At 39.2% G+C, this 252,742-nt stretch overlaps 1 protein-coding gene and 1 long non-coding RNA gene across 9 annotated transcripts; both read right to left on the reverse strand.

The window, feature by feature from the left end:
- Positions 1–13,508: 13,508 nt before the first annotated feature.
- On the reverse strand, positions 13,509–201,614 carry LTBP1 (latent transforming growth factor beta binding protein 1). Of its 8 annotated transcripts, none has more exons than XM_077175710.1 (33): positions 200,929–201,614; positions 200,473–200,543; positions 185,906–186,194; positions 154,098–154,273; positions 136,296–136,463; positions 118,411–118,635; positions 114,739–114,785; positions 103,712–103,814; positions 97,738–97,809; positions 83,999–84,121; positions 82,306–82,473; positions 79,244–79,477; positions 78,312–78,334; positions 77,211–77,313; positions 76,533–76,631; positions 74,403–74,528; positions 73,123–73,248; positions 72,326–72,448; positions 69,344–69,463; positions 65,240–65,362; positions 63,084–63,206; positions 58,241–58,363; positions 55,602–55,727; positions 49,196–49,321; positions 46,885–47,028; positions 37,049–37,231; positions 35,676–35,762; positions 33,200–33,328; positions 31,720–31,860; positions 29,245–29,415; positions 19,129–19,251; positions 15,686–15,835; positions 13,509–14,432 (listed from the first exon to the last, which is right to left on the reverse strand). In XM_077175710.1, the coding sequence occupies exons 1-33, from the start codon at positions 201,384–201,386 to the stop codon at positions 14,263–14,265; spliced, it is 4,773 nt and encodes a 1,590-aa protein (XP_077031825.1). In that variant the 5' UTR covers positions 201,387–201,614; the 3' UTR covers positions 13,509–14,262. The 8 variants fall into 8 exon arrangements, with proteins under 8 accessions (XP_077031825.1, XP_077031822.1, XP_054484930.2 ...); XM_077175707.1 differs by having other exon boundaries at positions 76,533–76,628; positions 114,739–115,016; positions 200,929–201,555; XM_054628955.2 differs by having other exon boundaries at positions 114,739–115,016; positions 200,929–201,554.
- A 3,722-nt stretch (positions 201,615–205,336) lies between these two features.
- LOC143693585 (uncharacterized) lies at positions 205,337–220,188 on the reverse strand. Its single transcript, XR_013181428.1, has 2 exons — positions 220,105–220,188; positions 205,337–206,188 (listed from the first exon to the last, which is right to left on the reverse strand). It is a non-coding gene; the product is annotated as an uncharacterized LOC143693585 (long non-coding RNA).
- Positions 220,189–252,742: the final 32,554 nt, after the last annotated feature.

Below are 252,742 nucleotides of genomic sequence, written 5' to 3' on the forward strand. Positions count from 1 at the left end.
AAAACACTTGTTCAAAAACATGCTAGGATGTCATCTTTTGTGGTCCACAAGAAAAAATAGGGAGGGACAGCAGCAGTAGGCCTTAGTCTCTTGAGTAATTATTACTTCCTTAAAGGATTTCATTATGGTTAAATATTTGAATTTCTTTGGGATTGGAGTGTTGGAAAAAGGATTTTTTTTTTGCTTAAAAAAGAGGACAAAATTGGCTAACATGCTTTAAGAAGACAAAATATGTCTTATAGGATGTGCAAATCTTCCATGGTTAAGAATGACATTATAAAGTCTATGAATCTTCCTCTTGTCTGAGTACTCTTTTCCTCAGTGGAACTTATCCTGCAGACTAGAAGTGTTTAAGCAAACTGTGTTTACATGCAGGGAAACAGAATTGCTGCATGTATTCAATGAAGATGGTTGTGCAGCTATACCTCTCAGATAGCAACTATATTGAAATCCTCAAATATGTTCCATGAATTAATTTAAGAAAAAGAATTATTTTGATACGCTTTTTTTAAAAATCAGAACTTCCAATATAATTTTTTTCAGCTCAGTGGTCTTAAAAATACATAATAAGCTTCCAAGACTCTTTCAAGCTTGAAAAAAGAAATTAATGATTTTCACATTATACTCAGTTAAGATGGGAATATAGTGTGGTATTTCTTTATCTCTTTGCCCTATCCCAACATTTTCTGTTGTCAATGCCTTTCCTTCACTTTATATAAATTAAGTAAATTGCTGTAAAAAACCTTTGTGCTGCTTTTTACATTGGTAGTTTTTATGTTAGAATAGCTGTGTGTTTACTGAAGACCCTAATGCATGGTTTGGGGTTGGTGATTATTTAAGTGGGAAGGTAGAGACTTGAAAGAACTGTTGCTAAGTGGATGCAAAATGTTTCTTCTGTTTAAGAACTGTGTCTGAAATATACAGATGAGGGGTCACGCTGAAAGTGGTGAGAGTTAAGGACCTGTGGCACTTAAGGAATTTGGAGAATGTTAAACCTTTTGTTTCAGACATTATGTAGGCAAGGATCATGATTGTTAGCTAGTATGCTGTTTTGTATACAACTAGTAAATCTGTGTTAACCTTAAGCAGACTACATGATGCCAGAGCAATTTATATAAAAGTCATCTTCAGGAAAGTGCCTGCCTTGTTGAAAACTTTGCAAAGATCCTGTCTCCCATGAGAAGAATGTGATTGTTCATGAAAAAGAAGAGATATACTAGTGGTGTGTGAATAAACATTGTTGATTTTTTGAGAATTAATAGTGACCCAGGACGAAGGTATTCCTTGAAAGTGCCTTTTAAAATAAAGATAAACCAAAATGGAATGTTTCAAGCAAAACTCCTTTCAAAATCAAGAATTCAATTTATAGAAGGACCTGACAGTTACCATATTTACGATACTTCTTTCTTGTGTTAATAATCATATTTAGGAGAAAGCCTTTGGAGGATGTTGATTTTTGCAGATCATGTCCTACAAATCTGACTACAGAGAAATATATTTCTTTGTAGTGAATAGTGGATCAAATACCAACTTCAGCTGAAACATGGAACCAGATTTTGCTTAAAAGACTCTGCCATGGAGATGACTGAAGGCAAGCTGCAGTCTTTCTGGCTCTTTTGGACCTCAGACCAAGGCTGAGGGACTGGCAATGTGTAAAGGTTAATTGAACAGCTGTGGAATAGGCCTTACTAACTCTGTTTCTGCAAAGCTGGTCTCCATGGTATAACAGCACTGAAATGCAAAGCTGCTTAGCACCAATAAACTCACACATACCTTTATTCAGCTGGAGTTGAGTTGAAATCTTAAATCCTCTCAATGAGTTACTAGTGGTTACAGACTTGAATTTACATCACACATGCTCTGTGTGCTGCTAGCACCAAGCAGTGCCAGAGCCCAGGAGAGGCTTAGTCTGGAATTGCTGCTTGCCTTGTGCCAGCACTGTGCCAGCAGAGCCCAGCTGCACAAGACTGCTTGCACTGATTTTGCTGGTAGCTTTTCTTTCAAAACCACACACATATTTTCTCAGTGTCATTCAAAACATCTCTAAATGCTAAAAATAGATTGCAAAGTTAAAGCAGAATTACTCTCCTCAGTTGTTCTGACTTTGCACACTGGAAGATATTTTCACCCAGTGTGCAAACTTTCTCACTCCCACTTCACCGTTTCAGTCTTGAGGAGAATCTGTCCTGAAAGAGTTTTCACTACAGCCTTTCCCCTGGGAATGGATCAGGTAGCTGTTGGAGCCACAAGTGAGCTTGGAGCAGGGTGAGAAATTGTTGCTCAGGGCAGATGCTTGTAAAGTGCAGTGAATTTTTCCTGTGTCAAAGCTGAAGAGATTTATTTTCTGTCTATCTCATTTTTACTCTTCCTTATGCATTAGCCTCTAGGACAAACAGTGACTGCATGAGCAGATACAGGGCAACACTGTGGTGTCCAGAACTTTTGGGATGTACATGGTGCCCTGGAATTCAAAGCAGTTCATTTACATTCCGTGCCCTGAAAATACATGCATGTGTGCATGTGTTACAGACATAAACAAACTCTTTCTTTTCAGTGATTTCCTGTGTGCAGATGCAGCTTCTCCAAAGTAAAGAGAATCATAAGTTCCTCACCACAGGATACTTAAGACTGAGTTACCACATGGCAGCATGACAAAAGCACTGCTTTTTGCTGGACATCCCAGAAAGGCTTTGCACAAACAATATTGATTTCTACCACAGAGCACTAAACATGAACTACTCACTACCACTATTCATCTAAACATGAATTTAGATTCATTGATATGATCTCCCCTCACCACTCCCCCACCCCGATTGCTGTGCTAGTTTTAACTCTGCATCTGGCTTTTAACAATTAGAATGCTGACAATGGTATCCAAATTCCCATGAAAGTTGAATATGGAAGATTTTCAGCACAGCTTCCAAAATAAAAAGCTGAACTACCTGAACCTTCTCCTCTGCTTTTATGCTGCCCCTCCCTTGGGCTGCTGAGCAGCATTGTGTAATGCCACTCTTTCCACTGACATCAGTGGGAATGGGTTTGACATCAATTCAACAGGAGCAGGGAAGCACACTTTAGTGCCTGTAATTCATTAAGTAGCTTGAATTCCTTATTCTGTTATTCCTGTCCCTCTTACCTCTGCAGTTGTCTCCTTCTTGCCTTCACATTTCATTGCCTCGTGGAATATGTTGCAAGAAATTACATAACTTTTCCTGGTAAAACTATACAGAGGCAGAAACAAAGAGCTAGTTTTTATCTTCTATAGCTCTTGTTTAGTCTACCTGACTTAACACCATGAAAATCACTTGCCTCAGTAATACTGAGTAAACTGTAAAGACTTTCCTTTTGATTTCTGATTCTGTTAAACACAGATGGTCTTTCTGGAGTGCAGCACAGGCTGTGGGCCAGATCCCCAGCTTCTACAAATTGGGGTTGCTCCATAAGCTTCAGTGGAGTGACACTGATTTGAGCTGCCTGAGGACTCCTGCCAATTAGTTTTAATGTATCTGTGCCAATTCACAGCAGCTGAGGAGCTGTGGGTTTAAGGGCCTTTCTAGTTGTAGCTTATGTTCACTGTATAGATTTATTGGTTTTCTCCCCTCTGCCACTCAAACAAATCATCCAAACATAGACACATCCCAAAAGATCTGCTGCTCACAGCCATGGGGCAAGGTGAAGAAATGTTCATGGTGCTCTTAAAAAAAGGGAGGGAAACCACAGGTCAGACTCAGGCTGTGTGTCAGCATACAAGTGACAGACTGATGGTCTGCCCAGGGTGTTTCTGGCCTCCTGAGTTTAGCACAGCTGGGGGCTGTAACCCCTTATGCCATAACCTATCTCTCTGTGCTTTTGATGGGTTGTGTGGTTGTGAAGGGTGACCACAAAAAGAATCTAATTTATTCTTCACCTCCTTGCTTACCAAAACAGAATGCATATTTTTTCATTCCATATGTTAAAGAACATGCCTTAAACCTGATGGCAGCATAATAGTGAAGATTAAAGTTAAAATTTTGCTTACAGAGTGTGGAAATTCTTAAGGCCCAAACCTTCTGTACATCCCCACCACCTTTCCCTGTGATTGATTTCTCTACAAACAACCAGAAGTTTAAAGTTTTTATGGATGTGGTGACACCAGCAAATATTATCTCCATGATATTGATGGGGAAATAGAGTAATTTGCCAAAGGTCTCACAGGAAGTAATACTTTTATTTGGAAAGCTTATGCTGTTTGTTGTTCCTGCTTTTAATCTTTTTTTTTTTAAATTGTATTTTGTGTTTTTCCTGTTCCGTTTTCAGTCACATCTTTATATTCAAGGTTCTTTGTGTGCTACCTCTGTCCTGCTCAGGGTGTGTGTAATTTGGTTTGCTTCCAGACAGCTCACAATTTCATGTTGTTTCCACTTGTAAAATTGTCATATAAGCACCCATGTGCTTTCTTTCCCCCTGTCTGAAAAGCTGCTACAAACAACTGCCACATTACAACACTGTTTGGCAAAACTCTCCTTCGTGCCACCATCCTCCAAAAATGTCAACACTGTTGCTGCAGGGCAGCAGGTGGTGTTTTGTTCCAGGAATGTAAAAAGGGACTACATAATATTTCAACAAGTTATTGGACCATCAGAAATTATCTCAAACAGGTTCTTCTGGTAATGCCCATCTTTGTGGGTGGTGTCTCTGCTCTCCTGACTGCTCAGGATGCCGTGCCAGAAATCCCCATTCCTGATGGCATCCCGTGTTTGTACAGGGTTGGCAGCTGCTCTCACTGTTACTAGTGTTATCTCATTTATTTGCATGCTTTTTCCACCTCTGTCCATCTTATTTTCTCATTTGATACCTCTGTTGAGTGAAAGTCTTTTTCACAGCACTTGGCTCAGCAAGGTGCCTGTTTTTGACTCCCAAACACTATGACTCAAAGGTATTAGTAATGGGTAGATGACCTCAGGCAGTCCTGCACTTCAAACTTTAGATCTTTTCTACTCTTGCATTTATTATAATGTGTGTCTTTTAGAATTGAAGTTTCCAAGGAAAAAAGTGAGAAAGCACGTAGCAGTGACAATTTTTTTCCTCCTTTGTATATAATGTATTAAAGAAAGAGTGATAATATGTTTTACAGCTAATGCATCCCTGGCAAAAATACTTCCTACAGGAATCAGTTGACTTTTTCATGGTTGGTAGAAGCTTGTGTATATCATTTTACTTATCCTCAGAGTCAGATATAGATTAGGGAAGAAAATATTTTAAAATGGCTTAAATATTTCTGCTTTTTGTTTGGGTTATGGAATTAGGTTCTCATTTACATTAGTTTCACTTAGTTATAGTTCATTGACCAAGATGAATTACTTCCCCCATATGTCTGCATGAATTTATTCTCCTGGTTTCCATTACCACTACGTCAAGAGGTGAAACCAACTGCTGACCAAACATTTTTGGATTTCAAGGTGTTGATTTCCTGCATCTGCCAGAACAGGGGAGACCGGTCAGGTTAAGTTGTGCTAAATGTCCTCGTGTGAGTTTATGGAAAGATTGCAGCCCAAGTCTCTTTGCTGCCATTTGAGGTAGGGCAGCCTGTTCTAAAAGGCTTGTTGGAGTATTGCTATGCAGTTCTTTGTTTTTGGAGCCTGAGTCATGCTTATAAAACTTGTGCTCTCCTGCTAGAGTGGTGGGTTGAACACCAGAAATCCTACCAGAACATGTGTGAGGAGGGGAAGTGACTAATTTGATTGCCACAAGGTGACATTTCTTCAGCGCCAAATCTCTCTCCCTTGCACCTGTCTTGAGAGCCGATGACTGCTGCAGTCTCCTCTTCTAAAAGCGAGAGGAAGAGGAGCTCCACCACGATTCCCATCAAGGGCTGCCATAGCTGTCACCTCCTGGCTGGTCCTGGCTGGAGGGGAGCCCTGCCAGGACAGGACTAAGGGCAGGGAGAGCCCCAAATCACCAGGTTTATTCAGTGACATCAAGGATCACAGTGGATGTCTGTTTTGTTATGTTGGGAAGATGAGTGTCTGCTCCTTTTTCCATTCAGGAATTGTTCCAGAGCAGTTAATGCTTTCCCTGTCTCCTTGTCCTGCATGTACGAGCTAGATTTACACGAGCTAGACCAGCTGTTCTCAGCCTGGGCTAGGAATTTTTTTATGCAGGGAGACTGAGCAGTTTATTTTCCATGCATCAGGAAGAGCCCTCGGAGTGGGAGTCAGCTGGACTTGTTAGGAGACAACTTCTACCTTAGGCTGCTTTAAAAATAGCCATTGTTTCACTTAATTGATCCGCGGGAAACTTTCAACTTCTAGCGCCCTTTTCTGCTGATTTTGGGCTCAAGCTTTTCCGTTCCAGCTATGTGCTTCTTTTTCCGGGGCTTCTCCTTTCTCCCGCTGCAGAAACACAGATTCTTCCCTCTTGGAGCTGTTTCCACTGCTTGTCTCTCGGAGCTGGGCCTTTTCTTACCATTCCTTTGCGGGGAGCAGCGGGGCACAGCAGGAGCTGCGCTGACCTCTAGTGACAGGTCAGGAGGACAGAAAGCATCTTTGCTGCTCACACCCACCAACAGCAGCTTCCCTCGGAGCATCCCCCTTTCCTGAAGCGTTCAGCCCAAACAAACCCTAAGGGCTTAATCTCTCCCACAGTATCTCCAAGCCTTTATAATATTTGCTTAAATTTCTGTCCAGTTGTTGAACAGCTGGTGTCGGACTCAGATCTGCTGGCTGTGCAATGGCAGAATTCTATTAACTTTTATTAATATTTATTAATTATAAAATGAACAAATTTTGCAAGTTGATGATACCTCATTCCATTTATAATCCTACAATAAAATTATTCATATGAAGATAACCCTTGAAACCCAGAAAAAGCTTTAAAATCCTTGTTTTGACTCTTACAATTTGCCTTTTTACTACATTTCAGTCCATATGTCTTGTTGCCAACAGGGGACTTGGAAGGGTTCAGTGAGATACTACTTGTTATGAAACAGAGAGAAAAAGCTTATAATTAGCAAATATCTCTAGGGTTGCTAGATCTCTTTCAAAAGGTTTTAGACACTTCACGCCTCACAGTTTTAAATGGTTTTAATTTTTAAAATTTGGAAGTGTTAGAAAATCACCTATAAACTGGGAGCAGAGTTACTCCCTGTGTGAGTCACTGAAGTCAGTTGAGTGCACCAAAAATCGAGTTGCACCAAAATGAGGTGGGACAGTCTTCATATTAACACATACTGTCAACTGTACTTGTACAGAAGAATGAAGAGATGACAGTGGAAATCACAGGGAACTAAACCAGAACTAAATTAGAAGTATAAGGGAATCAAAATGTGAGAGAGACTCTGCAGGGACCTTTTGTTTGGCCTGCCCAGGAGGCCAGTAGACCACGTGCAAGAGGCTCTTGTTCCAGGTCCTTGCCCTTGAGTCCTGGTTGCTCCTGGGTCTCTAGGACCTGTTTTGAGTTAGGTGTTTAGACAGGGAAAATACCCCTGGTGTTAGAGTCTCCTACAGTATTGTCCTTGGGGTACACGTTTGCAAGTGTTTTGTTAGGTCTCATGTGTGGTAGATGTGTTTAGCAAACCCTCAAACATAAACTGAATTTTACTGGATGAGGTAAGGGCCATTTTGGCTAAAAACAGTTATTGCTGCCTTCTGGTGAAATAACCCAATACCAGAACTATTACCAGATGCAAAATTAAAATATATGTCTGAATGCACTATGCACTCAGCAGTGAAATCCTCAAAAGCTCCCTATCATCTGCTTTGGTTTATCTCCAGTGTGCTACAATGAACCAACATCACAATCAGCAATACAGCTAATATAGTTCCTTTTTTTCCTTAGCAGCCTAAGGGACTTTAAAAATAATAATTCTCCTTTAAAAAAAAGTAAAAAGTATAATCATGAGCAAATGTGAATGAAAATTCTGTGTTCATTCAGCTCACTGTTGTGCAAAGCAAAGGATTTCCCTTTCCTGTCTTATTTTTGAAGCTTCCTTATTCTATGTTTGCTGTTCAGCTCGGTTGGTGATGCTGCAGGCCAAAGAACAAATTCACTGCTAAAGGCATGTTTGAAATATCTTGCTTATGGTAAAAGAAGGACAAAGATGTCCCATCTCTCTGGGTAGTTTTGCTACTTGGTGGTGGTGGCTTCTGTTCCTGTGAGGAGAGGGATCACTGTGAGGAAATGATCGGTTTACCTTGGCGGAAGGTCTTCCTGAACACCGGAGAGCAGCTATCAATTTCACCACATGCCAAATCTTTATTTAGAGCCTGAAAACTGCTTTTGTGGCCTCCAATGCCAACAAACAGGAAGGATGGGATACATGAGATGCTGAGGCTTTGGATCATGAGCAAATGACAGGATGTACTGGAGGCAAAATAGCAAAAGCAGGACTTCAGTGCAGACAGCTCCTGGAAAGGGGTATCAAATGAACAGAAAGTGGGGAATGCCCTTGCGCCCAGAGATGAGCTGCAGCAAGGACAGGTATGTCACATCCTGAGAATAGTGCCCACTCACAAAGTTACAGGGACTGCCCTGATAACAGTAAAGTTTCTTTCAGTTTTAGCTGAAAACAGACAATATCCTGCTGGGGATTTTGGAACACATCTTACCCACTCTTCTGGGCAGCTACTGCCTGGATGAGAAGTGGCAGAAATTGAACTTTTAATGTGAAAGAAATAAAAAATCTGCTTAGCTGCACTCAAAACTTTTCTGCCAGAGACATTCCTCATTAGACACACATGGTGGGATTTTTTTCAAAAGAGTTTGGCACAGCCTTTTCCCTGCTCCCACTGGAATCCATGTAGGTGCCACAGGTTTCAGTGGGAGGAGAGCTAAATCAATACAGAGTGCTTTGGAAAAATGCAGCTCAGAATGGATCCTGGCAGCCTGAGTAGATAGGGATTGGAGGTGATGCTGAAATTGTCACGTAGAAATTTTCCATGCTGGCTAGCATTATCCTCTCCATCCTCCTCCGCTCAGAGCTAATGGAAAGCAGTGTGTGGCAAAGCATGACTTGAGGGGAAGGGAAAGGGAAAGTCAATGTTGAATAAAATAAGAATACCCTAATTTCCTCTCTCCTCTGTGTCTTTTATCAGGACAAAAATGCAGAACTTCCCTTCTTCCTGAGGTTGCCACTTAACTCTTGAAGAACATACGGGTTAATTACAAGCAACAGAGCACGTTGTGCATGCTGCTCCTTCTGGATGGGATTCTCCTGACTGGGCTGAGCAGGCTGGTGCTCTGTTCTCTCCAAAGTGCACCTGGCACATGCTCAGGTGTGGGAGAAATAGGGGAGGAGGTCATGTTCCCTCTGTCCCCTTACCTATCTCATTTAAGGACAGACAGCAGAGGCTGCTGTGCCAGGTCACAGGTCTCATGGAAAAATGTAGCTTTGGGGACATTTGTAGCAAGGGACCTCTGGAGGTGCCTAAGGCAATCTCCTACCTTGGGCAGGGCACTTGAGAGTTCAGTGAGAGCTCAGTGAAATTACTCAGCAGTAATTTCTCCAGTCTAGAGGGGAAAGAGCAAAGTGAGCACAGACCTCAGATGTACGTGGGACAAAACACCCAGCCTGAAGACTATCAAAATATCTATCTGGTGATCCAGTGGTCTTGAAGGAAACCTGACACAGCTGACATCCGGCATTTCTTTGGTTTGTGTCATTCTTTCCCCAACAGGTATTAAAATCTCTTACTAATACAGGTTGTCACAGGATAATCCTGTTTCATTACATGTTCTCTTGTTGGCACATGGGCACTGAAGTGGTAAACATTGGTGACGAGCAAAGTGGTCTTTGGATTCAAGATCTTGCACAGCTGTGCCAGCTGTTGAGGTCGTGCCCCAGATGGGTCCAGATTTTCTAGTCCTTCTGTTGTGTGAGGTTATTGCTGCAGCTGAAAGCAGTGACAGTAGGCCAGTCCTGCAGCAGCCCCTGTTACTCTCATAAGGGGACATTGTCACTCATTGAGAAACCTTCAGCAAGTGGCTGGTTCTCCTCATTCCCTCAGTTATTCTGCTTCTCTTTTGGATGCATCGCGTGCAGCTTCCCTAGGTAAATTTCAGATCTTCTGATAGAGAAAGCTATACAAATACCAAATAATTACAGAATCAATCAGTTTGAAAAAGACCTCTGAGATCATTGAGTCCAACCTATGATCAAACACCACCATGTGAACTGGACTATGGCACTGAGTGCCACATCCAGTCTTTCCTTAAACACTCTCAGGGGCAGTGACTACACCAGTCATAGTGCCAGAAGTGAACAGTAGCCTCTGTTACACACAGCAATTCACCCCTTCTTTGCTTGAATGGCTCCTTAACAACTCCCTTGGCCTGCCTGGTGTTAAAAGAGGCCCCAGCATGCACAAACTGCCCTTCAAAGTGGGTGGCATTGTTAAAAGAACAATACTGTAGTGTCTTCTACAGGCAGCAGCAGGGTTCCTGAGTTTGCCACGCATTTTGAAGGAATGCACTGTGGTTTAATTGCTGCCCAGATCAGGCCTGTGACATGCTCTAATTGGGTCTGTCACCTTTCTTTTTGAGGAATTAGGAAAGTGCCAAAGCCAGGAGCCCCTCTGTTGCCAAACTCAGATTCAGCCCACACGAGGGTAACGATCAATGTGAGCTAATAGGTCACGACAACTCCTTCAGAGCCTTTAGCATTCCAGGACTTCTCTTAGTCAGGAATTTACTTGACTATGTCAGTTGCCACTGACTAGCTGAATATTTGTCATCACTGTGAGCTCTGTCTCTTGGCTCCAAATTCAGCTGTTCAGCTGTGAGAGTCTTTTCTCAAGGAATGTTAGTGTTCACTATGATAGTTTTAACACTGGCTAGTTTTTTCACTGAATAGCATCCCAACATGAAAGTATCTGTACATATCAAATGTCTTTCTAGCTGAAATACACATAACTCCAGTTCCATAGTAACTTCATTCTCATTAGCACAGCAGCATTAAAAGGGAACTAGCAGAATTCAGTTCTACCATGTCAGCAATTTTATTTTTTGTAGCAAGGAAATGTCTGCCTGAAAAAGGACTGATTTTTTTAAAGGATCCATATGGATATATAAAGTACTGGTGCCATTTGGTATAAATTGTAATCAGTTCCAGATTCTGCTGTACTCAGAAACTTGAATCATGGAACTGTATGTGGTGGTTTCTGTATTTTGAAGGCTCTCACCTAAACCGCAGCTCTTGTAACAACTAAAATGGCTACACCCATGGTGTCCAATCCCTTGTCTTAATCATGTTAAGAAAATGTTTGTTTAACTATGAATCAAAATTGTATTCCTAAGCCCTGCAGCTTTTCAGGTGAAATGACAGAACCAGCCTCACTGTACTGGGGCAAAGTAGGTGGGCTCCAGAGGCTGAATTTCACTTAATTCCTCCAATTGTGGTTCCTTTGTCAAAGCATTTCTGAAGGCCTGGAGCCAGGCAACGTGGAATGCTAAGCACTGGGATGTAAGTGGGATTTAGGCTGCTTGGTCTGCCTTTGGCTCCCTGTGTGTTTTAAGGCATATTAGAGGTACAAAGAGGTGGAAGGGAAAGGCATGAGCACGCACAAAGTCTGCTGCCTGCTTCCACAGTGTCTGCGATTGCTAGAAGTGTGTGGCTGTAATGAGCACATGGCTATTGAACCAGCAGAATGTTTCAAGCTTCATTCAGGGCTTGGGTCAACTGCTGCCCTCTTGAAGTAGGTAGGGGAAATGGAAGATGGCTGGACAAACCAAAATGTTTTTTGAGAACTGCTGCCAATAGAAACTGATAGGCAAAGAGATAGTTTAGGTTTGCTGGGGAATTTGTTTTCCATGGAACCAGAGCTAGCACAAGCCATCACTCTGAACCTACTGGTAGCTTTCAATGTTGTGATCAATTTCAGCCATGTCTATAAGGCAAACTAGAGCAAAAGGCCAGCACAACCTGATGTCTGTGAACTTTGATGAACAGCTAGAGACAAATAAGCCAACTAATCCTCCCTGCTGAGAGCATGGACAACATTTCGTTTGGCAGCAGTTGTGCCAATGCATCTGCATCTGTCAGCCTGTCCTGGCACTCACACCTGCAAACGGGTGCTACCTGTGTATGGACTGATGGAGTACTGGGATGCTGAAAATCTGAGCCTGGAGTGAGAGCTGCAGTGGTGGCTTGGGGCCCCAGGTTGTCGTACAGAGATGAACACAGCTGGATATGGAAGCAGGAGGAGGTGGGAGTCAGGAGAGCACTGTCTTGTCTATGAATTTTCATGGTGGCTGAAAGCAGCCCAGAGCTTATCCTGAACCCAGTGGAAGGCTGTAACTGTGCCCTTGCTCTTTATTGAGGATTAACCTCAAGCAGGACAACTAAGAGCTCTTTAGTTACAGCATTCACTAAAAAGACTAGACCTTCCTTCCTTCTTCCTTAACCACAGCAGGTGAGCAAGAATTATTTTTGTGAGTCTAATTATAGACCAGCTCTAGTGTTTGTGATCCACCTCTTTGACTAGAAGAGTAACTGACCCTCCACCCTCCCCTGCCTAATTCTAGAAAAGTAAAGAGAGTTTGGCACTTCGAAAGTATCTCTTCCTTAAAGATCCCTCTTTCCAGAGTTTATTGAGAATGTTTTACTGCATTTTGACAGTATCTCTACTAGTCCTAGTGTCAGGTTCCAGCAGACAGAGAGAAGCATCCTGGGAAGGACAGATGATAGTGCACATGTACAGTCACATGGACTTCAGTAAGATCTACTGTAGTATGCAGAACTGAAAGGGATGGAGCTTATGATATTTTTGGTTCTGTGGCTGACCTGAATATTGACTCACTTTTAAAAATCTCAAGTTATCCTTCTCCTTTTAATGCAGGGCATGTCTAGAAGACACAGCAAAACATTTCATTTGAAAAATATGAAAAGGACCTATTTCAGGATTTCTGAAAGAAACTCTTTCACTCTGGAGAAGGTCAAAGTGAAACATCTGTCAGTCTCCTAATCTCTCTCTCCTTCCACTGAAAAATAAGAGCTGATGGGAAGGTACAGTTCATCAAGAAAAGGAAATTCTCCCCCTTCTCCTTAGTATTTCTGAAAACCAGGCCATCATACTGTAGAGTGTTATTTGCAGATTTAGTGGGAAACATGCCTAAACCAGGAAAGAAAAAAAAAATTCCATGTGAATCAGCTTCCAAGTCAAACAGTTTCTGTAGGTCTGTGTTTGAAATCTTCCCCCTGGAAGCCTAACTTCAGGCATTAACTAATTCAAGTTCTGGTCTTGTTAAAACAGAATGAGAAGGAAAAACCAGCCAGACAACTCCCTAAGACTGTTCTAATGTAAATTAAATCTAGTACTGAAAGGCTGATTCTTGTAAACACCTGAGGGCTGATTTTTGTAAAACAAACACACAGAAAAAAAAAAGGGGGGGGAGGAAAGGAGCCAAAATTAGTAAATAGTACTTTTTTTTTTCTAAAAAAAGGTGATTTTATTGAGTTTTAATATACAGCTTTAATATGTTAGGGTAATCATACAAGATCTCTCTTGTGTTCAATTTACACATTACAATAGAGATGTGAGCTAAAATCTTTTGGTTTAATGTACAAAAGGAATCCAATGTTGTCCACTAGCAGCTTTGAACTTGGCAAGAAAGGTTCTAAAGACTTTAAGTGCAGTAACAACCATAGAGGATACAAAATGAATATAAGGACTTTTCGCCAAGGTATATAAACATTTGAAAACAAATGGTGCCTGCTCCACAGGGCAGACAACTACCAAATTTAAAAAAAAAGTCACTGACCAATGTTCCAGGGAAGGAGGAGCATCACCCTGTGTAACAGTTCTTATAAAATGGACTAAGAATATCTGTATCATAGAATTTGTACTGATCAGAAAAAAGGTCTGAAAAGAAACAGTAGGCAAGGAAATGAACAATCAAAAAAATGACTTAGTAATATAAAATATTTCCATCACTATTTAAATGCCAAATTAATCAAGCAATAGTAAAAAAAATCCAAAACAAAAAAACATAAAACCAAAGCTCTTCTGTTTCAAATAACAGCACTGTTTTTGATTATTTTCAAAGATTTTTTTTTTATGAACACACTATATACTTGTTTCTTTCATACAGAGCAATGTGTCCATTTGGTCTGTCACTTCAGTGAAGCTGATAAACAACCAACCCATCACGTCTCACCTTTGATACATTTTAACCCTTTTCTCCCCTTCTGTTTGCTACTCTGGCGCCTTCTCTCCTCAAGTTAAATACTTTTCTTCCTTTTCTTTATACAGTGCAGAGTATATGGGCTTAGGATGTGGAGATTTTCCTCTACTCCAGTTCACTCTCTGGTTCTGAGTTCAGTGGTGTGCAGTAGTTTGGCTTGTCTGAAGGCACATACCCTGGGAGACACAAGCACTTGTAGGACCCTTCTGTGTTGATGCACTTGGCATTCTTGCAGAGGGACATCCTGTTGTTCAGCTCATTGCACTCATTCACATCTGCAAAAAGGAGACATCAAAAGACACATGTGCTTGAGTCTGGTGTGTACTTAATACTCATTTAGTTCCAGCATTGTTAGGACCAGAACAATCTGCACAAATGCCCTGGGAGCTTTATTTTCAGTTCCGATTGGGTGGAATTAGGCTGGGCCAAAAGCCCTAAAAGATGAATTGGGAAGAGGTGGAAGTTATCATAGGAAATCAATAGGGTATTAAAGGGCCTTAAACTGTTAGATTACCAAGTCCAAATTCAGCCCAGCTGCACAACAAAATTAAGTAACCACTTACATGTGTTTATCTGATGACTGAAAAGTGACTTTTGAGAAAGAATCTTGAAGTTCTCAGCATAACATCTGTACTTTACCAGGTGAATACTTTAGGAGCTGCTGGTGCTGTCAACTGAATCATTGTGAGGACAAGCCACCTGCACTCAACACCACACATCTTAGGTCTGACATACACAGCAGCTTTTCTTGCTAAGGAGGCCAGCTTGTCATAAAACCCTGAAGATTACAAGGCTCATAGGCAGCTCCTCCTCATAGAGCTGGAAGATTTCAGCTGTGTGTCACAAAGCAAAATGCTAAACAAGGTTAGTGCAGACCTTAAACTGAAATAATCACACTGTTTGTACTGGGCTTCTACACCGAGGGGTGGTTTTGCTTCATCTTCTCACTGACATTTGGTGTTCCCATGTTTAGTTGTTTTAATTGAAGATATAGATGGTCTTGGTTGGTGAACATGCAGATTTACTAGTCTGAGAGTGAGAGAAATAGTTGAGTGTGTTGACTGTTGAAGCCTGTGAAAATCAGGGGCCAAACTTCAGCAGCTGGTTATATGCATATTTAAGCAATCTCTCTGAATCCACTCTAAAAATCCACTCTTAAAATCACTCTTCTGCTCTGGATCCAGTTCCATCCTCCTAGCTTACTTGAGGCCTTTGAAAAAAATTTGGTCTGTACATTAAAGTCTTGATATAAGTTTAAGCTTAATTCCAAAAATGTGTATCTGTTCGCTTCTACTCTCTTAACGGGACACAGCTGTAATGACCAAGATGCACTGAGAAACACCAAGACATTTTTGTAACAATAATTACTAGCCTTTGCAGTGAATAAAACAAAGCTTGGATCTTTAATACAAGTCAGGTGATCATCCTTAAATCCTTTGTTCAAGGCCTCCTAAAGGGAAGGGAGTAAGTAAACTGACAGACCACCAGGAGATAACAGGGGATATTACAGGTGATATGCTATCCTCACCAACACAGGTCATTTTGGCCATGTCCAGGTGATAACCATCAAAACAGTCACAGGTGTAGCCCTCCTGGACTCTCACACATCGGCCATTTTCACATCCATTCAGAATACCACATTCCTCTGCTTGTAGCTCCTCAAAGCTGTTCAGGAAACCTGGGAGGAAAAATAATTGCAAACAGGCAGGTTACAAAGATATTGAATCAGTATACCCAAATATATAGTGGGAGACTGAAATTCTCTCAGAAGTTTACTGGAATGTGACTTGACTTTGCAGAAAATAGGTCAGCTCTAGCAGAGCTGCACCATCTGGAGTTTTAAATGTACCAGAAAAGTGCTGTGATATGTTTCAAGATGGAAACTGAATAACTTGGTTAACTCTTAAGTTCTATTTTGTGTTAAAAATCTGTGATTTTTTTTTTTTTGTAGAATGGAAACTCCATAATTTCTTTGTTTATTTTTTAAAGGGTAAGTTAGTGTTTTCTAAATAGCACCTTTTATTTCAATTGCTTTGTTTATCAGCCTTTAAGGAAACAAATGGTCACGCAATTTGGGAAAGTTTCTTAAAACAGGATTGTAGAAAAATAAGGTGTGTGTGTGTAGAGGGGTAAGAGATGCACTATAATTTATCCAGAAGAAAACATATTAAAAAAAAATCAATCCCAGCTGCCATAAGGAAAATAAGAAGAAATCAGAGACTGCTTTCCTGTTGTGGTTTTTTGTTAACAGCCCTTTGGCTTGTGCTTCAGTGACTGGTGCCAGTACAAATACCTATAATCTACCAATTCCTCCTTGTCATAATTCTAGATGGTGAGCAGTCAAAGCTCAAAGAGTTGAGCTTTTTTTTTTTCACCTCTTATACAAAGAGTTGTCTTTGTATTCAGTGGTTTGTATAATGCTTTTTGTGCTCCCTGCCTTAGGGCTTTTGTGACAGTTATGCTTTTATATATAAGGAAGAATTTATACTTACAAAATTATTTTATATTTTTAAATGTTCAGAGATTGTCTCTAGGACTGAACTGTTCCTCTAAGTCCTAAGATTTTTTTCACTAGCTTTCTGCTCATGGAGCAGTGATGTAACAGGACTGCAGATGGCAGCCCATCACATCAAACAGACTTCTGTGGAAAAAGCTGAGAATGTTTGAGTCATAAGTTTAACAGCACAATGAGTAGAGAGGGGAAATTGGAGCTGGAGTGGAATAGAGTAGGATATATCTCCCCATCTGTCCTGTAACAGGTAGTGGCTCCTCCAACAAGCCAGCAACTTATTGAAAAACTGTTTACTGATTCATATTGCAACAGCTGTGATACAGTATTTGCTAAGCTACCTTGGAATATGAATTTCTCCCTTCCTTATGTTTTTTCTCTTGTGTTTTCTTATTTACTCCATCCTCTCTTGTTCCTTGAGGCCCTCTTTTCTACTGACCTGTTTTTTCCTTTCCTATTCTGCCCTTTCCATACCTTCTTCCATTTAACTTCCATACTGCCATTTCCACTCCACCTCTCTTGACTACAAGTACTGTTCCTATCCTGGATTTTCTAGCATAGTGGGCTTCTGAGTAAGGATCAAGCTGGTCAGTAATAGGCTGAGTGGATTCTGAAGACACTGAACACATAATGTGAAGAAAGTACTTGCTGACAGATGTCACATCTCAAGAACATATATAATACAAGTGCACATTACATGGGAAACATTGAGGTCTTTTTCATGAGCCTTGTAAATCACTTCTCAGTGCAATAGTATTGAGGATATTGAGCATTGTCATGATGTAGGTAACCAAGTTTCATTACTTGCTGGAGTTCTCTGGCAGAGCTTGTAGAGAGCTCAGGAGAGACCTTTAAAGTAAAAACCTTTTCTAATTTAGAAAACAGTGCCAAGAAAGGCAAAGGTGTCCTCCCAAATACACAGGTATTTTTTAAATTAAAAAGCCCCTCATAATTTATTAGAAATGTAGCTTATATGTAGGCAGATAGGCATGTGCATAAACTTATGTACACACATATATATATTTTTTCTCTCCCTCTCTCTCTGTCATGAATTCAGTATGTTGTAATTTTAACTAGCTAAAACTAAAATATGTATCATTCACAGCAAGTTCTACTTCACAAAATATACTCTAGTTCAAAACAGCTCAATAGGACCTGTATTGTAATTCTGAGGTATGTATTTGCTTCTGTAGAAACTGATTGCACAATGACAAATACTGCACTGAAGTACATGGCCCTGCCATGGGATGGGATGTATTGCATTCCTCACACTGCCTGCAGCAGGATTGTGATCCTGAAGTCTCTGATGCCCCATCTGGTTCAGTGATAGGATGGGAGAAAGAGCCATGAGCTCTCAAGCCTCTGTCCCTAAGAGGTTGGAACTAGGTGATCTTTAAGGTCCCTTCCCACTGCAGCCATTCCATGGTCTCAGCTGTGGATTCAAAACTTTCCACAATTTATCATATTTATTTACCACTAAATTTTATACCTTGTTTATACCTTGTGAAATGCTTCTTTCCAGATTAACAGTACATTAACATTGCTTAGCCAGTCATTGTTCTGGGTTTTCATGGTGTAATCAGTAGTTTTCAGCTGTGTGACATTTCAGTTACACATCAACATTCAGTAACACTGACTGGGGAAGAACAGAGTGGCAACTTGCAGGCCATACATATGGTAAAGCATGAGAAATTACCAGCTCCTTCTGATACTTCCACTTTTCTTCTCTAAAACTGTGTTGAAATAAATAATAAAAACTGTGTCTGGACCTGTACAGGACTGCCTGATTTTGAGGAAGATGCTGAAATCTGTAAGCATTTATCTCATACAAATGTTAAAAGTGAGCTGGGCCTGACCCAACATAAAGAGCCCTGATATTCCTCCGGTACAAGCAAGATGCTGTGTGCAATCCCTCACACCCTGCTTGGCAGGCCAGAGCATCCAGCCTCAAGTCCATACATGTGGGTATTCTCTGATCACACTGTGCTGTACATGTTCTCTGTTGAGCAAGAATGACTTGCATGCTCTCATTTCACCCATACAAGTTCTGCTGGGAAATCATGGAAAGATGAAGAGTTTTTTTTTTTTTTCTTCTAAATTTAACACACTCTGGAGAAATCTGTCCCATGCTCCAAAGGAAAATCAATTTGTGAGAAGGAAAATTGGCAAGCCTTTTGACCTTGAGCTGTAAAACTGTTGGTAAACACAAATTTAGTACACTTGGCACAAACTGTTTCACTAGATTAAAAATGAATTGTACCCTGAGCCCAACTGGACTCTCCTACAAACCTGGCTCTTGAACTGGAACACCTGACTGAAAGCTAGTGTCCTAGGAATAACTAAAGCATAAATAGGCCACACTACCCAGAAGCAAAGAGAAGAATGAAACTGGCTACAGGGAAAAAAAACCTGAAGTAAAAATCTCATTTCGAGTCTTTTACATAACAGAGACTCTTGCTTACGGTCTTCAACAAAGTATGGATTGGTTTCTGGAGTGTAGTGCTCCTCAAAGTCAACCAGAGCATCCTGTCCATATGGCCGGCGAGATCCTGGAACGGGAATGTTGCACAGCTGGGCGTAATCCTCTGAGGGGGGGAAAGAAAATAAGATACAAAAGTAAACACACTTGTAACACAGGCTGCATTACATTAGTCCCAGTGAGCTGTGGTTCATGTTTGCTGGAAATAAACTTTTCTTCCTAGAAACGCCATAAATCTGCAGAAAAGAAAATTTCCAGCAAGCATTCTCTCTTCAAGAAGGATGTCATTAACATGTTAATGAGCCAAATATATACTATTAAGTCATAATAGGGATAACACTAGGGATAGATTTGAGTCAATAACTGTACAAAAAGTTATAGGTCAGGTTCTTCTGCTCTGCATGAGAAGCAAGAGCTGAGGGATGCTGTGTATCCCACTGCTGATGCACTTCTCTCCAGGGCTATCTCTGTTTATACTCCTCGTTCTGTGGAACAAAGGCTATCCCAGACCATCATGGCTGCTAGCAGAAGCCTCCCCAAGGGAAGTAAACTGGGGCAGGTACAGCCAATACTTCTGGCACTATCAGCCAAGCTGCAGAAATCAGAGTGAAAATATTTCTAGAATAGCCCACACTTATCTACAAACTGTATCTTAAACCCACAGGATTAAAAGTGTAAGTGCTGTTCAAAGTCTCCTTGGCTATGAAGCTCAGAGCACGGGGAAACACACAGGAGAAAGAGTTACATCTGATTTTGTGCCTGTCTCTAAAAGCTGAGCAACACAAGTTAAGACCAAAGCAACTTTTCATTTTAGGTGTCAGAGTCCATGTTTGAAATGCTTCAGCAGAGTTTGACTCTTATAAATCAAATAAAAATTGTGTCAACTCTGTTTCTACTACCCTTTACTAAAAGACAAACAATGGAATTCATTTGAAAACAGAAATATTGTTCAAATAGAGCAACCCAGGTGCTCCCTTACTGTTGCTACAGTCTATTCAGCTTCTGGTTCTGTGAAGATTGCCTGGTGTTCTGAGAATCAGGCAGAGAAAGGACGGGAAAGAAAAACCACCAAAAGAGAGGGAGGAAAAAAAGCCCTAAGCAGATACAGAATCCAAGAATTGCAGATGGTTGCAGAGCCAGAAACCTCACGCTGTGTAGAACTGTCCCAGACAGCAAATAGTTGGATAAGTCCAGACTGCCTCTAGACAGTACAGAGCAGAGCCCTACTTGCTGTCCAGCACTGTAATTTTATTTTTACAGGTAGTATCTCCTCCACCTGGAACGATTTTATTTTGTACTGAAAACACCAAAGTGTTCAAATAGTCTGTTTGAATTCTGTGGTCAACAACTTGGCCCTTTGAGAGCACAAGACAGAGCAGTACAGGCAAAGCTTGTCTGTGCACACCCAGAGCTGCCATGGCTGGCAGTCCAAGTCTGCAGCATGAACTCCCCAGAGAACTGAAAAATCATTGTAAATCCCACCACATTTGCTGCAAGAGCAAAGTGGTTTCCTTTGAGGTATGTCCTCCAGAATATATTTATATACAGTAATAATATCCAAACACCACTTTTCTCTCCCAGAGAACAAAGTACACTGCCCAAGAGCAACATCCCAGGGCACTGGAAACAAAGCCAGCATGGCAAAATAAACAACATATAGCAAAGGTTACTTACATCCCTGACTGCACAGCTTCCCACTGAGATACTGTGATAATGAGCACAGTTTTAAGAGTTGTCATAGGACCAGAAACACCCCATTCTTCCATCCCCACATCTAACCCCAGATTAACCTTCCTGCATGGGGACAAGTTATCATCTCAGAATGATCCCTTCATTCATATGGAATGGACACACAGGAAAGCTATGCAGAATAGTAAAAGCACTTTCTCACAGATGCCCACAAATGTTCTTGGCAAAGGAAATCTGTGTTCTACCACAAAATACTAATTCATCTGGCTTGTGCGGAGGAAACCACCACATAAAAAAGTCAGTGAGAGGCAAAGGGACAAGACAAGCAGCTCTTAGGGATCACTGCCTCTTCCACATAAATGTGACCTGATGGGAAGGGCTGAGCAGAACCTGTATACTGGCTTCCCAGATTACTCAGGGCTAATTTTGCCATTAGTGATACTGGTAGTTATAAACAATGTTTTAGTTCTGAAGAAAGCAGTTGGAACTTTTGAAAATCCATACAGCTGGAGCTCTCATGTACATGAGAGTTGTGTAGTTTGATGATTGTGCAAGACTATTTTATATTGCATGTCTGCCAATGCAAAGTTGTTCAACATCTAAGGAAGAATTAAGAAATGTTGACAACAGAAACTTTTTTCCTGCCCCACTGGTCCCTCAAAAATCAAGTTCTGAATGTCTGCATTTTTAGGTCTTATACCTGTAATACTCTCTTAATACTGTATGTTCTGTTTAGCTGTCCAAGTAGTATAGACTAAATCTCTTGTCTTTTAAATTGTGTTGATTCATTCACTAGGTGCTCGGGCAATAAATCCAGAGGGAGAAATAGCAACTCACCTAAGAAACCAGTAGAAATTCAGGACCAATAACAATGGTAAGTTATCTATTTCACCTTTCTCAGCTTGTCTTTTTTTTTTTTTTCTTTGTTTCTTTTTTTTTTCCCTTTTTTTTTTCCCCAGGGGGAAAAAAGGGTGTGCAGAGAGGAGAGTTCAAAGACTGAAAGGTATACGGGGGGCCACATTCTGGAAAGGTCATGAGAACTGGTGTTTTGAAATAAGGTAGACTTGAGACTTGGATCCCTGACAGAAATGAACCCATCAGAGTGCCCCTGTGGAGGATAGAACAAGTTACAGCAATGACACTTTCTGTTGTTTTAAACTTTTCCCCTTGTTATGCTATGTTCTTAGAGTTCAAATTAAAAATAATGTATTTGGGGTCACTGTGATGTATGCTGGTCACAGTTTCCCAGGGGAGGGAACTACATGAACGGAGTGCTGTAAGATTTGTGCGTGAAAGCATGACTGGTGCACAGAAACTTGCAGGCAAGTATTCAAATGGAAGAAGAGCATGACATTGCCCTAGGGAAATGACTGACAGGAGACTGAGATCAAGAAGGTGGTGAGGGGGCAGAGACCAAGACAGAACATGTAACTATCCATGAATGACAGAAGCATTTTAGTTGTCACAGAAATTATCGCTCACTTTGAAATGAATCTTTCAAGTAAAGTTGAAAGAAAATACTCTATAATTCACAATGAATGAAGAAATCTTTTTTATATAGATTTTTTCTGTACACTCATCTCTTGGCTGTGATCAGGGACAATATAACTACAGTTCAAGAGAAAAAAAACCCCTTTGTTTTTAATATAGCTTAGTCTACATTGGTCCATGTGTTTCTAAGTTTTTCTCATAACTTGCAAATGAAGCATAGAGACAGCTTGTTGTATAACTTAGGGTGTCTATTATCAAAGGAAGCTGATGTATGCTTCCAAAAATGTAAAGGATTTTTTTCAAGTCAGAAGTATTGCCTATTAAACAAGTGTTAGGGGATTACATCTAGACACACACATGTGTACTGGTACAGATGTCAGCTGTAATTGGTGATGAAAGCTTGGCTGACAGAGATGACACAATATAAATTGTATGGACCAACTGGCTTTTAGGTTCTTATTAGCAGAAAGGCAGCTGTGCAGATGTGCATCTAATTTGCATATAGAGTTGTAACTGAGCAAGCTCTTGTGAGTCTTACTTGTACCCAGAGGCCTAAAATTCCTAATGTCAGAAACATTATTCCATATTTCATGTATTTAAAGCAAAATACTATATAAAAAGCTTTTCCTGACACAACCATGAAACAACTACTCCACAGCCAGTCCAGCTCCTGCCCATAAAGAAAGCTTTATTTCTGTTCCAGCTCCTCAGAATTGTCACCATCACACACACAGAAGAAGCCAAGACTAAGAAACCAAACCAGATCCTTCAAATTATTTAAGAACGTAACAGTTTCAGCAAAGGTTCTGGACATCACTCTAAACTGGTTAAGTTTATGCTGTCTCAGGACACTGCATCATATGAAAACTAAAGCTAATGGTATTTCTGCTCTATATTTAGATTTGCTATTTGACAATTTTGAAAACTTCGTTGATGCTGCCCATGGATAGATGCTAAGGTTTGCAGTGGACAGCATTGATATCTATTCTACAGCACAAGAAAAAGTTAAGGGTGTCAGTCTTTAAGGTTATTTTTATTAGTTAAGAAGGATGTTTATATCCTCTCATGAACACACTCTAAATGAAATACCTGAAAAAGATTCACAGTGGATGTAAAGCTCTTGCTAAGCTGAAGTAATTACCAAATTGATTGTCTCAAAACCTCTTGGTGGTGACCTTTTGTTCCACTACTAATGCTTTTTAAGTTTCCTAAAATGATCTTGTCATTCCTTTTGCTCCAAGTAGATAGTTAGAAGTTGTAGTAAAAGTCAGGTTGTTTCTGACACAACTTTGCACATGGCTTTCTGACTCCTTGCTGATTTCCATGAACACTTGGAATGTGAGGTTCCATGAGAAAGAACCTTTAGCCAAAGCTACTCTGCATGTCTCTCCTAACCTTCAGAAAAAGCACTGAAACTCTTCATCAACAGAAATTAAATCAGCCAAAAATCTGCACAACCAAACACAAGAATTTGAATATTCAAGACCCAATCACTGCAATATTTTAAGCCCAGAGGACAGAATCCATTTGACCAGATTCCTTACCACAAAGGAAGGAGCCACAATGCCATCCTAAATGGAAAGATGAGCAATGATCTACAGAAATGAATCCAGTGCCTCTCTGCTAATCTTTACCATCCCAAAAGAGGAGAGATGAAAACTCATCCTTTATACACATTGGCTTTCCCTGTACTTCCAGATCTTCATGAGTGACACTAGCCAGAACTTAAAGGGAACACTATGTTCTCATAATATGGAAGCTCAGCCCAGAACTTACTCAATGTTTACAAAGGATACACAGAGTTCCTTTGCAACAAAAACGCAATCCAAACAATCTGTTCTGCCAGAAATGGGCAGAATTCAACTCCATGTAGGCATCTCTGAGGATCTGCATCTGAATTAGCTGTTCATTGTCCATTTTAATCCATGGAAAGAGAGAAACACTTCTAGGACAGCATCCCATTGTAAAGCACATGTCTAGAACAGATCAGGGGAATATATTGCTCAGGGTGCTGATTTATCTTTCCTGATGGAAGGAAAAAATGGCAGCACTGATGTGGGTTTCTGTATAAAAACCACAATAGGAAATTGTCCAAGAGAAATCCTACATTATACAACAGCCCAGGTGATCCACATTACCCACTACTCTCAGTGTTCTCCCAGCATGGGCTTTGCAAATGGTAAGGTGGAGATAAAGAGAAACTTCAAATACAGTATGAACTGCAGTTCTTTATGTGATTTCTAATCCCACAGAATATCTGAAACGTCTACTGACTGGAGATCTACCATTGTCTTTTCTGCAGATCTTCTAAGCATAAAGTGGGTCCATAAAACCCCACAAAGTAATAGAATTCAAAGCTTAAACAGTAGAAAAATTATTTCTAAGGATACACAAATAAGCAGGCTGATAAACAGAATGCTGGTGCCTCTTCCAGGTGCTTTAGAATGTGTTCATGACATTATCTTAGTACTCAAACCAACAAAAAAGTCTAAGTTACAGATGTAGTAATGTACCCCCACTCTCAATAGTTATTAAAACATCTCCTAAAGCTGCTGAGTCCCAGACCTACCTCACCCTGGTTTAGTGTATGAAAGCTTCTCCAGGCTACAGCCACAGAAAAGAAATTACCTCCTTAACTGACTGACATCTCTTTGGTTCAGGGGCTCCTAATACCACCTTACAGCAACTTCAGGTGTTATTGAAGCAGAGGTGGTACTGCACTGCAATAGCCTCAAAACTATCATTTTGCAAAAACAAAAATAGGCTGTCTCTGTAAATTAAATGCTGACCCCAGCACACCACATCACTCAACATTTTCTAGATGATAGTTCTATCTCCTCTCTTCAAGTTTCCTGTAACCATATACCTTGCCTAAAATCCATCCCAGTCCTCTAAGGGTCTCACAGGAATTTCTGGAGTCTCAGAACATTTACAGTTCAGGTCCTACAAAATCAAGTTAACTTGAGGTGTATATGGCTTTATTTTAGATTTCAGATTTTTTCAGTCTGGGCCAGTTGCTCTGTTGTCTGGCATGGAGGCTTTGCCCCAGCTGCTAAACCTGTTGGTGCCTGTCCTGCTAGCAGTTACTAGACCATGGACTCTGGATGGAGAAAATTGGGCTGGTAGGCACTAACAGTAAATTGACCAAGGACGCAGAATTTCCAAAGGCCAGGCATCCAACATGTATTTTTTTATGTGGGTGCAATGAAGAAAGGATGATTTGCTGTTGTTTTCTAAACCAAAAAGTATCCAATTTTCTAATTTTTGTCAACTGGTCAATTTCTACAGATTGCCAATGACAAACCTAAAATAATACAGAAGTGCTTTAAGAATAACTACAAAACTTCTATTACTGTTCTTTGGGCAAACACAAGACTAATGGCACTGTGAGCTCAGAGAGAATACATTTCAGTAGTCAACATTTTGGTATTGATGAAATTTGTGAAAGTCTTTATCCTCAACGACGATATACTAAGATAATTGAAATAATTAATTACAAGATAATTGAATGTAATTGAAAACAACTTCTTTACTTCTCCTGTTTGCACAAGTCAGATGTACTCAACCACAGCACTACAGCTCATGTTTGCAGTATTTTGATCAGGACTTTGAACCAATAATTTGAGTTTGTTCTCAATGTTGTCACCGAAATACTTACCAGTCTTACTGTTGTTAAGATGTTGCTGTTGATATTTGTTGCAATATCAAAAAATGCTACTTATTTTTGTCTCAGTCTCTGAATGTTTGGAGTGGAATTTGTTTAATTAAGCACTGCTTATTAGCTTTTAGAAACAGTAGCAACCATGTAAGTTCTGTTTTCAGGCTCATATAAGATTGTATTTCTTTTTGCTTAATATGGATAAATTCTTAGAAGAGTGCTCTATCTTCTCACTGGTTTTATGCTGGATCCTACTCAAACAGCATATTTAAATCTTGTCATGAAAAAATGGAAGCACTTTAAAGACAAGCTGGGTTACAAAAGCTAGAGGTTATTTTTTAATAAAGCATTAATATCTTTAGAAGGGACTTGCAAAAGTATCACTTATGGTGATAGGCCTGTATTTCCTTCTTTCTAAGGGTGGTGACTAGATCTTCAAATACAATGGGACTATAAACAAGGTGAAAGGAAACCACAGATCTGTACTATGATCCAACTCCTTTCATGGTGGAAGTCTTGTGGTAATAATGCTTTTCACATCGGCACGTCTGCTTTAACATGTGTTAAAAATCTTCAGAATGCCCCTAAGTGGGGAAAGAAGCAAACACCTTCAGTAGTAAACCCAGCCAACACAATACCTAAGTATTTAAAAATGGAGAAATTCCAGGTTCCCCAGCCAGGACCTGAACCTGTGACCTGATGGCCTGGAGGTGTGAAAGCACTCTCCTGAGCCAATGATATCACTGTAAGGGCTACAGACTGAAGACATGTCAAATGAATCATTTATTCAGTTCAGTCAGCTTCAAATTTTTCTTGGTAAATGTTCCCGAACACAGAGAAAGGCTTCCAGGTTTCTGTGTGGGTGAGTGCACATGTGTGTGAGGACAAATGAGCACATACCATATCCACTAAAAATATGAGAGCTTGCATGTTTGTTCTGACATAATAAACATTAACTATGCTTTTTTTTTTAGCTATGTTCCAATCTATAGGGATAATTTAAAGTATTTGGGATCAAAGGGTATGCCTCAGTTTCAGTTAAAGCAGATACTTCTCAATGCAAATGAAACCACATAAAAGTTATCTTGCGTCCGGAGGGAGAAAGATTTTATTATCCAGCATAATGTTCTTCAGCTTTGACTAAGGATCATCCAACTGACGTTTAGGATGTTATCCATTGGGAACCTCCATGTAATTTTTAAAATGAATTTCTCAATTTCCTTCATAGAGCTATTGGGGATTTATACCCCACTGTTGGCACAGAATCCAAAATCCTGTGTTCCTAATGATCAAAATACATCTAGTATTTTCAGACTGAAATAGTTCCAATTTTTTTCCTGCGCTTTTGTTTAAATTAAAAGCTTCTGGGAATCCTCCATGATTGTGCTCTAGAGGAGAGTCATAGAATTTGCAGTCTTTGTTCTGCAGCTATGTTTGAAATTTTTCATCTTCCCTTGTGAGGCAGGTTCTCTTTGCCTGACCATGTTGGTGGTCCTTATCTCTTTTTTTTTTTCTTCAGATTTATCCTGCTTTAAATGCAACTAGCTAGAAATCTCCAGAAGTAAATCTTATACCTAATTTAACTCTCTCTAACAGGAACAGCTTTTCTTTGCTCCTTCAGGATTGCATGACACAGATGGGACACTTTCACCATGTGATGAACTTTGTAAGAAGAAAAACTCCTCTAATCTGCTCAATCTTTCCACTTGAGGAGTTCCAGGCCATAGTAACGATTCCTGCTATTAGCTGTTGCCCTGTATTTGTCTTTCAAATACAGGGCAACATTACATTTCTTTCCACTGCATTTGTTATTCTAGCAGGTATAGTAATTTGATGTCCTCATGTAAGATTTGTTCTGACAAAGACATTCCAAAGATTTCCAAATCTTATAAATCAAGTTGCTGTCATGTCCATGTTTTTCTTCTTCAGTCTCTTCCTGGGGTAAGCATCAGCCAGCAGTTACTCCAGCCAACATCATCAAAATCAGATGCTTTTTTTTCAGTTGCTGCATTTCCAAAGCAAACTCAAACAAGTAAAGATATCTAAGAACAGGTTCAGGGACCTTGCAAGTAAATTATAAAAGCATACAACCCAAGCAGACAGAAACAGCCATATTAATGCTTCACTGAGCCTCTCTACGTAGTTTTTCAATTCCTGGGTTTTTCCTACAAGTAAAACATGTATTGCTTTAGCCACAACATTTACCATTAGAGTAACAAAGGCCCAAGTGAAAATCCAGGAATGTTCATAATAAAATGCTTTACCAGTGCAGGTTGGTATTCCTACATGGAAAGATATGTCACTGAAAGACACATTTATAGTAAGAAAGCTGCATCCAAACTAGGCCTTGGAACAGTTTATACCGGGTGGGGGGTGGGTAAGAAGTTTGTATCATGCCACCAGACTGTGTAACCAGGGCTGATGTGTCTCAGGCAAAGCCTGACATCTACCTATGCTGCTTCCACTAGCCCCTTCTCCAGAACCCAGAAATAAATCCGTGTGTCAAAGACATGTCTCTCTGTATCCATTCAGCTTTTGTAGTCACCACAAGTAACACCTTCTACCTGAAATATCACAGAAGAGTACCTGATTTCCAAACACGCAAACAAAATACAGTCTTTTAAAAACACAACAGCCAGCTTTCTTTTTAACACTAAACGATTGTATTTGCCGGGATGTCCCGATGAAGGCAGGAATGATGCATCTGACTCCATGTTCTCAGAAGACTGATTTAATACTTTATTATACTATATTTTATTAAAAATACTATACTATACTAAAGAATACAGAAAAGATACTTACTGAATGCTAAAAAGATAATAATGAAAATTCATGACTCGTGGAAAAATCTTTCCAGAGTTTTGACATGGTTTGGCCCCAATTGGCCAATGAGTCATAACAACTCACACCAGAATCCAATGAAACAATATCACCTGTGGGTAAACAATCTCCAAACACATTCCAGAAGAGCACAACACAGGAGAAGCAAATGAGATAAAAATTGTTTTCCTTTTTCCCGAGGCCTCTCAGCTTCCCAGAAGAAAAATCCTGGGCAAAGGGATTTTTTCAGAGAATGTGAATGCCACATTAAACTATATTTCCTGGAAATTCTTCAGTCCTTATTGGTAACCCATTTCTCTTAACTAGAGGGGCCAGGGGTTTTTTGTTCTTTTTCATGTTACTGGTGCAGGTACAAATGCAAGGGATGAAAGCAATGGAGTGTTTCAAGCACTGTTGGAGCAGTGCTGTGTGTTTCCTTACCTGACTCCTTCATGGGACACAGGGCGCACTGCATGCCCCAGGCCTCCCCGTACAGGCAGCAGCACTCCGTGTACGTCGTCTGCTTTCCAACCAGCGGGCGACTACAGACGAAATCGTCACTTAGGTGCTGCCAGCAAAGGTCCTGGTAGACCTCAGCTTCCTCAGTTTGTTCTGATGGAGAAGACAGGATTAGGTCATTGTCACAGCACTGTTATTTAAATAAGCTGCTGGTATAATGATAAAATTTGTAAATTTAAATAAGAAAAATAACTCAGCTTTACAGACTTTGCTGAATACAAATTTAAGCTTAGAAGTCATAAGCTTTTTTAAGGTCATGAGGTAGCTCATCCCTTGAATGTTCAGCTTTGGAAAAATCTTAAAATGTCCTGAGTTGTCACATTAGGCCAATTTAAAAGCACATTGTGTTGGATATCCAAAAACCAGATCTTTCTAAATCATAGTCATTGCTGAACACTTAACAGGGATTCAGCTCGGCTCCCATGGAAGTTAACAGAGCTTGACAAAAAACAGCATTGGGAGAGAGGTGAATGTTTGGGGAACTCCATCCACACAATAGATCTTTAAAAGTTGTTATTTTGCTTTTCTTATATTGCAATCAATGCATCTGAAAGAACTTTTACAACTAGGGCAGAGCTGAACAAAAATTTTACATGGTCTCCCTGGGAGACTGGACAAATACTTGGAAGACAGAGTCCCATTAACTAAACAGACAAACTACATCAGTCTCAGGAAATCCCCTGAGCTGAAAATAGCTGGAGGCTGAGAGAGTGCTGGGGAGGGTGAAGAGAAGTATTGTTTATCTGCCCTCCTGGTCTCCAATCATCCACTTACAGCTATTGTTAAAGACAGAACACTGCTGTGAACTACTGTCACATTCTTATGAACATTAACAAAAATCTGTATTTTTGTCAAGGCTGGAATATTTCAGAGGCATAATAGTTTTGACACAGATCTCAGAAGAAACCATTCCCAGTCCCAGCAAGTTCTGATCACTGCTGATCAGAAGGAGAGGAACTGTAAACTTAATCTTCCACTTGTAATGTAAAAACCTCAGCACAATAGTCTTGTGAAGACATCTGCAAGGTTTTGATTTTGTTCCAACACAGAGTGAAAAATAAGTGTTGTCACAAAGCAAGGTTCTGTTTTGTCTGTGCATATCCATTTACTACATTTTTACATTATGCATGGCTGAGTACAGAACTGAAACCTCACTCAAGAGCAAAACGGAGTTCTGAAAGCATGAAGGTGATCACAGCTTAGATACGTATTCTACTAAGAGCTTGCCAGAATATGCAGTGAAAAGCAGCAGTGGGTCTCTGCAACTGACTCCAAATTCTGCTGGCAGCAAAAGAACCAGCCTGCCCCCTCCCTTTGTGTGTGAGGGGGACATTGCCAGTAGCGACACAAGGCTTGAGTGCTCTGTGCTGGCTGAGATGTTCACTGCTGTGTCAGCCGAATGTCTCATGACAGAAGACCCTTTGGGCTCTTGCATTCTCTTCACATCCTAGATGAACCCAAAGGACAATCCTGCTCTTGGTTTGTTAAACTGAAGATTGAACAATAGAAATGCTGTGGTTCTTTCACAGTTTCACGCAACAGGGCGACCGCATTACTCCTCAAAATCTTAGCCTTACAATTTGGAGTGACTAAAGCAGGCATTCAGTCTGTATTCCCATTTCCTTTTACAGAAGCATCTCAGGAAAATTCACTGCAAGTTGCAGGAACCAGAGGTCTGGATTTATGGCTATACAGTGCCAGCATTAAATCAAACCCATTGTAACACTTCTGTCGAAAATATGAGTGGCATAAACAAAGCTGTACAGACTGCATAATGCTCTGGATTTCTGAGAGGTTTCCAAGAATCTCATAATATCTAACTTTTTTTTTCTGAAATAAGTGTCTATTGGAATTAAAAGCACACACAAAAATGTTACTTCGACACTGACATTGAAGCCCACAGCTTGAAACTGTGAGCTCAATGTACCTTCAAAGTCAATCAATTGAAAGCACACATACAATTTTAGCTATTTCCTCCTATATCCTGTCATTCCTGTTTTTATTTTACTTTGGTAGAACTGAATCTCGAGACTTAGCCTGCAGCCAAACCCCAGCCTTACTGAGACAGCAAGCAGGCTGTGCCTCATTACCTACAAGGCTGGACAAGGCAGACGCAGAGCTGTTGAACTGGCTGAAGACTCCTCAGCCCGAGCCTAATCTCACAATACTTCCAGCAATGTCCTGTCTGTATGGGCAAAGTGGAGCACTGTGGAGTCCTACATCACGGTGCCTTCTGGATCAACAGATGACGGTCCAAGCATTGCCTTCCAAAATCCTCCAGAAGAGCAGGCTCATCCAAGGATGACCCAGTCTAAGCTTAGACTTTGGGTCTGTAGCCATGTCAGCACCACCTCGTAGAGGTGTACTCACTTCAGTAATATGTATAATGGATCATACCACTTGAATCTGCTGGTCTGATGCATCGCTTTTCTGTTGCGTCCAAAACCATTGGGTGTGTACAGAAACAGTTGTAAGATCCTTCTGTGTTAATGCACTGGCCATCAATACAGCTGTTTGGGTCCTGACATTCATCCGTGTCTTTAAAATGGAAGGAAATGTATCAAGGAAAGCCAGCACAAAGTATTTGCATTGTGTTAATCTATGTTTTTATTTTCCTATATTAGGAGCAGACTTCCCTGCATGCCTTCTGTAAATTACCACAAATACCCATTGCTGGCAAAAAAATCCTGCCTGTGCCCATGGAGAAGGACAGACATCTGAAGGATGCTGACCTCTGATCCTTAAGTCTTATGGAGCTAGTACAGAGAAGTACTTGGGAGGATAAAGAGGCTTGTTGTAGGGGTTGCAGTGCCAGGAATACCCTGCACTCAGTATAGCTGCTACTGCTTCCCACATTCCTCTCCCTTTAGGACAATACCAGCAGGCAGGTGGGCATACTCTTAGTGATTTCTTGTGAGCTTGTTAGAAGAAGAGATCACCTTACCTAGCCATGGTAGTTATTTTTCTTAGTTTGTCTTGGAAAACAAAGGCTGAAATTTAGCTCAAAGGGAAGAGCAGGCCACTTCAGATAAATTACATGTAGTCAGCTAAAATCCCACCCTTTGTAAAGAATAATCATAGAATCCCAAGGTAAAAGGCTCTCTTATTGCAGTTGCAAAAACTGCTTCCTTTCATTATGCTATTCTGCACATTATACATGGTTCTCTGCTTACAAAGCAAAAGCCAGGGTCATGGTCATAAGTAATTTTCAGTTGAATACCAGAACCAAAAGAGTACAAGGTTGTGCAGGCTAAAATGGTCTTATCAATGACCTCAACTGTAATTTCACATTGTATATTAACTCCTTGGGGAAAATAGGTGTCCTTGAAACAAAAAAAAAAAAAAAAAAGTCTGCACTAATTTGATTTAATAAAGTAAACCCAGAACACTTACCAAATGAAAGGTGAGCTTCAACATACAGGCTTTCACTGCTCACCTCAAATACAAAGAACAGAAGGCTAAACTGTCCCTTGGTACAGTGAAGCAGCAGTATGCATGTAAGGAGGGAGCCCCCTCTGATCACTTTGTGCTGCCTGCATTAAGGCTGGCACCAGGTCTTGACTGTGCACTCAAAGGAGCACAAAAGACTGTTCTGGAGATGAAAACTCCTGAGAGTAATTTGCTGAAAAAGAAGGCAAATAAAGCAAACCCTGCTCTACATGCCACAGCCATGTCATCCAGAATTGCTGCTCAGCCAAGCAGAAGGAAGGGAAATGACCCAATGCATCTTACAAAACTGCTACAGGAGTCCAGAGGCCCAGTGTTTCTCCCCTTACTGGAAATGCCACAGTTGTGATGGGAATCCTGCTATAGGAGTCTGCTTGTTTTGCCCATCTGCATACCATTATAGTGACAAGACCACTTTAAATAAACTTACCAAAGCACTGGAGCTTAACAGGGTCATAGTATGTGCCTTGTTTGCAGTAGCACTCATAACCTGGCTGCGTATTCAAACAGAAGCCGTTTTTACAGATTTCTTGGCCAAAGAGTTGGCATTCATCAGCATCTGGGGAGAAAACATGAAGGCTGTGTTACCATTGTTATTATGGTGCCATGTAGACAAGCAAGATAGAATAAATCCTATACACTTCTCTGTTCAAGCAAACTTCAGTTTAAACAGAAAATCCCAGGAGCACAGATATCCACAGAAAAAAAACCCCTCAGACAACTGGTATGGAAGAGGCTATGTAGCCAGAATGGAAATGGAAAACTTGGTGGACCCTTACTTCTCTTTGTCAGAATTAAGTCCCATGGCACAGAGAGACTGGAAAAATCTGCAGTTTCCCTTTCGTTCCTTTGGTACCACATTGCTCCTAACTCCAAGCAAAACAGATGAACAATATAGCCTGTATTTTCCCATATAATTTGCTTTACTGAAGGTGTTCCTACCATGGATGTAATTTAAGCACACCATCTGGTTACCAAACTAACTAATCAGTTATGCTTATGGATGGACTCTGTGACTACTCTTCTCTTTGCATAGAGTTTGGTGACTCTGCTGTGCACAGTAGGAAATCTTCCTATCTGCACTGCTCATGGTTTTGTTGCTTAAAGCACAACTTGAGTGCAGCCTTCCCCCTCACAGGACCAATTGTGTCTGTGGCTGAACACTGGGTGGCAATCACTACAGAACTAGTGATGGCTGAAAAAGAGACTCTACCATGCTTTCAAATGAGGCTAAACGTGTTCAAGGAGGTTTCATGGAAAATATATGCCAGCTCATATATTGCTTTTCACAGTTGTACACATTTTTTCCCAGTCTTATATTTATGTATTTGTTACTGTTGGAATTCCATTCACTTCCTTTTTTCCAGCCTACTTTTCATTTGCTAGACCTACTTAGAGCCAATCTGTTAAAGCAAGGTTTGCAGTGAAAATGGCAATAAAAGGCACAACCTAAAGTAGGTCATTCTTCTCTCAATACCAATTGTTTTAATTCACTGTCTTCTATATATTTACTCCCCATTTATATTCTGGGGAAACCATAGATTTTATCCCAAAGCTATTATTTCCAGCTGTACTATAGTTTTAAAGGGAAATCATTCAAATGTTTGCTTTTCTCCAGAAGAACTGAAAGATCTAAAAAACTATTTATTTTTACATCCACTCTTCCAGCCACTAAGTGGCTACAAACATTAAATATTTTGACTGTTTAGCAGCAAGAATAATGCAAAGATTAATAAAAAATGTCGTGTTCACATCTGTGGTTTTCCTGTGGAACACGAATTTGTGTCTGGAGAAAAATGGGAGATCCTGGAAGCAAAACCAAGGAAGGCTACCAGGCTATTCACTTCTGACAGATAATTCCAATAAGAAAACAGGAATTACTCCTACAAGCAGAAGCTTGTGGACAAAAGCAACAGTAACATTTAAGTTAGTGTAACAGAGAAAGATCACATTATGAAAAGAGCACATTAGTAAAAGTTATTTATCTGTTTAGTGTTTGTCCTTTGTGCCATTCCTAACACAAATTTACTGAAAAGGGAAAAAGTCTTATTATGACAGGGATTTGTGGAAGATATTTCCAGGTGGACTATTTCAGTATTTATTCAGTATACATTTCAGTATTTATAGCAGCTAGAGATATCACCAACCCTGAGGTAGCACAAAAACAACACAGATTTTATTTGAGACTAATTTGGATATGCTTCACACACAGCAAGTTCCAAATCCTCATTGTGAATATACACAGAAATCTTAGATCTCTAAAGATAAACAACCCCCTTAAACAATCCCTCAACAAAAATACTCTCAAAGACTTTAAGATGAGCTCTGTGACAGTCTTAAAAATTATTAATATTGATGGCTACTTCTCAAAACTGAAAAGAAATTTTGCTGATCTCACTTTTCCTTCTTGGTGATGACAGCTCCCTCCCAACTTCTATCACTCTGATTTCTTTACTACCACTGGACTACCAACAGTAATTATTCTGTGAAGGTCTGTAATGAAAATATCGTTGCTGAACTTCTCTTCAGTTTTAATATTCATTCGCCCTTGCAGGCCAAATGTTCAACAGAACTCTCTCCTCTCTTCCTGCTCCTCATACATATATTTACATATTTAAGCTGGCATTGTATTCCATATGTAAATAAGTATCTGTGGTTTGTGGTCACAGCACCTATTCTCACAGCATATAGCACTTAGTACAAATTAAACCAGAATATTACAGAGACTGTGTAATTAACATTCTTAACAACCTGTAGAATGATTTTCAGCAATGTTTTGCACTACAAACTGTTTTTATCACCTAATAAAATTTGAATTAGTATGCTTACATTCCTGGCTCATATTTCTAGTCAATCAACTACCAGAACTTCTGAAATAATTAAACTTAATACAAGTCAGTACTGACCTTTGTAATTCTGAGCAAGAAGCCCGTAAGATGATTCTCCAGAGGGAATGAAACCTTTTCCTTCAGGACACAAGTCAGTAAATTCAGCTGGGAGAGAAAGAAAAAAAATTATGTTGTTAAGAAGAAGGTATTCACATATGTAGTGTTACATGTATTTCAGAGTACTTTGAGATATTAGCCTTGTTTACATCTATCAGGCAATCATACACACCTTTAGTTTAATGGGGGATGTTAAATGCCACAGCCTGACTTGCCCTTGCTCTCAGTTTGCAGAGAAAAACCAAACCTCACTAGGGTGCCTACAGCATCACACAGCTCCAGGCAAACTCATTTCTCTTGCTTTTTGGCAGGAGAATGTGGTCCTTACTAGATTTCATGGTGCACTGCAGTTATAACAATACCAGTAGCCAAATTACATTAATTAAAGCTAGCATGGGCCTCTCTGAGCTACGCTGCAAGCTGTAATCTAGGCATACTCCAACTGAGATACAAACCCCTGTCCACATTCTTCAGTCCTCACACAGGCAAAACACTAATTGACTGCAACAGGAGAACATGGTGTGCATTACAGAGAAAAATTATTTCAAGTGTCTTGGATACTATACAGAATCAAACAAACCTATCCAAGCAGAGAGGCCCCTTTTTCATTTTGCTTTTCATTTCAATTTGACCAATTCTAAGGTAGCTAAAACAGGAATTAAACATGATGATGCATTTCTGTGAAAAGTCATCTTTAGCATTTAATCCCAAGGTTTATGCATGTTCTCTCTTATGTGATTTTTTTCCCAGCTGGATTCTGAAATTCAGCTATCCCTGTTTATGTTTCAAGTACTCTTCAAAATTTGTGACAAATATCACATGGCTCTGTTTGTCTAATTTAATATTTCGAGGTTATACAATGGTCTGCAGAGAACATTATTAACTGATGTTCTGTAAGTTGCAAAATGTAAAACTAATGCCATAATATATATTGGTAAGCTCTTGTGCTGTAGAAACAGCACTACAAAGAATAGCTGCAGTCTCAAAAATATTATAATAGTTACCTTTGTTTTCCAGCTTGTGGAAAAAATCTAAAGTGTTACCATAGCATCTGGAAAAAGCTCTTGTGAGAATCCGTATTTGCCTAAAATCACTGTTCAGTAACAGGCTCTTTTAATCTCTAGGGCAAGAGCAGAGAAGGCAATGGATTTACACCAGGTACAAATTATTCTTATCACCCTTTCCTCTGTAGAGGGTTCCTATGGATAAGTCATGACTAAATACTAAAAAATATGGGATTTAATGGGCAAGCCTTCTCTAAAGGCAAAGCAAACTCTGTTAACATAAACACGATGCTTCAAAAGCTTGCAAAAGGACAGAAGGCCTCCTCTTACCAGTTCCAACGACAGGGCATGGGAAGATTTCACAGTTATCACCCCAGCCAGCACCCAAGGTACAGCAGCATTCCTGTTTGGTTACGTTGGATGTCAGCACGTTGTCACAGAAATTGGCATCATTCAGATTGTAGTAGCACTCCTTCTTTCCATCTTCCTGTAGATCAGCCTCTACTGGCACTTCTAAGGTAGAAAAGAAAACATAAACCACACAAGATGACACATGAAATTAGTCACTTTTACAGGAGGTCAAAAGAGCAGAGAAGAAAATGGTTAGATACAAATTTTGGTTTAACTTTTTGACATTAGAAAGAACGATGGAAGTCGATGACTTTCCTTTGGCTTTTTCAGACCTGTTCTCCAACTTGACCATAAAAGGATTCCTCCACTTTGCACTTCCATCATTTTCAAGCAATGCATGAAGTACCTACTCTCATGTTCTGCTACTAATGGACATGGCCAGCTTTTGACATATGCTCTTCACATACAGAGGTAAGCAAATATTACAAACTCATTTTTTCAGATAAAGGAGTGAAGGCATGAACTGAAAAGACTCAATTTTCAAAAGAATGAGCATTTACCACCCCTTTTAATTTCATTGTGAAAAAGCACACTCCAAATTTGAATACAATGCCCTTTATGATTTTTGCAAAAGTAACTTACTGACTTCACGGTAAGCAGAGGAATATAATACAGATGTCAAGTTAACTGACTCTGTGTTTAACTTTAAAATAGCAATCCAGCCAAGAAAGCAGATTTATTGCCTTAAGCACTGACTGGGTCCTCTCACAATATTTATATGGACTGAAGGCAAAATAGTCTGTCCCATAGATCCAATAAATACCCTATTACTATAATAGTTAAAGACCTTTCAAAAGCAAGGCACTCCTAAAATACCCCAAGAAGCAATTTTGAAAGAAAAACCTATTTACAGCTTCTGTGTTTGCAGAACTCTGTTTACCTAACATTTCACTTCACAAAAATTATCATCAAGGGCCACATAAAATTGTTATTCACCCTTGATCAATATGAAAAACTTTTCACAGGCCATCAGTAAAGTCATCAAGTTCTAAAATTTTGTATGCTCACATTTATCAATCAAACCCAAAACTTTATTCAGGAATTTAGATAGATAAATCTTGAGGCGACTAGCTCATTTCCTTTTTATCCAGGGAAATTCTTTATGCTTAGTACTTAACAAATGTTTAAGTCACAAAAAACCTTTTAAAATTATTCCATGTTGGCTGATTTCTCACTCTTTGAGATTTCATTGTTTTTACCCAGGCTCTTGTACAATAAGGTCAGCATGAGACATTTCTCAAGAAACACAGCTATTGAGACAGGAATCAGAACCTCTATTTTATAGAGTGGCAGTGCATTTCAAGATGCTACTGCAACAAATGTTGGCTCCATGGTGTGGCAGGAAAACTGGAACAGAGCTGCTACCAGAGACATGGTGAGAGGACTCGCACAACTAGGGCACTGCAATAAACAGCTGTAAACTCTTGAGAAGGGACAGGCAGGGAAAGAGAGGCTGTGGGGTAGCCCTGCGTGTTAGGGAGTGTCTCAGTTGTCTGGAGTTGAATGATGATGATGATAGGGTTGAGTGTTTATGGGTAAGAATCAGGGGAAAGGCCAACAAGGCAGGTATCGTGGTGGGAGTCTGATGTAGACCACCCAGCCAGGATGGAGAGAAGAAATATTCTATAAGCAGCTGGGATAAGTCTTGCAATCCCTGGCCCTTATTGCTGTGGCAGACTTCAGCATAGCAGATGTCTGATAGAAAATACTACACAGCAGAAAGGAAGCAGTCTAGGAGATTCCTGGAGTGTGTGGAAGAGAACTTCCTGACATATCTGCTGAGGAAGCCAACCATGGGAAGGTGCCCCAGAGGACTTGCTGTTTGTGAACAGAGAAGGACGGGCGGGTGATGTGATGGTCAGAGGCCATGGTGAGAAAAGCAGTCAGGAAATGATAGTGATTATGACTCTTTGGAAGTGAGGAGGGGTGCTAGCAGATCTGCCACCTTGGACTTCCAGAGGGCAGACTTTCACCTCTTTAGGAGACTGGTTGAGAGACTCCCTAAGGCAGCAGTCCTGAAGGGCAAAAGAGTCCAGGAGGGCTGGATGTACTTTAGGAAGAAAATCCTGAAGGAGCAGGAGCAGGCAATCCCCCTGTGCCGAAAGATGGGACAGGAGGGAAGATGAACAGCCTGCCTGAACAGAGAGCTTTCCCTGGAACTTGGGGAAAAAAAGTGAATCACCTTTGAAACAAGAGGCAAGCAGCTCTGGAGTGGGCTTTAAGATCTCACTTAAAAAGTGTTTTTGAGGTGAGAGCTTGAAGATAGTGATGTCTAACAAATGCTGAAGGAATTAAATTAACTTCAGCTCTTGCTGTTTCAATCCAATCACTGCCCACCCACACTTCCCAAAGCAGATGGAGCAAGGGAACTTTACTGGGCATGCAAATACTAGATCCATTTGGAGAAAAGCAGATTTAAAAATGTCAGCATGGGTTGCCTATTATTGCACTTCAATAGCATAAACATGTGTAATAGTTCTTTTGGTTTCTAATTAGACACAGACAATTGGATTTACTTCTATTTTCCTCAGAAAAGTGACTTCAATTTTGGGAGGCTAAGGGGTTGGCAGACACCTCCATTCAAATTTAGTATGATGTTGCCACCTACAAGGCTTTGCAGTTTTGCCAATATAACTAAATCATACATTAAAGGATACACCCAGCTGGCTGCTTATTTCAGCTTTGTTACTTTAGCCTGTGGTCAACCCTCATCTGATAATTACAATTTTCCATAATGTGTTGAATTTCATCAATTGAGGTGGTTTTGTGGTATCAGTTGCTATCCAATAGGAACTATATTAAGACTATCATGTCACAGAAATCCAGATGAACTAAATCTGCCATTCCAAGGTGAGAGAGCAGTACTTCAGTCACCAATTTATACATTTTCCTTGGCCATTTGCCATCTGCCTAACTGAATTAAAGCCAAATCTTCATTAGAAGAGAAAGTGTGGCTGTTTTCATGCTGCTTATCAGAGAAAGAACACCAGAAGCTGCCTTGGAAGGAAAGGGATATGGTCTCATCATGTCCTTGTTTATTCCCATTTTACATATCATGTGCTGGTTTCTCCTCCCATTATCTGTTCAGCAGCTTAAATGGCTGTTGTTTACACAGCTGTGAGGGAGGGTTAGTCAAGAAGGTGTCATGAATGTTTGGAAAGCAAATGAGACACAAACCTTTTTTTTCTTTTTAAACCAAGACCAGTCTATGTCTACAAGCTTTTAATTTCTCTGTCATAGATTATTAACCATTTAGTAAACAGGCTGTTTCTGAAAGTGATTTCACTAGGTATGTTGACAAAATATGACAGAAAAGGAATACTTATTTTTGTATCATTGTTTCTGTTTTTTTTTTTTTTTTTGGTTAGAAAATGTAAAATATCTCTATATCTAAGGCATGCCGGTAAAGGAAAAGAATTTTACCCTATTTTTGATATAACTGTTCTATTAACAGCCTATGAGAGGAATTCTGTGTAGTTGCTGCTGGATTGTATTCTGAAGTATTTCTTAGAAATAGATTTATATACCTTAGCATAACCTTAATCCTACAATATCCTCAGTATATGTTTGATGCAAAAACATGCATCAGTAATATAGGATTCAGTGGATAATATGGATTAGCATATGCTTAGACTTCAGCATACACTGAAATATTTGCCTAAATAGTGTTCTGTTAACAACTGTGATCTGAAGAAACCAAAACATAGACAGGATCTCAAATACTGCAACTATGTACCAACAATGCTTACAGATGCAATCAGAAAACTGGTTTGCAAAAATGAAAAATAGTCATTATAACTTCACGACTTCTAAAAACTCAGCAAATGATGACTCCGAGCAAACAGCTTGAGTAAGAATTTGAGTAACAATTCTCACTTTCAGAATCTGATTTTCAAGAAGACAGTAAAAGTATATTGGTATGTGCCTATTATCAGGGTGTACTCGTTTAGATTTCTCAACTGACTCCACACATGACAAGCTAACACGTGCATGTACAGTGCATATAAATATACCTGCATATACACAATTCAGGGACTAGTGCAACTGATGCACACATAAAACTTACAGCTAAGACTTCGTCCACAGACAACTGAAATTCACTTAACAATAAGAAACCCCATAATGTTTAGGAATTTTAGAATCTATACTCATGCACCAAATTTCTAGCCTTAAGGAACCTTATGGATCAAATTTATTAACTGTTACTTGGCAGCATCAAATTTTTTGTGCTGGTGGTTGGTTAGATTACAGGGGGGATTGATTTTGTTTCAATATTAATCAATCTAGAAGGGACTTATGGTTTTGGACACCAAAACCATGTTTTTGACTTATAAATCCCATCAATTACTGTTAAATATATTACCATAAGTAACTGGTTGTATTTCATGTAGCCAGGAGAAAGCAACATCTAAATTAGCTGTAGGTACCTAAGTGGGCCCAGGTACCTTAGTGGAGATCTCCATGGTGATGCTGTCCCTGATGCCCCCCAGGACACGGTTGGCCCTCCTGGCTCCCAGACCACTGCTGAGTCTTGTTCAAATTGCCATCAACCAAGACCCCCAGGTCCCTTTCTGTGGCACTGCTCACCAGCATCTCATTGCCCAGCCAGTCCATACATCCAGGGTTGTCCCATCCCAGATGCAGAATCCGACGTGTTCCCTTGTTGAACTTCATACCGTTGGTGATTGCCCAGCTCTCTGATTTGTCAAGGTCTCTCTGCAGGTTCTCTCTGCCCTCAAGGTACTCAACAGCTCCTCCCAGTTTTGTATCCTCTGTGAACTCGCTCTGTATCCCTTCCATTCCCATGTCCAAGTCATTTATGAAGATGTTGAAGAGCACAGGGCAGAGAATGGAACCCTCCCAGGGACAGATCCCCAGTCCGATGTCACCCCATGCACTGTAACCCTTTGTGCCTGGCCCATGAGCCAGTTGCTCACCCATCCCATGATGTGTTTATCCAGCTGTGTGATGGACATTTTGTCCAGAAAGATCCTGTGAGAGACAGTATCCAAAGCTTTACTGAGATGAAAAAGATTACATCAACTGGCTTCCCTTGATCAGCTAGGTGGGATACCTTGTCAGAAAAGGGAATCAGGTTTGATAAGCAAGACTTTCCCCTAATGAAGACATGCCAGCTGTGACCAATGACCATGTTGCTTTTCAGGTGTTTTTCAATAATTCCCAGATTAATCTTCTCCATAACTTTACCAGACACTGAAGTGCGACTGACAGAACTGTAGTTGGCAGGACCCCCCTTCATGCCCTTTTTGAAAATCAGGACAATGTTTGCCATTTTCCAGTCAGCTGGGATCTCTCCATACTCCAAAGACTGCTCAAAAATGATTGAGAGAGGCCTCACAATGACATAAGAGGCTCTTAGAGTATTCTTGGTTCAAACCCATTAGGTTGCAGAGGCTTACAGGGATCCAGATGGAGCAGCAGATCCTGCACAAGTTCAGGGTCAGTTTATCATTCTCATACCATGGTCCTCCAGCTCAGATCAACAAGACCCCCTTAGCTTGTGTTGAAGACAAAGGCAAAGAATGCATTAAATGTCTCTACCTTGTCTGTGTCCCTGTTTGTGAGGTGACCATCCTCATCCTGTAATGGGCCCATGTCATTTCTGTGCTGCCTTTCTCTATTAGTGTATTTGAACCCCTCTCCTTTTTATTGTCCCCCACAGTAATAGCCACCATCAACTCCAACTGAGCTTTGGCCACACAAATTTTCTCCCAACAGTGGTGAGCAGCATCTCTGTATTCTTCTCATGTTATCTGACCTTCCTTTCACTGGACATATACCTTCTTTTTTTGTCTTAGCTCCAAAAGAAGACCCCTGCTCAGTCAAGCTGGTCTTCTGCCTCACCTGCTTGTCTTTCCATGTTTCAGAATTGCCTGTTCTTGTGCTCCTAGGCAGTGGAGCTTAAAAAGTAAGCAGCACTGAATGGACCCCCAACACGTCCAAGAGCATTTTCTCAGGGGACCTGGCTAACTAGCTCCCTGAGAAGCCTGAAGTCTGCTATTCTCATATCATCAGAGCTGAAGCTGGCAGTTTCCTCTTGTCATGAGATTTTAAACCTGATTGCTTCATCGTCTCTGTATGCAAGACAGACATCAATCAGCACTTCAGTCACAAAACCCTCCTTGTTAATTAAGCAACAAGTCAAAAAGGGCATCCTTCCTAGCTGGCTCCTTTAGTACCTATACCATGAAGTTAGCATCCTGTTTGAGCAATCTTCTGTTTGTGCCAGCTGTTTGATGTTCCTAGTTAACATCTGGCAAGTTGAAGTCCCCCCAAAGGACAAGGGAAGTTGATTGGAGATTTCCATTAGTTCCTCAAAGAAAAATTCATCATTGTCCTGGCTAGGTGGTTTAGAGTAGAGTCCCATGATGACATCCATGTTATTTGTTTGTCCCTTTATCCTTACCTGGAGACTTTAAACCATACCATTGCCAAACGTAAGCTCCACACATTCTAGCTACCTCACTGCCTCACCTGGCTTGCCTGAAGAGCCTGTAAACATCCAATGTGGCACTCCAGGCATAGTTTCACCCTACCAGGTTTCTCTTATGCCAATGATGTACCTCTGCAAGCACTGCTATTGAAACATTTCAAGTTTTGGCATGCCACCCCAAATCATACTTGTTATAATCCTCAGATATTCAATGTCCATTAGAGCTCCTGGATTCAATGTTATGAGACCTGTTAGTAGTATAATAGTCTATATGAGTAGTTCAAATGTGTACTACAACATGCCACAGTTAAAACCACAATTATACTTGAACTTATTATTATTACTTATTACTATTATTGATTATAACTTGAAATTCATAGAGATTGGCAGTTGCTAGAAATTAATCACAAATAGCTTTATATAGTTTGTTAAAAGAATAAATGAGAACACTTTAATAGAAAGCATGCATTTTTTTCTCCCTTAGGTACAAAGATGTATAGAACAGTAGATTTTCATCTCCTACAGAATAAAGTTCTTTCTTCCTTTATCTTTTCTTATTTCTGAAACATTTCCTACATTTTATGAATGGTACGGCAGAGAAGAGGGGAATGAGACAATCAAGCCTTGCACAATTTTTTTGCACTTTTTTGACTGGAAAGTGACAATATGGGCTTAAATTCCTGATGCATACACTGGGAGGATTGTTTCAAGGCACAGCTAACAACAGACAAATTTCCAGCAAGTGGAATCTAAATAAAAGGAAGTCTTGAGAGCCCTAAGGGTAAGAAAAGCGTGAACAGCACTCTACAAATCTATTGGACTTTAACCACATGTAAGAAAAGTCCCAAATTAAAGTAACATTTGAACAAATGTCACCTATTTGAACTTCATTCAAGGGGAACAAACACTTATTTATGCACAAAAATAAAGAATGAGAAATAAGCAGGAGCTGGGTGAGCCAGCCTGAACTATAGATATCTGTAACAGGATAACACAGATTAAGTTCTTCCTTTCTGCCTTTTAAGTTGTGCCTTCCATAAGCATGGTGCACACTAATGCTGACAGATGATGTCCATATGCACCATGGGAGCTCTGGAAGCACCACGCCTGACTTGAGTATGTGGCTTGTCAAAGCCAGAGAGGATGTGTGGCTATTCCAGCATTCTTTACAGCAAGAATAGTTTATAAGAACTAATAACAGTCTTTTCTCCTTTTACTTTGGAAGAAAAGAGTAAGAACTCTATTCCAAGTACTGCCATTTTGCCTTACTCTAGTCCAAGACCATATGACGTAAAGTACCTCTCATTAGCTCCTTGTGGTTTCCTATGAGAGATCTTGATGACCTTATCAGAGAAGACACAAAGGCAAAGCATGTGTTTTGTTAGAGCCTGACAAAATCTGGAGGGGATGGAAGAACAGTTACTTTCCAGACTGATCACAGCAAAGCTGTGCTCACTGCTGATAGCATCATGGAATTAGTACTGACAGTAGAGTATCCATCTGTTGAAAGCACAATCAGTCATGCTGTGTTCTTCATCCCCATCCTCCCCACAGTAATGTTAGGGTATGTCCTCAAATGTCCCTTGGATGTGAGTTCTTTTTACATGACTCAGGTCCTGTGCTAAGTTTTTAGTTCTGGTTTCATCAGCTAGCTGAACTCTCCTGAGTACTGCCTCCTCACAGGCCCAAAATATTCATCAATCAGCTGTTAATGATATTTCACAGGCACTTCTTGAGTGCTGCTGAGTGCTACATTCAGTGATCTAAATATTTGTGACAATTAGGTCATGGATATTTCAACCCTCTTTACAAGTCTGAAAGATCACGAGTGATAGGAGAAAACAGCCACAGCCTGGAAGCTGTAAAGAGAGCATCCTGGCCAAAAAGCCAGTTCCTCTAAGGCTTTCCAGAAGCTACATCAGCCTGCAGTGTAAGAAAACAAGGAAAAACCACCAAGATTTGCCTTCTGAAAAAAGCTATGCAAGTAAATCCTATCATTTCTTATACTCTGTTCATCCTCCTGTGGGTTTGTTCCTTTCTCCAAACTGGATCAGTGTAGAAATGTGAAGGCAGCTTTAAGAGTTCTAAACTATTTTTCAATTAGTGTATTTCCAGTAGCATTTTCAACACCCAAAACACTTTATAAGAAAAGCTCAAAAATCCAGTACAATGGACTAGTAGGAAATGGACTAAAGCAGTAAAGCAGGCAAGGACACTTCAAGAGAGACTGACAACAGAGGTAGTTTGACACCAATGTAGTGGTTTGGGTTTTTGCTTTCCCAACAACCTTCTCTTAGGACTCATATTAAATCTAGATAACGCTAATAAGATTAAGACTATTGTGCTGATTTTGGCTGGTACAGAGCTCTTCACAGTGGCCGGTATGGGTTTGGTTTTTGGATTTGTGCTGAGCACAGGGTTGATAATCTAGGGTTCTTGTTATTGCTGAGCAGGGCTTACATAGAGCCAAAGTTTTGCTTTTTGTTCTGCCACACTGGTGATGAAGTTGGAGGTGCATGGGAGGTGGGGAGGAGACACAGCCAGGACAGGTGACCCAAACTGACCAAAAGGATATTCCAGACTGAATGACATCATGCTCAGGATATAAAATGAGGAGAAGGAGGAAGAGAGGGGATGTTTGGAGCAATGGCTTTTGTCTTCCCACATCACTGCGACGTGTGATAGGGCCCTGCTCTCCTGGAGATGGCTGAACACCTGCTGGCTCATGGGAAGCAGTCAATTAATTCCTTGATTTGCTTTGCTTGTGTGTGTGGCTTTTGCTTTCCCTATTAATCTGTCTTTATCTCAACCCGTGAGAGAGCTTTCTAGGGGAGTGAGTAAGTCGCTGCTTGGGGCTTGGTTGCCATCTAGGGTGAAACCACAACTAAATATAACTCTTGGTTTTAATAATATGCTCATGGATGTTTACAAAAGTTTGGACAAAAACCAAAATCACTCAGGCCATAGACTTGATTCCATATCAGATTTCATTCATACAGTACAGTCAGCAAGACTATTTACTCCTACCTGTAGTAATTGCTCAATATTACTGCCAAGTCTGTTGATGTATAACATTTAAAAGGTGCTTCTGCTCTATTTTCCCTGCTAATGATTCACTGACAACATATTCTGTCCTAGAAAACCTCCTCTCATGCACACACTTTCAAGACAATGACAAAGTTTTCAATTTTTCTGCTGTAGTTAAAGCAACACCAATACTGCAGAGCCAGCTTTGCCTTTCCAATGGTTCAGCACGCAGTTGAAATCATGCCAAGCATGCAAGAATCCACTGGCAGTTTACCTGGTGAGGTACGGAAGCGACACTGTCCGGTCATTGGATCGTACTCCTGGCTTTCATCGGAGCACAGACACAGGAAAGAACCATCAACATTTTCACAGAGGGCTTCGCCACATACTCCACTCAACATTTCACATTCATTCACATCTGGGGAAAAAATCCAAAACAGAAATCAATTGAGACCCCCTACCGACTGATCTTTTATCTGCTGTATCTGTGCCAATACTGTCTGCCAGATTACAGATGTGATCTCTGGGGAAGAATTAAAAACTCACTAATACGTAAGTGGATTCATAAACAAGTAGTAAGTCCTTTGAAATAAAGACCCCTGAAAGTTTATAGACTATTCGTGTTGATTAGGTGCTGATTCTAGACCAGAACACAGTTTTTTTGATGCTTTTCTGTGTATTCTTTTATTGGGATTTAAGACCCAGAGTAATTAAATTTGTTTTCTTATCTTTGTCATCAAACTTTCACTAAACTCAAGGAGCAAAATGAACAGGCTTTGGTGAGATTCAGACTGCATAACAAAAAAGACAATTCATTTTCCTTCCCAAAATACCATTTTTCTTGTAAACAACCACCAAACAGAGAATTCCGCAGCCCGATTGCCACCATATGTCTACGCATGGACTCACAGGCTGCTCTGGGATCCACAGAAGTTGTGCCCAGGTCACCCAGGGACCCCCACTGAACACTGCAAAATTCCTCCCTCCAAAAATTCCACATATTTTTAACTTAGATTCCATATACCTTCTAACTAGCCAACCTGAAATTTTTTTTTGACTGATAGAATTGTCTGTTGTTTAAACAAGGACCAAATACTACCAAGATCATTTAGCTTTATTTTCTTTTTAGTTGCTAACGTTGACATTTGAAAATCTACTTCTAATGCAAGAATCTCATTAGTAGATAGAAATTATGCTGATTAGTATTAGAAATAGTAATTTCTGTATCACAGTTCAGAAATTCCTATAACTGAGTGTGGTCTAACTTGTGAAGCAGTATTTCATCCTTTTTACCTCTTGCCTATCAAAATCTAGTTATCTGAATAAATGTTGATTTTTGTGTGTTTTTATATAAATATGAATTTTAACTTAGAGTTTGCTCGCCTTTAAAAAATGCATTTAGATTTTTCTTTATCTTTTTACTGGCTTCCTGTCGTAGGAGATAAGTCTTCTTTGGAGAACATTGCCTAGTCAGGAACTAGTGACTTGATTTTCCCCTAAATTGTTTTGGATGATAACTGGCTTCAAAATTTAAAAGAGTATTTTATACTATACAGTATTATACAAGAAAAAAAAACAACAAGCAAATGCAGTATTTTGTGTTTCAGAATTATTTCAGTGGGAGCTCAAAATTAAATTTAGTTTCACACCATCCTTTACTTTCCCCTTTTATTTTTTACTTTCTTTGCTTCATTTGTTTTCATCCATGAAAAGTCACTGTATGACAAAATATACCTTGCTATGCAGCAAAGTAAGTGCCAAATGGCATCAAGAATTTCGTAACAAAACTACTTAATATATTAGAAAATGCATACAAACACTCTGTAAAACTTCTAATTCCTCCTCTCTGTTACCAGTAAATGAGTTTCATCCCGAGTCTGGCTTGAAGAAATTGCTTAATGAATACCTCTCCTTGATCTGGTATTAATTTTATATTACAAACTTGTGCTGCCTCAATTCTCCAGCCATCACTATTAACAACAGATCTGGAAACCTATTAGTCACAAAAGAAATGCGCACAATTTACGCATCTACAAAAATCCCACATCATTTCAAGGTGATAGGTGTCTTTCCTGGAGCTGGAAGCTAATGTCAAAATCTGTTTAAACACCATATGCCTCGGGAGGTGCCATCTAATTCAGCCTGGCTGTGCCACATTCCAGATGTTATTTCCTGCAGGGGGTAGTGCAGGGTTCTGGTTACTCAGCTAAGAGACTAAACAGATGTGGCACTTAAATAGGCTAAGATATTAAATTCATGCTATTATATTTGTGAATGGTTCTGACAGGCACAAACAAGGAGGTTTCTTGGGTTTTTTAAAAGAAATAAAGTAAGTGGTTCAGCTTATTTGCTGCTGCCTTCTGTTTGCCCTAATAAAAGGTATTCATTAAATAGATAAAAAGTAAAGTTTCCATTTGGCACAAAGTTCAGTGAGTAAAGAAGAGCTCAACCCTATTTTACTATTAAGTGGCATAACTTTAATAAAAAAATGTCCTGAAAACAAAAATGTGAAATGTGTTTTGTTGGAATGCTGTTTTTGCTCCCTTGAACTTTGCAGCAGTGACTGCTGGCACCCATGAGCTCACCTGTACAGCCTTGCCCCTCCTGCGTGTCCTGGTAGCCCTGGTAACAGAGGCAGCGGTAGGAGCCATCCATGTTCTCACAGAAGCCATGAGTGCCGCACACCGTGCCGTTCGTACACTCATCCACATCTGCAGGGAGAATTGCAGCATCAGAGAGGCTGTGTGACAGCCAAAGGCACACACTGACTGAGTGCAGAACACCCACAGATGGGCCACTTTGTAAACAGATGCAGCTAGGCCTCCACACATTGGGAAGGAACACAAGGACAAGACACATAAATTAATGGAAGCACACAAACAATTTAAGACATTCTTTCAGTGTTAGCTTTGCAGTAAGTGTGTCAGCAATGGGCAGCTGCCTCCACCCATCTGTTTCACCAAACTTGCCAACCACAGCATGATGTTACATACTACAGGCTAAGGCATAGTTTAAATAATTTCTCTGACTGACTTATAGATTCTACCAGTGCCCTATTATACAGTCAACAACACGAGTGAAACTGAACTCACTGCACCTACAAAAAAACTTCAAGGGTATAGCTACATGCCCTGCGCAGAAGTGCTGCACAGATTTCATTCTGGCTCTCAGCACAGATCACAGTTTCATAGTCTTAGTGGTAAATATCTGTGGACTGAGCCTTCTGTCTTAAGTCCTGTAAATCTACACATACAAGTCATCTTGCTCAGGTGCACAAAGTAATTCCAATGCCAGAATGTTTTCTCTACTGGCCTTTTCATTTGTAGTTCCAGTTTTTTTGCCTTACAAGTAAGTCACTTGCACGTGTAAGTCTGTTCTTTGACTCAGCTGCCCATCAAATTACAATGAAGCAGAGCTGTTTGTGGCAGACTGTGGTTTATTTTTGTAAGTGTGTTATAAGTGCTAGGAATGTATTATTTTTATCTCCACTCAAAGTAAGACCTAAACCCAAAGCCCTGGCCATATGTGGTCATCAAAGATGCCATGAGGTGCTTTTCAGGAGGAAGAACACTAGCTGTGAACCTGCCAGGATACTAGGATTTCTAAATTCCTTCTGCTTTCTATATTCCTCTGCAGTCTGAAAGAGAGAAAATGTTGCTGTATTTCTTTCCTAAAAAACATTAAGTAAATCTGCTGCTTTCCTTCTGCACATTTCCTCAAGGGATAATTGCATTTTAAATGGGGAATAAAGTGATTTATCTGATGCTTGTTCCTATCATTAATTCTGCACATTTTGGTAGCCCTTCATGTGATGGAGCCTATCATCATTTTACCTCCAGTGAAGGCCTTTGGCACTCCCTGAACTAAAGAACTGTTGGGACTGAATCCTGCAGTGCCACAGAGAGAAGGCTTCTCCAAACAGGTGAGCCTGGTGCTTTTCTGTAAGGACAGAGTAGGGCTCAAATGTAGTCCTGCCTACTCCTCCAGCTCTCCACAGCTGTGTCAAACAAAAACCTAGAGAACTCAGCAAAGATGCACTGCAGTCTTATCCTGACAGTACTCACCGACCAAGGACTTTTTTACTTTTAAATTGTGATTTATGCTCAGCTGAAAGGGAAATCTTGGTCTTTGAACAGTGTGGTCAAAGCCCCCCAGGCTACCAAAATTTGAGCAGCATGTCATTACCATCCATGCCTGTTAACTCTTCTGCTGCCCTCCTGCAACCCAATTCACCTGCACAAGCTTTGTGTGCCTCAGGGACTGGTGTTTTTGGGATCTTGAAAACCAGCTCCACCTGTGCTGTGGTGGAGTCTGAACAGATCTGGAATCACATGTACACTTTTAAAAAGGCTAAAAAACCTGTCTGACAATTTCTGTACCAATGGAACCAACTGTTAAATTTTAACATTTTTCTCAGAAAGGCATGTAGTTTCATGTGAGGATGTTTAAGTGATTGAAAACTCACTTCTCCTACTGAACTGATTCATTGGTTAACAAACTTCAGCCCACATATGAAATGCAGGCAAAAACTACACATACTAAATACACCAAAATCTAGGAAACATGTATGAGTATAATTGATGGTTATAAAAAAGTACTTGCAGATGGAACTGGCAGAAAAATTTATTTGGTTTGTAAGTTTTGTAGTAAAGGTTTTAATGGTCTTTACATAATGATTTATTAAACAAAGAAAAAATATTCAAGGCATTTATTTTAGAAAGGGCTATTGTATTTGGCAAACAATACAATAGCCAGTATGCTTATTCTCAAGGAATTGAATACAAAAATTTGGATGGTTTCTGGATATTGAACATATTGAAACCTACCACAAGTCCTTCCTAGTAGAATTAATTCAGCAATGCAAATAAGCAACTTATCTGTGTTAAAGACTGTCAGAGGTGAAGGGTCAAGAACTACCTTTTATACCTTTTCCTTTTTAAGTCCCCAGAGTGACAGAATTATAAAAATATGCATATGGAGTTACTGGGAGGAAGACAATGGAAATTTTTTACAGTTGTGTTTTTCTGGTCCCTTCTTCTTGCTGCTGTGCACTGTCCCTGCATAACATATTTGCTATTAATAGTCTCATGTGATCAGCAGAGTTTCACATATCTAGTAAAAAAAAATCTGAATAATCTGTCTCTTAATCAGAAAGCTCTGTTAAGAAAAGGAATTCAAAATGAGTAAACAATGGTGACTTGACAGCCTGGAATTTCAGACAACAGACAATAACACAGTGTTTGTGTTTTCAGTGAACAACTATGGTTAAATAAGAAGTTCCTGAGCCATGGGACAGTTCCTGTTAAAAACCTATGCAGAAGAAACTACAACTGGAGATTTTAGAATTACCTAAATTACAGAACTCTTCTTACTTAAAACCTAAATGTTAAAGGAAACAGGGGAATGGTTCATGCAGCTGGATCTTCACAGGTAAAACAAGGTCATTGGCTAAAAAAGCCACAGAAACAAAACTTGTGATTGTAGCAAGTGTCCTAATTCAGTATATAATACTGCCACAGAAGACAGGATTTTTTCTAAAAAGTACAGTCTGAACATCTTTCAGTGCATGGGATATTACAGAGAAGGTCCAAGCACCAAATATTTTTCCTTGTCTAGACAGTTCACTCAAAGGACTCTTTTTTACAGCCGGAAAGGACATTTGTTTCTTTAATCACCCCATAAAGAGTGAGGCTTGTAATCGGCAATTCTCTTGCTACATGGAAGCAAAGTCAGGGGAAAAAACTAAACATGAAACTAATATATCCTATGTCTATAGAGTGACTAAAGCAGTTCTCTGTAATTAAAACTTATTTTGGAATCATTAATCAGTGCTGCCTGCTTTAATCAAAAGGCAAGATGTGTGCACTCACACACACTTTTGTGCAGTTCAACACTGTGCTCCTGTTTTCTGACAACCTGAACAAGATGAAGGCAACCTCCACCTCAAGCACGATATTTAAATCTCACTGAAATCTACTTACACGGCAATATGTCTGGAAGAGGAACTAGTTTCTAAGACAGGCCTGCAAAGTGATTAGAGCAGCAGAGCTATGATTCTGAAACTTCCAGGGCTACCTATAACATGCATCCATAAAAAGGAAGAAGTAGAGGTGGGAGAGCTCTGGTGGGATGAGTAAGTTTTTTTGGACTGCCTGCTGTAGCAGTGAGAAACCAATGAGAGACATATGGGATGGGACATGGAGACAAAAGAGATGCTTGAGGCAGAGAAGCTTAATCATCAGAGAACCTCTAACTTGAGGCTTTGCCAACATATTTGACTAGGAGCCAGCTGGGTAAAACACCATCTTTACATGAACCCCAGAGAGCTCAACAAGAAACTAAGGAGCACTCAGAGAGCCTCCAGTTCAGAGAGCCCGGTGCAGTCAAAATTTCTGAGCCTGGGGCCAGGCTGCAGTGGAATGTCACTGCTGCAACAAAAGTTTGTCTACACCTTGAAAGAAGACACAGTCTCCACAGCTGTTCAGTTTACTTTGGCCAATGGCCACAAAAACTCCATACCAGAACTAAACCACATGAGGATCTTAAATGTTTTGTGCTGTTGTTGTTTCAAACTTCAAAAAAACCCAAGTCGAACTCATACAAAAAAAGTCTGGAGATACGGAAATCTGCTCCCCAGGTAAAGAGAGGTGTGTGAATCCAGGAAAATTTCCTCAGGTTCTTCCTCTGATGGTATAAACAGTTATTCTCACTCACTTAACTAGAATTAAATTCACAAAGGCACTTAGTGTAAAGAACAGTAGCTCCTGCGGCTGGAAGCCACACGCTTTCTCAGTATGTCACACATTCCTTTTGTTTTGTTCTGCCTTTTAGCATGAAGCTGACACCACTACAAATATTGACACTGATGCCATCAGTGCTCCCTTAAAATGAGTTTTTTCAAAACTATGGAGTTTTTTTATTAAAATGACAGAATGGAGAAACTAATTGTGGTGGAAAAGGAGAGCTGCTGCTTCAGAGACTAGAAGTACCTTTGCTTAGCCAAGTTATTAAAATACTTTTCCAAGTGCTGAATATAAAGTCTGATCTGTATTCCATACACAACACCAATTACTTGTGAAGCATGCTCAACTGGTTTTGTACTTGTTTTACTCGACATTAAAAAGTTCCAAAACTAGTCACAATCCTGGAAATAAGATCTTGTGATTTCATCTTTCTCTATTTAGTAGAAGTTTGGCTTTTTTGTTCTAATGGAGATTAACTTTGTATTACTTCATCATATATGATAGCAGCCTTTCCCTGGAAACTGCTATTTTATTAAATGTCAGAGATGCAGAGGAGCTCATTGTTTCTGGTAGAGCTCCTAACAGTAGATGCTAATGACTTCAGATTTCTTTTTTAAATTGTGTTCCTTTTCAGTTGTGCTTTTTTTAATTTCTGGGAGTTTGCTTTCACAAGGTTAATAAGCATTCTTCTAGCTTCATTTTGAAATAAAGTGTTTGCTTTCTACAAAGAGAAGGCTGTTTTCTTCTCTAGCCACTTTTCCCCCTTCTTTTATAGCTATGCTCAAGAGTGAGGCAAAACACCTGCTACTACTTTTCTTGCAGAGCAATTGAAGATATGTGGCCATATCCTTCCCAAATATTGGGTGAAATGTATACATACTGATGAAAGAATCCACGAACATGCTTTAGAATTATCCCCATTACTTCAAATCATAAAATACTGCCTCCTCCATGAATCAGTGGAGTTACTCAGATTCGCTTTCTCTAGCCTACTTGACCAGGCTTTTGTCTTGGCAGTAAGAGAATATTTCTTTCAACTAACACCATGATTACAAAATGAAGTAAATGTTTAGAGAGAAAAAAGCACTAAAGAACACTGGAGAATTTTTTATAATTACCAATAATAACTAAAACACAAATGGTGTGTTTGATGTTATGCTATATCTAAATATACAGCACTTATTCCCTGACATCAAGCATAACAGCGTTCCTGCCAGCACAGTATTTCATTTCACGAGAGATCACATTACTAAATACATGGCAGGTTCTATGCCAGCTTCAGTAATAAAGCTGTAAGGCTCGTTTTCCTCTGGTATAAGCAGGGAGATGCAACAGTCAGACACAAGTTTCAGTGTACTTCATCCACCAAAGGACAAACAGTTCACCAAGTGAACTATGAGAAGAATTGGCCTGTGAAAACCAATCACATATGGATTTACTGGCCTATAATTTGGGAGAGAGAATGTTGCTTACTTTTTGGGTGCTTGAGATCCCCTACCCATTGGTTCTAAGACTGAGCTATCTGCTCAGTGGTTCCCCTCAGCATGCATCCAGGTGAAATACTACCATATTATTTTTTCCCCTTCTGAACTTTTCCAACAAGCCTTACTGCCTTGAACACTCCTCTCAACCATAAGAATAGCCATTCAAATCTAGTTGGGGGAGAGTTTATTTTCTATCAGCATCACTAACTTCACAAAGCCACATACCTTCTTGGTATCACTGGACACAAGTGTCCTGTTTTAAATTCAGTGCAGGAGAGCAGCATCACTTGCAAGCGTGTGTACACCATTAGCAACAGGATATATTTGCATGACATAGCAACATAAAAAACATAGTTACCCTTAATTCTAGGCTCCTGGTTGATGTTTCTATAAAGATCTAATTACTGCTATTTGCTCCATTTCTGCCTTTTCAAAATGCCTGAAGTTCTATAACAGAACTACTTGATTTCACTACAACTTCTCACTGGAGTTACTACTCCATTACTTAATCTGTATATTTTAAATAAAAGTTTGGACAAGCAAGGTTCTGCTGTCTTCCACACAGCAATGAGAACATTCAGGTAGCTCAGGCTTGCTGACAACGCACTTAAGCTTCAAATTAGATAATCCTGAATATTCATGCATGTCTTACCCACAGAAATTTAAGTGGCAGATTTCAGAGTTAGTAGTGACTGACTGACTACTTTTTTCACCCTCCTAACAACAGCAAATCAATGGGAATGAATTATTGTAACTCGTCTCACCTTCACATGTTCTGCCATCTGCAGACACAGAAAAGCCCCGCTCACATATGCACTGGTAGGAACCATCCGTGTTTAGACACTCTCCATGTGGTGAACAGAGGTCAGATCTCTCACATTCATTGATATCTGAAAGCACAGAGACGTTTAGAGCTTTACAAATCATCACAGCCTTAATATTATGCCTAAATTCAATTAGTCTTAAAAGCAGCTTCTATTTCCACTGGCTATGTAAATAGCTGTGTGAACGGCTCATCTTCCAGAGTAACCAAAGCTCCTGGGATCCTTCTTAAACTCTGTATGGATGTCAATATGTTCTGCTGCATCATACTCTTGCTACACCACTCTGTGATGAGGAAGCAGAGAGTGACTGGTGGGAAATCAGCATAAGCACCACCCTAGCACACATTTCTTCTGTGTTACAGGTATTCTCAGCCCCATCTCGATGCTGCACAACAGTCAACTTTGGTGTCTGACTCCACATGTTACTAGCAGGTTTGGAGCTGCATCTTTCCCAGAAGGCTGATTTTACATAATTTAAAGCCAAATGCTCTGTTTTGCTGATGGGGAGTGGGAATGATCCCAAAAGATTGCTATATAAGAGCTTATCAGTCTCTTTTGTTTCATTCTATTTTTAACTTAGGAAGCATTTTTCAAACTTGTGAGTCTGATAAACAAGTATTTCCTTTTGATTGATGTCTCATGTGAGCAACCAAATCTGCCCTCAGAACTTGAGGACTTTAATATTTCATTAAGGTACTACCACTTTTATATAAATGATCATTCATGCTGTAGTTGTACTTTTGTATTTTTTGCTTTACAAAAGCCCATTAAGAAGCATTCAGTATCATGCTGAAACCAAGCACAAATTTACAAACAAAACTGACTCATGAGGCTTATTCATCCCTTATCCAAACACTATAATTTCTCATTCTTAACTGTACCTTTTTCTGCTTACAGCCATCCAGAATGTATCAAAGTAGCCAGCAATTTTGATATACTACAGAAATTATGATTTCAATATAACTGTCTCAAGACCATGATATCCACTATAGAATTTTTTCTAGCTGTAAACTGATTCTAGCCTATGTGTAAACCTTCCAACCAATGTCCTGAAATCATGGCCATAAGAGGAAAGAAAAGAGGCAGGCAGCTCGGGGAAGTTGTATCCGCATGAGGTGCCTAAGGAAAAGTAAGTGCACTGTGCTGAACACAACACCTACATGTACAAAGCTTTCTCTGAAATCATAGCAAATGCAAACCATCAACTACTTCCTGAAGCCCTCTGAAAGTTGGGAATGGTGGGAGATCAGCAATGACAAGGACAGTATTGTACCTTCTCATCCTGTCTGTACTCAAGATTTAGCTGTCTTAAAACTGCCAGAAAAATACTGGAAACCAAGCCAGCTGATTACACAAGGTAGAATGATGTATTAAAAGGCAGGAAAACAAAATTACCAGTGTTAGGGAAATTGAGTATAATACCTCTGAAAGAGCAAACTGCACTTTCTCAAGTTTTGGAGTCTTTTCAACTTTCTCCTTACCAAAACGCATATCCCCAACTTCTAGTCTAGTCCAGATTCAAATTGCAGACACTGCACTCTGTGATAAATTTGCCAGTTTAATTCAATAACTCTCTGTTTGCACTGTCTGTCCCTTAGCTGGCTCATAAGTGCTTTCAGTTTTGTTATATTTATCCATTTAAAATATGAGGCATGTATCTACTACTTTAGATGGCAAAGTGAAGAGATTAGAGGGATATCAAAGCTGCCACTGATTTTGGCTTGTGGTCAATTCTCTTTTATCTGCTAAAGCAAGGTCTAATACAGCACTTCTGTATGCTGAATGCAGTATTTTCTGAATTAGAAAGCAGTCACATAGAATACCCAGAACTTTTACAGGGAATTTAGTGTTTGTTGCAGAAGATCTTCAGTGTGGATGAGCTGGAATCCAGTTCCTCAGCTCAAGTCTAAACTGTGCATAAGCGAGCAGCCAAAGCAAAGTCCAGTGTTCTGGTCCTTCAGCCATTTAGAACATGAACATGTTATCACTTTCCAGCTCTAATACCATAGTTTCTGTCTCACAAAAATGGTGGGCAAAAGTGATGAGGCATGCCTGGGTGTTGTGCCAACATGAAGATGGGATTGTTCAGAATGAAAACCTAGGAAGTGTTTTCCTGGGTTTGGCAATGCTGACTCATTCTCAGATAACACATTTTCTTCATCCCCACCCATCCTCCACAAAGTACTGCAAGTGTTTTATAGAGGCAATATCTAATGTTACTTAATGCTAACAATGCAGCTCTTGTTGTTACAGCTCTGAATCACAGCACATAGAATGTTCTGTCAAAATAAGTGTTTCCAGAATTTGGGGAAAAAAGCAGCACTGCATCACTGTTAGTCCTAACACAAATTCTCTTTCAAGTTATGAAGGCTGAGACTTCAGCGTCTTGAAGTAATTTCTCCGCATATATTTACAGAGAGAAGAGAATGAATGAGAATAGAAAATAAGAAGAGTAAGAAAGTACTACAAATGATAAATGAGTTTCTCTTCCTTAGCATGGTCTGTGACTATCACAATTACACTTACAAACCTGCACATTTATAATAATGATCCAGGTATTTTTTACACCTACTTCATACCTTGACATCCCCTATTTGCTATCTGCTGGAAACCATCTGGACAAGTGCATTTGTAGGACCCTTCAGTATTTATGCAGCTTCCTCTTAGGCAAACATTGCTGTCTTGAAGGCATTCATCAACATCTGAAATGAAAAGGCAACTGAATTATTAGATGATGTCAAAATTGATGAAACTTTTAATAGTTTCAACATAACTTGAAGCAACTGTGTGCATACATGGAAATCAAGTTTACTACGCTTTAGGATTCTTTGTTATTTTCCTTTCATTGTGTCATCAAACTTCTCGTATTTCTAGAGGGCTTTGAAATTTGAGTTTGTATGTGATTTATTCCTAGCAAATATGACTCATCTGCCATCTGCATCTCTCACAAAAGCACATCATAACAGTAATGCAGTTAAAAAGAAATCCAAGCAGCTGCACATTTAGAAGACAGACACAAAAACTACCTACTAATGCAAATTTAAAATAGCCTTCTTTGGACATGTTTAAACCTCCACACAGAAATCCCTGAGCTGGAAGTGACCTGACTCAGGCATCCCCCTGGGAGTGGGCAAGCCCAAGCAGAGCTGGTGTGTCACAGCAGGCAGGACTGCCTGGGAGCCTGCTCACACCACAGCCACGTGGGACAGGACCACACTGTGGGCACTGCTGTGCTAATGGGCGGCTTTCCATGCAGCTTCTGAGATGCAACACAGCCATTTCACAGGTTTTTAGCAGCTGGGTCATGCAGCTGCATGGCTGCTTTTGCACAGTGCTGCACCCCAGCCATAAATCCAGAGTCCAGGCACACAGGATCTTGTTTCCCAGCTCCTATGCACCATGTTCAGGATCAAGCCTCAGGCCTGTACACTCTGCCCTAGTGTCTCAATGTCCATGGGATAAACGGCTGACACACAGCAGGGAAAGTTTCAGGATACAAACTAGACACAAGATAATCAAGTATTTCAAGAACAGGACACTGGCACTGTCTCCACCTAAAGTCTTTTCTTCCCTTAGTCTTTCAAAGGGCTTAAAGGCAGCCCAGTGGAGGAACCAGAGTACAGCTACTCTGGGTACAGGATTAAGTCAGCAAGTGCAGACATTCCAGTGACATTATACAGCTTTGGTTTCACTGCAGCTAAATATCACAAGGTATTTGGTGCCTGTGCCTCTAAGTTTTAAAAGCAAACAGAAAGTGAGAGAGTTAAATTAGAAATACTGTCTCATAAGCAACTTCCCTCAGCCTCCACAGAGCCCTACCTAATCATCTACCCAGTCTATTGCTTGGATAATGTAGTTAGCTTCCTTTGAAAAACAGTAATCAAAGACTTTTCCCAGTACCTTTGATTATTCTGATTTCTTAAGTATGGATTTTAGCTGATTAGAATTGTAACTTTTTCCTGTGCTGCAGGAATGAATAGCAATTGTAATTGAAAAGAGGACATGACCTCATTTCTACATTTATCTTTGGAAGCCCACACTATATCATTCTCCTTGGGATTTAATCTATTTAATAAAAGTAAGAAATAGGGATAGCTCTCTTACACAAATGAATGTTATTGAAGATAAAATTGCACTTAATGTTGACAAAGTTATGACCTTTAGATAACCACATGTTTTATAACCATTTTCAACTGCAAAATAAATTGTGGCTTATTTAAAAAGCAATTCATTTTGAGTAAAGCATGAGAAAAATTAATTACTCCCTTGTGCTAAGTTAATGCCAAGTCTCACAACAAGAAGGTGCCTTCTGCCAAATTCAGTAAAATTGTATTATTTTCCATATAGGATGCAAACCTCCCTCTCTCTGATGCAACTCTTCATAGACCCTATGAGTGCTGCATGAGAATCCCCAGAAAAATCAGTGGCAGTAACTCATTCTTAAGGCATTCAGTGCTTTTTACCACCCTTTATACATGCATGTCTTGAACATTTTGGCTAGCAAAATCTCTGAAAGCTCTAGGAGAACAGCAGAGACTTAAGCTTCAGACTTTCTTGCAGTAATGCAGGTTCTTTGAGATGTACAGTCTGTATGTAAGCCCTGTTGGAGCATATTCCCCTCCCTTTTGGCTAAGACAAGGCCTCACAGGTGCCCTCACACTTTGTGCTCCTTCTTACTCAGGGCAACAATGAGCAGAAAGTCTCAATGTCACTTCATCTCAAGAACAAGTTGCTGAATGACAGACTAAGGCAGAAGATAAACACACATGTGGGTGTGTATCTTGAAGATATACTGCATGTATAGTTGTATACATTGATGTATGCCAGTTATTTTCCAATAACTTCTATTCTTACACAAATAAATCACTGCACAAGGGCTTCCAGACTAAAACTTCAGCCAGGGAGTTGGAAAAAGCACAGCTGAAAATGAGCACAGCATAATTCTGCTGAATTCTGCAATACCCCTAGAAGTTTGCACAAGTTATAATGATCAAAGCAGCAAAATGCTTCTTGCATGCAACATCTTTAAGAAAATGCCTGCACCAGAAGAAAACCTAATTAAACAAACACATTTCTTGCAAGTGGTTTGCTAATCACATTTGTTTTACAGCATCACACATTTTTTGGGTATCCTCTGATGTGACAAATGTCCACACCTGGCTCTTCGAGAAACTGGACAAAATTTGAACCACTTTGTTCTTTCCAGACAATTGTTCTGTGCTATGCTCACAGTTTTTGTCATCTCTTTTCTGCTTTCTCTGTGAAGTGTTATAAAACATTGAGGTAAATAAGCTAATCCAAAAATCAGAGGCCATTATGTGGAGAAAAACTGCATGTCTTCTTAAGGTGATTTTCTCTCTAGATTCCAAGGTGCAAAAAGTAGTCTATAATATCCTGTACTTCAGAAAATTTTGAAGGGATATAATGAAAGCACAGAAGAACTTCTTCCACTTCAAGAGATTAAGTATTTTTGCAGGACTTGCAATATTTACAGAAGTCTTCAGCGAACAAACCATGGCTACAGAAATTAACCATTCTGTCACTGGGCGGAGAAGCTGTAAATTTGGTTCCAGATTTTTAAATTAGACAAATATCCTGGGGTAAGGGAATGGTTTTACTCTTTTTCCTTGTTTGATACAACCCCTCTTCTTTTGCCTTGACAATGTCTTAAACTATTTTGTCTTGAAAACTGCCTCTGAGCAGAAGTAAGAGTTAATGTATGGACCTATCGTGACAGGCAGGTGATGGAGAGCTGCAACAGCTACCATGAGTTCTTGGGCTGTTTGAAAAGCACCAAAACAGTCTGAAGAGAAGTTTGAAATTTCATCTGAAGTCTTATTAGAGCAAGTTAGATTAGCAGTTGTCACAAATGATACCATATTATCTGTTCTGTCTTTGGGAGGCAGAAGGACCTGTGATCCATTACACCGCATTTTTCTTTGATTCTTGACAGGGTATCTCCACATCTGCTGCAATTCATGAAGATCTTGAAGCCAGATGAGAGCAAAATTATTTGATGCAAATTTCTAGTCCATTGCATCATCAGCCCACATTTCTTGAAGCTGATGCAAGAGATGCTGGTACTCAGCATGAATGATGAGAAGAGTGTGTTAAGTTCTTCCATGAACACATTCTCCAAATAGCTCAGGACCAAAGAGTATCAGTGTGCTGAGGAGATTTTATAGGATATCCTAACTCTTTGTTGATGAGAAATTCAAGAGTTGCTGTCACTCATGGAATGTGGACAATCCAGTGTAATCAGTTATGATAAAGTCTGTTACAAGTCTGTCTTGAGCAAACAGCATTTGGTTAGCCCAGGGGGAACTGCTCTTCTGCCTGCATCACTTGAAGAGGAGGATTCCTGACCTCTTGCTGTGAGGGAGAAGGTGAGGCCTGCCTTCCAAGTGCTGTGTGGAGGATAACCTAGCAGCAGAACACTGTTTGGTAGAACAGCTGTAAGAAGCTGTATCTTGCAAAGTATCAGCAGTAACAGCAAGCACACCAGAGACCAAAAAGCTTTTATGAGCTAATGCCCCATGTACAGTGAGACCTTAACAAATGCTTCTTAGCTACTTCTCCCTGCTAGTGTGAGATAAGAAAGCAATTGAGATAGAATCTTTCCTGGAGCTTGCTGGTAAGTAATCTTGCATTCTCAAGGTGACCATGAGTAGTGCAGCAGATGTACCATATCAGATGGTAGCCAACAACAGAGAAGAGGGAGTAGCTTTGAAATGCTTCAATAGAAAAAAATATCAGCTTGCCAATTACTGGACAATTAAATTGTTTTACTTGAGAGATAAGAGAATTTTCTTTTTTCTATAACACAGCATTTCTTGCTACATACATTGTACGTCTTTCACTTCTTACTTTTGTTTTTGCAAGCTCAGTACCTAGACTGCATTTTGAGACAGTGCAAGCTGTGAGCTCCAATAGATCCTGCTGGAACTTGTCATCTACTAAATGCTTTTCTTTCATGTGCACTCTTGCCAGTGCACATGTGTGATTGTGGTGGCTGGCTGCAGGTTCCCAAAACCAGCTGGAGAAGAAGTTTTAACTAGCAGGCCCCCATGAGAATAGCATATACTGGCAGAAGCTTTTGTAATACAGAGCCTCTTGTCAGAACTTAAACAACAAGGTTTGGAAAGGCTGACTTGTTCTCAGTAATAATATCAACTGGTCTTCCAATCTTACTGGTGGAAGCACATGTCCGAACTTTTTGTATGTGGAAAGATGACAGGGACTATTTCGAAGAATCCATTAAATATGTGGCTGTGTTGGTGGGAACAAATGGTTGGCAGTGTAGAAAAGAAAGAGAAGCAACATATATTTCTGCTCCATTCTTAAAAGAGTTCACTCCTATATCTGAAATACTCAAGATCTTATTGAATAAAATTAGTCAGTAGGTGAAGTCTCTAGGCTTACCTTCACACTGATCTCCAGTAGATGACAAGGAGTAGCCTTGGCTACAGATACATCTGAAAGATCCTTCTGTGTTCCTGCAGCGTCCATTTGTACAGACTGATCGTTGCTGGCATTCATTAATATCTGCAGAGACAGTGAAACTGTTACACATCTGCAAATACCAATTACTCATCAAATGGTACACAGACCAAGTCTGAACAAAACAGCAAAGCACAGTATCAGTATCCAGTACTGCTTAACTTGTTTGTGTTTATTAAATACAGACAATGTAATGCATAAAATTATATGAAACTGCAGACTGTGTGTTTTCCTTGAGATGACTGTGTTCAACATTCTCTCCTGTAACACCAATTTATCCCTCATGCACAATGGGGTACACACAGACTCACAAATACACACAGATGCTGCCTGAGAGCTGCTTTTGTTTCTGTTATATCTGGCAGAGGTAACAAGTCAGCCGCTCCAGTGAATCAGCAAAACCCACAAAATACTTTCCAGCAGGATCACCACCTTTTAACAGGGTGTGGTTTTCAGATGCACACTGACAGGCTAATCCCCTATTAAGTTAAGGCTCCTTGAAATTCTTGCCTTGTAGCAGTGTTAATCATCTAACTGTGTAGAAATGTCTCTTTGCTTCCACAACACTGCTAATCCCTCTGCGCTTCAGTTCTCATAAACTGGGGTCAGCCTGAGCTAACAGATGGATTTGAACATTAAACTTATATTTTCCTATGGAAAACTCAAAGTATTGGAGGCAAGTGGCACTTTGAATTCAGAACGTAGCACATGCCTTGTCTGAGCTAGGAAGCCTATTTTTCCTCTGTTATTTGCAAAATATTCATTAAGAAGCAGTGTTTAAATTGACATGGTGAGTTCTTGGTCACTTCTAGCATTTTGGCACAGCTGAATGTCTTTTTGGAAATACACTTCAATTCAAACAGGAGAATGTTACTCAATGAGGTTTTTCAGGTCTGTGTTATGGCTGAACAGTCTGACCTCTGCAGTAACGGTTCCTTGCAACCACAGAAGTTTAGAATTTAAGGATCACTGAAATCTGTGAGGCTCCATGAAGCAGCTGGGCATGTGTACGGGTCCTTACTTAGAAGGGTGCACTTTAAGAAGAACAGTCTGCACATGCCAGCTCAGCTTGGCAAGGGCTCTTTTCCATGAAAGGCTCAGAGGAAGCAGTCAAATTTTGTCTACATATTTTCCCCAAGATCAGTCTGCTGTGTGTCCTGAAAAGCACATTTAACTCACTCAAGACACTTAACTTACACTGATGTTTTGTTTCAAACTTCCTGACAAATTTATATGAACGATCATTTAGTTTTACTGTATTATTTTTAGCACTCAGAAGTCTGAAAGTGTTTGGTGCTGTACAGAGACACTTAGGGAAGGCTGAGGGAAAGGAAAAAGAAGGAAATCCAACATCTGACAAGTAACATGTAGGTTTCTGTGCACTTCCGCAGCCTGGAGACACTGTCTCAGATTTTCATCATTAGGGAAAAGTTTCAAGTACCCTCTAGTTAAGGAGAGGAATATTCATACCTCCTGTACATGCTCTAAGTTCTCCCTCAGACTACTTCACCCTAATTTCAGACCTAATTTTGTTCCACTGGAGCAGTCCTGATGGGAATTTTAGATGTGGAAGAAACATGGAAACTGACACTTTGGAGGCACAGGAACTGTTCCTAGAATACACCAGCAAGCTCTCCCTCTCTCAGTGTACTGCTGGAAATACAAAGACACCAGTGCAGGCAGGGTTAACTGCTCAGTGATAACTGACACTGCTGGGCTCCAAAGGGCAGCAGCCTAGGTTTTTTGATTTCACTCACCCACATGGTAGGAAAAAAAAGAAGTTAGAAAGAAAAGCAAAAGCCACTGTTCTTAAATCTCTGAAATGCCAGATATGACACAGATTTTGCAAAAATCCCAGTTTAGCAATATAAATATTACTACATGTTCTTGACTGGCTTGATAACACATCTCAAGATCTACAATGTGATCATAGAAACCATAGAATGGAAATACACATTCTTACATTTCTGTGTTTTCAGCATCAGTGTTATACATTTAAAAGCAAGATTAAAAAATACATTAAAAATATTATCTAAAAGGTAACTGCAACCTTATGAATTTTAATAATACTTTCTTACCTTCACACTGATCCTTTGATGCAGAGAGTTTGAAACCCTGGGCACAAAAACACCTGAATGATCCCTCTGTATTTTCACAACGTCCATTTGTACAGTGACTGCCATACTGACATTCATTTATATCTGTGAAGAGAAAGGAAGTGCAAGAAATTAACTGGGGTACAACCACCTTTCAGTTGAGCTTGGGAATATATTCAAATCACATCATAAGCATGATTCTTATTCCTGAGGAATTTATTTCAATGCGATTTTAGCACTTCATGCAGGTCCCTTTATAATGCTACTCTACATACTCGTCAAGTAACTTAATTGGATTATGCAAAATCTCTCCTCCTAGTCACAAACCATCCTTTCTTTAGAAGGACTTGAAAGCAGCTTTTATTTCCTATAAACTATCCCACAGACATCTACTTTAATCCTTCTCTGAAAGGTATTAATTAGATGGGCCACTTTCTTTAGCCAACATGAAAATTGCTGTGTTGCTACTTAAGAGTATATTCCAAGAATTCCTTCTGAATGCAATTTGTATAAATCAACAAAGCAAAAAGCAAACATAAAAATAAAATAAGAAACATATTTTGCTATAAATCCAGCCAGAATTAATTCTGTATTCTAAAATAACAACTAGAAGTGGTTTTCACAGGAAAAAAAAAAAATTTCAAATTTTATTTTGTTCTTTCGGGGTTGCAGCAGTCAGAGCGTGTCCTTGTTTTACGGAAAAATGCTGTATTTTTTTAAATTTCACCGATGCAGGAAAAGAACTACCAATTATCCTGTCTTTTGCCACCACAAAGCACACAAAACCCATCAGCATAAAAAAGTGCCAATTATTTGCGGCACTGGAGCCATTTAGACAGCTGTAGCACAGGGAGAGCTGGAAGATTCGATATCTTTAAACCATCATCAGAACCCTTTTTAGCTATTGTGAATATGTGCAGTAACTATTTTCCTCACATGTATTTAGAGGCATGGCTCTTTGCAAGCTCCTGTACCACCTGCCTTTGACAAAGCCCATCTTTTCCCCAAACACAAGCAAAATCACCATTATCATCCACATTCCCAGTGACCTACAACTCTCAGTTCCTCACTTAAGCCTCTAGCTCTGTAAATAAGATGTCCTGCTGCAGCCTGGCCAAGCAGAAGTAGTGACAGACATCTTTGGAGATATGACAGCACAGATCCACAGGTGCTTTGCTATGGCATTCAGTGGTGCTGCTCCTCATTGCTTTCTCCAAGGCTTATTTCCCACTCACTAGTGCTGCAAAATGTGCTTGCTCTACAAAACACAATCTTTGCTCTCAATGTACATGATCAATGCTCTAACTGAAGAATCTGTTCAAACACAGAGAACCCAATTCAAGCACACAAATTTCCAACCAAACAACAAAACTGCTTCTTACAGATTCACTTTCATCTCCAAGCTGTTTGACAAAGAAACCTGGAATACTATTTCTGATTTTTGGATGGGATTCAAAGATCAAGAGACTTCCACATAAAGCCAACAGAAAAGCCAGGAACAGAACTTAAATTTTCTGAGATGAAATCCAGAGTTATAACTGATTCTGTTGGTGCTCCCTACAGTAGGGCTAGAGGTATTTGGATTAGCTCTGCTTACCTCTGTATTAGTTTTGGTATCTTCTAACGGGATCCTTAAAACTGTACAATTTGAATATTGATAGTTAAACTATGCAGCTTCAAAATTCACCACAGTGATAGCCAGAAGGATGAAGTGATCTAGAAAGTTTTGTCAACCTACTTTTTAAATTTGTTCATCAATACACAGAAGTGTGCTCTACATACATCATGATATCTGACTTTATTTGAACATGAAAATGTGCAGAGAGAAAAATACAATAAAAATTAATCAGTGGTTGAAAGTAAACTTAAAAACCAATCAATTATTTCAAACAGTCTCTGTACAACACAAATGCACTGAGGGATCTGGAACAGTGACAATTTCAAGACAATGAAGAGTCAGGTGGTGCAAGTGTCCTTTTCCATTTCTTCCAACATGCACCAAACATTCCCACCTAAACTCCAGTTAAATGTAGTCTACCTGAGGTTGAAGTGAACTGATGGACTTGGCCTAATGAAACAGAAATGGCTATGTTCCTGGCTTTAAATCCTGAAAGATTACAATATAAATGGCATCAAAGACCTATCTGTAGGATTGCTACACTAGATTTTCTATGGCATAAAGTACAGGCAGAGCAGTGAAGTGAGGTAAAAAAATACTGTAAACAGCACTGTGGAAAAACAGAAGAGCTGCAACTGATCTAAACTAACAGGAGAAACAAATGAATTTATGGAACAATGGATTTAAATATCCTTCACAGATAACGGGAAATATTTTCCTTTTTGGTGTATTTAAGTGGTGCCATATTGCAGAACTACAGATTTAAGAAAAAATGTCTGCATTACATTTTCTAAAATATGTATGGCTCATTTCCAACATGATGTAAGCCTAGGATAAACAAAAAACGGACTGATCACATCACTAATGAAGTGAGTAAGAATGCCTAGGCTTAGAACATTTCATAAGATAAAGGAAAAAAGGAAAGCTACATGAAGTAATACAAGGAAAAAAATTATCACTTTAAATCAAGACATATTCCTTACATGACTTAGTTCTGAGAAAGAACTGACTTCTCTCATTTCCCTCCTAACCTATCCGGGTTAACAAGAATGAAACAACTGAAAGTTTTGTCAGGGAATTTTCAACCAGGCTATTTCCATAAATAGGTACAGAAATAAAGCTTAATATTGGGAAAGAAGGCAAAATTAAGCCAACATTTTTGCGAAAAAAACAAAAAAAAACCAGGTGGGCAGGAATGAAACAAAGATCAATGTGGAGTAATTAGTGCAAAAAGAAGCCCATTCATTTGTGGTAAACATTTTCTAGCTTGTTACAACTCCATTAAAATCCATGAAATTACCTGAGAAATACATTCCTCCACAGTAAGTCAAATGACAAGACCAAATATGCAGCTATGATATGGCAGATCAGACAGTATGACTTCTTCAGAAAATAGGGTAGTTGAAAACGGTGTAATCTGCACAGCAAAATTGATGGTGAGGTTCTGACAGCCACACCATTGGCTCACTGCAGCTTGGCTCTAATCTTGATCCATAGATCAGCACCACACCTGCAGCTGGAGCAGATCCCAGCCACCAGAGCTGCTTCAACCAAACACTGCTCTTGGACTGCTTTGTGAACTGAGCTGAACCACCTCACAGCACTGGGGGCCATTACAAAATAAGCCATGGAATTACACTGACAATCACATGCAAACACTCTCTGTGTAGGTTACTGTACACCTGTCTAGGCAACATGGTTATTCCAACAATGACAAATTATAGGGCATGTGATACATGGAGTGGGCAGGAATATTCGCAACAGATAGATCCTTCACAACTGATGCTAAATTTAAGTTTCTGGTAGTGACCCAAAAAGTGGCACTCAAAACTGCAAAAAGATTATTTCCTTTTGCACAATGGATTAATTTGTTCTTTCTCACCTCTATTTCAAATAGCCAAAACTGATTTTGAAAAAAAAAAATTAATCTAACATTTAGAAACAAATCAACAAAAGTAAAATGTGCGAAATCTGTCCTAAAACCCTAACCTAAAGTTAGACAAGGGACTTCAGGATATGCTAATGTTTTGCTAGAAGTACAGGTAATAGAGTAGTTTAATTAACATGCTCCGTGAGCAAACTCTCATATTCCACTGAAAAACCTGAGTTGCACTGATGTAATAGCACTCACTTGTCTTTCCATTTCCAAACAACTGCCTATTTATATTTCACTGACAGTACATCCCCTTTCTATTCCGTATTTTCTATTGCAAGAATTTTGTTTTGTAATGATATCATTTGTAGTCTAGATTCAGTGCTCATTTATCTACAGTAAAACAAGATTTCCTCTTACGTACTGTGTCTGAGAACATAAAGTAATTTCAAAAATCTCATCTTTTCAGTTATTCTTGCATGAAATGGGGACCCAGGGCACAGTGATGTCATCAGGTCGTAACACTGATTGAATATGAAACACAGCACCTCAGAACAAGGACTACAACCAGAGAGACAAAGAACACTAAACATACCATGGCACTGTCCATTCCAGCCTCTGAACCCCACTCTGCAAGGAATGCACTGGTAAGAGCCAGGAGCATTAAGGCACTGTGCATCTGGACAGGTAGTTGGAGTCAGGCATTCATCAATGTCTTAAAAAGAGAAGATAAAAGGAAATACTGGTCAAAGCCACAGTAGAACACTGAACAATAATCTGGTTACTCTGACTCTCCTCCTGAGATACTAAAGCATTCAAATAATTGTGTAATTTATCTGGTAGAGGCACAGGAAAGAACAAGTTCACACATATTTGTACCAGCAAAGGGGCATCTCAGAAATAGAGTAGCTCATAATACATGCAACTGAATCTGAATTCTCTGTTATACTAAAAATCTTTGGTAGGTCTTCCAGAACATACAGCATATCAGATTTCTGGCTACCACAGATAAAAATAACTTTCCTTTACTTTACATGTTACTCCTTTATCATACTGAAGTGCCTGAGATTCTTTCTATGGTAAGACTTTGGAAGTTCATTGGAACAACAGTAAAACTGTAACTCTGGCTTCCAAAAGCAAACCACAATTTGGTATTTTCCAATGCTGTAGAGTTATTCAGCAAGTGCTATTGGGACTAAAACCATAATTGTGTGAATGAGAATTAAAGAGGTTTACATGGAGTAAGGAGTTAATTTTGTCTGAAAGAAGGCACAAGCCTCATCACTGAGGATGGCAATGTTTAGGGTGAGAGAGGGACTTTCTGCATCAGGCAAGGTTCTCGACTGCCCATGACAAGAAGAGATAGGTCCTGAAAAAGTCATGGAACTCATGTTCAGGCTCTGAGCCAGAACAACTTCTTATCTTGCCACAAGGAAACCCAGACATCCAACATAAGCAATCTAAAGGAGACTGCACACAGAAAACAACATTCAAAGACAAGTTGCTGTTAAGTGACCAATGATCAGAAGATTCTGGAATTAAAACTGTGTAGGCAGCCTCCTTGCAGTCTGCTCACATGTGTGAGATCATTTTATAATATGGTATTTAAGTACACAATAATTATAATCTTTCCCATGAAATACTTCCTTCATGCAGTGCACAGAACTAATTAAATTGTCAGTCACCTTTAAACTCAGGTTCCTAAGCTTCCATCCTCTTCCTGCCCCAGGCCTAGCAGTTTTGTCTTCTGCAATTAAGGACTGCTACTTGAGCACAGATCATAGGGAGGGAATTCACTCCTAGTTTTGAGAACAAGCTCACAGAACTCAAGGAGCTCCCAACACTCATAATTTAACTGGACAATGCTCCAAGGTTGAGAGAATATTCCAGCTCCCAACAACTCACTGGATGTAGGCAAATCACAATTGTCCAGCTTAGAATACTTTCTCCTAAAAACACCAATAGGCTTCTTCAGCTGTTACAATGTACACCTGCAAAAGTTTCTCATTAAGCTCCTGTGGGAGTTTGTTGTTTTTTTTTTTTTTTTTTTTACTTAATTAACAAAGAAAATTACACTTCTGCTGTAATTTCTTCTCAGAACTGTCTGGACTCTGTCTGCCTTCAGAACATGAATGATGTACCTGGTTCAGAAATTTTTAGTCAAAATAAAGTCTAAAGGCGGCAAAGCATAAAAACAAATCACAAGAAGATTCTATAAGAATTCTTCATCTTATGCAAGGATGCTCAGCTGTGACCACAACACTGTTCTACAGAAACAACAGAATTTACAAGAACATCTATGCACCCTTTACATTCCCCTGGCTAGGCCTGTGACACAGCTTATGTGAGTATAGCTTGAAGGCAGAATGAGGATGGGGTGAGGAAGTGCAAGTGAGGCCTGAGTATTGTGTGCAGCTTGGAGGATTCTTGCCTTTGTTTTTGAATTGTGGAGGGGGTGGAAGGAAGTTTTTTGTGAAATTAGAAATCTGTCAGTAGAGGGATGACATGGTGCAATGATTCCCCAAATGTGTCATTTCCTTGGTTTGATGGATTAATGTAGGAGCATTTTCCCCTTAAGCAATCTTAAATAACTTTCAACAGAGAATTTGGTTTCAGAAATTACATTTTGTTAAGCTAAATTATAGAGGACTACCACCACGCTATTTAAAATACAAGTTAATAACAAATTCGATGTAATGTAAGTCTGATTTCTAGCCTAACTGAATTACAGATTCCCTAGTCAGAGAAGATTTGCAAAGACTAGTTTTAAGAGTGGAGTTTGTGAAATATTTAAATAAATAAAAAAAAATTGGAATAAGACTCTTTTAGCATTGCTCAGAGCAGCAAATATATCCATGGCAGATTTAAGTTGCTTATTTTCCAGGCAACCAAACTGAGCAATTTTATTCTATCCTATGTAACTTAGACTAAAGCATAAACAAAATCATGTTTACCATGAAATGATTTCTTGGGGTTTTTAGTTCACCATTCAAGTTGAAAACAAAAAAAAAATACCAGGAAAAGAGACCAAAATATCACACTAAAAAGAAATGTGAAGCTTTGAAGGTCAGATGTGCTAGGATCTCCTGCAACATGAAATATCTGCTTGATATGGATATTAAAAAGTCAACCTATCATTTGCTACCTGATATAATATAGGAAAAGTTAATTTCTTCTTTTAAACAAAAACTTGGCAAGCAGGTAAGGACTAACAATGAAGTTAGTGATTCCATGGCAAGAGATGATAAAATGGCTGTTCCAAGATGGTTCTGTACACAGTGGGGGAACTCCTTTACAGCATCTTAAATTCAAATAGCAGGAATTGAATTGCAGTTCCAGACACCAAATAATGACAAAGATTGAAGAGTACTCACAAAGGCTTCTTGTTTAAGATTGCACCCTCTGAGATTTGTCCCTTGCAGCTCAAGCTGCAGTGCAAAGCCTCCCTTGAATAGAGGGAATGTTAATCATTCCAAACAGCAGTAGTTTGGCATTGGTTTTGTGCTATCAATAAATGGTGCCATGAAGTGCTATTAGTATCAATCATCATCACCACCAGGGAAGAGCCCAAACCTACCTTCACATTCCCCTCTCCTGTTCATTTGGTAGCCACTATCACAATATTCACATCTGTATGAGCCAAGAGTGTTTATACAAAAGCCTTCTCCACAAGTGTGAGGTCTTGAACATTCATCAAAATCTGTAGATGACAAAGAGAAGTTCAGAGAAGTTACTTCACCATCAAAGTATCGAATGCTTGGATCTCCTCAAAACTCTGCTTTAACTAAACACTAAGTAGTAAGTTTGGATTTTTGAAGCTGTTTGCAAGCCACCTCACTGCTTGTAATCAGAGAGAGAGTGAGTTTGAGAAACAGCCAGCATATAGAAGGTGGCCTGGGAGCATCCCTATGGCTGCAAACACAATGTGTGCTGCTGCATCTATGCAGTGCCCAAGCCAGCACTATCCTAAAGCAGACCACAGCCCCTTCAGGCTGTTTGTGTTGCTTTGTGAAGTCTGTGGCTGTTTGCAGCTGTATTTAAAAATATGGTTTGTTTCAGCTTCTACTCATTGAAAGTGTTCAATATTTGTATTTTATAAAGCAGGTGTTTTTACTTATTGGTAGTTTTCCTAAACAATAATATACTGAATAAATTCTTGTTTTTCAACAAACATTCTGAAAAGGAGTATCAGCTAAACAGGTGCTTTGCTCACCACAACACCTGGTGAGAGACAGTGAAATATACTTCCAGACATCAGTCCAGTACCACTGATATTGAGGAAAAAAGAGTTGAAAAGGGGACTTTAGGAGGGTTTAGCTACCTTCTTGAATAATTTTGATACTTTTATTTTCTATAAAGGGAACTAGTTATTACCAACGCAGTCAGTTCCATCTTCACTGGCCATGAATCCAGCTTGGCAAATACATAGGAAACTTCCTTCTGTATTTTCACAGCGTCCAAGGGAACAGAGATGTGGTGCCTGATCACACTCATTAATATCTGTAAAAGAAATGAAAACAGAAGACTACAGAATAATGTATATAGCTGTAATTCTTTTTTGTGCATTCTGTGCCATGCATTTGAAAAGACTGATCTTGTAATTATTTTAACTATTGGAAAAGGTATATATGTTTTCTCTCAGAGATGAAAAAAAGATGCATTAAATAGTTTTGGTTGGAGAAAAATGCTCTTATTGGCTTACACTGTAAGAATATTGCATTGGCCTGAAGAACGTGACATGATTACAGTTCAAATCACTACACTGTGTGCAACATGAGCACAAGCTGCAAGCATGGAATGTTAATAAAATTTGGATGAAATAAAGGGATTCTAAGTTGCCATTTGGCTGTGTTGCATAATTTATTTTTCAATACTGTAGTTGCACCTGACAGTATGTGTTACAGCGTGAAGCTGCTGAGCTTTGGTGGCATGAACATTTTATAGCATATAATCTGTAGATACAATACACCCTTTCTGATCCAAGTTACAGAGGAACCAGTGTAGTCTGAATGAAGAAAAGATACCAATACAGCTGCTTCCAAATCTGAAACGGCTCATGTAGGACTCCTTTGTGCTCTGCCTTATGTTCATCAGAGAATAATCATCATCTAGAATTTACTAGCTTAAAAGGGGATGGAGACCTTACTTTGCAGATCTCTCACTGTGCTTCTGGGTTGTTTATGATATACTTTCTCTTTTCAGTAGCAGGCTGGAAGGAATGACCTAACAAAATGCCTGGAATTAGTCTGCCTGCAGAGCTGGTAGCTGGGTAAACCACTGTCAGAAACAGGTACAAATTCATTCTTTTTCCAAACAGAAGTGTATTTCTTCCTAGTAGTCTGACTTTTAGGTACCTAATATACAGCTGAGAGGAGATGGTCTGCCTATTTCTTTTTCTCTCACATCACAATCAGAGACGTTTTCACTCCTTTTCATTAAATTCACACTAATCTTAGAGCAGCTAAAAGGCTGTACTAGAGACTACCTCACAAATTTTATTTGGCATAGGAAAAAAAATCCTTGTAGTCTGAAAGTGTTCAACAGAGGAAAGAACGTCTGACTGCTCTGGAGAGATTTCCCCTAACCAGATTCTACCAGATTGCAAGCATTTCATAGCATGGTTATATCAGATTTTTGAAAGCATCATTTCATACCAATGCACTTTGTCTGCTGATCATTCAGTTTGTACCCCTTGTAGCAGATGCAAGTGTATCCCACAGGCAAATTAACACAGTGTCCTGCTCCACAGATATCAGGATTAACTGTACATTCGTTGATTTCTAAGCAAACAAAGAGAAATTTAATGTTAAACTTACATCGTTCAGTAAGTGCACAATATTCTGTAATCCAAGTAGAAAGCTCAGGCATGAAAAAAACTGTAAATCAAGTTTGCAACTCCTGAATTTCTCTAATGGATACCTTATCTGGAATCTAGAAACCATCTGCGCTTCTCCTAGTGACAATCTTATGTCCCATCCAAGATCTATAAACCAGTACATAAAATTTAAAGTAAAATGAAGATAAGTTAAAATAAATAAGTATATATGGCTCAACCTTTGCATTGCACATTAAGAAAATAACTGCAGTGAGTTTCTGATTACAGTGGGTATCCTGATTTATAGAATACTCATCTACTAATGGCTTGTATGTATTTTGTAAGATAAGGAGATTCAGATATGGGCAGCATTGAATGCCAAATCCTTACAGTAGTTTTAGAAATTCCTGAAGTATATGCGTTACTGCAGAAAATACTAATGACTGTCTTCAGCTGCAACAAACTAAGGTTATACTGCAGTATGGAATTGTAATTCCTAAAAAAGAAGAAATTAACTGTAAAGAAGAATTGTTTATCTAGACTTTAGAAGCAGGTCACATTTAAATTTACCTAAATTTTAAAGTACAGAAATAAGGCACTCAAAAACTTCTCAGCCTAAATTGCAGTCAATTTTCTAAATCCTGTTTAGGATTTTGTCCTACAAATCTTACAGCACTTTTACTTTATTATCTCTGAACAACATTTTGATTTATAGCACACAGCAATTTCTAGTTCTACTAATTTTCCTGAGGAAATAAAAAACAGAACATGGAAAATTATCATTTTCTTTTTACTAACTGATGCAAGCTCCCAGCAAGGTAACTTTCTCTCCTTGTAAAGAAGCTGGGAGCTGGCTGGTAGACGGGGCACAGTCACAGAAGAGCTGACTTCCAAGTTCTACTTTGATGATCACAACTATTTGAACCTTTGTATGGGATTGATAAGCAGAATGCTTACAGACAGACAGGATACTTTCTCTACTCTTACAGTACATTCCAGAGAATTTAACTGCAGACAGAATCCTACAAACAACTGGGTGATTTAGACCCTGCGTGCATTGCATCAAATCAAAAATCCATTCCTGCATGAAGGAAAGCCATTCTGAAGAGTTCATTTTTTATTAAAGTATGTGAAATTTCTCCCTCTGAACGGAAACCAGGAAACCTCTTTGTAGGCCTAAATATCTCTACAATATACAAGAATGCATCTTACAGTATTTACCAGGATATTGCAAACACTTCAAAGCACCTGTGTTCATTCTGGTTCATTCTAACCAATGTGAATTGCTCTCATGTATACAAATATGGTACGTTCACCTTTTGGCTTCTAAATGTATGGCAAAAGAAAGCTGTGTCTTTTTGACACAGCTGTCATTTAGACAAATTTCAGCTATGGCAGGTGCATTACTTGCATTTCTGTTATTTTCACTTCTTGACACATAGATGTAGATGAGGCAACTCTAATACATTAAAAAAGGATGAAGCACAAACATTAAAAGAAGATTTCAAAACAGATCTTATAGTAATGTCTCACCTGCTTTTTGTAGAACATTCTGATCTACATCCCTTGAACTCTACACCCCTCAATGAGCATCATCATGTATACTTCATGAAAACACATGCAGACTGTCTAACAACCTGACTTGTATTCAAGAAGTATTTAGTTCTGGACTTGCCTTGCAGATCTGCAAAGAAAGTCCAGAAACGAATCTGAGGTGAATTATTAATTTTATCTTCTGTCCTTTACTTGTGGACTCAAAAATGGCAGGTACATCCTGGAGGACCTGTCCTGGCTTTCTTGATAGTAGAAAGCCTCATTGTTGTGCTGTTCTGCACTTTCTCCAGAATATTCCTTCTGTTCTACAACCATGTTCTCTTCTCTATGGTAACTCAGCAACAGCACAGAACAATAGTGTCAGAAACTCAGCAATTTCTTAATTTATTGCAGTTCTAAAAGAGAAGTACAATACCTGTAACTTGAGTAGGTGCAATAACTTGACTTGCACTGGAAGTAGAGACTTCGGGAGCAACTTCAACAGGCAAAGGAGGGGATGTTTTCTCAATCACTACTGTGTGACATGGAATGGAAATCAATCACATCCAAAAAACCCACCTTAAAGCATTCAAAAACCACAACCCTTAAAGAATTCACACATGAATAAGCTAAGCACTATGGAGATTTTTGTTTATTCTGCTTTGACCTACAGTAGAAAAAAACCCATGTAATTGAGGTTTTCATCTTTCTATTGCTTGTGAAAAAATGCCACTGAGTTGCTAAAGAAAGCAAATGCAGCTGCAAAACTTTTGCAGCAAAAGTTATGCATAAATCTGCAAAGAGCCACCTAAGCATAGTTTCCTCTGGAAAGGAGTACAAGGCTTCACCTCTGCTGACATTAAAATTCTCACGCACATAATCCAGGATACCACTTCTTCTTAAAATATGTCTTTATCTCCTAAACAAGTTGCTAAACCAATGCAAACCTCTCAATTCCTCCCACTTCTGCTTCCATGATTTTTTTTGACCATGGAGAAATTGCTTTCGAAGCTCCAATCATTTTTTCATTAACTTCTGCTAGAATTGCTACTTTCCCATTCTTTAAGAACTGTAAGCACTCTTTAATACAGAAAGAAAAGATAAAATAAGTTACCTGGAAACTGTGGATGCAGGTTAATGGTTGAAATTCCAGGAGAAAGCTGAGGCTGCCCAGGCTCTAGATAAGGCTGCTTTTCTTGATCAATGGAAGCTAATTCCTAGAATGATAAAAAAAATATAACATTCTGAAAACATTCTCTTAATTCATAGCTACCCACAAACTCCTGGCTTGAGACACTGCTAATGTCCTCACATGAGTGGCTTTTGGTAGTGGATCATTAATCACCACCAATTTAAAACTGAATGAACATGGAATACTATGTTTATACAATAGAATAAAATTTAACTGATTTTACTTGAAGCAGCTATTTCCTAGAGCTTCTAATTGTATCTTTGGCTTTGTCCCTCCATAATTCTCCCATTCTCTGGTCTTTAATTGCTTACAAATAGCATTTGAATGCAGTTCAGCATCACACAAAAGTTATACAATCACATCTAGGTGTCTGACAACTGTGAAAGGTTCCTTCTTAGCTACTGAACCCATCATCTTATTTTCACAGAAATGTTATATGCTTGTATGTCTGTAAGAAAATTAAATGGAGCACAGCTGCAATTATTCACAACAAATCCCATTATCTCCAGCACAGAAAATCTGAAACCTCCAGAATGGGGGACTTCACAAAGATACACACTTACTCTTCTCCAATGAACACAGGACACTCAATACAATGAAATTAACTTAGGCACTAATACCAGCCTCATAAGCAGGTCTCACAAATGCTTCTCAAAGCTTCATAGCGTTTCTCTCTGATTTGTTTTCTCTAGCTGTTAGTATCTGTGTCTTTTCTTCATACTCTCTGCATTTTTCAGTATCCTCTTTAAAACAATCTCCAGAAGGGGACAGAGCAATATGTACCAGACCCTCCAGCAAATGTCTCTAAGAGAGGTTAAAGTAAAGTAATCTCTTTCCTGTACCTCACTACCTGCCTGTTGTTGTACATTATAACAAAACGAGCTCTTTTTGCCTCTGGGTTTGAGCAGTAAATCCACAGTGACTTGTTTGTACATCATAAATTCTAAATCCTTTCAGTTATCTGTATCCCATCTCATGCATGGTCTGCATTCTAATTTCTACATAAATTACATCATATTTTACCTGATCAGGAGCTGCAGTTGCCACTAAAATCAGAAAGAAAAAAAGAGAATTAATCAGTTTTCACAAAACATTTTATTACATATTTTGTCACATTTGGAAGTGGTTGTTGCCATCACACAAAAAATTCAGGCTCAAACCTCATTCCAAACTAGTGGAAACATGAAATCATGTTCCTGAAGCAAGTGTAAAAAACTAACCTGAAAATCAGAATAAGATTATACACACCATCTAATGTTTATTTACTCAGTATTCAGCTCCCTTGTAGATTTCTCAATTGTTTACCTGCTTCCTCAGAAACAATTTGACAAGCATACAGGTTATTAACTTACTGATGAAACCTTTACAATTCCTTCCAAGGGATATCAACATCTGTAAACACTTTAAAGGTAAATTATTGTCATAATGATATATATTTTTCCACTAACAAATTTGCAAGGATTTATTGCAAAAGAAAAAAAGGTTTTAAAATTTGTCTTTTCTTTAGACAAGTAAGAGTAGTTTGGGGTTTTTTCCTCCACAAATATGACTTTTTTTCTGGGAAGGAGTGGTAGAAATTTCATATAAATTCTTATTTTCCATTGCAGCTTTCCTTTTTAGAATTCATAAATATATATATATATATATATATATATATAAAATAAGTTTTTTAAGTCTTACAAAGAGACTTACAAAATATGTACTATTTCTGATCATACAAATGATTGAGATTAAAGCAGTCTCGCTCTCTCTCCATGGTCTCAGCATCTGGCAGGACCTACCCACAGCCTGTGAGGAGTAAATCCCGTGATGCCACACACTGGGCACCACGGAATGCTCTGCTGTGGGGAGCGGCGCCTCTCGGCCCTGCATTGTCCGCAGCTGCCACGCAAAGAAACAAACCATGGAAGACACATGCACAGAAACAGAGAAAGACTAAATTCCCCCACTCTCACCTTCTTGTACAGCCATCTCAGTCTCACTTTTCTGTGAGAAGGTCAGTGCCTCCACTGGCTCTTCCTTTGCTGGGAGAGGTGGAGGAGAAGTACCTTTAGCAACAGGTTGAGTAATCGGGGTCTTGCCAATGGCAGGTGGCTGTACTCTAACTGCAGGGTGATGATATAGCTTGTTTCTGTGAGGGCCAGAAACCGTATAACCCATTCCACCAGGGCAGATTTCCTTAAAAGCAGCTAGATTTGGGATGGGAAAATATTCCTTTTAGGAGTCTAAAAGTGCAATATGTTGACATAGTGGAAAATATAATGACTACCACTAAAAAATTTCATCTCATATTGTATATACATATTTACAAAAAACTTCTTAAAGAGAAGCTATGCATAGCATGCTAATACGATTGAGCATTCTCCCAAAAGCATGTTCTAGCTGTTTTTCCCAGGAGGTTTCCACTCCAGTTTACCATTTTTCTTTAGTTATGTTTATCTGTCAATATAGCAAGATTTTTTAAAATTAATCCCCTTCAAACAGTATATCCTTTCTGTGTGTTAGTTTAAATGTGCAAGTAGTTTTTATCATCTATATTGCATACTGAACGGAGATCACTACTGCTATCATTTTCTTTTTTGTAGAAATCAAAGGGAAAAAGCTCACCAGCCCTGTACTATAGGAGCAGAACACTACCAACCAGTATCAACACTGATCCACAGGATCCCACCTGACTACATCAGAGGCCTCATAACAGTCCAGATCCAAATTCCACTGAATTGAAAAAGGCTGGCTAAAAACAAGATGGGGATCATAAGAAGCCAAACCACTACTGGAAGAGAGGGGAAATAACCTTATTTATAAAGCTGCTACAGAAAAAGTTAATTAAAGTCAAGCAACTTGATCTATCTCTACAGGTTCTCGATATGAGCATCATGTTTTGCAGTTCTACTGAAAGAGTAAAATGAAAAAGAAATGCAAGTCAGTCTTCCTCCCCATCAAAGAAAATAGTTATAATCCTGTCAGGGTCAGGAGACCTTTAGGAGTCTTGAGGGAGCAGTGCTTAATTGTCCTTATTGCTCTAGGTAAAACCATGTTGGGATGAAACAAAAAAGATTTAGTCTCCTGTGTGGGAATTTTTATGGCAGCCTGAGGGATCTGCCAAGTGGGGCATTGGTATGTTCACAAATCCTGCTTTGAACACATCAGGGTTTTAAAATGAGTTAGTATCTAAAATAAAAGCACAAAGTAGCTAAAAGCTCTCCAGAGATGAGTTAAACTATACATTAATCAGTATGCATTAACTGCACAATGTGTTCTGATAGTGTCTTAGTAATAGAAAATATGAAGGGTGAAACTAATTAAATTGAGTGGATTCAGAATAAGGAAATACTTTTTGCTGGGACATCGAATATCAAAACTTGCCATAATACCCAACTGAGGGTGGGAATTCTGGTCAAAAGAGTAAGACAGAAAATTTGATGTCTGTCCCTTCAGATGCATACTTAGGACATAGGAAATCTTGCTTCAGGTCATATTCTCTCAAATGAAAAATAGAAATGTGAGCCGTATTCTACTACAGCTCTGATAAGATCTCTCACCACCTGAGCATACAAATCTGGCCTCTCAGTGTCTCTTTAGGAGACTATTTACTTTGTATGAATATTTTAGAAGCTTTTTATTTCAGTCGCTTTTATACTAACATGGGATGCTGCAGTAAATACATTACCCCCTTCTGGAGTATCTCACTTTCACACATTTTTCATAGAAAACTCTGAAACATTATCAATTTAACCTGTTACAGAAAGGAACATGTTTTTAAATCATGCATGTAGTCATTAAATGGGAAAAGCTCATCAGAATTTTCTAAGAGATTACTAAAGTTTTTTTCATTGAGAAAAAAATCACTAAAAGAACCAATTCCATATGATACTCAATATATTTTTTGTGAGTATATATAGCAGTCATATAAGGATGTATTCTGTGCTCCACTATACACACTATTGGGCATAAAGCCTCATGCAATATTCTCACAGATGTGAAACACCTGCATTTAAATTGCAAGTCATCTCATAAGAATAGATTTTTTCTCCATTAAAAAGCCATAGAAATATTATGCATCCAAAAGTGAACTGGAGTTTTAAATCCTGATCAATGATCTAGTGACCCAATGGTCATGCAGGAAACAGTGGCTTTAAAAATCTATTGAAATGCTCAAAACTGTTGGTCACTTTCATTTCTGTAAGTCAAACTTCAGAAAGTAAGGAATCTACTCATCATATCTCATAATATCTCTGATAGTAGCTCTGGATTTCCCAAAGCTAGCTGGTTTGAAAATGTAAATCTTTACAAATACTTCAGAGAAACACATGACCTGTATCATGACAGTGACATCTGCAGCAGCAGCTTCAAGTAAGCACAGTGGATTGTCGCTACAAATACCTGGGCTAAAATACTCAAGAGACTCGACATCGTGTATATTACAACAAGCAGTGATGCTTCTAAAACAGATGCTTCTAATTTGATATTACATTTGGGAAAAAAGGTAATATTAAATTGATTTTGATTGAAGACTCGATGGGCATTTCAGTTTTAAGCAACATCAGTGAATAAAAAGTACTTGAAAACAGTGATTGGTATGTGGTATCTTAATCTATAACCTGCCAAAGTGAGAGTAGTGACCAACAGGCTGATGTTTTTGAACTCCTTATATATTTAAATAACAGCAGAGCTCCAAGGGAACACTGATAATACAAGAGAGCTTTATGTATCAAGTAAGGAATAGCACATTCCTCAAAATGGATGTGAAGGAAGATGAGAAAGCTGAGACATTACCGTGCATATCCTACTAAGTGTAATACAAACTACATCCCATGTTGCTCTGTAACTGAATTCTCAAAAGCTGCCATCGTTTCACCACAGCCTTTAACAACTGAAGAGTATTAACTACATTTTGGGTTACTTTTCCTCTATCTAAAGTATATACTCTGGTGGTTGTTTTGGTTTTTTTAAAAGCGTGCATAACAAATTAGGGGGCAGGGGCCAAGAGGTTGTATTTTTAGTGGGACGTGCTTACCTGTTCCTGGGAGTGGACACTTCTCACAGTGTGGGCCCCAGGCTTTGCCAACACTGCAACAGCAAAGCTGCTTGCTGAGCTGAACAGAAAGAGGATGCATGCACTGCTTTCCTGCACTAACAAACCGGTAGCAGGGTCCTTTCTCTTCAGCAACTACAGGGTTATCAGCTGCAATGAAAGTGGAAGAGAGGATGGTACTGTTCACATGAAAAGCAAAACAGAGAAACACCACTAGATTTCCAAAACCACTTAAACAGATTAATATTCTGTCAGCAGAAGTTTTATTTCAAACACATATGTCAGATGAGAATCACAACATTAAAAATTCTTATTTTGCATCAAACGCTCCGAATTCCACCTTACTCTAGATCAAGGATAAGAAGTATTTAAAAGAAAAACAACAACAAAAAGTAAGTTGAAAACCAGCAGTTGCCAAGCTGCCACAATAAAGAGTGAGTATTGTCACTCTCACTTGCACACAGCTGCTGAAGATCAGGCACTGACACTACACTGTGTCAAGCTGTAAAGCCAAAGGAATGTCCATCTATGTCAATAAGTCTGCAAAAGCTTTAAGTAGCATATATGAGGTTTTTTTTCATAAAAGAGACAATTACACATCAACATTTTGTTATGCTTAGTTTTAATATGGAAGAGCCAAAGGCCATAAACTGTGATTAGTATAAGGTAACAGAAAGCTAAGGTCCATCCAGCTTTCTAATTTATGCATCCACATTACCATAAAATTAACACTTCTGGGTAACACGTTCACATAAATCAAAAAATACAGACATCTGATTTTCAACATGACATGTGGAAGCAAAACCAAAACCCAACAACCAACTCCTTTCTTCTGGTATTCAACTGCAAAGCAGTATGAAGTTCTTCAAACTGCTGAGAAGCTCTCTCAGCAATGGAGTGTTATTAACTAGTAGCATAAGATAGTTAAGGTAAGAAAAAAAAAGAAAGAACTCACCTATGACTTGAGACTATATTTTATAAATGTAAAGATAGCTCAGAGAAAACTTAGGATTTTAGCTATTTTTCACTTGTACATATTCTTCACAAAAAAAAGTGAAAAAATTAGTTGTTCTTTACATTGTCTTTTCTTCTTGCAGAGGTCATTGATTGTAACCAAAGTAAAAGCTACCTAACAGAGGGAAATATTTGCATTCATGTCATTCACAACTTTTTCTTTCTCCTAATTATCTCTTCATTTTTAATTCTTCTTAATAAAAAGGAAAATGTGCCAAAGACCATCCTGGGCTAAACCTTTATTAATGGAAACAACTGAGATCAAAGCTGCAGAGGTGGAAAAGGGGAGAGCAGGACACAAAGATGATTTTGGCTGAAACTAGCAGAGCGGGGAGTGAAAAAAAAAAGTGGAAACTCCAGGCTACTGAAAAATATACATGGGAGCTGGAGATGGCCTTGAAGATTTGGTGACAAGAAAATCAGGAAAAGATAGAAAGGATCCTGGGCAGCCACTGGTAGAGACCAAGGTTTCCAGGACAAAGAAACAGAAAAGAGGCAGGAGCACTGTGACTGAGTAAATAAAGCAAATAAACTGAGAACATGGGTTGGGGACAGAAAAAGAAAGCTGACAGATGAGAATAATTGGGCCCAGTCAAATAAATCTTCATCTGAAATGTAACTAAGTATCTAATTTGGTACTTTGATTAGCAGTATTACTTACGAATGCATCTTGAGAGGGTAGGATCTGGCACAAATCCCACTTTGCAGGTACATCTGTAGCTGCCCATGGTATTCAAGCACTCACCATTAGGGCATACTCCCTGTAACTGACATTCATTGATATCTGTGGGAAAATTGAAAAAAATCAGATGCTGAAACATGTACTAATATTTTTCTTTCTTCAGAAGTTCTTTTTTTTTAAATATATGAAGGATAACTGTTACAAGTTAACACTCTAATCCACACTTTTCCCCATACTGACATGTGATTTATAATCCTTCAAAACACTGCTGAGAACATAACAGAAACAGTTATATTTATACATTATTCTTAAGTACTCTGAATTAGAAAAACAAATACACTTTGACTGGCTTATCGAACCTTCTTCTCCTGACTAGATGTTTGCTTGCACAGCTCAACACAGCTCACAAGAACATTCAAAGAGACAAGATTTCACCAATCTAGTATATTTTACAAAGGGTAGAACACTGCTTGCCACATTTAATACAGTTTTTATTAGTATTTATATTTAAGAGTGCTCAGTGGTTCATTATGCTGAAAGATATCTGTAGCCCAAAGGGACTTGATGGCAAGAACATGTTTCAGGGAGCACAGAACACACCTGGCATGGACAGCATTGCAGCTGTGGCAACAGCAACACAACTTCTTAAGAATTATGTCGAACATGAGCCAGCAGTGCCCTGGCAGCCAGGAGGGCCAGCCCTGTCCTGGGGGACATCAGGCACAGCATCACCAGCCAGGCAAGGGAGGGCATTGTCCTGCTCTGCTCTGCACTGGGGCAGCCTCACCTCAAGTGCTGGGGGCAGTTTTGGGTGCCACAATGTAAAAAGGACATTGAACTGTTAGAGAGTGTCCAAAGGAGGGCAGAAAAGATGGTGAAGAGCCTTGAGGAGTAGTTGTTGATGAGCAGCTGAGGTCACTGGGTCTGTTCAGCCTGGAGGAGACTGAGGGCAGACCTCAGTGCAGTTACAGCTTCCTTGTGAGGGGAACAGGAGGGGCAGGCACTGATCTCTGCTCTGTGGTGACCAGTGACAGGACCCAAGGGAATGGCCTGAAGCTGTGTCGGGGATAAGTTGTTAAGTTGGATATTTGGAAAAGATTCTTCACCCAGAGGGTGGTTTGGCACTGGAACAGGTTCCCCAGGGAAGTGGTCACAGCACCAGCTTTTCAGAATTCATGAAGTGTTTGAAGAACACTCTTGGGCACCTGGTGTGATTGCTGGGGATGCTGCTGTGCAGGGCAGGAGCTTGACTCTATGATCCTTGTGGCTCCCTTCCAACTCTGTGTGTTCTGTAATTCTGTGAACTGCTTTAATAAAGTTTGCTGTTACTAGGCCACCTGTGCAAGTGTTGCTTTCAGGGTCTGACTGAATAATCCTCCCATTCCCCAAGCATTCGGCCTCAGGTCTATATCACACTCATGGTTGCATTTGTAGTTTACTTACTCTTAAAACAGGACCTGTCTAATAATCATCTGGATACCATCTGGAACCATAAGTCAGCCAAACTAGGTTTTTATTTCAGGAGACAGCAACAACATAGTTTGCACTGATAATCCAAATGTCAAAACAGTAACAAAAATAAAATTTTTAAAAATCCTCTAATTCACAATTATCTGTGTCATAAATGGCGATCTCCTCTTTCAAAAAAAATGGGAGAGTAGATTGAAATAGACCTACCTTAAAATATTTACATTTATTATTTTTCCATCAGACTTTTACTCTCTATCCTCAAGGCTAGGAAAAAACACCCACCCTGCTGGGTAAACAAACTTCATGTGGAAGTCAGAAATTCCAGCAAGTTCTTTAAAAATAAGATATTAGTGATAATTTATCTAAAATATATAATATTTATTATCTTTCCTTTTAGCTTTTATAATACCAACCTCATTATATTTGACCTCATTGTATGTTGCTTTGTAATTCAACACCATCACTCAGGGTAAGAGGTTGAATATACAAAATGTAACAGATGTGCCAAAGTTTGCATTTGGAAACCTACAGAAAGATTCTTTCTTCTTCATTTTTCTCCATAAGTTTGGCTACCTGTCCCATGACACAAGAGTGTATAGTACAGCAGACTGTGGCAGTTGCCATATCAGGCACTTTTTTTTTCCCAAATACTGTGTTGAGCTTATCCCTCAGCTCTTCCAGTGCTCTACCTAATATAATATCTTGACACCACCTGGATAAACTTCACTTCTATGCACTTAGCTACATGTGACAAGGAGTAATAATTTATATCCTAGGACTATGGATGAAATGTGATGGAAACCACATGAATTACAAAGGATCAGCTCTGCCTCAAAGGAATTTTCAAGTGAAATTCCCAGACTATATGGCTTTCTGACCTCAGAGGGAGCGGACTATTTAAAGAGGAGAATGCTATTAGAAAAGAGCAGAAAAAACAGTTGAAATATTTTTGTACAGTAGTCTACTTTTTGTCCCGTCCAATGTTTAAGCAGGATGACATCCCATATAAGAAAAGGAGGATCTTATTTAAGGATTGCATTAATACAGAATATTTATCAACCTAGACATTTTCAGATGTATTTGAATTTCATGAAGTTTCTTCATCTGACTAGGTTCTTTCTTTTACCCTGAAATCTCAAAATATGATCGAAGGCATCTACACAGTCCCAACTGATCCCAGAAGAAAGATTATCACTATTCCAATACCTTTATAATTTGTGAGTATTAAAGAAATTAACTTAAATCTTAACAGTTAGCAAACTAAAGATATTATTGAAACATCCCTAAATAGAAACACAGTGATGCTGCTGTAAAGTTGTTGGGAGGAAAGGACATATTACTAATGTGCTATTTTCCAAAATTAGGCTCAACTAGGACCTGATGGAACAAAATACTCTGAAATATCTAGAAGCTAATACAAAGAAAATACTGGAACACTCAAGAACCTTCTATTGAATTTTCTCTCTGTTTGCAATTTGGGTTGTCAGATCAGTCTTCAAATGCTAAACCACAAAATTATTCTACTTGCTTTGATAAAGCATTTTCTCTGATGTCAGAAATAAGCTAGAAGAGATAGTATCCTTTACTCTGAGTACAGGAAAAATGTCATTATCTAGGTTCATTTCAAAATGAAAATCCTCAACACAATTACACAAATACACAAATTACATATACACTTATGAACAAAAACCACATACAGATTTTGAAGGAAGAGGAAAAACACAGGAGAAATTGATACACATAATGAAAATAATTTCTCTACTTCCTACATTGTAATACCCAGACAATTTCAAGCAACTTTCTCCCTTTCCAAATTCTCATTATATGTTTTTCTTTACAGGAAAAGTAACATATACGACTGGAGAAAAATGGAAGCTGTCTGCTAAGCGACATACATAATGTATCACTGTTTTGATGACTTTTTCTGGAATTAGAATTAGCAGAAATGCTTTGTCTCATGAAAACAGAATTTAAGTTTTACATCAGTAAGGAAGACAGCTTATTTTAAATAATGACAATTTGACTTAGTCTTTTTACTGAAAGTAAAAACTGTAAAATCTAAGTCTCTTTGTTAACTGTTAAAATACATTGCTGTTTACATATATGTTAACATGAAATGGATGGCACTTTTTCTGTCTAGGAGAATAATTGTACCCTTCTACATGTTTTTAAGCAAGGTAAGTAATTACATGGCTTAACATAAGTGCATTTGTATTTTGAATGTTAAAAATGATTAATGATGCATTCTTCACTTATTAGATAATATAATTTACTCATATATATCCACCTTCCTTTTAAGGAATGTTTAAAAAATCTATATAGGGATAAACTTTATTATTTGAATATTAGAAGTATAAATGTTTCAAGGCATTATTTCCTGGAGTGGCTAATTTGTGGATACATGGGATCTTCCTATAATTCATGAATACACAGTCATCCTTCTTTCCAAATGATTCAACTATTCTGCAGGAAACATTCACAGATGCTGTCATTATTGCCTCGGTATTCAATCTCTTTACAGATGAACTGTTCTTGTATGTCTTGTACTAAAAACATAATTCCCCATTCACATGAGCTCTGCTATTGCTATTTAATGTGGACACTGCTACATTTAAGTACCAGCTTATATATATGTAAATATCAACTAAAATTTCTTCTAAGTTACTGATGCAGATATTCCTTTTGCTAAATTTGTGCAATTTTTAAAGTTAACTTCATCGTGCATATGCCAGTGCCTCAGCATAACTTAATTATAGTGCATTTTAATGCCTCTTTTCCTGGTCATGTCTACTCAATGAGCTCATAGAATAACTGAGCTGATGCTCTACGCTGAATTACACAAGCTTGTCTAGGGATTCCACAGAAACAAGCCAGAAGCTGATGATAAAAAAAAAAAAAAAAACAAAACCTCAAATTTTCAAAAGAAACATATATACACATAGGAATAGTGTGTATTTAACAGCTTGAGCTGAAAAAAAAAATCCTCTCGGATTCACTATCCATTTCAAACTGTGGTAAAAGGCCACCTATCCAAAATGTTTCCTACCACCTGTTGGCCTGCCAGACTGTGCAAATTGCATTGGAATCAACTTGTTCAAGCAGCTTGAAAGGAAATCTGATTCAATATTAGCAGACTTTTTTTTTTTAGCCCTCTATTTCTTATATATGGACATTAAAAATATTTCAATTTTACATTAGCATAGGAATAAGAATTCATGTGCTCCATTGTAAAAACTAGAGAAAAATGTCTGAATAATGTCTTGTGCAGAAGTACAAACTCAAATTACTCCTCAAGCATGATGGCATGCTTGAGGAGTAATTTGATCAAATGCCTCCATCTACACAGAGGAACTACTAAGGGGCTAGGTAGTAGTACTATAAAACTACACATATAACTTTCCAAAGACCAACTCAATATAGACTTTCAGTTTTTGAGAAAAGGAGAGCAAGAGAGCAATTCAGTTCCATTGGTAAAAAGCCTCAGTTCCAGTGATACAAAAAAAAGAGAATTTAAACCAGGAGATATTTCACACAGCATCTCACATAGCTCCATAAAGAACTCTCTCAGTAAGCACTGTCATTTATAATTTATACAGAACTGGTAAATAAATAATTGATTTTTTAACAGTTGGTGTTTGATAACATGTATGACTTGACCCTTTCTCAAAGGTAATAAATGGGTATAACCCTAGTGGCATGAAAGAAGCATTGTCAATTCTGCACTGACTGACAGCCTGACTCTTTGCTGTTACCCTTTAGTATTATCCATGCCAAGTATGTGGAACTGGTCCTTGGCACACTGTGTCCCTGGATTTAGTAGTCCATGCCCATGAAAGTCTGACTCATCCTTACAATCAGTTGAGACGGCAGTGGAAGCCAGATGCCATCCCAGCGGCCCTGTTGGTGACTGCTCTCACAAGGTCACCCAAATACACAGAAGCTTTGTCACAACCAAGGTCTTAACAGTGATGCTGCAGCACTGTACACTGTACACAGCACTGTACACACACAGCTGAGGCTGCTGTGGCTCAGCTCCTCCTATACCCATTTCTAAGCACAGCTTGATATATGGTGAGGTCAGCCACCACGCTCTCCAGAGCCACCACCATGCTCCCAGCTTCAAGTAACCCAGACACTGTAACCAAACTGCTGCTAATCTGCCCCACTAAGGAGAATTTAAAACAGGCTCTCAACAACAACAACAGTTGGTGTTTGATACCTTCCCACACATTTTTATAGGTCTTCTGGGTGTTAGGTCAGCCTGCTCTCAGAAAATGCAATGTGTTAATGACTCACTGCCACTGAATTTCCTGGTGAAAAAAAGCAAGCTATAACAGCCATTTTCTAACTGCATGCCTGCCTGCTTATGTGGAGAGTACAACTATGAACACAGTACTATCTTCGTGAATTAAAAAAAAAAACAAACAAGGAAAAAAAACCCCTCAGAACCAACCAAGCAAAGCAGGAAGGTGGGAACTATATAAGATGGTGCTCATTGAAACAAGTGAGCACACAGTAACATTGAACTTGTTATAAACCATGATAATTATATAGCTTTAGTAAGTTCAAAAAGAGATTCATCTTCAAAGAACTTTACATGCATTATTAGAAGATAAAAGATGGAAATGAATGGATAAACCAGATAACAAAATAAAAATTTACTTTGATCATGTCTTTCCTGCTTCCTTTCTATGAATGTTCATAAAGAAATTTTATTTGGATTTTTGTCCAGTGTAAGGCAATCATCAAGGTTTCATACTAGAAATACCCCAAGGCACTTTACTAGAATCTTGGTCCACATATATTTAACACAATCAGATGAAGAACTGTTTTTACTCATGACCACATATAGACATTTGCATGGGCTGAGTATCACAATACTAAACTAAATTTCGTTCAGTCTAAGTGCAGACAATAGTTAACATCACCTATTTTCTTCTAATAACTGTGATTTAGAGAAGGACTAAATACTCCAGAAGAAATAAAAACTTGCAGGAAGCTTCTGAAAAACAACCTGACCCTTATCTATTACTTTCCTCTAAGCAGTTCTTGCTTGCCTAAAGACCAAAACCCCCAGTGATTTTTCAACATCTTCACCTGTATTTCCTCAAGTATGGATGTACTTGTTCAGCTCTCTTACATACACTGCACACTGGGGAATTACAGTGACCAAAAAAGAAATGCATCAATCAAAACTTCAAATTCTGTCCTAAGGCACTTAAATTTCAGTGACAAATATTTTCACACCTAATGAAAGGTTTCCCTCTCGCTGATGTAGAGGTATTTATGTACAGAAAAGTACAATGTAGTAGAATCCCTTTCTCAACTGAATGACAATGCACAGAACTCTCTGCTGGAGGGGAAGACACGCTGCAGAGGGTCTTAACTTCCAATATTCTGCTTGCATTCTCCAATTCTACACTGGCTTTTAAATTAGATTAAAACAGTGTTTGTGACTGCACTAGCTGCTGTCCAACAGTACTTTGGTTCTTTACTGGAAACCTACAAGCAACTACAAGCACATTTCCTTGAGCAATGTTATACCTAATTCAATCACATCCAGGAAGTGAATCATTTCAGCTTTATTCCAGGATTAATGACATTTAACGCAGCCTGAGTAACCTTTATCCAAGAATAACAAACCATGCTAAGTGTAAACATCCAATCCTAGGAAAAATTCCTGTGCCTGCTTAAAATGAGATCTGTACCTGTCACTTACTGTTGAAAGAATATGCTTTGCTTGGTTACTGTAAAGCATGCCGAGTTATTTACTACACCATAAAGCTCCTTTAATTTCCCATTTTACTGAAATAGCAAGCAAATATGGAAATGCCCCACAACCTGCTTCTGTTGTACACATTAACAGGCCAACACAACCTGAAGGTGATGGCTGCTACAGCCAAGCAAAGTGGTGCAGAAGGACTGATGATCAGCAGAGAGCTGCTCTGCTACAGAGCACCCTACAAAAGCTGATGGCTGGAGTATCAGCTCTGCAGTGTTTCCCTTTGGCAGCTTCCAGCTGTAAGGCAATTTAGGAAGAGAAGTTCACTGTGTTTTGGCTGTGTTAACCATTACAACAGCTTCTCAGACCACCCAGGCCCAGCTGGCCTAATGCAGAAATGCTGAGGTGGTGTAAAGCTGTCTTCTCTGCCTCCAGACTAGTAAGTCATTCGGACACACGGAGCAAGGCCACTGCCCACCCTTTTCGGATAGTGAGCAATGCCCATATTTGGTCACAGAATGCAGGAATTTGAAACATTCCTATAAAATTAAATTCATTCTTTCATTTCCAGGCTTAGCACATTGAATTTATGTGTATCAAAATCATTGCTGCTTGGAAACTTTAACCACATTTAAGTACTATCTTAAAATTCTACAACCAAACATACACGTTTATTATTGTGTTCTACAATCTTCTAATATTACATTATTTAAATCTATCTATTCATTTTAAAGAAAACATTTTTACTCAAGAAAAGCAGTCTGTGAATTAAAAAAGGTCAGGGGTTACTGCAAGACTTTTGAACAATGTAAATGCAAAAAAATTAGCCTTTTTTGAAAGAAACCACTACTACTATTGATGTAAATAATGCAGTCAAATTTCTTTTCAGGAGAACTGACAGCTTGGAAATTATAGGTTCCACTATTAAAATGGGACTGGGGTTTGATTTTATTACTATTTAATGCTGGAGTAACTAAAAAAGGCATTTAAAATTTTCATAAACAAGGCTGAAGAATGTTAAGTGATTTAGTAAAAATTAAAAAAATAAACCCTCTTCTGAAACAATGTATCTCACTTGTATCATTGAGTTTGATATATTACAAATTTGGTAGGTAATTTTTTTATTATATTAATTAATATGACCCAAAAAACAATGAGCAAGTCCAATTTTCAAAGTCACATTACATGCACTAGAAGAAAACAACATATAATTTCACAATTTTTAATACAACACATAACAAGGCATGAAAAACAAAATATGCAACTGCTTTCAGCTAAGACAGTCATGATATGCAGAAGGTTCTTATAAAAATTGGACCAAGAATAGGAATGTCTAGAAGCAGGGATTTCTAGCCAGACCACCACAGCCCTGGTAACTTCACTGAACTATTCAGAATAAACTTGTGGCTAGAGATGCACTGCAGCCCATCTCATCCCCCCCCGTCCCAAGTGGCTGGTGCTGGAGGACACAAACAATCTCAGTTGCTGACTACAGGCCTAAGCACTGTGGAGAGAGAAATTTCTGAAGGGGGACTTCTACAGTTAGCTCTGAAATCCCACCTTGATGCTTATCAAAAACTGACTGACTTTGCTTCAATTACTAAGTAACAAAACCAAGTGGAAAATATTTGTCCCCTTCTGATGCAAAGAGAACAACTTGCCTTTCAATAAGTACCATGCACCCTTAAAAAAACACTCTGCTGCATGTAAGCAAAGAAAGCTGTCTAGATCAATTATATACTAATTAGAATTTGCCAGACTATTTAGGCAACTTCTTAATTAAAAATGACCTAGCGGTCAGTCATTAAATGTTATTTAGTAATACCTGCCTAGATAGATGTTTTCATGCTGTAAGTGCTTTAATACGCATAATAAATCATGCTGTAAATTTAGACTGGAACATATAATTTATGTCAATTGTGAAAATTTGATACATTCTGGTAAGTTAAATCCTAGGCTTCACTGCAAGTGCCATCTGACTGATTGACCTCCAAAGTGACTCAATATGCAGGCATCAGTTTTTATTCTCCTTATGAAATATCAATTACAATCAATTACCTATTAACACCTCAGAAAATACTGTTCAAATTGTTTCTGCTATAGCTACATTAACCACTATTAATATCACCTAAGAAAAAATACAATATCCAGATTTTACTGCCTCCTTTATAGTTGATTGTTTCAATAATAACTTGATTAGCAAGAATGAGAGGTAAAAGAAACAAAAAACAAGGCTTTGTTGTTAAATAAACTATTGCAATGTTTTTTTAAAATCACAGAAAAAACAGTTGCTTATTCTAAGAACTGACCCACTGATTTCTGTGAGCTAGCAGTATAGCAGCAGAAGAAATCAGCCCAACTCGTTTTGTGCTTTTGTGTGGAATTTACCAGAACGCCAGTTTGCAGAGCCACACTTCTCAAACACATAATCAGTGTCCAAACAGCAACCCAGCCCAGTTTCTGGAGATATATTTATTTCTCACTACGATCATCACAAAAGAACTTCTTTGAAAGATGATTGTTGACTTAGTGAGTAACATTAAACAGCATTTCTTATTAATGAAGCTATTTTATTACTTAAAAGGAGTGAAATAAATATATAACATGCAGAGAAAACAAACTTATTACTGTATTTTAGGGACAAATGTAGGAGGGAAGAATATACCTTCAAAATTTATCTTAAATCATGATGAAGGCAAGGGAAAAGTGCTTCAAGTCCCCCGAGCATGTGATTATACAATTTGATCTATCAATATACAAGTACTAGTTTCTGCAAGCTCATAAACATTTAATTTTAATAATATAGGGACTTTCCAAGAACTTCCATGGACTTTTTACTTCATTGCAAAACAACAAGTGTTCAGGTATTTTTCCAGTTCTTCAAGATAAGATTTCTAAAGTGCTCTGTTGGCAATATATTAGTTTCCTGAAAAATGAATCCAACCTTTTCACCAGCTGTTTTTTCCATTCTATTTCAGTTTTCCAAGAAAACCATTAGCAGACTAAGGAAACATTAAGTATAACTTTAAGCAGGGAACCAGAAATTAGCATTGCATGTGGATTCTAACAAAGAAGTTGCAACACTGATAAGCTGTATTTTGGCTCTAATGACAGCCTTAGGGCATCCATGTGTGTACATGTAATAAATCACCCCATTGAAAAGATAATTACTGAGGGGGAAAAAAAAGATTTCTTGATAGTAATTACACTAAACTGCTTGAATTAACATACCCACAAGATGGTTCTTTGTGGTCCTACTTACACATTAGAGAGAAGAATGCTTGATTACATTAGTTCACTCACTTGAAAGGAAAAAAAATAATGATCTGGTAATTATTCACACTAATACTCCTTAGTTGATGAAGCCTATGCAGACTTTTGACTGCAAAACCAAAGTAGAACAAAAGGTTAATTAGGCTTTTGGGCCTGAGTTTTCAAAGGCAGTGAAAGTTGGACAACATCTAGGTGAAAAAACCAATCTCTTCTAGCTGCAGGCAGGGATTCAGAAATATATCCCCATTACTATTTGGTCTGGCAGCTGTGGCCCTTTCTGAGCATGGACACAGCATGTGTACCCTTTCAGCAGAGAATAATTTAATTAAAACTTACACTTGCATATGGACATGCTGTTCCACTCCCTTCCAATTAATTTGTAAGGATTCTTAAAGGAATATGAATACTCCCACGCCAGCAGCTCACACAGTTTCCTTCTGCCATCTGTGGCTGTCCATGTTAGTGATATGGACAGCTCTTTCTTCATTAGCCCGGGCTTCTTCTCTTACAGAAAAGCATGTCTGCTTCAGATAAACAAACAGGACACTTCTGGCCGACCCATTGAGAAGCTCATGCTAATGACCATTTCAGGGCTGCATTGCACCCTGCCAGCAGCTTTCACATATGAAGCTAGCTTTCCTGAAGAACATTCAAACAGAGGTCAAAATCCTGACCCTCTGAAAGAAAATGGTAATCTTGTTGCTTATTTCAATAGGACTGAATACCATCGTGGTTTTGTTTCATGGGGATTCCTTCTCCCTTTTGTGTCTCCTTATTGGAATGTGTTAGTGAGCAAATTACACAGGAGCTATTTAAACCTCAGTAAAGCAATAAGGGGAACCTTCAACAGCCACTACAAAATTCCTCTCCAGAAAGTTAGGAGATTTTCCCCATACTAAATTCATCAACAGTCTGGTAAGATAATCCTACTATCATTTTATGATTAAACACTACATTATAGATTTCCATGTATCAACTACAAGTTATATTTAGAGTCTACAGCTCACTCTCTTCTGGGATAGTGACAGTAGTATAAAAACAAACTGTTTAAAGCCTCATATTTCTTGCAATTTTAGTCATGTAGTACAAAAATGTGTCAGGGGAAGAACCATCAAAACCCAGTACAAAACTCAGTGATCAGCCTACCAGGTACAGATCTATTTCTGTACACTACCGTGGCGGTATACTAAGTTCCCTCTCATGCTCCCACCCACAGACATATGTTCTCTCTCTATCAGCTCAGTGATACTGCTCAGTGAAACAACTTTCTGGCCTATTTCTGGCAGCCTTCACAAGCAGCAGACCATTTCTAACTGTCCATAACCCCTGAAAATGGATCTTTGTTTCCATGAAATAAGGTTTGCCAACACCTAGGTTCAACCTCTTGAACCAAGCTGAATGCCCTACTCACCTTGAAATGCCTGCTGGGTTGCTGCTGTTTGAAACCATTGTGTGTTCTGTGGGGTATACACACGACTACTGAAGATACCAAAAGCTCCTGCCTCACGTGGATCATGCTCAGAGGGTTGCATGAGGGCACTAATCCATCATGGCATCTTCTAGACACTTTCTAGGGTCAAAGTTAGAAAACCTCTCTTTTGCAGACTCTGATAAACCTCATGACTGATATGTGGAACAAGACAATCTCTTTCAAAATAGCTGGGACTGTCTTGCTGAAATGCATCACCTGCATGTTTAATTTGAGGTATGAAAAGGCTGCCCATTTACATCTGACACTCAGTTCCTTCACCTTTTCACTTGGCAGTCCTCATTAGCAAATTGCCATCAACATCTCCCCATCCCTTTTACTTACTAAGAGGACTTTACAGTCTTCCACTGCAGAGCAGGGAACAAGTTCTTGAGATGCAATTGGCAGCTTTCCTCCATTTACTTTTTTAGTGTTTTGACCCATCCAGTCCTCCAAATGTCCCTACCCTGCAAGCTGGTAAACCACTAGGTAGAGACCTGAGCAACAGATAGGCTCAGGTAGCTGCAGATAGCAGCTCACATCTCCTTCAGCAGTGAAACAGCATGATGTTTGTGTTTAGTGCTCTACAAACTTCATTATTTTGGTGGGCAAATAATTTCTTTATGCAACTGGCTATTGTACGTTCCCTCATTAACATGCAAAGGGAAAATTTTCAGTTAAATAAGATTAAATTTATGTCCAAAATGCTTACAAATATCCTTTAACATCAACTGTTCTTTCATTTTATCCAGCTCTTCACCAGCACTACTATTTGTTTGGACCTCTTTATTGCTTGCAGTATCAACACTGATCAAGAGTGCTGGCCACAGCAGTATCAGCTTCACTTGAACTAATTTTTCTCTTTCTTCCCAAATCTCTCTCCAGAACACTGCTGCAAGATTGCTTTCATTGTCTCAGAGCTCCTTGTTCTTGTGCTGTGCCAAACCAGTCAGACAAGCAATTAAGCTTTTTCCTACATCCTCACCTGGCACCTCTGTGCAGTGGTCCAAGATACACAGACAGAATGAGCATTTGTCTGTGGTCATCTCTTCAGCTGGTCAGATAGAGATGCTACAGACCAGGAGAATCCAAATGTCCCAAGCTTTGCTTTGTAGCTGCATGATCATGCAGACCCCACAACCCTGTATGTTTTGATAACTCCTATATTTGCCAGCAGGCAATAATAATCTCGGAGTAACACAACCAGCCTGTGTCTAACTCCACACATCCTCACCTGCACTATGCACATTCTGGAAACAGGGGGGTCACTTTACATGGCAGCCACATACTCATTCTTTTCATCTCCACTTGCCAGGGATGCTGTCTGGCTTTTCTCAGTACTGTTGTGCCTATTCTCTTAAGTCCAAAAGAACTGTTCTCTGATTACTCTATACTTTCATGATAACAAAAATTGTTCTGTATTGCTAGTTTCATCTGACTTAACTGAATATGTCCGCAGATTCACTCTTTAGCAAAAAAAAACCTGATAAAACAATGTATTTCTACAGAAAAACAAAGTAAAAGAATCCTTATGAAGTCATCTTTATACATCATCAAAGAAAATGAGGGTATACATAAAAGTTTCAGAAGTTATTTTTCCTGAGGGAAAAAACTCACTCTTACAGAGCTGTCAATATTTAGAAAGCATCAAAAGGATACTCAACATTTTTTTCCCAAATATAAATCAGTGGACCAGAATAATTGATCTAAATCATCAATATCAAAGAAGCTGTCACAGAAAGCCAGTACTAAAACTAAACACAACCAATTTGGGTGCTATCATACCTTGACAAAATGTAGCATTGATCCTCTTGTAGCCTTGTGGGCATTCCATGATAGGACCATATCCATGGTATGCTGAAAAAAAAATACATCAGTTAAATACTGATCATTTATATGCTTGCAGAGCCTGACAGCTAAATTATTATTTAAGTATATTTAAAAAATTGTAAGGTTTTGTGAAAAATGGTTAAGGAAAAAAGATAAAGACATGAAAATCAAAGATTGTACAGGCAACCCTAATTCCGTCTTTTTCAATATGTGCACCACTAAAATCTTCAGTTATCCAGTCAAATTTGTGTTAAAAACCAAAACAAATCTTTGAAAGCAGGATACCTTTAATCCTATTTGTTCTGAAATTTCAAATAATTACTTTTGCAAACCAGCTACAAATATCACCTTTGGAAAAGATGAAGTTGAAGATTCATTATGGAAACATCTAGGATTTACCTAACAGAGCTGTTGCATTTTAGAATACTAAACTTCACTTCATTTACTGGCTGAACAGTGTAAACAGTCACAGACATAATAACACTGCAAAATAAATACTGAATTCAATTTTGCCAAACTAGAAAGTTTTCAGTTAACCAGCTTTTTATTTCTACTGATTGTTTCTTTCCTCCACTTAAGGCTGCTTCTCAGACTACAGAAAACCATTTATTGTTAAACATCAAAAATGCGAGCAGTAACTTTGTATACTTATGCACTAAAAGCTAACTTCTTGGAAAAGCCCAGTACTTTATTAAGCATATAGAACTAAACTTTTGGCACTATGATCACATAAATGCTTTTAATAAGAGTCAAGAGAGTTTTTCATAATTTGAATGTTACAACAGAGATACCTTACATTTTGTCAGATCTTTTGCTTCATTTCAAAAGTGTTCCCAATGTTCAGAAACCCCCCCCCCCAGACCCACCAGATTAATTCTTTTCCATCTTTAGAGTATATAAACTGCCAAGACAGAACAACCCAAGTTGCCATTGATTGGCCTCCCTTAACATAATGCCTGAATTGCACACTTGGTTGACCGTAATGATGGAAAAAAAAAAAAAAGATAATTGTGATAATTGTTTTAGCTAGTTCTAAAGCTTTGCCTATTATTTGGAAAAAATTAAGTGATGATCTTGAGTAGCAGGCTTTGGACTGAGATAGTTTAATTTCAATATCAGTGAATTATTTAAAATAACTGCTTAAATAAAACATTGAGATTCTCCTTAGATGTTGCATAAAGTGTAAAATAGTTAAACATGCATAGTAAAAATACAGCAACGTTACTACAGTTATGAACACATACTTTTCCATCTTTACACTGACTACAATCATTCTAACACAAACTACAACTTGAAAATTTTGTCTCTCTACTCAAGTGGCAGCTACACATTTAGTTTCCAAGGCAGATTTTTCAGTCTTTTCCTAATGTTAATATTAAAACTAGTTGAAATTTAAGGAGACTTCCAAAAGCACAATGCATTAGTCTACTTCTGGTCCCCAACAGTGTCAATGAAACTCCTAGTACTCATGCTGGCAGATTCAAACTCATAATTGCACTCATTATGTCCTAACTGATTTGTGCTTGCCATAACAGACCTGATTTAATCCACACTAAAACCAGGAGAGTCTCTGTAACTTTCTGTGGGCAGGAATGGTACCCTGCAGTGCAGCCTGCTGAATGAAAACAGCTTCCAGTTGTAGATGGAGACCAGCCCATAACCTATGCCAGGTCTTTTCCAGTGCTGCAGCACATTTTCCCTCCCAGGGTGACTCAGCTGCTCTAGGAAGTGCAGTGCTGGACTGAGGTCAGAGATTTTAACCTCTCCCTTCTTCCTCATCCTCCTACTCCCACAACAAACAGGAAACTGGCAGCTTACTAGCAGCTGTTTTCTTCCTTTCAACAAAGAGCAGAAATGTAAGCAAGTCACAGTAGAGAAGAAGCTTGTTCAGTGATGGCTGGTGATCCATGTGGGAGCTGGATGGAGTGCTCCCTTTACCTTTACCTTTAACATTACTTACCCTTTACCCACCTAAACAACATGTTTGTAATTACTAAGTTAGCAAGAAGCCTGACCAATCCCAACACCCCCCATGTACCACAGAAAGACCCTTCTTCTTAAAAGCGGTCTTCTGTTAGAAGCCCTTAAAAGTGGAGATCTGTTCCAAAACTACTTTTGGTTTTCAGTAAAACTGAACAACCCATAACCTTACAGACATGGCAGCTATCTAAGGACAAGGCACTTAAATTTGCAACCGGTCAGGAGCTCTGACTGAGCAGTGGCTGTTACCCAAAATACTCAAGTCCTTACAAAGATGACAGAGCCCTCTGTAAGACCATGGGAACAAGCCATATGCAAACTGATGCATGTCTTTAAGTAGTTGATTGAAGAGAGAAGTACCTGCTAGTGACACTGGAGTATATGCTTAAATATTTTGCTGAAGTGGCTAAGGCAGAAGATCACAACCTGATTACATATTATTGTAAAAATATCTCCACTTTTAATGAAGTCTATGAGGCATAAAACCATAAAAGGAAAAGGAAGCCTGTTTGCTTCCAAAATATCTACAATAAAAAGGGTAATACCAATTTAATGAAATATCAGAACAGGTCAGAATTATATGGGAAGAATATGGGACTAACTTAACCTGTTGCGGCACATCTATAGATATCACTCAACTGACAACTTACTATTTATTTACTTGACTCCCAAGTTTTCCCATCCAATATCATATAAATTTATGTATATAATATATGCATATTCTTTTTACCACTGAAGCATTCTCAGTGTTGTAAAAATAAAACCACTTGATGAATATAAATCCTTCAGCATCCACTCTAGACTTCCATTAAATCTTCTAAAAAATTTACATTTATCTTTGGAAATTGTTTACTCTACAGAACCGTAACACTTCGATACTGTCATGAGGTTTAGTTTGACACCTATGCCCAAAAGATACTTGGACCCAGATCCAGAAGAGATGTTCAGTTTTCAGGTTTTGTGCCAAAGCTCAAACTGAACACCTATAACATTTAAAGATGCTGTAAGATCACCTGCAACACACTAAATGTATCACCTTCAATTCTTAAGAATCTAAAAATTCACCATTTGCATCTATGTAGCATTGCCATAAGATGTGGCACGATTAAACAGCATCATGCTTAGAATCATTCCTAAATCAAATGTAGTCTAGAGAAAATATATACACTGTTACAAAACCTTGACAGATTCAATGAATATTCTTGAAGCATACACGTACCAAATCACACTCTTGATATAATGACACTGTATTTTAATCTGAAAAAAATAGATAGCGTACCCTTCTCCTCCTCCCTTCTTAAAACACTAACATACAGTGAGAACTCCCACCTAGAAAGATGAGAAATGTGTCCTATTATGTCTAGGAGTCACAAATCCTTACTTTCCAGGAATGCTTTAATCAGAAGAAGAGGATTGTTCCAAGTGGCACCATTCTCTGTCTCCTCCTGAAATCATACATTTACATTCAAAAAAACAATTCCAAATTGAGCCAGAAAGCAGGAGTGAGCATGACTCATACTGTGAGTAATTAAGGGCTCTGGGAAAGAGACTGGGTTCCCAGACCTGTTCCAAGAATTGTTTCTACATTTTATGGGTTAGGGCATCTCCTCATAGGTATAAAATGTAGATTAGAAATTATTATGGCAGATAAAGGAACTCTGAAGTGTCCCATCTGGAGCAAGCATGCTAGTCATTAAACTTTTTTATAACAAAAGGACATTGCTCATCTCATTAGCATTTAAAGAAATTCTTCAGTGCTTTGAAAAAAGAGTGGTGGACTTCCCTTTAGGAGAGGATTTTAGGTTGAGTTCAAGCACTTCTCTGTACCCACTTAGGAAGCACCTGTGGATCAGAAGTTTCTCACAGTTTCCCTGTTTGCTTGCTTTCAACACTGTGCTGAGCACTGTGCCATTAAGCAGCTGCCTGATCCACACATCTACTGTGGATTCCAGGCTGAGACAATGAATATTCTACCTGAACTGTGAAGAATTAGCAAGTGTGCTTCCTTTCAAATCAGGCACCAAAAATTTGTATTAGTAGCTCCAACCAATTTTTGGTTGAAACACATTTCAGGCTTTTGTGATTTTTCTCATATCACACCTACATCCCAAATAAGCAACATTTCACTTGTCACTATGATTCTGATAAACTAGATTTCAGTCGTAGCTCAATTGCATTGCACAAACCCTTCTCGAACTCTGTCAGGCTGGTTCTGTGACCACTTCCCTGGGGAGCTGTTCCAGTGCCCAACCACCCTCTGGGTGAAGAACCTTTTCCTGATATCCAACCTAAACCTCCCCTAACACAGCTTCAGACCATTCCCTTGGGTCCTGTCACTGGGCACCACAGAGCAGAGATCAGTGCCTGCCCCTCCTGTTCCCCTCACGAGGAAGCTGTAACTGCACTGAGGTCTGCCTTCAGTCTCTTCCAGGCTGAACAGACCCAGTGACCTCAGCTGCCCCTCAAGGCCCTTCACCATCCTCGTGGTTCTCCTTTGGACACTCTCTAACAGTTCAATGTCTTTCTTATATTGTAGCACCCAAAAATGCCCCCAGCACTCAAGGTGAGGCTGCCCCAGCTCAGAGCAGAGCAGGACAATGCCCTCCCATGCCCAGCTGGTGATGCTGTGCCTGATGTCCCCCAGGACAGGGCTGGCCCTCCTGGCTGCCAGGGCACTGCTGGCTCAGGTTCAACTTTCTGACTGGCACTGCTCTCCAGCCTCTCACTCTGCAGTCTGTACATACATCCAGGGCTGCCCAGGGCCAGGTGCAGAATCTGGCACTTGTCTTTGTTATTTTTTATACTGTTGGCATGTATGCTCCTTTTAGAAACTGTATTTACATGCTACAGGAATAAAATAGATACCTGAGTCTTATTAACTATGACCTTCAAACACCCAAGGAGGCTCTCTTTCTAAAGCATGTCAGAAGATAGACATACTCAAACACACAAAATGTTTCAGGAACTAGCAAATCAGACTGAGTCACCATAAATTTATATCAGAGTCTCCTATGGAAGGAGGAGTCAGAGAAATAGGAGTAATAGCATATTTTCTGCTGAAATTGTATTTACATCCACATTAAGACTTTCAGAGAAACACATGCTTCCAAAAAAAAATCAAACACTGAACATATTTCCAGCATTGCTATCTGAATAACAGGGTCCCTAGAAGAACTAGGTAAGAATGACTGCATTTTAATGACCTATTTTTGGCCCTGTAAATGCAAGTCCACTCCATCTGCAAAACAGAGATCACATTATCTTTTCCCATCTTTCATTTAATGCTGAAAATATGACATGACACAGAAGTATTATTATTCCTGTGCAACAATAATAGAATTGACAAAAAGTTCAAGAGATTATCCTCACCAATCATGCAAATAATTCTAAATTCTTTTCTCATTATAATATGATGTCAAATCATAATAAAATGCTGAAGAAAGTCTTTGTCATTGTCTAATTATTGGGTAAGATATTTCAAAAGCAGAGGAAAAAAAAGCAACCAGCAATTTAGAGCCTGGAAGACCTTGGCTCCAAACATGAAATTTCATCTGCAGTCCCGAGAGGTCACTGCATTCTCTCCAAGCAGAAACTGGCGCCTCTATAATTCAAGATTTCTCTGCAAACTTAAAAAAAAGAAGAAGTCCAGCTGGAAAATCAATGTGATTACTCTTCCTGCACTGAGTAAATGCAACAGTCCATCACTAACTCAAAGGAGGAAGAAGCAGAGGAAAAAACCCTATGACATCAACTTTGCTGGCTGCACCAAGTGCCTGCATATTGTAACTCTGCTGGCATGCAAGGGAATTCCAGTTTCTACAACCTGTCCCTAATCAAATCATAGCACATTTTTTCTACTAGGTTCCTTTGGTATTTTTCCGCTCTGAAAAAAAGGAAAATACTACTTGAGGGGGAAAAGCCACGAGAATAACAATAAAATAGCACTTACATGGCTTCTTGGGACATTTCTGGCATTTGTTAAAACCCCAGGAAGTACCCACGGTTCCACAGCAGTCTTCTTGCTTGGAAAGGCCAGGAAGTGCTTTGCCACACTGAAATAGTCAGGTGAAGAATATTCTGGTTAGTGATACTGTACAACACTCACTTCCAGTACAATGCTCTTTTTCAGCCATTTTGAGTCAACCTCTTGCTGAGACACTGAAGATTCAATGGAGCTCCTAACTGAACTAAAATGGTGCTCACAAATTGCAAAGGCTCCCTACACAGGCATGAATAAATTAAATGACATTATTATCTTCCCCCATGTTGCCTTAAAATGGAGAAAAAAACAGAAGAAAACAGTATGTCATAGGAATGAATGAGTATATTTCTAAGGTAGTAATTCACCCTTGGCAGCTATCGTTTTCATCATAAAAACAAGCTTGTCCACTTTTTCAAAAGCTATATGAATTATCTCAAATACCTTATCATTTCTGAGGTCAATTTCCATTTCCCCACCAATCAATAACATACTTATTATTCTTTATAATGATAAGACTATTAATATTTGGAAGCTTACAACATACTAGTTAAGTTCTTGACTTTTGCAATTTTCTTCCATTTTGCATGGTAAAGAAAGCTTAAATGTATTTCAGACCCCCCAAACACCTAAACCTGCTAATTTGGTATACAATGGAACATATAAAGCCCAGGAGAAGTCCACAACAGCTGCACTTAGTAGCACTTTCAAAGCAAATGTGATAGAAATAGGCACTGCAGCAAACAATTCTAATGTGCTGAAGTGTGAATTCTCAGTATGGTGCGAATAGACTTTCCCTAATCTAACTCTGCTTTCAGACAGCCTGTAAGCCTCTGACCCAAATGTTCATTGCCACACAGCTTTCAGCTCAAGATAGCTGGCTCATCCCATGCCACAGGGTGTGGCCTTGTGGTTGGTCTCACTTAGCTGGTAACACAGTCATTCTGCAGTACACACACATGCTGAATGCACAGGCACTGACAGCTTCCTCCGGCTTTCCCAAAATGTTTCCAATGTGATCTTAATCATACTGTCATACATAAGCCAATGATATTTCTAAAGCAAAGTTACCCTGTGTAGCTTTACAGTGTGACTACTTACAGGATAGCAAGCTACTCTACAAGGGTTCTGACTCATCAGAGGGTCCCCTCTGCATGGGGAGGCCCAGCAAAGCATCATCCCAGCCATTTTCTCTCATAGATACTCCCCAGACACATCCTGAAGTATCACAACAAATTAAAAGCAGCACCAGTTCACATTTAAACATCAGACTGCAGCTCAGCATGTGCAGCACATGAAGCTTAGATCTGTGTTAAGGGATATGTGAGAAGTTTGAACTGTCCTCCATCTCAGTGACAGCCAGCCACACATGTCCAAGATTTTAGCACCAGGGCAACTTGGCATGGCTGTTGTGTGCCTCTGCCCACTACCCATATACAGGTTAGCACCACCTGTGCTTTGAGCCTCAGTTTGGCATGGCACATGAACAGCCAAAAGAACAGAGTGGCCAAACAGGTTCAAACAGACTGCTCAGTTATTGTGCAACTTTAGGAGCATATTTTCACATTACTGTCTGGAGTGGGTCTGATGACAAATTTTCCGATATTGCAAGGGATGGGAAATAGTCCTTGCCTGGATGGTATTTGGCTGTGTTAAAACAGTGGAGTATCTCAGCAAGTCCCACCTTTCAGATGTAGGCCCAGGTTTACCTCAGGTGAATGCATATCTTTCAGCTGTCTTGCACTCCTCTAGCTTAGGCACTGGTAGGGTTAATACAAGGCAGACTACTGACCATCTGACCATCAGTCAGAGTCCACTGAGTTCTGCTTCCATAAGCAACGCCCAGCCTGGTACTTCAGAAATATCAAGATGCATAAATGGGGAATTCTGTATAATTTCCTCTGCCATAGCAGCTCTGCTGTTTTCAAAACTGAAATAAACTCTTCCAACTGCCCTAGCTAGAGGATACACAGATTGTGCTGCACATCCCAGAAGCTCAAAAAATCTTTCAACTGGAGAGTACTCATAATGCCTCCTCTATGTGATTACCCTAAAACCTTATAGAGTTCAAGCTACATATTTACACAATGCTGGTTTTCTCAACCTGCATCCCAGGCAGGCATGCTCCAGGAAGGCCCATTTTACTTTATAACCACTCTACCTTTGCTTTATAGTTACAGATGCTCCACCCCTTTTCTAGAGCTTCTTCAAAGACAGAGAAGCCACTTGCTAAAGTCGTACACTGTGGCTGTTATCAAGAGTCAGCTAAAGCATTTTGCACCCAGCTTTTCTCCCCACACTGTACCTCGGTTTTACAAGTCTGCAAAAAGAAATGGGAGGAATCAAGGCTGGGGTTGCATCTCCCCTTATGATCTCAGAAATGGAGCATTTGGGCAGTGAGGCACATTACCTAAGACCCAGTGTTTCTCTTCAAGGTCAAAACCTCAAGGACACATTCCAGGAGCTTGCATGTGTCAAGGCAAGATTGCACTAACATGAGAGCCAACATGTCATCATGAACTGCTCCCCCCCCCCCTTTTTTTCCCCTTTTCCCCAAAATAGAAAACGTGTCATGTAATTGTAACAAGCTAAAAGAGAAGAAGGGGAAAAAAAGAGGAGGGGAGAAGGAGGAAGATGGACTAAAGCCCATTTATAATTTAGGTGTGGTGCTACAGTATTTGCACTCTACTGAAAATCATGATCTTTGTGGTCATAACTTTTTCGAATTTCCATATAAAAATCATGAGCAAAAATAAGGATGCCAAAGTCTGAGTCATCTGGCAACTGTGATTTGCAGTTCTGTCAGTAAAAGCTGGCAATGATTAAAGCTGCTGCTCCCACTGCCTCTATGGTGAATTAAAGCTTGAAGAATCAATGATAATTTGGTTAACATCCAGATCATTGTAGAAACTAGGCAACAAGGAAAAGCAACTCCCACATGGGGCTCCTATTGCCTTAAGATCTGTGTAATTTTGGAGATATGCATCACAAAACATGAGTGCTCTGCAAAGTCCTGATCCAAGCAGAAACAGAGTTCTTCTGTGGCTACTAAACCCTGATTTCTCTGGTGCATCTAGCAGTGCTTCAGATACTCTAAACACTCATGGTACTGCACAAACTGCTCCTTAGCCAGCTATGTTTTCTTAAGATGCTTGCTCCTTTCAGCAGCCTTAAGCACATAGGAACTGAAGCTCTATTTCAACAGATCTCAAAAATTTTATAGGTAATTCCTTTCCACTTTAAAAGTCTTAACAAACTTCCTACTACCAAGATGAACTCATTAGCTCTTCAGACAGTCTTTTTCAGTCTCTGACTCACAAGTGACTGGAAAAGTCACTTGGAGGAATCCATAACTATTTTTTAGTTTGTTTCACCATTCTACACAACTCCAACACACACTTATAGGCCTAAAATAAGCAGGAAAACTAAACACAGGCATGCTGGACTATGCATGAAGATAATGCCATTCTTTAAGCTTAGGTTTACACTTTTCTATCCATCATCTACACATATTTTAAACGAATCTAGTCTGTATTCCTGTGGGCTCCTGGAAAAGAGTACCGATTTTCATGAATGATATCTCTGTCATAAGTTTATGATTTGGAAATAAGTCTTACTGGTTCAGAAGGCAAAAAAGTCATGAAGGTTTGGTATAAAAGAGCTCAACTGTGCTGAAAGAGGCTCAGCAGTAGTAGCAGTATGATGCACACATGGTACTGCTATAAAACAAAGTTCTTCCTGGGTAAAGCACTCAGAGACACTGAAAGTATTGTTTCAAATCCACATATTTTTCCTCATGCGTGCCTGGGCTCCTATGCCAATATTTTATATAACTGAAGGAAGTACTGAATATTCCCACTGGAAGACTGAAATTCTGGCTGACCCTGTGCTGGTGCACAAACGCCACCCCAAGCCACATCACCTCTTTGTTACCCTGTCCAGACTCCAGCCTCTGCCCCATCTCCACAGTCCTAGAGCGCTAAGCTGTGTATTGCCACCAGTGCTTCATGTATTTCCAATGGCAGGGAAAAGGAAGGATTATATCCTTGCAACTCATCTGCTAAGGCAGTGGAGGAAATTTATTCAGCTCCCTGTAAAGTGCAGTAGGGAGCCCAGTCTGGCAATTACTCTCAGGGCAGCCGCAGAGGATTCTGGCCAAGGGACCACAAGGTTTCCTGGGACTCCCGCTCCTGCGTGACCTATCTACAAATCCCTGTCACAAGCAGTTAGTTAAAACCACAATACAGACATAAATAAAGGAGTGTCACATGATTAGCTATGATTGAAATTGATAGGTGCTTTGCCTGAGCTAATAGCTAATGACTCTGGGATTCAGCTCAAAAGACTGCACTTCACATACCACAATAGCAGAAGTGAATGGATACACTGTTTAACTTTCTGCAAACTATTCAACAGGCACAGACCTTGGATTGTTGCTTCGTTTTTTTTCCTATAGGAACGACAAACAGAGCAAGAAACCTCAAACTCAATACACTGCATTACTGAAACAATTAACAGACATACTTAATTAGCTTACTGACCAGCTGAATGACAGGTTGTTACAAATGAAGAGTGTGATCCCATGTAGCACTGGCTCACTAACAGGCATTGTCTCATAAGCAGAGGAAAGAAACTTAAATACTTCCAGACTTTCCAGAAGAACTGGTAAAGAATTTGTTTTGGCTTAAGCAGAACATTCTTCATAAGCAAGTAAAAATTATCCAGCTTTCTTCTATTTGAGTAATTAAAACAATGTTTGGTGCTTTTGGTATCTGATACATGTTTAATCTTCTGATATTTCAGAGTATTGATCTTGCAAAGAAACTACTGCAAATGAAACATTAATCCTGCAAATGAATCCACACCAATTTCTGACAGTCTATTTGTTTAAGAACTACAGAAGCCAAACCATGAGCTTCAAGGAATTCCAGACAGTTATTTTATTTTATGAGATGGTATTTTTAAGACTATTCTAAAGAAAAGAGGTTTTAAAAGTGCTCTAAGAGAACAAGTACCCAGTACAAAGCACAAAATTGTATCACTTCTCCTTCCTAAAGAAGATAAATACCAAAATTCATTTCGTATAGCTGTCAAAAAAAGAAAATACCTGAAATTTACCTCCCCAGGAAATGTTTTCTTAAATCTGAACTTCGACAGGGATGCTTATACAGTTGAATGAATAACTTCAACAGGCATATCACTGCTGTCATCACTTCCACACTACACTATGATTTTATTGCACACAGTAGCATCAGTATGTTGGGTTAGGCTTTAAGGGCTACCAACATATTTTGCTGTTCTGATTTCTAACTCAAAAACTTTGATGTCTTTGTTTAATATTTCCCATCATGAAAAACCCATCAACTATCTAAGTCCAGTTTTTAAAAACTGTACGCATATTCTCAAAGTTAAGTACCTAGTCAGTGTATGCCATGATTTGCAGTCAGAATCTTGACCATGATACAATGTTGATAATTTCTGACCTTTTCCAACTGCCACCTATCATTTGGCTTTATTTTGTATTCTGTTAAGTCTGACAGCAGACAGAAATGTGTTGCTCAAACCAAAACAAACTTTTACAGGAAAAAACATTGCTGAAACAAAGTATTAAATAAACTGTCTCTATAGAAATTTATCCCACTTAAGATGTTGGTTAACTAATATCTGTTGATCAGACATAATAAGCAGCATTTGAAACACATTTGAATGCATATGTGAGTGTTTTGATTGCACTGAAAAACGGACAATCCTTATAATTTTCAAGTCTTTCCTAGTGTTCATCATTAATGTTATTTATTAAACCATTTAAATAATTAAAACCAATTAATTAAAACCATTAATTTATCAAAATATGCATCTTTTGTCTGCTATAGATGCTATATTGTGATTTTCTTTAGGATGATTTTTCAAAGTATAACTATAATCCACTAAACTTCACTTCATGATACCAAGACAACTCTAACTCAGGTGTCCTTTTGAACAGAGCTATAACAAATATGGACCTCTTCTGCAACACCTTTTAAAGCACTTTGCAAGGGAAACACAAAGCATCGTGCAGCAAACCACTAGAAAGTGCGGAATGGAACATATACCCCACCATAGCAACCTGGAATGGACTTGAATTTGAAGTACCCCAACAAGTCGGGGGGATCAGAAGACAGTATTTCTGAAATTCTTGCAGAGATCATTTCAGAGAGCAGTCCAGCTCCTCTCAGCAGTTACATGAGGAGGAATGAACAAGCATAGGCAGACATGACTTCATAGCCAGCTTCTCTTCTGGACATTTTGCCATGTGTTCCTTTCATCAAGGTAAGCAACTTCAGTATCTGTCACTCTCTAGAATAACAATGGTTTTTAATTTTGTTTTTAAACTACAGATGCTGGGATCACTAGAAGTTTCTTTCTGTAAACCTAATACCCAAAAATATCTGTGGAAGAGCACAGCATTACATGTGAATCTAGACAGACAGAGCCTGATTTGGATGAATTTTTTGCAGTACCAGCTTCTCCAATTTCTTGCCCTTTTGAGATTTTTTTACATTGAAGCAATGAAGAGACCCAAACAATTTTGAGGAAAAACCCCATTTTTTAGTGATGAAAATACTGCAATGCAATAACCATAGGAAAACGGAAAACACATGAATATACTTAGTAAACACTTCAAAGTGAGCTTAAGGGGTGAAAAAAGTAGTGCTCAATTATCTTTATATGGATTTTCATGGACAGTAGGCAAGCACATTCTTTTCTTGATTTAAATTCAAAGAAATTATATGCAAAATTAACAGGACTCAAGAATATCAACACAGCCTTTACTAGGTACACTACTGACACTGTAGAAGGATTTTGGGAAATAAGATATCCTGTGTCATAATAAAGGCATTTTTATTAGAATTAAAATAATCTGAAGAGGAGGAATTAAAGAGAAACAAAATCTTCCTTTTCTGCTTGCTGTCTAAATAGGACTTAGTGAATCAGTGGTCTAAGATGACCAACTCCTTGGATTTCAGAAATAAAGGACTACGTGGATATAAAAAATTTTGCAGGACACTACACCCAGTCTCCAGCTTTTGAAGGCACCATTATAGAATGCTCTCAAAAATTTACTGCTCTCCATCTTAATTGGGATTTTTGTCCTACTGCTTCCATTATGTCTGTTTCCCAACTTCAAGTCTCTATTTCCTCTACATCAACAATAAGCAAGTTTAGGTAAAGGTTTGTTTCCTATATCTTTATGTCAACAGCAAGTTTATGGGCTACAGTTTAACATGCTTTATGATATACCCTGCAAAAATCTTTGTGGTACTAGGAAAGAGTTTGATGAGCCACAACTTTTTTGTGGCACTTATCATTGTGGGCTACCGTGTAACATGATAAGTTATCCTGGAGAAATCACTATTAACATCTCCCAGAGGAGAAATAAATGCTGAGTGCTCCACTCAGAGAAAAGAGAGGCAGCCAGGAAAAGTGAATTGACTTGAGAACAAAACAGAACCATCCAAAACACTATTTGCTTCCTATAATACCTTTAGAAAATTGAAATAGTAATGATACTTTTGTAGTTTTCTTTCCACTTTACTTCACAGTGCTGAGGACGCTTCAGAGAACACTCACAGTTAAGCAACACATACACACGTGTGTACATGTATTTAGAAAAATTTATGTCTTTATCTTATTTATTCTTATTAAATTGGGAAATTTCATTTCTCTTGTCCCTCTACTCTCCCTGTCCTTCTGACCTGGTAGACTGACATCTTTTCATTCACCTTTTACTAGCTTGTTCTCATGGTTGCTGTCTTTGGTTACAGTCACTTATGATGCTACAGACAGCTAAGGAAAGAGAAGGTCTGAAAGAATTCCTATGTCATTAATGAAAAGTGATTGTAGGCCTGGCAATATGACCAGATTTCCAACTGTCTGTGCCATAATGTCCTCTGAACTTCAGTTCAAGGTGGCTCCAGTTGCTAACTGTAACAGTATGCACTTGCTTGGAAGTTCACTGCAGAAAATGCACTCTCTCTGTCTTGGAAATTGAATATCCTACTGGTTTTGAATGAGGTACATTGAGGGAATTTAACTAAGGTGGGGCAAGGAAGAATGTGCTGGGAGATGAAAAATATTCCACTGAAGATTATGAAAAAAACCTCAGAGCACTAAAATCAAAGGACCTGTAACTGAAGAGCAGCTGAAATTCAAAGAAAAAGAAGGAGAGAACAAGGGATGGGGAGAAACAGAATGGTAGAAGTTACACATGCACACAAAACCACAAAAGAGATCCTGATACAGTTTTAATCCTGTGCTTTTAGTGTGGACCAAGAGTAAGTTCAGCAAAGCCCTAATCAACTTAGTTGTCTACAAGAGGCCACACACAAATCCTTCAACCAATCTGCTCTACAGACAGTAAAGTCGTCTCAGGATCCCAGGATATTTAATAAAACATTTCTGAAGCCAAATACACAATCCACCCTGCAAAAAAATGTATAAACACTGATGATTGTTGAACTAAGTATGGGTATCAAAATCATCCAGCATCAACTCCAGAAAGGACTTGCAACACATGGCTACTAATAGGGAAAGCTCATTTTAGTATTGCATCTGAATAAACAGAGAGAACCCACAGACGCAGCAAAGCAAATATGAAAGAAACTGAAAACCTAATTCTTTAAGAGTAGGTCTATTAAGCACTTGAAAAAAAAGCTGCCTTTCCCAGTTCAAGGCATATTTAACATAAATAATAAGCATTGACTGGCTGCAAGAAAAACAATAACATTTCATATGCAAAATTGAAAGGTAAATGAGTCATGTAGATCTATATTTATGGCAAGGTCTTGAATGAATGTTCTACAAAATGCCATTCTACAACTCCAATTCTAAATTGAACCATCACTGTAACAGAATGCCTCTGAAATCCTTACTATGCTCTTCTTCAATATTGACACTGATCAATGAAATCTGTAAAAACTGAGAACATGCACTGTTCTAAACTAGGAGGCACTACCCTTTCTTGAGTATTTCCAAGGAAATACTGAAAAAAAGAAGTTATAAAATTGATGACTAAGCATTTAGTAAGATTGCAAGTCAGACATTAGGGTAATGCAAGCTTATTTTCACTTTTCTTCCCCGTTAAAAGGAGATAGGAGATAAAACAGCACCCATTGCAAAGTGTAAGACCAAGGAAGTAACTTTGTACTCCTTTATGTATGAGTACAAAGAGAAATATCAAAAAACAATAAACAACTATTAATTATCACACTTATTTCCAGATTTTTAGGATTGCACATTATGATGCCAGGCTTCTTAGATTGACCATTTTAGGAAACAGAGATAAATGGTTGTAAACACAGGTCCTGTTCTATTTTTTCATGTAAAATCCATGAACTCTCATTTCAAAGTTCATGTGCTTTAACACTTGTTGAAAAAGAAAAATGAGGATTTTAATATGCTTGAAACAGACAATCATGAAGAACTCACCAGTGTAAATTAAAACTGCAGATCCCAAACCAATCATTTGAAAATTAGTAAAGTCTAGCCTTTAATGTTCCATATGCAAACTTAACTCTGGTCTTTTAAAAAAATCTTTGGTATGCAACGACCAAATTAAATTTAAATTAACTTCTTCCATTGCATTTTGCAGAATGGATTACTTTTAAGCATCCTCATGTCAACTTGTTAGAGATGGCAGGAGACTGAGACTAAGGAACAGTGATTTCAAGTTCAACATTCTGCCCATAGCAGGTGGAGTTCAGTACCTTAGGGCCGGACAACTATGTCACTTTCACCCTGCTTCTGACTGCATCCTACTCCTGCTCCTGTCTCTTCCCCATTGCTGATCCTTTCCAAACTCCTTGCCCATCTGTGAGTAAGGGACTGAGGTCTCTTCCCTCTTTTTTCTGTGGGGTGAAGGCAGGGGTTTTACACAACTTAAGAGCCTTTAAAAAAATTCACTCTCAGCTGGAAGAAACAGCCAGAAGAAACACTTGTAAAGGGCATTTTGCTCCAGTCTTCCATCTCAGGAGCGATGGGTGATGTCCATTTGAGTGGAAGGCATGCTCTGTGCCAGTGAATTCTCTGGAAAATTTTGCTGCCAATATCTAACAAGCATTTGTGAAATATACTGGAAATACATACAATATTTGATGCTTGAAAATTGGCTAACTTTAGGTACATATTACTGGAAGGACCAAAAGCAAAGCAACCTTTGTGATATACTTAAAATTCACACCTTCAATGATAGAGTCATAAAGTATTTTTTAGCCTGAAAAATAATGTACTTATTCTCTAACATTACATCCCAAAATGAGCTATTTTTTCTGAAACCTCACACATTATTGCAGTCTGAGGCATGCATTCACCTTAAAGACATTTGATCTGAAAAAGCCACATTTCAGAAAGGTAATAAGCAATAAATAACAGGATTTTACTGACTTCTCAATCATCTTTTCACATATCTTTATAATCTCAATATATATATATTCAAATATATATGCAAATATAAAACCATGGGTTGCTATTAAAATGCTTTCAGGATTGAAAGAAGATACACAATTTTGAATAGTCATATGAAAAACATTATGTGAACACAGTATTTTTAAGTGAACTAAGGTTTTAATGTTCTAGTGAACAATCAGTTGGCTTTCATGATTTTTCTACCCCATTCAATGGTCACATTTCAATAGACTCCAAACATTAGTCTAAAATACTGTAAAACATATAAAGTTGCGGAATAGGAATTTCCATGAGAAAAAGAAAAAGCTATGGAAAAAATAATTGAAACCAAAATGTCAGGGAAAGTCGAGAGAAAAGAAAAGACATTATCTTGAAGGTGAAAGAGGTTCAGAAAAATGTTACTTAATAAAAATGTTACATTCTCAAAATAATTTTCTTGCAGAAAAGAATGTCAAATGTGTCCTTTCCCTCCAATTGTTGGATTTTTTTTTCATTCCTTTATAATAGAGTTTTAAAGCTACCTGTCTCAGCAAGCCTTAGCAAACATTTCTTACCTGTGTCCCAACAGTCTCCTGAAAGCAGCGCCCAAGCTGAGTTTTAACTGAAACAGGAAACATATGAGGAATGGGTTGTTGATTTGTGTAAGTTGTATGTCCTTTCTGGGTCTTCTGATATGGAAGACCTTGGTAAGAGACCTGTGGATGTACTGGCTGAGGTACTTTCGCTTTTTGTCCTGTTGATGTGCTGTCAATCCTTGACACTTGATGGATCTGAACTGAGGCTTCAGGGGGATGTTTCACATGGACATTCACTATGTTAGGAGGGAACTTCACTAAAATAATTGAAGGAAAAACACATAAGAGAAATTTGTAATAAAATATGTGAAAAAGACATCTTAGGCACCTCTAAGACATTTCTTTTTTGTAAATCAGAATTTTTACAGAGTGCCTTGAAGTGACTGAAATATAAATGAAGCCCAAATTTGGGGGTTAGAGGGAAGGCTAAAGAACACATTGAGTCTCATTAACAAAGCAAGAAAACGAAAAATCTTCATGACAGAAAGAACAACATTATAGAATTGTAAAGACTGCTAAATAAACATGGATGTCCAAATTGGCTGGTATGACATTAATATTTGTGGTCATACTGTGTAATAAGAATCCCATTCAAAGTTCCAGAATTCATACTCTACTAGGTTATTTTTGGATATATAGTAAGCTTTATTTTCATTTTCAGATCCATCATCTTTCTCTGGAACACAGAAAAAGCTTCAGATTTCATCCCTTCATCTTTATATACCTGCCAAGTCCCAAGTTCGCCCCTGCAAGAGCTGCCAGCATCTCAACCATCTAAAATCACCACTCCTTTGTTGAACTTTGAATTCAGGGTTTGGCACATAAAGGTGGAGGAAATGATTTTCAGACACTTCCGTTTAAATATGGTTGCAGTTTTAAGTCTGGGTAATGTAGACTGAGACCCTCCAGTCAATGCAACCTGCACAGAACTGCTTGTGACCCTTAAGCCTCTTTTCACTGGAACACAAAATGCCCTTTAAAGTAAATCAAATTATTATTGGGGTGGGCAGGGAGGAGAGGTGTGTAACGAGCCATGTAGTTTGTAAAGCTGCATAACTAAGTTAGCATTTCCTGTGTCTGGCTGGGCCTCTCTTGTCAGTGAGTACTGCACAGGCTGCTTGAGGCCACACAATCCAACAGAGGCAGCACCCCTTCCAAACATCAAGAACCAAAAAATACCATTTGACACAGCTTTCTCTATGATGCACACTGCATTGTTCAGTCTTCTGGATTATCTCCTTGTCTCCTGAAGTTTGAACTGTTCTTTACAACTTGATTAGGTAATTTCAGCTCTACTCCTCAGGAGGTATATGTCATTAATTGGAGCTACTTTAAAATTATAATATTTTGGAGAAAGTGCTTTTGGTTTTTGACATTATTTTCATTTCTCTAGGCACATAATCAGTATTAATTGGTCTCACACAAGACTTCCTTAAAAGAAACAGACTTATTTTTACACTGACTGCATTGTTTCATTTATGAAAATTGTCAATGTACTCAGACAGAAACATCAGGAAGAAGATGGTAGAAAGTCAGCAAAATATGGTTGCAGGGTAAAGATCTTGCCTGTAGCTGAAAAGAACCCATGAGCAAAATGTATACCTACATGAGGTCTGCCAGAGTCAAACCCCCAGGGAAAAGCTTCAGTGTTACAAGCAGAAGCAGTGAGGTCCTTTTCAGGCTGTTAGACTGGGTTTGGAGGGCAAGACAAGACAGCCTAGTCTGTCTGTAAAAAGAACAAAACTAACAAAACTCACCCCAATATTTTTATGTATGAAGAGGGATCCCTTCAACTAGTTTCTCTAGCTGCTAAATCTAAAAAATATAGTGATTCAAAAGCAATAGTGATTCAAAAATATAGTTTCTCAAAAGAAATCACTGAATTTCTCTGCTTTAGTTTCTCAATCCATCCAGAGATGTTCAGATGCTGAAAACATCAAATTTAGGCTGGGTTCTCCCATGCAGTATTATTGTCACAATCCTCTCCAGGCCTTGGATCACTGCCTAGATGTGCTCATTTTTATTTTTGCCAGCCATTTCAGGATGAATTGTTTTATTCCTTCCTTTAAAGAAATAAAATATTCATCTCTCAACAATCCAACATCCTCATTTGGACACGTAAAGAGAAGAAAAGGCATTGTGACTGCTAATGATTCCTATGAGGATTTGAAGGTCGGGAAAAAATATTCAAGAGGCCAGACTCTTTAGCAATGAGAAACCTATTGTGCATTTTAGGAGAGAATCTGAAGAATAACTATGTATTAAAATTTTGGGGGGTTGTCCACGGTATTGTCTAAAATTATTTCATCTGGAATTACATAGGCAGAGAAATAAACTGATGTTTTGCTAAATGTTTTGGTAATTATATTCTCTTCTTCAGATGGAGGAGGTACTCAAAAGTACTTATAAAACATTGCCATTTCCAGGACACTGTCAACAGTTCCTTCACAGCTCTGTCCTTTTCTGAATACAGAATCACTACATTAGATTATATTTATCATAAGTATCTTTTAGCAAAGTTATTCAGAAACTGTTTGCCACTAACTGAGCCTCCTCATGTCTTTACCTATATATTTTCTTTTTATTCAGAAATACCAACCTTGAAGAAGTAATTTTAAAATGACCCTTGACCAAAAATCAATCTGGCAATTCAAACAAGCAAACAAAATTCACATTAGGTCCTCGGCTGAGAATGTGAGTTGCAGGGGAAGGCATGCTCTGCGCTCTCTGTGCTGGTGAATTCTTTGGATAATTTTGCTGCCAACATCTAACAAGCATTTGTGAAATATACTGGAAATACATACAATATTTGATGCTTGAAAATCACTTTATGTGGACAAGATTGCACCCAGATAAAATACTGCCTAGACCCATAGGACACATAAGAAATAAATCCAACACTTCTCTTCAAAGTAATCAGAAGTTTTCACCTCACAACAAAAGTATGAGAGGAAACAGTAATCTGAAGCTGAATGAACTTTCATGCTTCAGACTTTCAGACTTTATTGCATTTCAGACTTAAATGCTGTCTTCTTCACAGCATTAGCAGCAGGAAAGCCCCACTTTTTAAAAAAAATTTTTAATGATATTGTTATTTGACCCAGAAGGAATGTTCTATTTAAGTGAGTCATATCATGGCCTATCTACACTAAATAGTTCACCACAAACCTCACTTATAAGACTCTACTAAGTCATGCAAGATAAATACAGCTTGTACCTTTAATTTTACATTAGATTTAAGATTTTTAATGTTGAAAAGCATGGTCTCTTCCCTCCATTAGTAACCATGGAATCACTTGCAACTCTCTGTCTAGGTACACTGCAATTTACTCAGCTCAGCCATAATCATTGTCTTTTTAAACAGGTCTACACTTCTGGAAGAAACCTCCTGCATTTTCCCTTTACTCTGCAATTTGCAGTAAATTGTGCCATAAAGCAAAGTAAATTTACCTACAACCTCTTTTCAATAACAGTTATTTCTTATTATTTCAGTCATTGAGGAAAACACGTTCACATTCTGGTGAGCTCATGATTCAAGCTGTGGTGTCAATATTTGATATGTGTAGATGCAGCACTATTGTTACTGGTTGAATACTCAAAATAATTCATTAAAACCAACAAGTTAAAAATACCTATTAAGAAAGAAGTTACCTTTTACACCTTGCTGTCCAGACATTGTCAGTGGTAAAGTATGAGTAGAGTGGATAACTTGTGATCCTACAGCCTTGTTCACCTGTTGCGGGTGATGGTAGAGTTTTGGAGAACTGGCAGTCTGCACCGGAATCTGACAAAGTTTACCAGTGTAATTAGGAGGGCACTGGCATTTATCTCTAGAACTACACTGGCCTCCATTCATGCATGGAAGGTGGCAAATAACTGAAATGAAAACAGAAATAAAAATGTTGTTAATGACTTTAGGTTTAGTATTATCTGACCACATATCATGCCCAAGCTGAAGAGGAAAGGAATAGGGTTGGAGAGCTTTGTTCTTCATTCAGACATCTGAGGAGGGACTATCCATCTGACATGCACTTCTAAGTGCCTTGTGGTAGAACCACTTCCCTTCCCCTCCTTGTGATCTCTGACCTATGCCTTGTTCACATCTTCTCTCCATGACAAACAGAAAGCAATTCTTTCCTTAAATATCCAAGCTAATTTTTAATTTCATGATGCTATTAGGACAGACACTAAACTAATATGGTGTCTGGCTACATCTCTTATTCACACTTCGGTGCAGATACTCTTATTTGTCAGCCGCCTGTTTCTGAAAATCCTGGACTACTTACCCTTTCCTGGAAGTCTGTGAAAAAACTCACCCAAGGATAGAAAGTACTGGGGACAAATTTTCCATTTTGACTTTTAAGTCTTGGCTGTTCTCTAGAAAACTATTTCTTGCAGAGGATGTAGATTTGTGCTTAACATTTATTTTTCAGATAAAAGAAGCTAATTTTTATCCACCCATAAAGATCATAAAAATATCAAGAGATTCAACTGAAATGATTTCATAGACAAACTCCTAAGCATTAAAACCTTGTAACTCCAATACAAGGACAAGGGTAATTATTTCTGTGCTAGCTAGCACTTGCATATTTACAGCAATATAAATTATCAGATGAAACATGAAAAATGTCAACATCAAATGAAAAATACTTCTCAACGCAGAGATATAGGCAGTAATAGGCATTGTTCAGCACTTTCTGAAAATATAATGTGGGATGCTATAATCAATCACAATGTAAACGAGCTGTCAGAATTTCCAAGAACTAAATGATGTGAAAACAACAGTAAAAATACCATAAATTTTTGTTCAAGACAAACAAAGGTCATTTTTGTCAGTAATTGAACAGTATTTGAGAAATAGAGTTCAGTATCCATTTGTCAGATTTAAGATGTTTTTGACTTTAAAAAATAAGAATCTTTACAGTATTCATGGCATTTTGCTGGATTGGTTTTGCTTGGTCTGTAATGAATTACAATAAAAATAACAAACTGTAGATAATTCAAGGTAATTTAGAACCTAGTGTTCATTATTCCAATTGCTGTGACCTCTGGACAATCACAGGGTATTACTATTATGAATACCATAGAAGGCCAGTGTTGGAAAAGGAACCTGTGTGTTGTGTGCTGCAAGAAGACAGAACATTTACAGCAAAAAAAAAAACAAACCCAAAAAACACTCAGCAGCCCAAGGAGTTCTAAGCCAGCTGTGTAATTCCCTTGGCCCAGGAAATGCTCAAGAAACACCCACTCAGCCAGGCTCATCACAGAGCAGCCTCACATTGCCTGGACAGGCTCTGGAACGCCAGTGCCCAATTGCCAGATAGGTCCACCACAATGCAAACTGCCAGAATTGTTTTTTCACTGTGCTCTGCCAAAGTGTATTTAATATTTTTCTTGTCTTATCTTATATTTGCATTTAATATAAACTGACTGAAAGTACTTCAAGCTGTAGCATTGTGCTAATGGTACTAAGTCAACCTTGGAAGGCTACCCATGACAGCACAAGCCTTACTTTTTTGGGTCCCAACCCTAATTGGGACATAATCTGAGTGTATAAAAGACATCCTTACAGACCTGCTGTTACTTCAGAGCAAAGTGAAGGAGGGTTGACCACAGCAGTGACTAAAGCATGACAGACACCTCTCTCCCTCTGGCACCATTTCTTCCTGAGCAGCCACAAACAAGCGGCTGCACTGTAATAGACACAACATACAAAGAATTCTAGTGCTTTTAAAGATGTGCCTGAATGAGGTTGAACACCAAGGTGGTTTGCATGTAAAGTAAAATCACACAATGAAACAATATGAAATAGCATTAAGGAGAGAGCAGTTTGGTGTTTGAAGGAAGTACAGTGAAATAAAGGTTAACAAAAGTAGTTTCACTGTGGAATTCCTTGAGAGCAAGAAGTCTACCCTACAGATTTTCTTCCCCCTCACTCCAGCGTTGAGGCAACAAGGTAACATGCAAAATCCACCTTTTAAACAACATAAATATGTCCAGAATTTCTACCCAAATTAATTAATTTCTTCTGTGCTACTGTTCATGTAAAGCAATTGACATCTAGAAGGCCAAACTGTGTGGGTATCTCTACACCACTAGGCACTCTTCACATGTTCCTCTCCTGCAGGAATCTGGTGGTAATGAATGAATAGGCACATGAAAAACTTGGTTTTTGAGCAATAAGTTTGTGCTAAAAGTATTGGGAAGGAAGATGCCAACAGAAAATAGTTGGTTCATATTCCTTCTCATATCTATTTGCTTTGGATATCCACCCAAATGATTTGTGCAAACAAATGACACTAAAAGTTCTAGTATGATGCAAATAATTAAGAATATTTAATGCCTCAGTATTTAAACATAACAGGAGATAAAAATTCCAAACTTCCAACACTATCTTGTGGTGTAAATCACTCCGTTAACTGATACTGATTTACATCTCTCGCCTTATGTATGAGGAAGGTAGTTTAAGTGAGAATACGTGAAATCTATTCTGACAATATAAAGTTTTGTAACAAAAATTCTAAATTCTGAAATATACAATTGTAAGTTCAAGTCAGCCACGCAAAAACAAATGGGATGCAATCTCCAGGCTAAACTGAAAACTTGACAATCTCAAATGGCAAATATTTTGAGAACTTAAAAAAAAAATCAACCTCAAAACAAAAGACCAGATAAAAAATAAAAAACCCACACAGCACTGAAATAAAATTTCTAATTATTTTAAATAGGTGTAAGCCCACACTCTTGTTGCATGATTTCTTCAGGTAGTTTATGGCCAGGAGAAAGGGTTGCATTTGATTATTACACTGGTGCTGGAAATCACAGGCACATAACTTCACTAGAAGTGGAATATACACACAGACCATTTGAGAAAAGTGAGCCGGAGGAGCATAAACCTTCAAAAAGGCAGAGGAAGGAACCACTGCTTTTCCTAAGGCTCTGGGAATCTCTGTTTAACAAAGACCAAAGAGCCCCAGGGAAAGGACCACTTAAGATAGAAACAGGACACAAAGCCAGGGTATGTTTGAACAGCTCAACCTCTCCTGTAAGTTTTTTGCTTTGTTTTGTCTTGTCATTGAGTCTAAAAAACCAAAACAGAATGGCAGAATACTGCCAGAGGCATAGGGGACATTCCTGACAAAAAACAGACCCATGCTTTTTGGGAGAGACCATTTGAAGATGCTGGATTTGCACGTAAGTTCTCAACTGACGTTTAGGAAAAGGGTACACTGAAGCCTGATTCTCATTTCCTCTGAAAAGAAGAAAATAGAAGAAATAAAAATATCCATTATAGAGTGAAACCCTCTTGCTCAGACCTTGATAAAAATGTGAAGATAGGTCTGCATAGGATAAGAAGAAACTTCAGTTCACATGTGGGTATCTTACAAACTAAGCGAAGGAAGTATTAATGGATCTAAGAAAGGGAACAATTTCCTCACTCAGGTCTACTGTAAGCTAAATCTCTCAATGGTCTCTTAAGGAACAGCCAACATATGATTGAACAAACTGACTTATTTTTTACTATAAATGAGCACACATCCTTTAAAAATGTGGAGACAGGTTTAAGAAAACACAAACTCTTTTAAGTATTCTTCCCATCCTTGGGCATTTAATTGGTAATAGCAAGCTTTGATTCCTTTGGCATCCAAAAGCTTTAACTCTTCCCAGTCTGGCACAGCTTGCTGAGTATCACTGTTCAAAATGAGCAGGCAGAGAAGGTGCATCAAGAGGCCCCCACAGGGAGTCTCTGAACAGCTCAATGCATAGAAAAAGAACATTTGCAAGATGAATTCCAACAAAGCTGCCACTGCTATGGGTTGGAAACACTAGTACAGGGCATGAAATCATCAACAAAGCAGCTAGGAAACCACTGATAAATACAGTTTGTTCATGTAATTACATAATCTAATTTGTTTTCTATACTCAAACAACCTCATACAGCTCTAGATAAAGTAATTTAATCAACTCCAAATGTTTTCGCTTAATCAAAACAATGTGTAACAAAACAAATTCCATGCACCTAAAGCCTCCTAATCCTTAAAAAATAGCCCATGCTTACCCAAACAAGCCCTTAGGATGGAAGGAAACTCCCTTCCTGTAACCAGTGTTAGAGAAAATGAAGATGGGTTTTGAAATGTTCCTCATCAGACTCTCCAAATTCCTTTTCTTTTACACCTCGGGGAACATATGAGTTTCCCTCACCACTCTTTGCCTTTTTCTACTTACATGCTATCAACAATTCAAGCGTAAGCACTATTCAATCACACCACTAGGCTTGCCAAGGAAAACCTTGAACTGCTCATGTAGATTACAATATTTCCACTGGATGCATCACAAAGAGCAGATTAATTTTGTCTCTGAGTACTGCAGTTATCCAGCATTACTACATGCCCCCCAGCTGTTTGGGCATCTTTCATCCACCCTGTTACTAAGCACACAGAAAGCACAAGGACTCCTACGCAGACCTACTGAGTACAAATGGTCACACTGCCACATGCAACATTCTTATAACACAGTGCTCTGAAACACCACAAGCTTTAGGGAAAAGTTCAAGCCCAGAGGTGCCACAGAGGGATCTGCACAATTCCTCTAAACTTATTTCTGCTCTCTAATTGCAGCAACTCCTACAGTAACTCATAAAACGCACAGAGGTGTGAACTACAGCAGTGATGCTATCTCTCTGGTTTAGACTCTTCCCTACCTTTTTTCCCTAACTTGTGGTACCCCAACTTTCTAACTAATCAATCCTAAACTCTTTTCTCTTCAGATTTCTGGTTGTAATTCAGAGGTATTATGTAAAGAAGTTGCAAGTTTAAAAAAAAAAAAATTATTTCATTACTTTAGTAGGATTCAGATACTCTTGATATCACAAACTTGTGCTTGGGGATGAAAAGGGAGAAAAGAAAATCTTTAAGTCACCTTAAAACTATAATACATCTGCATTCACTTCTGAATTTATCCTAATGTTTGTATTTTGGCTTTTAATATAAACATTCCATTACAACAAGGAAAAGCAATTTTAAAAAGTAGATCTGATAGCAAGAGCTCCAGCACCAGATATAAGTATGACTTTTTCTGCTCCTAAAACACTGAAACACCTCTGTAACACCACTAAAAACAGTGAAGTGATGCCCTGCTCCCATGACTGGCCTAGTTACATGACCATGATACTGAAGGCACTTGAGATGTTTCTTCTAGAAGGAGGTAAAATCTGCAACACTGCAGGGAAAAACTTTGAACAGGTAGTTCGAAGCTCTACCATAATTGTATGATAAAAAAATACACATCTCCTAAACTGGGTTCTCAGCTATTGCAAATTAACACGGCTACTGACTTCATTAGAATCTGCCTTATTTTTAAACTAACGTTACCAAGAGATCTTAAAAAAAAGTAATGCACCCCCTTTTGGGAATGGGATCATAAATACTGCTATTTAACCAGAGAAGCAAACCAAATTACTGCCAAAATATGCAAGCTTTGTGGTGCTATCCCAGTCTGGATAGTGCATGGTTTTTGGAGCTAATGGAGGCTACACTGTCAACTATGGAACATCCTGATACTGAAATTTGGGGAGCAAGTTCAGATCATAAAGGACAAGGCTGCAATATGTTATAGAGATACTTTTGAGTGAGCATCATGATCAGCAAGAAAACCAGAATGAACATGCACTAGATAATTTCACTGTACTACTTATCTGTGTTCCTCCACTTTAAACTCACTGCTTTAAAACATCTCGGGAAGAAAAGCTGGATGTACATCTTCAATTACACAACTTGAAGATGTGTACACAAAAATTCAACCAAGAGACATCCAAATGTCCCCAGGTATTTCATTCATCTCTCATTGTGGGTCCCAATGGGATGGGAGTCTCATTGGCCCTGTATCACATCTTTCCAAACTCATGTGATAAGCCAACTATCCTCAGATGTGTCCTACACCAGTTGTGTAGGTGCCTGACATGATCACCATCTGACCAATAGCTTCCAATAAAACTCTTATTGTTACAGTCTGGAAAGAACAGGATGGATGAAAAACAGTCTTAGAATATTCAAATACTATCAGAAAAATTCAATGCATGCTGTGGCACAGAAAATGGCCTAAAGCTGTGCTTACTCAATATAGAAAGGGTATAGCAAAAATTATGGTAGTTGCAAAATGATTGACAGGAGGATTCTTACTAACAGGCATGATGCTTAGTCAATCCTTGCTAACTCTGCTTCTAATATTCTCATTATCTGAGATGATTCAGACACTGTTTTGGGAAGAAAGGAGACACTGCTAAGGAGTCATCTTTATCACTCCTACACTAATCATAGGTGGCAAATTTATTGACTTTATTGGACATCACCCTGATGTACTGAGTATATCACAACAGTTAGGCTTAGACTCATACTAAGAAAAACAAAAACCCCCACCAGTTGCTGTTTATCAGGAATTAATGCCTTACAAACGGCCAGGGTCAGACCTTTGAGAATGATGCTAACACATACAAAAAAGCTATTCCAGACACTTTTTTGGATTTCTAGTGTATTGATATTTATTTCCCTCAGAAATAAAATAACTAGGCAAAGCTGGCTTTGAAAGGGTAACAAGTTTGCACCCTTGCTTAAAACAAGCATGCTGCAGTATAAAAATTTTATAGGTATCAATTTAAGCAGTCCTGAGTAACTTCTTAGTTGTCATCATCAAAGTAGGAATACTGACATCAAGTACATGGTGTCAGATGAAAACCACCCTTCCTACATTCCCAGGGTTTTTAAGGCTTACCCTTCTGTATAGTGTTTCATGTGCCTGAGCATGTGTAATACCAATATGTATTAGTTAATGCTGTTGAAACATACCCATTTTCAATAGAACAAGAATTCAAGAGAAGGACAGGTAAAAACGAACAACAAGCATCTTTATTGCTACAGGATCCTTCCAGACTATATTCTTCCCTTCAGGTGCCAGCTGAGCAACCCTACCCACCTTTAAGGACAACAGGATTAATGAGTAATTTGACCATAATGACACTGGCTGTCATTGCTCATGCACTGTTACAATCTGAAGACATCAGTGAACTGATTTCTCTGCTCTGACACCTATTGTCCTATTAGGCTATTTCCAAAAAGCAGACTAGACTCTCACATGGAGGAACAGCCAGTAGCAAAAGGCAGAGAAAAGAGCTCCTCCTAGACATCTGACTACTTGATTATCATCAGACAAAACAGCAACACCTTCTGAGAAACACTGGCCATGCCTCTGTTATGCAAAGGCTCTGAAGACCACAGAAGTAGTTAAGCTGACACTGGCTAGGGACATCAGCATCCTTACAATTTCTGGCATCTGAATAATAGATATTTAAGCTGATGTGCTGGCTTCAGCTGGGGTAGAGTTAATTTTCTTCACAGTGTCTGGTATGGGGCTGTGGTTTGGGTTTGTGCTGACCATAGTGTTGAAAATGTAGAGATAGTTATTGCTGAGCAGAGCTTACACAGAGCCAAGGCCTTTTCTTCTTTGCGCACTTCCACATAGGCCAAGAGCCTGGGGCTGCACAAGAAACTGAGAGGAGTCATAGCCAGGACTGGTGACCCCAAATGTCCACAGCAATATTCTGGACCATATAACATCATGCTCAGTGTAAAAAGCTGGGGAGAAGAAGGAGGAAGGGAGGGACATTCAGGATGATGGTATTTGTCTTCTTAAGTCACTGTTACAACATGTGATGAAGTCCTGCTCTCTTGGGAGTGACTGAACACCTGCCTGCCCATGGGAAGCAGTGAATTAATTCCTAGTTTTACATTGCTTGCATGCATGGCTTTCTGCTTTCTCTATTAAAGTCCTCCATCTCAACCCAAGAGTTTTCCAGCTTTTACCCTCCCGATTCTCTCCCCAGTCCCACTGATGAGGAAGTGAGTGGCTGTGTGGTTACTGGTTGCTGGCTGGGCTTAAACCACAACAGCTGAGATTCATTCCTATTTAACCTTTTGTGCCTTCTTGAGCCACACAAGTTAGGAGTGCTGTTATCTGAGGTTTCCTGGTCTGACAGTGAAGAAAGGCTGGCCCAGCAGGCCAGTAAGGACATCCAAAAGCCAACTTGCCATACAGGTGCATCTCATCACCCACTCACAACTAGGCTCTTCACTGAGCTAGCTTGGTATGGTTTGGTGAGCCAGATGAACCCCCAAACTTAGACCCAAATGGTCTATGAACACTGATCCACTGCATCCCACCATACCACAAGACATCCTCCAATAACAAAATTAGGTTTAAAATAGAAAAAGAAAAGCCACAGAAACCGTAGTCATTACAAAAATTTCCAAACATCAAGAGGCTGGTCTCTGTAGCATTACCACAGTGCTCATTTTGGTGTAAAAACATCTACAAGAAGAATAAAATAAGAACAGACTCTTTAAAGTGGATGTTCATTAGCATACAAATAGCAGCTCACAATCCAGGCATTCATGGAAGAGTTAAAAAACATGAAAAACAGGCTATGATTTTCTGGCACTGGCTACATCACAAGAAATTGGAAAGTTTTCTAGGGAGTTGACCTTGCGGTGGTGACACAATGTGAGAATGGGATGGATATTGTTCAGAGTTTGAGTCATAAATTAGGTCATCGGAGACCAGTGAAAAGCTAGAGACTCAAATCCTGGAATTCTGAGAGAGGAAAGGAAAAAAGTCACTGCTAGTGAATAGGAAGGATAAAGGTTACTCAGCAGAGAATGTACAGTTGGAAATTCATTTTAAAAAACCACAACTTCACAACCATTGTGGTTCTTATAACCAAAATAGATGTATAAATTGTTGCACAAGTTGTGCAAACCTAAAAACACAATCAATTCTGGTCATGTCCAGTTCTAAGCAACTTAACCATGCACAAAATTCCCCTGAGCTGTGTACAATCTCATTGAGAAGCTTCACACCACAATGTTGTACCCAACCCTCTGCGCTGAAATGAGTACAAGTACAAAAGAAATCCTTTTTCCCCTTGTCATAAAAGGCTTTCTGTGTAACTCTGGTTTGACAGAAGATGTTCTAGCACCTACATTCATAGTATCTAACATAACAGACTGAATTTAATACATTCAAACAATAAATAAGAGAGGTACAATGGACACATTCACTGCAGAAAGGTAGTATTACAGCTTATGTTATGAAGCTGGTATCCCCTGTTTAACTATGCCAGCAGTTTCCATAGCAGGGTGTGCTCATCCCACACAGTGTGCCAGAAAATGCACTGGGATGCTGGAAGGAACTATGTTTTGTGCCATTAATAAATAAAATGAATTCTCAAAAGAGTTCACTTAGTCTTTTTCTCATCCATTTTTACTTCCTATTTTGTCTATGGTTTAAAATGGAAAAATAAATTATATATACAATAGTAGGTGTATATAATTCAAAAATAAATACATATTGGAGAGAGTGTTCAAAAATATTTCAGTGATAGGAATGTACAATCATTTGGGGACCACTGCCATATACATCCTATGGACAGAGGAAGTCCTTCTAAGGGAGAATTCAAAGAACTCATTTCTAAATTATGAGATGAACAGCTGCTAAGAGTTCCCCTAAACTTGAAATACCTGAGTAATATAAAAACATTTGATTTAATCTTAACATCTTTAAATTAAACTGAAAATACAACCAAAATGAGAAATCAACAAATTGTTTGGATGAATAAAATATAGATTAGAAATTCTCAGTTTGGGTTCTTAAAACTCAATCCTCTGCTTGTGCAATCAGAAAATATCAAATTTTCTTTCTTTTCATTGACTAGCATCCCTCAAGACTCTGTAAGAGATTAGTGGGAAAAAAAAAAGTTTGCATCTTCCATGGACTTCAACTTGATTCACATTCACAAATCCCTAGCTGAAAGTTCATGGTCCACCCTCTTAACAGGTTTTTATGGATATATAGAAAACTCACTGAATTCAATTGTGTACATAATGAAGATAAAGTTCATGTTCCAAAAGAAAAATCCAGGAATCCCAGCGCCTCTACAAAACAAGACTCTCAATTACAGTGATACTCAAATCTAAGGTGGAATTACAGGTGGAATGGATGGATGAACACTATACAGACTACACAGGCACAGAGATGAGAATTATCTGGAGCAGAATAACAAACCAGAACAAGCAGTAGAAAGGCTGAATGGGGAAAGACTGTGATCAGAGCAGTGATAGCTGCTTGCTTCCTTCTGACTGTGCTAAGCCCAGAAGGACACGTTAAATACAAATCCTTTTGCATGAAACCTATTAATGATAAATGCCTATTTTAACATGTAGAGAAAATTTTCAGACTCTTTCTTCTGTACTTGCATAATTTAGAGGCAATTTCTTTTTTAAGCCAAAGCTGGCATATACTTGATCTTCAGTGAGGTGTGTGCAAAGACATTTAGTTTAGTAATAATGTAGTTATAGCTGTACTAGGTAGTGTGTCTATATGAATATGCAACAATGTAATCATTCAAATAAATGCACTCAGTTCTCTTTTTACAGTACTTCAAGTCAGATGTACATAAAATAATCTCTATAAATTAAAACCATATACAGTAAAATAAAACATTATGCATTTTAACTTTGTGTTCTGTTTTGCTTTAACTTTGAGGGAAACATACTCCACATGTTTTTGAATGGCTGCAAGTGTGGATTTTATACCATTTCCATTTGTGGTTTTTCCTATGACTGCACATCCAAAACTGTGTTCTCTGTAATAGACAGTTTGGGGAGTACTCTGGGAGCAGATGGACTTTTGCATCACGGTGATGGTCTGAAGTCTTTAAGGTGAGCAAGGGAGCAGAAACAAATTGCTAACAGACCTGTATGAGTTCAACCTCATTAAAATCATCTGACTGAACAACCTCTTTTCTATCAATTAGCATCTGGCCTCCACTGGAATCTGAGGTAAAGATGTCAATTTTGAATAATTATTTTAAGATTATGAAGAAAGACCTCACAGATGCTCTAAGTTCTATGGCAGAAACCAGAACTATTTCTTGATGACAAGTTCTGATAAATACATGGGGGAAAGAAATAATTCTTTTTGTACAGATGTGGATATCAAAACCAGCAAAATTGTTAAAATACAATTTTTCTTAGTAACTTGAGCAGTGGAGGCCTATAATTGAAAATGCATTAAAACCCTCAGCTTTGCTCAGCCTATAGGATGGTACACTTACATTACAGGATAGAATTCTAGTGCACCAGTATCTCAGATTAGAAAAGCCTACACTATATTACCTGGACTGTAAGTAAATTAATTCATTCTGCTGTGAGCTAAGATTTATTTGTAGAACAAAGGGAGACTGGGGAAAAAAAAAAAAAGTCTTTTGAATTCATGGTCATAATTGGTTCCTCCCAAATAACTTTGCAGTGGCTCTTCAGGCTAGGAAATACCTTTTTTCTACTATCTTCCATAAGGCATAGAATAATTTATAATAATAATAATCCCACCATTGTCATTATTTTAGCTACTCAGTTCACTGTCTGAGGAAAAATACTTGGCCTTCATTTTGCTACAGCTATTACAATCTTGCTGCAAGAATATTTCCAGCATAGTCATCATTTGTACAGATTGAATTTCAAATTACCAGATAAAGCAGTGGATAAATCCTAATGTCCTTTTCATATTTTTTTTCCCTGAGACACATACACTGGCAGATTGATCAACTTCTTTGACTACTGTTGAAGAAAGTTAAAAAAGTTATTCTTTTAGCAAAGTTGTCCAAGAATTCAGAAGTTTTCATGTGCATATTAAAGGAAATAGCATTTCATCCGGCAGTAAAAAAAGCCAACAAAGCCTGATGAGGCACAAATTTTAATTACTGCAAGAACAGAAGAAACAAAGCTTTTACCAAATAAGGCTACAAGGTAGCTACCAGAGAGAGTAAAAGGACAAAACTGATAATACTAAAGGAATAATAAAGTTCTGGCATCACAACTTCTTCATATTTGCAAGTTCAAGTACAAAACTCAAGGATATTTCAAAGTAACACTTCACTCTTGTGTGAAGAATATTTACTAAAGAGAATATTTACTTAAAAAAACCCCTGAATCACATCATATGCTGTTCTTGAGCTATGTAGTTATTCCAGAAATAAGCTTCTCTTCAATTAGGTTGTCTGATGGAACATATAAAGTTGAAAATAAAAGAATTTTTAAAAATTGAAATAAAATCACTTCTCACTTATGTTAACAAAAGAAATTTTAAAAATCTCTGCATGACATGTTTGCAATTATTTTAAGTCCTCCACGTGTTTATCTGCTATGTCTCAGATGAAGCCACAGGAACAGTGTTTTGCTGGGGCAGAGTTACATAGGTCAGACATGATGAGTTAGCCTCACAGGCTGACATCACTCACCTGTGATGTGATAGCAAACATCACTTCAAAACAGAGAAGAAAGTGTCTCTTCTAACATGTTACCTTTCTAGCAACTCTTACTAAACCCAGCAAAACCAAAGAGCAAAATGTGATGGGTAAAAAACTTAACAGTGTGTACCTCACAAATTGCCAGAAGAGACTGTGATGGTGAAGTCCAATAAATCTACACAAACACTTCCACAAGATGTTGATCTTTTATATGCCTTTACATGTCATCAAATTAGCTTTCCAATACTATTTAAAATATTCCTTTTTACCAAAAGGATACTAGAAAATCCTGCTCAAATATCAGTCTTACAGTTCCTCTTCAGTGTAGTAGGACATGTGCAGTATGTATCATAAGGAGCAAAGAATTGACAACTTTAATACCAAATGGTGGCACGAAAACACCAATCAGTTCTCTTGGACTTTCTGTCATGTGTAAAGTACAGATAAAGGCAGTTGGCTGGCTTGCCAAAGAGGTGCCTTGCTTGCATGCAATTGCAATTTTTAAGCAACACTACTCTTCGATAATGCCTGAAGTGCTTGAAGAAAAAGCAATGCTAACTCCTACAACACTAACAGTATGTGTCATGATCACATAGGTCTGAACAAAATTCAGGAATTCTGTCAACATTCTGTAAAAAACTGCTTTAAATTTGAAGTTCTAAATAATTATGCTTACGAAACTCTTTCCTAGATAGGAAATTCTGCTAGAATAATAATTACATAGTGGGTCTTCTTACTAAATTTTCTTTGAATAACCTATTGTTTTAAAATATATTGGTCGAAATTTCTTTCACTGCTTTCAACAGAAGACCAAATAAAATTTGAGCAAAATGCTTCTGCTGCTTCTTGGAAGTTTCGGTCTATACGTAATTTGAAACTTCTGGACCATCTCCATTATCTAAAAACATTTACACAGAGTCAACACAGTAAAGCTGGAAAATTTTTTGATAGAAAATTATAATAGGAAAAGTGCCAAAATTCAAGAGGCAACATAATTTGAGCATTATTGTAGTAGAGTATGGAATATCCAGGTCACTGTGATCCATGCTGAATGAAGTTTCAGAATTTATTATTAAATATGAAGGGCCAGACACATTTTTACTTAAGACACCACGTTCACCTGGAAAAGACTTCAAGGTGACCTCATAGCAACCTTCCAGCATCTAAAGGGGCCTACAAGAGAGGTGGAGAGGGACTTTTTTTACATGGGCATGGACAGGGCAAGGGGGAGTGGCTTTAAATTGAAAGAGGGTAGATTTAGATTAGACAGGGGAAGAAATTTTTTACTGTGAGGGTGGTGAGGCCCTGGTACATGTAGCCCAGAGAAGCTGTGGATGTCCCATCCCTGGAAATGCTCAAGGCCAAGTTGGATGGGGCTTTGGGCAACCTGGTCTAGTGGAAGGAGTCCCTGCCCATAGCTGGGGCTGGAACTCTAAGATTTTAAAGGTCCCTTCCAACCTAAACCCTTCTATAATTCTATGATTCTGTTTCCTTATTTGACACAGATACTGCCAAGTGCTCAGACACAAAATTCTTACAGAAAGATATGCACTTTCACTGGCAAGCATGCAACTTCAACTTCTCATTTATACCAGTTTGAATGAATAGCTTCAAATGAGATGCAGGGCTGCAAACAAACAGTGAATATGAGCCTAAGTATTAAATGACTGCTTCCTTTACTAAGTTCTGTCATTCCTTCATTCATGTTCAATGAATGAAGCACAGATCCTCTAGGAAAAAACAGAATGTAAACCTATAATTAAATAAATATACACAACGGGGTGGGGGGGGGAAGGCATGAAAATATTAAATTGGGCATTTACTAATTCCTTATTGCTTCATTTTACAGTTACAAATTAGTCATTGTCCTCCCACTCCTTACAGGAAGAGAACTCATTTCAAAATTGGAATGTGGAATAATTTTGAGTAGAAACAGGACACCTCACTGAGTAACTTGAACACTGAGAGAGACAGAAAAACTCATGTGCTACTCTATTCCCATCCTTGCCTGTGCACACATATCAACTCTGTTTTACAAGCCTCAGTAGATATGTCAGGACTGAAATACCATACAAACTGCACATGCATCAATCCAACAGAATAATAAGATTCATCTATTCAGCAGAAGTTTCCACTCAGATTAGATGCTCTCATTCTCCAAGCCAATGAAATACTGGAGGTTGGTTAGTTTAATTGTAACATATCCCATTCACAAAATGAAACTGCAAAAAACCCCAAAGTTTCTCTGCTGCAGCCTGGCAATCAAAGAGGTCATTCCTTTTAAATTCCAAGCTTTCATCACCTTAAATTGCTGTGCTAGGAGCTATTCTTCACCACAGCCAAAAATCTCAGCTACCTGAAAAGCAGCAATCCCCTCAGTCCATCCCTTGTTGTGGGTTTTTGTTTTTAATGGCTTATCCATATTGTATAAAATTTTCAGGAAACAGGACTTGTTCCTTGCCTGGGCTCTCTGCTGCCAAACTTCAGCTGAACTGACAAACTGAGCACATTTTAAGAATCTGAAATAATCCATGACAAAGCTTGAGTAGCTGTAGTACAGGTATTGCAACTTATTCTCTCTGAAAATGCCGTGCTTACAAAGTTCAGCATAAAGTTGAAAAGAAACAAAAAATTTTACTCTGGCTCATTATTAGAAATAATTTATTATTAAGAACAAAGCAAACTGATGTCTAACTACTCTGTCATCTGAGAACCTGAGCTCAGCCTTGTGGACTAGAATGCTGCTCCTGCTACAGAAATGTATTTTAAACTTTTCCAAAGAGAGCATGTGACTATTTTCTCTGGTTTTAGGAAGAAGAAATATTTTTTAAAAAGCAAACTGAAAAAGTGCTGTTCACTGCTTTAAATATGTATTTCCTAACATGACATTCTGTTTCATGGTTGCATTTTTAAATACCAAGTCATCTAAATAAGAATTTCCACACTTTTTGGATTAACAGCAAGTAAAGAAGTTTAGAACAGGGACTTCAAAGCAAAATTATAAATTTTAAACAAGTAAAACATAATTCAGCTGCTAAAAATATAACACAAGTTAATGATCTTGGAAGACACAAATTACTTCTGCTTTATGTGTCAGGAGATATCAGGACAAGCCTAAGCTAGTGAGAGGCACTAGTTAGAGAACAGATATGAAAAATTATTTCAGTAGTATGTATTTTAAAATCTGATTCAAAAGCTTCTGAAAACTGTGACTGGTGAAAGAATTCAATTTACAGGTATAGGATTCCTCTTCTCTAGTTATTAAGAAGTTCATGCAGCATTTTTATTTTTATTTGGAGAGCCTTTAAGTGCTAGTTCAGACCTTCTTATTCTTCTGGGAAAATCACAATACGTAGAGCTGCACTAAACACTTCTTGTCTTTTAAATGTATTAGGGAAGCTAGCTAACAGGCAAGCTAAAAATCCTTATCCATGTGTAGCAACTTGCTTTTATACATTTTTCAACAGAAGATTCCCTTATCTTTCCATCGAGTACTACAATAGGCTGCTTTTGTTGAATGTTTCTAGCAGCCCATTGTACCCAGTGCACCAGAGCTGCGTGGCCTGAGGCCAGGAAGGAAGGTGTGGAACACGTCTTCACAGGTCAATTTCCACTCTCCAAGTTTTCAAGTATTTGAGAGAAGGTCATGTTACAGCACAGATTTACATAGCAGACAAATTACATGACTGCGTGTTCTCAGCATTTCATAATTTCAATAGAAAAATTAGGTCAAATGAAAGGGAGGAAGAATAACCCTATCCTTTCATGCTGGTCAGAAAATTAAACAAAAAACTTATTTAGCTGGGGTTCTTGCCAAAACCTTGGTAAAATTCTGCACTGGCAGTAAATACAAATTAAAAGTATAAGATTTACTATTCCTTTTACAAAATACTTTTTCTTTTTTTGTGCCTCCAAACGACCACAAACCAACCTCAAAATTTGCTCTATTCTTGTTTTAAAACACTGGTTTTACTATTAGTCCAAAACACATGTATTTTTACAAATATGCATACTATTAAGGAACAAGTTAGTAACTTCAAGAGCTTTCCCCCACAGCCTGACAGTCTAGTAGGAGTGTTAAAAGAGGGACCTGCTCTTTGTATCATCTGTCCAGAAGAAAAGAATAATAATTACAAATGGCTTTCCCCCCCCACCCTCAGAGCATGAAATACACTGCACTTGAAAAACGGCAATATTGGCCAGGCTCAGCACTGCCTGAACTCTATGTTTATTCTAGACAGAGACTAAAATTACAGTGTTCATATTTGGCATTCTTTGACTAGAAATTCTCAATTTTTTTCCCAGAAAACAACACTATGATATTTTCAGGATAACAACAAAATGACTTTCCACGAGCAGCTCAGGGTAACATAATGTGAAATGGCAAATTTGAAGTGTTTAGGTATGTACCCATATATCTGTATATCTTAACTTACAAGGTAAATAATTGCACACAAATACCTATTTAGTATACAGTTAAAATATGCTAATCATTATCCTAGGTAGCTTTCAGGATTTGTTTCAACAGAGTCAAAGAGTTGTAGGGTTTAGTCTGGCATTCTGTTGATACTCTTACTGAGCAAGCAGAAAGAATAAACATTAAACAAAGAAATTACTGGCTTCAATAACTTTAATTAGGCTTAACATTATTTCAGTTTCTAAAAATGCCAAATATGAAACCCGACTTACTGTCAGCAGTAAGAAAAGCTTTAAGCTACTGCATGTTTAAGAAGGGCTGTAGTTTTAAGGAACTGCTGAGCAAATTTTTGAAGACAGAGTCACTGTTAGCTGTTCACTAGGTTTTATGTGCATTTGATACATATTAAACATGTAAAAAAGAGGAAACACAACCTTATGTGTAATCTGTCATTTTCCCTATTTACTAACACAAACTCTGAGGGAGGAATTTTACCAAAATTCCTTCAGCTTAGCATGTTGCATCCCTGCAGCTGAAAATTCAGATGAAAAACATGGGAGCTTTTTTTCTCAGACACAAAAGGAACTTTTGGGAACATTTCCGAAGGACACCAGAAAGCTTGTCTAGCATACAATGGTTCCTACTCAGCAGAGCCCTCCAAACAAAGAGCAACAGATGCACAAGTGGTATTAATAACAAAACATCTCCTCCCTCTGTTAGTCAAGAGAGGACAGCTAAGGACAAACAGAGTTTCAGGGTACTTACCTACTCGGAAGTTGGTGGCTGTTAGAGTGTCAGCAGCATGGCCGTTTTCACTGATCAGGGTGGTTGTATTTCCCTTCTCACAGTTGTTCTGACAGTTGCCTTTGGTACAAGTCACTTTACAGATGCTGGGTGTAAAGACCACCTTGATGCGACCAGTGTGATTTCCCACTGTCAGCGGAGGCAAAGAAAAAAAGAAAAATAAACAAATCACTTTGGTATCCATTGATTTCCTTCAAAAAGTTTTTGGGAAAAAAAAAAGGCACGGGGGGGGGAAGGCGACAGGTCTACAGGAGGAGGGCAGTCTGCAGTGCTCTCTCTCATAGATCTCCAGTGGTGTCTCTGAAACAGGAGTAGGAAGCTTAGCAAACAGAACTCCGGGATCTGCTCCAAAACCACATTTAAAGTCAAGTCACTGGAGTGGGATTAGTAATCACAATGCTGCACTTTATTCACAGGCAGACAAAGAGCAATACCAAGGGCATGACAGCTTAAATAGCCGACCCTGACAGGCAGATGTAATGTAAAGAGCTGGCTCTGCACCTAGAGGTGAATAAACTCTTGTGTACTCCTACATACTTTTCCTGTTTCTGCACTTATTAAGCCACTATTTGTAGCTCAACCCCTGGAAACGTTTTAGGCATGCGGCATGTCTGAAAACATCTGTCTCAAATCTCCTGGCACCCCAGCCTGAAGTGGTCAAACCTTGTGACGCAGCTGCCTGGACCCATTTTTTCTTCACAGTTTTTTGGCACTGTTTTTCCACAAGAATTTGCATATTATAGACTGAGCTCTACTGTCAGCCTTTGTTTTAGTAATAAATAGCTCAGAGAAAAAAGTGAGAATTATCAGTACTTTAAAGTACTGAGATCAAAGATAAAAAATAGCTAGATTCTCCTTTTTTATATACTTCCCTATAGTAATTTTAAAAAACTTGAATGTAAAAAAAGACTGCACAAGCACTAATTTGTTATTAAGCTAGTTATAAGAATTTCTTGTTACAGAATTATATGTAAAACCAGATGTATTTGATCCTACATCTAACAGCTGAAGACAAAAACTGTATTAAAACTACTTATTAGGAAAAATGGTGAAAAGAACAGATTCCATTTGCAATTATTTAAAAAGAAAACATTTTGTCCTCTGCATACTACTAATAAATTCAGCAAGTTCTTGAAAATATATCATAGCATCTTTGTGGAAACTATTAAAAAGTACTTTCATATCAAACCTAAGAATGCCAAGATATGACGCACAGAAAGAGAAGAATCTCCTTCTTCCTAATGTCATAGAAATAAAAAAGTGTCTGGATAGTTGCCTAACCTATTTCATGAAATACTTTCCAGACAAACACTTTTTTGAAAATATTAAGAAAATCTTACAAATCTTCCTATTTCAAAAGAATATAAATCCTCCTTGTTTCTGGCTCTTCATAAACAAATAAATTTAAGCAATTGTGCTGATTGTTTTGTCTACACTAAAAGCATTGCTCTATTTGAACAGCAGCTGTAGTACAGATGCTCCCACCTTTTTCTCCATAAACAATGCTTAGAAAAGGATGCTGTGCCCTGACAGATACAAGAATAAAATACTTTGCGCAAAAGCTAATACTGTGATTTAGATGATGTCTTGAATTCTAAGATGCCACACATTTCTTACAAAAATGAATACACCTTAAACAGATATAAGGGACCTATGAACTGCTGAGGGTAGAAATTTGAAGCTTTGCTTTTTAAAAGCATAGCTTCAAAAGCAAGATTGCCATCTTTGTATTTTACTTGCATAGTTTTATATATATATATATATTTCCCTAGAAAACAGTCTATTTTATGTATTATATTTTCAGACGTTTTAGCAATACTTTTCCCTTAGGATGTGATCTAATTAAGAAAACAGGGATAGTTGAGTCAGAAAAGTCAGTCCTGCCTACACTGTAGAAACCAGTATTGGGGGACCCAGATAAGATTTCTGGCTTAGCTGAAAAAAAATAAAATAACTCAGCTTTGTCAGTGCTGGAAGGGCAGAAAATGCAGAGCTCAATATGAGATGGAGAGAAAGCACTGAAACTGAATGGTCACATGGTTTGTGTTGCTATGGCATGGGAGAAAAATGGAGTCCATGAGGGTCAGATTCTTCTACCTGACACCCAGAGAAGTACACTTCCTACCGAGATATATTCTGTACAACATGTCCGCAAAGAACAGAAGGTTTGACCATAGTCCCACCACAGCACCTGGCACAACCGTGGTTACTGAGTTATAAGAAATACTGCCATTTTCTGTCTACCCACGAGATGAGAATTCAACATGAAATTGTGCAGGGACAGACTGACAGGTTTGTTGTCCTCACCCCCCCCAGAGGGACACCTTTCAGTAAGTCTTGTCCCCTGAGCTCTGCTGAGCGTTGGCTTGGGACACAAAGATCATGAAGACAATAGTGCTGTTAGTGCTAAATATACCTACTCTGCACTTAATGCATTTGGCACCAGTGGTCCAGAGGAAACATCCATATGTGTTGCATTCAATAAAATGTGCTATTCATGAACCCAAGTAGCTCTTCTGAATGTGACCCAACTTAAAGTGCAATAGATTGTCTGCACGCCCATATGTTTTTGAAATATTAAAGATGACATTAACTCATCATTTAATTCTCCTTCACAGTATTCTGTACTATTTTGTTGAGTGCTGAGCTATAGTAAGAACACTTGGGCATAATGTTCCCAGCAACAAAAATTTTAAAATAATTTTTATCACCTAGTATAGATTTTACCAGAAAATCCTGTAGCACAATTATTCTAGTAAAAGAGATGTCTTCATGTGAGAGTCAACAGAAGTAGTAATATTTGCTTTTCAATGCTTTTGGATGAGAAAATAGTAGTATCTAAGTTTGGGAGTACTAGTAGTCAAACAGTACTTTCAAAAACACAGATCAATACCTAGAGAGGTAAAGAGTAAAACAATGTTTAAATGGAGTTTTTCAAGAAGTCTTCAAAACAACATGATGGAAGCTCTAGCCCCTACAAATACTCAAATGATTATTCAGCAAAGTTTTTCATAGAATCTTCTGAGTTAGAAGGTACTTACACAGAGTCCAGTTCCTGGCCCTGCACAGGACCAACCCATGAGTCAGTCACACCGTGTGCCTGAGAGCTTTGTCCAAACTCTTCTTGAGCTCTGTCAGGCTGCTGCTGTGACCATTTCCCTGGGGAGCTGTTCCAGTGCCCACCCACCCTCTGGGTGAAGAATCTTTTCCTGATATCCACCCTAAACCTCTCCTGACACAACTTCAGGCCATTCCCTTGGGTCCTGTCACTGGTCACCACAGAGCAGAGATCAGTGCCTGCCCCTCCTGTTCCCCTCACAAGGAAGATGTATCTGCACTGAGGTCTGCCCTCAGACTCCTCTGGGCTGAACAGACCCAGTGACCTCAGCTGCTCCCCTTATGGCTTCTCCTCAAGGCCCTTCCTGTTTTCTTGGCCCTTCTTTGGACACTGCCCAACTGCTTTATAGGCTTCTTATATTGTGGCACCCAAAACTGCATTGAAGAGCACTGACCCTAAAATGTAGCCTTATGGACACCCAGTAGTCACCAGTGACCAGCCTGATGTAACCCCATTTACTACAACCCTTTGTGCTTGACCTGCCAGCTGGTTGGTGAACCATCACATGATGTGTTTATCTAGCTGTCTGCTAGTTATTCTGCTATAAAGCAAATTGCCAGATATTCCTGTTTTGATAGTTGCAAAGAGACAGAAAAAAGACACCTTCATATTCTTTAGACATGGGAAGATTTTCTCCATCTTTCTTAGATTTATGAAGACTGTAAAAACACTTGGTTTGTTCTCCCTCCCTAGCAGACCACAGCTTTTAACTTCAATTCTTTTGAAGACATTTAGGACGGATACAAAGCTAATTACAGCCTCTGAGCTTAAAAATTGATCAGCATTTGACGAGGTGATTCCAGGCAGAGATGTCACTACCATTCTTTTCTGCAGTTACAGAGAAGTAAACAGTAATATCCTCACAGATTCTGAGGCTTAGGGACCTTAACAGTGAGCTTAATACAGGCAGATTCAACTTGAAAAAAAGATCACAAGCTCTTCTCCTGAAAGGAAACTTTTAGCATAAACTTCAAGTTTAGGCTCTTGGACTTCCTTGAATCTCCTCTTCTGTATTCCCCCCCCCGCCCCCGTCCTCTTCTCCAAAGAGGAAAATTCAATTCTAAACGAGAAACTATCCTTCAATATCTGTTAGCTGACTTTGCAGTATTAATGCTAAACCCCACAATTTCACTAGGAAGGGACTGGTACTGCTACAGCCTTGACTTCTTCTCACTTTGGACTAGCTCCTTTTAAAGGACAGTATATTTTTAAGGAAGCGTGCAGAGAATTTTCTTGAAACTCCAGAACCTCCACTGATGATGCCACTGTGACACAGGCATAACAAAATCTGCAACTTAGATTACCTCAAATCCATTTTTGGAAAAAAAAAAAGATAGTGCTACAACAACACACCCGGAATAATTTTTTTTTATATATATATATAGACAGATGTAAATCCAACTCTTCTAGACCAATTTTAAACATGTGGAAATGAAACACCTCACTATGCTCCTAAGTATAACAGCAGACTGAAGAAATACAAATATGAGACCAGATAAACAAACAAGCCTAACGAAAAAAAACAAAAGTAGAAGATGCAAACACCAAATAAATAGCAAAAATACTGAAGCAAATGGCCAAACTAGAGACAGATTGTTGGTTTAATAAAGACAGGTCAATCAAGATGACTAATAGTGGACAAAACTTCATCCCTCAGCTAGACAGCAAACTCACAATGAGATTCAGCCAACAGCGCCATCATCCTGCCTCCTAGTCCAGGCTCACTTATACTTCAGAGCTCTGTGATACATTTGTCAAAAGAGATCAGTGGAAGAATATACCCATAATTTCCAAAATCTGTAAACCTCTTGAGCCAGATTAAGAAAAAAAAAAAGGATGTCTGGGTGAAGTGCTGAGATTTCAGTTGAAAGTTGGCATGATATGTATGAGATTTTTTTTCCATCTCCGTAAGTCACTATGATATAATATCATGAACACAGCAAACCCCTGCTGTGAAAAATTTATGATTTAGCAACAACTGCAGGAGAACTGGAAAATGCAAGCAAAAGGATTTCTTAATAGAACCCTTTCTGCCCCCACTATCCATTATGACAAGTTTTTCCCCCCTGCATTAGCAAAAAAGGTGAAGTAGCTAAGACAGGGCAGGTGGCAGGTTTTACGTTCAGGTGGCCACAACAGCTTACACAGCCATGCCTGGAAAGAATTGTGTCAGGGGAAGGATTCCTCCTCAACCTCCTGAGTAGCTGCGTAATGCAGCTCAGACTTTGTTTCTTCCTAGAAGAATTTCTATAAACACTTCTTTTCCTTGGGTTTATGGCTGCTCTCACAGCTCCAACATTCTGACAGTGTTCAATAGCTGCAGTGGAGCTCAGATGATTTGTGGTATGACCCTGTTTTGCAGGAAAACAATAAGCTAGCAACACTAGTGAAAGCAGGACAGGTATTCAGTTAAATAGATAACTACACAGGTCAAGGGGGCAAAGAGAATAAAATCTTTTAATGTGTCAAAAATATTGATGTTATTTGTGTGACTGTTTTGTGCTTCACGGTCATCTAACCAAAAGGATTCACAATTAAAAAAAAAAAAAAAAAATCACAAGCAGTGGCTTCTACCAGCTGAATACACAGGTACATACCTTCACTTATGACAAATATCCTGAGACAAATCTCCTAAGGAAACAGAACTAGCAGAAAAATAGACATTCCATCAGTGTCTCCAGTAATGATATACATTACTCTCTTTTCATGACATTCTACTTCTGCACTGATCCCAGTATGTTTTCATATGTTTATCTACACAGTGTGTCATCAGACCTGAAGACTCTAATTTTAAAATTACATTCTCTTCACAATAACAATAGATTATTTCAAGCTATTTTACATTTTCAAATTATAATCATGATGCATGAGGAGAGCATTTAAAATTGAATCTTCCAAAATCAAACCAAATTAGCTTTTAAGCAGCTAATACATTCAGCATTTTAAATTGTTAGATGACCAACACCCTCTTTTTTCTTAGCTAAATGCCGACACAAAAACCAAAAACAAACAAAAAACACCAAAAGAAGCAGAAGGAAATTACTTATTTCCTAAAAAAGGTGTCTCCCAGTTATTTCACCAATCCACCTGGTTTAGTCCTTACACTAAACATGCTTGTTCAGCTAAAAGGAAAGATGACATTGTATAAAAATCAATGACACAAATAAGATAGTTAAGCTCTTAGAACTACTGTCAAATGACCTTTTTACGCTTTTGACAATATATGAGGAAGTTCTGTCTTGTCACCACTTAGTCATCAATTTAAAATAAAATTTAAAAACCTAAACAACCAATAAAAACCTAGTTTCCAAAGATCAGAACAAGTTGAACTTAGCTGTCATACAACTTAGAAATGGAATAATCTAGAAGATTTATAATGCTAGGAGCTAAAGAAACAAAACAAAAAAAAAACCAAAACAAAAAACAAAACAAAACAAAAAAAAAAACAACCAAAAAAAACCAACAGAAAGAGAAAAAATAAAAAGACAAAGACACACTAGATTGACGTATAGACCAGAGGCAGATCTTCCCTAAGTTTTTGATTACATATTGAGAGAAATACAGGCTTTAAAAGGCACAGAAAGTGCTGTAAGAGATTCTGAGAGCTCACTTCATCTCCCCATCTGCATTTTCCCAGGATAAAACAGCAACATTAAACAAAAGGTTTGTCCAGACAGACTATCCTCAAACCCCTTCTATTATGCAGACTCCACAGCCTCCCCCCAAAGAATTTATTCCAGCACTTCAGCCTCTCCTATTGTAAAGGTATTCCTAATACCTAACCCACATTTCCCCTGTAGCAACTCAAACTATTGCCCTGCTTCATCTACAGCAAACTTTACCAAAACATTATTCCTCTGTGGATCATTTTCTAACAAACTTGAAGACTACAGCCATCAATCTCCCTCAGTCTCATTTTGACCAGACCAAAACCCTCTAAACATTCAGTTTAACAGCCTGTATTTTGCAGATTTACATCTTTTTTGTTTTGCTTTTGATACGAGTCACTGGGTCCTCATCTTTCTTCACAAACCTGGTCCAAAACCACACTTTACTGCAGCTGAGGTCTCATCAGTGGTGGGGAGACCAGCAGAATTACTTAACAAAGCTTTACATAAAATGCTTCTATGATTTTAATTTACTTTTGTCTCCCAACAATACACTGATACTTCATACCCAGAACCAATCTGCAGGCAAGGCCAAAGAGGCACACATCTCCCAAATCCCTTTCTGATCTGTTGATACAGATATCATTCCAGTAAAACAAATATAGAACATCCCTGGCAAATATAGAACAACCTTAGCAGGACCAAACTCAACCGTTAGTCTGCTCTGAGCACTGGAGTAAAATCTCCAGCATTCAAATCTTGCCCATCTAAAAATCATGCAGAATATAAGTCTTAATCTTTCTGTAACAGTCACAAGCACAAACAAGTCTGAAAACTACATGGATTAAATAAAGGAAAGATACAGCTGTTGAGTAATTTGATTTTCGGCTTCAATATACAATGCCTACCTTTGCTCTTTGCAGAAACTTGGTTACTGTTCCCTAGGTCACCTCACAGCCAGTTCCCTTTTCACAAGCATTGGGAGAAATTAGACATGTCAATGAAATTAAAAATAAGATGATCCAGGTTTATTTAATCCAAGATCCAATGCCTTCTCTAATGCTTAAGAGTACACCCCCAGTTCTGCATGAGGTGAGGTGTATGTGTGCACATCCACCCAGTCAAACATTTTGAACAAGATGACAGCGTGGCAAGCTGTACTTGATTTAACATGTCTAGACAGCTGTAAGAACACATTATTGAAATGTAATTAGTTTAGCATTCCTACTTTTTGTTATTTCTGTACTTCATATTTTTGCTGCATTTGTATTATGTTATTCATGTATTTCACTAGTTAATACAATTTAACCTTGATATTTCATCACTTTTCAAGTACTCAGTTCTATTGTCTTGATGCAAACTGAAAGGCTTCCAAAAAAAAGCAAAACATGATCCAACTATTTAATATGACAGTAACTGAAGAGAGATATGCACTGATATTTTTGTTGCCATTCTTATTGCCACTGTTGCTATTACACACACTTCTCTAGATACCTATTTCTGACTAGCCATGTCTCTACATCTTCACATCACTTCTTCCTTTTGTCTTGCTCAGAAGCTCCTACCACAATCTTCTCCCTGCAGTCAGAACTGAGCTCTCAGACTTCCTGCTTCAATCTCACCCTTGTTTCTCTACCCTCTTTTTAAGCCCTGCTTGCTTCTTCAGCATGCTTGACAAACAGGAAAAGAAATAATTTCAAAAGAAAGTTTGATGCTTCCAGGAAGGAAGAAGGTAATTGAAAAGAAAATAACTGGGAAAGTCTTTTCCCCTTCTTGATGGTATCCCTGTGATAATCTCTTCCTTGCTCCCTGTCAAGGAATAGAGCAGAAAATTCTACTGTCTTCCTCATCACCACCTCCACCACCCTCCAAAACATTTTAAAATTTTTAGTAGTGTATACTAGGAGAGGCAAATAACCCACTCTTCAATTATCTTAATCTCAGTTTAAAATAGAGTGTGAACAGTGTACTGTTCGAAGTCATTTACTACAGCAACACTTGTTTCGTTCAAGTAGGTTTCCTCTATTAATTTTGACAAATTCCAAAAGATCTCCACTATCTGCAACACAGATTTTTTGTGTTTTGTATGGATGGTTTCACTTAAAAGTACCAAAGGAGCATATGCAGGCACAAGTGCTGAGATTGGTTAGAAAGACCTAACTGTGTTTACATGCCACAAGCCCTTTGCTGATAAATTCTCTCACTGACACAGCCTTTTAGAACAAGAGAGGAAATCACAGAAATTACATTCAATTTTGTCCTCTGGAAACCCATAATGTACAAATCATGCATAGATTTGAAATCTGAGGTCTCTGCCAGCTGGTTTTATCAATCACCTTTTGTCTTCCTTGTCTTTTTGACCACTACAAGGATTCTTTATATACAATCCTCAGGCAATGAACATCCTATCCTTAACTACAGCCATTCTTCCTGGTAATGAGATACATGACTATAATTTCCATTCACATAGTTGAGAGTGATCCAGAAAAAGGTACCAACCCAAAGAAAGCATGCAGTGTGGTTTGATGTCTGATGGAACGGCTTCAACTCATTTCAATAAACTTATTGGCCAATAATTCTTTTAATCTGCACTGCATTTATTTTAATTAATTATATTTAAATCAATTATATTTAACTAGATCCACAAATGGTTATGATGATAAAGAGCTAAATTTTAGCCTCGAGTTATACCACTTACCAGTCCTAGGTCTCTTTTCCAAGGGATGAGAGAAATTGATTGCATGGAGCAAGCAGAACATTGAACAGGACTGTGCCCAACCCATTCAAAAGTAAATGCTGATGACCTAAGACTGCTTAGCTCAAGACTGCTTAGTTGAGGGCTCAGACACTTTTCTTTGAAGAACTCTGTGACTTCACTACAGCTGGATTCCAGATACCACTATGACTGCTATAGCAGTCCTTGGGGAACCTAATCCTGCAGGAGAGTTCAGCTGAGTGTACTTCTAAGGATAGGCAGGCAGTCAAGTGCTTCAGCTGCAATTTCAAATATGAATTACACAAAATATTAGCACCCAGATGGCCTGTCTTTCCCAGAGTGCAGTACTTGTCCTGAAACAGAACTTCAAGCTCTTCAAGAGACTCATGCTGGAGTTCATATCAGTGCTTCAGGTTTGGGGCTGGATACTACTCCAGCTGTAAGCATAGCTTTCAGGTGAACAAGCCTTTTTAAGCTTCCATTCAAATTATCCAGCTTCTTAGGTACTTAAGCACACCTGGCCACAAAAGGCTTTCACTTAAGTAACAAAGGCCCAAAAGCCACATTTAGACACAGACATCATCTAAGGCACAGAGTTAGGGTTAGGGTTACAATCCTCATCTCAGCTGTAGTAAAGCAGCAGTAACTTCACAGCCCAACACAAGCAATTTTCCACTGATGAAAGCTGCTGCAACACACACTCTGATAATGAAGTCAACATCTTTACACACAAACTTACAACCATAAAGGAGCTTTAATAATACCAGCTAAATACTATGCCATTGTCCACTTTATCAACAGGACTCTTTCACAAGGTGGTCTGAATTTGGTCTTAGACATTGAGAATGAGACTCACTGCCACCTGAAATTATGTCACTCATCTCCAATTATGCCTTTTGCCTAAGGTCATTACTTAGGCTTCTTTCACAACAATAATACAAATATTAGACAATAGTATTACGAGTCTCAAGCTGAAAGAGCACTTCTCAAGAAAATAAATAACTTGCCAAGAAAATAAATTCTTGAGATAGAGTTTCCCCCTCCCAACATACACAACATTCCCTCAAATGAGAAAAAAGTCTAAATTGCAAGAGTCAATGTTCATCATTTCTAGGAAGAATAGGGAATAAATATTAAATTAATATTACCTTACTAAAGTATATCCACTTGACATTTCATTTCCTGAAGGGAAAAAAAAAGCACTAGGGAAGTCAACAAACTGTAAACAGTGACAAAGGACAGGACATCATGGAATTAAGTTATAAATTAATACAGCCGCCTCTGCATGCTGAATCACCATTAAAAATCTTCTCTCTCAGCAGTACATGAAGCCAAGATCTTTTTTTTTCTCCCTAATTTTCTGAACAGGGGAAAAAATGACAATAGACATAAGGATGTCACTGATTCTGAAATCTCAGCTTCACAGAGTATGAACATTTGTACAGTAATTTTTTTGTCAACATTTGTTCATTCCTTCTAGCATAGGCAATGGCACTGACAGAAGAGCACTTTCATGTCTCCTATGAAGAAAACCAGACTCAGCTACTTGAAACAATCAGAATCAATTCTTGATATCAAAGACTTGTATTACAGCAACTCTGGAGTAGACAGGCTAAGGGACTTTTAATGTTTAATTGTGTGGGTTCAATAGGTCTCTATATCCACCTAAATTAACATTTTTTAAACATCATAAAGGCATTCCCCTACAGAATTTTCTGGAAAATCTCCTCTTATCTTCTTGAGAAATTTTTGCTTTTGGAGCCAATACTCTTTCATCTCAGAAGTTGAGATGCATTTGTCTCAGTCTGTGTTTTCCCCCAGCAATTACACACTTTGAACTGATTTTAATTCTGTTTGCCAGATCACCATGTTTTTCCAACATTCTTCTTCATTCTGCTGTATATCAGTCTCTGTATTTTAAAGCATGGAGATGGGAATTCATTTTTGGGTGAATGCAACATTTAAAATAGTTTCTATAAAAGCACCAGCAGCTTTTGCCTGTCAGGCAGACATTTAATTTCTAGTGAGCTCAGGGCCATAAAATCTTTTCAGAGTCCAGAGAGAAAAATACAGTATGTTTGGGGGGGTGCTGATTTTCTGGCCTCCTCAATTGTGAGCCCTTTATAGACACACAAACAATCATGAAGACAGCTTAGCAAGAGCATTGTTAGAATGCCTACAGCAACAGTATACTGAGTGAAATAGCTTGTATTTATACAGAGCTATTCTGTCTCCAAGGTTTTCAAAGAACTCCATAGTCTTTTGTAATTGCTAAATAAACTGCATTCATTTGTTAGTTATTTTTTCAGAATTTGTTACTCTATTTTTTGAAGAAAAAGCAAAGTAAATGTGCTGCTTGGTTTGCTAGAGTTAGCTGTATTAATGTGAATCCACATAACTCAATTTATACCTAGAATTTAGCCTATTGTTTCCAAGTCTTGCTGGAATCAAAAGTAAACTTTAACTGGCTGCTACGAATCACCATACTGTTCAACAGCAGGAAGAATAATGCTCTGAAATGGCAGAGAGGAAAAGAATGCTTCACACTAAAATTGTTCTTTGAAAAGCCTCAGTGCTCTTTGACCCTGATGCTGACAGGAACAAAATTTTATCTTAAACTTTTTAGCTTGTCTCTTAAAAATCCCTTCTGCTCTGGAATGAGAGCACCGACCTTGAACACACGTGGATTTGAGAAAATGAAACAAAAAAGTCCCCAACATTTATACACTTATCCCATTCCCTTTCAACTGACTATGTACAATTTTAGGAGCAATATATGAATGTCAGTTGCCATGAGTGACTGAAGCAAATTTGACTCTACATTCCCTCCAAACAGACTATGTTGTAATCGCTCAGTTATTCCTTAATGTTAGTCTTCTAAGTGTTCATTCTGGTTTCACTCACCTCATTCTGCTGGCTGTACCTTGTTCAGAGTGTAGCCTTGAGATCCTCCCTCATCTCCAAATTTCCCAAAACTTCTAGTTGGGAACATTACCACTGTTTAACTCTAATATCCATAAATACATTGATAGGCACAAGTTACAAGGATCACAATGCAATGATCTAGTTAAGACAAGCCAGAGAGAGAATTATTTTGCTGTTTATGAAGAGCAGTTCCACAAAGCAGTAACAAGAATGGTGGAAAGAGTATCTGACCCAGTGAAGAGCAGAGGGAGTTTTTCCTCCAAAGTCTGAACTTGGGTAGAATGTCAAATCATACAGATGTATTTATATGCAACACATATCATAGTTCTGTGTGCACTTTTTTAAGCAGTAAAATATTTATGCCTTTTGCAGCTGTTTACCCATACTTCCTGGCAGGGAAATACTATTATTATGAAGTAAGTGTCACTTAATGAAGTCAGAATGGTGCAGTTCCACAAAAATAGTTTAAATTGGAATTTCAAAGTGACACCTGGGATTTGCTCAAATCAACCTCTGAAGTCATCAGTGAAGCCAGCACATGTAATTACATATAAACTTACAGAGGAGCTTCACCAAGTTACCAATGTATTGTGCTGCCAATGGAGGAAAGCTCTTGTTATGCCAAATTTGGAACAGGGTATTCTGTTCAGCCCATCACAACTATAAGTGCTGGGACATTTTCTTCCACATTAAGCTTATTTCATGTGTATAAACTTATGTAAAATATGATGTAATATAATGTAGCCACAGTTAGAGGAGTTACACAACTTTCATATTGTTTCAGCTTCATCCTTACACAAGAATTTAAGAGTTGTCCACAGAACCATGAACAGATCCTAAGAGTCCAAAAGCCATACAGGCATATTTGTCCAACTTCCAGCCACAACACATACAACTAAGACACAGTAGGGTGCTGCAAGCCCAAGTTCACTAAACCTTATGTAACCTTTACTACTTAAATTCAAGACATGGTTTTCATTTACTACCTAAAGTAGAGACAACTTCTCTTTAATGAATTTTATAAAGAATTTTGGTGAAGACCAAAACAACCCAATCTACCTAGAAGAAAGTAGTTTTCCATAGTACTTAATTTTAGCAACTTAACATGTAACTTCAATTGCAAAATTCACATACTTCTCACATTGTCTTCCTGAATAGAGAGATTAGTCTCGTTTTCTTTCTTATCCTCTTTTCTTCCTTGGGATAACTTCATTATACAAACACATGCCTGATTTACTTCACATAATACAATTCCAGTTGTAGGTAAAGTACTCTTGAGTTTTTCTTCGGCGCTCAGTGCATTCTGTGGTTGCCTCAGTCACTAATTAATACATTTTCTTAATGTGCCTCTAAAACAGGGAAGTAGTGGCATCCTCATTGTGCTTATGAGGAACCATACCCTGGTGAGAGGGTGTACAAAATTGTCTTCAACATGCAGGAAACACCAGACAATTGATTTCAGAAGCAGAAAATTCACTATTTTCAGCTCAATGGGCAAAATGCACAGTGCCACTAAACACTAGCCCACAGACATCTCAGGCTGGAAAATGAAGCGTGTATTTAAATGCATTTTCTGAAGAACCATATAGCAACCAGAAGTGGATAGAGTGAAACTGAAAACTTCCTAGCCTCTTCCAGCTGCAGTAAGAAGTTCTTACAATAGCTAAGTTGAAAGGAATTCCAAAAAGACTACATTTAGAATCTATTCACTATCATATACATTTTAGGCCAATAGAAACCATACAAAATTCCTTTAACAAATTTTCTTCAGCACTGCATTTATAAATCCAGGGATACAAGCACTGATATTTAGAGGATTCATGCTCAGATGACTAGTGGTTACTATTTAACAGTGCCATTAAGGAACTAGTGGGAACTGTCTGAGGTAGATGTACCTGAATTACTAAAAAAAAAAATCTTCCTACTGTTTCATGGACTATCAGGTTGCAAATAGAATTTTATAGCTGAAATTTCTGTGCTGCTGCCATTGCTACTAGTAGAGAATTTTTCACTCTGAGGTTCCAAATATTTAAGCAGATTACAGGAGAAGTGTGACAGTACATTTAAACAAATAATACATCCCTTGAGAATTACTCAGAGTTTGTATCCCACAGGACAGAAGTTCAAAATGCTTGACAGTAGAAATGCTACCTGCTACTGGCAGGTAACTCAATTTCACATCCCAGGGTGATTTAAATGCTAAAATTGCAACCTCTGTGGATTGCTGAATTTTCCAGCTCTGTTGATATGATACATAACCTTACAGTAAAATTCAGCTTAAAAGCCAAAAGAATAAACTATTTACTGTTTTTAATAAGAGTACTATACTGCATGTTCTGAGCATTATCAGAAGTGAAACTGCTTACAAATGCACCAGAGCAAAAATTCCAGAAAGCATCTTGAATGAATTTTAATTGAAAAATGTTTAATGTGACATAACTTTAATGTTTTTTACCCCAGTATATCCAAAAGCTCATCTGACAACACTGTGATCGGGCATTTAAACATGACTGACTTCCTATAAATCAGAAGATGCTCAGAAGCACTTGGTCATGTTTGGCAGTTTTCTTCCCAGTGTACCAGTACCCCACATCTCATTTGTTTCTAGCAGGACAGACCCGTCCCTAAAGGTAACAAAAGACTGACACTTGTTCCAGGTTCAAGACTACCCATTTTATATCACTGGATTGAAACAATCTATAGAAGTCCAGAAAAATCAAAACCAACTGCAGCTACAGCTAGAGAAGTAAATTTACTCTATGGGGTACATTTTTCACAATTGCCAGTCTCTGGCACAGTGTTAATATTTTGAAGTAAAATGCATAGAAATGCTCATAAAAACCCAACAGAATGAGTAGCTTTGCACTCCATCTTTATTGATAGCCTTGAATTCTTAGGCAATGCTACCAAGTATTACCTGGCTACTCTTCTCATCTCTAAAGAAATTTTATTTCATATTACCATAAAAAAAAAGTTGTGAAGCATTTGGTACTAACTTTCTGGCCTCTGCTTTTTAATAAAATTATTACATTTTCCCCCTCTTCCTTTTCAAGTATCTCCATATGGCCATTACCAATTCCTCTGCTCAATGAAGTAAGAGTCTGTCCCATTAAATAAGGTTATACATTTAAGAGCAATTACAAAACACCATGAGATCATCAGCCACACTCATAAATTAGCTAGACAATGAACATCAACCATAAGCATGAACTAATTCACACAGTCCATCTCTGGTCAAAACAGGACTAAGAACTGCATATTCATGGTTATCACAGGACACCTGACATGAGGTTTCAGATCCTAATCTTACCTCACCATAGTTAATTCAAACATCCCTAACATTAAAATACTGACAGCTGAAATTTTTACTCAATTTTTATGAAAACAAGCAGTCTTCTAATCTTCAAGTTCATCCCAGTACCTCCAGAAACCAGAAAACCCAAACAGATATGGCAGGCCAAGTTCTAGGTCTCCTGTTCAGGCTAGCAGTACATAATCCTAGACTCCAACAACATGCAGCTCAAACTGCACTCTGTACTAGCAGATATCTGAACTGCTTCATCAGAAATTGCTGTCACCAAATCCCACCTCACAGATGTAGAAAACAGGTGGAAAAGGTAATGAGACTAGTTTTTAGGCTGACAGAGAGCTCAGAATCGCAAATTTTGACAAAATCCAAATAGCTTGCATTTTACCTCTGAGTCAACACTTAAGTCATGGCTGACCTTATCAGGCCATAGAAACTCTTTTTACTACTTGTCCTCTGGCTGTTTTAGGATTCACAAGCTTTTCAATAAGGGTAGAATGTTTTACTAATGCACTGCTCAATAAGGGGCTTATTAGAATTTGATAAAAACCAGTCCAGTCTTCAGCTCTTGGTTTTCCTTCTCCTAGCCATGTCCCTCAGAGCACTGTAAGTAACAGTGGACTCAAATAAGCTAGAAAGAGCTAGAAGCACTGGCTCCCTCGTCTTACAGCTGCATAGTCTTCTCCTTACGCTACCACAGAAGGAAATAAACCAACTCACAGAATCCATCCATTTAGTGGCAGTTTGATACTTGTGAGTACCACTGAGTGTTATTGAATGTAGAATGACTTAAACAGCCTGAAAAATGGAGCCAATAGGAAAGATGATTTTTTTTTTTTTTTGGTCAGAATCCAGCCTGGAACAGTCACACCAAATACTGGAGAACTATAAAACCTGGAATTTGTAAACCTTTGACTAATAAGAGTCATGAGAGATGGTCACAATCCAATCCCAGTGGCCATTAATATTTTATTTGAAAGAAAACAACTGCTGACTGGAAAAAAACCAGTATTATCTTATTTATAAAAGAGACTACTGCTTGATGTTGACAGTGTGACTAAAAAAAATATAAATTTTTCTGAAACTTCTAAGAAAGGGAGATAGTGCTTTGCAAGAAGTATACTTCACCATTCTGAAAATGTTAATTGAAAGACCTCCAGCTGCCCACTGTTCTTCCCATTAGAGCCAATAGTCTCATTTACCATCAACAAACTTACATTTGAAGAAAAGGAAGCAGGGAGTTGCATTGAAGTGTAAATGGACAGACCATAAAGATGAGCAATGCAGAAATGCAAATATACACAAAGGAATTCTAGGTAAAGATTTAGAAGGAAAGTCTCTTCCCTAAAACCTCAGCAGAACATAATTCTTTGTGCTACAGCAAAGGAAGTCTGTCAGGAGACTGCAAGTACCTAAAGGTCTCAATGTTAATCAGTCCATTATTCAGCTGCAGGAACTTTTCTCCAAATCAAGCCAGCAGACGTTCTGTAATACCTAACCCATAATTCATCAAGCTCTTAATCTTCTAAGCCAAACTTGTCCTCAAGCTCTGCACACAATGGGGCATGAGCCAAGGCCACAAGCTGGGCACCTACACAATCTTTTTTTTATAAATATGAAGCAGAAACTCTCAGACAGCTCCATACTGTGCAGAAGTTCATAAACACGTAATAAATTAAATATAGAGAAAAATAGTCAAAAATAGAGAAAAATAGACCACAGTCCTGAACTCCAGCTTTCCAAAAAGGTATCCATCATACTGACACTGACTACACTCATAGATGTGCCTATTCTAGCAAAGCATTCACAAAGCACCCTTTTCTGAAGAAAATCTATTATCTAGAAACAACATGATAAATTTTCAACAGCAAATCAGATTCAATTGTTTTTCTCATCCAGGAAATCTGTTTTGTTTCTGCACAAAATGCAGAATATTGGAGCATTTGCTAACCGAAGAAATCTCACATAGAGTTGTTTTAACCTTTCTCTGTCTTCAAGTGTTACTGCAGAAAATTTCAAGATCTTAAAAAAAGCAGGGAGTGGGGGCTTTGTGAGGGGAGAGAAGGGAATATGCTTTTTTTGTACTCACATCGCAAAGGGGATGCAGGTTGATCCTGGCCCAGCCTCAGTGGTAATGAGCCCTCGGTGGACTGCTCTCCTGAAATCACTTTTTTTACTGGATAGTATTTGGGCTTAATCACATATTCCTGTGTTTGGCCATGATGAAGATTCATCATTAATGTCTGAGATGAAAGGGGTATCATCCTGTTTTGGAAAGAGATAGAAAAGACAAAACAATGTAAGAATTAATAAATTAGACTTAGAAGCTACTTGTAAAAAAATTGAAGACACATTCAACTGTACTCCAAATTCTCAAAATACAGTTTGGGAAACCTACTACCTTAGAAGTAAGCACCTAATTTTCCAAGCATTTAGCACCCTCATTGTCTTGTCAGCTCAAACTCCTAAGAAAGAAAGACTGCAGGGATTATATAACTTTCTTTTTAACATGGCAAGAGAAATATCATGGACAGCTCAGAAAACAGAAGGAACAGGGAAAAGCCCTGATCAAAATGAGTTGCAGCTCAAATTTGTTAACACTGAGCTTTCCAAATAGGGCAGAGAAGCAATAGTGCATTCAAACCTTATTCCATTTTTTACAACTCTCATTCCATAGAAGGTATATTAAGTAGAACCTAAACCCATCTGACTTTTCCCTTCTGTTCCCAGAAATCATTACCTTCTTCAGCATATCCCTCTAGCAAAAGAGCAAAGCACTGCTCCTCTTCCCCTTTTTCAGATGTTTCTCACCTAATCACAAGGTTTGTGTCCCAGAGTCACATTACTTTGCCCATCCACTTTCTCTTAGCCTGCACTATTGAACATCTCTGACAAATGTCCCATAGCCACAAATGTCCCATGACCACATGGCCTCCCTAAACAGCAAAACCATTTTCCCTTCCTGTTAAACAAGAAGATTCCTTCAAGCTCAGGATTCTCTCACTGCTAATCCTGACTCATATGTTTAGATTCCTCCCTATGACCTCAGCTTTTCACTGCACAAGGCCATACCAACTTACAATAACAATTCCCTCCTCTCCCTATCAAAAAGTCCTTGGTTATTTAGCAACCATCAGCAGTAGGAATAATTTCTTCACTAACAAACTGGCCTTCACTCTTCCAGCATTTTGTAAGGCAGCAGACTGGCCAGCTCTTAGCTACATGCAATGAAAATGCAAGCTGCTTTGGGACCCCAAGGCTGAAGAATCCCACCATCTAGCAAGTAACAAATCTTCTAATAACACACCTTCAAGCAGTCATAGCTGGTGCACATCAGATTGTAATGACACACACACCTTGGAGAGTAGAATCAATTACTAACCTAATAACAGTGGCTATCAGGACTGCATCATCCTTTGATCAAATGAAGGCATACAGAGTGGGATGCTGTAAGCCTCCTTTACTGCATTCTCAGCTGAGAGTCTGTAACTAGTTCGGTCTTCAAAAATGGAAAAATGGGAAAAACGTTATGGGATTTGAAACAATCATCCCTCAGAGCCACAGTTCTGCAGGGTAAATAACTCTCCTCTAAGAATAAGTCATGAACCCTACATTATAAAGGACAGCTGAACAGCACTTCCCCACAGAGGTGAGACTGCAGAGTTTCAGCTAAGAACTTAGATGACTACTGAATTGTTTTCTAACATGTGGAGCCTGAGCCAGCCCCTATCTCCAAAGCAATGCCTAACTCCTTGGTCATGTTATTCAAGATGCTTAGTAACTGCTGTAGCCAATGGATTTGTGGTTAGAACAAACAATGGGGTTTTGTCCTACACAGATGCTCTTTTTCTCAAACTGATCCAAGTTAACAAGAGCATTCATTAATAGTGACATTCTAAGCCTCCTATGTAGAACAGAAACATAACTGCTCAGGCTGTCTCCAAGTCAATGTTTCTAATACAGTACTTACACAGTCTCATTACATTCAGTACAAGTCCTTTTGCCAGACTAAGAGAAAATACTGTATTTTCTATGTTGTCTTTAGGGTTCCTACCAGAAGATCAAAAGACAGCCTTCACTGGTATTGGAGGTCAGGCTTGGACTACAACACAGTCTGATAAAGTATGACCAGGAAACCCTCAGCCTGAGATAAAACTGAAGTTGTTGACTTCAGTACTGCTTACATATGAATTTAATTTCTTTGAAGAATCACTGCAATCACTCCTGCACAAGCTAGTTTTTTCTAATGGACCCCATTTGATGCCTACACATAAGGACATCCATTTCTGGTTTTGAACATAAAAGAGTGTATATGCTGAATGTAGAAGCAGGACTTGACAGCAGAGATCAAAATACTAGATACAGATGCTGCCATGTAAGTGGCTGTGTTTTCTGTTAAGGTTAAAATCAATTGTAAAGCATTACAGAATCCCAGAATGGTTGAGGTTGGAAGGGACCACTGCTGGGGTCAAACTCTGCTCAAGCAGGGTCTTCCTAATGATCTCTGATTAGCAGTCCCCTAATTACCTTTGCTGCCCTCTGTTCAAACCCACTCCAGGGGCTCCATGTCTCTCTTGTCCTGAGGAGCCAGGACTGGACTCAGCAGTGCAGATGTGCCTCAGCAGGGCTGGGCAGAGGGGCAGGATCAGCTCCCTTGACCTGCTGGCACTGCCCTTCCTAATGCACCCCAGGATTCCATTGGCCTTCTTGGCCACAAGGGCTCACTGCTGGCTCATGGATGGCTTGTTGTCCACCAGGACACCCAGTTCCCTGTCTGCAGAGCTGCTTTCCAGCAGGTCAGACCCCAGCCTGTAGTGGGACAGGACCCTTCATTTGCCTTTGAACTTCAGACAGCTCTTCTCTGCCCATCGTCCAGCCTGTCAGGATCCTTCTGCACAGCACCCTGGGGTATAGGCCAGAGATATCTTCCCAGTTTTGTGTCATCAGTGAACTTGCTGAGGAGGCATCTACCCCTTCATCCAGGTCATTGATGAATGAGTGAATAATATGGGACCTGGTCAAATGTTCTGTCATTCAGACAGTTCTCAAACCACTTCACTGTCCACTCCTCCAGCCAGCACCTCTCAGGTTTGCCTATGAGGATGTTGTGAGAGACAGTGTTGACGAGCTTGGTGAAGTCCAAGTAGAAAATGTTCACTCCTCTCCTCTCATCCACCCAGGCAGTTTTGTCACTGTAGAAGACAATTGGGTTGGTCAAGCATGATTTACCTTTAGTGAATCCATGCCGACTACTCCTGGTCACTTTCTGGTCTTCCACACACTTAAAGATGGCCTCCAGAACAAGGCACTCCATTATATTTCCAGAGATTGAGGTGAAGCAGTAGTTGCCTGGGGACTCCTTTTTGCCCTTCTTGAAGGCTGGAGTGACATTTGTTTTCCTCTAGTACTCAAGCACCACTTCTGACTGCCATGACCTTACAAAGATGACCATGAGTGGCCTAGCTGTGATGTCTGCCATCTCTCTCAGCCCTCATAGATGCACCCCATCGTGGCCCATGGACTTCTGGATGTCAAGCTGGCCTAGGTGATCTCTAACCCAATCCTCCTCGACAAAGTGAAGTCTTCCTTCCACCACTCCTTTTCCCTGGTCCCAGGTCAGAGATTCATAAGGGCTGGTCTTGTCAGTGAAGACTGATGGACAGAAGGCATTCAGTAATTCTGCCTTTTTTGTATTCTCTGTTACCAGAGTTCCCACTTTGTTTAAAAACAGGCCCACATTTTCCTTTATTTCTTATTTGTTACTGATGTATTTGCTTCCTGTACTTAATATCCTTGGTCAGGTTTTTAATTCCAGATGGGCCTTAGCCTTCCTTGTTGCATTTCTGCATACTCTGACACCACCTCTATTTATGTTTTAAATGGTCTGTCCCTGCTTACTTCTCCTGTGTATCTCTCACTTGTGCTTGGGTACTGACAGGAGTTCTATGTTCATCCATACAGGTCTCTTGCCCACTTTTCTCAATTTCTTTCTCATCAGGATACACAATTTTTGAGCCTGAAAAAAATAAACCTTGAATACTGACCAGCTGTCTTGGATCCCTCTTCCCTGAAGGTACGTTCCAATGATATTTGTCAAAAAAAGTCTCTGAATAGGCTAAAGTGAACTCTCTGGAAGTCCAGGGTTGCAATCTTAATTGCTGTCCCTCTTCCTTCATGTAAGATATTGAGTTCCACAATGTCCTGGTCACTGTAGCCAAGGCTGCCCCAATCTTCACATGTTCAACAAGACCTTCCTTGTTTGTTTGTATTAGGTCCTTTTATTTTTATTTACCCTTTATCTTTCCACCCATCCAGCCACACTGAAGCCCAACTGTGAGCCTACAAAAGTCCATTCATAACACTTGAAATGATAAAAATATTTTTTAAAAATCATGTAAAAAACCCAACAACACACCATGCCACACCAAAACCATGAACGCCCTATGTTGGAGGCTAAAATCTTAGCCGCTAGAATTTACAAAAGTTTCCTTTTCCATCCTTCTCAGGTATTATAATTTTCTTCCTTAATTTAGTTTGCATTAAATATGAATGTTAATAAATCACTGCAGCTTTGTTTTCCAACAGTGGCTTACTCAGTACAACACAGGAAAGCCGTAAACTTTATCAATCCAATTCTTTAAAAGGAAACATCTCCACATGATGTGCAAGTTGTTAATTTTTGTTTCAATGCAGACTAAACCACCTAATCTAAATCACCAAATTATCTGCTTACAATAATCACACAAAACCAAAGTTAATACTTGTCTAGACCGTTTTTCTTAAATACTTCTGCTCAGTTTGGATGAACTTGGTATATAACTGACATTAACTTAATAAACTTGACAAAAACTCCATTCCTGAAGTGTATGCCAGGCAGATAAACAAATGTCTAACTGCACCTTCAACAAACAAACAATAAGATAAATACTAATAAGGTTGCAAGAGCACTGCAGAGGAAGAAGAAACATTTTCAGCTATCATGCAAAAGAAAGCTCTCTTGCTTGATAAACCAGAGAAAGAATGTGATGTATTAGAATAACTCTGGCAAGCAGAAATAAGATCGACAACATTTGGCATGAAAAGTACTGTCTAGACTAGACTAATACAAATCTCACTCCGGTTGCTTTCTTTCTTTTATTTACTCTAAGCCTGATGCTCCCATGCCTGGCTCCTAGCTAGCAACATTTCAGAAAATATGAATTGTTAACACTACTGCTTCATGTAAACGTACAAATTAATTCCTTCTTCATTACCTCCTCCCAAAGTCACAATGAAAAATCAAAAGGAGAAGAAATCCAGTATTTTCTAAAACTATGAGATAGTAAAGAAAATATGCAGGCCAGTTCAAAAGGCATGGAAATAGAACTACCCCCCCCGTAAATTGTTAAAATTCAATTGCTAGTTCAGCCTGACCTTTGCCAGCTGTTTCCTCCTTACACTGCTTCTCTGATATATCTATATATATATTTTTTTTTAAGATACACAAAAAAGTTTCACTTCCCAGCTGATGATGAACAGATGGGATTTCTCAAAAGCCCTTTACAATATCATACCCATCATCAATCAAGGATGGCCTATTTCATAAGGTCCTACCAGTAACCAAAGATGAAAGAGAGAAGCATTCAGCTTTCCTTTATTTTTACCATTGCAAAAGATCTGCAAAAAATTGATTTTATGTGCAAACATGTATTTTTTGTGCATATTTAAAAGTCCTGTCCCTGAAATACAGTACAAACACTGCAAAACAAGCACTGAGACCTGACCTGCCTGTCTTACAATAACAACCCTACAATGTCGCATTAATATATTTTTTATAAAACTGCCTTGATTTATATCTCTGCAATACATTTTTTCCCCAGGCAAAATTTTGCAAAGACAGTAGTTTGGATATGATTAAATAGTTTTCAAATAATACCATCAAGTTATTAATTCCTACTTTTTTTACCACCTAAAGAGTTAGAATATTATTTACAATATTAAAAATATCTTCTTCAATTATCATCAAATTGATTTGGCTTGTAAATGAGGTAGTACAACAAATATAACAAATTTTAATAGAGATAATTAATCTACACCAAGATATAAAGGGTAAAAAGGAATTCAAAGTTGTTTATAAAGGTTCACACAGAAATATGAAACATTAACTTTTATCCACAAGTACCAGTTTTGCCCCTCTTATATGTAATTTCTGTGGTAAAAGCCTTGTCCAAGACACTGTCAGGGATTATCTAACTCCTCAGTGTTTGCTCATAAAGCTAGCCCTGTATTTGCAGGCTCAACTGAATTGTTCATTGGTTGGATCCCATTTGCCAGCATAACCTGGTGTAAGAGCTGAACTAAAGGTCTATGAAACAAAATCCTCTGAAAAAAGCCCAACTATGACTCCATTAATGCACCTCATTTTTCACATACAACACAAACTGAAATGTGTAGATTATCAACATTCTTTCAGGTCTCTAAAGAAATACACTGAGTTTTCCAGAATCACAAGCAATGATTCGTTTCCTAGATGTCAAAAAGCAGAAAGAGCTCTTAAGGTAGGAGAAATGTATCTCTTGGTTAAATATTCAGAAGCAAAGCAACACTACAGATGCTCGGTCACACAAGCTGAAGGAAGCTACAGTTCTTGCTACAGCAGCAGGCAAGCATTCCTCACATAATGCAGCATTCAAAGATTAAATTTGAAGAATATTCCTTCTGTAAAAACTTAAACTATAAACGGTAATTCTATCAGTAAAATAAAGGCAATGTTTGCCTAGTGCGTCTTTGCATTAAAAGAGATATAAAAACTTTGCCTCACCCTACTCCCGAAGTGCCATCAAGATACAAGTGACACCAATTTAAAAAAAAAAATCTTATAGCATTAAGTCTTAAATACCCTAAACCAGCATCAAAGAAAGAGTATGCATGAAGGCTAGAGAAGTCTGAGACAATGACGAACACAAACCAGCTGAGTCTAAGTCTCACAGTAACAGCAATTCACAACCTTTTCATTTCACCACACACCAAATGAACAACTCGAAGCCACAAATTATTTGTTACCTCATGCATACTTTCACTAATACTTAACCAATGGAGCTCCTCACAAATCCAGACAAATTAATTTGACATCTGGATTATTCTATATAGATTGCCAGCCATACATATATCTTCAACTTTCCACACACCTCTTAACAGTAAAGTTCAAGGAGGCAAAAAAAGCAAAACCCCACAAGAGAAAACCTACATGCATTGCTAACTTGTTCTTGTTCCTCTGCTTTTATTGGTTAACTCTTCATTTTGGGGGTTTTTGTTTTCCAGGATGCTACATTGATAATCCCACAGTCAGGTAAGATATTTTGTCACTATCAAATCCAGCTTTTAAAAGAGTGGCTGCTAATGTCACCAACACCTGTAGTAAGAAATTGCCCTCCAAGCATCCACTATGTTGCAGCACTGAGTCAAGCTGAAATTCGCTAGTTAGCAGCAGATTTACTTAACCACAGCACTGTGTCAGTTCAATATACTGTCTTCAGTAAATTCATGTATGTTTTTCCCTTTCCTGTTTTACACTATCTTTTCTACAGAAAAATTGTTTTTGTTTCCATAGTACTAGTGGCATGTCACACTGACACTGTGTCATAAAAAAAATTACTTGGATCAAGACATATTAACTAGTGATAATTTCTAATCTGTCAACTCATGAGACAGACTTTCGCATTAGAAAAGCATGTTGAAATGACAACTAAAAATGGAAACAAACTCCCACAATGGATGTTATACGATAAAGGCAAGTGAGCACAGCTGCTGCGAAGCAAAACCATGCATCACTAATCTACTCAAATTCTTGAGCACGTTAAACAAGAGACAAAGAGCCCACTAGGTTGATGTAATTTATTTGAAATTTGAAAAGAACTTTGAAGATTTATATTACAAGAGATTACTAAGAAATCTTAGATTATTAAACAGTGCTGTAAGCTTAAACTGGGGAAATATACAGAACATAACAGATTCATTTTCTTGAATATATATTAATTATAATATATCCTTTTGAAGTCTATTAACATATATATGGTTTGATAATACCTCTGTTCAGGTTATTAAGTAACTTAAAACTATAAGTTTTGTTACAGTAGTTCAGAAAACCCTCCATTATTATTTTGTCTTCCGGATTAGCAATTATATTCACACAAGATAAATGCTCTCTGGGAATACACTTACATCCTTGTCTGAATTAAGCAGAAACCTGTCATTTAGGAATATAATACCTAAATAAAAGTAAAAATGCTAGTAAAGAACTGAAAACCTTGGCCTATATTTGATATTCTGATAGGTTAATTCATGACTATGAAAAACATAAATGCAAAGAGCAAGTAACTACCCCATCAAGTTTTTGCAAAGATGCAGATGGATTAGCAATAAATGTTTTCTCACTACTGCTTGTTATGTCTAGAAAATGTTTTACAAGTATGATCTTGCTGGTATAAACCAAGTTTCTCAGGAGGAGTCAGAGATAAAAAAATACATCATAGGTTTATAACCTTTTTATAAATTAGACCTATGTACAAGTAGGAAAATATACAAACCCCCAAGACAATTAATGGTGGCTAGACAAGGAGAGACAAAGACTCTGAGTACCTGGACTGCAGAGGAAATTGAGCACTGATGAACAGGACAGTGTGCATCAGAAGCAACCAGCACGTGTCACACACATAAGTGATATCTATGATGACTACAGCCAAACAACCAAGAGACTCTCACATCACCCCAGCCAAAGTCTTCAGCATACAAAATTGGATCAAAAGATAAAACTCAAAGCATTACTGAGGCGCAAAGAGCTGAGGCAAAATAATAAGGAAAGCTTTTAAAGGCATTGATATTCACAAGGCTAAGAGTGTCCAGAAAGCGCACAGGCAGGGAAAAGCCCGACTCTGATTCCAGAGAAAACTCTTTAGGGGATACATGGGACAAAGACACAAAATTAAAATTTAAATTGAAAATTAATTGAAAATTACTGCAGCAAGTTTTAGACTAAAAAAAAGAAATACTTTTTTCACATAATCAGAACTATGACAATATATAATTGATCATTATTGCTTTCAGGAATGCCAGTGTAATGGTTGATGAGAAAACCTCAAATTTGATTGAGATCACAGGGAAAAAAAGTCAGAAATCCTTATGCTTAAAGCTATCAGTTTCCTAACATCATAAAAAATGTAAATAGACCTTACTTTTCTCCTGCTAAAGAAGTGCCAGGTGTGCAAGTTGGAGCACTTCATCCCTCTGTAAAACATTCTGATTTCTTACATAAGCAACTACTAGCAGATGTATACAATACTGACTTTGCCCAAGTACTACACACAAGAAGTGCTCATAGGAGAACAAATTATGTCTTTGTGTTTGAGTGGGAAAATGGTTGTTGCACATTAAGAATCTTAACCACATTTACTGAAGGCTTTCTAAATTTACTTGACAAGAAGCATAATTTATGATGAGCAAGCCTTGAAAATTTCAAGATTAAATCCAGACTCCATCTTCAGTATGGGTATTCATCAGCAGAAGCTTTTTCTGGTATATGAAATCAGCAGTAAGAAGCTCTGACAGACTGTACTGGCTACAGGATACGCTCCCTGAAACACCATAGGGTCTGCTCTTCCTAAGTTACAACACAAAATTTAGCAATCCTAAAGATGGAGGGTCAGAAAAACCCCAAAACCCAAAGTTTACCCAAGTCCTCCACAGCAGTCACCTAAATTCAAGTGATGAAACAATGGCAAGCTTCCTACCACATCTGGGAAGTCTGGAAATGATGCACAACAAGAACAGAAGTACACGTTGTGCTGTACCCCAGAGGGTGAAAAGATTAGTGGTGAAAAGTTTTGGACACAGAAAAAATATTTGCATTAAGCCAAGAGTACTTTTAACATCTAAGTTTTTAAATGTATAATTACTTTCTTAGCTGAACTAGATAAACAACTCATATGATCTATTTCTTCATACCACAAAATTGAGCAATAAAGACTGTCCTTCATATTAAGTCACCACCAAAATGGAATGCTTCCAACTGTGAGCAGAACCAGAGAAAGGGGGGACAGCAGCAAGCAGTTACACTTACCAGAAACTTTATTTTGGAGTAAAGAAGCTTCCAAAACCTTGAGACATATATACACAAATAGTCTGAACATAATATCACACAGAAAAGGATTTTCTAATTAACCAAGATAGTAAACTTATACAGGATCAGAGGGCAGCAATTTCAGAAAATGTTAGTGAATTGTAGTTTGTTGAAATTCAGCTAAATAACATGTTGTTCACTAAAAATACATATATATGAGTGCATTATAAATATGTGTTCATCATCATGTATATTCATAAAAATAACATCCAAAGAAATAGCATGGTTTTGCCTACATCCTTTTTGTGTCAGTACAAGATCCTTGATGTAAAAGGGTCACTTCAGTAGAGCTAAAGAACAGACTAAAGCTAACAGAACTGATAAAGTATTTATTCACTGCCATGACCTAAGAAATTTCTCTGCAGAGAGAACCTTGACAACAGATTAACAAAAATCAGCATGCTTTATTTATACTTCTACTACAGATACCATAAAAAAATAATCAAACACCACCACAATGCTATTTATCAGCTTATCAAGCTTGTTTCATAATGGAGACCAGCTATGGTAAATTTTAGCTACATGACTAATCACTTTAAGGCTTAATAGGAGCACTTTAGGAGTATTTCTGTATTGGTTTAGTGTCCCAGCATCAGGAGAGAAACAACATATTCCTTTTCATTCCAGACATTAAAGAAAGAAAAAATAAGTTTAGTACATCAACAGTAGCTGTTGGCATATATAGATCACTGCAACATTTCGTACAGCTAGCAAATCTAAAAACAGCATGCAAGGAATCTAGATTTAAAAATAGGCTGGTTTTCCTAATTTACTTGCTTAATTTAATACTGCCATAAAAAGACTGGTTGCTTGAAAACTGTCTTAAAATAATTATTCAGAAAACAAACCTAGATAATATAAAGACAGTAATATTTTTGTCTGAGAAATGTTCATTATTTTCAGCAAAAAATTACAGGGCTGAAAGTGAGTGTAGATTTCAACTCAGTAGTACCTCACCCCCCTCACTGCTCATGAGCCCAACAAATCCTATAATTATAATTACTATCATAATTATGCCCTAGCTTTATTTCTAAAATAATTAGGTAAGATTTTCTAGCGCATTGAGGCCAAGGACAAAGGTTAAACTGTATGAAATTCACATTTTTCCTACCAATAGTGCTCTACTGAGCCATAAATATGCTGTGGAGACAGAGAAGTTTGCATAGAATTGGCACACATTTTTTTCTTTTTCACTTCCCCATCTGTAAAACAAAGATCTACATCACCACCTAATAAGAGACTGCAAAGATTTTAACACTGAAAGGTTGGTGCACTGCTTTGTCCATATAAGCAAAAGAAAACCAAACAGTTAAACTGGTTTTCATACAAACTGTTTTCCCAGACACTAGCATAAAATCCTAATTTCACTGAAGTCAACAGCAGAACTCATTTATTTCATTGCTGGCCATGATTTCATCCCAGGACTTTGTTGCTTGTCAAACACAGCTTTGCATCCTTGGACTTTAAACCCACAGATGCTACCCTGCCTTGGAATGCCAAAGCAGAGATTCCTCGTGGTTCCTAGCTCTAGTTCCTGAAACCCACATTTGTCACCCTGGAAGGCAGTGAAATGCAAACAAACTTAAAGAACACTGTATCCCTGACTTCAGCCCATGATCAACACAGGGATAAAGGATGTGAAAGCAATCTCATTCATTATTACAAAAATAAGTCCACCTACAGTTCAAATTCAGCTTGCAAGAAAGCAGCTATGAAGCATTTCTAACACACGGCTGAACCAAAAATGTCTGGAGGAACTTGGATCTCCTATTCCAAACCACTCTGCCTACTTAAAAAAAAAAATACCATGACCAAAAGCCCAGACTGCATTCCAGAGGTCTAGGAATAGCTTGTTTTCCTATTTGCAGTTGGTAAATTCGAAGTCTGTGAGGCATTCCTCTGGTTTTTAAGGATGTCTCTGATTTCTCCTCAAAAATTCACTTTGCTTCTTTCTCTACATGTAAAATTTTGATCTCCTTAGAACTACAGGTTTTGTTATATGAAATATTTTTCAGAATGACTTTTGAGAAAATGTAACTCAATACATTCCTTCTTTCTGATACTGTCCTAGTCCTTAGTTTTGGTGAAATATACCAAATATGTATACACAATACCAGGCATTTATTTTAAGTTGCTGAAGCTTGTGACTTACAGGCTCATGTTATACACAGACATAACAGTAAACCACATTTCACAATACTTATTTCTTTTTCTCCCTGTTGCATAAGGGATGGTTTTTAAACATCAGCTGAATGCTGTCATTCCAACAAGTCTAAACTATAAAAAGGACATGTTATAAAGTGTTTGAAATTACATCCTTAGGGCTCAATTTAAAATCTTCTCACATTCTTTTGATTTGTGTGCTTCGTTATTGAAATTGTCTGCTAGAGTTCTTTTTTCTATCCTCGTTAATGAGTTCAAAGAAATACATGCTTGAACTCCTAAATATATTAAACTTAATTTAAATTATCTTGAAACATCCAGCGACTGCCCAGCAAACCAGAAAAAGCACACTGCACTTCTGGAAATAGTACACTATTTAGCAAGGGAACTGCATGCATAATGAATCACAAAATAAACACATCTAATTAAAGAATACCATCAATAAATATTTAATAGAATTTCAATATTTTAAAGCTGGTTATTCATCACAGTAACAAAGAAACATAAAAATAAATTAAAAAACTGAAAGTAACTATTTATTTTTTTTAATGTTTTCATGAAATACTATTTATGCTTTTTATTTTCTGGGGGGAAAATAAAAGAAAAAGCAAACAATTATGCACCTTTCACAAAGAAACAATTCGGATGTACAATTCACCTCTAGAAACTTATTTGTTTATGGTATGATTTGAAAGAGCACGTGTTATAACTAAGTTTATTAACTTGAAAAAATTAAGTACAGCATTACCCTCTAGAATTCTATTACAGAATTCTGAAAATTAAAACATGGTTTCAACAGAACTGAAAAACCATCCTTTATTTGGCCATATTTTGGGCTCCATAGAAAAGGATAAAATTATTCTGTTACTAAAAGAGGCATCTTAATTATAAAGCATATCAGAATTTGTATTTTCAAATAGGATGATTGACAAAGACAGCTTCCTGCCAAAACAAACAGATAATTTACTGTTCACAATGTTTGCACAGTCTAATACATGTGGAATCACAAAACTGATCAAACAACCTTATGAACATACTAAAACAGACAACCTGCAAACAAAATCTACTAAGATGGTAGCAATATAAATAAAATAGTACCATCTCAGGATCACTGATAATAGGCTGTATTTTGGAAACATTCTGTGGTGCCAGCTGGTTTGTGAATTACACAACCTCAGCAGCCTGGCTGAACTTGTTCTTCTGAACTTTTGGAAACTGGCATTCCTGCCAAAGAGAATTGTTGGTTCTGCCTGAGGCAAATTCACCTCTACCTTGGTAAAGCAACCAGGATGTCAGAAAAATCTGGATCCTTCTATGAAACCGACATTACACATTCACAGGCCACTTCACTAATCTGAATCACGATGATACTGAGCACATTCTTCCTGTTTCCAGCACTTGAATGTTCCTGTAATTGGCTAGTATTTCTCAACACTTTGAGTTTTTTGGCAGGACTTACTGCTCAGCGCTATTTTTGGAAACTCCAGCAATAAATTCCATAGGTACCTACGCTTATACATAATTTAATGATGAAAAGAAGTAGCTGTTTAGAATCCCTGTGCTTAACACACTACTTTTGAACAAAGAGTCAAAGATGGAAGGGTTGCTACTCATCTCCAGTACTTTGAACACTACTTTAGGACTCAGCTTGTTCAAATGCCTTCCCTCTCCCAGCTGATCACATCCATGACCAAAGAGCAAACACTCTCAGCTCCACTGTGCACAGCCAGAGACAAGAGGCTGGGTGGAAGAAGGCCCTGGCTCTGCCCTTCCAGCTGACCAGAAGTGACTGAAGTCCTGCTCTCCCTCCTGCAGCCTGTCACATGGAGATTGGCTCCATTTGGAGCTGGGACATGGCTGAATCACCCACAGGCACTTAAACCCACAGCCTGCCTTCCAGGGGAGATGCCCAGAAATGGATTGGTGCCTGACCCCACTTCCTTCCAGCCACAGGGAGATACCAGGAGCATCCTGCACAGAGAGATCCTGCACACAGAGATGGTTTGTCCAATTACCCTGCTCAGGATAATGATAGGCAACTACTGATACTGTTAGGTAGGCAGATAGCAGCCCCCTGCTGTCAGTATCAGCCCCACTGACACAGAACAAACTGGTACTGAGGGCTGGAAATGAAACACGAGGTTGGGAGTGGGGAAAAAAGTAAAAAGCTCCACACAAGAGCCACAATATATCTATGTTATTTGGCTTTGGATGTTCATAAGCAGAGCTGACTTGCTGACCTTTTGGAATCCTTACAGCCTGCTGCTTCTTAGCTGATAACAAGTTTTACCTCATACACAGAGTTCTACATACATGGAAATAGAAACTGTTCTAGTAGAGTCTTGTTTTCACAATTAAAGCAACCTAGTTACAGCAAAATATCTCCTGTGCATACTTGTTATCAAAGAGTAGCTTTTTTTAGTTCAGCTTGACTCTTGATACAGCACAAATATACTTAACAATTAGCCAAGAAATATCCCAACTATCTTCCTTGACAGAAATGAAGATAAAATGCACCAAGCACCTGAAAAAATACCCAATTTCAAACTACAGGACACAAAGCAATTTCCTACTATAATTAATCAGCTGGATGCTGAGAGTATTTTTATTTTCAAAGTACCCTTTAATTTGTTCATGCTCTCTGTTCTGTAGCTGTAATTCTTACAAGTTGCTCTTGTTCTGTACTATATGAAGCTCTGCATTTTCCCAGTTCTGAGTGCTATATTAATAGTTGTGAAATAACACACAACGGTAAAGAGAACAGTATTTTATAACAACATACCAAAGGGTAAAATTTGGGCTGTACTTCCAGCCATAACTACTTTTCCTGCCTAGTGTAGTTAAGAACTTCAGTTCTTAACTACAGCTTCTGTGAATGCCAAAACATTCTGTATGAGTCTGACACACAGAGTACTGCACGCAAACTACAATAATTTAATTTTACTAAATTATAAAACAATTTTAAAAAATAATTACAATAAACATAGCACACAACAACTGCAACTGATTTAAACTATATAGGATATTGGGGTTTTCTGGTTTCATTTTGGTTTTCCCCCCAATAACATAGGAGGGGATGGGAGAAAGAGAAGCAGAAAGGATCAGAAAAGCCAAGAGCTGACATTTGAATTTTACAATAGAGGCACATATTACTACTTCAATTCTCTGTAACAAGTTTGACAATTAAAATTAAATGTTTTCAGAAGACAACCACTGTAATTCATAGTTTAACTGAATCTAAAACTATTTATGTGAGTTTTGTAGCCCCAGCCAAAAGCAGCTATGGTTCCTCATAGCATAGTGTTTAAGAGCAGAGCACAAATAATAATAGTTCTGGAAGCTTGTGTCAAGCATGCTAAAAGTTGACAAATAAGCCTTTTCTAGCAAGCATTACCATGTCAAAAAGATTTTAAGAACACATGCATACTGTTTTCTATACAGCTAGGAAAGCCAATAAATCTGTTTTGAATGACTTTAACTGCATTATACTCTGTGTACTGGGAGGATGTTGAATCAGAACAGCAATGACTTCCAGTGTGAGTCTCTGGTATTTTAGAACTTCACAAATACATTCAAGAGACACAAACCTAGGAGAGCCACACCAAATTCAACATGTCAAGGAACCTGACAACAAGTATGCTCAGAGCTTATAATCTACCCCTCTCAGCATCAAGAATTAACTCCAGCTTTGAAGGAAAATTGTAGAAATAGAAACATTTAATGAGCTTTCAGCTTTCCCAAGGTATTTTCTATCTAGAACTTGCAGCCACCACAGACTTAACAGAAAGAAATGTGTGGCAATCAGCAGCTTTTATTGTCTCTGGTTTCATTCTTTTAAACTGGAAGAATCTCCCCCCCACCCCGTTTAATGAGAAAATAACTACTCAAGTATTTTTTAAAATGTCATTATCTAAGTAAAATGGTTTAACCACTTGTGTTAGACATGCAGTGTAAATGATGTAATCTAAGAAACTGGAAGTTATGCCCACTAAACACTGAACCTTCAAGTCTAGGTACACAACTCCTGTAGCCTTCAGGACATGTTTTGTAACATATATGAGACAAGTCTTTTGTCCTAAATGACTTAAAGTCGTAATTTGCCACTCTTGGTCTTGTTTCAAGAAGAAAAGTTTCTTTACCAGATATTTCCAGCTTGGAAGAGAAAAAAGATTCTATTTATGACTTAAAAAAAAACAAACAGAAAACTAAGCAAACAGTTGTCCTATGTTTTAAAACTCTATCTTAATCAGGATGAATATTTTGCCCATTTAAAGAAAATTAAATTAATTAGAAATGTTGTAGAGTGCCTGTGAAGCATGTCAGTTTCAAGAAGGGAGCGTAGCCAATGAAAGCAGTGAATGTTCATATTAAATTGAGAATTATCTAGTTTCCATAGCTACTTTTTAAACAATTGCATGCTCTTATCATTTCTTAGAACAACCTTGTTTACTATGAATAACATTAAAAAGGCTGTTCTCAGAAAGAGCTACTTAAAAGCATTTAGAAAAAAGTACAATCATCATCAGCAGCTGCTGCTTTAAACTTTTAAAGAAGACTAATAGTGTTAAAATACAAAAGAACAGTAGATAATGCATTTGCCTTTTCCATAAATTTACTTGTAATAAAGTATAAGCCTTAGGCATCTCAACCTGGATTCCAATCTTGCCATGGGAAACACTCCAGAAGCACCCAGAAGTGTAGAAATTACAGTGCAAGGATCATACAGGCCACACGGTCACTACAACAAGTGGGAATTAAAGAAGAGACGTTCCAAGAGCATAACAAACATCTCAAAGTGAAAATTTGTCACCAGAGCTCCCTCAGGTAATTTCTTTAAGTGTTTGCTTCATTTTCAACACAACACAAGGAAATATCAATTGAGCAGATGGCAGCTAGGAAGTCTCATCCTGGTATGAATAAACTATGCATCATGTAGAAAAAGCAACATGGTACAAGACTACACACAACAACGTGTGCCCTGCTGCCCTGTACAGAGCAACCCTGAGAGTGTGTAACTTCACAGAACTCAGGTTTTCCATCGACTTCTATTCACCTCAGGGACAGTAGGTCTGGGACTTTCCATTCACTTGGCTGGATAGAAGTCTGTGTGTCTCCCTCTCCTTCAAGGACAACCTGAAAATCTATGTGATGCTACCCCTTCAAGGAGACTGTAATAAAAAGGACTGACTCCTCTGGAATAACCCCAAAATTATCTCCTTTACAAGGAACACATAGAATTATCCTCTACTCTTTCAATTATAGTAGAAATTGGCAAAGACTGAGAAGAAGGGAAGGAGGGAAAGGGAAAAAAATTAAGTAATTACATTGCTGAATTTATACACCTCTTTTTCCTTTTACAGTCTGAAGTTCTTCAGTCTTCATCACCTGAATTCCCATTAGAAATGTTCTGACAGTACAGCTGTGGGTTATATTTATTTCTAATATCACTTCCAGAAGCACATCAAAAGACAATCCAATTTAGGAATTCACTGGATTTCTAAATAGAACATTGGAACAAAAAAAAGTTTATAGATACAGCCCTCCAGGGTACAACAGAAGGAAAACTCTTCAGGATTCAAAGTGTACTCTACAGTGAAAAGCCGCTATAAGCCACTGGAATAGCAAAAGGGGGAATGGGGGGAGTTGGCTTCTTAAGGATCTGCATGTGTGCAACAGCTGGAATACCCAAACAGGCATTACATAATAACAACAGAAGCTGTTCGAAGCAGTAAGGAGACACAGCTGGGACTCCAGTGACCAGCTGACCTTCAGTTCAGAGGTTTGAGGTTCCAGTTCAGGAAGTAAGACAGACACCAGAGCTTTTGCTCCAGTACATAAATGTATATATGTATTTCTGCTTCACCATCATTATTAATTTGGCACTGGCATCGATTCTACAACTATCCTTGTCCATCATGCAGAAACCAGAACAGCATCCATTTTATAGTAGTATTTAAGATCAGATTATACATCAATTGAACACAGTTTAAGTCTGTTTGCTACCTTTTCCAGAAGCACATAGAGGTTATAAAATACAAAATGGTCTAAGGAAAGAGCTCACCCAGTGTAAAACCCATAAAAGTTAAGAATTTTAAGCTCCCCAAAACTGTCATGTTCTAAAAGTACTTTAAAAAGTGCTTCAAGCTAAAGGGATTCTAGACTCAGATACTGCTACCCAGAGGCAATTACTGAAGATCACTGAAATATTAGCTTTGCTCCAAAGCAATCTGGGTGTGCAGTTCAGAAAACAGTTGAGCAGTATCCTGTTGGGAATGTGTGTGTTGGGAATCATAGTGAAATTTAAAAAAAAAGTAAATGTATTAAGACTATAAATTTTATAACTAGGAAGCTGATGTAAGAACAGAAGCACTGTTCCCCCTACCACAACTTTAGACTACTTCTTATGAACTTGATATTTGTAACATAATGTGCTATTAAATATTTTGGAATTGTGTATAAAGGCATTTACTTCTTATGTGTTATATTGAAAGGGCAGGGGGCAACTGAACTGAGACAGGGACATAAAGAAAACATTTTACAATGAGGGTGGTAAGGCAGCATACCTGCTTGCCCAGAAAAGTTGTGGATGCCCATTCCTAGAAGAGTTCAAGGCAGATGAGGCTTTGGGCAACCTGTTCTAGTGAAAGGCTCCCTGTCTATGACAGGGAAGTTGGAACAAGATGGTCTTTAAAGGCCCCTTGCAAACCAAGCCACTCTGGGATTATGGGGAAGTGCCAAATGACAGCACATTTGTCCCATATACTAAAAATTTAACACTTTTTGCTAAGTCTGAACAAACAAGGTGCCAGAGAGGTTGACAGTTTTGCTGCATGGCTCACAAAATGGTAAAAACATAGGGGACACTTCAGAATTGTCAGAAACTGGAACAGAATGCTGCTCTATAGAAGAAAAAATTCCGCTTAAAGCTTGATGGAAACTACAAGTACCACAGAATTTTAAAGCCAAAAACTGGGAAAGAAAGTACACAGCTCTGAATAATGCAGTCATGACTTTTATCAAGTCAGCACACTCAGGTAAAGAACAAAGCAAGAGTTGGTAACAAACAGGTAACAGTGAGAAATGGAAAATTAAACAGTGTGGTTTTAAACAGGGGAGGCAACTGAATCAGATGTGTCTGTGCCACTCCATGAAGCATTATAACTTCAAGAATTAGCACCAAGAAAGAATGACCAGACTTTCCAGGAAGGAATCACTCCTGTCTTAGGAAAGTAAAACTAACAGAATGGGAAAAGTCCATGTATTATCCTGGATATGAAACAGATCACCTGGTGAAGGAGTGATGCTACTTCTCAAAGAGTAGCCTGTCAAATTAGATCAGCAAGTTAACCATACCAGTCGCTAACAGAACGTCTCTGTAATCTGTAATTTCAATAAAAAGAAGAGAAAATAGACCATTAGGACTATGTTACTAGCTGCCTAAGACGGTGACAGCAACTGCAGTGCTATCACAGATAGCTCTATGGTGCCAGCTCTCTACCTCATTGAAGGCAGAGAGTCAGGAAACAATGGTAGTATGAAATTTCAGTTACCCCCCAAAGAACAGCACAACACTAAACCAGAATTTTTAGATGTAATTAACATCATCTTCAGGGATCAGCTCATTCAGGAATGCAGAAGAAAATAGTAAAATTTTGGTTTGCCCTAACCCGTGTACAGGATCCAGTTCAGATATTACCACTGAAGAGATGCTTCAAGAGTAATCAAAACAGACTTAACAATGTTGAAGGGGAAAAAAGCCAAAGATTCTCTACAGCACTTCATAGTTCCAAAACAGAATGAACATAAAATGGAAGCTAGTTCAAAACATTTAATGAACTGAAAAACTGTCCAAAAGTCTTTTGATCCAATTAAGAAATCTATTAAAGAAACACATGCGGAAGACCAAAGAAGACATGCCCACTTAATTCTTCTCATCTAAGTTCACAAATGCACTTAGAAAGGTTCCTGAACCTTTCTTTCTGAGGGATGCTCAGGATTTGTTTCAGACTGAAGCACAAGAGAAGGTGGCTGAACAGACAGGCAACACTAATAAATCATTAGACCAGAAAATTCTCATACAAAACTTGTAGAAGTTAAACAAGATTCTACCTATTCTCTCTATTTTGTAGTACTCTGGGAAAGACAAAACCCAATAGAGAAGAATACAGTAACTTTCAACAACAGCAAAAAACCCCACACCAAAATTAGATGGGCTTTAGCTTTCCTTAGTGTTCATGTGCAACACAGGTTTTTCGTATAGATTGTTACAATTCATGTACAATGCCTGGAGAGGTTAATCAAACACAGCAAGCTCTTAAGAGACTGACTGGAATCTCAACAGAGCTGTTTTCTCTCTCTTACTGTAATGAAGCTTGTCTGTGTTGGCTTCCTGACAGAAGAGTCGTGAATGACAGGGGAAGGGGTGGAGGATTCTCCTACAAGCATTTAGATGATCCTTCCCTCAGACTCAAGATGAAATTAGTAGTGGAAATTGTTCTACAGCATGGGCAGGAAAGAGTTTCCCTCTTAGTACTCCAACACTGACCTCCCTTTTCTTGCACCAAAACTTTACTCAGGCCAGTGATGTCACACGGACACAAAAAATCATTAAACAACTGGCTGCTGCCACGACACAGAATAGCTTTCTTCTCTTGTCTGGAATAAGCTCTGGCTGGCTTAAGATCTCTGTTGGCTCCCAATAATTTAAGTCTCTGTATCAAGAAGATTTTATTTCTGAGAATGCTTTTCCTGTCAAAGATACTAATGAAAAGACTGAATACCCTCTAACAGCTGTTTGTGAGACGTTCACTTAACTAGAGGATAGCTAAAGTGTGGATAAAACAAGACATTCCTGCAAAGGCAGGCTATGTCATCTCAGGAACAACAATAGTTTGAAGTATAGGACTGCAGCTGCATCCTCTGAGTGCCTTGCATGCTGCTGCAGTACTGATACCTTATGTTTTCAACATTCTTTCCAAGAAACCTCTGCTTTTCTGCTGGACACAAGTTCACTGCACAGTACCTGACATGGCCAGATGCTCTCTGGGTCCAGTCCATTGAAAAGAATCTGTGTGGAACTCTCAACAGAAGTGGATACTTGAAGCCTCAAAGATTTCAACCCAAACACTTGAAGAAATCTGAAGAAACAGTGATAGATATCACAGATGTTCACATTCAAAAGGCCTTATAAACCAGTCATTAGAACAGGCTGGACTTGGTCCACTAAAACACTAAAGGCTTCCTCAAGGCTCTTTGCCATAATGATCTGCCCACTTCTCACACCACTGTGAGCTAACAAGACCTATCAAATTATTAGCCCATTTTGTAATAGTCACAGGGGCTTTTGCCTTTCACACCACACTTAAGGCCATAGTGTTTAGACCCAAGTCTACTACAACCCAATTAACAGAAAGTAGTCGGTCCAACAGAGGTAACAACAAATTATCTGTTAGTTTAATGGATTAGCTCTAAAATGTGCACTAGCAGTGTTCAAAAAGGACACCAAGACAAGACTGACATTATTGTCATCAAAAAATCATCTCCACATTCTCTGCCAACACGAATGATCCCAGTCCTGGGGGAGATCAGCTATTTGAACTGAACAGTGATTTCAGCTCCTGCAGCCCGATGACTACATTTCCCTAGAATGATGAATGGAGGTGCTCTTGAGGGCTGACTCAGTGCCTGGCAGCACAAAGAGATGAGTAACTACCTTTGAACCAGTTTTTTTTCTAGCACACATAGATCATAGCACTGCCAAAGACTACAGAAGAGAGAGTTAACCACAGTATCAGGATCTCAAAACACTGGTCTCAATTTACCAATAGTGGATGCCAAAGATCCTTTTAGCCCAGTGCTCCTGCAGCAATGGAATTAACCATGGCCTCAACTGACAGCTCAGGTCTGCATTACCAGTCCCCAAACAGTTCTGATCTTCATTAGGAATTGTCCTCCTTCATGAGGACAGAAAACTTCAGCAGTGAAAACGTTTATTCATATGGAAACCTCTATGTACATGAGAAAACCTCTCCTTGCAGAATGCATTACCATAATAAGAAGAAAATGTTAATTACTGTTTTAGAATTTCTAGAATGGCATAATTTGATTACTATGTTGATGTTTGGGATCAAGGATATCCAAAGAAGCTGATCTTCCTCAGAGCAATTATTATAAAGTGCACCTAGGATGAAGTGACTGAGAAAGAGAGGCATGTAAATTTTTTACTCCAGAACAAACTTCCCCAAAACTTCAATAGCAAAGCAAGAAGAACTCTAGCTCATTCATTATGAGGAAACTCAAACAATTAACTTGGCTATGAGTAAAAATTGTTCTAGAGACCAGCTTAGAAAGTCTAATTTGGAAAACAGCTGAGATGAATGGCATAGGAGCACAGGTTCTACATCCCTGGTATCCTTGGTAAAGATACAGAGCTCATCACTAATTGATCAGCTGCAGGCCAGCTGCTCTAGGCAAGAAGTCTGAGCAGATAAAGGCTACAGACAGCCACCCCCAAGAGAAGTTCCTAAACACAAGCACTCCAGCATTGCCCTTTCCACACAACCTTAGCTTTAGCTGGACAGTTTGCTGCTGCTGTTTTATTGCCCCCATGCTGAATCCAACACATCAGCAGAGCAGGCTGAGTTTGTGAGGACAGCTACAGCAATTCAGGGGGAATGGAAGGGAGGGTGTGAGCACACAGACCAGAACAGGACATGACACATCGTAAGAAAGACAAATAAATATTCTATTATTATTTCTTTAGATTAACTAGTTACAGGGATAGAATACAGGAAAATATTGTACTAAAAGTGGGTGTTGTTCCCCCTTGCCCCTAGCTGTACTGCAGTCCACAACAGAATTGAACAGGAAGATCTCAAATAATTTCAGATTGACTGTGACTTCACCTCATTTGTATAATGTCTATTAGTAATCTGCCCACAGAAGTCATGAGACAATACAACAGAGCTCACATTTCTTGATTTGCATCCATCATTTGAAAAGAGGCTTTCCTTCAGTATTCAATAGCAAGACAATTATCCACAATGAACAAAAGAGATTGTTAAAGAAATGTGCTGCCAATAAATGACATCATCCAGTGAATTTAAACCACTCCTCTAAAAATTTTGGCATTCTGCAACATGAAAATAAACCTTAAGTAGAAGGAAAAGCAAAGCTTGCCACCTACTGCCCAATGACATAATAGTATGTACTAATACTATCTCCCTTTAACAAAATCTCTTTTCTTGACACAGAACATACAGAACTGTATCTTCAGTTTCTTTAATGAAACAAAAAATACAAAAGCAGCACATGGAATATCCAAAAGCAGTCTTTTCTATAAAACCACTTAAAAAATCCCTGACAAGACTGAAACATAATTTCTCACAGCATCCAAGCTGACAAAGAATTCCTGTTAATACCCTCCAGTGGTGCTAGAGGCTTTAATAAAGTCTGTTCCCCAGCTGCATGGTAAGTTTTAAACTTAAAAAAAAAAAATTACAATAGATAAAGTCTATCAGGAAAGATTTTTTTCTCTACACATCTGGAGGAGATATTTTCAAATGTATAGACTACACTAGTAAAAAACAGGGCTGTAGCAAACACTGGCTTATTGCAGATACTTTATTTGTTCTACAAACTTCATGTCTCAGCATCAGAAATGATGTTTTGTTATGTTTTCAAGTACAGAAAAATTCTCTTCAGTAACTACAATGCTTTGTTGAGCTATTACTCTAAAGGTATTAATTTTCCTAGTATATCACATAGAAAAAGTAATTTCTGAGCAACAGTAGTTTCTTTGCTTAGTGTAGGAAGTTGCTTAACTCAGTGTCAAGTAGTCATAATTCAGCTGCCTACAAAACTTCTGGGCACACCTGCAGACTTATCTTCAGAAACAACACTGTGCTGCACACTGAAATTAGCCTACAGGTCACATTCTGCCCCCCCAGCACAGCTCTCAGGGATAATTCAGGGAAAATGAGATTAATGGGAAACAAATAAGGATCTACTGCAGAGTTCCTCTAATAGACTGCTGGCTGGTTACAGAGTCTCCATGTGTACTTGAACAATAACACCAGGAGAAGAGCCCACTTCCTCCATCTGCCTAGCGCTCTTACCAGTTACACAAAAAGATATACCAGTCTCAACAGGTATTGATGAACAGTAACCCCTAAACTTCAGCACAAGATGACATGAGCAATAAACTCCTTAGAAGTGGTTACACTTTGTATAAATGATTAGCAACTGATTACACTTTGTATAAAACAGTAATTTTGGATTCCTGGGGAAAATTGATCAAAGTACATGGCACAGGTACGCTTTATGGAGCTTAGGTAAAGTAGAAACTGCTTCACAGTGAAGTACTTGGACTAGCACTGAAGAAAATAAGTTCACTGGAGATGAAATACGTGTCTCTCAGGGTTCCTAAATCATGAGCAGAGCAGACTATTCACAACAATGAAATCAATGAGGCATTTGTAATTAATCAGACAGACTGATTAGGATACTGTCTGATACATGTGCCTGAAGATACATCTGCCTTTGTCTAAGGCCAGTCTCCATCATCTTAATGAAGATTGTTAATCCATTTGGTGAGCATTTTGCTAGTGTAGCAGATAAGACTAAGTAAAACCCTTGAAGAGGGCTTCTTTGTATCTTTGTCATCTACTTAATAAGGTCATTAACTGAGTCTCAATAGTGACTGGAAGTTAAAACAATACCAAAAGTTATATTGATACATAAGACCTATAAATCAGCTAATAGGAGCAGCTAATAATTGGAAAGGCTAATAGCTTAAAGGGCTTTAGATCAAATATTAAGCAAGATTTATGACACAAAGACTGAAGATATCTACAAACATTTTCAAGTTCAAAATACCTGAAACAGAGGAAAATGTCCCTGGTTCAGTGATCATTTGATCATTATTCTCACATTGTTTTTCTTCCTTTGCAAGTTGAAGGTACAGATGTGTATTCACAGGAGACAGTTTTCCAAATCAAGCTACTGAACTCTATTTACAGCTCTAAAGAAGGGAATGAAAAAATCACATGAAAACTATTCCCATTTGCTGCAGGGAAAATGGCTATTTGAAGCGTTAATTTTATTTGAGCCAGACCCCATAACCATTGCTGCAGCACAGTCGTTTGCTTAGAGTAACCTGAATGGGTTACTTTTATCTGTTTGGCTAAACAGTGTCAGTTAGGTATAAAATTGTTGCATAATTGTTTTACAATCAAACACACTTGCTAACAGAGAGACCTTATTAACACCAAAGGTACCAAATGCCACAATGTTGTGAGTGACACAACAGCAATATATCAACCCAAACTTTAACAATATAAATATATTTTTGTGAAACAAAACACAGTGTCATGCTTTCCAAGAAAAGCTGTGCTCCTTCAGCCTCACCAAGCCCCTGGAAAGAAGTTCTTCTGATAGTTTCCCAACATCTCCTGAAATAATTGTTTGATGATAATAGTATAAGTTCCAATAGTTACAAAAAAAAAAAAAAAAAGGCCAAACCACAACCCGAAAAAAACACTTTGGAAGAAAACAGACCATATTGCAACATAGTAACAAGTAACATTAAGAGCTCCTCATTAAAGCCCTCCTCACCTATGCATTCAAACACTGAATGGTCAGGCACATATGTTTTTAAACTAGAAAAAAAAATTAAAAATACTTGAAATGGTGGCTTACTGTCTGCCTTTCAACTGAGCTGACAGCACCAGTACAGCTTACAGGCAATTTTTTTTCCTGAAAAGCAGTGCCTTGAAAGTGCGACAATGATCTCCACACACATGGAATTTGCCCAAATCACTGTCTCTTTTTGCTGTATTGACATAGAGGAGCATAAACATATTCCAGCAGCATTCAAAAAAACCCCAAGATTTAATGACAAGTTAATTAAAAGTTAACTTTAATTAACTCATGGAGTGTGTTCAAGTTGCTGGGATTGCGAGAGGGAAGCGTACACTGATATTCTCAAAAGGAATGTATCTTACAGGATAATATGGATAATTGATCTGCATAAACTCTCTACAAGTCTTACAAAATTTACAAACTCTCTACAAATGCTTTACAATTTGGAAGAACATGAATAAGTTGATGGCTAATAGGGTACACTGTGCTTTCCTGCAGCAAGTCTCTTATTGAAAACACTGTGCAAAGGGCATCTCAGAATCCATCCCAAAGAGCTCACATTGTAAAAGTGACTTTCCTGATTCTCCCTGGAGCCACCTTGTTCTAGCAATCCTAAGACAAGCACAGCACGAGTTCATTACATGTTAGAAGTCTATACTGAAGGGATGCAGTCGTCAGCATAACCTGCAGACAGAACACCAGTTTTTCATCTCCCTGACACAAAGCAGTGAGCTCAAGAACTGCTGGGAAAATCTCACCTCTGACCACTACAGCTAAGTTTTCAGTCTGTAAACAGTAACACACAGTGCTAATACAAGCTCAAACAGCTCTGTCACTGGGCTCTAGGAGGGCAGAACCAGAAGCCCATGACTTACAGACCAAAGCTCTGAAGCACCAGGTGGCAATCCAAGGTTGTATCTCTGTGCAAGATTTGGCACCAAAATGGCTGGAAAGCAGCCCTACAAAAAAGTGGGGGTCCTGGTGGATGAGTTGAACAGGTGTCAGCAGCATATCCTCACATGAAGAATGCCAGTCTCATACTGGCCAGCAGCACAGTCACACAGGTCAAGGGAGTGATTACTGCCTCCATCACGCACTCGTGAAATCGCATCTCAAACACTGTGACCAGTTTTGGACTCCCCAAACCAAGACAGCAGCACAGAGGAGTAAGGCCAGTAGAGGGCCACCAAGACTGTCAGAGACTGGACTCACTACATAAGAGGAGAAAGATTTCTCAGTTCTTGAAAAAAAGAATAGCTCAAGGGGATGATACTGAGATCTACAACTGCCTCTTGAGAATCTGTAGAGGAGGCTGAGCCAGACTTCTTGGAGGAATACAGCAAAAAGACACAGATAACAATAAATGTGCAACAATGGAAACTTCAACTATAAAAGAAGACTTTTTTCTCCTGAGGGTAGTCAAACACTGCAACAGAAGCCTGCAAATATTGAAGATCTCCAACCCTGCAATCTTGAAAGCATTCAAAGCTCAACCACACAAAGCCCAGAGCAACCTCTTGTAAGTCATCCTGCTATAAGCAAAAGGTTGGATCTGATTGCTTCATACTTCCAACCTAAGGTTTATCCCTGCTGTTCTTAAAAAAGTTTCCTTAAAAAAAGAAAGTCAAGGTCTTTTTGGACAGAAGTTCAATATTATCAAGAGCTTCCATAAATTATTTTCAAACAGACTCCACACTTAAGTTCAAGTGCAGGGCTCTTGTAAATAAAGAGTTTTTCTTGCTCTGTACAAGAAGAGTACAGAGTACTCTTTAATACAAAAACTATCATAATGGTGGGGAAAAAGAATGTCCTCCAGATGGTACTTTCACACTAGCTTCAAAAAGCCTGTCTATAATCTTTTTTAGACCATCACCTGATATGTCATCATATTAACCAATCTTGAGTAGCAGAAGTTCTAAAAAACAAATTACCTGCAGTCAAAGATACAAAAAAAGAACTGGTATACAAGAGAGGAAATAGCCAAAAGAGCAGTCTCTTATACTTTACAGTGATTCTCAGACTACAGGAGTTTGCACAACAGAAAGTCAATAAACTCTACAGATTTTTAATACATATGTAAACATTTAACATACAATTATATATTATATCAAGTAGGTATTCGATTTTCTGTTATGACTGTCCTATGTTGTTGATTTCAGTAGGGTCACAACAGTATTCCCAGTTCCTCTTTCAGGCATGTTTTTTCCAATCTAAATTCACACTGATTTTCCATCAACTAGTTAAAATTGGGAAAAATAGTTTAAACTGGAAAAAATACTACATCTTGGAACAGAAGTCAAAAAACAGCTTTACAACATCAGTTGATAGGCTGACTAAAATTAGCAGGCAATACATCTGCCTGTCATAGCATGGGACTAGAGCCAGTGACCCAGGAACACAGGTTTGGAAGGGACCTCTCAGCAGAGATTTCTGGGCACGTAAGGCACACCAGTAAGTCCAAATCTGTCACCTGGAGTCTGTGTGCTCACCATTCCTTTGATGAGCTTTGCTTTGTCCAACATTAAAGCAGATTTTCACATTTCGTCACCACCTGCCTCCAAAGGAGGCTGAAGGAGCAATGCTGTGACACCTCAGTGTGTTACTGAGCTCCAGTTGGTTGATGCTGTACTCTTTCTGGTGATCATTTCCAAAACTGTACTAGAAAGATCCCTTAATAAAAAAAGTTCTGCTCACACAGATGGTAAATGCACAAAATCAAGCTGTTGGAGCTATCCTGTTGCCAACAAGTGAGAACATGAGATGTGAAAGGAACACCCAGAGTTACTGGAGAGCCATCACAGGAATTCAGGCCCACAAAGCACGCCTGTTACTGAGATCAGAATTCCCTACAGGTTCCAATAAGAAGCAGATTTTTGTTTCTGAAACACCACTTGTTTTCAATTACAGCCATCTATACCTTCTGCTAACATTTTTCTGAGATGAGACCTTGTACCTGACAGTATATCCATCTTCAGAGCATAGCTATGACAGACTTGCTGAACCCAGGATATTCCAGGAAATTAATCTCTCTCCAGCTTTCCTTCTGTTCAGCACCTTATTCTTCAAAAAAGGGTATCTGCAAAGAAATAAATGAATTCCCTGCTTTCCTAAATATCACTGCCACCATGATCCTAAGAGAGCATGCATGAAGACATATTGATGACTGAAGTTGGAAAAGTTGCATTGCTATATAAAACAGGAAAAAATTGACAGAGAATGGCAAAACAGAAGCTCTGCAGAGGCAAGCCTCCTTTAGGAGCTAATTTAGGTGTTCCAGGTTGGGTTCTGCCCTGGCTCTCACCAGTCCAGTCCTTGACTGCACAGCAGCAGTGTCCAGATCAGCACACCCACCACACTGACTGTGTGGATGACTCCACTTTCCAGGAGTGGGAACAGGAAAAACCATTCCAAAAGATTTTGGGCAGCCTCACACAACATATCCAAAAAGCAATAGAAACAGGAACTAGCCTGTCTGTCCCTCTCAGTGTTAGAGACCTGACCTCAGAAGAATCTTTCAGCCCTGTGAATTGTCCTAATAGTCATCCATGGGAACTATCACTGGCACTCATTTCAACAGCTGTATCTAAGCATCCACCTTCTGCTGCACTTGATATAACAGCTTTGGTTTGTGCAGTCCTTTTCCTCTCCATCTCCAGCTCCAACACCTTCAGCCAAGGTTGTAGGCTGGCATTCTCAGGACTCCAGAGACTCAATTTCCCATTTTCCCATGCCAATATTAAGCTGACTGAAAGAGATTCATCTTCATGTGATCTCAAAGAATAACAGTTCTACCTGAAAAAGTCTCTCTACAGTTAGGAGAAAATCCTAGGCTGAGAAGGCTCACATGAACAACAAAGCCCACTGCACATGGGAGCATGCAGAGGCTCTTTGGATAGCAGGTAACAGGTGACTGGTTTTGTCAGTCTGAAGTTGCTTCCTCTACATCTGTGATGATGACTCATGCAAGCAGGTAAAGAGATTTCAGTGAAGCATAAAATGCTATAGGTATTCTCTAGAAATACTATGAGCATCACAGCCCAACAACTATCATAGTAGCACAGAAAAATATCAACTTATCTTTTTTTTTTTTTTTTTTTTTACAAGAAGAACCTTTTATCCCTGACATTATCCCAGGAAAGTAAGCCTTCTCTACAGGCTACCACAAACCTTCTGAGTACAGTTTTAGAGTGCTTAAAAGATGACAATTCTTTTTTTCAGGCAAGAACAAATTACATTATTTTCTCTTTCTTCCCCCCCTCCTTATTTAAGTATATTTTACTACCCAATTTGGACAACTGGCCTTTATTGCAACAGAAAGAAAAATTCTTGAGAATATTTTTGTGTAGAGGGAGGGAGAAAAAGTACATTCTACAGGAATCAGTACTGATAAGACAGCAATTGTCTGGCCTTTTGTACTGATCTGTTGCACAGCTCTTTATGGGGCCAAGCAGAGACACCAGGTGATGAGTCCAGCTGGTCTGGAGAGAAAGGAACAGGAAAAAAGACTGATGATTTTACTGGAAATTTCCCCTTCATATTAGTCACTCCAATAAACCTTGCTTCACCGGTAGGAACAGAACTGGACCCAAAGTACAAGGAAATACTAAAACTGGGTGGCAATTTCTCTGTTTTTCAGCACTGTATGTATTTGTTCCTAAAGCCCTCAGTGTGCTACCTTCTCAAAGAAGACACTGGCTTATGGCTTAGAGCTCCAAAGGAATTAATGTAAATTTCTCTTATTACAGAAGACATGTAGAAACCCAGTTGAGCTTGTAGATCCACAGTTAGTACAAAGAATTAGAAGGGTTTAGGAGGAAAAAAAACCTTATAAAGGGGTTATGAGACAACAAATAACACTGGGAGTGTCCAATGATCTTCGCTCTCAGATGTAGTTTTGGAAAGGAAGTGGCACTTTGTTGTCAGGAGCCTATGATGACTCAGGTGCAGAACTCTATAATCACACACCACCCTTCCACATTCATTTTTACAGTTTTGAAAATGGAAAACACAGGAAAACACAATTTATTTCCTAGTCCTGATTATCTTGCTCTGGAGACTAGACGCAAGACAGACTACACCTTCCTTAAAAGCAAAAGCAACCTCTCCAAAAGCAACACCTCTTACAGGACAGAAACACCTTTTGTCACTGTCTTCACCTGAAAGTGGAAGGACAGCAGCAGTTTTAGGTGAAAACACCTAAAACTGCTCACATTCCACTTGATTACCACCCTCCTGTGATCCTTCCTCCCCCCATATCAAATGGGGTCTTGAAATAAATTAAGGTTGCACACATCAATAAAAACAACAGTACAATTAGAGAAATTTCAGACTCACATTAAGTATTTAAAGCTCAGAGAAACAATATCAAAGGCTGGCTAAGTCACCGGCTACTAAAGAGGCAGAGAAAAAATAGTCTAACAAGATGGGTGTTTCCTCGCTGTTTATGGCAGTCAGGTACAATCCTGAACTTCAAAAACAAGCAAGCAGAAATATTCATTGTAGCACAGACACACACACTTCTAATTAAAAGAGAAAACATAATGCAAATAGAAGAAACCCGAACAGAAGCACCAAATCTTACTCTCCTCAGTTACACAATGGGTCATAACTCCATGTCAGACTTTGTTCTAGGATAAATTCAAAAGGTCATTGGTGTAAATTAGGAATAATTCCTCCAAAACTAGTACAGCAGTATCATTCTAAGGAAAACAGAAGCTGACTGATATCATGGGACTGATATCATATTCTCTTCAGGTAAGGAAATCTGGCTCATAAGTAATAACAGTCTAAACATCCACTGAAATCTTACAGTTAAAACAAGAAGCTGTTTTAAAAAATCTGTGACAGTTTCAAGTATGATTTTTTGAAAACATTTGCAAGGAACAATGTTTTATAAATCTGACATACTGAACTTCTTTGAAAGCAAAGAAAACACTTACTGTGGTTGCATTTGCTGAGTTAACCCAACAGGTGGTTTCTGCTTGATTGTGAATGCCATCTGAGCCATGGGGCCAACCTTGGGTGGGACCTGCACCTTCTGGGAGAAGGTCTGCTGGGCAGCCTGCTGGGGTATGGGCCACGGGGGAACAACAGGGCTCCGGCCTCCAGGGGAAGATGTGTCTTGCACACCTGTATCCTCACAGGAGTTCCCTTTTGTTCCTGGTTTGCACACACAAAGCTGAGGTCGCAGGCACATCCCTCCGTTTTGGCACGGTGGTGCACAGTTCGCTGAGGAAAGACATTTTAAAAAGTACCTGTGAAACAAAGCAGGAAGGAGAATGCAAACCCTCCCCACAATAAAAAAAGGCATTAATTGTTAATGTTAACTGGAGTAGGAGAGAGCAATATTGCTAAGCTCCACAAAATATAATATACAAGTTGGTACAGCTATTACTGATTTCTAGCACAACAGAAATGCACAGCATTTTAACAACTTCAAAGAGTAAAATGCTGGATCTAAAAAATAGGAAATGCACTACTTAAATAATGAAATACAGCATTATTTCAAATCTTCCTCCTTTCTGCTCAGCATCCCTTGTCCTCATACTTTAAAAACCCAAACTGCATCTGATGAAACAATACTACACAGGTACACAATTCTACTACTGATCCAGGCTGGGATTCATTTTACTACTATTTTAAAATCAGATGCTGCATAGGCACCTAGAATGAATCCCTACAGCCACATTATAGATCACAAAATGATCTATAATAATCCCTACAGCCACATTATAGATCACAAATCTCTATATTTGTGATCTATAATGTAGAGAAGCGTGAAGCAATTCAACCCTTCCCCCTGTAAAACCCAAATGACGTTCCCTGCAGTAACCCACCCCACTGTAACAACACAGGAGATGCGAGCTGCTGCTACCAAGACATTGCCACACCTAGGAAGAAACAGACAGGTGCTTGTGATTATCCCAGAGCAGCTTCCATAGATTCTTTGTGCCATCAGTGAAAAGGGATCAGATTCTTTAAAACACACTTGGCCTTCAGAGAGGATTGATTACGCTGCTTTGCCTTGCTCTGACTAGTGACTACAGAGGGCGTCTGAATAACCAGCCTAGTCTCAACACCCAGCTTGTACACCCAGAAAATGCAATACCAACTCCTCTCTAAATGAACAAGAAACTTGGAGGAGCAGCAAATCCCACCCAAAAAAATGGAGGGAGGGAGGAAGAAAAGCAAAAGCAACTGCTGACTATAAATAAACATAATACTGCAAAGGCATGTCTACCTTGAGGATTTATTTTGGATACTGAAATTTGCATCACATAAAGATGGCAAAACAAATTAATTATCTTATCTAAAGGACACAATATTAAAGAAAAAAAAAATTTCATTATTCACATTAAAGATGGTATACAATGAAGCATGTATAAGAAAAAAACATCGCTGAGCTACTTTGTTCCTACAAACTAAGCAAAATTTTAATATTGTTAATGATCTTTTAACATCAACAAAAGTATATGCCAGGTGATAATTTTTTTACTAGAATAGGTAAGATAATATCTTGAACTATAACATGGGATTCTGCACCATATTCAGATACATCCAACTGAACAAAAATCAGTCCACAACCCTGGCCCAAATAGAGTACTTGACACTTCAATCAAGTTCTAATACATTCTTCTATATGTAAAAATAAATTAAATGCACAAGAATATATATTAATTAACTCATTAGGATGGGGCTGTGTAAGTTTGGAGGCCTATTTTATCCACTGGCAAATGTATCATATATACCAACTGCACCAGAATTGCCCTGCAACTTAAACCCGAGTTCTGCATGGGTTTTTTTCACATGCATGGGTTTTTTTCACATACACTTTCCCCTCCATGTTAAAGTTCTCCTTTCTCAGATATTTAGCTAGGCTACCTTAACTGCATATTATACACCTCCCTGGCAACACAAAAGTATCATTTGCTCATTTCTACTGGTTTAGCTTTGAGACTCTGTCTTGTCTTTGCTGGAAGACTGAAGATAATTTTCACTGTAAACTTGAGAAGGGATTTGCAACAAGCATATGCTGTAATAGACAAGCCAAGTCTTCCCTGTGCCTTATTTTAAAACTTAGACTTTGCTAGAAACAGTGAAAATTTAATTATATGCACATGACTGAAATAAATCATATAGTGGAAAATAATATTCAGGAGCCTGAAATTCTAATTAAATCTCACTGGCTTTGGAGAGACTCTTAAGACCAGAAGAGTGACCCCATTGCCTGGGTCATCTGTGTGAAATGTGCAAAAATCACAGTAAAGAATTTGGGCTCAGTTGAGAGCACTTTAGAAAAAATCTGAAAAAATTCTTTTAAAAAAGTAAGACTTTCAAAAGTCCTATTTTTACATTAAGAAAGCATTCATATATTTGTGGAGATTTATGGACACGTGCCTATATTATCCTCTAAGTTTCTCAAGAAATTATTTAAAAACTAATGACTTAACACAGAAGTAAGCTAAGAAGACCACACCAAAAGTCAGTATGAAAAAATACCCACTCTGCTAGGACACTGATTATGGCCTATCTCCCCTCAAAAGTGAAGTAACAATGTATATGTACACAAAAGACAACCCTGGAAAGACTGCAACTCTTTTTCCTGTACTTAAGAACCAAAGTTGTGCTTCAGAAGCCTACAAAACCTTGAGTTTCTACTGATTAAAGTGAATTTAAAACTATAGAGCTAAAAACAGAACCTGTTTTGAAATTACCTCATCTTTTTTTGCCCACACAGACTCGAACATTCTTACTTCACTGACAGTAAAGTAAACCCTGAAACACATTACATGTACACGAAGCAAATGCTCTGCAGGACAAACTGCATTACTCTAACTGGCCTTTAACAAAAGAGCCATTGGGAGATCCAGCAACTATGTTCTAAGACCAGTGACAACAGGTTGAAAACCCCACCCATTAAATCTTCACAGCAATGAACATTTTGACTGAAGTCCTTCATTAATGTTGCATAATAGAAGATCACAAAACTGGATAAAAGATCATGTTTTTAGGAAAGAATTAAAATGAACATTTTAATTGACATAATACAGCCGTTTAGTTTCTAAAATGTTCAAGACAGCTGTAGTGTGCCAAATGAATGACCTAATTATTTTGTTTGAAGACAACAATAATGGCCCATAAAACTGAAAACACCAGTATTTTCCATAAAGTTAGGCTTCCAAAACCTGCAGTGTAGAAGTATTAAGTTCAAAACTGAAAAGCAGGCCAATATACTGCTGTTAAAGGCAATTGGCTTCATCCTATTCAATTCAAGGAGGTCATGACTGGAAATTCAAAATGGAGCTTGGCAAAGATGCAAATAATGAGGCTAAGCTTAGTTGGTCAAATTAAAGATCCACTTAAGCGGAGTGTTCTCCCTCCGTTACTAAGGTAGATGCTTAAGGACAGGGTGAGACACAATAAAAGGTTATACCACTACAGCTTTTATGAATTAGAGGCTCAGCAACTTCCTGAGCAAGAGTGCTGGTTTTGTGTTTAATAAGTCTCCATAGATTTTTCTGTCAGAGGTTGACTGATCTGCTCTTTGAGCTACTTCGCTGCAACATCCAAAGCTTGCTGTGCCACGGAAGTTGGCCACATTGAAAAGCCAGGCATAGACAATATAGCCAAACTTCCCTCACTTTCCAGAAGTATGGTTTGTGGTGAGGTTGACCTGGACTGGATGCCAGGTGTCCACTAAGCTGCTCTATCAGTCCCCAGCTAGACAGGGGAAAGAAAATCAGATCAAACTCATAGGTTGAGATAAGGCAGTTTACTAAAGAAAAATTGTGTGTGCACACAAGTAAAGAGAAAAAAAAACAGGTTTATTCTTTACTTCCCATCAGCAAGTGATGTTCGGCCACTTCCCATGAAGCAGGTCTTCAGCAGTTGCAGGTGTTGCATCAGAAGGCAAGCTTTGTAAATAACAAATGCTCTCTGTTTCTTCACCTTTCCTTAGCTTTTCTATCTGAGCTGATGTCATATGGTATGCAATTTCCCTTTGGTCAGTTTGGGTCAGCTGTCCCAGTTGTGTCCCCTCCCAGGATCTTGCCCACCCCCAGCCTATTGATGGGGGGAAGGGAATGTTGAGAAACATTGCTGGTGCTGTGCCAGGGCTGCTCAGCAGTAACCCTGGAGTGTTACCAACACCTTTCTAGGTACCAATGCAAAGCACAGCCCCAGCTCAGCCAGACCCAGTACAGTGGGGAAGGAACAAGGATTGTCTTGGGTTGGTTTATGCTTTAAGACCACAATCTATATCTACTAAAAATAAAGTCAAGTGACACATTTGCTTTGGAAGTACCTAAGTTATAAAAAGCCCAAAACTGTATCACAAAATGCTCATCCTTGTTATACATCTTTCCCTAATAAACTACTGCTCACCACTCTCTCAGACAGACTACTACCAGCTTTGACAAATGCATATCAGGCCCAGCATGGTTGTATTTGGGACATTCTTTCAGAATACCAAGGGTAAAATAACATTAGGTTTATACACACCCCTTCCAAAACATCTTATGTTGGTTTGGGACTGATCTATACATATACACTTTTCAATCCATGTGCTCATGTCATTACAGTTAAAGTGTATATAAATATTTGCAGAAGCAAGACCTAAAATAAAAATTTATAATCATTTCAAACCACATAAATATTTTAAAACTTCTCCATATACAGAATGTAATTTGTTTCAATACATTCCAAATTAAGTATAAATTATCTGGAATCAGTAAGCATAAAATGCTGTCATTTATAGAAGGAGTTTAGATAAAAATTTATATTTTTCCCTTCAAATGAATCAAAATACAAGTACAACTGACTCCACTTGTCCTAAAAATGTTTGTATTAAAGTAATATTAAACTAACACTAATTCTTACATTACGATCATTACAATCTCATTCCTATGCAAATCACTTCTTTTAACCTTCTCAAAAGTAACAACACATTTACCAGTTTATTTCCCTGTGGAGAACAAAAACCACAAAAATATATTTTTCGGTGAGAAACTCACAATAAACAAATTTAAATATGCCAGAAGTTTTCTGCACCCAAGTTTCTAGCCTTTTAGCCTCAGCTCCACCTTCACCTATTTCCTTTAACAAGCAACTGCTGTTGGTTTGTACTTAAATGTCCACAAACATTTTTCAATGTCATTCCTGAACTTCTAATACTTCAACACAATTGCTATAACAGTGTTGTGAGTCTTATGCTATTTCTAATGCACCCATCTACCATGTTTCTTTCTTCTTCCACATGAAATTTACCTTTTTTTTTCTCCTCTTGAGCACACACAGTAGTTCAGCAGCAGTTTAAACAAATTTCATCACCGTGCACATTGGCACGGTATGCATCAACTTCTCCCACAGGAGTGTGTAAATCCTGTCAGGCACAATACATACCAGAGGGCAAATAATAGAAAATACAGCAATTGGAAAAAGGATTTTAAGCATAGAGCTGTTTCAGATTCCAGCACAAAATGGTTGAGAAATGATGCATGCATCAAGTTCACAGAAAGGGGAAAAACCAACACTATGACATGGATACGTCTGTGCTGAGGGCAGTTTTCAAGTTTCCTTACATGCAACATAGGAACACTGTTAAAGGCATAACAAATCCTGCCTTCTTGCATGAATGCAAGATTTTTATTCCTCAAGCACACAAGGAAACCAAACCAAAGCTCATCTTGGTTGAGTGCACATCCTAAACAAAAAGCTGTGATACAAAGGCACCTTTAACTCCTGCTGGGTTGAAAGAGAGAGTGATGATCCCCCAGCGACTCCAGAAGAAAAGCAGTGAAGTGCTTTCCGTGGAGCAAAAAGTTGTGGGTTCTGAAAGCAAAGAGGCATATTTCAGTGTGCCTCTGAAAAATCTGAATGTGGTGCTGACATCCTGAAGAAGAGCAATGTTTTTTTAGAATTTCCTGTTCTCTGAACTACCCTACTGCTTAGCTCACCACTTAATTATTTGCTTTTACTCTGAATACCCTTTTAAGTATCAAGTCATTGTTAGGACTGAGGATGCAACTGGAGTCTAGAAACCCAAAAGTTCACTGAAGCTAATGCTTTTCTGGGGATCTAGCTCTCTATCTGGGCATCTCACACAAAAGAGGTTTCAAAAATTGAAAAGTTTACCAGAAATATATCCAATAATTCTAAACATTCACTGAGAATGAAGGACAGAGGAATTAGCAACCAAGGCTCATACAAGCTTGTTGTAAAACCATGTTATTAAAAAAAAAAAAAAAGCTTAAATTACTTTTATACAATCCTAAGAAATTACATTAACTGCAGAAAACCTGTGTGACCTCTACACTGCTAATGGAGGTAGTATTGCAACCATCTGTGTCTTTCTACACAGGAACTTGTTTTTATCATAACTATATGGTATTGAGGAATTCTTTCCCTAAATATATTTCAAATGAAAGCACGTGTTGGAATTCTTTGCTGTCCACTTCAAACCATCAGATTCATTCCCACAATGGCATGTAAACATGACCTCCAGGAAGGGAGGGAAACAAAAAACAATGCTTTTAGCATAGATATTTCTTTTAAAACAAACATACAAAAAAACAGTTTCTCTCTTAACCTAATGGCAATATAATGTACTTTACTAATATTATATTCTATGTATCTCCATAGTATAATCTCTGAATGTCAAGACTCAGCAGATTTGAATAGCAACTCTATTCAAATACTTCAAAAGCTTAACTTCAACAAAAGGATGCATTATTCTATCAGCAAAAGAATATAACACACTGTTTCATATTTGGCATTTTCATTCATGTTGTGTTTACTGGAGTTTATATAATATAAATATTTAAGACTGTACAATCTGAGAGGCATTTTAAAGTATTTAATTATAGGAGATCATAACTATGCATATTCTGACAAAACAAACATTGCACATGCTACAAATCCCTTTATCATTCCAGTGCCCACAAATAAAAATGAAAATTATTCATTACAGAATGGACTAAGCCAAGGAAACCAGCAGATTCACATGTTACACACTGTTTTTGCTGCTTGAGTGGTTAACACTCCAGTATGCAATCCTTTTTAATTCTCTTCACATTTCTCAGTACAGCACTTAATTATTTTGTTACAAAATCCTTCATCATAAATTTGCAAGAAACTGAACAAACTAAGACAAGCTCAGTAAAAAAGCAACTGGAAATATTTAACTGGATGCAGGATTTAGACAACTGAAGTGTTACAAAAAAGAGAAAGACTAGAGAAAAATTATTAATTACAGCAGAGTAGCAAACCAGTAAGTACAAGGAAGTTTTCCCTAAATTCAACCAATTCTCAATAAGAGTGCACAATTCGGTTGAACTTCTCTGAAATTCCAGGCCTCAACTGCCATCTAGGGATAATAAAAACCTGACCTCAATTATAAAAAAAACCAAATCTTGCCATAAAACACAAAACAATTTCCCACATGCAGGGATTACTATCTGCACTTCACAAAAAAAAAGAACATGCCCAAGCAGACCTATTTTTAGCTCTGTATTTAAATTAACATCTTGCCCTTACTAAATGTAAAATGCTTCTTCCCCCTGTGTGTGCAGTCACGGATGTGGAGAAATGCTAAAGATTTGCTTGCTTTCTTTAGTCAATGCACAAGGTCTATTTTCTAGGAATAAATTAGGCTACACAAGTACTGCTGCTTTTAAAGGCAGAACAAAAAGCCAACTAAAGAAAGAAATCTCAAACCCAGCCCAACATCAGTCCAACAACTAACATATCAGTTACAGAGCATGGACTGATTTGGCCACCCAAACCATCAATAACCTGTTAACACACACTACTCCAGAGTTTGAACAGGGAGACAGTTTAGGGAGGTGTGTGCCCCTTTTCATCTACCCTCTACAAATCCTAAAGCTCCCAGGCAATCCAAGCATCCTTTAAGGCAGGATCAGTTGGCACAAGCAGCCCTTAGTGGTCAAGGCTGCATTTTCTCCAGGCCTCACAGAGAGCAGAACCCCACACCTCACTACAGCCCTGCTTTTCCCAAGGTTGGGAGGCTCACTGATCCCAAACACAAAGCCACTTGGCAGGACAGGAAGGAGATGGGAGCATGTTCCCTTCCAGCTCTTCCCTCCTCCATGCTCAGGAAGAGTGGCTGTAAGGAGAGAGCTGTAAGACTACCATTGTGAGTATCAAAGCATCACTTCTCTGTCAATACATCATTTTGTTCCTACACACGTGCAGAACCAGGCAGTGCGCAACTGAGGGATGAAACATGGCTTTCCCTGGCACATACACAGCTTTCTGCTCCACTTCCAAGTTACACACTGAAAAGAAACAGCCAACAAACTGAAAGGGAGGGAAACAAAATAAAACAAAACCACCTCTGTCTTCTGTGTTCCTCCTGATTCTCTATTAAGAAGGGAAGTGTTCAGGACTTTTTATCCACTGTAGATTTGCCACAATTTTACTGCAGGTCCTGCTTCTTTTGTTAATGATAACTGCTGCAATGAGCTGAACAAGTTCACTATCAATCTGCCATCTGCTCCAGCATGAGAGCACAACATCTTGACAAGTTTATTTTAAGGTTCTCTTTTTTTTTTTTTTGTTCTGTCTTAATTCTGCACACACTTGTAGTATTTGTATGAAACAGACCATGTACATTATAAGCTTGTTTCCAGTGAAGTCCCCGGTGTCTCACAAAGAGAAGGCTGGGTAGGTTTCACTTCATACAAATTGTGGACTTAAGTTTCCTCACCAAAATGAGGGAATGGCACCATGGCATGGTCATGTGTAGAGCAGGCAGCAGCTAATAGCTCCCCCATTTCTCACAGCTCTTTTACAGCCTGGTCTCACAGGCAGGAGGTTGGCTGCCAACCATGGCCAGGAGACAGAGACTGTGCTCAAAGTCTGCATTACTGCTGGTTTGGGTCAGCCTCTCCTGAAGCTGTCATACCAACTGCACTTAGAGAGGTTTGGTTTGTGTTGTGGGAACATCTACAGGTGTGTGCACTCTATTTCTTTTAAGATACAAAGAAAAAAACATGTCTAAATAATAAAAAGCAAAGCTCAAACATGTGCACTCCAAGAATGCACCTAATGTATTTCAGCCTCATATTAGTGTTCATTCCACAAGACTGGACTACACCTTGCCCAAAACAAAACACTAAGCCCTGAAACACACATGCCCTGGGCCTCAGGTCATCAAATCCAAAGGGTTTTGTCTATAGATCAGCTCCATGCTGCTTGCTAATGCTAATGTACAGACTACCAGAATTTGGACCCTGTCATTCTATCCCCTTCCCAAGGGCAGTGAGTGAAAAATAAAGCAGAGAAGAATTACTACCAAGGCCTAACAAGCGCTTCCCACTATGAAAGCCCATTTCCTGTACATGAAATTCAAAAGTTTTATTTACATATTACAGTAGCAAGCACACAAAGGCAAAACAAGCTTCTCAAACTTTGTTTTTCAACTCTGAATTGCTTAAAAACCACATCAAAGGATAGATAGATCAAAAAGGACTAATGTATAGGTCAGTCACATGGGTCAAAGTAGTTTGTCTCTTTAAAACTCAGATATTAAATTTTGATTTAGACATAATTTGAAGGAGATTGATATTGCTTTTACTGAGATGATGGTCTTAGAATGAGAAGAAACAACATTTTGGGACAGTATGTTATAGTTAGGCTTTGTATACACAATGTAAATAAACAGAACTTGGTAAAACTCAAAGCCACAAAACTGATTAAGCACAAGCCTCAGGAACCAGTTGTGACCAGAAAAACCACCAAGAAGCACAGCTGCAAACATTTGAAGTACTTTGTTCCTATGAAGAAAAGTACAGCTCTCCTGGATACCCCTTTCTAAGAGTTGAACTGAAGGCAGAAAAAGAGATTCCAAGCAACTCATACTAAAATGTTTAGTGATCCAGAGTTTTACATCTAAACTGGAGGACTCATGTATATTTCTAAGTTTCCAGGCCTGGATCCTAACCCTATTCCAGGACAAGACCTAAGCATGCAATCTTTCCCTCACCTTCCCCAAGAAATTTAGAAGCACAAGCTGGAAGCAACTTAGGGCACACTCCATCCAGGTGATCTGGAGCCCCATGTCACACTGTCAGGTGCCATGTCCTGAAGGAGATACAAAGCTGGAGCATGCTTACTCAGCCACAGCTAGAACTGCAGCTCTGGAACTTCAGGGAGGAGGTTCATATTCTATGGAACTTCAGGGAGGAGGCTCAAATTAAACAGCAGTGCACAGGCAGAGGCCAAGCAGATTCAGAAACTGAACAAAGGGGACCCTTCCTCAGGGCAAGTATTCACACAGCTTTCTAGTCTCCTGCCTCTACAGCAGCAAGTATCTACTGTTGTGTATTTTCTTATTCTGAAAAATAAATTAAACCTGTGTAAGTCTTTATGCAACATTGAGTCAGGCAGTCTTCCTTAAAAGAGAATTTTCAAGATAATCTTTTAATACAAAGAAAAAGCCAACAGACTGCTTTCTTATTTTCTGATAACCTTCCCAAAGTGTCAAAGCACAGACAGACAGCTCATGATCAAACTCATAGAATTCAGTCCAGTTCCAACACCAAAGTACTAGCCCTATGCATGGAATATATGCATGCAAACACAACACCTTCAGCTAAGAAAGACTTAATACCCTTTTAATCTTAATTGACAATGATGGCACACCTGGGTTCTACATAGACAGCAATTTATCTCCCTATAGGAAATTTATTCTGAATGTGTTCCTCCAAAACCCACTTCCTCACCTCTTGCCCTACGAGCCTTTCTTACACCAGTGCAGAAAGGAACTCATGCCATTAAACACTGCAGGCTCTCCCCATTTTTTTAAACATCCAGTTTACATTGAGATCACTCAAAAACAACTGCTATTAATACTCCAGACAAAACACATTATACATTTCACAAGGGGTTTACTTACTACTACAAGGTGGTACTTCTCATTTATCTTTTTAAGATATCAGATTCTCCATACAATATGCAATTTTCTCTTACATTTCCAACATGAAAAACAGCTCCTTGTACCATTAAGCAAACAAAGCCAGAACAAGTAGAAGAGCAAATTTTGTAGTTTTAACTAACAGAAGTTTAGTAGTAGGTAGCGAAGTCGGAGACAACAGATTTCAACAGGATAAATACCCATTTGGGTGGTGGGAACTCCTGATTTCCAGCACAGGCCTTCCTGACAGTTGTTATAACTTGTCTAAGACCACATTTAACCTATGGTTTAATTTCCATAAATGAAATAATAAAAACCCCACTCTCTAAGCTTTACTTGCCTTAGAGACATGTTACAGAGCTAATTAATGTTTCTAAAAAGCTCTGTTATGCAACAAGTACTAACAAAACATGGTGTCTCCAAGCCTCAGCGGTATCTCATTACTGCACTTGCACAGATTATAACCTATGATAACTATGACTGGAAGACAATCCTTGTCCTAAACCCTTTCACGTGCTTCTGACTTTCCAAGATGTTTACTGTTGTGGTTCAGTTTTTCCCACCTTTGTCTTTACCCAAAGGTAGATGTTCTGAAAGCTTCAAAAAGGTTGGTTTTGATTGTTAGGCATCATACGCCCAGCGTAAAGCAATTCTGAATACTTCTAACGCTGAGTGTTATCATCTCATCTTTTTAATTAGAATGATGCAGCTCTTCATAATTTAAGTCACTCTGAGTTTGAAAAAAGTTCTTAACACTTTACAACATAAAACTGAAATATTAGGGACAGAGGGGGGAAAACCCTAAATGTCTAAATTGGATATGGTAGGCACTCTCATACAGTTCACAGAAAGACAGAAGTTCACCTTCTGAGGACTGTCAGGCTTCCAAGAGAACATGAACAAATGTAAACACAACAGGCAGTTCAGCTTCAGACTAAAGTTTAAATAAAAGTACTTACAAAGTTCCCTTGCCTCCTCCATCCAGATGCTGCCCTCTGACCTGCACAGAGATGTTTCAAACACCTCCTGTTGCTGCTACTGAGGGAAAAGGGATGTGGCTGCCACTGCTCCCAGCCAGACTGCGGGGACAGAAGTCACCCAAAGGGAATGGCAGCCAGAGCCTCCCACATGAGAAAGCAGGGCTGGCAAACACCACCCAGCAAGGCAAAGGGAAGGGAAGGCAGCCTGGCTGCAAGAGCAGACCTCTGCCCTTCACGCCCTCTTTCTGAGGGTTCCAGGCAGGCTTATTCACACAGGTGCAGCAGAGCAGAAACACATGCTGCTTGTTCCAGCCTGGGATTACACCTGAGCTAATAAACCTCGCTGATCAGAGCTGGCTCTCAGCACTCTGGTTCTGGAAGCACGATGCAGACAAATGGAAGTTGGCTCTGGAAAGAGCCAGTATGGGTCTGGGGTTTATTAACTCAGGCTTTGCACCATGCAAAAGAACAAAATCTGGCCCTAGAGACTAAATAGCTTATTAAAGTGATACTGAGCCTGAACTAATAAACCCTGACAGAATCAAACCAACTGTGTATCAAGTCAGCTCAGGTGTACCAGCATCTGTGGCACAGTTAGTCCACTGCTACAATAAGCACTCAAAACCAAGAGAGCCTGCTATCTGAATTTTAAAAATTCACTCATAATTTTACAGGAAACAAAGGGGTTAACTGTTGTTCAGTTATAGATTTTCTTTTCTTCTGAGAGGAACATCAGGAGCTTCCAGAAAAGGTGATATCTGGCTTTTATGACTGTGAGCTGAATCAAGTCAATGCTATCTCATGGTTTGCCTAAGTTACAAAACAGACAACTTGAGTACATTCAGTGCTTCCCTTGGCCTGCCAAGAAAGGGGTGAAACTGAGAAAATCCAAGCCAAGTATATTATACCACTGCTAGGAGGAATTAGAGAAGCATCAGAGCAAGGAATAAAAATATTTAATGCTAAGGAGAACCTAATATCAGAGGCACAAAATGAGAAAATACCCCCACCTTTCTTTCTTTTAACTTTGTTACTCCATTTCTCCAGTAACTGTAAGAACTAGCCAAGTAATTAATGGATTTAAATAAAATTCTACACAGCTATCACATAAAAATCCAATTGTCTGACTTGGTCCTTACTGAAGACTCTAAAATTAAAAGGCAATAAAAAAGAAAAGATAAGTGATAAACAGAGAAGTGAAAAAGACAAAGCATAAAGGACAAAAAGCAAAGAAAATGACCTAACTTACAAACAAAAAAGTTGCCTGGAAATGAAAGTTACTAGAAGACAGAGAAAAAGACATTAAGAAAAAAACCAAAACATTGAGTTTTGTTCAAAATAGTGAAAATAAAATTGGTTGACAATAGCACAGCTAAAATACATTTTTCACTTAATGTCCTGAAATTACTAAGAGGTTTGGGTTTTTTATTAGTCTTTAAGATAAGGTAGGTTTTTATTAAGCTCTGCAGTTAGCCTCAAAATACCACTGTAAGCTGAAGGAAAACATTCTAGTACTTGTAAGGTGTTAAGCAAATGTGACTAACCTAACACAGCAGCATGTGTTTGAAAATGTTAATTTAGAAGCATATCTGAAATACATGTCTAAATTAGTAGGGAAATGGTGAAGTTTTGTCTTTAACTACTGTCATAAAGTCTTTGCTTCTTAGCAACAGGTCCATGCAGGTCAAAGGTACTTGACCTTAGTCAGGATTACAAAAGTGATTGCTCCCTATTGTGAAAAATCCCACACAGGGACAAAAGCCATTGGGGGGAAAAAAAAAAAAAAAAAAGCAGTGTTTACTCCAGCTCTTTCAGGGACAGCAATCTGTCCTGCTGAAGTACAGCAATACTCCCAGATCTGCCCAATCTCACTGATACTCGCAAGAGTTTCCTGAAGACTTATGCCCTTCCAGTCTTTCCTGACCTCATCACATCACTCCAGTTTAGCCATTAGCAATCATTCTGAGTCTTGCCTAAAGTAGCAGAAATTCTCCTGCTTTCCCCTTAGAAAGAACAGCAGGAGCATAGCAGGATTGGCTCAATCAGTGTTATTTTATGCACCTATTTTGTGTTTCTAGTTATCCCAGTAAAGTACATCACTCTACTGTCACCAAACCACTTCTTTCACTTTGTTCAGTGCTTCAAAAATTCCGTGTGGTAAGCATAGGATCATTCACGTGTCACGCTGGTGAAGGGACAGGATGGGTAGATGGCAATTCCTTGCTCCCCACCTGTGCTCCTCTGGTATATTCTTTACCATCTTAAGCCCCCCCCATTCTAAAGACTCCTAAAAAACAAGAACTGATGGGGAGGGGATGCTCACACATACAAAGCCTCCACAAAGCTCTCTCCAAAAATGTCACTGTGCTACAAATAAACGCAAGAGACACCCACTATTCACCCTTCAGCAAAGGTGAAGGTTAGGAAGGAGGGATTTAAGGATGGAAAGCCCCGTGGGTTCTGTAGCTCAGCCAGCACCTCTTTGCCCACAGACGATCCCAGCACCCACCACCTCGCAAGGTGCCAGCCTGGTCCCCTCGGGTCCCACCACATCTCCTACCCCACGCCCCTCCCCGACCGCACGGCTACTCACGTTTGATGCAGCGCTGGGAGCCCGTGGCCTTGCTCCAGCCGTGGCAGCACTGCCCCCCGCACACATTGACCCTGCGGGAACAGCAAACAAGGACCGGTGTCCGGCGGGGCAGCCCCCATGCCGAGCCGGGCCGCGGGGCGGGCGCTGGGCCGGGGAGACAAAAGGCGGGAAGAATGAACCCTCCCGACTGAACTCGACGCCTCACGCCGGGCCGGGGCGGCCGCGGATTCCCGGGATAAGGGAGCCGGCCCCGCGCCCGGCCCCACGTGCCGCGGGCGTTCCGGGGCGCCGGGCCCGGGGCCGGGCAGGTGACACCGCGGTGCCCCCGGACCCGGGACAGCCCCCCGCCCTCTCCCCCCTCCCGAGGGCGCGACAGCGGCCGCGACGGGGATGCTGGCGGTGCTCGGGAGCTGCGGTGCTGGAGCGGGGGACATGCGGGACAGGAGGGCGCCTTACCCCGGCAGCGGCGGCAGCTGGTGCTTCTGGCGGAGGGGCAGGGCGGCGCTGCTGTTGCCGTGGGGGCCCGGCGGCGCCTTGAGCCGCGGGCTGAAGCGGGCCGGCTTGGCGAAGGAGGAGGCGTGAGCGGCGGAGTTGGGGTGGACCTGGCCGGCGGGGCCCAAGCGGAGCTGGACGGCGGCGCTGCCCGGCTTGCTCATCCGCCGGCTCCGCTCCGGGGGGCCGCCGCCGCCGCCGCCGTAGCGCGTGTTCAGCTGCACATTGAACGTGCGCTGCTGCTGCTGCTCCCCCCCGAGGAGGGTCGGGCGCTGCTGCCGGCTGCCAGAGGAGCTCCCCCGGCCGGGCTGCAGGACGTACGTGATCCTCCTTAGCCTGCCCTTTTCGGAAGCTGCGAGCCCTGGTGACAAAAGCGCCCAGGCAGCGAGGAGGAGGAGGAAGCCCCATCTGATCCGACCCATTTCCACAGCGGGAATCCCTACAGCCGGCGAACTTCGCGGAGCCGTAGCGCAAGGGTTTCCTCTCCTCCAAAGGACGCGGGGGTGTGTGCGACCTGCGCCCGCGGCGCGGATCCCTCCTCCGCTCGCTGCCCCCCAACCTGCTCCGGGCGGGGCGGAGGAGGAAAAAAGCCTCAGGATCCTCCCGCCCGCCCCCCAAACTGTTGGGAAAGTTCAGCAAACACTTCGCCCCGTAGAGCAGGAAAACATCGTTGGAAGAAAGGAAGCGGCGGGTGCAAGCCGAGCTGCGAGCCGGAGCGGGAAGGGAGGAGGAGCAGCAGGGGAAGGGTGTTTGCTGGAGGGGGGTGGTCGCAGTGGAGAGCAGATGTCTCGGTGCCGGAGCTGCCAGGGGTCTGCCTGCGTGTGTAAGGAACGGCCCCGGAGCCGGTGCGGGCTGATCCCAAGCCCCTCTTTAAGAGTTTCTCGGCGAGTGAGCGTGTGCGGAGGGGAGGGGGCGGGCGGAGGGAGCCCCTGCCCCGGTGCCGGCCCCGCGCAGCCAATCTGGGCCCGCCCTGACGTCAGGGGCGCTCCCGGGCCGGGAGGGGGCCCGGCCGGGCCAGGTGACCGCGGGCAGGGCAGGACAGGGCAGGGCTGGGGGCGGCCCGGGGTCCGGAGCTCCGGGGGGTGCGCCGCTAAGGCAGCCTCGGAAATACCTGCTGGGACCCGCGAGTGCCGAGCTGCCGTCTGCCCGGGACCGACCCGCACGGCCGCCCGTACCTGGGCTTCGGCAACAGCTGAACCTTTCTGCTGTATTTCAATGGAGGTGAGGCTTAGAGCCCCAAAAGCGTAATATACGTGCTTCACTCGGTAGGTGGGGACTCGATAAAAGCGCTTACACACGTTAGAGGTTAGCACATCCCTCCGTCTCAGCCTGATGAGAGCCAGAGGTTGCTCTTAGCAGAAATCTTAGCAGGATTAGGAGGGCCTGTATTGTTCCTTGTTTTTCTTTATGTTCGTAAGGCAGTATGTATTAGTAAAGAATGAAATACAAACCACAATTGTATACTCGTAATTAATGCATAAGCAAAACTGCCCACGTTTTTCTCCAGTGTGTCTTCACTAATCTCACCCTTTAGCAGTGTAAACAAAAAAAAAAAAAAAAACAAAGCTCACAAAATAACCCGAAGGTACATCTTTTAAAATACTCAGAAGCTGATGTGTCCCAGTTCTTTCCAAGAAACTTTGTAGAGAATCAGTTTGCAAATCCAATAGCTTGGAATTCAGGTCCTCCTCCCAGGGCTCTCCTCTGCTCTTTTCCAAAGCTTTAAGGACACTGACCCCGGCTCCAAACTGACGAGATTTTGCTCTTAAATGCTCTTGGCACAGCTACACAGCCGGAGAGGGGAGCAGGAGGGTTTTACGTGTACTCAATTCTAGGCAAAAGCCAGTGTTGAGAGCACAACGGTCCCTTCCTCTTTAGTTCTCATCTATTTAAAACTACTCAAAAATAAATAGATGTTTTAAATAGATGAGAGTTTGGAGCTTGCTATAGTCACAGTGTAAGGGATCCACATCAACGTTAAAGGCCTCTGCTCCTGTGCCTCCAATGGTGTGAATTGAAATGCAGTGTTTGAAAAGAAAATGCCACAAGAACTTGGGTATTCTAAATCCACAGTGGATTAAATGAGAATGAAACTGTGGTGCTTCAGAGAAAAACTGAGATAAAGCCTAAAAGTTTCCAAGCCCCGGATTGAAGTTACCTGGGAAGATAACTGTGAGACCACTGCCTCTTCTCATAGCGAACATATACATCTATTGTCTTTTTAACTTGGAAGACATTCCCAGCAAGTGAACTGTTCAGCCTTCCAAAAGCTAATTACTGTAAATCACAACTATGCTAACTGTTCTTGCACTATTTAGGGAACAGAAAAACACCTTGAAACCAGTGTGGGGAGGTGAGGACTGAGTAAGTGGTGAGAAACTGACGTGGTACTCAGGATTGTTGCTCTGCACAAGGCCACTGTCCTTCAGAAGTTTTCCAGAATGAGATCACAACTCTGTGTGTGGCTGGGTTTGTTGAACAGAGGGCAAAAACTGCATCATTCCACAGCAAAAGCCAGTTGCTTTTAAGAAATGTGAGGTTTAAGTCATGTCAAGCAGGGGGCAAATGTGGTGTATTACTGGCTACTGTACAGCAAATGGTAAGAAACCTCAAGGGAGATATAGCCACAAAGGTGGATGCCTTGCATAGAATCACTGAGGTATAAAACCATTCTTGAAAAAACATTTAGTATTATCTGAAATTAATTGCTAGAGGTCAAGCACTCCTCACAAATTTACATGGCAGATCTGATTTTCAGTGTTCTCTTTTTTTTTCCCCCTCTAGCAAGGAAATCCACACTTTTCCATTTGTCTGCTATCTGGTTTTGCTTCCTCCCTCCCTCCCCCTCCTTCTTCTCCTCAAGGTCTTGGATGTCAGGTTTGGCTGCAGTAACACATCAGGTTGGCTGCATAAGTTTTAACAGCTAAAAGAGGATTTCAGTGAACCACCACTGCAGACTAAATCTCAGCTCAAAATTTTTTCACATGTAGAAGTTTCTGCTTCCAAAGGACAAGAAGTTCATCCAGCACAGATCAGCATCAGCCAGATGCTGGCCTTTTAAAATCAACCCAGGTGACTACTAAAGTTCTGAGGATTCTTCAGTAAATGGTGTCACTCCTTGTGGGAAACCTGCCCTGGCTGCCTCCCCAGCTCCTGTGGAAAAGCCACTGACTTGAGTAAGCAGTGACAAACAGGAATTAGTATCTCACACCACCTTTCAGGAACAGCCCTCTTTTTGAAGAAGGGTTGGGAAAGCAGTTTGCACTGTTTCTGTTCTCGTCCCCTGTGGTTTGTGACTAAAGGGTGGACATAAGGAACATAAAGTTCCTTAGTCTGTACACCACCCACCAGAGGGGCAGACCTCTGATGCTCTGCTGAAAGGGTGAGGCTGAGACTGAGAAGGGCAGAGCTGGCTGGAAGACTGGGAGCAGGAGGCAGAAGTGCCCTGATGAGATGGCATGACTGCTTCAAGGTTTAAAGGCTTCATGGACAGAGGAGAAGCCAGTTTGAGAGTGTGAGTATCTATAAGAAGGACCAAAATAGCATTATTCAAACCAAAATAAAAGGAAGAACTATATATGTATATATGCCATATATGTTTTTGCTCAAGTCTCATGACTTTGGGGTCAGTCCCATGAGTTGAATGAGGAAAGACAATAGTTTTGAGCTGTCAAAGCTGGCAGCACTCACCTCTACTGTTCTTTTCATCAAACAGCTGTTGCCCTGTCTCCTGGAGGATGTGTTTGGTGCGTTGGCTCACAGGGCAATGCAGGGACCTTGCAGGATGCTTCAGTCAGGATGTGCTCTGTGTTCTGCTGGGGGTGAAGCCATCTGAGCACAGGTGATCGCCATAAGCACCACAGTGCCACCACATCTCCCTGTGGCTCCATGTCCACATTAGCCAGGCTGTAAGCTGAATGATCAGCAATGCCTGATGTGTCCAGCTAGGGGGTCAGTAAATGGCCCTGCTGATCTCGTAGGTCCACCAGGCAGCAAGTCTTGGCTTGTAAGGAGAGCTGGGTTGGAAGCTCACATTTAACATTAAAGTTTGACAAGGCTAAATGCTGTATTTAGCTTCAATTTTGGCTATTTAAGAAAACTTTTACAGTACTGTAGCTCCATTAGCTTCAGCAATATTACTTCAAACTTCTTTTGAGCTAAAGGAGGAAAAGCAGTCTATAATTTCTTGTAAGCTGAGAATCAGCTGGAGACCTGTATTGGCTCTTTTCCTTTTCTGTACTATACAATTATCTGAAAAAAAAGTCCTGTATTTTGCAGTCTAAATTACACTTTAGCCATAGCTCTGTACAGGTAACATGACTCTAATGTGGAGAGTATTTCTTTTGAACAAAAGAAAACAGCTTAGTCTAACTGTCATCAGAGCAGGAAAAAGAAGCAATTGGTGTTTATTATGTCACTAAATTAAGTCACATGTGACTCTGAATGCATATGTAATTTTCAGAGTAAGACCATGTAGATATAAGTATCATTTCTGCATGCTATTTTTCAAACAGAACACTACCTTCCAACCCGTATTGTTGTTTGTTCCTTCAGGCAGAAACTGCAATTACTCTACAGTTTGTACTAATATTCTGAGGCCTCAACTGTTCCTGAGTATTACCACAGTATAAATATCATTAATAAAGTTTCAGAAAAGAAGTCCTGCTCACTCTATTCATGTAGGCACTTACACCCACTTCCAAGGAACTCAGTCAGACTAGGCCTGGATGGATGTGTGGGCTTTGGAAGGAAGCAGCTGAGCTTTGCTGTACCCATTCACTACTGGTGACCTTCCTTGTGATTTGGAGGTCTCTAATGACCATACCTGGCACATCCCAGTAATTCCAGACTAACTGTACATTACCTTGGTAACTAACTTTTGGCTCCCCCTTGCTGGATTTGCTGAATCCAAGATGCATGAATGTCCTTCCCAAACACCTTCTCTGAAAGAACTCATCATCTCCCAGGGCCACACTCCCCCTGGCACTGCAATCAGGGACTGCTGCAATAGGCACTGTACACACAGCCCAGGTGACAAATCCTGCCGGCTCTTCTGACTGCAGCCACAGGGTCCTGAAGCAGACCAGCTCTTCAGAGGCCAAGGAACTTTTATGATGAACCTGGTCCTTGATATGAATTCACACCTTGGAGCAGTACAGATCCTGTGTGGCACTCAGTTTCTGAAGCAGACAGATTAGCATGCAGATATTCCAGAGCCACAAATCTGGATGGCAAAAGAAAACAAAGTCATGGTAGTGGGGCTAGGGGGTCATCATTCCCACTCTGACTACTACCAAAAGAGATTGCAAGAGGGACTTTTTTTTTTCTTGCATTAAGTCACACTGAAAGTTGGATCCTTTTTGCAAAAATCTGTCAGTGCCAGTCTGTCTCCACTGACCACCACCATATCCAACAAACCATACACTTGAGGCAAGTAGGAGTAGGCTTCTCTGTAAGTTACTGATAAAAGCTGTATTGAAAGAAGTTGTGTCAATTTGTAAGTCTTAAATTCCATTTTACCAAACTATTAGAAATCCCTTCTAGAATATTAGGCAATTTCTCATTAGTCATCCTCACATATGGAAAAGAACTGATTCAAAAATACAAGATTTTTTTCAAGATATGAAAATATCCACACTGTGCTGCTGCAATTATTCTTCCCCTCAAGGGAATAAATGCATCTTGTCTACGAAACAATTAAAATATCTCTAGAACTTTTTTATTACACTATTCCTTACAATTAATTGTTTGTTTTTTTGTACAATCCCATGTACACTGTAAATAAATAAACTGCAGAGGAAATTAGGTGGAAAGGACCACAAAAATAAGAAAATAGATACAATTATTTCACTTTACCTTAGGAGAAGACATGTTTAAACTGACATATTATTCACAAAAGCAAGGTAAATATTATAACTAATATTTGAGAACTCTCACAGCGTGACTGTGTCGTATGCCAAGAATACTAATCTCTACAAAAATAAACTTCAGCAATGGACCATGATTTTTCAGTGTTGCACCGTGTGCTGCTCAGACTTTTGAAAGCTGAAGGAAAAAGAGTCTGTATAAAATAAAGCTGCTTCTGACTGCAATTAGCATTGAAGAATGTCTTAAACTTTTCATAATTTTACATAATCTAGGCAGACCAGCAAATCAATGGAAGTGGGAGTGAAGCAGACAGAAGCAGTCTGAAACTATGGAAAGAGGAGCCGTGGCTCGTGGGAACACCAGCCACGCTTACCCCTGCAGCAGCTGCTGAATAACCTGAAAGGTGATGTTTTCACAGCCTTGTCTGACAGCCTGGGATGAAGTTGGATGGACAGCTTGGGTATCTACTGTCCAGTTTAACCTTGCTTTGCATGTCACAGAGACAGGAACCCAGCCCTGTTTAGTACCTGAGCTTGACTGTCAGGGTAAAAAATTGTTTAAAAACCAGCTGGGCACATGGAGCAGCAGATCCTGCCTCCCTGAATTAAAAAAAGGGCAGAATACTACTTCTCATGATGCACTTGGAGCAGCTCCCAGAACACCAATGTTAGAGGCTGGGAGACTGTGTATAGGTTCTCTGTCTGCTGCTTCTTCAAGGTTTGTGGTGGAAGATGACGAAACAAAAATTACAAGCTTCTTTTTTTTTTTTTTCCCATTTTTAAAAGTAGGTAGGTAATAAAATGCTGCTTTAAATGTAAAATAAATGCTTTCATTTCCACCACTTTTCCTCCAATAGCAAAACGTGTCTGCAGAGATGTTTAATGTCAGACTGTAGAGTGTCTGTGTTTTGCATCAGCATGCTTGAACACTGACCCTGGTCTGAGCAGGAGGACCTTTGAGGGTCCCCTCCACCCTTAATTACCATTAGCATTTGTGATGAGGTGTGGCATCATGCTTAACAAGCAGCCTCAGGTGGAAACAGGCACAGCTGCCGCCGATTTTGGTCAGAAACCAGTTTCAAGAAGCAAGCCTGCAGGGTAATAAAGTAGAAAATTTCCTGCTGTAGGCTACAGGTGAGAAGGAGATTGAGGACTGGAAGAGCTAGGATGGGATGAGCAGACCTCAGGAAAAGGCTCAACACCTGGGCTTGCAGATGATGCCAGGCACAGTCTGAACTGATCTTGCCACCAGGCAGGTTGTAACATAACAGTACTGTAGAGAGACACACCAGCCCAGCATCTGCATTGAGAAAATACAAATTCAGTCTGGCCTTATAGCAAAGAGGCTTAGCCAAAGAGGTAGGGGCTGAGTGCACCAGATAATCCAAACATGGTCTCTAATTAGATCAAAGTGATGTGAGTGACTACTCAACTACAATCCTTCTCAGGTTATAGTCAGTTTTGCAGTGTTCACCTGAGTCTAAGAAAAAAAGAAAGACACGATTATGAAAATCATAATTTTTTATCCTCCCTTAACAGCTGTATTTAAAACAAGTCTCTATGGCCGTCAGATTGTTTCAAGCCTGCCATTGTAATTCACCATGCTCCCCTAAAGCAGCAGCAGCAGCAGATACATCCAAACAGCAGAGGGCTTGTGCTCCGTGCCCAGCACGGCCACGCCGCCGTGCCGCGGGCAGACAGACACCGCCGTGTCCGTGAGTCACGAACCGCAGCTCCTCTGCGGGCACCGGAGCCACCCGAGGGGCAGCCCGAGCCTCCATCCCTCCCTCCCTCCTCCCGCCGGGGCTCCGTGTCCCGGCAGAGCCCTCGGCGATGCACACAAACACCGGGCCCCACAGCTGCACATCTGCTTTGTCAGAGCGCGCACATCTGCGGGCAACAGCGCATCACACGAGCAGCAGGCAGAGAGGCTTTCAGCTCTGCACATCAGCGTTCCGAGCAGGAAAAAAAAAAAGTCCGAAGGATGTGCCTCAGTGCTAAAGAGCCTGTCTGGGAGTGAGATTCTTGAGTCACATGTAGGTGGGCTGTAAAGAGAAGAACAATTATCTGTCCAGAACAGGGTCATCCAGGAAAGCAGGCATTTGTAGTGTGAAGTTTCAGCTCATGCAGCCTTTTTCTCATTTTGGTTGAGTTGACTTTTAGCCAGCAGCAGACAAAAAATTCAAATTCTCTAGATTCAGGGTCCTAGTGTTTTGTTCATATTACAGTTTAAAATTTTATGAAAAAAAGACAAAAAGAAAAGGAAGCAGATTCCTGTCCTTTTCTTCCAAAAGAAGTGTAGAATTTTCAAGGACCACAGTTTTGACCTATCAGTGAACATACAATCTTGAACTGAAAAGAAGTAATCTGAGGACAAAAGGAATGATCTACCTCTGCACAGACGCTTCTCATCTGTTCCTGTTCAAAGCACATTGATGTCCATCTCTGAGCTAAAATCAAGTAGTACCTTTACTCCTTCAGAGCTGAACTAACCTTCATTGCCCCTCATCTTCTGTAGAGTTGTAGCCATAGCTGACAAGGATCAGGATTCTGCTCCAGGACTGTAAGTTTGATGATTTCCAGAGTTGATTTAAAGGCAACTGCAATTATGAAAATCAGAAATTATGACTGCCAACAATTTAAATTGAGAGAAAGCCTCTCCAGTCAAGAAAACCTGAATGAAGGCCATATGTAAGTTCTTAGTGCTGACTGGCAAAACCTCCAGTGGTTTTTCTGAGTGTTTGCCTGTTTTGTGAAAGATACAATACATAGCATTTTTAGGGTCTGCAGGAATCTCTCGTGATTCTTTACAGTTCAAATCATCAAGTACTATGGCATTTTCATCTTCAGTGTTTCAGCATTTAAAGCAGCTTTTCCAAGCCAAAATTGTACAGCTCTTCAGTCTTCTCTTGTCATCTACTATCATGTATTTTCAAAGACTAGAATAGATTTATACTAATTGATTTAGCTCTTCTCAAAAATTGGGCTAATAAATTGAACTTTCACACCTGCTACCTTTTCTTAGTCTTATAATGAGGTGGGCCTTTTCCCTCTGAAAGAATTTAGGATTCATTTTTATTGCAGAGAGAATCTCAGCTACTTGACAATACAATTCAGTAGAACAAAGTCTTTTTAAAAATAGTTTTGCTAAACAAAATATTAACAAAAGCAGCTTCAGTATTTCGTCACAATTTGATGTAGGGTTTGTAAAGAAAAAAAGAGGATCCATAGTTATAACTCACCTACAAAAAGTGTTTGTTTTGACTCTGCATCCAAATCTCATCTTGTCTCTATGATCTCCAACTTTTCAGGCAGGCTGTGCCCGAGGATTAAGTTCTACCCTGTTCTGGAAAAACTGGGGAGTTTTCATAACTTATGCATGTTTTAGGTTGCTATTAACAGCTCTGATCAGCACATAAGACAAGTGGGAGGGTTTTCTCCTTTCTTTTAAAACTTGTTGTACAGATGAACTGAGGCTGAATTTGCCTTTAAATTAATCAAACCTCTTTAGCAAGTAATTTTCTTGCATGTAATCCTTTCCAAATTCTTCCACAGCTAATTATTTTCAAGTACTCATAATGATGTCACCAGACAAGTAGCTTATTATTTACATTACAAATAAAAATCATAAAATAGTTTTGAGTGAATTCTCTAAGGAGCATTTTGGGAAGGAGAATATGGGCATCATATTGTTGAAAGAGCTCTTGGGGATCCTCAAAGCAGGGAGAGAATTTCTCCTTCTTTTTCGTTAAGTGTGCCTGCTGAAAATAAATGTTTGATGGTTTGTCTTGTGTATTGAATGAAAAAGAGTTAATACCATCTAGTTAGGTATATGTGTTGAATACTTCATTAGCTAATTTTCACAGCTAAAAATCCCCATGCTTTAAAGCATCTTTTTCCTCTCAGGCTGTGCAATAATCTTCAGTACATGTTAGCCTGTATCATGAAAGCTTATCTTCTCAGCAAATGAGTCTTCAAGTTCTCTCTCACTGGTAAAGTAGTTTAGCTCTATGCCAAGCTGGAAAACTTCACCCTCCCCCAGGGGTAAATAAAATCCCTATAAGCAAGAGTTCAAGTTGAGCAAGTTCTTCACCAGCTACTCTTTCCATGAGTCACACTCTTCTCTTCTGCAGAATCTCTCCAGCTCCTTGTCTCAGTGATATAAGATCAGCACAATCTAAATTACCCTTCATAGCTAAAAACAATACTAAACCCTAAAACTAATGAGAATAAAAGCCCTCTGCAGCAACAACTGAAAATTTCTTCTCCTTTCCTTCTGCAGTTTTCTTCACTCTCTTATTCTTGCTGTTTTTCCTAGGTCTGGCTCTCTAATCAAAACAACATGCTTACCTTCTCACATCGATAATTTCTAAAGCAGCCACTAATCTTCTTAATGTTTTACAGTCAGAGAGGTGCTCTTCTTTTCTTATACTTTCTGATTGTGTCTCCATCAGGAAATTATGTTGTTGGCATGTGGTCATTCCTCACAGCACTCCAGTGTACAAGGCTTAGACACAAACCACAGCAGTGTGCGGGAGGACACAGAACCTGGTTTCAAGGGCTAGCACTGCCTCTTAAAGCTCATTTCTAATCTGAATAAAGGTTCTTATATTGGGGAAAACCTAATGCTCTGAGTGTACTGTCTGATCCTGTAATCAACTAGTCTTGCACAGACTTAACAATTGTCTTAACAATTATACACAACCATTGTTTCCACAGCTCAATTCCAGCAAGAACTATAAATAAGAAAACATTTTTCCTTTTGTGACTTACTAAACCAGAAACACTGAGTTGGAGAATAACCTGTTTCATCCAAAGAGGGATGTACAGTACAGTGATTAGCATCTTCCAGGCCTAGGTGTTATTTTAGGAGGCTACATGAGAAACCTTTCTTCAAAAGTAAGAAAATAACATTCGAAGTAACAGAGAATGCTTAAACTGAAAATGTGGGTGAGAAACCATGAGTTAGTTTTCATTGTAGTACTGAATCCTCCTATTGCCAGCCCATCTGAAATACTGGGCACAGCAAGCAGAGCAGTCTCAAGGGGGAGTTTTGATTTTTATTGTGCATTATAGTGATACATGCACAAAGGTTTGTGTGTTGTCAAGAGAATCTTGTCAAAGATAATAATCCCACCGAACTGCTTGGGATGTTCTCACAGTTTCACTTTCCAGGATATCTCCCAAAGTGTAGCTGGTGATCTACAGGCATTGTGGAAGATGAATGATATTCTCCTGACCTTCAGTAGTAGGTTAAGCCACTAGGTAGCCTGTTGAGTCCAAAAGGAGTTACACCAATATTCTGGCTGCAAAAACCTGTAATTTAAAGATGTTTGAAGTCAAGGGATTACGAGCGTACTGAAGTAACAGAAACTATGGCACAAAACACTTTCAACTGCAGGCAATTAATTATTCTCTGTTTATCTCTTTGTTTTACTAGGTCTTTTTTCTACCTATATGTTTTATGGTATACAAGAATAAATTCATTAGGATTTTTATATAAGACATGCTAATGTACTCAGAGGAAAATCAAAGTCCTATAACAGGTTTTGCTTTGTTGTAAAATTACAGTGGTGTGAAAGCCAAGGACATGGTTTAGGTTCCCTTTTATTGCTTTAGAGTGCTGTCTGGCTTTTCCAAACCATATACATAAATATGACTGGATAACCTGGAGATAGGAAAGCACTTGTTTAAACATGTGCATGCCCACAGCACCACAATTTACAGAAACAGAGCTGGCACCGTGTTCTAACACAGAAATTTAGGGTTGCACCACACTTACTGAACAATTGCTCTAATGTTTGAAATACAATGGCTACACTGTTTTGTTTCCAAGTTCTTTAGGAAAAATCACTACAAATTTTTTTTGGTACCATAGTACCTCTCCAGATACTATAGAAAAGTATTCAGTGTACTATTTCTCAATTAGCTGTTACTTAGTATACTCTAAAAAAATCTTGAAATTAAAGCTTAGGTACAACTAACTGGCACTTAGGGAAAAATCTTTGAAATTCAGTAGAAATGCTTTAGTAGCCTGTGGATTCAGAAGTGGCAGGTGGAACACAAACAAATAAAAAAGGCTAAGAAAAATCTCTAAGTTACATATACCAGTTTCATTGTTACAAGCCAGCAAGTCAACCAAGCACTTTGTTTTATGAGGTGTTACAGAGTCAGAGGAAAAGGGGGTTAGGGGACTGTACCAAAAAGCAGCAGTGCAAGGTAATGGAGAAAAACCCCCACATTTGTCCCTGTCAGAAGCCAGCTCCCTGTGCTGGTTGCAGTTGTGATATACTGTGATATACACTGTATGAACACAGCCTGGTGCTCCTCACCCAGAGAAGCTGACTTGGAAAACCCCACATTTTCCCAGCTTAGCCTCACAGTTTTGCCCTCCACAACTCTACATGGATCACAGTCTGGTCACTTCTGCACATGGCCACTCTCAGTGAGCAGCTGTGAAACAGAAAGGTTTTGGTGCATTTTGGTTCAATCCAAGCCTATTTCTTGATGGCAAATCATACTTCTGCTTTGTTGGTATCCGAAACTGATTTTGTCATCCTGACTCAAGGAAAGCACCTGTGTGGGACTAAGGCACTGAGCACACAGCTGCCAGAGAGTATGACAGGATGTACTAACCTGTCAGGAAATCTCTGTAAGGCTCTAAGAGACAGAAAAGATCCTTAGCTGTTCAAAATTAATTTTTTTTAAAGAGACACTGAAAAAATGTGAGCCAAAAAGTGATATTTTCAGCCTTGGTATCTGCTGCACTTGACTCAGATAGACAGAAGTTTTGATGGAGTTACAGGGATACTACAGCAATTGTTTTTTCTTTTACTTTAGCAGTTCTCAGCAAAAATGTCAATTTATCTGGGTTTAAGCTGACACTGCTGTGGCTCATTGTATCAGGTTAATTGGTAACACTGTCTATTTATATTAAGCAGCTTATAATACTCACACCTAAGCAATGCTTTTCATTTATAGACTTCACCACACTGGCACAGCTGTGCCCCCATTTTACACAGGGGACAAGTCAAGGAAAGCAAGGCCAACACTGGACTTTCTAACACACGCAGCAGTTTGGGTGGCAAAAGGATGTCGGATATTACTTGGCTTTTTCCCTGGTGTGCTGGAAAATGATTTAATTAGGCACAGTGGCCTTCAAGTGTGCAGCCATTTATGGGGCTGAAGGCTCAGCAGGGTTCCTGTGTCTCGCAGGCACAGCTGGTTGTGTTTTGGGGCCAGGGGCTCAGCCTGAAGTGTGAAAAGCCCCCACTGCTGGCCGCGGGCACAGCACATCTGCTGCACCCAAACACTGCCTGCTCCCACCTTACAAGGACAGGCACAAACACAGAGGGGAGAGACACAGCCTCAGCAATGTTGGTGGCATGGGATCAGAGGAAATGTGAAGGGGAGACTGTGAAAAGAGAAGGGGAAAGAGCAAAAACTTCCAGGACAGCGTGAGAAAATGCATTGAGGGAAGGAGAGGTGGGACGTGCTGCACCTCCTACATTAAAGTTTTGATCCAGCAAAGAACATAAGCATTGCTTAGGCGTCCTTTTAAATTTGAGGAGCTGGAATACAAAGATGCCCGAGCTTTGCAGTCTTAACACTTTTCCACTCATATGTCTGTCTCTTTTCTTGCCCTGTGCTGGAAACATTCGCAGAATTATAGTCCAGTTCTCCTGAGTACCATGCCCAGGTAAATGGAAGCATAACAGGACAGGAAGCCAGCCCCTTTCATTACAGAAGAACAAGAAGGACCATAAAGCAAGATCCCAGGGTGAGACTGCCAGCAGTGCAGTCCTTATTGTCAGGAGCAACCCAATCAGCCCTGGGGCACAGGCATACCAATGTCATTTTCATAGCCTCATTTTCACTGCCCCAGCACTTCTTTGGGAAGCTGACACTCTTTTAATTTCCAGCCTCCATTTATGCTCCACCACTTTATACCCACTCCCTGCTTTCTGTGTGAGAATTTTCTTTCCAGCTTAGCAAAGTTCAGGCTTTTCCTGAGTGGTTAACATGTAAGTCAAGTTATCTGCAAGTCTATTAGCACTTCACTTACAGATTAATAACAACTTCTATGTTTATACAGGACTTTATATCCAGTGTACTTCCTAGTACCTTGTAGTTGTTAATATAAATTTCTTTTACAGAGGTGTAGACAATGGTCTTGTCTTAAATCACTAAAGAAGGTGTGATGTTTAAGAATTATTAACTAGACTAATAGATTCATCAGTTAAACAACTAAGATTTTGCCTTAAAAAATATTTAAATGACGTAGCCTTAACATTAAGACTTTTAAAATTAGATATATTAGAGAAAACACTTCAATAACATTTTAGAAAACACCAAATATTCGAATGTTTAGTCTGACAGTGAAGCTTATCAGTTTAAGGACTCATGAAATATTGGCATACAGTTACTTGACAATTAATCACATCCTGGCTCATGTACTGAACATGAAATTCACACTGGACCCCTCTATTGAAAACAAAATACTTTTTATGTGGTCTAAGTTTTAAGGGATTCATACATTTACCAGTTAAACTGCTAGGTAAAAAAAAAAATAACAATGAGCAGCAGTATACTCTAAGAATAAGCTATCAGGTATCCAAATACTCAAAAAAATAATAATCTGCCTCTTTCTAAAACAGTTCAAGAAAAGTCACAGCAGCTGTTAGGTTCTGATTTCCTTTCAAAATTAGATTATTAATTTAGATACAACTAGAAGGTAAATTTGGCTATACCAGTTTAAGTATCAGTCTTCATATAATGTTATTGTTCCCTATTTTGCAACAATTCCCTAATTACAAAGAAATTCTAAGTTGCTGGAAAGCTGTGCCATCAGACAGCTGGCTCAGCCAATCAAAACTAGGATTTTCTTTTTAAAGTTAATATTGCCATTCATGGCCGTGGGCTGCGTGCGGCTCTAACCCAGCTGTTCAGGATAACAAGGGAGCAGACAAAGGCACATTTCACCCTTTCAAACCTTGCTGCACTGCTTCTGCTTAGCTTTTGATCTGGGAAAAGATGGGAGGGCACAAGCTTTTGGCTGGGACACAGCCCTGGGAGCTGGATGAGGGGACACCCCAGGCTGGAGCAGACACCTCCAAGGGCTCCCCTCCTTGCCAGGGCTGCTGCCCCCTGAACACTCACCTTAACCCATTCTAAGCAGAAAGCAAATTTCTGCCTACTGGTTGGAAAGGAGAAAATGAAAACCAGGCCCCTGCAGCAGTTTGAATCCTTGGCCATGTCTGAGTGAGTGATGGTACAGAAGTGCTGTGATACCTCTCTGTGCATGGGAGGTACGCACAAAACCCTAAAAATACGGGACTGTGAATGTACTGCAGAGTCAACAGTAAGTGAAATGTTTTCAGAAAATCCTAAAGGGAAGAATGGAAAAAAAAAGCAGACCAGCCCTCTGGGAACTCTGCTTTCCTAAGTCATAAAACCCTCAGTTTTCCCTGTCTGGAAAAGCTGTCCACAATGCTCAGAACAATATGCTTTTATTTTTAGCCTTTTATACCAAATAGCCATGAGGAAAATAATACCCCGTGTCAAATGTTGTGAGTGGGCAAAAGTACCATCTTGTAGTTAAGACAGATATGTTTTTAAAAGCTGGAGTTTGAGACATGAAATTGAAATTGTTCAACAAAGTTTACAAGCAAATTTAATATTTCAGGAACATGTTTGTGTCTTTAACTAAAGCATGTTTTCAAACTGCTTTAGTTTTTTTATGCGATGTGTAAAAAATATTTCATGTTCCTCACTTTGAAATTCACAAAAAATTTGGAATCTTAAAAAAGTCCTGAAAATGGACATGCCAAATGTGTTGTTAATAAACCAAAAAAATTATTTTATTGAATAAAATGGCTTGAAATCAAGCCAAACTTCCAAAATGGAAAGGAAGATACATTTTTTCTTCTTTTTCTGAAGGCATCCAACAGTGTAGGAATGCTTTGTTGAAAATCTAAAGATGGACAAAAAATATCAAAAACTTGGTGGAGCAGCAGACTGTATTAATTAAACCACAATTAACTTTGTGGCCCTATTTGGTTTTGCATGGTCACGCAATATATTCATGCATACTGTATCTAATCCTGCTATCACCAGATAGACAAAACTCCAGACACCAGGAATTTGGTTTGGCTAAGTCAAGCACAGTGACTTATTTCAGATGCTGATCTGTTTCTTAAAAAGAAGCATTGTTACTTTTCCCTGTACATTCTACAGCCCAGCTCAGCTGAGGCTCAGTTGCGTGGGCGTGCTCAAGACAAACCTTCAGACAACACCCAGCTCTTGCAGAAATTTATAAAGATGGTAATGAGGCTTTGCCTGGGTGTGTTGCTGTATCTGCAGCTGAACTGGGTCAGAGACTGAAGCTCCTGGGCACCCTCCCAGCTGCTCACTGTTGCTTCTTGTTTTTTTCACTGCCAGAGGTCACCCTCTTTTGAGATCTGCCTCTGTCACTGCATGCTTAGGTTGGCACTGTGAAATGACATAATTGTCACTGCCATGCTTTATCATTGGTAGCTCTCAGTAGGCACTCACATTACAGACAGGGAAGAAGAGAGTGAACTGACTTGGCCAGAGGGCTGGCTAACACCTGCACCCACTGGTGTGGCCCAGGCTGATGCAGGAGTTCAGAGTTTACAGCAGCACAAAGTCATGGGAGGCACCTCTCACCTTGAGGGGCTGGCAAACCCCTCTGGGTACAGGAGCCCCTCTCTGCACCTTTCCTGAGAGATGGAGACCTCTGCTCCAGCTCACTGGGCTAGTCTGTATTCTCAGCCTCTGCTCTGCCATAAATGCAGACCCTCTCAGATGCCAATCAAAGGCAACCTTTTAATTTGGCACAGCACAGGATAGGTGTTTAGGAACAGACATAGACAGGGTTTCACTGCATTAACACCTGTGGCAGTGTTTCCCAGAAATCTAACAGACTGTAAGGGGAAGAGGTGATAAGAGGCAGGGTAGTTTTGGCAGCCTGCCACCACAAACTGGTGGATGCTGAATTTATGTCACAGGCAAGTCCTGTGCAAAGGTCACAGCAAGCTAAACATTAAAAATCCTAAACGGTCCTTGCACAATTAATATTTTAAAAATAATGTATATTATATAAACTGCTGTGATTAAAAGAGGCCAGGAACAGGGAAAGGTAGCCTGCAGCCAGGATTGTGCTAATTAAAGTATACAATAGAAATATTAATCAAGTGAACTTAAGGGTGGGAAGCAGGCAGGAGAAACAGGGAAGTCATGACATAATCCCCTTAGTACCATGTGATATTCCAGGGTCCTGAAAAACGGCACAGGCAGGCAGAAAGAGAGCAGTCCTGCCATCCTGGCTGGAAAAAGCTGTCTCTACCAAGGCAGGGGTTCTGCCTGGGCTGAAGAGCCACAGACAATGTCTCTGAGTGCCCACACTGCACACCACAGCTGGGGTACTGCAGCCTGCAGCATCATGAGCCCATGAAGGCCTTGAAGAGGATGTTTTCCAAATGTAGCTCTAATAGGGAGTTTTGTTTTACTTTTTCCTACCTTGGTATTACAGACTGATGATCTGAAGTAAGCCCTGTCTTTAAGGGAAAATCTCACTGTGAATCACCTCACACAGTAAAGCTCTCTGCTCCTGCAAGCATGGAAATGTTTAAAGCTCTTCCTGTAACCAGTGTTCCTATGTACATTTTTCAGGATACCCTAATGATAATATAGTCATCCTCCTCTTAGTCACAAGGCTGTTTGGGAGATGGTATCTCTGGGTCTGAGGTGGGGGAGCATCTGCCAGCAGATTGCTTTAGCCAGGAAAATCCTCTGGCATAGAGGGTGAGTCGGGAGCCTGCCAAGTACAGAGCACTACAAGGGAGTTTATAAAGAAGCAATGAAGCCTGTGCATGCTTCTGCCTTCCTTTGCTTGCTGCTATGGAGGATCATACTTATGTTACAGCCCAGCTCCTGGCTTGTTTTGTTTACATCTACCAGCTCAACTCAGCTTCCTTTTCTCTCCCCAGCTGATCTTGCTGGTAAGCTGGGCACTTTTACTGAAAAATCCTTTTTGTCTCTATTCCCTCTTCCTCAGCACCAGCCGTGTGTGTGGCTGTGAAATTCCTTACTTAATTCTTTCTGTCCCTTGATCATGACCTGACATCTTCATCAGCCTCTGATGTTCAGTTTCTGGGCATGAAGCACGCAGCACCTTGGGGCTGGATTTCCCTGGCAGGAGCCTGGGGAGCTGCCAACAGCAGTCATGAGGAAGAAGGATGGAGAATCTCAGCCAGATTCTGTCACATGAATACACTATCTTACAGTAACTAGGAACATCACAGCAGCTTGGATGTGCATGCCCTTCACACTCTGCTCACTACTTACTGTATTTTTCTTAGCATTTTTTTCACTGATCTTTTGAACAGTATTTTCAGCAGCTTTCAGTACCAGCAGTAGGATAAATAGGGTAGTCCTGTTCAACTTTAATTAGTAGTTTGCAGCAAGGATAGAATTCAAATATCAGCTCTTACTATCAAAATTACATAAACTTTCTTGCATGCAAGCACCCAGTCAAAGGAATGCATATGCCCATACCAAAAGTTCTTTCAATACCTTTGCTGGCATCTGTTATATATTGCCTGAACAAAGAAAGAGAATGGTTCTTTTCAGCCATATAGCCATTCATACCTAAGGCCTTTGTTTCTGGGTCACAGGAATGAAGCTAGTCCCCAGGAAAAAAAAAAAAAAAAAAGAAAAAGGTTAAAAAGACCTCAATGTAATCTTGTTTCCCTTCATGATTAACTGAAGTTGGGAAAAAAGGGATCTCTTTCATCAGCCTTAGGTTGCTGGAGACATATTGGAGTCATGCTGCTCTGTCAGCTGAACAGGAGCTCCCAGTGTGACATGCTGCTAAGAGAGACAATGCTGCTCTGGGATACATGAGCAGATACCCAGGGCTTGTATCCAGCAGGATGGCTATAGGATGTCTGCATGCAGTCCTGAGCAAATCCTGCTGGGATACTGTCCTGGCCTAGTGCCTGCAGTTCAAAAGGGATGCTGATAAATTATAGTAACTTCAGAGAAAAGCCACAAGAGTGTTTAACATGGACGTGACCAATCTTCCTTGTCCTATAATCTCCGTACCAAAATCATTGTTTGAACAAAAGCCAGCAAAGGGGAATTCCAGGAATAATCAGAAGAAGACAAAATTCCTATGCCCTAGGAATCTCACTGCTCACTGCATGGAAGATGAAACAAGGCCATGATAGAAGATGGGTTGGGCACTCACCTCTTCCATACCCATGCCACATGGCATGAGCTGCACCTTAACACTTCCATTTCATGCAGCTGGAGCACTGCTGATCAGTTACCTGGAAAATAAACATCATCTATGAGAAAGCCCATTAATTACAACTATTTAGCTCATCAAAAGGAGCTTAAGGACTGAGTTCAGAGTCCGATGCATAAAAAAGACTTTGATAATAACTGTTTCAATTCAGCAAAGGTGAAGGACTCTGAAGGTTGACTATGAATAGTGTCTTCATTTCTTAAGGTGAAAAAACTATTTTTGAACGTAATACAGCATTTGAAATTTTGAAAAAGGAAGTTCCGTAAAAGCAGCCATAATCTCATTTCAATTTTCTTTCTTAAAGCTCTCCACAACCCAGTGAGCAAGTATTGCTTATTCACATGGTAAATGGCTGTAGCTGTATAACTAAAAGAATTTCATTTAAAATATTCTTTTCTTAATCCTACATTGGAAAGAACAAATAAAATTTTTTATGCCCATTTCTAATAGAAATTAATTAAACTGGAATAAAACCCCCATACCCTAAACTCTAAGCAGTCCAGCTACTCTGGCAGCTTGTCTCTTTTCTGATGGCAGCACACAGTTACTGACAGTAGAAACCTACCAGCAAATTGTGAAGGGCCTTCAGACTTATTACAGAAAAAAACCCCAACCATTCAGAAGCCTTTGGCCAGGATGACCCCTGCTAGCAGTTTTAAAATGTCACAGTGGATTAAGGCACAGAGTGATTTTTTTTGCAGTCCAGAGGTATACAGAAGAGCTACTAGGAGATGAAGAAAAGCAGGCAATTCTGGGAAGCCAACACTTGCATTACAAACTTTTAAATAACATTAAATGTATTTTTACGAAACAGCACAATCCCTCTTCCTTGGCTTCCTCAAGAGGAGGCTAATAGGAATCACATGACAATGGTAAGTGCTTCAGCAACCATTACTGTGGCTAGTGGGGTTTTAAAACAACAACAGAATTATTGTATGTTCCTATTAAATCCTCTTTGTCACCCTTGATAGAATTGATCGAGTGCTCTTCAGCGAATAAACACATTGGTGAATGACTCTTTTTCTTGGTCAGCTGTTGTGTTGACAGGACTCTTTTATCCTTTGAGTGGCAGATGGTATGTGTGGCTGCTGGGAGGCAGCAGACAGAAAGTCAAGGCCAGGGCTTAGGGAACAGGCTAAGAAATGCCAGTGGAAGCTTGTGCAATGTGCAAGAATCAGCCAGATTGAGAAGGGAAGGAGAAGCCCTGTCTAGTGTCTGCTGAGACTGATTTGGGATAGCCACTGGGATTATCTTTCTCATTACACACTTGCTTTTAAAGATGCCATAGTGATTTCAAATGTTTGATTTCCCCAGCAGTTTCAGAAACTGTCTCAACCTCCTGGAAATCAGATGCTGCTAAAATATCTTGCCACAGAGGACAACACCAACACAACAGCAAAGGGAAATGCCACTTTATCACATGCAAACTTATTAGAGGAAAAGTGATTAGAAGAATCTTCCTCTAAATTAAAATGTTGCATATCATAACCCTCTTGTAAGTCCAAAAGTTTGGGCATTTTTAGCACCACTCTACCAAATTAAGAGGAGCCACTGAAACCAGTAAATCAACCTATGCTTGCTTTCTACCTCACCGTGCCACATCCAGTATGCCTGTGGTTTTCAGTGACCAGAGAAGGAGCAGCCTGTGAAATTAAACAGGTATTTTTTCCTCAGCAGTAACCTTTTGTTTCCCATTTCTCCCTAAGGCACCATCCTGCCTCCAGCAGGGGACCCAGCCCTAGCATTCCAGCACCATCCCTGCTCTCCAGCGCCAGCTGGGCAGGGAGAGTTGGTGCAATGAATTTTGCAGCTCCTCTGTGTGCACCCGTCAGTGCCACTGACCACATTCCTGGGACCTGACACACACTGGAACACCTCTCCTACGCATTCTTCTCCTCCAGTTTTGGCTCATTCCAGTGCTTTTCTTAGAAAAACGAACAAACTATGGTCGTATTACTTTAAAACGTAACACAGACATTTTGGCCCCTCAGCAAAACATCTTTAGTATCAGATACTGTAGAAATGCACAGAAGATATTTTCACCACCAGAGGGGGCCTGTATTGTCCCAAATTTAAAGTAAAACCAGAAAAGCATGTTTTAGGAGAGAAAGAAAACAGCAAGTATGTGTTTGTACCAGGGTAGTACCTACAGGCATGAACGAATGATGCATTCATTCCCTGAGATGAAGGGAAAACAAGTTTGTGTGGGGTGAGCAGGGAGTGCTATCTGGTACCCACTCCATCAGCTGTGCTCAGAGGTATCCTACAGAGGAAATTCTTGAGGAATAACACGAGTTTTTCTGTGAATCTGTATGTTAAATAAAATGAGATTATTTTGGCTGCTGCTTTTAACTGCTGCCTCCTCCATGAACATTTCAGTACAAACAATGCTGTAAATGCAAGTCAAGCTTTCAAGGCTCTTATCATATGTCACAGTATTAATAGCTCTGTCTTAACTTCAAATGGGGCATTTTTAAAACATCAATATTTTATCAATATTTTGCATAGATATAAGACAGGGTTTGGGATTCCAGTCAAAGTACAAAGAACGGACTTCAGAAATACAGTTTCCAGTGAATACTTCTAATTATAGTGAGAAATCCTAGCACAAAATTTAACATGTAAGATTGGAAAAGCCTAAAAGGTTTTTTTCACCCTAAGAAAATGAACTGATCTACAACTGAGAGATACCATTTTCCAGTACCTACTTAGTTATTGAACTGTATATCTCAAAAGTACTTGTTTTCCCTTTGTCTCCATTTTGCTTTTTTTTATCTGTGTAGAATGAATTCAAACCATGTGTAATGCCATACCCCATGCTTGCAGTCTAAAGCAACTTTCAAAACTCATTCATATATCATCATACTAATACCTAGACAGCAGAAATTCAAATCCAGCATTTAATGCAAATAATCCTGTTTATGTTCTGTGAATTTTACAGCAGACCATCTATACAAAACAGTGGGATTAACATTACCACAAAAAATTCAAAAAGATGGGAAAGTTACTGCTGTTTGAATAGGAATTGACAATCTTGCATGTTCTTGCTTGGAAACATTGTTCAAAGGAAACAAATCTTCCAGCTGAAAGCCTCATTCCTAGAGTCATCCAATAACACATAAATAGGACCACTTAGACACAGCATTTGTCCCACACTCTAACTTATTCATCTATTTGTAGCGGATATGAGACCTTGTGGGTGGCCTGACATGGTCCTCATTCAATTTTATTTAATTACTCACTTGATTTCACTTGAAAGAACTATTAAAATGGCATCTTAATTGCTCAGTATTATCCAGAATCTTTTTCAAAGCCCATAAACTGTCAGGGATTAAAAATGATGTCACTTTTCTGAATTTCCTATTCAGAGGGGAAAAGAAAAAAAATCTCCATCCAAGCCAAAATAAATACATAAAAATACACAGCCCTTGAGGAGGGGGCCTCTTTCCCTCCCCCAATGCTGCACTTCTGCTGTGAGCAGGATTTGGGGAAAGCAGATGAAGCACTACAGTCATAAAGATTTAGGCAGGAGAGGAAAGTCACGTTTGGGATCATCAGATCCTGGATGATGGGGTTTCACAGGCACAACCCACTCCAACCCCCAGACACAGAACACTGCCACCCCAGGGTAGATGAAAGGTCCATCCAGCCCAATATCCTGCCTTAGACAGCAGACAAAGGCAGATGCTTAGGAGAAGCATATAAGAACAGGGTGCATTCAGAGTGATTCCCTCTCCACACACCCCCGTCTCTTAATATCCTCTGTGTTTCTGACAATCAGGAGTTTAGGGATTTCCTGAGCCAGATGTTGCATCTGGACCACTGTTTTTAATAATCAAATAGAAATAGAGACCCTCTTCTGCAGGGGCTTGGCTGTAACTGCAGACAGCCCAACACAGTAGCAGCCACAGTGAGTGGCTGTACTATTCCCTGAATCTATAGAACATTTCCTTTTTCTGACCTTCAAATATAAAAATGCTATAGATTCAGGATTAGCCCTAAGAAGAATTCATAGCCATTGGACTTCATAAAGATAGATTATCCCATCAGCAGTCTTATTAAGAAATCCATTAGTTGAGTGGAAAGCCCTGTTTTTACATGCACAAACACGTGAGCTACATCTGCAAGTAGATGTTAACTGCAAGACATATGGAATCTATCCCTTAACTGTCTTGCATATCAGAAAAGTTTGGTTAGATATTTGATTCAAGTGTACTTCAATATATCTGGGAACTGGAAAACTAGAAAAAAATAAAATAGATAAATGTTGGTATAGAAGCAGTGGGCACCAGTGCATTGGGCCACTACTTCCCTTGAAGCGCTGCAGATTCCTTGTACAGCAGACATCACATAAGGGGTATGAGAACCAGCTCTCATGGATCCAGAAATTAGATTAATTTTTATCTTTGGAGAAGGGAGGAAGGCAACAGAGAATACCACCTTCTTTTTGTGCTTGATGTCCATGCACAGCTTTGCTTTTTCTTTGTTTAATTAACCAATTTGAAAGAAAAAGTGTCTTTTATTTCTGCTTTAAATAAAATCATCTCCCTTTCTTCTCCTGATCAAATGCCACACACTTAAAAAAAAAATATTTTTATAGAGTTAACTCAAAAATAACTGAACTCTAGAACCTGGCATGCAAATACTTCTAATCTTAGGGTACACACATGTTCAAGCTTGAAAACAAACTGTGTAAGATAAAAATAAAGGTGTTGGTAATTCTGAATATGGCTTCTTGGCATCTGCTAAGACCTTTAGAATGTCCTGATTTAACTCCCCCATATTTTGTGACTTGACACAGATACACCTGCCTGATCTCCATGCTCAGAAGGCTCTGCAGAGGCAGCGGACTATGGAGGACAGCGATGTCTCACAGTTATCCCAGCAGAACCTTGAAGATAGTGAGGGAGGTAAGAGAAGAAATTGCCTAGGCACAGACACACTGGAGAGTGCTTTCTTTCAAGAACTGCAGCTCCCAAATACTTTTGTTGCATTTTGCTACTTTAAGCTCTGCAGTTGACTCTTTGGACTTTAAACAGTTCCAGTACCTCAGTGTATCACACTATACATCGTACAGGTCACACCACATTCCATTCCAGTGAAACAAGAGCATCACTGACTAATTTTATGATAATTCAGCTCCTGATTCATCAGTGTTTAGTTACATGTTCACCTTCAAGAAAGAAGGATCTCATTTACATACTCAAGTGGCTTACTTCGTTGGAGTTTAGTCTGGAGTTTACCTGCTCCAAAACCCAAAAGCCATAAACCCTAATGCCCCTCAACCGGAGTTTCCAGTATTTTGAAGCTGCTTAAGGGAGACTCAAAACGGAGACATTCCATTAGGTAAGGATGTGCACTTCCTCTCTATTTCTCCCTTTCTTTCTCAGCAGCCTTCAAAGAAGTCAAATTTCTTCAAGGAGCTGGGATCCTCTCAAAACTCTTGCTGTCTCATGGAAGATTGTAGGCAGTGGAAATAATGCTCACTACCTATCAATCTCCACCCCTTCTTCTTTTGCCCTTCTGCCCAAACTTTTCTGCACTTCCCCCCACAATTACCAGTTCTGCCATCCCTGTGCAGCAAGAGAGTCTGTCTGCAGGGCAGGAAAGGGAAGACAATGCACATGGGGAAACGAAAATCATCCTCTCCCGTGGACCCCCTTCAGTTAACAATGCAAGAAACATCTTGCCCATCACTTTTAGCAAGCTTATTACTTTGAAATGCTACTAACTGAGCTCCACGTTGCCAGTAATTTTTTTTAAGTCATGAGGAAGTAGTGCTATATAAAGAGAAATTGTCACAGACTTTACACACTGATACAGAGAGTCAGGATTGCCAGAAATACCCACCTGCACATCCCAGGCAGTGACTCCTGCTGGAGTCAGTGTGCTGCCTCACAGAGGGGTGTGCATAGCACTCAGGAAGTGACCAGCCTGAGTCCTGCTAGACTCATGCTGGGCTTAAAGTTAAACATTCAGTCACTGAAAAGAAGAGAATGGGCAGTTCTGGGTACCAAGGAGACGCACACATGTTAAGTAAAATAGGTACTGACAATCTTCAGAGCTCCTGAGATGCAATGAATCACCCACCTGGAAAGTCTTTTTTATCGCATGAGAAAGTGCATGTAAACGATATCTGAATTTTCTGAGCATGAAGCCTGGACATCTTCTCTCCAAAAGATACAAATATTGAAAAATTTCAAAGCATGTTTTAACTCTAAGTTGGATTTATCATAAAGAAACATGTCTGGTTTATAAATTAGAATTCGTCTTTTTCTTAGGCAGGAGTTAAAACCAAAAGAAATGGATCAGTTTCTGTGTTTAGGTCTGTGTATACATGGACACACCTACATACAAGACCAACAGCCATAACACATGTTTTATCATTTAAAAAGCATCCTTCTCTGGGAAAATAACGGCAAAAATGGCCTTTCTCATTTAATTAATTAGAACTCAAATGGCTTCCAGTTTTGACATAGCTCTCCAGAAATGTGTTTCTGCCTGTGACTTACCTGATTTACATTCTGTCACTTGAAATTCAATGAGTCTTTGCATCACCTACTGGCACGTGCTGACTGCAGACACAGTCCTGCAAACTTGCACCACTCCCATCAGTCTCAAGAACTGTTGCATCTTCCAAAATGCAGCAATAACAATTCATTTCAAACAAGACAGCCCAGCAGTTGGACTTGCACTGTAACCAGAACTGTCAGTGGAAGCAGCATATTTTCTGGCTAAGAAGTTGCTGATCACTTCAGGCCTATACAAAATAAGGGGGATAAACAACCCCAGCTAATTAAAAACTTGCCTTGCAGTATTATGGTAAAGGCTTTTCTTTTTTAAACTGGGGGTTTTTTTCCCCATTTGTTGCTTGCCAGATGTTAACTGGATTGCAGCACGTTTGCACAGCTCATGGAGATTTTTGACTGTAAGGTTTACAAGAGGCATATAAAATGCATCTCCTAGCCTCTGACACAATTTATTTTTAACTAGCCCAAGTGAAAGCACTAAAATTCCCTGCTCAGCACTTGAGGAATGAGTATCTGACAAGGAATGCAGCACAATTGCCCCCAAATAACTTTGCCCTGACCCACCAAACACAAGGATAAAACAAATGAGATGGTTCTTGCCCCTCCTCCTTTTCTGAGAAGTCAGCATTCTCCACTGAAAATAAACCAGTGTCAGTAAGTGACAATTCTGGAATTCTCCTTGGGAGTTAAGTCCCAGCTGAGACACTAAATCACTTCATGAGAATGTGTCCTATTGCAAAACATTTGTATCAGGGTCCCATTGCAGTATCCTTGGGTGCATTCCTTTTTTAATAAAATTGACATTTTATTCCACTTAGGCACATCATAAAATTGCCACCAAATAATACTTCATGTGGTAGTTCTGTAATAATCAAAGAGACACTCCAGGCACTTTATTCTAAATGTTAGTCCTAATCCTCCAGGCAAATACTAACAGATTGTAGCAATTTGGGTAGTCATTGGAGCATAAAAAAATGAACTTTTTAAAATACCTAACGCTTAAAAAGCAAACAAACAAACAAACACAATAGTTTGCTTGTCAGAACACAAACTTCCCCACAAAACATCTGAGAAAGAACGAAAAGGCAGAAGTTTGGAGAAATCCAGTTTAGTCATTGTGTGCGAGTCTCTGCCTGCAGTAGGAAATTTTGGTGCTTTCCTCTTTTTTACTGACATGACTGCTGCTGCATCAAAGGATCAACAAAGCAAGCAGTAATGTATACAGGAGGAGGCAGATTCAGCAAACTGAAAAGCATTTCCTGTTTTCCTGCTCCAGGATAGAGGATACCATAGCTGTCAGTAGATGGGTTAAACCAAAACTACTGAGAAACCAAAGCTAGTGAAAAGCAATTGTAGAGACAAACATTGGGTATGTGACAAGGCAAACACAGACACACAGCTGAGTTCCCCAGGTGAATGGCCCCATCTGCACTAGAGAAATGATGACACTGTGCTGTGTGTGTTAACTTACCTTGTAGGAGGCAGAACCCTCCCATTTCAGTCACAGCCACATGGGTACAACTCAAATTTTACTTGTCACCTGAACTTTTCCAAACTTCCCCTGAACACAGAAGAATACATTGTCTTGGAATCATTAAACAATTTTAATGTGTCCTTTTCTGATTAAGTGGTTGAAAACAAACAAGCAGACTGACCCACACATGCAACAAGACCCTAATTTCCCCAATTTTCATTACATTCCCTTTCTTCCCTACTTTCAGATGATGAAACTGCACAATTTGATCTTTCCTTTTTGGAATAGAATGCTTGACCACATTTAGACCCTGGACAGCAAGATACCCCAGCTAACACATCCTGGGAGTCACTGCTGAGGTCCAGGCAGTGACCAGAGCTGCCCTATGGACTGGCCTGCTAGGACAGCTGTCAAGCCCAGCATGACTTGACCTGGTCTCTTCAGAGCCACGTGTCCCATAGCATCCTGCGGCTATCCTGGCTCCCAGAGGCTTTTACCCATGAACCTGGGGGAACAGGACATCAGATGCCCATGGAGTGCTGCACTGGTACACACCTCTTGCCAGGTTTCCACTGGGAGCACTGGCCAAGGAGGCCGGACACAAGCTCAGGCTCTTCCTCAGAAAAAGCAGGACAGAGCTTACCTGTGTCTAAGTGGTCAGGGCAGTCATTTGGGAGGAGAGTTCTGGTCTTGGTATCTGTGCCAGAGATCATTTGTAGCTTCTTTTTAATAAACAACAGATACATGCATATATACATATCCACACAGATACCCGCTTAACTGCCTGAACTTTGGTCTAATATCTGCTGAGGGTGGGTACCCTCAGCTTAATGTGAGAAGTGGCACATGGTCCCAAACGAGCACCATTTGAGGGAGTCAAATCCACGTCTGTATTGGCCTGATCCAACTGGATTCGTGGTAAAGGTGCTCAGCTTGCTGACTGCACTGGGCCCTTCTGAGGGCTGCAGGACCATGCCAAGCACTGTCAGAAAAGCAAGTGCTTCTGAGGCTCCAAGCAGAGGTGCGCTGAATAGGAATCCAGACACCTCAAAAAGACTCAATGACTATAGGACAGGGAGGAGCAAAGTGTTCCTCTTTTGTGGCTTTGTATTTTGGTATTTCCAGTTTGAACATCTATGCCCTTCATGGGGCTGAACCTGAAGCTCAAAGCTCACAGTAAATCTTGCATGTGTTACCAGACAGGAAGCACACCATGTAAATTAAAATGGCAAAGTACTAAAGACTAATCAATTGGAGGCTTCACAGGGAAAATATTAATGAATTCTGCAAGACCAAAGTTTTTAATTGCAGTATTTGAAGATCATTGATGTTCCTCTGACATCCTGAGCTTCAGAATCAAAATGTCACTATAACTATTTCTTGAATACTTTTCTGTCTTTTCCCTCTTTCTAGATGGAGAATTTTCATCAAAAATTTGTTGCTTACCCAAGACTTCATATTTATGCTGACTCTGTGTGCTAGAAAGGAGATGAGAGATATCAAGCATATTTTTCAAAATATATTTTCAGCCATGTAAGATAAAGAATCACATTAGTTACCTTTATGACCCCAACAAAAATGTCAGATCATGTTTCTGGTGATAGAAGTGACCAGACATACTTGGTTTCTGTCAGCTCTCTCAGCTCTGGAAAGAGATGGTTGAACCACTGTTTTCTCTCTCCTTAGATGTAGTTCTCATGTGTCAGTGTGGTGGCTATGTTAAATCACAGTCTCTCATAGGATATTATCCTTAAGAAGAGGCACATGGGAAACCAGTAATTGGTACTAAAACTTGATCTGTCACTTCTCTTGCTGGTAACTCAACAGATCCCCCATTTCCGGGCTTCATGAGATACTTCAGCCTTTGGACAATGTTCACGCACTCTGAGTTTGTGACACACATTTTGGTGTTAATCTCATTTTGCTGAGCTCATATCCTCACCTAAGCACAGGCACTGGTGTTCACATTATAAAGGCAGATGCTTTAATGCTGGACATAATGACATTACAAGATCCCGTGGCTATGAAAGAAATTTAGATAAGTTCAAATTGTAAGGCATGCATATTTCTACTGTGAGGAAATGAAGCATTTACTTCAAGTTTGTGTCAATACTGAATTTTTTTACACCTGGCTCAAATGTTCTAGGCACAAACCAAGAACTGCAGGGTGAAATTCTATAGGTTTGTCCTATAAGGAAAGCTGAAAGAGATGAATATTTATAACCTCTCCTGTCTTTATAATCTACCAGTTCTTTGACTTGTGATCAGACTGCCAGCAAGTTTTTTGGAAGAGTTCTCCAATCTTTTGTTTTCAGACTATTAAAATTTTCTAATTTTGAAAACATGTGCCTGTTTTTTAGTGTTTGCTCCACTTTTCCTTTCCTTCTTTTTTTTTTTTTTTTTTTTTTGAGGGGGGCAGTGGGGGTTGGGGAGGGGCAGGGAAGAGGGAAGGACATGAAATGAAATTAAAAAACCCCAACTTTCCCCAAAAGATCTGCTTAAAATACTACCTTACTTTGTCTACTTTGGATGCAACCCTGGGTTTTACACATTCATTACAAGATAGTACAAAGAATTTCTTACCATTGCTTAACTTTGATTTTGTTCTGAAAGGCAATTAAGTATCTTGTTTCATAGATATTTAGGTGACTTATTTCAGCATATAAAAGATACTTCAAGGGGAGCATCTGCTAAACATCTCTGCAGGCATTGCTTACTGTGTTAAGGATTTACTCAATACTTGAAAAAGTAGACTCCTATTCTACTTTTTACTTTTTTTATTCTTAATTTTACAAATAGTGAATCAGCTCCCTCTGACATGGGACATATAACATTCTGTATATAATGTTCAAAGTAGATAAACCATCTGAACTAATTTCCCCTTTGACTTCCTATAATCTAAAGAAGTAAATGCATATCTTTGACTTCCTATAATCTAAAGAAGTAAATGCATATCTTTTTCATCACCTGTCCTTCATATGGGGAAGAGCAGAAGGTAAAGATCTGTCCTACGAAGGAATCTGCCGACAATTGACTTTACAGCGAACCCCTAAAATGCATAATTCATTTTCCAAACAAGATCCTGCCAAACCTGGAGAGTTTGTATCTAAAAACATCCTGATGTGATTTTATCCAGCAAACTCATACCATTATTATTCTTGGCCTAGTTTCCTAAGATATTGAAAAAGTGTAATCATTGCATGTGTCTTCCCCTAATAACTTCTGTGGACACAGCCAACTTCAATCACCCTTTAAGAGGAACAGAGATGTCAGATGCATTCAGTTCCACAAGGCTGTTAAACTGAAATGAGGAGAAACTCCACTGGAAAATGGCAACAGTTTTAGAAATCAGTAAACGTGAAATATTGTGGGAATCCTAGGTCTGGGACAGGTTTCATTGGCATTTGCAGTGTAGATCAGATGAGATCTACCCATAAGATAGAAAGCTATGGATTAGACCTCAGTAATGTTGCTGCCCATAAAACTGTTTTCTGTAGAGTGACTGATACATTTTTACATTCTTTTTTAAGACAAAAGTGTTTGAACAGTCCCAATCTGCTGCACACCAAATGGCTGCCTGCATCTGCCATCCAGGCTGCCTGCTAATTCCATAGAAAATATTGCCTCTGCCTCCTGAGAATCACTGCAGAATTCCCTCTCCCCTGCTTATTAAGGAGAGGACCAGGAGTTCTACTACTGTGAGGCACTTCAACCCAGAAGCCATGGGTTGAAATTTCTATCCCTATGTCACGTTCTGTGAGCAGATCCCACAGCTGGTCTCCAGCCCTGCCTCCTAAAAACAGCTGGACAGCTAATCACATGAGCCATAAAATCTCATGCAGTAATTTCATCACAATTATATTTGCACTATTTCATGACATTGTTATAGCTTTGGTTTGCTGTACGAATTCTGTGTCTCTACCTTCTTTTCTTGTAAGCGAAGTTCTCATCTGCCCGCTAAACAACATACAATTATGCTCTCTCTATAAGAACTATAAAGCCACTAAAAACACACTGAATTGAAAAATGACACAGTCTCTCTGTCAAGATTTTTCCTGGAACTGATAAATACTAGATAGACTGCAAGAGAAATTGAAAATAAACTTTAAAATATGGCTCTAAGAGCAGACCAATTTGGACAGTCTTATGGAAACTTAGAAAATCAAGTTCAAGCCACAGAGATTTAAAATAAAAAGGCAGAAAGAGCAGATCCTTAGATTCTGTAAACACATAGAACATAATATTTGTTTTGACTGAAAGATTTCCATTATATTTTTAAAAATATGTTAACTTACATAATACAAAATTGTACATACAAAGAATAACGTACATTTTCTACCCTGATATCATCCATCCCATCTCTCAGATGAAAACCAATTACACTATATGTCTTAAATATTTTGTCACTGGAAGTTTAGCTAGAAAAACAAATGTCTAACAATTTTATTGTTCAGCTCTTGAAAGAATTCTGGTTTTCATTACGGCAAAGAAGGTTATAAAAGCTGCATTTCAAAGACTGTGTATGGTACCACAAACTGACATTAGGTACCTGAATGAAGCCCATGGTGAGAGTAAATCATGGCAGATTTCCATCAATAGTCACTGGGTATTTGCTATCAATTGCTATGGAATTAAAGTCTCTAATAGCACCTAGAGCACAGACAGTCAAAGCATTAATCATTCCATCACTTTCCTTTCATTCTTAATTAGTTAAGATGACACAGAAAAAGTCATCTCTGGCATTGTGAAGGCCTATATATGTTGCCAAGCCACAGCTTCTGTGATTCTGAGCAGGTCATACCAGAAAAAGCCCAGTATATCAAGAGGTGGGCACTAGCAGCACCAAACATCCCACAAATCTCATCTGTATCCTATCAAAAACAAAGTTGGGCATGAGAAGAGAGATGGAAGAGGTTGGGCATGTGTTCTGCGATCCGAGGTGCCTCCCTCCACAAGCAGCAGGCAAAGCAGGATACTTCAGCTAGAAAGGGCAAAGCAGAGCCAGGGAAAGGGAGTGATGGGAACCAGGCATGCTCAATAGTTATTTATTTCTACAGCTGTACAGGAAATTTCAGCTGTTGGCAGCCTGCCTTGGCAAGGCACACCTTGTCACCCTTTCTGAGCAGACAGAAAAGAAAGAAGGGGAGGCAAGTGAGATCCCTCTGCGGGTTCAGCCACCAATCCACCTGGAGCCAGCAGTATCTGAAATGTGATGTTTAAGTACCTGCTTTGCTTTGCTTATGGGTTAGAGATTTCTGCTTCACCCTCAAATTGGGGACTAGTTGTTGGCCTAAGTGCTGAAATCGCAAATGCTGGTAGGACTGTGAAACACATAGAAAGGTTAGATGCTTTCCTTTCTCAGCATGGGAAAGAGCTCAGCTGAAGTACTCTGCCCCATTTGGACTCCACACTTCACAGATGGAGCCAAATGGAGATAGCTCTGAGGGGAGTGATGGAAACTAATCTGAGTTTCAGAAAACCTGACATACAGGGCAAGAGAATAAACAAGTTGTTTACAGAAAAAGGCTGAGAAAGATACTTGAGAACAATCTTTGGTGTATAAGGTTGCAAAAAGAAAAGGAGAGGAACAAGCTATTTTCCAGGTCCAGTGTAGACAGGATAAGAAGCAATATGCTTCATTTGCAGTACAAGAAATCTGGGGAAAGGAGTCCTCTAACAAAAAAGAAAACCAAACACTGGCGAATTTGTCTGGAGAGCTCATTATGGGCGGTATTTAGGAACAGAGCAGACAGATCTGTATGACAAAGTGATGCCGGTTTAATGGATCCTTCCTTGGGACAGGGAGTGGACTTCACAACTTTTCTGAGATCATAGCTTGAGAAAACTCAAAATGAGGTAAACTGTGTGTCATGGTCACACTACAGACCCTGAGACATCATGTGTGAATGAAAGTCAGCAAGGACTGTGCCATGCAAGGACCAAAAGGCCAAATGGATTCCTTGGCACTTCAGCAGAGGATTGTGGGTACTTCTTTTGGCCACATTCTTCTAACCTGTGTGAAACATTACCTACATTACCTTACTCCCTTTCCTTTTGCAATTTCCAAGTGATTTCTGCTTATCTGGGAGCTGATTCAGAGGACAGTCCTTGTTAGGTCACTGTTGTCACTGTTAGGGCCTCACTTGGCCTCCTTTCCCAGGAGGGAGGCAATGGTCTGGGAAAAAAAAGTCATATCCTCACAATAGTTGTTGGAAAAAACAGCTTTTTTGGAGGGTCAAGAAAAATCTCTTAAATCTGCTTCCAAATTTAGATTAACAGGGACACCAAGCATGTCTACAATATGCAGAGACCTGGGATGAGAAATAGACTATTTCTTAGATAAGTTAAAAAAAGAGGACTAAAGAGAGCCATATGACACATACCTCCTGTATTTGTAAAGGGGTCAGGAGCCTTCTGGCCACTCCCAGCTCAGGTGAATCCCCTTCTTCAATCAACCCCACACCAGCAGGAATCCTTCCAGGAAGGGCTGCCATGCTTTTCTGCCTGCTGGTGGGACAATGTCCTTGCCCTCATTCAGCTCTGCAGGAAGCACATTTTGGTGAGTGCTGCAGTTTAAGGAATGTAGGAATGTTAATTATTAGAGCTTCAAAAGATACAAGTTCCAGTGGGCTGGATTCCAGAGCTCTGAATGAAATAAAAACCTCATCTTGATCTCCCCTGGCCCACAGTTTGGGTTGTAAGTGGAAAAAAAGGATTGAGTATACACACACAAGAGGGCTTACCAGCACAAAACAACAGTACACAGCTTTAGGACTTGGGGACATGTTAAAGTAGGAGCTGTTGTTGGGAAATGTTCCTTATACAGACTTACCCTTCACTACTGTTAAGAAAATTCCACTGGAAGATTTCAGTGTTATGTTTACAGTGCTCTCCTTTAAAACAGATGTAAACAGATCCCCTCCTTCCCTACTGTTTGTTTGGAGTTCACATTTCAGTTCCTATGCTGTGACTGTGTTATATAATGGGTGCCACTGGCATTTTGAATGCCATAAGCAAAAAAGAATCACTTAAAAATATATCAGAACTGAGTTTCTCTGTCTGGGGTTTCTCACCAAGTCCCACTATAGTTTCTTGCTGTTCCTCCCCTTTTCAAGAAGAATATTAAAGCTGTTATTTTGCCTACCTCTCTGTTTGAGGAAGCCTGTGAGAGAAGCAAAAAAAAAAAAAAAGCTATAAGCCTTGTTCATCCTCTGGTTGATGAAAAGCTGTGACTTGAGGCACTGGATGTAGGAAGAACAGCACAAATACTTCTTCAACTCTGGTTACACAGGTAAAACAGCACAATCCAGGGCAAAAGTTAAAAATTTGGTCTGTTATGCCCAGGCTCCTACTGTGGTACACACGGACAAAACTAGCTTGTTTAGGTTATGATTAAGATGATGAGATGGCTCATCTAGTAAAATATGAGACCAGACAGTTTTTAAAGGAATATGAGGTGTCTGTACAGAAGGAAAGGAAGGGTAATGCATTCTCCCATGAGAGCTTCCATCACAGCTGAACACAGAAGAAAACAGTACAACCACATTCTGTACCCTCAAAAGCATTTTTTCATTGAGTGAGAGAAAAAAATCACAGGAAGATGAACCCAGCCATGGACACATGCCTCCTCCTAACAGAGGCAGACACATGAGCTTGTCCTTGCCAGCACACTGGTGCAAGCTGTCTGAATTTCAGAAGGTGCCAATCTCCAGCTCTTTCTACTCTTCAGACAGTCTGGTTTATGAACCCCAGAGGTGAAGTGGTTCTCATTTCTGAAGGTCAAAATCTCTGGCATTCACTGCTAGCATGTGAAATGTCTTCTCCTCTCCTGATGGCTGCAGCATGTGTCTGAATGGATGTGGCACAAGGTAGAATGATGAGCCCCTAACTCTTGTTCTTTTTCTTACTTGCTGGACGGTCTGGGGCGAGTGACTTCAATCTTTTGTGGCTCAAGTTCCCCATATGTGAACTGATGCTATTAATATGTCTCCAAAATCTCTGAAAAGTTCTAGATACTGTAAGCAGTTTATTTCCCCAGCAGTTCTTAAAAATTGCATGGGACACTCTCACAAAATACAAGTAATTTAAAAGAATTTAGGAAACTTCCAGCAGTTCAGACTCTAAGGAGAAGGAGTAAAGTCCAAACCTAAGAATCTGCCTAGTGAGAATCGGGAGTTTCTCATTTAATTAAAATATAGACAGCTAGCTCAAACTCCACTTCTTACCTCACTGCCTGTGACTAATTCACAAGGATACACTAGGACCCAAACAAGGGAGGATTTTCTGTGAGTAGGTAAAAGAAAAGTTTGAGGGAGGTCTCTCTGGGATCTATAAAACCCATGCATTTTACACTCTCAACAAGTTCCAAAAACATCAAGATTGAAAAATAGCATTTCAATACAGCCAAGAGTTCAAGTACTATAAAAGCACCATTAAAATGTACATTTGTATTGCATCACTGAGGCAGAGCATCAAAGGATACACATTAGAATTTTACTTCACTGGCTTTAATATAGGCATTGCTATATCCTGGCTGCACTAGGACTATCTCTTTATGACTTTGCCTTTACCATCCAAATATATACATGAAGTGCTAGAAGTTGTTTCAGTGGACTGCACTGAAGAACATTCTTAAAAATATAGTAGTGCATACTTTGCATTTGACTGGATAATTAGCTATGCAATTATGAATGAGTGTGCAATTATGAAAACTAAAAGATTAGACTTAACATTTGCCAGTATAGGCTTTTGTAGTAGGGCTGAAATGAAAATCTTCTGTTCTGAGGTGAAAAACTATGAAATCTGGATTAAAGGGCATTGCTATTCAACTGCTGATGGGGGTAGATCTATGGTCTCACCAAAAGAAAAAACGAAAGCACTATTTTGGGGGCACATTACACATCTGCTGTTTTGCACACAACACTGAAAACCTGAAAATAAATTATCAGATCTGCTTTCTCTTATGGGAAAAGTTTGAACCAGGGTTTTCAAGCACACAAAATATCTCTGATAGTCACTGCAGTACTGCATCCTGTTATGTCCTGTTATTTTCCCTAGAATTTCCTAAAATTGGAGCCTATATGATCATTCATTTTGTGTTCACCTGTGTATCCATTCCATCAATTTCTCAATGATATTTCCAACCAGCTTCTAACACTGATAGACTTGTGAAAGATAGCCAAATTCCTCCTTTTTCTTCCTGAAAATAGACAGATGCATAGAGATGCTATCAGAGTCCTGGCTCTGAGAAAACTTGCATTTGTGAGTTCAAGATATGAGAGAGGCCTCATGGGAGAAATCCCTTATATAAACAACCCACTGATGGGAAAAGCTTTGCCTGGGGCTCACATCCTCTTAGATAGTGAAAGTCAATCACCCATGAGACAAAAAACTATAGGAAACCAGGCTTCATTAGTTCTGCTGCCACAAAATTTACTTGTTAAACAAAATGGCTATTCCAGGATTTCTGAAGAATAGCACTGTACTGTAGGCATGTGCAAGTCTGTATTTTTATTCCTTTTTCACTAAGTACTTCTGTTTCATAAGCTGCAAGTTGTGTGCCTAAGTCACCAAAATGTACAGTCTCACTGCCATCCGTAGCAAGACAAACTGGTGACCTATGAAACACAGGAGAGTTGAGCAAAGGTTTGCACAAACAAACCATGACACAAATCTGCTGAGAACAACAAAGAATAAACAATTTAAACTACTTGCCTACTTTGCCAACACATGATTCCTGATTTTTAACAAGTAAATCTTTAGCAGAACATAGAGGGGGAAAAAATAACAAAAAAAGCCTGAAAGCAAGCTGTTTAGAATTTTCTTTTCAGCAGACTATAGTGTCCTAAATTTTCAGCAGTGGTTTTGCATGCCAAAAAATCTGAAACAAGATTAATTATCAGAGAGCAAACTTTGAAAACATAAATAAAAACCCCCAAGCCTATTTTGATGTCTCATAGCTGGTCAACTCAGAAATGCGGTATACAAAATCTTTAACTTTTATTTCTAATCAAGTATTGTGAGTATACTTTTTCACTTCTTGGAATTCCCACTTTGTTTGGGAGAGAAGGAAATTTAGTCACAAAAGGTCCATCTGTGCTCTTGATGATTGGCATTCTTCAAACACTAAAGCAAGTTACAAAACTGTAATAATCTCTCCTTCAAATTCTGGATTTCACACATACACACACAAAATACCCTCAACATCCTGGAAAGCTTCTGCTCTTGTGATTGCACCAACATGCACAAAAACAGCCTGGAGACTTGGGCCAGGGTCAAAGAATTGGATCTTTTCTGCTCTCCAGTATAACCAGTCTGAAAAAGTAAGGCTCAGCAGCCCTCTTCCCTGGTGGTCTGTTAGTATGGATATATACTGGTTTACATTTTTTAGGTCTGTTTTCAGGAAGCAGGCTACAGACTTTAAAGAAAAACAACCCAAATTCACCTCAAACCTAGTGGACAACCACCATAAACCTCATCAGACTCTAGCTCAAAATCCTCAGAAAATGGAGAGGGTGAATGTGACCACAGTCCCACATATGAAATATTCACATTGGTCGGACAGAGATCCATTCACTGCGTCTGGGGAGCAATTGCTTGAAAGATTTACTAATTGTCCCATGCCTCTTATTTTTTCATCCTTTTCTTATATTTTTTTCATTTTTCTTCACAAAGAAAGTACAGTCTGTGAAGGTCTGCAGTCACACAAGTCAAAAGTTCCTCAGTTTAGTCCCTAGTCTATATTGTTCCCACTTAGTAGGTTGACATGAAAACACTTCATGGCTGTAGCCAGATTAATACTGCCGTAGATTAATATTTTCCTTACCCTTCTTAAGCCTCGCTTAAACCAAATCTTTATCTTTACTCTTTTAAATCCTCTTTGTTTCTCCTAGCCCTTTTAAAGTAAAATCCCCATGATCTCTTTGCAACTTAAAAGTTGATTCAGTTTGCTACCTCCACCATTTCCAGTTTATTTCCTTACCATGAGAACTGATTTATGTCTTCTCACAACTTCTCCATGTCCAATTTTCAGTTCTCTCCACCCAGGTTTTAAGTGACTGGAGGATAACAGAATGCAGGAGGTAACAGAGGACCAGATGAGCTACAAGAAACACTGATAGTGGGAAAACACAGAGAATTCTCTAATGAAAGAAATACCTGCTGATTTTTTCTAGCTTGGCATGCCATAACTACTCTCTGCCTCACAGAATGCTCTGCCCCATAAGCAAGTTTCCATGTCCTGTGCAGAGCTGACTGGTATTGCTTCAATTAAATGCAATTTTCCATTGAATAGAGATGTTCAGATAAGGGATTTTACCATGGGTCTCTTGAATCCCAGATAATTACACATTCTTAGATGATATATACATGCCTCTCTTCAGTGTTTACAGATTATTCATCAAGCCATTTTGCAATTTCTTTTCTAACATTGTTTCCTTTTTTTCAGTACCTTTGGTGAATTGCATTGATATATTCCCTAATCAATCTTTGTCTGTAACTCAGTGGGTGAGTCACCAGCCCTGGAGATATTTAATAGATGTGTAGACAGGGCATTTATTAAGGCCATGATTTAGTGGTGGACTTGGCAGTGCTGGGTTAATGGTTGGATTTGATCATTTTAAGGGTCTTTTTGAGCCTAAATGCTTCCGTGCTTGTAAATGGTTAACTAACACCAGAACCCTCACCTCCTAAACTCTGTGGCACTTAAGCATCACTATTTTAAGTCCCTTCACCATTTTTAAAATCACATTGATTCATACATTCAAGCTGATTTCAGAATTTGTACACTGCATATTCTATGGTCCTCTACTGATTTAATTGTTATGTAAAAATAGCACAGTCAAATGTGATGAGGTCTGTTAGTGACATAAACAAGGGCTATGACTGGAATGGCAATAAGCTATATGTAGGCATATGCTGATTGAAAAGAGAACTGATCCACAAGAGTCCGGCATCCTGTGAAACACAAATTAAGGCAGTAAGTGCTCCAATGCAGACATCTGATCCTGCACATTCCAGCCTATCTGGGACCTTGATCCTCTGATTCCTCCCTCTCCTCCCATCTCTGTAAATAACATTTCTTATTATGAACTACCCCACATCTGGTACAGGATTGCTTATACCAAGCTGAACTACACCCTTCCCCTGGGGAATAAGGTCAGGAATCGTGATAAACACAGCAGTATAGGAATTTCACACCTTATAAAATTTTTGTTTACAAGTAATACCAGTGATTACTCAAAAAATCTCAGAAAAAAAAAGATGAAAAAAGTTAATCAGATATGTAGACACAGTAATTAGGTTGTAGCCACTACCAGTTATCAATTTACCCAGCAGTCTGTGTCTTTATTCTTCTGCTGCTTTTTCTCTAAGAAAGCAAATCCCCTGCAGTCCTAACTGAGAGGAGAAATATCATTTAAATACCCTGCCCATGCAGCACAGAGCTCTGATTCAGATCCTTTCCTTACTCCCTAGAAAGAAAAAAATCAAGAGGGTGCCTTCTGGAATATATTTATTTTGCTTACTAGGTTGAGACTATTTGGAGACTATCCAAACTATCCACTCTTGTAGCCTTCCCTTAACGCCAATTGCTCCATGCATAATCCCACTGGGAGCAGGCTGCCGGAAGACATTCAGCACTTGTGAGCTTCTGCATCCTTTCTATGTGTGGCATGGCTGGCCAACCACACAGGAGCACCAGAGACACCATCTGGGAAGAGGTGAAGAGCAGCTTCCTCAGCCTGGCTGTTCTGGATGAGCAGAGATCCAGGGCAGGTGCCCAGTGGCACACACAGCCACGGCAGAGAAGTACCTGCTTGGTCACACTTCCAGCATGGTGCTGACACTTCTCAGCTGAGATGGAAGGACCCTGGTGCCACCAAAAAACCTGCTGCAGTGTCCCCAGCCTACAGCGGGGACTCCACTCCACATTATTTGCAAGTATCCCATACTTAAAGTGGGAAGTTGACTGTTTTCTATCTTCCCATAGAGGTGCTCTCCCCTAGTGCACGGCCACAAACAACACACACAAACTCCCTGAGGCCCTGGAAGCCAGAGTGCACCACACCTGAGTTACAGTGATCCTTGCAGGGTGCCATCAGTTACAAAAGTCTGGACAGGGAAGGTTTGACATGCCTAAAACCAATCTCTTTCTCTCACTCAGAGTTCTGGCAACAAAGACTACTTCATGGCTCAAGCTTTCTACATTTAGAAAATTCTCTCCCAAGCTGAAAACATCACTCAGGGACTTTCCAGACCCTTCAAAGATATTGGAAATGGCAACACCATGTGTCCTCCTCCACTCTCATCAGAGAGTTATTTAGGAGTTAGTTCCTCTGGGTTCATCTTAAAAATACTCAGAGCACAAAAATAAGTCATGCTTGAAGGTCAATTAAATTGAAATCTTCCAAACGGTGTTAAAAGTGTCCCACTAGATGCAGCTAAGAGTAAGGGCTGGGATTTATTTCCCAACACCTTTCATATAGCTCAGTCAGTACTATGCCAATGTCAAGGGGGAGACAGGGAAATATTCCAGAGGGTCAGATCTTGCATCTCTCCTCCTTTCTGTGTAGACATGTGGACAGACTGACAGGAATGGTGGCAGTGTGTCCATCACAAGGTTGTGCTCCATGACCAGGGACACATAAAATGGGGTTAGAGAAGACAACAGCTACGCCTTCCTTTGCCAGTCAGCCACAGGATGAGTTCATCTGCTGTCAAATTTACAGGTTCTTTACAAAGCAGACAGCTATGGCCTGGCTGTCCCACCAGTGCTGTCAGCTGTAGCTGGAATATAGCACATGGGGGACTGCAGGCATGCATGAATTTTGGATTTCTATTTCTTCCTACAAATTAAACCCTTTTACAGTTATATTTCTCTAAAGATATTTGAGCCATTAATATATGTTCTGTGCTGCTGCATATATATGCATATTCTTTGACTGTATATAGAAGTTACATCTGCTGTTTTGTCAGAAAAGTGTAGTTTATAAAAAAAAATTAAGGTGGAGGTAGGAGCTGACTAAATGAATGCAGAAGATTAAAATCCTTCTTCAGGGCAGAAGAAAGTAGCTAATTTTAGTGGTTACTATTCACTAGCAAGTTTGATTACTTTATGGCTCCCATCTCTTTACCCTTTCCTGTTTAATTATTCTCCCTTATCATTCATTTGAAGACTAAAACCTTCAAGCCTGGCTTCATTCAGTCTTGTCCTCTTTTATGTTTTCTTGTCAAGACTGCTGTTATCTACTACTTCTTCCATCTGTGGCTTATTTTTCTGTCAGGGCAACAAGCTTCTCTTTGTCAGCTCCCCAAGGTCACTTCTGGGACATCTTCCATATGTGTAACTCCATGTAAAACCAGTGGGTCTAAGGTCACCTGCAAAGCCTTACCTCATATCTCCTGCAGCTGCTCACGGGAGTTCACAGTAATTTGTACATAAAATAATGTACTGGAAACTGATGTTTCCTCTGCCTATTTGTCAATCCTTGGGCTGTGGTTTTCCTGAAGTAGGAACTGTATCCTTCAGCTATGTCTAGACTGGTCAAACTAACAGTGTCTGAGCACAGACCCACCCCAGTCACCCACCCAGCTCAATTTGGAGAATGGCCTCTGGCATGGTTTTGGCTGAGGCCAGCTAACTCTCTTTCAAGCATTATGTGGGCACAGTTCAAGTTTGGACATTAAGATGGGCCATGGACCATTCCCAGCTGAGTCCCATGCCTGGAGGAGAGAAGTGTTTCTCTGTGTGGATGTGAGCTCTGCCATGCCATGCCAGAGCAGGCTGACATCCTACCAGACGTTCCTGCAACTCCCAGCTCCTGCAACAGGGACTGCTTAGGATGTGTGCAGTGCCCATGCCTGGGGGATTTCAGCCATGACTGAGATCCCAGCTTGCTGTCTGAACCTCAGTGACTAAACAACAGCTTTATTTTTCTATTCCTAAGATTTTATGAGTGCATAAGAAAATATCTGCCTTTTTTCCCTCCTCACGTTACTTGAGTATCCCTTTCTTAAGGCACAGAGGCACTTCACTTAACACTTGAATGAGAAAACCCAATTCCAATCTTCCTTTCATTTGAGAGAAGCTAAGAAAAAGGATCAGAAGTCTCTGCACTCCCATTCTCCTCCTTGAGCCATCTGCATTACCTCTGTTGACTCAAGGGTTAACAGGGACTTTCTGTCCAAACTCTGCCTGTGAAACCTGTGGGTTCCTCTTTAGGGACTACACTGGAGCACTGGGACCTGGAGGGATTTGCCAGTTTCCCCGATTCCAGAAGAGCTGTGCTGCAGGGGAAAGGAGGGTTCTGGGGAGGTACATAGCCTCTCAAAGAACACCCTGAAAACCAGACAGCTGTTAATGAGTTGCAGCAGAGAAGGCTAATGTGTGAGGTGGTGATTGAAGGCAAGGAAGATGCAACAAAAGCAGCAGCTGCAAAATTTGCGCTATTCAGAGGGTGTTCCCATGATGCTGGGGGGACCAGGGTGTCAAAGATCCCCTTCACATCACTGCAGATAAAAGCTGTTATTCCTTCCTATAAGGCCCCTCTCAGAGCCCAGGGAAGAGAAGGAAAGATAAATAGGAAACTGGGAGGTCATTATCTGTCTCTTATGGGTCCTTAGAAAGAATCTGGTGGCAAAAGCCACAAGTAAGAAAGGAGAAAAGAAAAGCAAGAATAGCCATTGCATGTGCATGTCCTCTGCTGTCAACAACAAAAACTTATATCTCAATGCCTTTCTTGGGCATCAGAGTGCTGGAAGGCAAAGGAAAAGACTGATGCCTGGAAAATTGGGCATCTTGTTCCTTGCATGGTTCTGACAATAGCTCATGGAGGCTTTCCTGCTACTGTGCCTTAGAGGCAAAAAAAGCAAATAGGGACAAGGAGAATGTGTGCATATTCTTATCTAGATTTTGTTCATAAATGAGAAAAGTCTGAAGATTAATTCAAATCTCTTTTAACTGGGATTCCTAGTGAGAGCATTGCTACATCATCCTTTCCAACCACAGGCACAGAGCTGAGCCCTGAGATTTTCCAACCCCCATCTCCTAAACCCTCCCACCCCATGGCTACACTGCAGTCAATATTTACGAGTGAGACTTATAAAACAATTTTATATCCATGCCCTCATTCTGCCACAATTAAGCACCATCTCCAGAGCTGTTCTGAGATCACTGATGGTATCAAGAGCAAATGGGACAGTAATTTGTAAAGACATGTTAGCATTGTTCGCCTTTAAAAGGCACAAACCCACACACTTACATGCCCTCACACACACAGTTTTGCCAAGCATTACAACCAATGTTATTTTTAAGCTTCTGTCAAATAGATGCATGACTGCTGCGGGGATTTTACATGTTTAAAATTATTTCAGATATTTTCCTCTTAAATCTCCACTTTTAAAAAAAAAATTATTTTTCCAAACAGGTTTTGAATTACTCAGAAAGCCTAAACACATTTAAGCTTGCAGAAAGGTACATTTAAGGTCTGACAAGACTATGTTTAGGTAAGTTTGAAGGATCACTACTTTTTCAAGGATACTGTTCTTACTATAGTGCTGGATTTTGGCCTGATAAATCTACACACACACAGAGGTAACTTTTCTCCTCTGCATCCAATGAGAATATGCAAACAAATCAGGCTCGCATGCAGAACAAGTTATGAGAGCTACTGTTTTAAACTGTGAGGCCTCAGTTTTAGGAAGCATTCTTTACACTACAAATCCTCAAGTGAACAGAAAGGCTGTTTCACCGAGTTTCTCAGGGGAAGTTCATGGCCTCTGCATTTGACAGATCAAAATAACACTGCTGCTCCATTCCTGAAGTGGTGATGCAATATTTTCACTAGAACTCTCAGAGAGAAAGTCCAAAGAAAAACCAAAACACCCTAGATTAAATTTCAGTGACTATAAATCAAGGCATGAATACTTGAACCAACTCAAATGCAATTGCTTGTCTGCACAGATACTACCTTGCCATCCCATAATACAAACCCCATTTGTTTTCACTGATGAGAACCTTGTTATAGAAATGTCATTACAGCAAGAAGCAGCATAAGGGAGGATATCAGGTTTTCCTTTGGATTTATGCCTTGGAAGGTAAGTGTATCTGCACTACATCCAAAACACGTGCAGGCAGGATATGACAACATATCCCAGTTGTGTTCACTGTTGTCACGGTAAGCTACCTTCACTGCTTTCTCAATACTTTCACAAGAAGTGGACTTGTATGAAAAATAAACATCATTTGCCATGTGCAAAATAACTTCTAGTACAAATGTATAAGAAAATATCCAGAAAAGATACCTTCATACCTTCTGAAGTTTTTTTGGCCCAGCTGCCCAAGCTTCCACATGTAGCATCAAACTGATCACTCAGCTAAAGGCATTGCCAGCAAAACAACACAGGATTCAACTGCTTAAAAAAATAAATTGCAAAACTTTCCTTTTAGAAACCAAACCAACAAACAAATCATCCCACCATGGTATTCACAAAATGGTATATTTTCCACTCAGTTAAACCTCATGGAAATAATAAAACCTTAACCAGAAACTCTAAAATTTAGCCTCAGGCAGAATGCTTGAAAGAGCATAAATCAAAAGCTCCCATGATATCCACCAGAGACTTGGTTATAGCCAGTGATATTATGCAGCAGGCACTCAAACACTGCAGTAGCAGGTGGGAGCATTCACATGCAGGAATGATAAACTAGGAAAAAAACCCAGTTTCAGACATGTCACCTTGTGAAGCAGAACATTCCAGATTGCTTTGCTTTGCCTCGAGGTGGAGGGAGGATCACTACAAACAAGAGACACGTGTGCTTGTGTGTTGTAAGAGTGGTCTGCAATATCTGCAGTAAGTTAGGCAGTTGGTGTAACCCAATCAAAGCAGAAAACTCTTGGTTTTATCCAAGAGCATGACACATTTAAGAGTATAATAGACAGAAGATACTGAGGAAAAAGGACAAGCAAAGGTTTAACCTCAGACTCAATCTTCATCCAAGATATTCAGGAAACATGGAAAAATCCTCAGTGCCAATCTTCCTGATTAATAGCTTGCCAGAAGTTTGCTACAGTTCTGATTTGGAACATATCAGAATCTGTATCTGACAACTCTTTCTGTAGTGAAACAGCATGTGCAGGCAGCAGCGAGCATCTCGCTGCCTGTGTCACCTCTGAATGGTGTCCTTGGTACTATCACTGCTTCATTTCATTTTATGGACTTCACTTCTCATGCTATTTCCATGGCCAGTTACTTTTTTCTCCTTCCTCCATTAATTTATAAATTAGCCAGGACTCAATTTAAAGTTCTGTTTGGAACTGTGTAAGTTATTCTACATCAATTCTTTACAACTGGTTTTATCCACCTATCAGCTTTCTTAGAGGTAAAAAAGGGCAGTAAAAGCCCTTGTGAAGTACAGACCAAATGCAAGACATACTTCAGCTACAAAAAACCATTCTCTGCCTAGCTAGACAATAAATCAAGACTACAAAAATTATCTGATTTAGTAGTTTGCCAAGCTTATGAATTACTTGCCTGTTTTTCACTTGCAAACAGAAGATGCACACTGATTGACACTGTGTTCACTATGCCTGGCTTTAGAACGGCATAGAATTTACAGTCAAATTAAAAATCTCTCTAACAGGAGGTGATAGCATTGACAGTAGCAAAACCAAGGAAGATGGACTGCTACAAATAAAACAAGTAAAAAAGTTGCAGGTACCTCTGGAGCATTCCCTGACAGGCAATCCCTCAAAGCACATGGGCTGTTCCAAGTCCTGCAGTACACTGGTGCTTGTGCCTGAAGTTGGTTCTTTTAACTTTGGGCTATTGCCAAACTGTGACTGAGTTTTCTCTCCAGCTGCATTGGTTACTTCTGGTTGGTCTGCCATCTGCCTCTGGCAGTGTAGGGTCTGCTTATTCACTGCTCCAACTTTCACTAAGCAAAGACTTGTGCTTTCCTGTCTGATGAAGAGTGCTAATCTTTTTTTCCTTGTTTCAGCAGTTCTACAGGGACCACCATCACCATCTCTGGGCTGCTGTTCTTCCTCCACAGTCTGAGTTTTCTGGCAAACACTCATGGTGCTCTTAACTCCCCTAAAACATAGAGGTCCTTGCCCTCTGTCTCATCCCCAAGGGGCTCAACTAAGACAGAGGGGGAAAATGCCCTTTCCCCACTCCTTCAAGTAACTCTCACCTCACTACAAATTAAATTTTTTATGCTGCTGCCAGCTACTCTCTCCAATAATTGCAGTCTTAGTGTCCTTGCTATCATCTTTCCTATGAAGACCGCATAGACAAATGTTAAAGAAGCAGGGAAGAGCTCTTACAGGGAGGGGATGGTGACATAGTACTGCTGGAAAGGGACAAAATGAAATTGCTGTGAGGCAGAAGCACATGAAGAACTATAAAATCAGGAGTGCTTTTCCAGGGACCAGAAGTCACAAAACCGGCAGAGGGTTAAGAGATCACAAAGATGGGCAAGTCAAGTCAGAGAGGGTGGAGAAAGAAACACAAAGGATCACCATTCCAGTGAGCAGAAACTGAAAAGTAGATCCTAAGCAGGAAAAATCCTTGGAAGTGGATGTAATGATTGCGCTTAAGACAGAAAGAATATGACGCTCACCTAGAGATGACAGCAGAAAAAAGATGAATTGTAGGGGTTAACTTCTAAAAGCAACTTGAAAAATGTAGCTGCTTCACTTCAGCAGTGATGTCATTAATAGGCTAACTTGCAGTTTTGAAGATCTTCATGCTGTTAATCCCAGTTTTCCATTGCATGGCTCTTGGCTGGTACTTCTTTGCCTGGTTTGTTACACTGATTTTTGGCCAAGAACTCTTGTAGTTGACTCACAGGTTACTGAGGTGTAAAGTAAATAGGAAAAAGATTGAGAAGGGACATATGACATCACTGGTGATGAAAAGGTTCTTGGTGTGTTCTAAGAAAACATTCAGGTCAGAGTAAACTGGAAGCAGAAAAAAGGACATTCATACTTAGGTTAACTTGGAAAACAGTTCTATAAAGAAAGCAGTTATTTAACATAGATTTTTAATCCTAAACCACTCTGTTGTTGCAGAGGATCATTTTAGCTTTATATCAGTATTAGTGGATTAAATTTGTCTTTCGTCTAACTCAGCAGAGGAGAGCAGCAATTACTTGACTTGGCATCCTTGTCTTGCTCAGTGAAGAGAGCCTGAATCCACAAACTCACTTTTCTTGCCTTAACAAGGGAATCAAGTTCAAAGGAAAAAGCATGAGTGAAAGGATAAATGCTACAAAAACAGTAGAACAAACCAAACCAAAATGTCCATCAAGATAGCTGCTGCTGTCTGACAGCTTTCTTTGTTCAAAGAGCAGAAGCAAATTCACTTCAGCTACAGCATATAAGCTGCTCCCAAAAGCAAAGTTGTCCCCATTTTCAGTAAGGAATTCTAACAACATGCTGTTAAGTTACCAACTTTCAACTCCTTTGCTGAAAACCAAATACTATCACTAATAATGATTAGACCTTGGTCTTTGAAGGATGTTAATAGCTAAAAAGAGAACCCTGTGCTACTACACTCTTAAAAAGGATAACTCTTAAGGATAGGACCATGGAATAAAGGATAACTCTTTTATTAGTGTAGCCGAAGGGTTAGCAGAAATGTTCATCTAATGAATGCAGCTACTATATTTGAGCACATGCCTGAATAAGCTACTGGTTGATTGAAACCTATCTATTTTTAAGTACTTCTGAATGCTGCAAAAACTTGCCCTACTGCAGTATTACATTGAGTTTTGTATAAATGTAAAGATTTAATTGCCAGTAACTTGTGAAATTCACCTTATCTGCAAGACTTATGCCTGAAACACATCATGTAAAATGTACAGGAATGACTTTACTACATCTGGTCTGATTTCCAGTCTCTGTAATGCATACAGCTTTCATGAGATGTACCTTTCTGTAAATGTACCTCTTACCTCTTCAGAATTAGTAACTGTTTGTGTAACAGACAGAAGATTCTACACATGTGGGTATGTGCTTGTTTATACATGTACACATATAAGCTTGCAAATATATAGACAAAATATAAACAAAAAAATTAAAATATTTTTTAAAAATAATTTTTGAAACACAAAGCATTTAGTTTCAGTAATCACACCAAAACCAACTCCATACAGTTGATGGCAACCTTTTCTTCTTTACAGTAATGTACTTCCTATCAAATTCCAGTTTATTTTTAAGCTCAGAGAACCCAAGTTTACCCTATCAGCTGTTACCTTTTCCATATTTTGGATGCACTTATGGTATAGAGCTCTGCATGAATGCAGATGAAGAAAAAATTAGGTACTTGTATATTATTTTAATTTGTATTCCTCTGGAAATAGAATGAGTTTGTTTAGCTTCCTTTTATCTCCTGAAATACATTATGTCCATCTGTACTGTCAGTCACTGATATTGAGACAGAAATACTGAACAGAAGAGCTAAGTCAAAACAATTTTTAAGAGACTTTACAGCTTCTCCAAAGTATGGTAAAATTAAGATCTGGCTTTTTTTTCTGTCTTATTTATTTTGAAGGGGCATAGTTTTAACCAATGTATGTACACATGCAAAAGCTGATGTTGTGTGTCCTCTGTATTTGATACAAAACATGCACCATTTTTAGAACTGAAAAATTATTTAAAGCTTCATTCCTTTCCATAGTTTTAGTACAGAGCTCTGCATAAATGATGGGATGAGAGCTGCCTGCCTTTCTGAATGTACCGGTCAGCGTGGTGGAAGAACACTGAGGACAATGTGACATGGAACATTTACTGGCCTGTACTTGGGATGACCTGCCTGAGTCAGTGTGGCCCCACCAACCCTAAGAACATCCACTTCAGCCCATGAGTAATGTCCCAAACCCAACAAAACTTCTACTACCACACCCAGCCTGACATAGCCCTGTGGGTGAATCAGAAGATCTTCCCTAGGTTCTAACCACCAGGGGTTGAAAATAACATCATGTGTTGAACCATATTAGGTCAAAGACATAATAACAAACCCTTCTAGACCACAAAAATTAATTCTTTTTCATACATCATACTTCCTGGCTTATACTCATCTTCCAAACTTGGAGACAGTTGCTTTCCCTGTCTGGGTTAGTAGAAGTTGAAAGATCTATACTCATCTGTTTTACCTCCATGTCACATCACATTAATGGCAGACAAACATCAAAAGGGGGGAAACCCCAATACTTCTAAAGTCAGAAAGACAAAAAAGAAGGGAAAAGTACCCAAAGTTCTACCCAAAGTGAACTGTAGGCCATTCCTGCAACTTACTTCTTAATCAAGTCCATGCCACACTAATTAATAATAGGTAGCATGTTCTGTACATAGAGCTTTGAAAATAACAGAGGGGTTATAGAGGTATTTGCAAATGTGACAACTGTATTAGGAAAGGACTATACAGTTTTGCTAAACTCTCAAGGATTCTGCAGCTGTCATGAAAGTGATCCAAGTAAGAAGACAGACACTTCCCATAAGATGGAAAGCTGAAAAGTCTGAAGTCTGTTTAGGAAATGATTCTTCCTTTTTCAATACTAGCCAGATTTTTCTTGACAGCCAGAGCTTTTATAGACACATTGTCTTCATGACAATGGTCTCCTAAAGCTATTCTGAACCAAATACTGCTGGCAGGAACACAGAAAATCAGTGCCACACAAAACTGACACAGCTGTTTGTGTCTGCAAAGTTTAAAAAGGCCTGTGATGATCTCCAAAGAAACTCAAAGTATGGGCTCACCTTGTACCTGAGGAAGATGAAAACGTCCCAAATTCACAGGAAGAGGTAGCAAGTACATACCTGGTAAAGAGATTTATTTACATCAGGTGTTCAGTCTCATGGATGAAGTGGCTGAGGTCTTCTGGCATCATCTGCCCTGAAAAGCCAGACTCCTTAATGATGAGTCAGCTCCTGCCTTGCCATCTTTCACACCATGTATATTGTCTGTACATATTTCAGTTGTGTATTTATAAGTCTCTGCAGACATCTCCCCTTTACTACATTAAATGTGACAGGCAAACTGATGTGCTGTCATTAACACTAGTCATCCCCCTCTACAGACAGGAACACCCTGTCTGCTGTCACCTGGTTTTCCCTATATTAAGTGAAAGACAAAGCTGCTTACATTCCATGCATCTACTAAGACAGGGAGGCACAAATGGGGATAAGATCTGTGCTGAGAAAACATGTGAAGTACTGCAAGAGCAGAAACTACTGAAAGAGCAGAATGACTTTTTCACTTGACCACCTTAGGCAAAGAAACAGGAAGAATCTTCAAAAGAACAAAATCAAATGGAGAAGGACTTGAAGGCTTTTGCACAGACTCTTCTAATATTCCACATGAAGTATTAACTTCCCATCCATCTTTTGTAAATGGTAGGCAGAAACCACTACACAAAAAAGAATCTGGCTTCATGTTCTGCAATGCTAAACTGCAGCTATAAAGTGTCCCAGGTAGAATCAATAGAATTACTGTCTTTTAAATCAAGACAACAGAATTCAAATCTCATGTTTTCAAGCTAATCATGGGATATAATTCCAGTTTAAAATTTGCCATAAGATTACTACAAAAATTGAAGATTTTTCTGCCACTGAGCTATTCCACTAAACCCCTTCTTCCTAAAAAACTTAGTGCTGGGAACAAAATAATAGTTTTAAATATACTCTCTTTTCCTTAGTGAGTAAGGTTAAGTCACATCAAAACATGACATATCAAAAAGATGGCAGTGGTGCCAGTCTGTCACAAAACTCTCAGCCTTTTTTTTTCTGTCAGGTGGACTTCTCATTATATGTATGAGCAAAATGGAAGCAGCTAAGGCAAATTCCCTCTGTAAAAACTTATAAAGTCTCCTCTCTTTCTGGGCAATTTCAACAAAGGTGTTTTGGAGCCATCTGTCCTTCACTAGCAGGTAAGCCTATTACTAAGACAGCAATTTCTGTGGGAACCTCATGCTTAAATACTGTCAACAAATAATTTATTCTCCATTCTAAGAGCCTTACAAAGATGTGCAGCTTTACAATTGTGTCAAGATGGTTTACCCCTTCATGCAGCAAAATAACATGCATGTACTGCTGCTTCAAATCAAAATAATTATTTGGTTTACTTGTACCTTCTGGCTTTCTCTTCAGGAAGAAAATTCTTACCACAGACTCTACAAAGCCAGAAGATAGATAACCACACCATTCTGATATGGAGGAGCAAGCCAAAACCATATATGTGAGGGAATTATTTCACACAGGTTTCTGGAAAACCCTGAAAAAAATATTATTTTTAGAAGAGCAGTAGGAAAGATGCTGAAAAATGAAACCGTGCAAAATAGTCCAGATGAAAATAAGACACTTGGGTCTAGTCAGATGTAAGTATTTTAGATTAGACTGCAGTTTTATTGCTCCCTCAGGGGGGGAAATCCCCCTGCCTATAAAGGTCCAAATGAAGTACCAGTATACTGCCCACAGGATACAAGTTATGTATATTGAACAAACCAATACTGCTTTAAGTAATAATGGTTTGCAAATCCTAATGCAACAAACAGCCTTCTACTTTAACTGTATTA

The sequence above is a fragment of the Agelaius phoeniceus genome, chromosome 3 (assembly GCF_051311805.1).
Source record: "Agelaius phoeniceus isolate bAgePho1 chromosome 3, bAgePho1.hap1, whole genome shotgun sequence".
Lineage (NCBI taxonomy): Eukaryota > Metazoa > Chordata > Aves > Passeriformes > Icteridae > Agelaius > Agelaius phoeniceus.

What these genes read in the sequence shown, in the direction of transcription:
- LTBP1 (XM_054628955.2), bottom strand. Translation starts at nt 201,386, where the DNA reads ATGGGTCGGATCAGATGGGGCTTCCTCCTCCTCCTCGCTGCCTGGGCG. An exon ending in ACCTGCATCCCCTTTGCGAT is followed by an intron (nt 136,464 to 154,097) that starts GTGAGTACAAAA and finishes CTCCGCTGACAG; the next exon opens with TGGGAAATCACACTGGTCGC. An exon ending in CCTGCATCCACAGTTTCCAG is followed by an intron (nt 76,632 to 77,210) that starts GTAACTTATTTT and finishes CATGTCACACAG; the next exon opens with TAGTGATTGAGAAAACATCC.